This window comes from Phoenix dactylifera, chromosome 3 (genome assembly GCF_009389715.1).
Source record: "Phoenix dactylifera cultivar Barhee BC4 chromosome 3, palm_55x_up_171113_PBpolish2nd_filt_p, whole genome shotgun sequence".
NCBI classification, from domain to species: Eukaryota; Viridiplantae; Streptophyta; class Magnoliopsida; order Arecales; family Arecaceae; genus Phoenix; species Phoenix dactylifera.
The window spans coordinates 22,943,032-23,182,597 of record NC_052394.1 but is presented as its reverse complement, the minus strand read 5'-3'; the positions used below and the strand labels follow the sequence as shown (position 1 = coordinate 23,182,597).

General features: G+C 40.0%; 19 protein-coding genes, 3 long non-coding RNA genes and 2 other non-coding genes across 37 annotated transcripts; 16 read left to right on the top strand and 8 right to left on the bottom strand.

Annotated features, from left to right (window-relative positions):
• The first annotated feature begins 3,980 nt into the window (after positions 1 to 3,980).
• LOC103704154 (E3 ubiquitin-protein ligase RDUF1-like) lies at positions 3,981 to 7,766 on the top strand. The gene has a single exon (XM_008787338.4). It carries the CDS (start codon positions 6,090 to 6,092, stop codon positions 7,245 to 7,247), a length of 1,158 nt encoding a protein of 385 aa, XP_008785560.2. The 5' UTR covers positions 3,981 to 6,089; the 3' UTR covers positions 7,248 to 7,766.
• A 9,072-nt stretch (positions 7,767 to 16,838) lies between these two features.
• LOC103704155 (aspartic proteinase PCS1-like) lies at positions 16,839 to 18,701 on the top strand. Its single transcript, XM_008787339.4, has one exon. It carries the CDS (start codon positions 17,034 to 17,036, stop codon positions 18,333 to 18,335), a length of 1,302 nt encoding a protein of 433 aa, XP_008785561.2. The 5' UTR covers positions 16,839 to 17,033; the 3' UTR covers positions 18,336 to 18,701.
• A 4,251-nt stretch (positions 18,702 to 22,952) lies between these two features.
• On the top strand, positions 22,953 to 25,594 carry LOC103698702 (laccase-17-like). Its single transcript, XM_008780742.4, has 6 exons — positions 22,953 to 23,190; positions 23,279 to 23,430; positions 23,594 to 23,838; positions 23,948 to 24,076; positions 24,203 to 25,171; positions 25,298 to 25,594. The coding sequence occupies exons 1-6, from the start codon at positions 23,062 to 23,064 to the stop codon at positions 25,426 to 25,428; spliced, it is 1,755 nt and encodes a 584-aa protein (XP_008778964.2). The 5' UTR covers positions 22,953 to 23,061; the 3' UTR covers positions 25,429 to 25,594.
• A 702-nt stretch (positions 25,595 to 26,296) lies between these two features.
• Positions 26,297 to 39,461, top strand: LOC103698701 (probable protein S-acyltransferase 16). 2 transcript variants are annotated; one of them, XR_005511246.1, is made up of 8 exons: positions 26,297 to 26,944; positions 36,626 to 36,718; positions 36,795 to 36,896; positions 36,977 to 37,054; positions 37,159 to 37,257; positions 37,338 to 37,433; positions 38,682 to 39,145; positions 39,232 to 39,461. XR_005511246.1 is itself a non-coding variant. In XM_039125051.1 (7 exons), exons 1-7 carry the CDS (start codon positions 26,672 to 26,674, stop codon positions 38,790 to 38,792), a joined length of 852 nt encoding a protein of 283 aa, XP_038980979.1. In that variant the 5' UTR covers positions 26,297 to 26,671; the 3' UTR covers positions 38,793 to 39,461. The 2 variants fall into 2 exon arrangements, 1 of the variants encoding a protein (XP_038980979.1); XM_039125051.1 differs by having other exon boundaries at positions 38,682 to 39,461.
• Positions 39,462 to 39,878: 417 nt separating this feature from the next.
• LOC103704158 (peptidyl-prolyl cis-trans isomerase FKBP20-1) lies at positions 39,879 to 48,929 on the bottom strand. Of its 6 annotated transcripts, none has more exons than XM_008787343.4 (8): positions 48,561 to 48,903; positions 47,589 to 48,084; positions 47,204 to 47,292; positions 45,111 to 45,239; positions 41,259 to 41,392; positions 41,085 to 41,164; positions 40,885 to 40,977; positions 39,879 to 40,359 (listed from the first exon to the last, which is right to left on the bottom strand). In XM_008787343.4, exons 4-8 carry the CDS (start codon positions 45,217 to 45,219, stop codon positions 40,209 to 40,211), a joined length of 567 nt encoding a protein of 188 aa, XP_008785565.1. In that variant the 5' UTR covers positions 45,220 to 45,239; positions 47,204 to 47,292; positions 47,589 to 48,084; positions 48,561 to 48,903; the 3' UTR covers positions 39,879 to 40,208. The 6 variants fall into 6 exon arrangements, with proteins under 6 accessions (XP_008785565.1, XP_008785566.1, XP_017697526.1 ...); XM_008787344.4 differs by having other exon boundaries at positions 47,226 to 47,292; XM_017842037.3 differs by having other exon boundaries at positions 47,204 to 47,286.
• A 7,885-nt stretch (positions 48,930 to 56,814) lies between these two features.
• LOC103704159 (laccase-17-like) lies at positions 56,815 to 59,578 on the bottom strand. Its single transcript, XM_008787346.3, has 6 exons — positions 59,418 to 59,578; positions 59,171 to 59,322; positions 58,809 to 59,053; positions 58,568 to 58,702; positions 57,266 to 58,222; positions 56,815 to 57,163 (listed from the first exon to the last, which is right to left on the bottom strand). The coding sequence occupies exons 1-6, from the start codon at positions 59,532 to 59,534 to the stop codon at positions 57,033 to 57,035; spliced, it is 1,737 nt and encodes a 578-aa protein (XP_008785568.2). The 5' UTR covers positions 59,535 to 59,578; the 3' UTR covers positions 56,815 to 57,032.
• Positions 59,579 to 62,335: 2,757 nt separating this feature from the next.
• Positions 62,336 to 64,992, bottom strand: LOC103704160 (laccase-17-like). Its single transcript, XM_008787347.3, has 6 exons — positions 64,804 to 64,992; positions 64,544 to 64,695; positions 64,193 to 64,437; positions 63,944 to 64,072; positions 62,891 to 63,847; positions 62,336 to 62,733 (listed from the first exon to the last, which is right to left on the bottom strand). The coding sequence occupies exons 1-6, from the start codon at positions 64,918 to 64,920 to the stop codon at positions 62,603 to 62,605; spliced, it is 1,731 nt and encodes a 576-aa protein (XP_008785569.1). The 5' UTR covers positions 64,921 to 64,992; the 3' UTR covers positions 62,336 to 62,602.
• Positions 64,993 to 84,111: 19,119 nt separating this feature from the next.
• LOC103704194 (probable WRKY transcription factor 49) lies at positions 84,112 to 86,827 on the top strand. Its single transcript, XM_008787382.2, has 3 exons — positions 84,112 to 84,447; positions 84,558 to 84,701; positions 85,915 to 86,827. Exons 1-3 carry the CDS (start codon positions 84,200 to 84,202, stop codon positions 86,477 to 86,479), a joined length of 957 nt encoding a protein of 318 aa, XP_008785604.2. The 5' UTR covers positions 84,112 to 84,199; the 3' UTR covers positions 86,480 to 86,827.
• A 3,654-nt stretch (positions 86,828 to 90,481) lies between these two features.
• Positions 90,482 to 94,394, top strand: LOC103704161 (protein FIZZY-RELATED 3). 2 transcript variants are annotated; one of them, XM_008787348.4, is made up of 10 exons: positions 90,483 to 91,086; positions 91,237 to 91,359; positions 91,586 to 91,690; positions 92,306 to 92,485; positions 92,609 to 92,671; positions 92,779 to 92,973; positions 93,053 to 93,154; positions 93,569 to 93,631; positions 93,753 to 93,821; positions 93,938 to 94,394. In XM_008787348.4, exons 1-10 carry the CDS (start codon positions 90,637 to 90,639, stop codon positions 93,986 to 93,988), a joined length of 1,401 nt encoding a protein of 466 aa, XP_008785570.2. In that variant the 5' UTR covers positions 90,483 to 90,636; the 3' UTR covers positions 93,989 to 94,394. The 2 variants fall into 2 exon arrangements, with proteins under 2 accessions (XP_038980976.1, XP_008785570.2); XM_039125048.1 differs by lacking the exon at positions 91,237 to 91,359 and having other exon boundaries at positions 90,482 to 91,086.
• Positions 94,395 to 94,514: 120 nt separating this feature from the next.
• LOC103704162 (ribosomal RNA large subunit methyltransferase E) lies at positions 94,515 to 98,125 on the bottom strand. Its single transcript, XM_008787349.3, has 6 exons — positions 97,900 to 98,125; positions 97,734 to 97,820; positions 97,337 to 97,399; positions 97,124 to 97,225; positions 95,138 to 95,396; positions 94,515 to 95,024 (listed from the first exon to the last, which is right to left on the bottom strand). The coding sequence occupies exons 1-6, from the start codon at positions 97,975 to 97,977 to the stop codon at positions 94,915 to 94,917; spliced, it is 699 nt and encodes a 232-aa protein (XP_008785571.1). The 5' UTR covers positions 97,978 to 98,125; the 3' UTR covers positions 94,515 to 94,914.
• Positions 98,126 to 100,401: 2,276 nt separating this feature from the next.
• On the top strand, positions 100,402 to 106,001 carry LOC103704195 (uncharacterized protein At2g37660, chloroplastic). Its single transcript, XM_008787383.3, has 7 exons — positions 100,402 to 100,539; positions 102,387 to 102,658; positions 102,748 to 102,784; positions 102,867 to 102,964; positions 104,292 to 104,353; positions 105,257 to 105,380; positions 105,688 to 106,001. The coding sequence occupies exons 1-7, from the start codon at positions 100,485 to 100,487 to the stop codon at positions 105,805 to 105,807; spliced, it is 768 nt and encodes a 255-aa protein (XP_008785605.2). The 5' UTR covers positions 100,402 to 100,484; the 3' UTR covers positions 105,808 to 106,001.
• On the bottom strand, positions 101,320 to 101,391 carry TRNAD-GUC. The gene has a single exon. It is a non-coding gene; the product is annotated as a tRNA-Asp (tRNA).
• A 1,691-nt stretch (positions 106,002 to 107,692) lies between the features above and the next one.
• On the bottom strand, positions 107,693 to 110,486 carry LOC103704164 (laccase-17-like). Its single transcript, XM_008787352.4, has 6 exons — positions 110,242 to 110,486; positions 110,002 to 110,153; positions 109,597 to 109,841; positions 109,359 to 109,487; positions 108,264 to 109,232; positions 107,693 to 108,151 (listed from the first exon to the last, which is right to left on the bottom strand). Exons 1-6 carry the CDS (start codon positions 110,368 to 110,370, stop codon positions 108,021 to 108,023), a joined length of 1,755 nt encoding a protein of 584 aa, XP_008785574.2. The 5' UTR covers positions 110,371 to 110,486; the 3' UTR covers positions 107,693 to 108,020.
• A 2,759-nt stretch (positions 110,487 to 113,245) lies between these two features.
• Positions 113,246 to 119,432, top strand: LOC103704196. Of its 2 annotated transcripts, XR_005511245.1 has the most exons (8): positions 113,246 to 113,263; positions 113,383 to 113,443; positions 113,541 to 113,600; positions 114,060 to 114,200; positions 116,862 to 116,983; positions 117,246 to 117,878; positions 117,972 to 118,582; positions 118,721 to 119,432. It is a non-coding gene; the product is annotated as an uncharacterized LOC103704196 (long non-coding RNA). The 2 variants fall into 2 exon arrangements; XR_005511244.1 differs by having other exon boundaries at positions 117,972 to 119,432.
• On the bottom strand, positions 118,961 to 122,561 carry LOC103704163 (scarecrow-like protein 9). 2 transcript variants are annotated; one of them, XM_026803470.2, is made up of 3 exons: positions 122,428 to 122,561; positions 119,491 to 122,028; positions 118,961 to 119,357 (listed from the first exon to the last, which is right to left on the bottom strand). In XM_026803470.2, the coding sequence occupies exon 2, from the start codon at positions 121,858 to 121,860 to the stop codon at positions 119,584 to 119,586; it is 2,277 nt and encodes a 758-aa protein (XP_026659271.2). In that variant the 5' UTR covers positions 121,861 to 122,028; positions 122,428 to 122,561; the 3' UTR covers positions 118,961 to 119,357; positions 119,491 to 119,583. The 2 variants fall into 2 exon arrangements, with proteins under 2 accessions (XP_026659271.2, XP_008785573.2); XM_008787351.4 differs by having other exon boundaries at positions 119,491 to 122,561.
• A 6,237-nt stretch (positions 122,562 to 128,798) lies between these two features.
• TRNAI-UAU lies at positions 128,799 to 128,872 on the top strand. The gene has a single exon. It is a non-coding gene; the product is annotated as a tRNA-Ile (tRNA).
• A 3,013-nt stretch (positions 128,873 to 131,885) lies between these two features.
• LOC103704165 lies at positions 131,886 to 141,496 on the bottom strand. Of its 2 annotated transcripts, none has more exons than XM_008787353.4 (7): positions 141,357 to 141,496; positions 138,894 to 139,199; positions 137,109 to 137,202; positions 135,486 to 135,604; positions 135,304 to 135,411; positions 134,359 to 134,418; positions 131,886 to 132,163 (listed from the first exon to the last, which is right to left on the bottom strand). In XM_008787353.4, the coding sequence occupies exons 2-7, from the start codon at positions 139,197 to 139,199 to the stop codon at positions 132,110 to 132,112; spliced, it is 741 nt and encodes a 246-aa protein (XP_008785575.1). In that variant the 5' UTR covers positions 141,357 to 141,496; the 3' UTR covers positions 131,886 to 132,109. The 2 variants fall into 2 exon arrangements, with proteins under 2 accessions (XP_008785575.1, XP_008785576.1); XM_008787354.4 differs by having other exon boundaries at positions 131,886 to 132,160.
• A 6,910-nt stretch (positions 141,497 to 148,406) lies between these two features.
• Positions 148,407 to 167,124, top strand: LOC103704166 (telomere repeat-binding protein 1). 3 transcript variants are annotated; one of them, XM_039125047.1, is made up of 11 exons: positions 148,407 to 149,270; positions 149,932 to 150,188; positions 150,287 to 150,506; positions 150,669 to 151,109; positions 151,247 to 151,453; positions 151,546 to 151,608; positions 151,714 to 151,793; positions 163,120 to 163,364; positions 163,820 to 164,152; positions 164,243 to 164,306; positions 166,400 to 167,124. In XM_039125047.1, the coding sequence occupies exons 2-11, from the start codon at positions 150,108 to 150,110 to the stop codon at positions 166,571 to 166,573; spliced, it is 1,908 nt and encodes a 635-aa protein (XP_038980975.1). In that variant the 5' UTR covers positions 148,407 to 149,270; positions 149,932 to 150,107; the 3' UTR covers positions 166,574 to 167,124. The 3 variants fall into 3 exon arrangements, with proteins under 3 accessions (XP_038980975.1, XP_038980974.1, XP_038980973.1); XM_039125046.1 differs by having other exon boundaries at positions 148,407 to 148,728; positions 150,287 to 151,109; XM_039125045.1 differs by having other exon boundaries at positions 150,287 to 151,109.
• Positions 167,125 to 169,084: 1,960 nt separating this feature from the next.
• LOC103704167 lies at positions 169,085 to 174,982 on the top strand. Of its 2 annotated transcripts, XM_039125044.1 has the most exons (14): positions 169,085 to 169,338; positions 169,610 to 170,178; positions 170,327 to 170,390; positions 170,464 to 170,883; positions 171,449 to 171,573; positions 171,668 to 171,776; positions 171,886 to 172,031; positions 172,109 to 172,182; positions 172,288 to 172,396; positions 172,498 to 172,672; positions 172,750 to 172,810; positions 172,924 to 173,993; positions 174,084 to 174,299; positions 174,536 to 174,974. In XM_039125044.1, exons 1-14 carry the CDS (start codon positions 169,330 to 169,332, stop codon positions 174,791 to 174,793), a joined length of 3,405 nt encoding a protein of 1,134 aa, XP_038980972.1. In that variant the 5' UTR covers positions 169,085 to 169,329; the 3' UTR covers positions 174,794 to 174,974. The 2 variants fall into 2 exon arrangements, with proteins under 2 accessions (XP_038980972.1, XP_038980971.1); XM_039125043.1 differs by lacking the exons at positions 169,085 to 169,338; positions 169,610 to 170,178 and having other exon boundaries at positions 170,193 to 170,390; positions 172,501 to 172,672; positions 174,536 to 174,982.
• Positions 174,983 to 177,738: 2,756 nt separating this feature from the next.
• Positions 177,739 to 184,298, top strand: LOC103704168 (protein IWS1 homolog 1-like). The gene is made up of 12 exons (XM_008787357.3): positions 177,739 to 178,021; positions 178,132 to 178,618; positions 180,123 to 180,242; positions 180,577 to 180,797; positions 180,944 to 181,073; positions 181,249 to 181,311; positions 181,397 to 181,474; positions 181,664 to 181,755; positions 181,873 to 181,938; positions 182,070 to 182,223; positions 183,213 to 183,342; positions 183,924 to 184,298. Exons 1-11 carry the CDS (start codon positions 178,002 to 178,004, stop codon positions 183,309 to 183,311), a joined length of 1,530 nt encoding a protein of 509 aa, XP_008785579.1. The 5' UTR covers positions 177,739 to 178,001; the 3' UTR covers positions 183,312 to 183,342; positions 183,924 to 184,298.
• An 8,652-nt stretch (positions 184,299 to 192,950) lies between these two features.
• Positions 192,951 to 199,006, top strand: LOC103704169 (RHOMBOID-like protein 2). The gene is made up of 6 exons (XM_008787359.4): positions 192,951 to 193,503; positions 195,884 to 196,047; positions 196,935 to 197,098; positions 197,198 to 197,457; positions 198,161 to 198,284; positions 198,387 to 199,006. The coding sequence occupies exons 1-6, from the start codon at positions 193,223 to 193,225 to the stop codon at positions 198,507 to 198,509; spliced, it is 1,116 nt and encodes a 371-aa protein (XP_008785581.1). The 5' UTR covers positions 192,951 to 193,222; the 3' UTR covers positions 198,510 to 199,006.
• A 1,709-nt stretch (positions 199,007 to 200,715) lies between these two features.
• On the top strand, positions 200,716 to 212,932 carry LOC103704170 (ribonuclease II, chloroplastic/mitochondrial). Its single transcript, XM_008787360.4, has 15 exons — positions 200,716 to 201,136; positions 203,366 to 203,525; positions 203,704 to 203,817; positions 203,893 to 203,970; positions 204,046 to 204,177; positions 204,566 to 204,787; positions 205,714 to 205,896; positions 205,991 to 206,053; positions 206,177 to 206,283; positions 206,377 to 206,526; positions 206,635 to 206,794; positions 209,912 to 210,307; positions 210,456 to 210,680; positions 211,658 to 211,846; positions 212,303 to 212,932. The coding sequence occupies exons 1-14, from the start codon at positions 200,847 to 200,849 to the stop codon at positions 211,772 to 211,774; spliced, it is 2,397 nt and encodes a 798-aa protein (XP_008785582.1). The 5' UTR covers positions 200,716 to 200,846; the 3' UTR covers positions 211,775 to 211,846; positions 212,303 to 212,932.
• A 1,799-nt stretch (positions 212,933 to 214,731) lies between these two features.
• LOC120110317 lies at positions 214,732 to 217,766 on the top strand. Its single transcript, XR_005511243.1, has 2 exons — positions 214,732 to 214,890; positions 217,403 to 217,766. It is a non-coding gene; the product is annotated as an uncharacterized LOC120110317 (long non-coding RNA).
• An 8,154-nt stretch (positions 217,767 to 225,920) lies between these two features.
• LOC120110316 lies at positions 225,921 to 227,270 on the top strand. Its single transcript, XR_005511242.1, has 2 exons — positions 225,921 to 226,666; positions 226,760 to 227,270. It is a non-coding gene; the product is annotated as an uncharacterized LOC120110316 (long non-coding RNA).
• The last annotated feature ends 12,296 nt before the right edge of the window (positions 227,271 to 239,566 follow it).

Here is a 239,566-nt window from a genome sequence, read left to right as displayed (position 1 = left end):
GTACATGTACAGTTGAAAATACAAGTTAAACTGGTAGAAAACTAGGGAGAAATTTATGGGCGATCATTTCATGATTAAAAAAAAAATGATGTGGAGGAAGGTAATTTATAAATGATTTTAAATTTTATGTAATATCAAAAAAAATATTTATAAATCTTTTACAAAAATTAATCACACGAGTATAATTTTATATTTCTTTTGGTACACGAGTATAATTTTATATCAGTGTGGATCGGCATAACAGGGGGTGGGTCCCGAATTCCAGTACGGTGATCTCCGGCGAGCCCTCGGCTCTTCCTCGACGGACGCTGCAGGTATGATCCCTCCTCCACCTTCCCACGGCCGTCTCCTCTTTCCTTCTGCAATCCACTTCTCTCGCCGGCGACCTTGGAAGCCAACCAGAGCAGGCAAAGCCTCTTCCGATTCCGATTTGGACTGCGAAGTATGGTGCGTTCGTTTTTGTATATATGCCCCCTTTTAATTCATTTCTTTTTGCTGAAAAACTCGTTCTTTTCCCTTTTACTTCCATATTTGCTGGGATTTATAGAGCCGATAGTGGGAGTGGAGAAGCAGAGGCAAGGGGTTCTTCTGATTCCTTTTCTTTGAAAATCTCAAAATTTGATCAAATTGATTTATTTTTGAAAGATTCTTCGCTGGCATTACGGTTGATCCTAAACTTTTATCCCTTTCATATTTTTCGCTGGCATTCGTCTTTATTTCTTTTTAACGGATGGGAGCTCGGGAGTGGATGATAACTGGGTTGTGGCAGATGGATTTACTTAATTGCAAAAAGTACAACTGTTTTTCTCCATGCACCCAGTCATCAATGCATTTTTAACCTTGTTGCTCAATTCGTGGGCGATTGTTGGTTGAATCACCGGAGAGATCTAAATACAATTAGGGCAGGAGATGTATTCGAATCTTATCATTAATGTGGTTTATATGCAATTATTTCGGTAAAGGTTATGTGCTTTGTCATCTATTTTGGTATTTCAGCTTTCTACATGACTTGCATACGGATAAATATTAAGATCAAAGTGTTATTCTCTTGGACATAGGATCTTAGTGATGGCATGCCAATAAATGTTCAGTTGAAACTTGTTGCGTTCCATTAATTAAGCTTTTATATGTTCTGTAAAATTTTTTATTTTTAGACTAAACTATTTGCAATGCAGGGTTGCCATATGGTTGGGTTTCACAACAAAACGCATTAAGCTATGTCTGCCAATTGGACAAAAGAAAGATTTATTAAGAGGAAACATGTTAATTTTTTTCTTTTTAGAAAAACTTAAACTTCTTACCGCCTAGTCATAATTGTTCACCTTATAATCTCACTGCTTTTGTTAGATGTCTCTCCTTTGCAACGCACTTTTAACTGACTTATGGTGGGTTACTAGCTATGCAAGGATAAGGCTTCTCGAAACTTCAAGCAAACATTCTGCTATCAGGTTGATTATGCTATATATATATATTAACTATCTTATAATACTTACCCTTCTGTAAATCTGATCGTAAACTCTAGGTTTTAGTAGCTACTGTTAACTAACTATTCTAACATGGGCTACTGACATGCCACTGAAGTTCCTCTAAACTTGGCTAAGGTTATTATTACTGGCATTCTCTAGCACTACATGTTTTTAACGCATCTAATGATCATTCAGGTTTTGAAGTTTTTTAATAAAATTTGCAGGACTGATTGAAAAGAAGAGGTTACGAAGAAGCTTGATATTCAGAAGTAACTGAGGCAGTCAGAACTTGTATCACCAGACATACTGCTTGTAAATGATGAACTGTTTCATCCTTGAGTACCTACAGAGCTTAACAAGAATTTGAAACAAAACTGCTTGCTCTAAACTGAAACCAAAAAAAAAAAAAATAAGAAAAACCTGCAAGTAAAACAGAAAGCAAAGAGTAGAATCAGTAAAACTTTGGATTTCCTATATCAAGTGATGATACAGGCAATCTTTAGTTTTTTCTACCATCTCCACCCAGGAGATTATTACTACAATTCTGATTTGATATCGTTATGTTGCTTACTGGTTCTTGCTTTCATAACCAATTTACTGCTATGCAGAAAATAACATATATGTTCCCTTATTGCGGTTTTGGTTGCAGAAAATGTTGAACACAGTCTAGGTCAAAATATCTTGGCATCTAGTTTCTTTTGGTTCAATTTGAGAGTGGCTGTAACTACATAATATATTTATGAAATTAAGTTTGACCAAGAAAATTAGAACAATGGAGGTGTATTGAAAAATGTAAAAAACTTAAGCATATAAGCTACTAACTTAAATGAAATGTCTAGTCTGCTATCTGTTTAATTGTATATTACATTATAATGATATATCTATGTTATCATGATGCAACATACTATGTAGAAATTCTTACATTTATCAGAAGCAGATTTGGATGTTGCACTCTAATATAGTAAGCCATGTATATTAGTATCCATAACTTTAGTCCAATTTTCTTACATGTGTTTGACCTAATACAAGCAGTTTTGTCTGAAACCATGCATTCTGGAAGAAAAATTTCTGACTTGGTATAAAACATGCTGAATAGTAGCTGGAAGAGATTTGGACTCATTTCTGTTTCTTGTCTTGGTTTGCTGGGTTATAAAACATCAGAATTATATATGAAAGCCTGTCATCACAGATTATTTTTTCAGATCATTCCTATGTTTTCCATTCGCGCTTTATTTGTATCTGAAATAAGTTATAGAATTATGCTCTTTGGCAATTTTCTAGGTTTTTTTGTTCATCCGACTTTTTTCATGAGATGTTTTTGGTAGATCTTTCTGCCTTTGTCTGCAGAGTAATTAAATATATAAATAAACAACAGATGGGTTCCTTAGAGCCATGTAAAGGGCCTCTTCTTCTTACGACATGGATAACAGTAGGTTATTATAGTTGTGTTAAAAAGGCCTACAATAGTTTATGGAGGGGTTGACCCCATTTACACATTCTGATTAAGGCCTATAAATTTAGGTTTATACTGTTTTAATTGTATATCTATATCCTTATTATGTTTCTGATCATGCATTACTTGCGGTATACTTCATGATTGAACCAGACCTAAACAATGAGCCTTATCTTCTTACTATTTATCTGAGTTACAAGCCATCAAAGTTGTCAACATTTTACAACTAGCTCTTATCCCGACATTAACTTCCTCTGGCTGGATCCTTCCCCGTATAGGGGGATCTTGGAGGGCCAAATTTTTCAGGAAAAAGGGAGGGAGACTAACCTGAAAAATAATTACTTAGATCCACATTTTTTGGGATGCACCATCCAAGATTCTAACGCGTAACCTCTGATTGCTAAGTAGAGGGGTGTGACCACTAGGAGAAGTTTCATGTCACAAATTCCTTGTTTTATAAACTTAAACTGTATCAACTGATTATTTAGGAAGTTGGATCTATGAGTAGAGAACTGAATTTGGCATGAAAAGCAAGTAGCAGCTAATGCTGTTGTTTCTTCATGAATTACCATATTCTGTTCGTGAAAAATTGGATCTATCATAACTTCATAAGGGATTCTGAAAACAAGTACATTTCTCCTGTTGATATATTGTTCAGACTTCTTTGGCACTTCCATTGTATACTTATCCTGTGTCAGGGGTTGCACCAGCTGAAAATCTTCTTGATTTGTACTACGGGAAGTGGAGATGAAGTGCACGTTTGAGGAGTTGCTGTATTAAACAGTTGTATTGAGGTACCTCATATTATGCTCCTCTTTCACCGAGGCTGATATCTCGCTAGCTTAATCAGCAGGTTTGATTTGTTGAGGAGTCCTCCTACTTACATCTGCAATTGCCTGCAGCAATATTGCAATAGGTATATTACTATGAAACATTAGTTGAATAAGGAACTTACTGAAAATTCTTGCAGTGAGCGGGCTCTCAGCTCTAAGGGTTAAGAAGAATTCACTGACCAGGTGAAATTGTTATATATATATATATATATATATATGATTATTACTCCACTGAAGAAAAAGGAAAAAATGCTGATTATTAAAACAAACAAGTCCTTGTTTGATTGGACAACTTTATACACATGGAGTTTGTACAAAATACTAGCTAATGTTCCAGTGGGACGTGAGATCCATCATTCATTGTTTGGAATATATAATTTTTAAAATGTGATCCATTTACAAATCCATTATGTACATATATCCGGTCTTATGCTTCGGCTGAAGCTGCTGGGCATGGTTAAGGTCTCTTTTAAAAAAATGTTGTCTTTTATATGAAAAATAAAACATTTCTGCACCTAACTGCACCTTATTGTGTCCATTGCATGAGCAATGACTTGAACAGATGCATATGTAAATTCTAATGCATCCATCAACTTGCCTAAATGAAAAAGGAGCTGATGACCTCGAATGGGCCATTGGCATCATTTGAGTCCGTCCTGTTGAATTAATCACATGGACCATGCATATTGAACTTCACATAAATTTATTGAAAAAAGAGATCAAACATCTTGCAGATTGATGGATCATATCCATCATCAAATAATCCTTTATCTTGTGTAAGTTTTTTTTTTTTTTTTTTAATCTAAAGAAATTATTTGGAGCAAGCGTGTGTAAACATGTCGCAGTTCTCAATCCATTAGATAGCTGTACACGCAGTTTATTTACATATGTCGAATAATCCACTGAACTTGAGAGATTACGTTTTGTATATCTTTTCCTCTCAAAGTAATATGGAATGGAGCAGGAACGTATAGAGCCTTACAAACAATTCCATAATTTGAGTTCAATATTAGAATAGAATGGATTAAAGAGATAGAACTGGGAGAAGTCTGATAAAATATCCAAGCAAGTACATAATCATAGAGCTTTACAAATGATGTATACCGTAACTTGTGTTCAATATTAGAAAAGAATAGATTAAGATAGTAGATCAAAATAAGTGTGTGATCAAGCTGAGATATCTTGCACCAAAGCAATAGATTCCATCAACTCTCTCAGTCGGTTTATTTTAGATCAAAGAATGCGAATTAACGAATCTTAGGAGAAGTTTCTGTGCAGTTTCTGGTCATAAGTCGCTGTATATAATAGTACAGGTTTCATCTATTACAGCTCAAATACTTCTTTTCCGGTCTATATTTCAGCAACACGACCGGGCAAGGTTTCTCCAAGGTCAATGATATCTGCTTCCTGCTTGTGTGGTGATGATCTACAGCTGATCAGCTGAACTCTTCTGAATGGACGGTAGGTGATTGGACTTGGCAATGGGGGGAATCCGAGATAAGCGTACCCTGTGTGACGTTCCGCTATAGCCGGCGCTGGCCGGTTAGAAACCAGCGCCTTATTCCACCGCAATCATAGCCGTCGATTATCCACTTGATTCCTTCTGTTGTATCCGACGTCTGACGATGATTAGCCCAACTCGCGTCGCGCTGTTCAGGACGAAGCAGCAGATTCGAAGGAGATCCATTGCAAATTACGCAAAAGCCCTTTGATTTCGATCTCGCAGGGGCGATTTGGTAATTCCGGGTCCTCCATGAATCAGGTGCCATGTTTGACCGAACGGGGACAGGTCCACGTCTACGGCAGCAACGCCGTAAGGTGACGAACCAATGATTTGCTTCCACGTGTTCTTGACGTTATGTTCCGTACTATCGGGGTCGTCGGCCACAAGCTGAAAGCCTAAAACGCGCAAGCGGTTCCGCCGTTGAATCCAGCGCTCAAATCCATTCCAACCTTTCTTCCCCCCAGCCCTCTTATTCTCGGTCTCTGGATGTCGGTCGGAGAACCGCTCGGTGACTCGTGGTCTCCCAGTCACCGCGACTTGTCTTCTCCCCCACGTCTCCCCTCCTCCTCTTTCTAGGGTTCCGTCGTCTTCGCCCCTCGATCCGCGAGGAAGTCGGGTAAAAACGACGGAAGAGATTTTGAGAGACCTAATTTTTTTATTTTTTTTCCCCCAAGTAATTCGGTTACTTGATCTCCAATTTCTAATTCCTTGCTAGAATTAGACGAGAAGGTCCGATTTTCAGCCCTCCTGGTTCTCAAAGATTGGATTTTTATTTCGATTTGGATCTGGAGTTTCTTTGGCCTTTATCTACTTGAGGTCTTTGCTCTGAGGTCATGTCGACGGCGTCGTCGTACTGGTGCTACCGGTGTAGCCGCTTCGTAAGGGTGCGGCCGGAGGACGCCATCGTCTGCCCCGACTGCGAGGGGGGGTTCCTCGAGGAGGTGGAGACCCCTCCCCGACTCGCGGCCGCCGCGGCGGTGGAGACCCGCCACCGGCGGTTAACTGCCGGCGCCGCTGCCCCCAACCGCCACTCTGACATGCGGATCCGCCGCCGCCAGCGCGCCTCCGCCGGCGACCGCTCCCCCTTCAACCCCGTCATCGTCCTCCGCGGGCCCTCCGACGGCGGCGGCGGTTCCGATTCGGATCGCGCGGCCACCGGCAGCTTCGAGTTCTACTACGACGATGGGTCCGGCTCCGGCCTCCGCCCCTTGCCCTCCAGCATGTCGGAGTTCCTGATGGGGTCGGGTTTCGACCGCATCCTGGACCAGCTGGCACAGATCGAGATGAACGGGGTCGGTGATGGGCGCGGGTGCGACCACCCGCCGGCGTCCAAGTCCGCCATCGAGTCGATGCCCACCGTCGAGATTGTCGCCAGCCATATCAGCACCGACTCCCACTGTGCTGTCTGCAAGGAGCCGTTCGAGCTCGGTGTGGAGGCCCGGGAGATGCCTTGCAAGCACATCTACCATCACGATTGCATCTTGCCATGGCTATCCCTCCGGAACTCGTGCCCTGTGTGCCGCCATGCGCTGCCTTCGGATGTTCCTAGGAGGAGCTCGCCGGAATTGGATGGCACCGAGCAATCCCCTGTTCCTGCTAACGACGATGATATGGTCGGCCTCACAATTTGGAGGCTCCCAGGTGGTGGCTTTGCAGTTGGGAGGTTCTCGGGTGGAAGGCGAGCCGGGGAACGCGAGCTTCCTCTTGTTTACACGGAGATGGATGGTGCTTTCAATGCGGAGGGTGCGCCGAGAAGGATTTCCTGGCCCTCTCGAGGGACTCGGTCGCGGGAGAGCGGAGGAATTCGCCGCGCGTTCCACAGTTTCTTCTCCTTCTTCAGACGCATGCGGCCTTCCTCTTCTAGATCCAATTCGGATTCTGGGCCGTCTTCTTCGCTCAGAAGCCGGAGTGGCTCACTTACCATGAATTGGCGGAGGCGCCCGGGTTGGGCATCAGAAGATGGACATGGGAATGCAATAGCAAGGTGGTAATGGAGACCCGGAGCAGTGAGAAAACTTGCTTTTTTTTTGCTTCTTCTTCTTCTGTTTTCTTCTCTGGGCTCTCATCTTAGTTCATCTAATTGCTCCTATTTCCATCGGAGGAGCGGAAGAGCATTTGTAAAAAGCTGAAGCTCGGTTATGTTCTACTTCCACTGTAAATAGAACAGAAATGGAAAAATTTGCGGCGCTGCTTGGTTTCAGTATCTTTCGAAGCTGCTCCTTGTGGAAGACAAAGGGAAGAAGTTGTGTCTGGGATGCGCGTCGGAAGTTAAGAAGGCTTAGGCCATCATGTACCAAACTTATTGCAAATGTTATGGATCAGAGATTCATTATTACTACTGTTTTTTGTTTTTTTTTTATTTCCTTAAGTGTAAAAGTTGCCCCCCTTTTCCAAGCTTATGTTGGCGCATCATCCATCTTTCATGTATGAAACTTTTGAGTTACATGCACCCTTCATTATACATGGAGTATTGGAGATCTATCTATCTTCTCTCTCTAGCATTGTTTTCATGTCTCGGGTTTCTTTTTATGAATTTTGTTTTGTTATAATTTTAGTTAACAATGAGTTGCACAAACTGCTGTTATTGTTTAACAAAAACTCAAGGGTCTACTCTCTCTCTCTCTCTCTCTCTGTGTGTGTGTGTGTGTGTGTGTGTGTGTGTGTGTGGGGTTTGAGGGGTGGAAAGCTACCTAAGAACCATGGGGAAACATACAACTCAGAGTCTGCAACAAGTAACAGGGCAGGGTCGATTCTCTATTGGATTGAATGGTTCATATCTAGCCCTCTACTGTGATTGGATTTTGTTATCTGGGAAACTTTGTGATTGCAAGCTATAAGCACCAAACTCGCGCACCTTTGGGCTGAATGAGTTGACTGTTAATGTGAATTCATTCTAGTGTGATTTTCAATTTCCGTCTAAATCCAACTCCTGCAGAGAGAAAATACCCCAGTTTTCTTTATGCATCATCTGGTGATATAAGTTGGCCATTCGTTTAATTACAGTGTTAACTGGTAGAAGGTATATGGGGGTAAGTTGTTCCTGCTTCTGCATTGATCCAAGTGATCTTTCTTTGGTTCATGTCTCTGCAGTAGCAATTCAGCTTTGAGGATTAGTCCTGACCTACCTAGATGCTCATGGCCCCTGTAAAGTTCTTGTTATCTAGATGAAATTAGCTTGGCGTTCCATTACATATAGAGTACGATAATATATCATGTTGAAGAATGTCGTCAAATTAGTAATCTTTGAGTATCATGTATGAAATGCATATCCTTCTGTTTGATGCAGCACTAGGTGCTTAATTATTCTTATTTGGATGGACCATCATTATCTAATTCTTCTGTGCACCAGTAGCTAATTCCAGAATTATGTTTCTAAATCAAAAAATGTTCGTCGTTTGCTTATCTATCTGATCTGCTTTTGTATGTTTTCTACATTTGTTATGGCTATTTTTAAATGCTTTGCTTTCTGTTGGTGGTTCCATGGTAGCTAACTGGTTCTCTAATGTTTGACAAAGCCATGCTTGAAAATATACTAGTTTGTTGGGTTCAGTTCAGGTTTTCTTCAGGTCTGGTGGCGTAGTTACAACCTCATGAAACTCTTTGGCAGTTTGACTGCTGCTGCTATATTGATATGGGGTAGTTGGTGTCCGTTGCTAACTTCTATACGCATTCTTATTTTGTTGTTTCAGGGTGGATGCACTTGATCTTAAATCATTCTTTAAGTTTTCTCATTATGTGCATGGATAATATTAATAATCATGGTGGTTTGCCTTCTTTAGAAAGCTGTGGTGTTATTGGTGGCTTTAGAAACCTGTGGCCTTATTCTTCACCTTTATAATTGTGGTTCACTCTAAATGTTTTAGTTTGGGTGTGTAAAGAGGCTCTACCATGAGATTGTGGAGATATTGGGGCAACAAATACTTTGAAATGGGACTATATTAAGCATATAAACAATCTCTTTGAAAATTATTCAGTGTCATCGGATTATTAAATATTAGTATACGCCATCTTCCCGAACTAACCATTATGAAATTTAGATGTCAGTGCTGATTAGAGCCTAAACTTCCTTGAGGAAAAGGAACAACTTGGAGATAAACTCAACTCCTTTCTAATATTTGAAAATAGTTGCTCTCAGACGATACTACTCTTACTACTTCTTAAAGAAACATTAATTGTACCGCTCAGAAAAAACGAATGCAATGAGATATCGTATATGCAAAGAAAGAACAATTATATATATAGTGTTCAAACGAAAATTAGCAAAATTTAAGAACTTAGAATGGCTAGAGCGAAACAAAGCGAATAAAGTAGCCCGGTTAAGCAAAGCATCAACTGCTTTTTTTATGTCTGCCCGTTGTCCCAAAGTGCCTTGGTTCATTGGATTGATGAGTTGTATTCCCCTTTCTGTGATGCTCTCTTGTTTCTTTATTCTCTCATCCATTTGGATGGCTTTCGCAGGTGGGATTCAGATTGGCATCCTTTTTCTTCTTTAAAGCTCCAATATGTGATTTTTTTCATCTCACTTGCTTTCGTCTTTCTCATCTATGGCTTTCTTCTGCTATTTTGGAGGTCAATGGCTGGTCCACCCTCTTAAAAACAGGATTTGTGCTTCCCCTGAGATTGGTCCAACACTTGGTGAATGGTGATACATTGACCCGAGTAGCTATTAGGTTAGAAAAAGGATGTCTCTATTCTGGCCAATCGCTTTCAAACCACACTAACCCAAGGAACTCAATGCTGTCCCTGCAGGCCTTCGTTCAAACCTATCATTTTAAGCAGTGCTCCTGATGCTCTTCTCTCATCTTTTGTAGGATACCTCTGTTCCCTAATACTTTTCCTTCTCTTTAGATTGGAGGGCTGTTGACTCTGTAGATGCCATTGTTCCTGACCTCCATAGCTGGTCCTCATGCATAGTCTGATGCATGCGTGCTTCATGCCTCATGGTCGGCGCGACGACCGATATCTTGCCGACTGAAAATTTATCAGTGGTTCCTGTGGTTGGAGTCAGAGGCCAGCCAAAGTAAAGAGGTCGGCATCAATCGAATGCATGCATGGGACGAACCAACCGCACCATCATCTGAGGCGTGGAGATTGAGAAGGGTGATAGCAGAGGTTGCATATGGACGGGGAAGCTGCGTCCTGCCTCCTGCGTGCTTCTCTATAAGTTGAGTCAGAATCTTGGGCCCAACCTGAACTCACAACACGTGAACCGGCATTGTACTATCTCTTCTGCTCTTTAAGAAGGCCTTCTGAGTTTGACTTTGACCTACCAAGGAATTGCAGGCCATTGTTTACCTACTTAAGAACGCTTCAACATCCACTTTATCAGGTATTGGAACAAGGTTTTGTTTGTTGGTTTGCAAAGGTTTTAGCGTTGGTCTTGGGTTTGGGATTTGAAGTGTACTTCCAAATGGAATGTGGATGCTTTATATCTTGGGTTCGGGGTGGGGCATTTTGGGTGGTGTAAGAAACTAAGAATGGATTGAGGACCTCATTACAATCTTCGAAACCTGCAATCATGGACTAAATGCATCAGACCAATGGAAAAGCTCTATGGGTCCATATGCTGATGCCGTGAAGTAGCATAGGTGATCCATATTTTACTCTTGATGCACAAACACATTTCTTGTCCATCTTTTATTCTTTACACAACTCTATGTTGAAAACCGAATGGCATCAAACCTGGAACATAAATGGGCTATATAATGCACACTCTCATTTCTAGCTCCCGGCAAATTCTAAAACCAGGATTTCCAAAGGTAGATCATGTGAGCTCCACTTTTCATCAATTTTGATTGAGATAAAAAGTTTAGGATGTATCTCCTTATTCCTTGGAATCAATTTCATAGTTGGGTCTACCGAGAATTTTCCTTTCATACTAGTTCCTCATTTTACGTTGACCTGACCCAGTCTTGCATAACAAAGGAAGCGTTTTAAAGTTAGCATCATACCAAATGATTTTACTAGTTCTATTTAATGTAATTTTTCGGTAATATTCAATCATCCTCCCTTGCAAAATGCCTAATAGACCTATTTTTAGACAACCAAAAATAGATCTATCAAGTCAGTGCTAATCAATGCTGTGACAACCGAAATTCTCTCTTTTTGCCGAGCACAACTAATGACATTATAGCACAAAAACCACATTATAATATGTACGATTTTGGATATTACATCTGTTATATATTACATGCACAATTTTGGTATATCGACTTAGAACAATCTCTAAAAATCATAAAATTTAATTATCATATTCAGATTTAGTAGTTGTATCAAATCATAGAATTTTGCTATTGTATTATATTATATCTGATCCCTAATATCTTTTCTCATACTTATTCTATTATATCTGGTCTCTCAAGTTAAGGAGATTAATTTGCATATAAAGCACTTCAATGCAGTGAACAAAACAAGCAATCCAAATTTTATTTTAATACAATTTTTTCCGCATCAACTAAGAACATGCCATGTTAGGAGGAGAGGAATATATTGCAACACTACAACGCCAAGAAGAGCCAAGCCATTTAAGAGCTCTGTTTTTAATCAAAGAGGAAGGAGAAGCAGAAGAAGCGCCAAGCCATTGATGTGGGCCGAGGTCAACGCAACCATCGACACCGCGACATGTGTACTGGAGCGCGGAGTCGTCGCTGACCAAGCCGCTTCGGCGGGCCAAGTAATGCAAGAACGGAGATCCGGGTCACGTGCCTTTTTTTCCACGTCCTCTCTCTCGTTCGTTTCTTTTCCCACCACCTTTGAGAAAAGGAAATAAATAAAACCAAGAGACCAATCCATTCCTCCTATCTTTTCATCTGATCGCTATGTCTTCGTCGTTATTTTACCGTGTGGTAAAAGTTTTGCAGTTTCGTGGGGAAGAGAGAGAGGGTAGAGAGGTTCGAGGCGGAGATGGACAGCGAGGCCCAGCAGCGCGACGGCTCCCACCACTCTTCCTCGTCTTCACACGCTACCGGCCCAACTCTTATCAGCCCATTTGGGCCCAGAACTACAGGTTCTCTACTGCTTTAATTTTCTCCTGTCTCCTCACCTTACGTTGAATGTAGAGCAATAGAGGCTGATAGATGTGAAAAAAATTTTGTCATCAGAGATTAGATTATGCAGAGAATCTATGGAAGAATGTGATGCATGCATATCGGGCATCCTTTATGTATTCAATAGCAGTTTGGGATTCTACCAAAGAAAACAGCAAAACTAGAGATAAAATATAATAACCCAAGATCTTATCCGGTGCAAAGTCCAACTTAGGACTACGCACATGCTTCGCATCGATCCTCACATACTTTTTTCATTTAAGTCCAAGTATCCTCACTAGGTTCAGTCAAATCCAATCACAAGTTTCATAAATTCAATCATAAATATCATGATTAGCCCTTAGTCAACTTAAATAGGCTCATGACATAGTTTTTCCTATTTTACATCATCATAGACTGGGTTGGCTCTGATAACCCAATGTCTCATATAAAAAAAGCTAGTCGAAAAGTGTTATTTAGGTTCCTTAGCCTATATAAATATTCACGATCTGCCAAGTGCATAACCAAGTACTTAGCAAGTAGAGATGTTCACTGTTTTAAAAAATAAGAGTTATATATTTGGATTTAGTGAAGACTCGTTGCAGCACTTACCAAGTACTTGTCCTTCTTGATCGAAGTAATATTAACTTTAAAGATGGAAATAGATTAGATGGTCTAGTTAGTAGCTGAAATGAAATTCATGTAACTCAATCTGGTTAGATTATCTATTAATTGGTCCAACAACCTGCAGCAAGACTACCTTTCATAAGCCTCTCTTTACATGAAAAAAAGCCTATCTTTCATAAGCCTCAGGTGTATATGCGAGAATAGAAATTATAGAAAAATAATAAAAAGAAGGTTTTGCTTCGCCATGCTTCTAAACAGTTGCCTCCAACACATTATTTTCATTATTTGTTTATTCTGTTGAACCTAACTAAACTTGTCTTTACATTGATTAATCTTAATGCTTGCATAAACGATGCATATCAAAAATTTATCATGAATAGCCTGTACATTGATATGCGGCCTAAAAGGTGGTGTATCATTGGGCTTTCATGAGTAATTACCAATTTCCAGAAACAACATAAAAAGCTGCAGCAGGTCAAATAAGTGGAGCATCAGTGAAGTTGGTGGAAAAATAAATTGCAAAAATTTACCGAGCTTATAGAAGCGATTCTTCTGTTCAAAACATTGAAGTAGATGGTGGTATGGAGTTTATAACTAGTTGTACCCGTAAGTCTTCAATATTTAGCTTTAGAAAGTGATGTTTCAAATTTGTTCTATATGGATTATAAAATTTTTACTATATTTCATGTGTTTATTTAATGTTTGGTTTACTGTAATTCCTTGAGTAATGGCTAACTAAAATTCCTCGACTAATAAAGTTTGTTTCGAGATTTTATTTCATACATGAATAAAATTGGAGTTGCAGTTTCGTCTCTAACTTGACCACCGGTTTGGACTGTGCTAAGCGTTCTAAGATTTGTGTTCAAGCTAACTAGGTTTTCCTTCTAAAATTTAAACAATCCAAGAATAGCTAAGCTTAGTCATTCTTTAACTAGTTCTCGTAAATTTCCATAGATCATTCATTTTACGGCTTTACAGCCAGCATTATAATTCATAGATCCTATCAAGTTATTCCTATATATCTACTATATTCAGGTTTCTGTATGCGTTTCAATTATCATCATGGGAGTAGCATGATTGTGCATCGGCTCATTAGAGCTCAATCAAACAGATAGTACGTTGACCGTAAAGTGGGCATTAACTTTCTTGCAAGCATTCAGATTATTCATTGAATTGGTAAAGTGGGCCCAAGACCTAGAGCTACATATCTTTGCATGAAAAATTGTCAGCAACAGGTAAGTAGCAAATAATGTTAATGAGTTAACGTCAATCAAATCATAACGAATCTTTCCCATATATTCTTTAAAATTCTTCGTAATATTTTCTTTCACAGATATTCTTATTTTCCAACAATATTCAAGCAACTTTTGGACCGAAGCTTCCAATTCTAAGTACCTGGTGTGAGATGTTTTTATGAGAAATGAGAGGCACTTAAAATGTGGGATAAGGCCGGTTTCTTCCTCCTACTTCAGGGGAAAAAATAGAAGAAAGAAAAATAAAAAAGGGAAGGCGCTTCAATCTCAAACATATGGATCTTGAATGTTCAACAATGTTGATGGTTAAAATATTCAGATTGGTTAACAAGTTAGCATGAACTGCTTTTTTATTTTACCTGCTGGTAGGTGTTATATATTAATCTTCTCATCTTATAACCCTTTCTCTTTACTGCATCAATTTGCATGCCTGTATCATAAACAGTAATATAACCATTTTTTCCTAAATATTTCAACGTTTTTATTACCTTTAGTACATTTCATTATATATAAACAGTATGATCCCAAGCCACCCACTTCTTATGGACATAGTGCACTTCAGGAAATCATTCTCTCTTTCCCATGCAAGTTCCGTATTCAGAGGTAGCAATCAACCAGCAGATAAGCTTGTAGGAGAGGGAACCAATGAAGACTACTTTTTGCTTAACTTGATTCCCTTTGCTATTCGCCCACTTTTCCTTGCCGATGTGATTAGTATTATGTATTAGGAACCTAGTTTCTGTGGGATTTCCACCCCCAAAAAAACTCACCCTATATAAATATTGAAGATGATATTAGTGGAGATAAACATGAAGCTCGAGTTATCCGTCCGACCCTTCCCCAACATCCACGAGATTAACCTAAACGACTGTGACTTTGATTCTTTAAAACTGCGACCAATTGACTGATTGGATGCGATATGACTTCATCTTGTTCGCCTGCAGCTTTATGGGATTCCACGTTTCCTACCCGTACAGTCATCAGAGATCAATCATTACGTACGTGCTAAATGGAAGAGATAATTTGGACGCTATTTGCTACTATGTCCCAGGCTGGAAATACATAATTGAGAGCTACCCAATCCTTATCCATTGATTGCTTTGTGGCTTTGAGGAGACCAAAAACAAAAACATGAGTTCATGAACGGATAATATTTGTCCGTATGGTGCTCCTCGTACGACTGAAGTAATTCTCCTTCCTTCGTTTCTTTTACCAAGATGATGATGATCATACCCAGATGGAGTAAAAAGTTGAGTAGAAAGATGCCACTTTTATATATTGCTGCTTCTACCAATAGAACCTGCATGTAAAAGAACTTTATTTCATGGATCATAATGCTTCCTTTAGTTAGCATTCAAAGGAAGGCCGCAATTTCTTCATACTCAAGTCGATGAGAGAATCATGACACATTTTGTGGTTTTATGTGATGGTGACAGCAAGCATATATATTATTTACCATGATGTATATGATTGAAGGCATAATTATAGATTGAAACATCTGCAGTCAAAAAGAAGACCGGCATCTTATTTTGAAAGCATGCATTTTTAGCAGCCATATTTCCTGTTTATACTGCGAATAGAGATTGCATGGTAATCGTATATACTGCAGTCGTGGGTTTCGTTTCCTCTAGAATGCCGAGCACAGGGATTGGTGGGGTTAAGCGGCCAGGCAAACAGTACTCTGATAGAATTTTCTTCTTGACTACAATACGCGGAAATTTCTTAGGCTTAGTATACTGGGGCGATAGGCTAATATAATTAAAACTTAAACATGTCCTTTTGAGGGTTGGTCATCTCTGGACGGCTATCAGGATTATTCTACTCTGTTCATGTCGCTATAAAGCTTGGAAATTCCCCGTCTCTTCCGAAGGTCCAGCTAATACAAATCTATATATCAATATCCTATCAACTTTAGAATCGCCACACAGTGAGATACGTTTGGCATTGTAATACTGTTCTCCAGACACGATTACCGACTGCCTTTATATTAATTGGAACTCTTTATGAGTGGCTCTAAGTCAAATATTTTTCCATGAGAGAATGGCTCAGTTATGGTTGTCATTTTCTGGAGTCATTGGATTCTGAGGTACTGAATTGCTGTGAATGTGGATACCCGCTGTCAAGACGAGTAGAAAGAAACAGCTGTAACACATTATTTCGTTCCTGTGAACTCTTTACTCTTTCAACCTCTAACTTTATGGCACAAGCTTTTCTTTCCAGGAAACGGGCAAGTAGGGCCGGTGCAACAGGGTTCGCCGGACTGCGGCCAGTCTGGTGCATTGGCCAGTCCTCTGAGATACAGGACAATGAGTGCGTGTCAGATGCCGAACCTATGGAGAGGCTGTTCGCTGTGTCGGCAGGTCCATGATGGGACGTAGAGCTCCCGCACGGTTGCTGGATCACGCCCACGCGGAATTCGCCGCGTGGAGAATAAATGTCAGGTGTCGTCCAAGCAGCCAACTGTCTGCGCGGGAGTCTCCCTCCTTGAAATATAGAGTTCCATCCGACCCTAGCTTAGCTGGACTTATGGATGGTTTTAAGAGGTGAAAGAGTAGACAAGCGTAATCATATGAGTTATGACACAACACCTCACGTTCTAATTTAGATTGAAGTCCAGAGTCTTCTCTTTCTTTCCGCCAAGCCAAAAAGCACAAGAGACAAAAGACCCTCTCTAGTAGTCCCAGAGACTGATATTTTACACCTCACGAGTAGTCTCTCCCCCATGGCCGACCTCCACCACCCTCTCTGATGTATATAAAATCCTCTTCCCACTTCCATCACACTTCAAAATTAAAAACTTTCTTCCTCCATTCCGAAGCCCCCAAGCTCCCTTCCTAATATTTAGTTGTTAATACTCGAAGAAGCAGACATAATGACTTCCTCCGTTCTTCTGATATTCCTCTGTTTCCTTCTCTTCCAACCGTTTCACCCTATCTCCATGGCAGCACCACCAGCAACAACAAAGACTAATAAGCCCCTTATTTTGCCGCTTAGGACCCAAAAGATGGCTTCTTTATCACTCCCTGCTCCTCCAAGCAAGCTCCTCTTCCATCACAATGTCAGCCTCACCGTCTCTCTCTCCGTCGGCTCGCCGCCCCAGAATGTCTCCCTGGTTCTCGATACCGGCAGCGAGCTCCCCTGGCTCCTCTGCGGCTCCAAAACATTGCCTGCCTACCGTCCCCGCTCCTCCTCCTCCTACTCCCCCATCCCCTGCTCCTCCCATACCTGCCGCTCCCAGACCCGCGACCTCCCCATCCCGGCCTCCTGCGACGCCTCTCGCCTCTGCCACGTCGCCATCTCCTACGCCGACGCCTCCTCCTCCGAGGGCACCCTCGCCTCCGACCTCTTCTCCCTCGGCGCCTCCCGTCCCCTGCGCACCGCCTTTGGTTGCATGGCCTCCGCCTACTCCTCCGCCGCAGGCGACCCTGCCGTCGCCGGCATGCTCGGCATGAACAGGGGCTCCCTTTCGTTCGTCTCCCAGACCAACACCCGCCGCTTCTCGTACTGCATCTCCGACCGCGACTCCTCCGGAATCCTCCTCCTCGGCCACTCCGCCCTCTCCTTCCCACCACTCAACTACACTCCTCTCGTCAAAATCTCCCTCCCCCTCCCCTACTTCGACCGCGTCGCCTACTCCGTTCAATTGGAAGGCATCCGCGTGGGCTCCGTCCTCCTCCCCATCCCCAAATCCGTCCTCGTCCCGGACCACACCGGCGCCGGCCAGACCATGGTGGACTCCGGCACACAGTTCACCTTCCTCCTCGGCGCGGCCTACGACGCCTTAAAAATCGAATTTCTTCGGCAGACCAAGGGCGTTCTCACCCCCTTGGGCGAGCCCAGCTTCGTGTTCCAGGGGGCCTTCGACGCCTGCTTCCGGGTGCCGGAGCGGCCGCCGCTACCGCGTCTGCCGGAGGTGGTGCTGCTGTTCCAGGGGGCGGAGGTGGCCGTTTCCGGCGAGCGCCTGCTCTACCGGGCGGCCGGAGAGCGGCGAGGAGGAGATGGGGTGTGGTGTTTAACGTTCGGCAACTCGGACCTGGTGCCGCTCTCGGCGTACGTTATAGGGCACCACCACCAGCAGAACGTATGGGTCGAGTACGACCTGGAAAACGGTCGGGTCGGGTTCGCGCCGGTCCGGTGCGCCCTCGCGAGCCAGAAGCTGGGTGTGGTCCTATAATCATCGGGATTGACTCTTGAACCTTATTTCTGGGACGGATCCTACGCACTGCCGATTCATGGGACTCTGTGTGATTATCAGCTGACCTTGGCCGTTCGATTAGTCTGTAAATCCGCGGTGCTTGGTTGCTGGACGGAGACGTCGGCGCTTTTGGGTTCTGGTGATGGAAGGGTTATCCAATGGTCGAGATTGGTTGGTAGACTGAACAGGGGGATCGCATGGGTATGTGGGCTAGCTTGTACATATCTTGCAAGAGAGTTGGAGGAGAGGAGCGTATTTTACTCATGAGTGTGTATGGGATACTTATAGTTGCCACATGCAGATACATATTATACTTTAAATTTTATATATTGCCTTTTGATTTAAGTGGGTTCGGGAATTCAGCACATTGGAGATTGATTTTGGTCTTTGTATATGTTGAATTTTAGAAGGGTGCGTCAGAAAATAATGATGAGCCCAGTGGCTCATCAGCACGAATGGTTAAGAGCCTACTGGGGTATTTTTGTAGAATTGGGTTAGAAATTTTGTAAAATTTGTGAATTGGACTGTTCATTTAGAGGTCATGCATCAACGGACATTGTTCAACCTAAATTGTGATTCTTCATGCAGTCCAAAGACTAAAACATTGGTTCGATTTAGATAGATTTTTAGAAAATACAAGCTAGATGGGCTAATAAGTTTGATTACCATAGAATTTTCAACTCAATTCTATAGAAATATTCAAACAGTCTATGTTAGGATCATTGATTAATTTGTGCCAAACTTAGTTAGTTTTACCAAATTTTATTTTTATTGATTTGTGATTAATTGTGCCAAATTTAGTGAGTCTTACCAAATTCCGTCAACCTATTTTTATATATTATAATATACGGACTGGAATCTAATATTTTTTCTTTCATTCTTCTTCTTCAACGGCCTCCAAGGGTTCTGGATATGTAGACAGGAATATGCGATTAATTTAATTATTTTTTGTACCATCCTGGATTTGTAAAAGTTCTGAATTAGATGGATTGTTTAGCTGCAAGAAAATTTTATTACGTGGGAAAAAACAAAGGCCAAAAAACAGAGGTGTTGTCCGTTTATGTGCAATAATTGCTTGTTTGATTCTTGTATGGCTCCATGACAGCTGAATTAGTGGAGTCTGATTGCTTCTGTATAGTAGCTTTCTATACGCTGAAGGCAGTCTGGGTTCATGATTGTTTTTATTTTGTTCTTGTTTTTAAGATTATCATGGATGTTGAACCAGGTAGGAATTTTGGCTACAGAACAAGATATAATGTTATGGAACTGCAACAGCTCAGAAAAAGAAAAGTTTTGCAATTGAGGTATGATTCATGGTGACTTTCCAAAGGAGCTCCATTTTGATACCTTTTGCATGTGAAAATTTCAGTACTTAATTTTATTATTACTTCACCAATTTGCTATTTGGACATAACAAACGGGACTGAGAACGGGAGAGGGAATGCGACTCCATGAATGGTGTGGAATGATACTTCTTGTGCACCTCATAATTTGAAGTGGCACAGGGTACAGGAGCAGGTATCAAGATCGTAGATAAGGAATAGATTTCTTGCATTATAACTTAGAAATCTTTATTTCCAAGATCAAGTAGACTTACCTAGCCCCACAATGTTGAACAAGCTTTTTATAAATTATTATATGTTTGCTCTAACTTCTTAATAAACAACGTAAGTAAAATTGCAAGAAACTTAAGATTTCATCAAATACCTTACAAATCCTAACAGAGAAATGTGAGGTGAGAATTTTTTTTTTTTTTTGCTTTTGATATAAGTGGAGGCTATTGGGTTTAGTCTCACTAGCCACCAATTTTATTGCAAAGAAGGAAAACAGCAATAGTTTGCAAAGTATAAGAAAATACAAGGAGATTAAAACAGAAAAAGACCTCAAAACAGATAAAGATTCCAGTAGCAAGCATAGGTTCAGTTGTGAGAAGAACCGGAAGAATAGCCTTCATCTCATCAGGGATCAGGTCGATGCTATGATGCAGGAATCATGCTGGATCATGAATGATGTTGATCAAGACAGATCTAGCCCATATAAGATCAAAGTTTCCATCATGGAGTGGATGGGCGATCATCAAAAAAAAAAAAAGAGTGGATGGGTGATTAGATACAGGGAGCTCAGGGGTTTGGCTTGCATTAACAGGGCTTGTAGTTTGTATTGGTTTTGAGCAGCTGATTGGGTCCTTCACTGCTTTGCATCAGGTGTTTTGAGCAACTAAAGTCAGCTTCAGAACAAGCACTCACAAGTTGTCAAAGAGTACTAGTGCACAGAAAGCATGGCTTGCAAAAGGCACTTGATAAACTTGCCTCCTAATCAGCATAGGGCATAATGTACTCTATCTATATGTCTGGAAAATCATTTTAATCGAATTTTTATTCAACCTTATAGACTATAAGAATTGCTCATTTTTGTTTGATTTAACCGAAAAAGAATGAAACAATTTGTCTTTTTTGTTCAGACGGTATTCAGATAAAGATTCTATTTCCTTTCTTTCTTAAACCTTAGCGAAGATCTCATCATAAAGATCCCACAAAAAACAAACAAACAAACAAAAAAAGCTAAATGATTCATATCATCATGTGCTTCCTTCTGTGCATGATATCAAACGTATCTTCCTTGTTCCCTATCATTAGGTGAGCAGAACACAGGATGGACAACTTTCATGATTGCTAACCAAGTGCCACATTCCTGTATTGAGACCTTAATGAAGAAATTCCATGGACTTGAAGGTGATGCAGTCCATGCTGCGGAATTGACATCACCAGAGGCAAAATTATAAATTGTACTGTTCTGATGGGGAGTGACAGTGAGCTGCTTTAGATATTCTTTATGGGATCGTTATTCTGCTGCCTCTTTTTTTATTTTTTTTCATATTCTGTAGCTTTCATACTTTTAGAGTGTACCGTGCGGTATAAAATTGGCCCGTGTTGGAGGATCTTGAATTTAGTCCCACATCGGCTAGTAGCGGAAAGATTCTGTGTCTTAAATGAGAGTGAAAATCCTTTCCTCTGGAGGGCCCTTTTGTGGAATAAAATCGTGAGGGCACCAGTCTCCCCCCGTCTGCGCTGGACGCGCGGGCCGGAGCGCCCAAAGCGGACAATACCTCAGGAGGAACGCGGTTCTCTTTCTCTGCTAGCTTAATGTGGGCTAGGCTGTTGTGTGAGGCTCCGGCCAAAGGCCGTCCCCGTAATAGATGGCACGCCAGGTAGGGGCGCATCCTCTCTCCATTGACTACCCCTCAGGGGGCTATCGTGGGTAAAATCCGACATATGACCTTCCCGCTGGGGGGGCTATGTTGTGGAGGGGAGGGGGCCTTGAATTTAGTCCCCACATCGGCTAGTAGCGGAAAGGTTCTGTGTCTTAAATGGAGGGTGAAAATCTTTTCCTCTCGAGGGCCCTTTTGTGGGATAAAACCGTGAGGGCACCAGTTTCCCCCCGTTTGTGCTGGACGCGCGGGCCGGAGCGCCCAAAGCGGACAATACCTCGGGAGGAACGCAGTCCTCTTTCTCTGCTAGCTTAATGTGGGCTAGGCTGTTGTGTGAGCCTCCGGCCAAAGGCTGTCCCTGCAACAGCTCGTATGCCGGATCTCTCTACCTTGTGTGGTATTTGGTATCCCCATATGTGGCTCTCCATTTTCGAGAAAAATGAGTGCCCTCCATCTGTTCTTTGGGATAGTCGACATTCACCACGCTTTACAGTATAAAAGATGCACCGCAAAGAATCCAGGCTCGTCGACTTATACCAAGTTTTTCGGAGTTGAATTCTATTTTTCTTCTTCCTCATGGAGATTATTTTATTTTTTAAAATCTTTTTGAATAGAAATTCATAGGGCTGCAGCACATCCTTCTCGGAAGATGGATAGATAAGTATGTTTAAAATAAGTATTTGATATAATGGTGCTTAATTAAGATCAAGATAATTAAGATTGAGGGTGTATCGATTTTTTTAAAAACTGGTGCAGTACTAGCTAATACTGTTATACAGTATAAGTGTGTCATATATCAACGCACTGTGTATCGGTATTGGTTATATGTGTGGGAAAACAATGGATAGCAAAGGGAAGTGAGTTGGGTCAGACATCCTTCTCTCGCCCAGCAGACCTCACCAACCTTCAACTAGACCGGTAAGTTTGAAATCCAAGTATCTATAACTAAAAGCATATTTAACAGAAGACCGCAATAGCAAGGGCTTTATTCATGCCTCCGTTTCTTTTAACTGGAAAAAGACTTCTTGACAACAAAATATATTAGTTTCAGTTCTAATTTTCTTGATGTATAAAAATAACGGTAGGAGACTAGAAACAACAGGGAAAATCAACGAAGAATTTTTCCATAACCCTTGCCCTTCTTCATGAAAAGGAAATACAATCGCTCCCGTGTTAGGCAAGCTCTTTTCCAAAAGAAAAGTCGCAGTTTCAGGAATTCTATATGTTTAGAAGGTAGGCCAGTGTAAGATCAAATAAAATATAAGTTAGCTGCACTCTAAAGCGAAGCGAGGCCAGCATTCCTTTGAGGTGACCTCGTCGACTTACCTAACGAAACAAAGCCCCAGCTACAACCATATCCACCAGTATAAATAGATCTTTCGAGCTCTCGTAACTCCGTATCCACCTATAGTTTCGAATCCATTCTTCTGGTCATCTAGCTAGATATCTTTCCTTCTCTTTCCAGTTAGTTCGATCCACGTCATCACGGGAACAAAAATGGCCTTCTCTCTTCTTCCTTCATCCCTTCTTGTGGCAGCCTTCATGTTCTCGACGCTCACTCTGCTTCTTTCGCTGGATGGCGTACGTGCACAACAAACTGGCATAACCAGGCACTACAGATTTGACGTATGTTCTTATATACAAGTTACATTAAACCATATATCTATCTATATATATAGATATTCCTTTCTTCTGAAATGAAACATATTTGCAGATAAGAATGGCCAATGTGACACGGCTGTGCCATACGAAGAGCATTGTGACGGTCACTGGGCAGTTCCCAGGTCCCAAGATCGTTGCTAGAGAAGGAGATAGAGTTGTGGTTAAGGTGGTTAACCACGTTCAGTATAATGTCACTTTACACTGGTACGTCTGCTAAAGGAACTTCGTTTTCCCATTACGCTTATAGTCAAGGGGTTTGAGTGCACCAACGAGTGTTTAGTCTCCTTTTTTTTTTTTTTTTCTGCATGACGTTTTTTTAACAATAACATGAATGTTTTGCGAACCAAATGATGTGCGGAACGAGCAGGCATGGTGTTCGCCAGCTGAGGAGTGGATGGGCGGACGGTCCGGCGTATGTGACCCAATGCCCCATACGGAGAGGGCAGAGCTACGTGTATAACTTCACCATCGTAGCCCAGCGAGGGACGCTCTTCTGGCACGCCCACATCTCGTGGCTGAGGGCCACCCTCTACGGGCCCATCATCATCCTCCCTGCCCGCGGCGTCCCTTACCCCTTCTCCAAACCCTATAAAGAAGTCCCCATCGTCTTCGGTACATGCATATATGTTTTAGTTGTTACAATCTCTTAACTTCAGGTTGTCTTTGATTAGAAGCTTAGTAACATATATGGAGAATTAAAAAAAAATTGTAATATTTGTAGGGGAATGGTGGAACGCTGACACGGAGGCCGTCATTAGCCAGGCTCTTCAGACGGGTGGTGGTCCTAATGTCTCCGATGCCTACACCATCAATGGGCTTCCTGGTCCCCTGTACAACTGCTCGGCTAAAGGTACCATATTAAAGTTATGTATCCTGATTTACCAAACAAAAAAAAAAGTTATATATCCTGGAGTTTTTTTTTGTAGTTTTTAGGCAAAGTAATAGCAAATTAATGGTGGGTGCTGATGTATGGTAGATACATTCAAGCTGAAAGTGAAGCCCGGAAAGACGTACCTACTCCGTATGATCAATGCTGCACTCAACGACGAGCTCTTCTTCAGCATCGCGAACCACACCCTCACCATCGTTGATGTTGATGCTGTTTACGTGAAGCCCTTCGACACCGACACCCTCATCCTAGCACCAGGTCAAACCACCAACGTCCTCCTTCGTTCCAAGCCCAGCTTCCCCCATGCCACCTTCCTCATGGCTGCAAGGCCCTATGCCACCGGATCCGGCACATTCGACAACTCGACGGTGTCCGGCTTTCTTGAGTACCAAGATCCCAGGACTTCCTCCACAGCTAGCTTTAATAAGAAGCTCCCACTCTTCAAACCAAGCCTCCCATCTCTGAACGACACGGCGTTTGTCGCAAACTTCACCAGCAGATTACGGAGTCTGGCAACCGCTCAGTTTCCGGCCAAGGTACCACGGACTGTGGAGAGGCAATTCTTCTTCACCGTGGGGCTTGGCACGAGCCCGTGCCCGAAGAACCAGACTTGCCAAGGGCCCAACGGCACCAAGTTCGCCGCGACCGTAAGCAATATATCCTTCGCGATGCCGACCACAGCTCTCCTCCAGGCCCACTTCTTTGGGCAGTCCAAGCGCGTTTACTCCCCGGACTTCCCTTACAGCCCTCTAATCCCATTCAACTACACGGGGAGCCCTCCCAACAACACACTGGTGAGCAATGGGACTAAGTTGATGGTGCTTCCGTACAACACCACCGTGGAGCTGGTGATGCAGGACACCAGCATTCTAGGGGCGGAGAGCCACCCGTTGCACCTCCACGGCTTCAACTTCTTCGTCGTCGGGCAAGGCTTCGGCAACTACAATCCGGCAAAGGACCCGGCCAGGTTCAACCTGGTGGACCCGGTGGAAAGGAACACTGTCGGGGTGCCCGCCGGTGGGTGGGTCGCCATCCGATTCCGTGCCGATAACCCCGGTGAGTGTACAACTAACTGCATGTAGAAATGCCTGCTCGAGCTAGGCCATGCCATATCCCTTATACCTCGATCAATGGTTAGCTTTAACTATGAATATTGAGCTGTGTTTTTTGGGGCCCATGCAGGTGTGTGGTTCATGCATTGCCACCTGGAGGTCCACACGAGCTGGGGTCTGAAGATGGCGTGGTTGGTCTTGGATGGGAGCCTTCCCAACCAAAAGCTGCCACCGCCGCCATCAGATCTTCCCAATTGTTGAATGGTCCGGAGGCGTTTGGTGGTTGGACCGGCTCCAGTTTTTTCAATTTTTTGCGGATACTTGCTAACGGTCGGAAGTGAATAATTTTTTTGGTGGCTAATTAGTTTTGTAATCGCTCTTACGAATGATGTGGCAACACGATAGACTTTTCTTGATTTTGTTCGTTATTTTATGATGCTAACTTTCATGACAGACACGAAAGACTAGAATAAAGTTAGATTGGGATGAATAGAAATTTTAAAATGCATACAAATTGGAATTTTTAGATGAAAGCCTGATATTATAATTTATTATTTAATACGACTAAAATATAATCATATAAATAAGTTATATAAAAATATTATTTATTTATCTATTTATTTATTATGTTTAATTAAGTGTGGATAGCTTACACTCGGTGCTAAATTGGATTAGGACCTAGTTTTAGTTAGATCGAAGCTTCATCCCAAATTTATCCAATTTGAATTCAAAATTTCCAATTTAAGCAAACTTAAACTTATAGGACTTTATTATAATAGTCGATGATAAACATGCTTGTATTTGCCTTGAGACAGTGCAATACAAATTACACTCCTACTTTATATTCAGATAAAAAAATTAAAATAATAATTTGTTAAGAGACAAAATGGGTTTGCACATTCACAAATCTATAGTTAAAAAAATAAATTGGCGGGCGTATAAAACCCAAATCATTATTTTTCATCAGAAAAACCTAACTTGTTAAAATATTAAAAAAATAGTTTTTCAAGAAAAAAAAGTAAAGCCGGATTTATAATAAAACTTTAAAAGAAACAAATAAACGGATAAAATTATTGTCGCTAGGATATCCGTGATAAATAGCAATTACTTATTAAAACAGGACCGGAGCGCTGGCCTCTGTGCTAGCTGTCCGTCTACCGCATTGCCACGGCAAGGCCACCGGGCAAGCAACCCCTATTTCCCTCCCTCCCATTTGGCCTCATCTCCCCCTCTTCCCCTCCTCCCACCGTCGCCTTCTGGCAAAAAGGTGGAGACGCCGTCGTGTAACGGCGTCGGCGCCTCCGCCACCTGGCAGCCCCGATGGCTTTTTCCTCCAACGCCCCTCGGTAGACGACGACGCCGACGAGGGCGCCCTTATACCCTCCTCTCCCCCGCCCTAACCCTAGATCCAAGAAGATCAAGAGCGGATCCCTAGCCTCATCCAGATCGATCCAGAGGGGAGAGGAGGGACGACATCGCCATCGGCATCGAGATCGAGATCGACATGAGCCGCCAGGGATACATCACGCTTCCCATCTTTGTTGTGCTCGCAACCGTGGCCTTCCTCTACTACTCGACCGTCTTCTTGGTGATCGATGAGTGGATGGGGCTCCGGACCGCGGCGGGGCTGGGGAACGCCGTGGTCTTTACCTTCCTTACCCTAATGGCGGTGGGGAACTACTGCATCGCCGTATTCAGGGATCCGGGCCGCGTGCCTCCGTCGTTCATGCCCGACGTGGAGGAAGCAGAAAATCCGATCCACGAAATCAAGAGGAAGGTACGAATGCTGATGATATTACTCGAATAGGACTCGTTTGTTCTTGACATTATTTGCCCGTGTCCTGGTTAAAATTGAGTTTCTTTGATGGATTTGTGCTTAATTAAGGTACAGAATGATGCCTTTTTGGGTAATTTAGAAGATCTATTCTTAGTTTGGTGAGAAAATTGTGTTTTTTTTCTGGTTTATAGATAGAGTTTGAGTTTTGCACTTTAAGGGATTTTGCGTGTGTTGGTGTAGTTCTGTGTGATCATCAGGCAGAAGGGCGAGGGATTGTGCGTGATCGGTGTATTTCTCTGTGATCATTAGACGAAAAGGTGCCATTTTCTTTTGTTAGGGTTATTGATTGAAAGAAACTGTTATTGAAGACCTTATTGATCCATCTGAATTGCAGTTTTTGGTGGTTGGGAGCTTTGCGTGTTACCATTTGAGTTGCGTGATGTTTCTCTGACCTGATTCAGTAATTCAGCAACTACCTTTTGGTAGATGGGAATTGCTGTTTTGGGTAATTGAGAGATCTGCATTTACCATTTTATTTTGCACGAGATAAAGGGACATTTATATCCTTGTGGAACTAAAACTCAAATCTGTTTTTGATGGCACTCATGCTTTGTCAGCAGAAGTGTTTTCACTCCAGAAAATGATATAATACCTCTTAAAAGTAGAATAGATTTACTAAGAATGAATGATTGGATGAAATGATGCTAACACTTCAGATGCCTTATAGGTGCATGCATGCAACAATTGAAATTGAGATCACGAGCACCAAAACAACATATGGTCTATTTAAAATAATTGATCAAACAGTAGTTGATGATATGGATCTCCAAGTTGTTTAGATTTAGGAGTGGTGGAAGAATATAGTTATTTTTCAGTTGCATTAAATTTTCTTTCCTTTTGTTATGTTTAAAAAACTTCTGTTTTAGAATTGCCTCCCTAAGTTTTAACTACTTATATCTGGCATCAGCTGAATGCTCTTTCTCCATTTTCTTGTTATGTTACACCTAGTTTGTCCATGGTTCATCTTCTTTTATGAATAATCTATTCTTCTAGTGTTTGATTGAACCCTTTTTCCTCAAAAGGGAAAGACCTTGTTGTGCTTTTCTTATTCTAAGTTGGAGGAACATAATTGGCAAGGGTAGTAACCCTTATTGTCCCTTCCTGGTCGCAGTAGCCAGAATATTTGAAAATTTTGTGCATATGCCTGAATCAGTATCGGTAGAGAATTTTTAAGGTGTTCCATCTGGATAGAACAATAAAAATTACTTAGATCTGGATATCTGCTTTCTTTCCAGCCACTTCACACCTTTACTGGAAATCATGTTATTACACATTCCAGCCACTGCTCAAACTTCTAATGCAAAAGTTTGAGGAAAAGTTCACGAGATACGGACTGGCAGGATATTAACCATTTTCTGTTCCCTTTTCTTTATTTTGTATTACTTTTTTCTTCCTCTCTCATTTTTTGTTTCTGTTTTGGCTTTTCTATTGTTTGCTCTCTGCTTTGTTTTTTCTTGTGTTTTTTCCTAATAAGTGTTTTTCTAATTACTGTTTCCCTTTTTGGTTCTTTTTTTTCTTTAGCTCTCTGTATGCTGCTTTGTTTCTATCTTCTTCTTTCTGTTCTCTGGTTTTTTTGCTATTTTTTTTTTAAATGTTTCTTTCCCATTTTCAGTTTTCTTTTTTTTCTGGATTTCTGATATATGTTTCTTTTCTTTAGTACATCTTGCCTATTCGTATTTTAAATTATTTGTATTCCGTTCTATCATTTAAACACTGTCCTTATGCTCTGTGGTTTGAAATTTACTCTTATTTTTAGGTCTAGCAATTATGACCAACCCCATTTACCCACCTCTAGCCAACCTTTACCTGTTTACCCAACCCAGCACAGCAGAAACCCACCCAGTCAGTTCCTGGGTCATATACAGGTTTGACATACCTGACCTGCCAGCAAATTGGGTTAGGTTTAGGTCATAACCTCTCAACTTGTCAGGTCAATACACCTAAATTGGTTAAATATATGACTTAAAAAGTTAAGGGATACAAGCCATTGGATCAATATCTTATGTCTTTAGTCAATATTGATACAAATTTGAAGATAGGCAACTGGCTGTGGGTTAGCTTGTTGTTGTTGCTTGCCAAATAAGCTTTCTTCTAGCTTGTTGCTTGCAATAGCAACCAAGCAACTTGTAAATAATGCCTAAGGTGCATCTTAAAAGAAAAGACTAAATTTAAGTTCAAACTTTTGCTGCTTCTGAGATAAAAAGCCCAAACCTATATTGTCTTGGGCCGTAGGCCAATAAACAAGTCAAGTCTAGGTTAGCTAGGTTAACCATGGTTGGGCTTGAGCGAGCCATGGTTGACGTGATGGGTGGTTGGCTTGAGTTCAACTCAGGCCCATATGGACTTGATATGGGACTTTGGTCCAAAACTAAACCAGCCAAGCCTCTAACCCATTGCAATGGCTACGTGCGTGAATCTAATAACAATTTGTTTGTGTCGTTTATTTTAGATATCAATATTATTAGTTTCCACTGCATTTATAAATTATTAACTTGCTTTTGAAGGTGAGCCCCTTGTTTGGTAACTAGCTCTTCTATATGAGATCTCAGTGTTTTGAGGGCATTGCTTGCTTTCAACTAAGCTTAAGGAAAGAGCCATCATATACGTAGAGAACACATGATCAAACCAAAGGGATATGCGGGAACTACACTAAGACCTAAGGAATATGTGGGCGATACAATAATTTGGACATACCCAAAAAATTTAAGGCTATAATTAAAACAAAAAGCTTACTATTCAAAGTGGTTGGGAAGAGATTGATTGCTTTGGTATTCTCCCAATTAGAAAGTTCAAAAGGGATGCTAGAGGATATGGCATGTGGTATATAGAATGATACCTCATTTCAAAGTAAGGAGATTTGATGGATTATCATGGATAGGGTTGATTTCCATATACTTAATCACAAGTGCATAGACACTTATTCAAGGTCCGCTGTACCGGTACCGGTCGGCGTACTGGTGGCGGTCCGGACCAGTACGTACCGGTTTCGTATCGATTCCGTACTGGTACGACAGTCGTACCGGCCGGTTTTTCAATGAAAAGCTTCCGATACCGGATCCCACGCTGATCCAGTCCGGAGGATCCGGTATTGGTCCTAGCCAGGACCGGTACGGCATACCCTGCATTTATTCTTTGTGGAACCGTAAAAGCCTGTCTGGATGGTTCAATAATGTATTTGTGTCATCCTCTCTCCAACAATGGAGAGGTATAGAGGCAATCGAACATGGAAAGAGATTTTAAGAAAGCAGAGGAGAAAAGATTCTGATGAAAGTTGGAATGGTGAAAACCTCATCTATTCAATCCCTCAAATTTCTCAATCACCGGATCATGTTTCTTTATCTTTTCTCAATATAGAAGATATTATTCGAGGACATCTAATTGGTGTCCAAATAGGCCTAAGGGTCTATTTGAATGCCACTAGATAAACCTTAAACAACGAATAATTATGAAATGGCATTGTGAGAGAAGAAACCCAAGCATTTAAGGAAGCTCCGAGATTGCCTCATCCAAGAAGATAGGGACACCAAATTCCTTGTAAAAGGTTATTTCTGATCTCCTGAGAGTTAGAGCTTGTATTGAATGGGAGTTTCCTCGATCTGGATAATTTTTTCCCCACTGGAGCTAACTTCTTCCTGCTGCATAGGTTGAAGGCTGGGCCAATAAAGAAATGAAAAGGTGGGCAAGGAAACAAGTTGGCCTTGGTTGAGAAATTCACTAAAGTTAATCATATACTTATTAATTCTTTGAACACCACTACTCTTCTCACTAAGGTTTATAATACAGTTAAAGTCTCCTATAATTAACCAAGGTTCATTCTGTGTTGGCATGATATTGAGGAGCTCAATCCAGAGCTCCTGCTGTTTATCCTTTTGAGGGTACATGTATAAGAAAGTAGCAAACCAGAAAATACCATTATAAGGAATATTCCAGAGATACCTTGTGTGGGCATCCAAATGGGCCCTAAATGATTTTAGTATTTAAGTACTTATTGAGAGACATAGACCAATCAAAACCACATGTTTTATAGATGACATTTCATGAAGAAATTGTAAAAACAATCCTCGAGTTGGACAATAGTATATAAAAATGTGAGAATGGACTATGGGAAGCATGGAATGACATAAGAAGTTGCAATTATGGGGCATATAATACACCGGCAATGCAGAAACCAGGGAACTGCCTGGATGATTTGAATAGCATATGGAGAACTTTTGGCTTATACAAGTCTGGCTATGGGCAAAGCAATCTTAATGGAGACTTGTACATCTAAGATTTCAACAAGCTATAGGCTATTTTAAGTAAGAAACATGTCAAAACTTACTTGCCTTGGACGTAAATCTCATGATAGATTAATGTCACTTTGTTCATCAAATGTACATAATCATGGAGAAATTGGGAACCATGTGAACAAGGATGACCAAAAACCACCTCTCGTGGTGCATGCTTTTGAAGAGCCAAGATGTTGGTATCGGACATCGCACCTTTTTCCATCAGAATTGTACAATAACAATACCAATGATATATACCAAAATTGATAGCTTCCAAAAAATTGAATTAGCACCAATCAGTACGGGTTGATATGGGACCATCGATATCGAATGCTACAGTCGATACATACCATCACAGTTGTTTTGACATCTCGAGACTTGTAACAATGCCGGTTTTGCATTAGAATGGTATGGTCCCAATCATACTATCTTATTCCGTTTGTTTTTGAAGCAATGGAATCATTATATACGGTAATTGCAGCTTTTGGATCAATGGTGTTATTTTGGAGTGCATTTTAAGATCTATTGTCTCTCATGTGTTGGACTTGTTCTCTGACTCACTTAGGGAATAAGGTGTTACACAGTAGTCATCAAATCTCATGATTTGCCAGTCCAGGTGTTGTGGATGCTACATATGGCGACCTACACTTATTTTCTTACTTGACAATGTTATACCAAGAAAAATGAGCATTTCTTAGACTTAATAAATAGTGCTAATAAATAGTGCAAAGATAATAAATTGAAATGAGGCTTGGTCTCATACCCGTCAAGTGCTCGTTCTCCATATATGCTGATTGTTGTCACAATTTCAAGACAATCGAGTGTATTCACAAAAAATGAATAAATTCATCAATTGGTTGGCAAAAACTGCACAAATGAATTGTGGCAAGAGGAGCTAGGCTCGGCACTTTAGAAGGAACCGAAGAAGTTGTATATTGGAACATATAGCACTAGCGTTTTCCTAGTGTGTAATCTATGAACAACCTAATCTTTGGTCTCACGTGACAAATTTTGGAGGTCTTATTCATTAAATACATATGAAATTGGGTTGTTCAAGATGCCATGGCTCGTACTTTTTTGCCTTTTTAAAGTAGTTGGTGTCTATATGCTTGCTCTCTTGATTCACTCTCCCGGCACAACATGGTAAGAGGAATGCTCCTTCTTCAAGCTGATGGTGCAAAAGGTGGTGGTTTAAGTGAGATTGTCACTTTTGCCCAATAAGTCGATGGACCCCTTAAAGCTGTTCATAACTAATGACGAGTATGTTGGTTAATCATATCTTTTGGCATTTTGGGCTCAACAGTAGTTTCATACTCATTGACTTTCAAGAGGTGTTGTTTTCATTTGCCATTATAAAACTCTTGGATTGGGAATAAAAGGTTGCCGAAGCAGATTAAATTAAGCATGAGGTATAAATAGTGAACAATCCGAGCATGTGACTATGCGAGATAAACATACCTACATGTCGATAATTGCATGTTGTCAGTTGGCAAGCAACTTGATAGGTGGACCACAAGATAATGATGGCTCGTTTACCCATTGGCTCTGACAAAAGCATGTTATAACAACACACTTCATCACCATTCATGTCAATGTTGCCCTTCCTCTTTTTTATCTTCTTGCTTCTCAACTCTAAGCAATGTTTTCATTTGTCTTTGTCCCTCAAATGAGCTTTTGGTGAGGCCTTATCAAAAGGTAACGCAAACTAAAAGTGGTTGTTAGACACAGTTTTTTTAGTATCACCGAGGATGCTTGGATGAGAGTATTCCCCATGACAAAGTCTTGTTCATAGTGTTTATTAAGGCATGTTGCTAGTACCACGGAGGATGATGATTTTCTTGATGTTAGTAAGCTCAGCATCAATTAGGCTTGATAGTAGCATGCTACAAGCTAGGCCTAGGGAAGGTGATTGCAAAGTTGAGAATCATGTTGCTGTGACTGTTGAATGGAGAAGGGTGTATAACGTGGATATTTTCCAAATTGAGGCCCATGGTTCTGAAGTCAATTCGATGTGTAGGCCAGGGTGGCTCGGTATGGCTAAAGAAGATCCATCTTGGAAACAATTTGGTGTTAGGTGATAAAGCAGGAAGATAGAAAGCTTAGCAGATGAGGAGGAAAGGAGATAGGTAAGACAAGGCGGAGAGGGAGAAAGAGGTTGAGGACAAAAGTCAGGCTGCATTTTAAGCTTTGTGCTTCCGTCGAATTAGATGTCCTAATTATTGAGCGAGAGACCATGGAAACGACTTATATAGCTAGTTGCCAGCGTTAGCGTCCGAACAACCTTACAATATTTGTGAATGGCTCATATGACTAGATTGTTTCCTTTAAATGAAAATGAAATACATTTGGTCATAAAAAGCACATCATAATGTCTTCAAATATGGTTTGCTTTCGTCATGATGCACATGGGTGTTTACATAATGAGTATTACTCGTACACAACGACATCTTTTTTTTCTCATGTTGCTGAAGAGTAAGTTGGTCAAACCATTTGCTCAGTTGCCCTTAATTGAGGGTGAGATATATAAAAGTCTCATCTCACCCAAGGTTTTTAAAGCATGTCTCTCCAACCATCTTAAATGAACTCCAATACCAAGAAGAATCGAGATATTGGCTGATATTTAGGAAAATATGGAAAGAATTAAAACACTCCAAGATATCAGCTGATATTTAGGAATTATACATTGAAATGCCATCCAATATTATGAAACTAATCTTGACAATTATTTGAAGGCATTGATTCTAATACTGTGTGATTAAAAAAAATCACTTAATATTGTTTCAGAAATTTGAAAAAATTCGGCCAACATATTGATATCTTATTAGTCAATGTTTTGGATAATTGGGTTGGTGGGTTTATATTGATCAATTTCCTTAAATGATATCCAGGTGAAAATGTAAAACTTTAATCTTGCATAAATCTGTCAGGAAAAAAAACGAAAATATGAGAAGACAGATAACTTTTTGGTTGTCGTCATGTCAAGGTAGGGCTAGAGGGTTGCATATATACAGAGCTAGCCTAAATTTGCCCCTTAATTTTAGCCATCCATAGAAGGTAAACCCTCTTATGATTCATCATACAACTATCAATTGAATGCAGTCCATGTCTATAATGGTCAAGAGATATTAGGTGAAAGATCAAAGAAATATATTTGGAACTTATATATAGACATAAAATTTGTGGTTGTTTGAACGGGAACATCCATGAAGGCCATGCCATGTAGTGTTATAGTTGTGCCATGAAAGACCTTGTGTAACCACACTTTGTATTGCATGCCTGTGCTGTTGTGCATAGCAATTGGCTTAAAATCTAGAAATTTAATCAATGGTTAAAAAGAAGGAATGTGTAGAAGGCCTTAGAAAACGTATTTTTCAGGGTAGCATGGGATACTATTCTCACATGCCCAGATAAATTTGGATTCATGGCATGGAAGCTTAATAAGGAAATCATAAATTTCTCTCTTAAGGATACAGGAGGTTAACACATGAAACTTAAACAACGAAAACCAAAACATATAAACGGGAAAGGATCAAGGAAAATAAGGAAAGCTCCGGCAGTTCTTATTTAACAGTTTTTTTTGGATAGAGGGCATTTGTTAATAGTGTTGTCCTCGTTATTAAGTAATAATATATTTGTTCTCATTGCATACCTAAGGCTAGTTGTTTTGGTTATCGAATGACTTTCCCCGATTTCTTCAATAAAATATCTCAATTATTTCATCTACTAATCTAACAGTGTGTTGCAATTGTTCCTTATTCGTCATTGTAGAAGTGGTCGTGATCAAGGTTGTATGGAGAGTTGCTTCAGCTGTCCCACCCAAGCCCTCAAGCAACATAACTGCCTAAGTGCCTAGGATCTTCCAGTGCTTTAGGCGCCCAAGCACCTATTCTCCACTTTTATCTTAGCCTCCTAGGCAGATGTTCGTTTCTTGGTTTAGAAAGGCATCGAGTTTTCAACACACTTTGGGTGGTTCATTGGAGACATACTTGGAAATGTGACTCAAAATAATATTCCTTGTTTGGAAAATATTAGGGAAAGACAATAGCAAATGGGTTCTAATGTTTGGGAAGTGACAAATGGTGAATTAAGGATTTCGATTGTTGGTACGTTTGTAAGATGCATGCAAATGTTTTACATTTTAGATTTAAGCTATTAGGAGTCAACTGGCAATATAGGTGGTGTGCATAACCAGTTAGGGTTAGCCTAATAGATTGGCATCCTCCTGCAGACTTTTGAGTCCCATGAATTTGCACTACCGCAGTAGAACCTAGCCTTGACACATTGACTTCTGGCTTGTCAGCAGAGTCAAAAAAATAGTCAAGATAGGCTGATTTATGTGATGGTCGATGGATCCACCCAACAATTTGCTTGACCTTTAGGGCTGAGGCAATGCAAGCGGGCCTTCTTTCTATCCAGCCCAATGGACCTCATATTACTGGAAGAAAACCAAAGGCATGGATTACTAAAATTGATAATTTAATCTTCTCCCTTTATGGGTCAGGTCATTTGGCTTCAAAAGTTAAAAAGAAAAGAGTTGTAAGAAAAATCTATTTTTGTGCCTGTATCATCAACATAATTACTTGTTGTTTTGATCTTACGTGTACGTCTCAATCTTTTCCACAAGTCTCAATCTTTTCCACAATTTGTTTTTTCTTCCCATGTAATTACCCTTGAATGTTTTTAGGGTAGTAATGCTTTCTAGTTGCATTTCCTTATATACTTGCATTCATAAGGTGTTTCCCACTGTCGTCTTCTATATTAGTTCTCTACTATCTTTCCATACTGGTATCACTGGCTTTTATATGTAAGTCAATATGTCCAATTCACTTTACTAATATGTATGCTTCAGATGTTAGAGGTCCATGTTAATGGCTAGTTAACTTTGCATTTTTCAACTAATCTTAGAAGCCTCCAATTTCTGGTCCTACTTTCTATAGCAATTTGATGGTGCTTTTCATCGCACGTTTGTTGATGCAATTGATCTCCTATTCATCTAATATGCAACTTGCTGGTATGAATTCTTTGCTTCTTTAGGTCATCGAATATTGTCTTGGGATTAACAAGTAATTGCTAACCTTGCTTGATAATTGGCATGTTTTGTGATACCATTTTTATAGGTGCAATTCTGCAACTTATATTTTTGACCTTTACAGTTTTGCTTGGGTTTACTACAGGCAATTTGGTGATCTGTCTTATTTTATCATTTATTTTGATGAAAGCAACGTTTTAGGGTATTTTAACTTTTGTAGGCTAATTGTATGCATTGATCTTCATAACATGAGAAAACCTTATTCTATTATTAGCCGCTAATTCTCTCATATGTTTTTATCCCGTTGTTACCTTAATAACTCAGGGTGGAGATCTGAGATTTTGCCAGAAATGTTCTCACTATAAGCCTCCCCGTACGCATCACTGTCGTGTTTGCAAAAGATGTGTTTTGAGAATGGTATGTATGATGATTTGTATTCTCTTTTTTCAGAAAACTACTCTGCATATTTATTATGGCCCCTTGATGCCTGCAGGATCACCACTGTGTTTGGATAAACAATTGCGTAGGACATGAAAACTATAAGGTCTTCATTATTTTTGTGCTGTATGGTGTGATTGCCTGCATCCACTCAATGGTATACTTAAGTTACATCTAGTTAATTAGTGACGTGGAGGTTTATCATGTGGCAGAAAAGGATTTACAATATTATTTCAGGTTCTTTTTGTTGGAAATTTTATTCATGATGCACAGAAGGATCAGCCGCAGAGTAGTTACTCTAATAAAACAACATGTGTGAGTAACTTTCCTCTAAAAGAAAAAAAGAAGAAGATGACTCACTTTGATAGCATCATTCCTCAAGTCTGATTTTGACTTTCAGACATTTATCAACTTGACAGATCATTGGTGGAGCTTTACTGTTTCCCTTAACTCTGGCGTTAAGCGTCCTATTGGGTTGGCAGATTTACCTTATTTTGCAGAACAAGACCACAATTGAGGTTTGAGAAAATTTTCCACAATTAGCTTAGTACTTGATTTTAGAATATTTAGAAAACTTTGCTGTCTTCTTTTTTGGCAGTACCATGAAGGAGTCAGAGCCATGTGGCTGGAAGAAAAAGTAGGAAATATGTATAGACATCCATATGACCTTGGTGTCTATGAAAACCTTGTTTCAGTAAGAATAGTTTCTCTCTCTCCTCTTATCTTTCTTGTGTGTGTATCACTCATGCTTTTGTAATTTATGACCTGTGAATTACCGAGGACTAAGACAATTATTTTTTTGTTGTGGTAAATCTTGACTCTCTTTCTCAAGGTTGAGTTTGAGGTGGTGTTTGTTCAGTGAATCTATCCAGTCAAAACCAAAATGTTGCCACATCTGTTTTTCATATTACAAAATGATGATAAAACTTGTCTTTAGATAAAGTCCTACCATGGCATGACAATCAATAATCCCATGAAGCTATGTTTTGTGGGTTGAACAATTTAATGCAGTTCTCCTCGCATACCCTTAAAACTTGTCTTCACAACTCCCCTTTGCATCCTGACATTAATTTCCAATATCTTGCCGAAACTTCCTTTTGTAAAGATGTCAGTCATTATAAACTTCCTTGCTTCTCTAGTATGTTGGTAATCTTTGTTTTAGCAATTCTCTTGTTGATTCACTATAGTTTGTTTTATATTGCAAGTCAGAGAGTTGATAATAGTCGGAGTAAGTTGTAGGTTTCGATATAAAGATTCATATTTAAGTTATTGTTAACTGCTTGTGCTCCTGTAACACAACATTCATCTGAAACCATCTTTGTCCTTGCTTTCCCGAAGTCATCACCATGAAGACAAACCTTTTCAAAAGTGAAATGTCTGTCAGATGTCTGTTGGTATGGTGATAGCATAGACATTTTTCACTCGTATTAATCCCTGCTTGTCCTATCTTGGATATGTTCTATTGCTACTTTCAAGGTCAACATTATTTCAATCATATACTTTTGTTATTGTTGCTTAGCATCTACTTTATTTTATGGTTCTGTGAAGTTTACATTGGAGAAGAGGACGGTCACTCTTATGTGGATCTTTTCTAACTAAGATGTTGTGCACGCTAGATGACTTCTTTCCTTGTTTCTTTCACTCTTTAAACATTAAGGGTTCTGCTTCACTACAACTGCACTTGCTCTCAGTTCAGGCTAGTTAGCTTTCAAGGCATTTTGTATTTTGAGCTATAAGTTTATCATGGTTCCAATTGAAGGCTTAATTTTAAAGGGTAGCCATTGGTTGGTCCTTAAATCATGTGTCTTCTTTAAAGTGCGCAACACAAGTTTGTTTCATGTTTGACTGTTTATATATATGAGCTCAGGGGAGATCATGCACCTGGATATCTGATATCTGGTCATTACGCTATTGATTAACTTCAAATCAATTTTTCCTGCAGGTACTAGGGCCTAACATCTTTTGTTGGTTATGCCCTGTATCAAAGTTCAAAGGCTCTGGTCTCCGATTTCCCACTGCATTTGACCTTCCAATATCTACAACACTAACTTGACGTATCAGGTGGCAAAGATGAGAGTAATTTGTTTATAGAAGATGGAAACCATGTAAATTTTTGTGGTTGAGCCTCGCTTGGGAGTGGCAATTACAATCGTGAAGTGCTTGCCCTACGTTTTTGGTCTGACACGAGGGCTTCAAGTTACTTCTGTGGGCTGCTTATAAACTACAGGAAGGGTAAGCAGATGGAGTGCCCTTTGCAGGGGGGGGTATCCTAGGGTCTGTAAGTCTATGTTGTTAATAAACTATAATGGTCCGGTGAAATCTATTGGGAAGTTATGTGCCTGCCTTCAGGTGATTTATTTTGATATGGAACCTCGTAAGCCCCACCATGCTACGCTGCTCACGGAGGTAACCAAGAGATGCAGGCCTTAGGATATAACATTCTCGTTCTGGCACGCGATATCGCTGTATTAATATATTAAACACTTTGGCAGGCAGCATTACCAGTGGATGACACAGGGAAGTAGAGAGAGGACAGACAATTGGACAAGCAACACACCTAGTTCTCCGTGGAATCACATATATCATAAGTAGAGCGGGACTCGGTGTTTACACTTCTGATAGGCCATCTCTACCTGGGAGCGTGGGAGGATTGAAATGCTTTTCAAGAGTTTGCAGAAACAATTAACACCCAAAATTTTAATACAACGTTTTCCATTCAAAATATTTTTCGCGTCCCTTATACGGCTCTTACCATTTGGTATAAATGCGCACACATTTTTCACTTAGCCAAGAGATCTCCCATCTCGTACCGCATCTCTTTGATCATTGTTTTCCTTGGGTCGCTGGCATCGGAACGGCTACGAATTTCCTGATGTCACAGAGAAGCGAATTTTAGCTGGAGAGGCCTTACCTTGATCACCTATCTCTAGCTCCGAGCTTGAAACCCTGAACCCTCATGCTCTATTGTACTTGAATTAGCTTGGGTTTGACATCCACCATCCGATCCTGCAGTGCGGATTGCAAGTGAACAGTGTCGGGTACACAACCATGTGGCAGATGCCCATTCCAGAAGGCTCCATACGACAATTCATACATTTCAGCTCCCATGATGTTCCAATAAGCTGTCGCTATCTACTGCTTTCATGCACCACATTGTGCAAGGAGACCATCCATTGATAAAGATCTATAGCAGTTACTGCTTAAGCAGTAGTTGTATAATTTTATTGTACAAAGCAAGTTCCCCTTTTTATTCTCAGACAAATCCCGTCAGGAGTGCAAAGGCTGCAAATGTAAGTACATCAAGTTTTGTTCGACTTTTACCCTGCTGCAACAAATGGCAGAAAAGCGTTACACAATCCAAGGGGCGCCAAATATGTCGGAGTTCTTAAACTTCTGAAGGCTCCAAATACGTTTTTCATTGGTTCATTTCTAAGTCCAACTTTGTCCATGAAGCAAATGACAGAGCCATCTATTTTGCTTTTCCCTTGCCCTTTCCCTGGTGCTTCTTTGCTTCCAACTTGGCTTGTATTCTCGCAGCAGCTGCAGCCTTTGCCTCTTCTCTCTTTTTTTTCTCTTCCTCTTTGAACGCGGCTGCCATCTCCCTCTGCTTCTTTAATTCCCTGATTGAGATAAATACTGTCAATAGGCCAGCATCATTAGCTACCTGCACAGTAAGTTACGAATGCCTTCGCAACACATAAAAGAATCCAAAAACTCAGTCCATGCCACTCCGAGGCAATGTAAGTTCACAAGCCAAGCTGCAGCATCAATCTTACTGAAACGCAACCTAATCAACACCTTTCAGGCTTCTACCAATATAGGTCATGGATATTGCAAAATTAAAAATGATAAGTTTTCACGGGGCTTTAGATGGTACATCTACTACTCAGAGATATGTGCCTTCTGCTCATTAAATGGGATGTAACCTCAATAATATGGTTGGAACAGCACCGATGCATTCACCAAAGATTTGTTCATATAAGCATTCTGATGAGACTGGAATTTCTGGAAGATGTGAACTGATAAGCAAGTTGAATATGCATGCAATATCCCGTTTGGCCACCACTGTGCCTCATATGACATAGCAACACAATTCCAGATTTAAAGCAGATATCAATGCAGCAGGAATTGATAGTGCCACTTACTCAAGCCTTGCCTTTTCATCTGAAACACTACCAAGACTGGCACCTTTCCGCGGTCTGCAAGCCACCAGTTCCACCTCAAAGATCAGAGTTGCACTGCACCTCCCAAATTCTGCTAGTTAGCTTTACAGTTCATGGGTTCCCAGTAATAAAAATAGAGGTGCCAAAGGGATATGAGAGGGAAGTAAAAACATGGGCATTACTTTGGTGGTATATCTGGAGGAGAACCAGCACTTCCATAGGCATAGTCTGGCTTGCAAATAATTTTTGCAACCTCCCCAACCTTGAACAATCCAATGAATAGATGGCTATGTAACTAAATGTCTCAAACAAAAATCAAGAAAACCTCATTAATCTAGCCATAATGTTTAGTTTACCTTCATAGTTCTCATTGCTATATCCCAGGCCTTGATAACAGAGCCCTTCCCAAGCTCAAATGAGAAAATAGTATTGTCTTCATGTGTGGTATCAAAAATTTCACCAGTGTCAGCAAGGGTGCCTTCATAATGAACTGCCAAGTTCAGACAATCAAGATACTGAATTCATTAGCAAGGAAAAGTGGCCAAAAAACTAACATTCCTCCCTTATCAGGCAGAATATCACAGTTGATCACAAATCTTCATATATGCCCTAGAGAAAGGCGTGCCGCCAAAATTTACAGCCTTGAGAAGGCCATCTGATGTATCCATAATGATTCTACAACTTTTGGGTTTCTACAAATGTGGATCTGACATGCAGACAAATCCCTAACTCAAACATGCACTGCTGCTTTGTACTAGACCCCCAACATCACCCATTCAGGCTTCTCAGAAATCTGTGAAATCAGAAGGGTTCAAGTATTTCCATCATCGAAAAAAGGGTTAACTACTCGGAAGAATATCATGGTTAGTGGCATTAAAATCTGATGGCTGCTGTACCTCCAAAGGTCATGATTAACCTTTGGGCTTCAATACACAAAGGCCAAATAGGATTCTGATGTCTATAACAAAGATTACTCATGAGATTTTTGATAATAATGCATCAGATCATAGAGAAGACACATAATTATGAGTTAGACAATTTGGTCAGCATTTGCAATCATGCACAAAAGCTGACCGAAAGAAATTATAGCAGGAAAAACTGAAAACAGAAAAATAGCCTACAAAATGTATTGAAACCTAACTCCCAAGGCAACGGCATCAAGTTATAGACATTCATAGCATACAGAGGTAACAATTGGACTTATTGGGATTTTCAGATTTCAGCGATGGAATGCAACAACATAGATGTTATCATATTCTACAAGAAGTCTGGAAAATATTATATGGAATTATGGACAGAATATATACCACCTCTATGTAAGTAGGAATCTGCATGTAGAGTAATCAGCATTGACAAAGGATATATTTAAAGGCAGGAACAACTAATTCAGCAGAAACAAAGTCTAACATGTGATTGACTAAATAAGATGCATAGCTAAGCTCCGATAAGGTTTCTCCTGTGCTGTCATCATAAGATTCTGTTGGTTTATACTAGGTCACATTATAAACGCTGCAATCGATTAGATAGTTTATTTGCATGCCTACTCAAATGATCACCGCTATTTCAAAATGGCTAGACAAACAACAAAATAAGTGCTTATCTGGAAATAAAATCACGTTTGCATGTGTACATGCGTGTGCATGAGGGCATGAGAGAGAGAGAGAGATCATGGGGGATGCAATGAAAAGAATGAGGATCGGCAGAAATAGGAGCCTGACAATTTCCTTTTTATACATAAAAACATCATGAAGGCTTGTGACAGTAAGTTGTCAAAGATTGCTTCCCATTAAATGTCTGGTTAACTTCCAGAAAGCATTTCCTTGGCTAAGGATCAGAAGCAACCGCTTTGCAGGTAACAGGATATTACAGACACCTCATTTAAGGTTGACAGTTATATTCTTTTCAATCAACAAACATGATGAATAGGTTATAAGTGCAAGCAAAACTCGTTCTTTTGTCTTCAGGTTCTCTGTTAAGAAAGGAAAGCAAAGGGACTAGAAAAGAACTCAATTTGGTCCAGAGATTGGCTTGTCTTTAGAAAGTCCTCATCACTTTACCGATATAAGTGGAACAAGAAAACAGATTCAATGACAAGATTCAAAAGGTTTAGACAAGATCTCAGTCTTCTGACACAAGCATCATGTCAGATTGGAATTAAATTGTTTTCAAAAAAGCATATATCTTATTTTCTAATGTTAAGATATGCATGCATCAATTTTGAGAGTTATAAAGTTCTGGAAGAGTAAATACATATACAAGAAATCCGTTGATATTTTTGGGTAGAACAAACAAACCACAAGCTGACATCCATGGCTTGCCATATCGTCCACCAAAACCACAATAATCTAGCTATAAAAGTGAAAAAGGAATGCTCCCTTTTAAATTCCCTATCATCCTCTTCACTAAGCTCTGATGTACTCGACAAATTGATTATCCATTCAATCCTGCATTATTCTCAACTTGCTTTTACCTTTAATAAACTGATTTTACAAACAAGAAAGACAAGAAAACCCCAAAACTCCAATTATAAATTGCTTGTAGGCACCGAAAAAGGAAAGAGGAACTTTAACTTTTAAAAATCACGATCAGCTTTAAAAGAAACCAAGTGCAAACAACAGAGCAGAAGGCTGAGGCACAATTGTTCATGAAAATTAAAATCAAGGAAAAGAAGGCTGACAAACTCAAAACACGATAAAGGGTGAGTGGACAAAACTGTTTAATAAATCTCCAAGAATATATACACCAGGGACGGGAAGAAATGGTAGTAGAATAAGTTTCAGAGTGAAAGTTAATGAAAGTGATGAATCCTTAAGTGGTTTACTTATTCAGGGAAATAGGGGCTCAACCTAGTTGCAAATATGGCTATGTTCAACAGAAGCATTGAAGAGCACGATGACCATGTGGAGATGCTCAGTGTTTTTTGCATGAGTCAATGGCATTCCGTTGACCTTCCCTTCATGGACACTATTGACATGAAACAGTACATGCATGTAATAATAATTAACAGTATGCAGCTCTTACAGGCATAACTTGTGTCACTAGGTAAAAAGCACATTTAAGGCCGATGGTTTTCTAGTTTTGAGTACTTTAGCATGGGTTTCAAAAAAACAAGCTCAAAGTTTGAACTTGGCACTAGAATAGGATTTGGACCATAAAAGGAGCTGTTTTCCTCCTAGATTAATTTCAACAAACCAGCGCAGCTGTAAGTTTTAAGTTATCCTGCAATGAGAAGAGACCTCCATTGAATAGTTGAAATATATGAGTTATTTATTTATTTATTCAATTTGGTACATTCATGTGTTAATTTTTCTTGGCATATGAACCTACAGAGTTGAAACAAGAGTTGACAAAATGACCTATGGAAGTGGGAAATACAATTAGAAGGTTGGCAAGAATATGCATAACTAGTAGATCTTCAAAGTTTTACCAATAGAACTTCAAAACCTCATGTTGTTTTGTTCCCTTTAAGAAAAAAGAGAAAAACGATCCATACAACTTTACCTCATTATCGTAGTTTGGATATAATCAAGTCATAAATTGTAGAGGGGTTTAAATTGGATTGTGGATCAAACTATGGATAGTAAAATTTTTCTAATTCCTTGGAACATAATGAAGACATAAAATTGTGAAAACTGAAAAATGCATAATCATAAAGTAGAAGAATGAAGATGAAAGCCACATATATCAGAAGTGGTAGTTTCCACTATCTAAGCCCATATATAACATATGTCTTATGATCCAAGATATTGTATGATTCATTAGACAAATCTATCTTATCATCATAATTGATCCTGATCCAAGAATAACATCCAGACTGTCCAGGGCCATTTTTTTTCATCTAGACAGTAAGATCCGCATTGTGGATTATAAAATTTTAAAAATAATGTGCCTCATTGTCATATTACAAACTCTACATAATTGTCAAAGTAACATAGTTTCTCAATTTCAGATTTGAAGTTCCACATTTGCTGTTATTTTCTTCCCTATTATCAAGTTCAGATAAGGAGCAAAGCTGCCCAATTAAGTCAAACTGCCTAAAGAACAGTTTTAGTTATAGTATGCTTGTATAAATAAAGAGATAAAATATGCTAATTCTGTTATACCTTGAAGGCTGAATGTCTCAATTTTCATTTTGTGGAGCTAACATTACCAAAATTCAATCTGTTTGCTAAAAAAACAAGTAAATGAAAGCAGAGACATGTCAATACCATCAACAAGGGAAAGGTTCTCTGATGGTGCAATTGCGTCATCTCTGGCTTTCCTTATAACTCTCTTGACTACACCTCCATCCCCAGTCAAATCTACTGCATCATCCATGGCTATGTACTTTCAGAAACCTGTCAAAAAAGAAAACAAAAAAAGGAAAAAAGTAAAATTAAGGAATATCATGCAAAAAGAAGGTCCACCACACAAAAGACACACACACACACACAGAGAGAGAGAGAGAGAGATGCACACATGCATAGAGGCACCCAAGTAGACCTGGACATACGTATGCATGTTTAGGCCTGGAAAAGCTTGGCTCTATGCAATCAACGAGCCATAAGAAATAATAGTAGTTTGTATTGCTTCATGTGCATATAGATGAACAACACTAGTGGAGTGTCATTTGGACCAGAGAAATAACTGAAATACTCAGTCGCCACATCAAACAACATAACTAGCACAACTAATCAAGGAACCCAATCTCTGTAGCATTTGAGTTCTTGATTCCCCTTATATCGTTCAAGCTTCTCCCTTGATCATTCAATATTATCAAATGCCAGCTTTTCCAACCCCTTTGTAGTATCATTTGAGTTCTTGATTCCTCTTAGGGCTTGTTTGGATAATCCTGCTAGATCCTTAGGATTGGAAATATGGCTTCTAGTATTATAGAATATAATGCCTGGCCCAGCCCATGTTAACTGGACCTTGCCTAGCCCATTCCTACAGGGAGAAGAAAAAAAAAAAAGACTTGTTGAGGGGTTTTTTTCTCCTATGGGATTCGGGCCAACCCACTCCAAAGCTATTCCTAGAAATTCAATGAATATAGGCCTGCTCTGGCCTGTGATCCTGTGTCTAGTTGGATTGCATAGAATTATCCAAACAGCCCCTTATATTGTTCAATACTAACAGAGGTTAAGCTTCTTTCTGTATCACTTATCAGATGCTAATCTTTTCCAACCCTTCCTAAACTTCCACTCAATTCTTGTATAGTCCCATGCCCATTTTCCTGATCAGCAGCACATATACCCAAGCCCCTCCATGTAGGAGGTCCAAATTTATTTTTAGTGCGGAAAGCCACGCTAAATTAGTCTTCCATTAACTCATCCTCTTTTTATGTAGCATTTAACCTTTTCAATGAATTTCTATCTAACTATCTCCTCCTTATACCAAATGCTACCCTTAATAATCTAATCTCCGTGTGCATTTTATGTGCGAATGCTTGCTCTATTGCCTAAATTTCAGCCCAATCAACAAGTATGGCATCATATTACCTTGTAAGCTTTGTTCCTTCAGTCTTTCTAGCATGTTAAAAGACCAAAAACTTGGTAATATGTTTGTTTTAACTATAGTATCTTTTGCCAACAACAAACTAGAAATTTCATAGCCCTGAACAATATTTATTTGATGAATGAGAAAGAACAATATTGAATGAGTGTAATGCTATCACTATCAGATTTGTAGCCATTCTTGGTTATCCTATGGGGATAACTCCCTGACACAAAATACATGTTTTCTAGAAGAATTCATTATTACAATGAAAAAAGAAGATGCCATTCAGGTAGGAAACTCAACTGTGGAAAGAAGTTAAAAGATAATAAGAGAATTAAAGAGGAAAGACATACAATTGCCAATGAGTATGACAGAAATGAGATAGTTTAAAAAATAAATGCAAAAACTTTTAGGTATTTCTTAGTACAATAAGAACGAGTTGTTTAAGTAATGATTATTTAACATCAACTAGAATATAAATTGGTATTGTCTTGTAGTGATAAGAACCGATAATGCTGAAATACATCATAACTCATCAATAAGGCGGAAATTAAAAAAAAAGGCCAATTGTCTGAACATTATTGAAAGAACAGGTAATAACACTATCAATCAATTAGTAGTAACTATCACATATACCTTGAGTCCACAATTTAATGTAGGTTCTAAAACGAGAATACAATTACATGAATAATCAGGATTAGAATGTTTTGGACAAAATATTTTCTTTTGGAAGAAATATAAAAAAATATACTATGATATTTAGAAGTTCTAGACAGTATGTTTTGTTTGGGATAGAATTTCAAACCATAAGAAGTAGGGACATTACATTAAACCGAACAAGATAGGACCTTCTTGATATTCAATTTGAGCAACTCCACAGCCGCCTCAGGCACCATCTTCCATTACAGCCTACAGCTATAACGATGGTAGAATTTATGAACCACACAAGATTCAAGTACAAAATATGCTACATCAACTACTACTCATTGAATGGAGAAATTATTGCATGCACTGCATGCATCAGCTGGCGATGCATTGCGCCAATCACCGAGGTGCATTCCTATGAGTTCCGCTCATCTTGGTGATTGGCCCATAAGAATGTGCCTCGGTGATTGGCAGCCATGCTGGAGCATGCAATTCTGGCAATAATTTTTTTATTGGACGGCCAAGCAATGGCCTAGACACTAGTTCCCAACTAATAAAGCTCTCACCTTAAAAGTCAACTTCCTTCAATTTTTCCTGTCAAAATCACCAATAATTACAATCTTATTTTCCTTCTTTTCCATCATCCAAGAATCTTAGGTCTTCACCCAATTACGGTCAAAGTAAGATTCATGCAAGGATGCCCGTCGAGTATCTCATGTGAAAATACACAAACCCCGTCAGCAACCTTCAGCTGCATGTCTTGCGAATGCGTTTTGACTCGTGGCCCTGCATGCCCTCACACAACCCCGCGACTACAAGGTCAGATTAAGGATAGCTATAGGGTATTTCTCGTTGGCGGAATCCTCATCATGATTCATAGTCTTTACGTCGGCCAGGCCAGTACTGAACCGGTCCTTCACTGCTCCTAAGGCCCTTCATTTCTGATGGTACTGGGTGAAATTTTGCTTCTTTATCACCACCTTCTTTAAAGTTTAAACTTTAAACCCTTCTCCTCTCAACCCCACTCCTAAATTTTCCGTCCGGTCTTATCCGCCGCACCACCTAGATCAAAAAAGAAGGAATCAATCGGAACAAGAATTCGCAGATATATATATATATATATACAGAGAAAGAGAGAGAGAGAGAGAGAGAGAGAGAGAGAGAGAGAGAGAGAGAGAGAGAGAGAGAGATGCTTGTGGTATGGAAAGTTATGAATAAAATTCTAAGTCATATAGCACCCGGAGAAAGGGAAAACGAAAAGGCCAACACAAAATTTTCGATCAAGTGCCGTTTTGATCAATATTTTAACTTAATCGCGCAACAAGAACAACACAAACGCACGCAAAAAAAAAAAAAAGGAAAAAGAAAGGCAACAAGCACAACAAGCATAAAAAATGTTAAAAATGATTCCAAAACCCTAATCGCCGTGAACTACTACGCGATCCACAACAAGTGAATTCGAATTACCAACCGATCGAAATTTGAACGGAAAAAAAGGGGAAAAAACGCAAAGAAGCCAAGAAGGAAGGATTGCCTACCGCCGCGGATCCTTCTTCGCACCCCTCCCTCCAAGATCGCGAGACAGACGACCGATCTAGTCGTCGATCCCTTCGAAGAAGTACCGATTAGCGGGCCTCGATATATATCAATCCACCACGAGCCGAATCGCCCAGAAAGATGAGAAGAGAGGGGGAGGTTTCCTTTCTCTTCGCTTCCCTTCCCTTCCTCGAAAGAAAGAGAGCTTGGAAGAGGAGAGAGAGAGCTCTCGCTCCTCGGCGATGGCGTCTAGACGAGTAGGAAGAGCCTGGAAGAAAGAAAGAAGGCGACCCGCGGACTTCGACCCTATCCAATCTAAAACCATTCCAACTTCTAACGCAGCAAGCCCTCGGGCCATTCGCCGCTTCTCTTCCACCGCGTTCGCATCCCATATCCGCCGTTCCTATCTCGTCGCGCTGCTGCCCGATCTCTGTGATTCGTGCTGCAGTTTGTTTATCCATGATCGGGTGCGTCCGGTTCTCCATCAGAGATTGGCTCGACTACGTGATGCTCTTGTGGGCGCCAGGCAGGATGGCCTCGCCAAGGGCTGCGACATCGAAGCAGGCCAATGTGGTGGCAAGATGGCTCGCAGACCAGGACAAGGAGACAGGGTGTAACTCGGGTTGGCTTTTTAATTTTAAAATTATAGTACTTATAGCTTAAGTTTTCGGTAAAGTTCAACCCAGACTTCCTTTACAATAAGAGAAAATAGTTTGAATACTTCCCCACAATATATACCATTTAGACAATAAAGCCAATACCGGTACCATTATATTGTTAAATTCGGAGGCCGATTTAGCATATCAAATATAGGTACGTCTCCTATGCCGCATATTAATACTAAGCTAGTGCAGTATAGTATATTCCGTACTATTCGATCCGGTACGGTATATGTTGGGATCAATTGATTACTGCTATCTGTTAGAATATGGAAAGAGTGAAATATTTGAATTTTTTTTAAAAAATCAAGTTTTATTTATTGTGTTTTGCAGAATATCTTGTCAGCCTTCTTTAATTGAAGTATCCATGTTCAAAGGAGCTGTTTGATCCTTATCTAAAATTTTGGAGTAACCTCGCAACATCGGTGCGGAACGTTGAAAGACGTTAATCTATCTTTTTAAAAGAAGGCTGACTCACATCAGGATAAGAACTTATATAGTTGCACACTGAAGATACAAAGATTTTTCAAATCACTTACAAAATTGTTTAGCTTATTGAATAGTTTACTTACAAACCACTATTTTTTTGTAAAAGATTTTTATTGCTCTTTTGTGTTTTTCTTTTTTACAAATTCTTTTAAATAGTTTATGTAAACTTCAGTTTTCTAATAAAAGCCGGGTGGCTAAGTGGCTTTGCCTTCCTCTTCATAAATATATATATATATATATATATTTATTAGAGTTCAATGACCTTTGATGCCCTATGATGAGATCTAAATATGGAGTTTAGATTGTATACCAAATGCCTTCCATGGCATGTAGTTGAGATTAATTTGTTCGCATATCCTTATTTTGGCCTCCAAGATTAGATGGATAATCAAAGATGGCAAATCTATCAGTGTGCTCAATGATCCATGGGTCTCTCCAGCATCTCTAGCGCTTCTTCCTCCTACCTCTCATGGTGCAATCTTGGAGAATCAGAGGGTCTGTGACCCTATTGTTCAAGAAGAAAGGAAATGGAACAGTGCCCTCGGGGCTCATGTATCTGGGGAGATCTTGGCTTCCAAAATCCTCAGTGGCGATTCCGTTTTTCAGCTTTCCTTATAAGCTCGGATGGGAAGGTTCTCCTTCAACGCATGTTCGTATCGATGAGTTATATAAACTGTTCAGGGTTGACTTGATTAGATCCTATGACGTTGCTTGGTTGGAGAGGACTGACATGTCCAAGGGCAGCTCTCTTCCTTTGGAAAGTGGTGCGGAAGCGTCTCTCCTGTTACCATGTGATGCATCATAGAAGTGCCCGAATCCCTCCTTACTGTGATCTTTGTTCTGAAATTGAGAAGACTATTGAGCTTGTCTTGATGGGTTGTCCAGGCCCTCCAGGGGCCCCGCCTGTCTGGAGAATGGTTTCTTTTTATGAGACGATCCTTATCAGCTCTTCTTATCTGAACTCCTTCGCAAATGCTTAAAGCTGGTATTCTACGAGGTAGTTGCGACCTTAAGGTGACATTCTTGTGTTATGCTGCATATCATATATGAATGGTTAAGCATAGGACAATGCTTGATGACATTGATCAAAGCCATCAAGTGATCTTTATAAAGGCTTTGATTCAAACTAGTGATCCAATCGGGAAGAAGAAAGATTTTTTTTAACCCGTTCAACTCGGATCTCTAAAAATAGATGAAGGAATCTCAAAAATAGAGGTTAAGTCCTCTTTTCTTTCATTAATGATTAAAAAAAAGAGGTACATAGCCTCTATTTATAATGTGAGGTTCGCCCTAACACAATTTGGGTCGGAATTCTCTTTCTAATTTTAATAGGACTGTTTTTTCTAAAATAAACATCACTAATAGAAATCTTCTAAAAAAAGCTAAAAAATATCGAGGAGATAGATCTTGATTTCTATATCAACTCTGTCTTCCGTCGCTCCACTTGATTCTTCTCGTTTAGAGAGCTACGTCTGGTCAGAGTCTTACCTAAAAAGAAAATTTTTAGTTTGACCAGCCTTTTTTAGGGTCTAAACAATAGAATTTCATCCCAATTCAAAGTCCTAGTTATAGATTTTGAAAATATACCCAATTTCAAAAAAAGGATCATCTCAACGGGTATCGTATGACTAAGATCTGGCCTCTGAAAGTTTGGCATACGACTCGACTGTCCGATATGGTGGATCTTGTTTCTGAACTCTGTTCAGCCCTGCTCGTTAGTGACCAAAGTGATCCATATTGAGTTTGGTGATTCTCTTAAATATTTGTAGTGGCCAAAGTATTGCACATCGAATTTGGTGATTTTCTTGAATACTCATAATGGCCAAAGTGATCCATATTGAATTTAGTGATCCTTTTGAATATTCAAAGTGGCCAAAGTGGTATACATCGAGTCCGGTGATCCTCCTATATCAACTAGCGAATTCATTCTTGCTAACGCTCCTAGAGAATCCTTGATAGCTAGAGAAATCTGAAACTCTAGCCTAGCAGCTTTTACACCTTCTCAAATGATTATGCTCACTTAGGAGCTCTTAACTTCTGATTTTCTTAAGATCAACTTTGATAGTAGCATGAAACAAGTAAGGTTAAATGACTAGTGCTAGATTTATGATCAAAACTACAGCTGGCATTTGTAGTTGTAGGTGGATGCCATGTTTATTTGAGACTTTAGTAATTTATAGAGCTGAGAGTTGCATATGAGGGGTTAACTTTGGTGGTCACCATGCTTTCCCATTATCATCTTAGAAAGAGACTCCAAAACTATGATTCCATGGATATTTGGTTGGAATCTATGCCTCAAGGTGTCCAAACTAATGTTATACTTGGATGCTTTTGAGGCCAAGTATATTTATAGAGAGATAATAGTGCCGCGAACTGGGTTGCCGCCCATGTTGCAGATCACCTGGGCCATTTTGCTAGAAGTTCATCTCCTTGATTCCTAGCCAGCTTTACTACATTTTAACGGTGTGATGGGGGTGGGTGTATACAGCGAGATGGACATGTATGACGGTAGTAGGCAGCACACGCTAATGATGTGTAACTTTTTAATTCACCAGCTAAAGGAAGAGGAGAAAGGGGCCAAAGCTGCCGCCTCCCTCACCTGCCAAACCTTAGGGCTAAAGCTGAATCCACGTCCCCGCCACTTCGTTGTTTGATATCAACTCGGCAACTGTACTTCCCGATTCAAAAATAGTAAGCACATGCAGCCATGCACAGTGAAAGCGACGATGGCTCAGCGATCTATAAAATATTTTACCAATAATTCATCGTGTCAGCCTGTGACACCGGACTCGGCAGGCTCGCACACAGAGGGAGTCACCGGTAAACGTCACCACCTCTCTCTCTCTCTCCTGCCTTCCACCACCATCCGTCCATCCATCACTCCAAACAATTAACAGATCTAAGAACGATCTAGAAAAAGAAAGACTAAAGAAAGCACACAGTAGATTTATAGGTTAGGAGGCAGGCAGAAAGAATTAATCTTTTCCCCAGATGTTTGCGTATGCCAAAATTTTCTCACAGCATCAAGTGGAAGTGGCTGGTATAATTAGTTGCACCAACTCAACAGCACAAAGAAGAGGAGGGCCAGCCAAAGATTTCTCGAGTACATGGACACCATGAAGATATAAATGGTGAAGTAAAGAAGAAACAAAAGCATTCTAATCTGTCTTCCTTTCTCTTTTGTGTTGCATTCCTAGCCGCCTACGTTTCCTTCTTGGACGGCAGAGAAGACCGTCTCCCAGAAAGAAAGAAAACAAGAAGCAGATCGAAGCAACCAAAGAGTAAATAAATCATCATCAGGGGTAGTCTCGCCAGCAGATGAGCATGGTGACGCAGCGGCGCATGATGTAGAACCTGGCCCTCTGCTCCTTCACCAACCTCGTGCACCGGCTCGACAACGACCGCGACGTCCTCCCCTCCCTCTCGCTCGCCGGCCCATTAAACAAAGGTCCCCTGCCCTCTCCCACCGCCACCCTCCTGCTCCCCTTCTTCGACAGCTTCCACTTCTCATCCATGTAATCCTCCATCCTCCAAGTTTTCTTCCCTTCTTCTCGCTTGTATAAATGATGATATTATGAAAGATATCAAAACAAGAGAGAACAAGCTAAGACGGGGCAGAAAGACTCGGTTTTGTGTGGGTGGCTAGATGAAGAGGAGACTGTGGGGGTCGGGGGTGGCCGTAGATACTCTCTTATAGAGGAAGTGGAGGTGGGATCCCACCTCTCCTTCTTCTTTTTCTTTTTCTTTTTTTTGTTTTCTAAACGGAAATCTATCTTGAAAAGGATCTGTTCCCGAGACTGGCGTCAGAGGTGCCCCTTAGCTTGGTAAAACTACGAGAGAGAACTAAACGGAAGGATCTAGTCGGCACTCCCTGCGGGCCGAGGTTAAAAACAAAGATTAAACTTAAACCAGAAGGCACATGTAGTTTGCTCGTCTGAAAGAAAAAGAAAAAGAAGTGATGCAACCAGTAACATCAGACGAGGTTTGATAAAATTTGTAAAATGGTTGTATATTTTCAATTTAATAGACGGTGGTGATGGAATGGACGGCCTTCTAGTTGATGATGCGATTAGACTAATTGCCACAGGGTATGGTGATCTTTGGACGGTGACTGACACGCTCGTTGGATGGCTCCGAGTTTGATGAAATCCCTCCAAGTTGGCGGTTTTGTCGGTCTTGTAATAAAGCTGTCGCAGTTTGCTGCTTTAAGGCTGCCGCTTGCATTCAATCTAGGTTCCAAACATCTGCACCAGATGAGTGTGAATGAGTCTTTGGTGGACGTCGTGAACAGCGAAGATGTTTATCTTGAGATCCAACAAGGCTGCTTGTGTGCGTCTTGGAGGCTAGGATACGTTCTGGTTAAGAAAATTATGGTTGAATATGATCGATGTTATGGTTATTTTTCGGTAGAGTTCTTGAACAAATCTTAATCGATGTCTTGTCTGCAATTACCCAACTAAGATTTACCATGTTCAAGAATTCAGCTCAACCTAAATGCTCTAGAAATTTGGCTGCATCAAAACTCAGTCATTTGCCGTAGACACAGCTCCAAAATATGTTCGAGGTGCAGATGAAAGGCTATTTCCTAGATTCTATATCGAAGTTAACCAATCCAACAAAGAAAACACTTTATACGAGTTAATTATATCACCTCGACATGGAATTAACCTGGAAACATTACCTTCCAAGAGACCCTCAAATGAACACTACCCTAGCCATTCCTTTTGCTTGAAGGCTTGTCTCAGTAATTAATATGCAGCTCCAAGAACCAAGATCAGTAAACAAATAAAAGAAAACCATACCCTGGGCAATGGCTGCATTCTAAGGCCCATGTACACCTGGATCCAGCTCAATGTTGCCAACTTTTAAACTGGGCCCCACATGGACCAGTTGCTCCTGACGTGTCGGTCAAAGACAGCCGTGGTGGGACCGGGTCGAGGGGCATCCTAGGTCCAAGAGTGGCCTTGTGAAGTGAGTTAGGTTTCTGGGCATGGGCGCTACTTGGTGGACTTGAGATAATGAGAGCGGGACGCGGAGCAATGATGGGCCGGCGGTCCGACCCCTAGTCGCCGACAGGGATTGCGACGCCACCAAGAATGTGCAGAACAGCGGGACATCCACGGCCAAAGGAGCCACTAATGCTCGATGTGACAACGACATGATTAGCATATTGCCACGTCTGCCTGTGCTGACTAATCATAAGCATGCGGCCGTCCCTTGTGCCCAGTCCGCATCTTCAATTTGTCCCTTAGATGAAATATATATATATATAAATGTTATATATTTAAAATATTAAATTAATAATATATATTATGAATAATATATATATATATATATATATATATATATATATATATATATATATATATATATATATATATATTTGTCTAGACTTGTAACCTTTTGAGTGAGTATTTTGCTACGTGAGCTCGACTTGAAAATTGTTCTAGTTAGTGAAACTCGACTTAGGCTTGGTAGTAGTTGAGTTGAGTCAAGCTTGGATCCAAGTCAAGTTTAAGTAACTCGCAAGTTGCTCATCTCATTTGAACTTCTAATTTGAAGTCAATGTTCTAAAATTTTCAAGATTTCAAGATAGATAGCATTGTATATCTACTTTTCAAGTGCCTCGTCTCAATTGATATACATATGGATAAGGATTATAATAAGTTAAAACTTTATTTTGTATCTTGTACTTTAAAGCTAGCAGTGGATATAACATTCCTTTTTCCCCATGCTCATGCACTCCATAAATGCAAAACACACAAAGCTTGATTATATGAGCAATCATACAAAACATGTTTCATCCTTCCAAAATACAGCATAATGTGAAAACTACAAGAAATTCTTACTTACAATTTTTTGTAAGAATGAAGAAAATTATAAAATTATTTGATATCATCCACTGTCTGTCTCCTCTTACGTACTGGAAGTATGACATATAAGAATTTTGAGTCATATTACATTTAGCATGTGTCTACATTTGCAAACCTTGGTAGAAAATTAATGATCACTTGTCTGTCTACAACTAGTGGTTGTTGTTTCTAAGCACTCGAAAGAAGAGGGCAATAGATGATATTCAACTACTGTCTTTTATTTGCCTAAGATCTTTGTTTCCATGTTCCCTATCGACCTATCTGTCCATATATTCTTATTTGCTATTTTGTTGCTGACACCTAATTCTTATTCACCGAAGATCCACCATACCTAAAATCCATGTGATAGCTAATAATATAATGCATGATATTCCAAGACTAATGGTAGTAATATAATTTTTCAAAATTTCCAGGATATTTTTTATTTATAATATTTGATTTTAGAGATGGTTGTTCAACTGTCGTCCTTCAGCATGAATTCAAAACCACTGCATAAAATTGATCAAGTTTTCGTGCTCTGGTATCTCATAGAAGCAGCAAGAAGTTTGGATATATTTTAAGAAACGGGGGGGCAAGAAGTATCTTTTGACCGATTGGAAGCTTGAAAGGATCCCCTGTCTGCCATGTGCACGGTACAGGCTTCTTGAAGCTGCTGTTGTACAAAAATAGCCCTCCTTTAGTTGGAAGCATAAAAAGATACCGACATAGCTTGTGCTGGGGAGTGGATCGGTCAAAGATTTTGATATGTTCCATAAAAAATATTAATGCATGAACCAGCACTCAATTACCAACCCCGTGCAGAGGCATCTCTGGATTGGAGAAGACGAGGTGAGATTCTACCACAACTCTGTCATGTGCTAGCTACAGCTCCAAATTTGAATGAGACAAAGCGAATGATATGATGGATATGGACCAATTTAGCTTAGTTCTTGCTAATGGGCAATCATTATATGATGACGTAGGGTAGGTATGGGAGTTTTTGGTGCATGGGTGAGGGTGCTAGAAGATTTGGCCTAGGTTATAGGTTACTTTGAGCATAACTTGATATTATAAAACCTAGATTTGTCCTAGGTTGGAGGTTACTCTGTGAATAACTTGATATATATTGCATAATTGTCATGGTATATATCTGTCTCAGCAAGTCCGAGCTAAAGTTTGTCTGTATACACTATTTTGCAAGTCCGGGTGGTGAGCTTTTAATGATTAATCTAAAGAGAGGTGCATGCGGCGCAGTATAAATCGATCATGAGCTGAGCTGAGCTTTTTATTGATGGAAAACACACACAAAAAGAAATCAAAACCACAGCAAACATCAACATGGCAGTTGTAGGGCGTGCCACGTAGCCATCTAGCAAGATGTTGTTTATCAAGGCTGAACAAAATGAACAACACCCAAAACATTTAAAGGAAATCCAACAAAACCCCAAAAATTGACCGGATCTGGCTGTCAATATCAGCACTTCGGAAGATCGGATGGTGGTGGCGGCAGCTTCTGTCCGGGGAGTGCCCCGTCATTGACCACCCACGCCATCGTCAGTCCCCAGCTCAGGTGCACGTCGAAGTGGCAATGCATGAGCCACACACCTGTCATTCACGCAAAAGTCAACGGTCAACCGTAAATTCCAAGTCAACTTTCTATCATCTTAATGGGCTCGACGATAACTCAAAACAACTTCATGGGCCTACCTGGGTTATCAGCCCGGAATCGGATGGCAATCCATCCGCCGGACGGCACTCCTGCGGTGTTCCTCTCGACCGGGTCCACAAGATTGAACCTGGCGGGATCCTTGAGTGGGTTGTAGTTACCGAAGCCTTGGCCGACGATGTAGATGTTGTGGCCATGGAGGTGCAATGGGTGGCTCTCAGCACCTTGAATGCTGGTGTCCTGCATGACTAGCTCCACGCTTGTGTTGAAAGGCAGCACGACCACCTTGGTCCCATTGCTCACAAAGGTGTTGTTCGGTGGGGTCCCAGTGTAGTTGAATGGGAATGGAGGGTTGTTGGGGAAGTCGGTCGTGTAGACCCCCTTGGACTGCCCCTGGTAATGGGCCTGGAGGAGAGCCATGGAGGGCAAGGAAAACGACACGTTGTTCACCGATGCGGCGAACTTGGTCCCATTGGGCCCTTGGCATGTCTGGTTCTTGGGGCACGGCCTCGTGCCGAGCCCGACGGTGAAGTAGAAACGCCGGTCCACGGTTCGGGCCACATTGGCCGGAAACTGCGTGCTCGCTAGGCTGCGCAACTTGCTGCTGAAGTTTGCCGCAGCGGCAGTGTCATTGATGGCTGGGAGGGTTGGTTTGAGGAGCGGGAGCTTTTTCATGGAGCTGGATGAAGTGGACGTGTACTCGAGGAGGCCAGCGACGGTGGTGTTGTCGAAGGTGCCGAGACCGGTATTGTAGGGCCTCGCAGCCATGAAGAAGGTGGCATTTGGGGAGGCGGGCTTGGTGCGGAGGAGAACATTGGTGGTTTCGCCTGGCCCGATGAGGATGGTGTCCGTTTCAAAGGGCTTCACGTAGTTGGCGTCGGTCTCCACGACGGTCATGTAGTGGTTGGCAATGCTGAAGAAGAGGTCGTCGTTGAGTGCAGCGTTGATCAGCCGGAGGAGGTACGTCTTTCCGGGCTTCACTTTTAGCTTGAAAGTATCTGTCAATCGTGAAAACATTCTAAACTTCCTGAGCTCGCGTCGACAGGAACAATAGGGGAGCAACAGTTCTGGGCCTGGCTAATAAGCCTATAAATGGGTTACCGTAGCTAAACTTTTGTACTAGTCTGGGTCAAGCTTCGTGCTTGGGCAACCAAGGCCCAAAGCTAAATCCTACTGCGTAATCTTTGTTGGGCACGAAGGTTTTTAGGCAGGGTCTATTTCCTAATCGTTGAAAATACTACGTAGTTGGGCCCTGGACTGGGCCATATTCATGCCTGTGTCTTGTTAAAAACGGTTCCATATTCCCATTACTACAAGCAGAAATTGGACCAAATTGGAGTTACCTTGCGCTTTGGCTGAACAATTGGAAAGGGGACCAGGAAACCCATTTATCGTATAAGCTTCAGAGACATTTGGGCCTCCACCAGTCTGAAGAGCCTGGGCGATGACGGCCTCGGGGTCTTCATTGAACCACTCCCCTGTGATTTAAGAACCAGGTTAGCCGCGACCTAGCTGATTAATGCTCAATGACGAACATCTTTTGGAAAAAAATAAAAATAAACTGTAGATGCCGGTCGTCATTACCAAAGAGAATGGGGACTTCTTTGTAGGGATTGGGGAATGGGTACCGAACGCCGCGCGCCGGGAGGATGACGATGGGTCCATAGACCGTGGCCCGGAGCCAAGAGTGGTGAGCGTGCCACCATAGGGTTCCTCTCTGGCCAACTACTGTGAAGTTGTAGACATAGCTCTGGCCTGTTTGGATTGGGCACTGGGTTATGTATGCCGGGCCATCCGCCCAGCCACTTCGAAGCTGCCGAACGCCATGCCTGCCCATACATGTCATCATTCCTTAGCCCAGTCTAGTTAGCATATGCTTGTAAAACCATATTATAGTTCGATAACGAGCTGTCATCTCAGACTCATGTAAGCTTATACATCCATACCAATGTATGGTGATATTGTTCTGGACATGGTTGATCACCTTCACAACAACCTGATCACCTTCTCTGACTACGATCCGAGGCCCTGGAAACTGCCCGTTCACCGTCACCATGCTCTTGGTGTGACACAGTCGTGTCACATTTTGCAGCCTTACCTGCAAAACCAAATTGTGGCCAAATATATAAGACAGTGAATCATGTTATAACAATGGCTAATCAATCTCCAGTTCCAACAGGCTACATTACATACATTAAACATATAGTGCCTCGTAATGCCTGCCGACATCTCTGGGAGCACTAGGACAACACTCAAGGCAAGAAGAAAAGCTCCCATGGAGACTTTTGAAGGAGGAAGAGGGGCACTCATACTTTACTACTTCCAAGGGAGTGGGAGTTGTGTTCTCTTCTCAGCTTTGGCACAGCGATCTGCGAACGTTATGGGAGTCGAATATATAGGAGACGTGTTTGGTTGATTAGGTGAGATACGTGGAGAATAGGATACTGTTCCTTTGTCGTTGGCGTCCCATTTCCTCAAGCATGGGCCTTGGCCGGTTGGCCCGCGCGTTGGTCGAGCTGAACTTTAGAGTGTTGATAAAGAAAGAAACGCTTTGCCACTGGACTCAGGCATCAGTTGGATTACCAAAACCACCCCACCCTTCCTCTTCGATCCGTCTAACTTCATGAATACTTTCTAAGCTTCCAGTAGGAAGCAAAAGGGTTTTCTTGTCATCTCGCAGGTACTCTTTCAGTTTGGGGGTTTAGCTTAGAAGCGTATGGTTGTTGCGGTGAAACTATTGCACTTACCAACTTCCAAAAGAAGTTTGGCTTTCCTTTCTTATCCTTATTTGGGACCCCACCCCTTCATTTGATTTGCCTTGACCGAGTGGAGGATTATGTCCCGCCGTCACCTTAGGTCCGTTCTGTCTGCCAGCACCCGGCACGGTAAGAGCACGGTTTCATTGTTACCGTGCATGGGTTGACACACTTGTTCCACGTACTTGATAGGCCTGTACATCAGGATTCGTGTACTGCAGTGGGACTGCACTGGCTTTCTTTTTTTCGTCTCCAAATTCCCTTCTTGTCTTGCTAGACAAATCAAAGCCATCCATGTTCTTGAATTCAATTTTCAGGCGGCACAAGATGGAGTAGTTGGGAGGGTGTTACAGGTCGGTATACCTGTAAAACATGTGTAGTCAGGGAACTTTACTGTTGTGAAATTGTTGGAGGAATGGAAAACGAGTGCATGCAGTGATTTTGATAAAATCTTTTCTCAGTATGCTTTATGTTTAAAAATTGTGAAAACGTATTTATAATAGATCTCATGATTGAATAATGGGAAACCTGCCGTATACTTGTGGTCTTGTCAAAAGGGTTTGGAAGCTACGTGCATGAAAAGTTTTTAGAGGATGGTACGCACGCTCTATCAGAGTACTATTGTTTCAGGGAGCAATATATTGAAGAAATGGAAATTTTCTGTTCCATCTGGGAGATGATTTTTCTTGCTTATGAATCAAAAATTTTATTATGATTATACTCTCCAATGTGGTTTAAGTATTCCATCAAGTGCAAGTGCAAACTTAGTTTCTGTTTCAGGCTCGCCCTCGATCCATACAGGGCACGCTCTCAAATTTATATTCCTATTATATGCCAAGTTACGTATTACCGGAGCTATTTCGGAATCAAAACCCATTGTATATCGCAGGAGGGCCTAAAGTAGTTTTCATTTCATAGAGAGTCTAGACTTTACTCAAATATTCCTTCTGGTGCACATATATTTTCTTCTCAAACTAAAGAAATGTTAGCTAGAATAAAACAAGAAAAGAAATATTAGCATAATTTTAGAAATCATATCACAACCTCCATCACTCATAATATTTTTTTTTATTAGCGTGATTCTCTATCAACATATGTTATTTTTTTTTATTAGCATGATCTTGTTACAGTTATTTTTAGGATCACATGACAACTTATATCAGACAGTAATATTTTTTATTATTAGTATGATTCTATATCATCCTATATTATTTTTCTTTTATAGAGTCGATTCACGAGTATATATAAATTCTGAGATGTACCGAATATAATAGAATGTAGAAATAAAATTCTTTCTTTCTTGCTTTCTCTTGTTTTCCTCTTCTTCAAATATTTTAACAAGAAGGAAAGAAAAAGAGTTGCAATACAGTAATTGTAATGACACTTTTGTAGCGTTGTAATGCAAAGTTGTAATACAACGTCTATAATATCATGCATCTAGTTGCTTCAGCACAGGGATAGCATGTGATATGAAATTACACATTCCAGTCCATAAACGCCATGGTCCTATCCTCCTACTTTTCGTGTTCTGGGATTATTCTATCTCCCACACTTTATATGGCAAGAGATCAAAATTTGCTGTGGACGTTTGAAGGGGGATTGAGGCATTACAAAACCATTGTTAAACAAGTGGATACATATTCCAAGTAGGAATAGATCAGGGAGATCTCTTGGCTATGGTGGGAACAGACCATGCGGGGTCTGAGGGAGGCTTTTAATTGCATTCAATTTTGACAGAACAGGATTCTGTCAGAAATGGATGGAAAAGAGCTGGAATGGAGGACGCCCGGTTTCTTGATAAATTGTCATCTGATGTTTAGTCCGTAATGACTAAAAGTTTAATTTTCATACCATGCTTTAAACGGCCATTTAATATATAGTCCAGGTGTAAAATGGTAGCAGGAGTCTTTCTGAAGATCACCTTCAGAAATTATTATTTATACTTTCATGCATAACATAAGGATGAGTTTAACTATAAAGGTAAGGTACCTAAAGGTCATTGGTGAACAACCTACGTAGAATAAGGCTATATATATTTGACCTTTCTCAAATCTTGCAATGCCAGGACCATCTTTTTACCTCCGTATACAATATAGATACAAATAAAACGAGGAGCATGAAATAAAAAGGATCCACTGGATTTATTTCCATCTCTTAACTTTTAACTTGAAACAATAGACAATAGCTCGAAGATTGTTTGTTCCTTCTGTATGTATGCATTACTCGACACCCGAGGAGGCGACACCTTCTTCGTTCTCCTTTCATATACCATTGACCAATTTCATGATACAAGCGGACGTATAGTCTCTCAAGTTAGAACCGATTAAACAGTACAGTTTCATGCTGTGCAGAAAATAATTAAATCGAGCTGAACTTTATTGGAAAACACGAAAAAGATATTACAGAAAGACAGCAAACATCAAGATGGCACTTGCAGAAGGTGCCACGTGCGTTTCACAAGTTATTTCTCCAGCCTAATTGCCAAAAACAACACACCCAAACGAAGCCCCTTTTTACGGCCCGATATTTTCGCAAAACCAAAAGTGAGGAGATTAAGAAAAACAGCCTAACAAAAACCCCAAATTAAACGGAAAGTGTCGGGTTCAAATCCAGCGGTCAATGTCAGCACTTCGGAAGATCGGACGGCGGTGGTGGCAGCTTCTGTCCGGGGAGTGCCCCGTCGTTGACGACCCACGCCATCACCAGTCCCCAGCTCAGGTGCACGTCGAAGTGGCAGTGCATGAGCCACACACCTGTCATTCACGCAAATGTCAACGGTGAGTCGTGAATTCTAAGTCAACCTTTTATCGTCTTAATGGGTTTGACAAGAAGCCCAAAGCGATTCAATGGGCCACTTAGGAACGAACGCACCATTTTCCTTCAAAAATTATCAATAGACCATAGGCCTACCTGGGTTATCAGCCCGGAATCGGATGGCAATCCATCCGCCGGACGGCACTCCGGCAGTGTTCCTCTCGACCGGGTCCACAAGATTGAACCGGGCTGGATCGTTGACGGGGTCGTAGTTACCGGAGCCTTGGCCGACGATGAAGAAGTTGTAGCCATGGAGGTGCAATGGGTGGCTCTCCGCACCTTGAATGCTGGTGTCCTGCATGACTAGCTCCACGTTCGTGTTGAAGGGAAGCACCACCGCCCTGGTCCCGTTTCTCACAAAGGTGTTGTTCGGTGGAGTCCCGGTGTAGTTGAATGGGAACGGAGGGTTGTGGGGGAAGTCGCTCGTGTAGACCCCGTTGGACCGCGCCAGGTAATGGGCCTGGAGGAGAGCCATGGATGGGAAAACAAACGACACGTTGTTGATGGATGCAGCGAACTTGGTCCCATTGGGCCCCTGGCATGTCTGGTTCTTGGGGCACGGTCTCGTGCCGAGCCCGACGGTGAAGTAGAAACGCCGGTCCACGGTTCGGGGCACATTGGCCGGAAACTGCGTGCTCGCCAGGCTGCGCAACTTGGTGCTGAAGTTTGCAGCAGCGGCAGTGTCGTTGATAGCTGGGAGGGTTGGTTTGAGGAGCGGGAGCTTTTTGATGGAGCTGGACGAAGTGCACGAGTACTCGAGGAGGCCAGCGACGGTGGTGTTGTCGATGGTGCCGAGACCGGTGTTGTAGGTCCTGGCAGCCATGAAGAAGGTGGCATTTGGTGAGGCAGGCTTGGCGCGGAGGAGAACATTGGTGGTTTCGCCTGGCCCGATGAGGATGGTGTCCGTGTCGAAGGGCTTCACGTAGCTGGCGTCGGTCTCGACGACGGTCATGGAGTGGTTGGCAATGCTGAAGTAGAGGTCGTCGTTGAGTGCAGCGTTGATCAGCCGGAGGAGGTACGTCTTTCCGGGCTTCACCTTCAGCTTGAACGTATCTATCAAAATCATAAAAAGCCAAATGCTATCACATGACTGCCGGTCTCGCTAGATGAACCAGACCACCCAAAGTCCTGGTCTCTCTAGAGCACTACCTTTGGCGGAGCAATTGTACAGAGGACCAGGCAGACCATTAATTGTGTGAGCTTCGGAGACATTTGGGCCTGCACCGGTCTGAAGGGCCTGGGAAATGATAGCCTCAGGGTCTTCGTTAAACCATTCACCTGCGATCTCCAAGAGTTACACACATTTTCCTGTTAATTACTTGTTAAAAAAATTGCAAAAAGATGAGAACATTGCTTCACAAACAAATCGAATGAACAGGATATGATCGTTGTCGTCACCGAGGAGCATGGGAACTTCTTTGTGGGGTTTGGGGAAGGGGTAAGAGGCGCCACGCTTGGGGAGGATGATGAAGGGTCCGTAGACCGTGGCCCTCAGCCAGGAGTGGTGAGCGTGCCACCAGAGCGTGCCTCTCTGCCCTGTTATTGTGAAGTCGTAGACGTAGCTTTGGCCCGTCTGGATGGGGCACTGGGTTATGTATGCTGGGCCGTCGGCCCACTGACTTTGAAGCTGCCGGATGCCATGCCTGCCCAACCATAATCATTTGTTCGTTAGCCCAATCAAAGCCCAGACGAAGGTATAAAGAACTCGCTGTCCATCTCAACTCGTGCAGACTTATACGCAATTCATACCAGTGGATGGTGATATTGTTCTGAATATGGTTGACCACCTTCACAACGACCCGATCGCCTTCTCTTACAACAATCTTAGGCCCCGGGAACTGCCCGTTCACCGTCACCGCGCTCCGTGTGTGGCACAATCGCGTCAGGTTCTGCAACCTTATCTGCAAGACCAAATCGTGGGTAAATAAAACACTGAATCATGCTTGCTCTATTAGCTTAGCTTAGCTATAGCTAACCAATCTCCAGTTGGAACTAGCTACATTACGTACATCGAACTTGTAGTGCCTAGTGATGCCTGCTGAAAGCTCCGGCAACACTAGGAAAATGCTCAGGGCGAGAAGAAAAGTTCCCATGGAGAATGTTGGAGGAGGAAAAGCGAAACCCATCCTCGCTGCTTGGTAGTGGATAGATTGGTGGGCATGCGAGTTGTGTTCTCTCAAATTTCGGACAGTGCGTATGAATGCCGGGGGTTCAAATATATAGGAGATATATTAGGTGAGATAAGTTGAAGATTGAATATTTAACAGTGCACCCTGGCGTCCCATTTCCTCAAACACGGCCATTGGCCGGGTGGCCCCCGCGTCGGGTCAAGCTGAACTTTAGAGTGCTCGCAAAGAAAAAAAGCTTTTGACGTGCTTGAGATTACCAAACCACCCTTCACCAGTCCGCTGCAAACGCACGAGTCCGGAGCCTCTCTAGTTCATGACAAGGGTTGGAAGGGTCGAGCTGAACGACCAACCATACGTGTATGAATAATGGCGTCAGTCAAAAGACAAGGACAAGGACAAGGACATATAATGCAGGTCAGCTCTACGGCCCGTTCCTCCTCTATTCGTTCATCTGATACTATTCGATGCATGAATGGTGTTTCTTTAATTCCAAGGAACCGAGGGAGTAAGGTTCTCCCCCCAAGTATTACTACTAAAATATAATAGGACATGCACAACGTAGGAGATTGTTATAGTTTGAGGAGGAGCCTCGGGACGCTCATTTGCCTAACTCGATGCATGCATAAATGGTGTTGGATGATTGAATACTAGTCCCTTCAGTTGTAACATTACAAGAACAGATCTCAAACTTATATTTTAGTAATTCTACGGTGCAGTAAAAGGGTCTTTTTGTAAACTTTCGAATAGCCTTCTGCTTTGGGATTGTATGTTGGAAGAAGGGTTCGGTTGTATACAGTGAAACGTCGACGACTTCCAGATGGAGTTTGGATCTCCCTTTAGGCCTTTCCTTAGTCTTAGGCACCAAGGGAGCTCTCTCCCAACCTTGAAAATTATGAGAAACAATATAATGGTAACAACCCCGGCGTCCAATCATTAGAACAAAGACCTACTTGCTAGTATTATAGTACCCCTCATTTCTTAGTTATAAGTTCCTCTATTTTAATATATTCGAGTGGCTCCGGAGGAAGGGATTTTGCTGTGATAAGAGTTCATTTGATAGAAACCTTCCAACTATCTCGCGGCTTACGTCAGTTTGAACGATGATAAGGATGTCCGATCTGATCCACGATCTAAAGGAGATCGGCTTTAAGCTGACCCGTTGATGGGGTGGGTGAGGTCATTTGGCGCCAAGTCAATTTGTTTGTCCCATCGAAACCTTGTTCTTCCAACTTCCTTACCTCACTAGTCACTATCATATCGTATGTTCTGCCTCAGAGTCACCCAATCATGCATGCTCCTTATAAACTAAGTTTAATTTTAGTCAAACATAAACCGGAATAGCCTTTTTCAAGTAAATTTTGCTTTTCCAGCTAAAAGCTATTAAGTAGGGGACAAGTTGCATCAAAGAACAGTATTTTAGTTTCGATTTCTGTAGGATAACCATGCAATTTCATATCCTGATTTTTGAAACAGTTAATCATCCTTTCGTATCAAAATTATTGAGAGCTTTTAGGTTATGCGTAGATGGAGAGAGTAGCTATCTATTAATAGCTAATGATTAGTGGGTGGCTCCTAAATTTAGAATTTGTTTGGATGATTGGGTTGAAAATCCTACAGTATTCGTGAGTTGGGCCAGTATAACCAGCAAAATCATAATATTTGTTAGGCTTATGTTCATAAATACCAAGAAGTAGCTTTGGAGTGGGTTGACCTGAATCTCATAGGAAGAAAAAAAATCTCATCAGGTATTTATGGCATTGCGTAGCAGATGTTTTTTTCTCCCTATAGGATTCATGCCAATCCACTCTAGTGCTATTCATAGGTATTTATTATTATAAGCCAAGCCAAGCCTGTGATCTTATAATTTTGCTAATTGGACGGGTCTAATCTATGAATTCTATAGAATTTTCAGCCCAAACATCCAAATATATCTTTAAGAAAAATTATATCTTGCATCACGTGGCGTTGCACTACGCCAATCACACAACTCGTTCCTGTAGGCTCCACTCATCATTCGCTTCTATCTAGGGGGGCAATCGGATCAAAATGGGTCAGATACAGCTTGGGTTGGATGCAGATCAGATCAAAAATTTATCAACCTAAATCCGACCTATTATTAAATAAGTCAAAATTTTAAATTTAAATCCAACCTGTTTATTAAACATGTAACCCGACCCAACCTATATATTCAATAGGTTAAACAGGTTAGACAGATTTTTAACTAGTTAAATAGATTTAAAAAGACTAAGTGGGTCGGGTTAAATAAGTTAAGCATGTTTCAAATAGGTTAAATAGGTTTTAAACAGATTTTAAATAGGTTAACCGGGCCGGGTTATGACCCGACTCAATTATTAAACGGGTCAAAATAGGTTTAAATGGGTCAAATGTTTATACCTAAACCCAATCTATTTAATAAATAGGTTTAGACGGGTTGACACATTTACGATCCAAACCCATTTATGTCAACTTCAAACCTGCTTAAAGCCGATTGTACGCAGGTCGGGTTGATAGGTCGAATCATAAATTGCCACTCCTATTTTTATTGGATTGCCGCTCCTTGTACCTCATCTCAGTCTATTCCTATAATGCATTGCTGATGTGGTGTGCATGGTGCAAGATATATATATATTTCTCCACAAGTGGGCCTAAGCATTGTGGGAGCCTTAGAGAGAGAGATATGAGCCACCTTGTGGAATCTCTTCTGCTAATTTTTTGGAATAAATAATTACAATCCAACGACAATTCCACTGTCCAGAAATAAAAAATTGGAATTGTTGATCAGGTTGGCCACCACCGTGTCCTCCATTCCTTTGCCTTCCTCCACTCCTAAGAAATGCAACATCCTTTGTTCACAAGCCATCAAAAGATTTCCCCGGCGGTCAAATAGATTTTGATTCTTCGACTGGCCCATTTCTCTCGATATACGTTTTCCGATCTTTTTTGTGAAAAACACTGTACAGCCTTTCTAATAAAATGCACCATGGTAATTCGACTATTGTTCGGTGAGGAAAGAGAGGAGGAAGAAAGAAAGAAAAAAAAAAAGAGTGCACCAACTAATGATGAGTGTACGTCGAGGTTGTTTTTTCTCTCTTTCATTAATCTGCTTGAGTTATTCCTGTTTTCCTTATAACAGTTTCTCCGATCTTTGTATTTTGTTTCTCTGTTTTCTCCCATTTAATGGCTTCCCCGTTTCATTAGTTTACTTGAGTCGTACTTTTTTTTCTTTCTTGCAACTGTTTCATGACATACTAAATATATTAATTAATTATTTATATTAAAAATTGACGAAAAATACATTATAGAAAAATTATAAAAAATAAGTTTTTTAATATTTTTTAACAACTTTTGATACTACAATCGCAAAATATTACAAATAATGCATTATGTATTTGGATCACTATCACCTTATTTCATTCAAATTCATTAAACAATGATAGCTATGTTAGAGACAAATAGCACGAGATGAAATTATCATGCTTTCAGCAAAAAAAAAAAAAAAAAACGTATACCATGCTATAATATAACTGAAAAACAAGCCTCAAAAGAAAATATCAATATCTTGGAGATAAAAGCAATAAAAGTTATAAGAGAAACACACACATATATATATTAATGATGTATTCATTTAATGTCTCAACGTAGTCTGCAGAAGAATCAAAACTTAACATCCAAATGCTCTAATTCCGTTTTATAATAAATGAATACTATTTAGTAGCATATAACATGTAAAATATACATAACATTATGAAAGAGAACTAAAACATATAGATCCAAAATATATTTGGATAAACCATGACACATACAAAAAGTGTAATAGAGTCAACTTAGTGTCAAAATATAAAAAATAATAATGCATAACAATAAATATTAGAATTTTTGGCGTACATGTCTTACTAAATATTAAAATTTATATTAATATTCTTCTAAAATTGATATTTTCATGTATACCCTAACTCTTTTCTTCTTTCAAAAAATCAAAACTCAAAGGAAAAATGATTTGAGGTATCCAACGTAAGGATGACCTTCTACCGAACATAGGTTCGGAAATGATTAATGTTGTTCTTCCATCTATAAGTATAGCAATAGTTAAAAAGTTTCATTATTGCAATATATTATGTGCTTTTGAGAGATTCTAATCATTTTCTATATTTCGATCCATGCCCTCACATACGGATCTATAATAATAAATATTAAAGCTAGTTTTTGATTAAATTAGATATAATAGTTGTTATAAATGAAGAAGAATAAAGTAGAACAATCTTATGACTAGTGAAAGAACTCTTGCAACTCTCTTTGTTATCTAATCGTTGGATATATCTTTTTGTTCTAAGCAATATTTTTATTAGGAAATTGAGTGGGTACAAGACTAGTCTAGGTGTTAAAACAACTTTAAATAGAGAAAAATAAATTTTTTGTGACTCTCCTAAATGTGTGAAATTTCATAAATATTTTTATTAATTTGTTATTTACATGTATATCCTTTCCAGCTGCCTATACCAACTAGATCCGCAACGACTAATCAGAAGAGAAAGGAAGGCTCTGTTTGTCGAGTCAGCAAGGTTGAGAGAGAGAGAGAGAGAGAGAGAGAGAGAGAGAGAGAGAGAGGCTTTCCCAGTTTGCCCTTTGATGTTGCTACCCTTTAGGGAACTGGCCCGCCACCAAGCTCCGGCCATTAGGTAGGTCTACATGGTCATGAGAGATAGAGTAGGGGAGGCTCCAATCCTCTAGTCAACAAGGTGGTCAGAGAGAGAGAGAGAGACAGAGAGAGAGCAAGGGAGGATGTGGCCATCGGATCAGCAAGGTTGACAAAGAGAGGGAGACAGAGAGAGAGATCATGGAAGGCCGGGGAGCTAGCCTTTGTCAGTTTACCCTTTGATATTGCTACCTTTTAGCGGTTTAGCCTACCACTAAGCTCCAGTTGTTCGATGAGGGAGAGGGACAGTGTCTCGTCGCCTCTCACCACCCATCCACTAGGATCCAACGAGGGAGCTAGGGGGACGATGAGAGAGAGTTAGAGGCAGAAGACAAGAGAAGAGAGAATGCCGGAATGGTAGCTGCTGGCTAACAGTCACCATCCTTCAGTCAAGTTAGTGTCGAAGTGGAAGGTCGAGTATGAGGAGAGGGCTTGATTTGATCGAATCCCTATCCTAAATCTGTTTCACCTGGAATCAGCGAGTTTGGCTTGAACCCAGAGTAGTTCGAACGAGCCAAGGATTAAAAAGCTTTGTAAAACTAGAACAATTTTTCTCCCGGTCCAGTTTTAGAGAAGAAATCCGGACTTCATCGCACACTGGTTGATGGCCCAACTAGTTCAACCAGCCGGTTGCAAAATTCCTTTTGTTCACCTTTGCCATCAAGCTACAGTTAACTTGTGTGCTTAGTCAAGTATCCAATGGCTGCCTGTTGGGTTCGCGCTTAATTCGTCCAATAACAGCTCGGGTTCACATTCGGAAAAACAACTCGCTTTGGTTGACCTGTGTCTTGACCTCTGATTCCTTTTTTGATTGTGCAACGACTCTTTCATGGCACGCTCGCGGCTGGCTCCACAGAGACCTCCAAAGCTCATCTTGGACGGTTTGCAAAGATACAGTCCCAAATTTATGTGACGTTTGATATTTAGACTAACACTAACCGTGTAGTGCAATGTCAATACCCTGCATGTAACCCCATGGTGTATTACTTCTTTTTCTTCTTGTCCCTTTCCAAAACAACGAAGCAATTAGGTCCCAACATCTCTAGTTGTTTAACCCCATAAATACATCATCTTTTCCAACAAAGTCGCCTCCAAAGGGGAGACACACACTTTAAATCACATCTGTCCATAAATAATTTGTAAGCAATTTAGTTACAAGCATTTAATCTTCCATAGCCATAGACTTCCGTTGCTAGAGTAATCCATTGAGAAAAGATAAAACGGCAACAGATAATATCGTATCATAAAATAGCACAATGCCAAATGTCCAGGGAACACGTTTCCTTTATCCTCTATCGAGAATTCAATATAGTCTATTGACCACCTGAAGAGGTTCGCATATGCTATTAATAACATAGCTAACAAACCTTTCCCGAAAACATCGTACGGTTAGCAAGCTTTAATAAACACTAATCTTTCATTAAACAAAAGAACTTTAATAAACAGTAATTGCAGAGTTCCCGCTTTCCCGCCGCCGGAAAAGTTTCAGCATCTCTCCGGCGGAAACGCAAGATTGCAAACAAATCCCAGTGGATAAATAACAATAGATCGCAATGGAACCCGAATGCTGGATACCGCTTAAAATCCAAGCTCTAACACCAAAAGCCCTGTTTCATCATCTCAGATCCAGATCCAAAGGCAAATCCACCATCAAATATTCGCACGCAGATGAAAAATCCAATCTTAATCCAAAGAAGGGAGTGAGAAGAAATAACCAATATAGCGTCATGATCATCACTAGTATTACAAAAAGGTTTGATTTGACTTGCTTGCAGGTGCGAATAGACGCAGAGAGAAGAAAGAAGGAGTAAAGCTAAAATCCCTGATCTTAGAATAAGGGTACAGCAGAAATATATACAAGAAAGCTAACGTTTCTCTCGGCGCGAGCGCTCATTCTCCGATCCCAGATACCAGCATCAAGCGCAAGACGTCTCCCTCCGGGGCGCGAGGGCGAAGAACGCTTCCAGATCCGGCGGGTGGAAGTAGCCGTTCTTGGGCGGAGCCCTCCTCTTCCCGTAGGCCCCCGCCGGCGACTTCTTCTTCGGCGGCGGCGGGCACGGCAGCACCGCCGGGATCCGGCACTCCATCCTCTTCGGCGTCTCCCACCCCTCCATCCCCCTCTCCCTCTCCCTCTCCATCTCCATCTCTCCAAGCCAAAGCGGGAAAGTTTCGAATGAGGTATGGGAGGGAATGGGACGGGCTTACAAGGCTCCCTATAAAGAGGTCTTTATGGGGGGGGGGGGGGGGAGGGGGGAGAGCTCCGAACGGAGGGCTGTGGCGTGCTCGCGAAGCCGCTGGGGGGCCATCGTGCGGTCAGAAGCCAGCTGGGGGTTCGGCGGCCCGGTGGGCTCTGACACGTGGCGATCCGCGTGGCCGCGTTTTGGCGGTTCGAATTGAGGGCGGACGCGGGAATTGAGTCGGTGAGAGGGCGGGAAAAAGTAAGCCCCGGCCGCAATGTTTTGGGGGTTTTATTCGAATTTTATTTTGGATACGGGAGGAAGCGGAGAGGAACACGTGTACGGCGGGGAGTAGAGGCGACGGTAATCTGGGGTGGGACCCAGGTTTTGCACCGTATTCGTTTCGTTGGCACGTGCGAGTCAGCTGAGATGGGGGATTTAATGATCGGGCCTTGGATACCTCTCGATGCGGACTTCGGCCTCGCAGAGAGTGATTTGGACGACATGAAAGCAGAGCCGTCGGATTGGTGCAGCCACTGTGGATGGCCATTGGAGGTGCGTGTCAGGTCTGTGCGAGGCAGCAGCAGGGCCAGCGACTCTGCCGTCACAGCGAATCGTGGTCCGGAATTATTCCATGTGGGACCGGTTGGGAACGATACCAATTCCCCTAAATTCACAAAAAATCCAAGGCAAGTCGAGAATCGCGACCGTGGATTGTTATACTTGACCACACTAAGTAGGCGTAGGACCCTTTTTAAGACGTCACTCATGTATCAGCTACAGTTCAGAGAGCTACCACTAGCGGCACATATTGGGAATATGGCTGAATCAGACTCATCTCCGGACGCCATGCACCGTTTTATTATCAAATTTGAGGTCCAACTTTTAGATTCAAGTGCATTACAGCTGTAAAGAGTTATTTCTTGTTGTCATCAACTGCGAAGAAGAAAGCATGTGCTTGCATGAGAAATGTGTGGTCCAGGGAACCTATGTCTTGTTTCCCGTAAGTTAAAAAAACAAAAAATTAAAACATGGTGTCATGCTTATCAGTTATCACAATTAAAAGAAAGGCATCTACTACGTCATCCATGATGTCACAAGCTAGGTGACAACAGTGCAAATGATACGGCGGCTGCAAACCGCGTCTTTTGCAGGCCCCTCGGATCTCGGCGAAGACACGTCCGATCACGTGGCAGCCGCGGCTATGCCATTGCCGATTTACCGTTGCTTACACCAGCGTCAACCCCGGTCTCTACGCACTCCCCCTTTACGTACCCTTCCTCTGCGCTTATTATGCTCGCAGAAATGCCTCATCGTTGGTGTATCCCCGTTCGCGAGAAAATGTTTCTGAAGCGGGTGCCTTTCATCGGAGCATCTGTTCTCATTTGGGTTGCAAAATGCATCTTACAAGCATTCTATAATTTTCTTCCTCTGTCTTCAGGGATTGCGTTTGCCTTCTTTTACTGTCATTAATCCATTCTGGACCTGACTCTGTATGTGCGAAATGGAACAGCATGCTTGGTGATCTGATTTACGGCTTTGAGTCTCCCTTCCACAAATGGTAGATGCAACCGAGGTGGCCCTTTTTTATGTTCCCGAGTCCTGGATCAGAAGCAATGTATTTGAATTATGGCAGGTTGACGTGCTGAGTTTGGTTGGTTTCCTCATTGCCCTTGTGGGAGCCTGCTGCATGGTGGATTTTGCTCTACCTCTCGGTCTATCCAAGCTATCTGTTCGGTAAACCTGTACAAGCCTTGTTTTTTGCCATCCGCCACGGCATGGAAAGATCCTTCACAACCAAGAGACGTATGTTTTGGGTTTGAGTGCCATGGACCATTTTCCACCTACTAGTTAGGGAGATATCGGTCTTTTTGCTAAAAAGAGCAAGGGATCTTGCTTCTTGGTCAGCAGACAACATTATGACAATTGTCTTTGGAAACCTACCTTAACTTGAAACTGAGAGAGTTGGAGAAAATGATTTTTAGAATATTTAATGAGGATGATTATTACTTCTTGTTGTTGGAATGGATGATCGTTGAAGTAACCGCTCCATTTGTCATCTCCTGGAAACAGCAACTGAACTTTTAAATGGTTCGATCTCCATTCCTAACCTTCATCAAAAGAACCTACACCCTTTATTTTTTTATTTTTTGCCTCCTACTTACCCTTGATTTCTGTTAACGTATTCAGCACTTACTTCAAAGCGCTATATATTGCTTGAAATGCATCCAAACATATCTATCTTTACCTTCTCATGTGCCCCTAAACACCTTAACATTTGCTCCTTGTTTAGTAGATGGTGTTCCTCGAAAGCACCAATTCTCTCGAGCTAAACTCAGAAGTGGCTGAATTTCTTCCTATATCTCTATTTTTTTTTTTATTTTGGTACATCGACTGCTCACACTACTCTCGCATAAGCACAACTAGCTGCATCACTAGCAATAAAGCTATACAAAGCAAAGGAAACAAAAGACAGCTGAGTTCAACAAATAAGACGACCCAATCAGCAGCCTGGTAAGTCTTCTGAAGGACATGCTTGACCTGGACCGCACGGCACTCCTGTAGTATCTGTCGTGTGTCGCCTAGGAATGGGTGCTCTGCCTCCTCCGGCCCCCCCTCTCGTAGGCGCTCAATCAACGAGGCCGAGTCCTCCTCCAGAATGATGTAGCCTGCCTCCAGAACATGTCTCGCATAGGAGAGCCCCTCCCATGCAGCCCTAAGCTCTGCTCCAAATGCTGATACCTCGAATGAACGACGTTCCCCACCGCAATCAGCTTGGAACCATGGTCTCTATTGTTGCCACCATAATTATTCTAAGAGAATCACCATGCTCAATATAGATCACTCTAGCCATTAAGGAAGAGCTGGATAGATTCTAGAAGCGAGATATGGCATATCAAAAAGCCATATTATATGCCAAATTTTTGGAAACCCTAACTTGTCCGCATCGAGCGATCCAAGCCAAATTTTATTACTTGGGCCATGAAATAGGCCTACCAATGCAAAAAAAAAAAAAAAAAAAAACCAAGAAATATTTTAATTAGGTGTATTTTTTAATCTAGGAAGAATTAGACGATGTCGCTGAAGATAAAGTCAGTATGAAAATCAAAATCCACTAAAATTTTAGCTTTTTTTATAACTATTTTCACTAGTCATATCTATTTTATAAAAATTATGTTTTCTTTAAATAAGAGGAATTCAGTCCAAATAGTACAACGACGAACATCACCTGTATAAATATAGGCTTTGTAACTCAATTTCGTTATGCATAAAAATAAAAGAAAAGAGGATCCAGACCTTATTTTCATCGGTGCTTTCTGTTTTCAGATTTTTTTTAAAAAAATAAGTTGTGCAGGTTGAAGGAATTTCTCAATTCTTCGTAATTAGATCAATAATGGATGAGTTCTGCCACAACTGGAAAAGTTTGGCCGAGGACTTTTGATGAGAAACTCAATTGATGCTTAGTTTTAAGTTTCTTCCTTGGTATGCTACGGGTGATATGATACATGAACAAATGAAAATTAGGGTGAAGGCTGGTTGATGGATAGTATGGCGGACCCAGGTTAGTCTAACAAGAACCTTGTGGGTACCAAGGATTCAAATGATCAAAGTGGCTGCCTGGTTAACCAGGAAAACAATGAGTTTTAGAGAGAGCCCTTGACGGAGGAGAAACGTCTTGTTAAAGTAGCCGGTGAGGTGGTTGATATCTACATAGAAGGTGCTTTTATGCATTTATATAGAGGATGAATGCGTTTTCCGTCCAATGGTGGCATCAACAATCTTTTGGATAGTCATTGTATTCGGATATTGATTAGACAACATGACTGTATAAGCAGAAACCTACAGTTCCTAAGCACATATTGTCAGGACTAGTTGAAGAAGATATTTTATACAGGATATGAGTGTCCGAGTGGCATAAAATTAGTTCAATGTGGATGATGAATGTGAAAGAAAATTGCACCTAGAATTGTTTTGGATAGGAAGCAAGAAATGACTGATTAGGTGCAGCAGAAGTGGCTTTCCAATAAAGTGGCGACATTGCTTTTACTTTTGGGTGGGGGTGGTGTTCGCATCTACTGTCACAAGTGGCGCGATCTTCCCTTACACCACCCTTTTAGGTTGGAAGATAAGAAATTTGGATGCCACCTAACGTACTGAAGCATATGTAGCATAATCTAAAAGCAACTTGTAGGAGTTTAATTTCATCTTTGCTTTCCAAAAAAGGAAGAGAATAAACTAGTGGCGCACATCAGTCTGGGGCAATCCATATCTAGCAGCCGGCGGCTTGCTGCCTACTTTTCTGGTGTGATGAGTCAGGGATAGTGAGATTGGGCTGAGCTTAGCAATGAAGGCCTTCGGCTATGGCGACGTTGACCAGTCTTGGGCCAAATCTTCGAGAGCCCTATAAGCACGCTTGACACAAGTCGATGACCATATATGCAAGTTCTTGCGTCTATAAATGTTTGAATGTGTTGGTACATTTTTATACTAAAATGAAAATAATTTTTTGAATAAATTTTGGGATAGTGGGGGGAATGTGAATGGTTATGTTTTTTTTTTTTTTTGAAGCTGACTAAAATGAATGTTGGAAGTTGGAGGATAAATTTTTTGGTTTGAAAGATATTGGCGTTACATGTTGAGAGACGTTGATTTATCTTTTTAGAAAAAAACCGGCTCACATCAAGATGAAGAACTTTTATATAGTTGCACATTGAGGATACAGAGATCCTTCAAATCACCTATGAGATTGCTCAATTTGTTGAGTAGTTTAACAGATCTACTTATAGACTACTATCTTTTGTTAAAAAAATTTATTGCTCTTTTGTATTTTTTTTGTAATTTTTTATAAATAGTTTCTGACTAATAAAAGCCGGGCGGCTTTGCCTCCCTCTTCATCAAATATATATACATATATACTGCAATAGCCTGATGGTATGGATCAAAAAGGTTGTCTTCAGGCAAGAAGTCGAAGGAAAGTGATGTAGGATGATAGACAAAAGAAAGGAGAAATAGAGAAGAAGGTAGACTCGAGTGATGGCTGATCTGGCACTGGTGACCGCACTAGAAAGCAAGATATTTAATTGGTGAAACGAGGGTTAAGATTTGATGCCTCATCAACTGTCTATTCCCACCAGTATCCTAGACAAGTCCATGATTAAGCTGGTGCCTATCCATGCTCTTATAATTTTGCTTTTAAATGCCATTGATCGTCTAAATTTCTAATGGTGTTATGGACTTGCAGTCTGTACATCTTTGTATTTTTGCTGAGTCAAATATTTATCTCCAGGCTGTAGTTGCTGTTTCTCCAGACATTCATGGAAGTCAGAGGTTCTAACATACCTAGTACTTTTCTTTTTTTATTTTTTATGATGATCTAAAATATCTAATACTAGCCAGATTTTTTTGCTCCAATTGCTGCTGCTGATGCTCCGTTGACATCTCGTAGCAGCCCCGATGTTCGAACACAGCCCGAAAACATCTGCCACTCTAATTCTCCAATACTAGTGCCAGTGTTCATCTATATACCATCCTCATGATTCTAATACTAGGTATAGTATTTCTATCTATACGATTCCACAATAAAACACTATAGCTATTGTTGTTCTGAATCAGTAAAATTAATTAATGCTAGTATTTATAATTTTCCTACCATTTGTTTAATACTTTTTTTCTTTGAGGAATTACCATTACTTATGATGAGCAAACAAATATACCAATATTAAGGCAAACATCGTACTTGATATCTAGTTCTCATCAAGGAAGCCCTAAGTGAGTACAAGCTGTCTGGCCTTAGGCAATTCCTTACCAGTTTGGGTGGTTCTGATATCAACAATGGCTGTCAGTTCTCTTCATTCTTAATTTCCGCTGCATAAGGCTGATCATTTTACATTGAAAAAGAATTAACAAAGAACTACGCCTATCAAGTTCGTGCTCAAGTGGAAGAATGGATTAGCGACCCTTGGGTGCCATTGTTACGTATAGGAGCAGTATATTGCTCTGCGCTCTGAAAAGCCATAACAAGTTTTGCTGATGCAACGGGTTCATGCAAAAGATCTGATCTTTCTAGTCTTTCATGCGTAGATTTCTTAATGGTTGTTCAGTGGTTGATGGATTCAACATCTTCGAAATTCTCCAATCATTTCTTGAGACAGAATTGTCTCACAATACGTGCATCTCTTCAATCTATTGAATCTAAACATATTTTTAGAAAATCTAATAGTGCTACAAGTTGAATGGTATCATATGCTACTGCTCATACAGGATACTGATCTTTCTTCTCAACTGTTAAATTTTTTTTTTTTTTAGATTTTCACGGGCATATCTAGTCTAGAGTGGTTTAATGAATTCTGATTTTCTTTTTTTAAAAAAAGAAAAAGATCGCGGTCGTCTTTCAATTAATGGTGAGCAAAATACACTGTATGAGTGGAGGGGCCCTTTAATAAGAGCCGGGGAAGAGGACAACCCCCTCTTCAAATTATTCGGAAAAAAAAAAAAAAGGAAGAGTGCAGGGTAAATTAAACCAAAACGTGAGACCGTGCCATTGCGCGCCTCACAACTCACAAGGCCGCCTTGCGAGGCCGTCCAGACGGCAAAGGCGCATAATGGAGGACCATCTCCGCGTTGAAGTTCATGGGTCCCAAACCAATATTGCAACGTGCTAGTAAATAATTTAGAGCAGGTTAGGTGGAAAGCTTAGCTGATGGGGAAGAAAGGAGAAGGAGAAAGAAGGCGCCAATCATTGGATGGATCCTACAAGCCTTGGATGAGGTTGGCGACTACCACCGGCTACCGAGAGACATTCAGGTCATGGTCTGTGATAGGATGGCGATTCAGGCGAGACGTGCTCAGAGAGGTCAATGAGGCTGTGGATTGGATGACTTCTTTTATTGCTGACCATTCAAGAGACTACCTATAGGTAGGCAAAGCTGAGCTACCTAGTGCTCTCCGTGATGTATTACTTTTTGACTTTTTTGGTTGTATCTGTAAACATTATGTATGATACTTCCGTTCTAATAAAAAAAAACAAAGAAAGAAAAAAGAAAGCGCAGGATAGGTTTAAGTCACACTGTATTAGATATCTTGGTTATTGTAGAAGAGACCTTGGCAACCACTTATACAGCTAGTTGCCAACTGTTAACATCAGAACAAGCTTACGATATTTGTGCATGGGTCGTAAAACTAAATTGTTTCCCTCAAACGATATTGGAATGCATTTGGTTATAAAGAAGCATAGCATAATGTCTTCAAATATGATTTGCTTCCATCACAATGCACATGGGTTTACAACGAATATTACTTATGCATGGTCACACTTTTACTATTATGTCCTGATGTTGAAGGGTTAGTCCGTCGAACAATTAGCTCGATTGCCCAAGGTTTCTAAAGCATGTCTTCCTAACCATCTTAATGTATTGCTGATACCAAGATGAATCAAGATCTCAACTGATATGTTGGAAAATATATAAAGAACTAGTGCGCTCCAAGATCTCAAGTGGTGTATATGAATAATATATTGAAATGCTATCCAATACATATGTACAACTATGCTTAGCAATTATTTTAAAGCATAGATTCTAATACTACTCTACTACTAAGAAAGTCCATTTAAAATTTCTAACAGTATTCCCGCTGAAAATATAAGTTGTTATCTTGGGTAAGTCTATGGGGGAAAATGAAAGTTTGACCTATTAGATAGCTTATGGTTGGCTTTGTATCAGGGTGGTGGGGTTGGCGAGTTGCTTTTATTGAGAGCTAGCCTAAATTTGCCCCTTAAGCCATCTATAGAAGGTAAACCCTCATGTGATTCATCATACAACCATCAAGGGATCAGCGCAGTCCATGTTTATAGTGGTCAAGAAATATTAGGTGTAAGATCGAGCAAATATCTGCAACCTATATTATATTAAAATTTGTGGCTGTTTGGAGGGCAACATGAATGAAGGCCATGATATGCCATGTCATGTTATTGTTATGGTTGCCCTGTGAAAGGCCTTGTGTCGTACCAAATGCACATTGTATTGCATGCATGTGACCTTGTGCGTGGCAATTGGCTCTGTTGGGGGGAAAAACCCCAAGTCATACATCCACGGAGGCGCTCGGCCGAAGTACACCGACCGGAAAGCCGCTCGGCCGAAGAGCGCCGACCGGAAAGCTGCTCGGCCAAGGAGTGCCGACCGGAAAGCTGCTCGGCCAAAGGATGCCGACCAGGAAGGTGCTCGACTAGAGGGCGCCGACCAGAGTGCGCGCCAAGAGGTGCCCCACCCAAAATAAGCTGCTCGGTTAGAAAGTGCCGACCAAAGACAGCGCCGAGGCGCTCTGCTAGAAGGTGCTCGCCTAAAGGGCGCCGACCAGGAGTACTCAAAGCAGCCCCGCCACAGGGCGCCCCATTGGGCGACCAGCTCGGCTCGGCACCCTTGCCGAGCCGATGCCTTAACCAAATGTTCAACCTCCGCCTAAAGTCCAAGGGACTTGACAACTCCTACGGCTTGCGACCTGCCACTATCTCCAAGCCATCAAGGCATAAGATCTCCGCAGGCGTTCGGCACGACCTGCCATTAATGCATGTGACTCCCTCAAGTCTCCGATGCACTCAGGCATTTAATGAACACGGCCCAAGACGATCTCCGGATCACTGAACCATCAGAGCGCATGGCTCTACCTGACCGCCGGTTCATTCGGTAATAAATGCACTTACCATCCACAGACCCCAGGCCCGCTACGGCCGGCGGTTCAACCACTCCAACAGGTCCAATCGACCGTGACAACTCCCTGGTTCCGGTCTGATTCGGCCCCGTTCTCCACTACGCCATAAATGGGCCAAATCGTGCCCAATTATTACAGACAGGGACAAATCCCCCGGTTACCTCCCAGGTAACGTAATCCCCTCCTATAAAAGGGAACCTGGGAGAACCAAGGGAGGAGGAGGACAACAAAAACGGAAACAGATCCCCGGGACTGAATCCTCCGGGAAGCACAGACACAATTGAGGACATCATCCTCTTCGTCTTCTTTATCTTATCCAAATGTTCTTGCTGTCTTCTCCATATACTCTCTTCCCTGCTCTCTCCACATACTTGCCCCCTCTGACTTAGGCATCGGAGGGCCGGCGCCGGGGAGCCCGGCCACCGGTTTTCCTTGCAGGACTTGCACACCCCCCCGCAGCGGAGGACGCAGCCAGCCGGCGCACCGCCGTCTGCCCCCTGCAGCAGCGGAGCTCCTCCTTCCCCGACTTCACGGCGGCCCCCGGGTCCAATTTCCAGCAACAGGCTCAATCAATGGTTAACAAGTAGGAATGTGTAGGAGTCCCTAGGCAACTTTTTTTATCAAGGTATCATGGGATACTATTTCCACCTGCTCGTAAAGGTATCCACTTAGGGCTCGTATGGTTCACGGAAAAAAAAAGAGAGAAAATGTGGTCAAAGAAAAAGTAATGAGATGCCTCTTGTTTGGTTGGAGTTTTTAAAGGAGAGAGACAGAAAAATTGTGTTCTCATGAGAATATGATTCCCACATTTCACGGAAAACTCTTGTTTGGTAGGAGTCCCACATTTACTTTCCCATGAGTCGGAAATCACTCTATTTTTATTTTTTCCCAAAAAAACCCTCTAATATTAAAAAGACATTAAAAACCTAATTTTTATTAAGGGTATTATAGGAATTATACATAACTTTTTCAGAAAAGTGGATGATGAACCAAACATATACACTATGAAAATTTGTTACTTTTTCATGATCAATCAAACATGTCAAAAATACTTTTTCAAGCATTCTCTCTTTAGAAATCTGTTTCTCAAAAATCATATTCTTAGAAAAAAAAATGCTTTCTGCGAACCAAATAAGCCTTTATATACAGCAACTTTGGGTTCAAAAGAATATAAGCTTGGTAAAATAAATCGTAGGTTTTTTCTTGCCAGGACGCCAAGCCTCCTGGGGCTCAACTGCGTCGCGGGGTGGGAGCCATATTGTGCATCGGGACACACCATGGCTACCGTGGAGAAGGCCATACTGTATTGGCTGCACAAGATCCGATTGCGAACATCCGGACTTCCAAGCTGGCTGCTGACTTCCACACGTACACTTGTTGAGCTGAGTTGTAGTATAAGTATATCCAAAAAAAAAAAATCAGAAAAAAATGACGTAAAGGGAAGCAATAGTCAACATTTCTTCTTTAATGTAATTTTTTTGTCTCCTTGTTAGGTTTATCTTATCTGTCGTCCCTCACCATGAAGTCAACACACGTGCAAGTTGACATAATTAAGGCCAATCCTTTTCTAACTCTCCTTTGAACGCTTTGGCGGCTACCGTGCAACCATTGTGATGCACAAAAAAAAAAAAGGAAAAAAAAAAAAAAAGAAGAACATGAGAGGCCTCTGCACTAGTTCTCATGACTATACCATCTTGAGTGCAAGAGATGAAAATTTCATGAGGAGAGGTGCGATGACCAATATGATCCTATAAGTTTATATGCTTCATCTTCCGAACATTTCTCTCTCTCTCTCTCTCTCTCTCTCTCTATCTCTGAATATTTTTTGAAGACAATTTATTAATTTAAAAAATATTTTTTTAACATTTCAAATTAGTTTATAGTGAGCTCCAAATATTAAGATTTATAATTTTCATTTTCTTTTATCTTGAACAAAAGTGATAGATCTGACACCGGTTTGTGCTTCTTTAATTAGATAGGATAGATGATAGAAATAATAAGATGAAACATGAGACAATCTAAAACAAATCATACCAGATTTTTATCTAGTTTGTCAATTTAATCTAAAAGTTTAAACGAATAAAAAAAGGTCAATAATCACCAATTCAACTCCAAAACTTAAGCCAATAGATAAAAAAGTCAACAATGTATAATAATTTTAATACCCTACCTCTTGTGACCCAGACCATATACGTGGAACAATAACCATGATTGAAATAAGATAGGACGATAACCGAGATAATTGAATAAATAATTAGCATAGAAAGGATTTGAACTGGCCAGCAAACTTGAGCCGGTGCCATGTTGAGCAAACAATTTAAGCTAAAAGCTTACAATGAAAGGATTGATAATGAATACTAGACTTAACAAGTCTATCATATGTAAAAACCGAAAGACATAAAATATGTATTATTTTTCATGAAGATAATCGGAATAAGAGGTAGCTAGGCATATATTGGACTTGCAGGAGAGCTTAAATATTATTATAATTATTTGTTAAGACAGTGGGCAAAGCTGGTTGGGAGATGGAAGGAATTGATTACGGTTAGCAAAAGCATGAGCATGGTTAGGTGGGAGGATTTAATTGATCCGATCAGTTCCTCTTTAACGTGGTGGTTGCTTAGTGAGAAAGAGACACAAATATTCACTCGCAATATAGGTTGTGGAAACGGTCACGGGAATGCGTCCCATGGACAGTGCAAAATAGTGTGGCTGTTGTACTTCATCCGCCATCTTAATTCTAACAGGCCTGTAACCATCACATCTACTTCGTCTTGATCCAATGTCTATCACTAACCGCATAGAGACTATACCAATGACTTAATGCATGCAAAAGAAAGACTGCATGCGTTTTCCAGCGGCAGTCTCTCTCTCTCTCTCTCACACGCACACCCACTCGGGGGGAGTCCCGTGGCTGACCTTTCCGCTTGTTTGGGCAGTCCGCGGGTCAGGTGGCTTTGGTCCATTTGAGGCGACGTGCCAAATCTTGTCGATAAAGGAGTAGTTTTCATCAGGGGCTCGAGCTCCAGTGTAGTGGCAGCAGGAGGCTGTCAAATTTTTGATACCTCGGATTTTGGAGCAGAGCTATGGGCGGCCTAGATGGGCATGTGCTACGCGAGACGGGTGCTTCAGGCGAGCTCAATCATTCTAGAGAGTGACTCGGCCACGGTTATTAGTTGGATCCGAGAAGGCCCAAACAGTGTTGGCGGAGTTCACCCCTTGCTCCGCGATATCTGCATGATGGTGAGTGAGGATGTTACATTTCAGGCCACGTATGTATATCGCAAAGCTAATGGGGCAGCCGACTGGGTGGCGGCATATGTAGCGAGCCACTCAGGAGGCACTATATGGACTGGGGAGGGAGGAATGCCCGGAGCTTTTCGGGACATTTTGTTTTCTGATTCGATTGGATGTATTCGTACCCGTGTTGTATGAAACGCTCGCTTTAGCAAAAATAAAACTAAAAAAAAGAAAAAAAAGAAGGGTACTTTTCATTAAAAAACGGCACAAGAGATTTAGAAATCACACAAGGGTATATTGGTCTTTAAAAAAATGGCAACTCTTTGTATCTGGAGCCTATAAAAGCCAAGCCATTTCAACGGGGAATTACCTAGTGTAGAGCTCCACGGCTTCCTCCTTATATCAGCTCTGCCCTCCTCTCACTTATTTCTCCTATCCAAACCACCATTTCTCATCAATTTTCATGGAGGAAGTAGATGAATCAGAAGCCAGTTGGTTTGATGGGTCAGTAGAGGAGCTCATCCATGAGCTCCTTGACGACGAGTCCCCCCTCTTCGTCCCACCTGAGGTCCCAGAATCTCAAGAAGCTGCTTCTCAAAAATCTGTCATTAACAAGCTCATCTCATCTGTCTACTCTGGCCCTACAATTCGAGACATCCAGAGTGCGCTGTCCATGAGCTTTCAACATGGTCGCAGTGGTTCTCAAGCTGTGTATGCTCGCTAGGCTTTTCTTCTGCAGAGGCTTCTGTTCTCACTCTCAACATAGTTTGCCTCATTAGTTCTCTTTGATTAATTACTGAATCTGATTCTCTTTATTGCAGGATTTCGTTCCCAGAGGGAGGGTCAGGTAAAATGGAGAGTAAGTATACACTGAGGATCAAGAGCTGTGGGAATGGACTTGCAGATGATGGCTATAAGTGGAGGAAGTATGGTCAGAAATCTATCAAGAACAACCCAAACCCAAGGTCCATTTCTGTTGCCAATAGCAATCTTTTCACCACGTTTACCATCGAAAGAGGTGACTAATTAAGAAGGCGTATTATTTCTACTCTCAGACCCACTTTTCAGTCAAATTGGCTTCACCCGAGTTCTTTCAATCTCCTTGCTGAAGTTGATCGGTTAATTGTCGGTGAGGTGGCTTGCCGCCGTTTTGCTCAAAAAGAAGTTAATCAGTTGTGTTTTTCTTTTTGGAGGTGAAGTCAGTTGTCGTGTTTGGCTTAACCTTTTTACGATCATGGTAGGAAGAGAATGAGAACGGTAGAAAAATAAAACCGGCCCCAAGTATAAGTTTTCCATTTCAACACCTTCCATTAGCAAGCCACAGCGGTCGCCGGTCGTACAACCAACATGGCCATAGTTTTCTACAAGCACCTGACAAGATTAGCTCTTGGATATAATGGTGTCGGGCCTAAATATCCCTAAATTTTGAAGCACAGGAGGGTTTGCACATGTAAAAATTCATTGCCGTGGGCTTATCATTGGGATGAGTGCACGATGAATAAAGCTTGTGAAAAGAAAATATATAAGATGGTTAGAATGGTGGACGGCGGTATCGGTGCATAGAGTATAATTTTCATAGAAATACAAAAGTTGTACGAATAGGTGCAACATGAACAAAAGCGTTACTTTTTTAATTAATGCTACCCTTGCCATACTTTGCACCCGTTCTGGGGTGTAATCCATGAAACAGGTGTAGTCCACCACCTCATGGTTTTTGGACATGCACCACGTCACTCTGCATAAAAAGGACCGACTTCATTCCCGTCTAAACCAGAAAGGATGTCGCGTTTGCCACCTTAACTTCCAAGCCATGCAACGAGCCATTTAAGGGCTGCGAACAAGTGCGTGCGTGCATGCACGCAAGCATCACCCTAAGCATTCCAGGCCACCCGATAGAGATTTTCAATTGGATACAGCCGCTTAATTTGTGCGAAAGACTGCCGGTAGTTTGATGTCCCAATCCCAAGGCCGAACTTTCATGGAGTAGCAGCCACTGTGCATGCCAAAATTGGTTGTGAAGTTGCTCCCATCACGTCACTAGTATTTTTGGAATTTGAAATGGCAGCGAAGCTGGAAAATGACCAAGTGGTGGTCATGCATGCATGTTCCCATATTCACTCCCATCATCAAATATGCTCACAGAAAAATTTTGCCCTTGTTAATTTGTTTGCCAAACAGGAGTTACTACAGGTGCTCCAACCCTCGCTGCAACGCCAAGAAGCAAGTAGAGAGATCCATAGAAGATCCAGAGATGCTGATCATCACCTACGAAGGCCTCCACCTCCACTATGCCTACTCCCATTTCTTGTTTCCCCAACGACAAGGCAACTCTGCAACGAGTCTTCCTGCGCCCAAGAAACCCAAGGTCCAACAGGCACAAGATCTTGAGAACCCAAAGGTGAGACCTACAAAGCCGGAAGCATCAACCACGACGCAGCAGCAGCAGCAGCAGCAGCTTGTGATTACTGGTGAGAAGAGCTCTCAAGGAAGGCTCCTTGGAGATGCTCCACCCAGCCGAGTACTCAGAGAAGAAGGGATACCAGCCGACGACAATGCGCAGTGCCCACAAGGGCTGCTGGAAGACATCGTGCCCTTGCTGGTTAGGAATCCCTGCAACTCTACCACCTCAGCATATGATCCTCAGACTTCCTCTCAGGCAACTTCTCTTCACTACCCGTCATCCCACTCTTGGCCTCCCGACTCAGCTCATCTTGACGTAGGTATACTTTCTAACATGATTTGAGAGCGACAACTTGGTGGAAGGATTACCATTGCAGCTGTATCTTGGCAATGTCGGGCCCAGTTCTTCTCTTACACACTGTGCAGGGAACGCCAACATGAAAGAAATTAGGTTGCGAAGTAATGTACACTGAATGCGGGAGTTGTTGGTCGGCCTCTTGTTATGCATATGCATGGTCGATACCAGCACGCTTGGCATGGGGATCTCCAATTTGACCTTCATGATTTATACAAAGTAAGATGAGCAATTGCACCGTTTTATTGTTTCTTTCTAATGACTTCTTAAGATTTTCAACGAAAAAGAACCAAATACATCAATCTCCACTTAGAAAAAATGACGCTCTAATTAAGATACAAATGAAACAAGGGGGCTTGGAAATATTATTTGGCTCTCCCACCACATTTAACTTGCAGACCCCACATCTTACTGATCCCTTTTTCTGCTTGATTTTCTTCTTTCTGCTTCTCAACGCGAATGATAGATAACACCAATTCGCTGTCGGGAACCTATCTCTGTTAACAGTAACACACGTGCAAAACTCATACGGCCGGACAACCTTATCTCACATGCATTGCATGGAACAATCACCATTTAGAACTAGAGCATAAATACTGACATATTGGCTGAGATCATTTGCCAAGAAATAATTCATGTGGACTGAAACCCCGCCGAGACTTCTCAAGATATGATCCCAGTGATCTGACTTTAGACCCTACTAAGTCAATTCCAGAGATGCAAATCGAAGCCTTCTTTAGATTCAAATCCGAGAACAGAGTCCAGTGTAGACGGAAAGAAAAAAGAACAAGGATCAAGTATTGACAAAAGCTCACTAACTTGCAACTCTAAAAGAAAAGAAAATAACTCGCTCTTTGAATGTATAAAGATGAATTTCATGAGCCCTACAGTAGTTTGATCCAAATATTACAAAAAAAAAATGCCATTAGGGAAGATTTTGTATCCTAATTTCGGTCAAGGTCTAGAAAAATCGGCTTGATGTGTATCTAGTTGATGAGATGACAGAGAAAAAAATAAAAAGAGAATCCAGCTTCAGAATCTAAATACCTAAACCTGCTGCTCTCCAACCTTGTAAATGCAAATATGTTTATAAACCTGAATCTTAGCTCTAGATTTCTAGCATCTGTATCTGGTAAAGAACCTGCTTTAAGCTTAAAACCAAGCAGAGTAGTCTCATATATTGCATATCAGACAATGGGTTAGTAAATTGCATGCATAATTGATTATGTATTTAAGGGAATATAAATTTTTAAGGTGTCAGCAGAGGACATATTCTGCTTTCTGGATTATGTTTATTGGTAGATATATGGCATTGGGCGCATTAGGACCTAGAAATATTCTGTGATAAAGATATTGGAAGACCTTCTTCATATCTGCCCGGCCGCAATGGCCAAGAGCCCTAATACTACCACTTGGATCTCAAACCTACGTGCTAATGCTCACAATTTGATCAGATTAACATGCAAGAAGATTCAGTGATAAACTTGAACAAATGGGGTCCCTTGATTAATGAGGGCGGTTGTTTGTTGAGTGATGCTTTCTAAGAGTCAACTTAATAGGAGGTTAGTTTTAATTATACCTGCTCTCATTAATGTTTTGTTTTGTTTTATTCTTCAACCGGATGCCTCACTTTCCACAAGGCACCCGTGATTAATGCCTTTGTCTGAGAGAAAGGGACGGTTGCATCAAGAGGCACCTACCATCCCAAGTCAAACACGCGATGTGGAAGGCTAGGAAAGATGACTGTATAAATTTTGATTCTGGTATCATGCATCAAAAGTTTAATGCATGGTATCATGGAACTACCTGCTTTGTAAATTCATGACTGTGATCGTTGAACAACTAACTCATGGGAACACTGTGCAACAAATAGTTGACATGTTTGTTCATCAGTACTTCATGATGTCGTATGGATCAGCTATAACATTTCCAAGCTCATCAGCGTACCTGGTTCGAGTCTGTGTCGATAATTCTTGGTTTGGATCTCCTCCTAGTGTATCATGTTCACTAGGAGGGTCGTTTTTTTCTTTTTCCTTCTTTTCCCTTTCGAACACTGCAGTGGAAATTGCTTCGAAGTATCTATTGGTGCATGACAATTCATCTTTTGACGGCATCGAGATGGCTAAATCCTGAAACAAGAAACATCTAGCCTTTAGTTTCCTCATCTGATGAACTTCGCCTTGAACAAAACAGTAAAATTCAGGATAAAACAGCTGAAACAATAAAAGCAGATTGCCAACTGGTCCCAAAATTCGTATTTCACTAACCTCTTCTAACTTTAGGGGGGCCAAATCGCATCACCACTGGTAGCTCCATTTTATTTCCCCATCAGTCTTTTTAAGAGTTCCATATTCTCTTAATAAATTCTGGTGGAAGCCTCAGGGTACCTCCATTTCCATCAAAAAAAAAAAAAATCTGAATACTAAATAAGAGTTCCAGCAATTTTCCTGAAACGCCGTGAGGGATTAAAGACGCCATGTCCTTAAACCATTCCCAGCAAGTTTTGTTCCGTCTCTATAGGATCAAGCTCTGACATCTGCTCTATACATAAGTTGAGTCAAATTCCTACTTTGGGTAAGAAAGGGGCCGCCGGTTTCGGCCGCGAGTACCGCTGGCATGGGCGTCGGCCGCAGGCACGGTCGAGAACACCACGGGCACCGTCGGCTGTGGCCCGACCCTTCCGTGCGAGGGACTCCCCTCCTCTGTCGCAGGCTCGCCGATGGAGAAGTCGGCAAAGAGGGAAAAAGAGAGAGGGAGAAACAGAGAAGAAAGAGAGGGAGGGACAACCCTATCCGATCTCCGATCGAAACCTCCTTCACCGGCAGCAGAAGGAGGTAGCGAGGCATCGGCAACGGAGGAGGAAGGCGAGAGGGGAGGGGAGGGACACCTGGTGCGCCGGTGCGGGAAGCTTCTGGAGAAACCCAGAAGAAAGAAGAAGAAAAAAAAAGAAAAGAAAGAGGAGGTGGGAGGGATGGGTTTACGGATTGGATTTGGGTTAACGGGCTTAAGTCCGAACCCAAACCAATCAAATTCGATTTAAAGAAATTAAATGGATTCGGGTTAGCTCGGTTGGATCTGATTTAAATCCAACTGGGTTAAATCAGATTGGGATTTAAATTGATTAAGCTAAATAAAATTTAATTGGGTGGAGTTCAAATTTAATTGGGACCCAATTAAATTGTTAATTGGACTGAGCCCTCTTTTGGGCTCGCGAGCTGCTCGGGCTCGGATTTAAATGGGCCTCATTTTGGGCTCGGGCTCGTTTGACTAACGAGCCGAGCTCGAGCCGGACCCAAGCTGAGCCCGAGCAACTCGGCCTGTTGACAGCCCTAATCTTAAACTAGAGAGCCAGCCAATAACATGTAACAAGACCAACCTTATTGGTTGCACATTGTAAGGTCATCCAATCCAGAAGCAACCTGCAAACCTCCAAGGTTCTTCTAGACATGAGATTGCAAGGTTTGGTATAGGAAGTTGCATCCATCTTCAAGGCACAGTCTATAAGCCAATTATCCAAATTGGATCACAATTTTTGAGATCATTCATCCCCTACTGTTTTAGGGCAGAATTGCCCAAAGATCTCCGCATATATATCATTCTGAATTTTTTTGAGAAAATGACTTATTTTAGAGATATCTCAGTGCCTTCCACCAAGCCCTTTATGCACTTTCATGAGCCCGGCTGGTCTGCGGTTCGATCTTAGCATATCTCTCTCGATGGTCTATTGAATTCATCACATCGTCTATCATCAGATTCCACATGAAATGAACCAACGGCTAGTGTTCTTTCCAATTACACCCGGGCCAGCCTGTATCCGATCCCGCTCAATCCATCCGCGGGATCGGCTCTCGATCTATTCCAACCCTTAAGATTCCAACCTGCCACGTTTCCAACGGCTAGTCGGCCCATCGGACCCCACGCTTTGCCTTTCCTTTTGGTAATCAAGTGACCGTTGTGAATGGAGCGCAGCCAAGAATTTAAACAGAAACCTAGTCTACAGTTGGGATCTCCCACTCGCTCTAGCTCTGTATCCGTGCGGCCTCCCATTCTCCCAAGTCACCTCTGCCCGTCGTCACAGGAGGCAACGGAAAAAAAAAAAGAAAAAAATCGAGAAAGATCGAAGGAGGGGAAGAGTAGAACACGAAATGGATTCAAGGAAATCAACCCTGAATCTTCCAGCTGGTATGGAATCTTCTCTGCGCCTCAACACAATCCCCACCCACTTCCCTTCGATCCCGAAGACACCTTCGCCATCGAAGACGACATACAGCGATCGTTTCATACCGCTGCGGTCGGCGTCAAGGCTTCAGAACTTTGCGCTGGTGGAGAAATCTTCACCGGTCAAGGAAGGGGGAAACGAGGCTTATTCGAGGCTTCTGAGGACCGAGCTCTTTGGAGCCGATTCAGTGCCTTGCTCTCCTGCAGGCCAGGGGTCGCCGATGAGTCCAAGCAAGAATCTGTTCCGGTTCAAGACGGATCACTCGGCCCCCAACTCGCCGCTGTCGGCGGTTATCTCAGGTCAGGATGGGGGAGGATCGGCGGAAGCCTCGATGCCGCCAAAGGTGCCAAGGAAGATACCCAAGACTGCTTACAAGGTACCCAAAACTCTGCTTTTGCTACTCAGAGAAAGCTCTGGTTTAACAAAAATTCACAAACGATCGCTAAAAATTAGAAGAAACCTACAAAGGAAAAGAAAATCGATAGCAAAAATGGCTTTTTGATAATTATCTTTCGACATATTGCAGGTTCTGGACGCTCCATCACTTCACGATGATTTTTATCTGAATCTGGTCGATTGGTCCTCGCAGAATGTGATAGCCGTTGGTTTGGGCACTTGTGTCTATCTATGGAACGCGGCCACCTGCAAGGTTCTCTATCTTGCCTTCTATTAGTTTTCCAGATGCCGTGTTTCATGGATAGAATAACCCATTAAAATGCTACGATCTGAAAATATAGAAAAATAATTCCTACTTTAATTACGCTGGTCCGATTGCAATCTTTTTGCGACAGCGCCGCCGGAAAAAGAAAAAATTAATTCTTGGAAACATGGGTCACTGATTAATGTCGCAAACTTCTTGCTGTTCTTGATCTCAGGTGACTAAACTATGCGACTTGGGCAACAGAGATGGTGTATGTGCAGTCCAATGGACTAGAGAAGGATCCTATCTCGCAGTTGGAACCTATATGGGAGATGTCCAGGTAAGCTAAATGTTCTCATTGTGTTTCTCTGCCTCAATGACAGTTTCAGTTTGTCCTAATAGTTTAGACATATTTACTAGAAAGATCCTACTAATGAGAAAGAAATACATTTGTATTCAAAATTTCAACAATTTGTTCCTACGTAGTACTGCATGTCCAGCAAAAGAAATAAATGCTGAGTTGAAAAACTTGAAGTAGATGGGTCGAAAATAAAGAAGAAAAGTCCCAGAGATTGATAGAGGAAGGAAATATTGATTTCAATTGTTAAAAACCCAATAAAGAAAAGAGCTAGCGTCAACCTTTTCCTTACAAAGAAAAAGAATTTGACTCTTATATGCTGTCGACATTCACCAAAATGTGAGGGCAAGAAACAAGTAAATTAATGTTACGGTGGAAGAACATCACGAGGAATTATATAAATAAGGGAGGAGTTTGCTTTTATAAAGGCGCATATATGGATTTATGGTATGGACCGTTATCAGGTCTCATGTACTTAGGTCCTTGTGCTAATAAATCCTTGTAAAATGGATTGCTAGAATTCTTAAAAGAATGCATTCTATCAAACTCTGCTCATGGAGGTAACCGTCTAAATGATGGCTCAATTTCGTCCAACAGATTTGGGACAGCTCTCGGTGCAAACAGATCCGAACTATGGGCGGCCATCAGACTAGAACAGGAGTTCTGGCATGGAGTTCATGCATGCTGTCTTCTGGAAGTAGAGACAAACATATTCTTCAACATGATATTCGTGTTTCAAAGGACTATGTCAGCAAGCTTGTTGGCCACAGATCCGAGGTAGAGTTAACATGTTCAGATTTGTACAAAGCAGAAAACGCATCAATAAACGGACTTTTGTGAACCAGGATAATCTTATAATTAATTACATGTTTCTTCAATAAAATTCCATTTCGTTACCAGGTCTGTGGATTGAAATGGTCCCATGATGACCGAGAATTAGCATCAGGTGGAAATGACAATCAGGTAGCTTATTAAATATTCTCATCTATCTACTTTCCTTTTTTTGTTTTGAATTTTTCTTTAATCTCATTAAATGGATCTCCTTGGTTTCTGCTTGAGCTGTGGATCAGCTATTAGTATGGAACCAGCACTCTCAGCAGCCAGTTACAAAATTTACAGAGCATACAGCAGCTATTAAAGCCATTGCCTGGTCGCCGCATCAGAGCGGCCTTCTCGCATCAGGTGGTGGAACTGCTGATCGGTGCATACGCTTCTGGAATACCACAAACAAAAACATGCTGAAATGTGTGGATTCGGGAAGTCAGGTGCTGACTTTTTACATCTAGATTTGTTATTGAGAACTTTGTATGTTGAAGACTGGATCTAACATTTGGAAATTTGCAGGTTTGCAATCTAGCTTGGTGTAAGAATGTCAACGAATTAGTCAGCACTCATGGGTATTCCCAGAACCAAATAATGATATGGAAATATCCATCTTTGGGGAAGGTATGCTTCGTTTACATTTAAATCTAAGTTCGCTTACAGTAATTATGGGGGGCAGCATGATGTGGAGTTGGTCCACTAATGTAAAAGAATGCTCGAAAACAACATAACAACAACCAAAATTTCATCGACTGCTGCGTTCAGCAACAAGGACTTCTATAAAACCTTATTCATAAATTTCACCAAGTTTTTGTCTTCTATTCAATGATCTTTCTGAACATGTATGAACGCTCCTTTATATTTCCTCCCATGATGATGCTACTGTTGTATTCTTACAGTATTTTCCTTCATTCTCGCCGGGATCCGCCAATCTTTTATGGCATTCGAAAATTTAACCCCATTTCTATATTTTTATTGGATTGCAAAATCATATTTATTTATTTTTTAAAGTTGAACTGATCTCAATGAAACCAACAGGTAGCTACTCTAACTGGTCACACTCTCAGGGTACTCTACCTTGCTACTTCACCTGATGGGCAGGTATCCATCCACTCTCCCTAGTTGGTGAATGCAAGCATATGAGCATGCCAATACATTCACATCAATCACTAATGTTTCATCGATTTAACGCATTATATGTTCTGTTGAGTTTACCTTTCAGACTATAGTCACTGGAGCTGGTGATGAGACACTAAGATTTTGGAACGTCTTTCCATCTGCAAAAACACCAGTAAGCATTCCTTTATACAGATCTCAAGTCGTCTTGGAATGAGGCGTTGCTCAGCCCAGTGAATTTAGGTTATTGGAAATGATATGATCCATACTAACAAGGTGCATCATTCCCAGGTTGTACGTGACTCTGGAGTTTGGTCCTTGGGGCGGACCCACATCAGATGACCATCATTTTTTAATACAAGTCTAATCCTCGGATAAACCCAAATTGATTCACAAACATTCTTTGCATTAAACTAGGCTTATGCTAACCATTGTTTTATAAAATGGTCTAATCAGAAAAATGTTAAAGAGATTATATGTGAAGGTCTCAGAGAAGGAAAACCAAATGAAACCTTGTTCTTTTTTTTTTTTTGGTAAAAAAAACCTTGTTCTTTTCAGAATTGTCTTCTGTAAGCAAGTGCTGGTGTTTTCTCACCTGCTGTGTGGCTTTATTACAGCCTTGTTATTTTCATTACCAAATGTTATTACAGTTGTGAAAGTGTATTTACTGCGACGACCTGGTTGTTGTCAAGCTTCCTCAGACGACTCCGAGAAATTATTGCAATGGCAAATTTATATTAGTCTCAAAGCAGCATTAGGTTCTCTTTACAGCTCTCCAAGGTTTTTAGTACCTTGGTGTAACCGTGTTGACTTCAAAGAAGCACAACGAACGCCTAAGTAAAATGTACATGTCAGGCTTCTGCAGGCATCCAATAAACTCATCTCATTTAGTAACAGATAATGTTGCCAAAAGAACTTTTTTTTCATCATTGTTTCTTGTTTAAAAGGGCAGCAGCAGCAACTGATATCCTGGATAGATATTAGTTACATCTATCTAATACAGCCTTGAGCAAACTCAAAAGAGTGATTACATCAAAGAATTTACTCTGTTTGGTCTATTCTTGCTAATTCTATTTTAACTTATTTAGAGATCTCAAATTTCATCCAAAGAGTTTGAGCACCCTGCATCAGCTTCCAGCATACAACATCAAACACATTCAGAAACAGCGTATTGGATAGCTGCATCATAGCCATCAGATCAAAATTGAGCGACCCAGCTTCTTACAAATAGAACACAATTTTTCCAGCATGATCCTGTCTGAATGGCACTATCGCAAACCTTGGCATATCAAATAAATTTCTCTGGAAGAAGATCTGGTTGCCTTGGGCCTTAACCATGATACTTTCTTGAAACGAAGTTTGCAGAATTTGCCAAATCCTGAAACCATATGAACAACGATAAAGTGAGATCTAGATGGCAATGTACTAGCAGCAGTGACAGCGACATGCACAGAATAACACCACTATTTGCATTCCAGGAGGGGTAATAACCTTGTATATCTTCACTCTCGAGAAGCTTAATCACAAGGTTGCCCCCACGTCGAAGAACACCATCCTCATTTGCATCAGGTTCAGAACTGCTCAGATAATCCTCTAGATCTGCATTAATAGCTGAACTAGGTTGACGTACCCTGCCAACAGCCAATGAGAGTGCTCGCATCCCCAGCTCACATGATATAGCTGTATCTTTTGTTGTGATTCCAGAAACTGCAGGACACATATCTGACAGTATTACAGAAAATCCTCTTTCCTGAAACACAATGGACAACCATGCTTGTAAATTCATGATTCAATTTGGTAGAAACTACTAAAGACGCATGCATGTCTGCATGCTTCAACCACTGACTATAACGTACTAGAGTCTAACATGTACAGTGCAAGTGAGAAGTAGCATGGGCGGCTAAGATCCTCCAATCTAATTACTTTTTTTATCATTTATAATAAAAACCTTCAATTTTGGAAGGTGCGTTTTTCTTGTTTCTCCCGCTTAAAAAAAGAACTGAACCAAGGGGATGTATTCATTTTAAATGGGAGTAGTTATAGCAGTGAGAATCGTGGAGGCGAAGGAAAGGAGCCTTACACACAACACTGCATCATTTGAGTCTATTAGTAGACTAGATAGATGAAGATGAACTGACTGACAAAAGGCAGGATGGGCAACAGAACACAATTAAATTGTTTGCTAAATTGTTTGTCACCGCCGCCGACCATGACGACGTCGCCGCGGTCGTAGGAGGGAAAGGCGGGCTCCTCTACGGGCGGCCGAGGGCGGGAGGGTGGCCCCTATCCTCCGCAGCCAAGCGGCCGAAGGCCTCCCCCACCAAGAACGACGCGGCGGCGGCGCCGTGCAATCTGGACCTCTGCCTGACACCCGGGTCCCCGGTCGTGGTTCGGGACCAGAAGAGGTGGATGCCGGCGACTCCCTCGATGACCTCGGAGGGGTCTGTGACGACGAGCGGCGAGAGCGGCGGCGATCGCCAGCCGCGACTCCTCAACCTACCATAGAATATTTCTTTTTGCCAAATTCATATTTCTAATTTCCAAAAATATTTTTTATAAATCTGACAATATCACGACAGTAACCCTCCTTTGTAGTCATGTCCTTTCTTTTAAACCCTCCACAACCATCCTGCAAGTAGAGCAAGTTCTGATATCAAAATCCTTGTCTCCTCACCTAATGAGATCACCAAATAAAAATTACTTTCACCACTCACTTAAAAATTTTAAAAGCCAGCATCATTGCCGATGCGGAAGGCAGTATAAGCCCTCCCTACATTGTTACATCCTTTATCCTTCATAGGTTTGAAATTATTTGCGTCATAATCAACAAGAGTTTAGAGACTCCCAAAGTGAAGGTACCACGAGAAGTCCATTGGAGAAAAGTGGTGCAAAGTAGAGTACAAGGAGCATGATAATCACATTACCCAGCTAAACCCTAATAAAGTGATGAAAAGAAAAAACATATCACCAAGAAGTAGTTCATAGAGGTATAATTCACAAAGTGGAAAAGAACAGAAACAACAAAGAGCTAGGAGGCAGCCTATTGCATGTTCTGCCTAAGTTGCCTTGCTCTTTCATGTTTAATCAAGACAATCGGCAAACACTTGTCTTTGCAGAATAAGTAACTGCCTCACCGAATGACTACCACCTACCAACACACGAAAACTAAAAAGAATATTAGAAGCTTCTCTCACATCTTGCATTTCATATGCTACAACATGCCGAACAAGTAACATGCTCCATTAACCTTGTGAGTTGTTAACTATATGCCATGGTGGTTTTGGCAATGTAATAGTTCAGTCATACTTACTAGCTTAACAAACTATTCAGAGCAGTCATGTTTCTTACATAAATAAGCACGAATATCCCGAGCACTTGAAGTGTAAAGTTCAACAGTTTGATAGTAGGAAGATAAGAAATTGACAAATTATAAAATTAAAATTACACTTAAGGTCATGAGCAAGAATGAGATAAAACCTGAGGAGACATTGCCCTAACTTGATTCTTCAAAAGATTCATCACATCAGCACAAACTGTTCTCACCCTCGAGTCACAGTGAGAAGAAGGAACCTTTACCTTCTGCTCTGCAACCAATGAAACCACTATCACAACAACCCAAAAGAACACAAAAGGCAATCTAATTGACTCTCTCAGTGAATTCCTCGATTAGACTAAGTAGCCATGACTGACCTTCAGATCAATACCCACCACCACCCCACCTTTCTCCAGTGGACCCAAGCTCTGGCAAGCCACCTAAACATAACACAACAGAAAAGATTATTTTTTTGTTGCATATATCGCCACAACAACTATCAAAAGAAAATCCCAGAAGAGACAGCAGCTACCGTAAAAATTTGGAACCAGGAAACAGCCTAAGCAGCAGTCTATTAAAAAAGAAAACATGTAGAACGTACAAAAATCAACCAATTTGAATTAAAACAAAAAGATTGATATGAGAAAAAGTAAAAAAAGTTACTTTTTTGTTCATTTATCTTAAACAAAATGCTAAAAAGATTACGAAAAAAAAAGAATTGTCTAAAATTTTTACAGAAAGTTGAAGGGTTAAAAAAAAGGGAGATAACTTTACCTGAAGCCAAGCACCAGGAGCACATCCAAGATCGAGGACGAAAGCCCCCGGAGTAATCAGTTTGTGCTGCTTCTGCATCTGGAGAAGCTGCCGCAAAATAACGATGTTATTATTGGATTGTAATCGAAGGAAATGATAAAAAAAAGGAAAAAGAAAAAGGTGGAACCTTGAATGCGGAACGGGCGACGTAGCCGAGGCGCTGAGCCTCTCTGTAGAAGAAATCCGGCGCTCCCACACCGCTCATATCTTCCGATTTCCTTAGCTCCGCCTCCAATTGCCGGGTGGGTTATTGGCCTTGGAGGAGGTCTCAGCGCAGAGCGAGGCCCCCTTCGCGGCCTATCGACCGCTAAAACCCTAGACCGGGTTTAGAACGCCTGGTCTCGCCTCTTGATCAAATAAACTTGAATTGAAACCGAGATTGGTTCGAAAAATAATATAGGACTCATTCGTTTCGTGGAAAATGGAGAGAAAAATTCCGATCAATATATATATATATATATATATATATATATATATATATATATATATATATATGATTAATTTTTTTAAAAAATAAAAAACAATTATTTTATAGAAATAAATTTTTTTTAATTTAATGCGAAAAAAATACATCCCAAACATAAAAAATGAGAATTAATTTTTTTCAAAGATAGTTTTAGATAGAATAAAATATTTTTTATTAAATATATATTAAATATTTTCTATTTTTTAAAAAAATTGATTCAAACGTAAATTACTTTTGAATATGACAATTTTTTATCAATCAAATATACAAAAAATATTTTTAAAATATTATATATTAAATATCAGTTTTAAAAAAATTAATTAAAATTTTTTTGAACCAAACAACTTCATAGTTCTAAACCAATTTGAAAAAATAATAATGTTTTCTAACTTTTTCACGCTCGTTGGGTGTGACTGGCCGATGTATTAAAAATAATAATAATAATAAAGTTTGTTCGGTTCGGTCCGGGCAGACTGGTAGAATACGAGCAGGATCCACTCCAATTTGGATTAGACTGGACAAGGCCAAATTTTCCAATCACGATGGTTTATTTTTCGCTTGATATGACTGATAGGACGGTCCCTGCCTCGTGGTAAGGGTAAGGTGCGACGCCTATAATATTTAAGAGAGTATATAATAAAGTTCGAAGCGTGCAAGGCTTAATTTCTCCTAACCAGGCTGTAATCTTGACAAAGAAAAATTGAAGGGATCTGAATTAAACCTTTTCTGCCCATTAAAATAGCAGTTTGTTTTCACACAAATTGATGCACAGTGCTAAAAATACCTAATCAAAAAAAATCTTGCAAACACTTTAGAGTGTGCATCACATTACCACTAATAAACGTCTTTTGAATGAATGACCGGGTAATGTTCTGAACTGATCTATGCTTTCGAGACTACTAAGAAGTTTGAATTTTGTTCTACTTCTGCTCGTGAAGAATTTAGAATGCAATCCACAATTTAGACCACTCAGGTGGATGGCTTATAATTGGTTACTTCTTCTGTTTTAGTTTTTTTTATTTTGATTTTTGGGTTTCTTTTCTTTATGTGAGATTTTTGTAGCTGTTTCTTAGTTGAACATGACGTTGGGTATGATTACTTGGGTCTCCGCCTGTCCCACTTTAAAAGAAAAAAAAGCAAAAAAAGAAATGAAAGGACATCGAGTATAACTAGGTTATGGCAGCTACAGAAAAGGTTGTGCATATCATTATCTGCTGATTGATTAAGCATGATGTGAGACTTCATTATGGAAATTTCTACGTTTATCCTTCTCTACCTTTAAACTTGGTAGAATTTGGATTGTATTTATTCGCAGAACTTAACGTAATGCATGTAATTCGAGATTAATGAGAATCTAAGTTACCCTTGTTCATCGCCATAATCCTGATGCCGCTCATATTAGCCGGATGGAGCATAAAAAATAGTTTACTTAAACTAAAATCGAGCATAAAATATAGTGCCACAGCTGGGACAAGTTAGGTTAGGTCGAGGGCTAATCCTAACTCAAGCCAACTTTTGTATTGATCTCTCCAACCCTACCTAACCCTTCATTTTCTCAAGCTAAGTTTGTTTTGAACAGCATCAGTGTTGAGTTTTGGGTCACACTAATCTAGTTAAATATGTTATACTGGTAATTCATGATCGAAAAAAGATCTTAGTATTGTTTTTAGGTTAGTATTATTTTGGTTGGATCATATTTGGATGTACTCATGCAATTAAATAATTTAACAAGATTGAACATATAAATGAAATAGAACGTGCAGATCTCTCATAAGCTTATTTAGTATAAAGTTGGATCGGGTTAGGACCTGGATAGATTGGGTTTCAGGTTAGATTAGGGTCAGGTTTGGATGGTGTTTGGCTCAACCATTTCCCAACCTTATATCGGGCATGATGGTTTCTAATCCAAATTGCATCCGCTGCCAAAAAGGCCCACGCGCTTAAATTGTTTTTATACACGGTAACTGACTGCCCGTACACGAGGGTGCAGGCAACCAATTTGATTCGGCCAAAATCAAACTAGGATGGCGATGGCCGATGGGTCATAGGCTAAACTTCCAGGCGTGCCGTCGTCGAACTACCGATGGCTACGATGCCGACACGTGTTCCAATAACTCCCTCCCGTGTCCAGGCTGCCCGAGACCTTCTGGAGAAATCCAAACGGTCTTCTTCCCTCCTCCCCTACCCCGGCTCCAGTCCATCTCTCTCTCTCTCTCTCTCTCTCTCTCACACACACAGCGACGGCCATGGCGGAGGCCCCCCGGAGCACAGTTCTCGTCACCGGCGCCGGAGGTAGAACAGGTGACCCCCGCTCCCGATCCTGTTTCTTTTCTTTTCGCGAATCAAACTACCTATTCGCGTTCTATCTCCATCGAGGGCTCTCTCTTTGTTTTGAGCGTCTCGTGGATTTCTAGTGTTAATTAAGATGAATTCACCAAAATCATTTGTGTTTCAGGGATGATTTGATGTTTATAAGATGGCATCTTTGTTTAGAAAAAAATGATATTAGAGTTCCACAAAGAAAATTTGAGAACGGAGATGCGAGCTATGCATCTTTGTTTTAGAAAAATTTGATATTAGGGTTCCATAAAGAACATTTGAGACCGGAGATGCGAGCTATTGTTCCTCAAAAGATTTTTTTTTTTTTTTACTTAGTTTGAAAAAAATAAAGCAAATTTATTTCCCGGCAGAAAGATTTATTTAAAGAAAGAAAACTACCTATTCGTGTTCTATCTCGATCGAGGGTTCTCTCTTTTTTTTTTGAGCGTCTCGTGGATTTCTAGTGTCAATTAAGATGAATTCACCAAAATCGTTTGTGTCATGATTTGATGCTTATAAGATGGCATCTTTGTTTTAGAAAAAAATGATATTAGGGTTCCATAAAGAAAATTTGAGAACGGAGATGCGAGCTATGCATCTTTGTTTTAGAAAAAAATGATATTAGGGTTCCATAAAGAAAATTTGAGAACGGAGATGCGTTCCACAAAAGATTTTTTTTTTTTAACTTAGTTAAAAAAAATAAAGCAAATTTATTTCCCCTGCCGAAAGATTTATTTAAAGAAAAAGAAAGAAACCATGTTTCGCCGTTGCCGGGGATCGAACCCGGGTCACCCGCGTGACAGGCGGGAATACTCACCACTATACTACAACGACATTATTGGATGAATACGGTCGCGATGACACCTTAGTAAGTGCTTGCGCGATGCTTGTCCTTTTGGATGACATGATGATAGCGCTACAAAAGAGATGCAGGTAAGTCTGAGCTTTTTTGGGACTGGGGAGTCTGTTATCATATATGGAAATCACATAGGTTCGAAGTTGGTGAATTTGACTAGTTCTCTTGGTAAGAACCTGGAAGTAATCACTCTGTGCATGCATATAAAAGGTGATCTACAAACCTGGCACTGTAATGATATCAGATTTGTTAAGCATGCTGATAGAATTATCAGATCCAGCTGATTGCTAGACGGCAATGAAGTCATAAAATCAAAATGGTTCACTGCTAGTTAAATATGGCGTTCCACGTATGTTCTCGCTAATAAAGTTTATTACCAGATTTTGTACGAGAAAGAAAGATCGATTTTTGCCAAATATTAAAGTGCTTATATGCGCGTCTATGTGAATTTGCCCTCATGCCTGCGTCTGGTATCCAAAACTCAGGCTTTAGTGATGCTTTGGTCCCAAGGGAACCTGCATATGTTTAAATCGTGTCACTTGTTGTCAAATAATACGATTACCTTATGACTCTTATTGAAGGCCTGCTGCAATCATCATCAGTTTGCATTTTATACCATCATTAAAGTGCTTCCAGGTGATGCCATGTTATTTGTAGCCAGCAATTATGATGGAGAAAATTGCAAAAATGAAGGTTTTGGTGGTTGGATTTTCAGACCACTGAGCGCTTGCTCTGATGGTATCACCAAGGGGATCGGGTTTTGATTCCAGTTAGAGTTGCTCTCAACAGATAGGGTGGGTATAGGGTAGAAAGTGGGGATTAGCCTCTCCTATTCTTAAAATAAAAAGGAAAATATCCCTAGATTTTCAGTAGCAGATAGAGTATTGGATGGTTTACCTTCTGTTCTTCTATCTGAAAATAAAATTGTTACTATATCATTCTTTGATTTTTCCCCCTCTTGATTCAATTTCAGGTCAAATTGTTTATAAAAAATTGAAGGAGGGAACAGATCAGTTCATTGTGAGGGGCCTAGTTAGGACTCAGGAAAGCAAAGAAAAAATTGGAGGAGCTGATGACATTTTTGTAGCTGATATAAGGGATGCTGCAAGTATTGTTCCTGCTGTACAGGGAATTGATGCTCTGATCATTCTCACGAGTGCTGTTCCAAAAATGAAGCCAGGGTTAGACCCATCCAAAGGTGGACGCCCTGAGTTCTATTTTGAAGATGGACTATATCCTGAGCAGGTATAAGTCAGTTGTTGATTTTCTTGCAAGCCAGTACTTCTACTAAACCTTTTCCCTTTTACTCATGGGCTGAATGTTTGGTATGTTAGGTTGATTGGATTGGTCAGAAGAATCAGATTGATGCTGGTAAGTCTCGCTATTATCTAACTCATTCATCCAATTTTGAATTACTATATGCTTAGTTAAACATTGTCACCCTCTTGTACAGCCAAGGCTGTTGGGGTGAAGCATATAGTTTTGGTTGGGTCTATGGGCGGAACAAACCCTAATCATCCCTTGAACAGCCTTGGAAATGGAAATATACTGGTAAGTGGTTGGATTTCAATTTTGTAGTTGTATTCTTTTTTATATTTTCTTAGGTGGTTATGGTTAGATGTTTATGTTTCTCCTTTTGCTTTTCCTTCTTCTCTAACTTCTGTTTTTGGTCTCCTTGTTGATAGTTGTTGGGTCAGTTGACAGTTCGTGTTTGGTGCCATGTCTTTCTTTTTGCCCTTGAATTGCAAGCTATCTTGTGAGATCTGATGCTTGACTAAACCTGTATTAGCGTTGAACAAAACATTTTCATCGTGGATGCACAATATTTCATCACCATCGCAGATACTCCAGTGATTACTAACAAGCCGTTTATTATGTTTACTGCCCTCACTGGAATGTGTATGAATCTAAGGGATCTATTGTCAAAATTTTGTTGGGTTGATGGTATAGTTAAAGGATGCGATTTCAACAAACTTAAGAGAAGAACATTTGACTTTTATGTAGTTTGCATCTTAGTTTGTTCTTTGCATATCTGCGTGAATCTCCATCTTCAGAAATTGCCAAATAGCTTTGGTTCAATCTCCACCTTCAGATGAAGTCCCAAAGGACTTCATCAATTGCCAAGTTATGCAATAATTATGTTTTAATATGAAATATCCAAAATGACATGGAAATGCCACCAGTTCTTATACCAGAAGTTCCTTCAATCACTTAAATCCCAGAACACTCATTCAATAAAGTGTCACTATGATAAAAAAGGTAGTGTCATTGCTTTTTAAGCATTCTATGCTTCTTTCAGTCCACCAGCTTGCATGGTACCCGTGTTAGCACTGAAAACCAAGCATCTAAGATTTGTTCACTGACATATTTCTCAGTTGGTGCCTCCAAATACTAAGAAGCATTCAACTTGGAGCAATTGACCCTTAGAATGACGTTGTTTTGTCTTCTTGCAACAACTAAGCAGATTGTTTACTCATATGCACTTGCTCGATGGGGAATAATTTCGTTGGGCAGCGGCACATGGTAAAATTAGCACTTTACGTTGTACTACAGGGGGCCTTTCTTTAGTGCCTGGTCTTTCCAATTTGGATCTGGTGAAGCTGTGAAGCATTCCTCTTTTAACTGTCACTTAAATTTAATATCTCTAGCTTTCCAGTTATTGCAGTAAGTTTTAGATAATACTGTAATGTCCACAGTAATTAGTATGGCTGCTTTTCTCAAATCCAAATTATCGTAATGGTGCCCATAAGAATCTTCTGAATATATAGTTCATAACCTCTAAGGTCTAGTAGGAATGACCTTCGTAATCTTGATTTGAATTCAATGTTTGCTTCACAAATGTTAAGTCCTGATAATGGTGATGTTTGAAGAATTACAGGTGTGGAAACGAAAGGCAGAGCAATACTTAGCAGACTCTGGAATTCCATACACAATTATAAGGTTTGGCTTTTGATAATATATTATCAAAAATCAAAGTATACTGCATTAGTTTTTTGGGTGATAACTTCTGGTCATTTTATATATATTGTTTTAATGTTCATATATATGACTTTCCATTTCACTGGTTGTACTTCGTCCTAAGTAAGTTGGATATCGGGTTTTTGTTGGATATACATATACACATAAATATAGATGAATGTATGCATATATGTGTATGTTTATGTATATGTATCTTGCTTGCTCGCATTTTCTTCAGAAATTAGAGAATGGGCTTCACAGTCAAAACCAATCATTTCTTTCTTATACACAAGTTTAGTATAATTTTAGTGAAAGCATATATATTTCTGACCCATAACCTTCTTCTCCAAAATCAAAGTATGAGTTTAACACCTGAAATTCAGAACCTATGGTTGCCTTTACACCTTTAGCAGTCAGGTGATGCCATTTTGAAGATGCAAATTCTTTGTTCTGTTCTCTACTTATAAAAGTTTTAACTAGAAAAAACCATCAGTTTTAAGAATTCTTGCTTAAACCAGAGCATCAGGTGCACTTGCATATGACAATGCTCTCTTTTTTTTTTTCCATTACCTTTTCTTTCTTTGAACCTGGAAAGCAGGGGGTGGCATTTTTTTATTGCCAGACAATCAGGTTATAACAGGAGCCAAACTAGTCATAGATCATGGGCTCTTTGTGTGACACTTTCATCATAAAAACTTCCAAATTTCTAAAGCAAGCATAACTGTATCATGATAACCTTTTAAATAAACAACCAACTGCTGATTCTACTCACCAGAAGATTAATATTTCATCTTTGTGCATCAAACTGCAATTAAACATTTCAAGTGTAACATCATACATGCCCAGTTATGGGATCATGTATTGACCTATCATATTCCTGACCAGAGCTGGAGGATTGCAAGATAAAGATGGGGGCCAGCGAGAGTTGCTTGTGGGAAAAGATGATGAGCTTCTCCAGACAGAAACTAGGACGATACCTAGGGCTGATGTTGCAGAAGCTTGCATTCAGGTACGGCTTAGTTGAGCAACTATGTTGGTTTGATTTGTGAAATATAAGAATTAGAATTGCAACCAGTAAAGCATATGTTAGTTGCTGACAAGCATATTCTGCCTGCTGATCGTTAGACTTGAATTAGGACAGTTCCAGCAGGCACTATGTTTATGTATCATGGCCACAAACTCACGGCAAAGTACAAGTGATTTGTTTTTCTTTTTTAAGAATATGGCAATAGCATTTGCCACCATTTAGCATAACTGCAAATTCTTCTACAAAAATGTAAACCAATTATTTAAGGATTGCTTTCTGTGATTGACAGGCTCTGCAATATCAGGAGGCAAAGTTCAAGGCATTTGATCTGGCGTCAAAGCCAGAGAATGTGGGTACACCAACAAAAGACTTCGGGGCGCTCTTCGCCCAAACCGGTGCTCGTTTCTGAATAGCCAATGATGAGGCTCCATTAATGGACCCTTAATTATTCGTTGGTGTAGCTTTAAGCTGAAGAACTTGATGACAGACTAAGAAGAGAATTAAAAATAATGGCTTATATGTTGTGGTTCAGTCGAAATAAAATAATGGTTTATATGCTGTGGTTCACTCAAAAATCAGTTCTTATGGAAGTTTGTTTTGAAATTTGGTGCTCATGAGTTTCTGGATGCTACAGCCATCGTTCTCTCATATCCTTGTAGTGGCTATAGATAGTATAGGGGTGTAAAGGACTCAGGAATGTGGATTGCTTTATGGAAGATGTAAGCAATGAGAGAATCTGGGTACTAGGTTGGTGATGGTTTCCCTTCAGCCTTATTTGTCAGGTCTTAATCGGTAGTGATATCTGCAATGAGTCTGAAGTGATCGTTTTGTTTGAATTGTTCCTTTGACAACTTCTGGTGCAAGCCTTTCCCCCATCCTAGTTTTGATAATCGTGGAGCCTTTTTGTATGAATGTCATGTTTTTATTTTTTTTAGATATCCAAACGTTGTAGCTTGGTTGCTGCTCAATCAATTGGGTGGGTCTCCCCCCCTTTCATTCAAAGGAGAAAGATTTCTCTTAGATACGCCATGAACGAAGTTAATAATCTCGTTAACTACAAAAGATGTGTTAAATCTTTTGAAAATCGTTGTACAAGACCGAGATCAATAGTGTTTTTTTTTCTTTTTTTTTTCATGAAATTTGCTGCTTACATTCCTTAAAAACTTAATTCCTGTAGAAATACGCTTGTATGACACAAAATTCATTTCGAGCATAGTTTGGAAAATATATATTTGGGTTTTCGAGTATGCATTAAGACAATTTTTGAATGGTATATATTCAAAAACCCCTATAGATTGATTCAATTCATGCAACTGTTTTAGTGCCTTGCTTAGAAATTAGGTTTTGATTTGGCTTCAATCTTGATTCAAACTAAATGGTGATATTAAGAATTACGTTCAGGAGGAACTCATGAGAAATGCATACATTTCTACTCTGAAAAGTTTATGAGAAATAACTAATAAGAGAATATGAGATAGGCATCCATTTCAAATCTTCTACCCGCGATCTCAGCCGCATCCAGTTTGAAGAATCCAGCTAAAGAAGAAAAGGCCAACCAAAGCGACCACTCCAAATCACCTATCCGCGATCTCAGCTGCGCCTAGTTTAGAGAATCCAATCAAAGAAGGAAAGGCCAACCAACCCATTAAATCTTTACCAATCAACCCACTAAATCTTTGCCAACCAACCCACTAAATCTTTTCAGCATTTTTTAAAATTATTGCCCTAAGATTTTACTTTAGCCAACCCATTGAATCTTTGCCAACCAACCCATTAAATCTTTTCAGCATTTTTAGAATTATTGTCCTAAGATTTTGCTTCAGCCAACCCATTGAATCTTTTTAGCATTTTTAGAATTATTGCTCTAAAATTTTGCTTTATTTTTTTTATCTTTCTACTTATGTGTAGCTTGCCCTTATTATATAAAGGCTCCACTCCCTTGTATTGGGATCATTGAAGTTTTGAGTAATAAAATTGTTTTACAAGTTTTTTATTGGTGTGATCGCAAGAGAGCAACGTGCTTACTCTCTTTTCTATCCTTCATCGAAGGCGATATGCTCGCCTCGACCCGCTTCCTCTGCATCAAACAAGAGAGCAATGTGCTTGCTCTTCCTCTTCCATTCTTTATCGAAGGCGACGTGCTCGCTTTGACTCGCTTTCTCTGCATCAGAGTATATTTTACATGCTTGGAATATTTTTTTTTTAAACCTTATTTTGGAACTCATAACTAGTTTTTCATTTGAAGCTATTGAAATACTTTATGTGATAAAAAAAGAAAAGAGACCCCACCAATTTAGAAATTCACATTAAGTTATTAATTCACTCAATTTTTATTGCTGAAACAAACAAAATATGAATGACGTGAAATCCTAGGTTGTTGTCACGCCATTGAAAAAAATGACACGATCGTACAGGCCAAGTTGGCCAAGAAAAAACAAGAAATTGCTTTCTCCTCTCCCGAATCTCGACCGTACGCCAATTAGTGAAGCAATCACAAACCACACCGAAAGAAGTAAAGGACACGAACACAAACAAAATGGGATGGAGTGGACTCCTGGAGCATCCTATCAGTCAAGCAGTCAAACCTCAGAAAACTCCGGACCGTTCCATTAGGTCCAAAGCCTAGCATCTGGGAAGATCTGATGGCGGAGGAGGCAGCTTTTGGTTGGGTAGGCTCCCATCCAAGACCAACCACGCCATCTTCAGACCCCAGCTCGTGTGGACCTCCAGGTGGCAATGCATGAACCACACACCTGCACGGGCCCCAAAAACACAGCTCAATATTCATAGTCAAAGCTAAGCATTGATCGAGGTATAAGGACATGGCATGGCCTAGGTCGAGCAGGCATTTCTACATGCACTTACCGGGGTTATCAGCACGGAATCGGATGGCGACCCACCCACCGGCGGGCACCCCGACCGTGTTCCTCTCCACCGGGTCCACCAGGTTGAACCTGGCCGGGTCCTTTGCCGGATTGTAGTTGCCGAAGCCTTGCCCGACGACGAAGAAGTTGAAGCCGTGGAGGTGCAACGGGTGGCTCTCCGCCCCTAGAATGCTGGTGTCCTGCATCACCAGCTCCACGGTGGTGTTGTACGGAAGCACCATCAACTTAGTCCCATTGCTCACCAGTGTGTTGTTGGGAGGGCTCCCCGTGTAGTTGAATGGGATTAGAGGGCTGTAAGGGAAGTCCGGGGAGTAAACGCGCTTGGACTGCCCAAAGAAGTGGGCCTGGAGGAGAGCTGTGGTCGGCATCGCGAAGGATATATTGCTTACGGTCGCGGCGAACTTGGTGCCGTTGGGCCCTTGGCAAGTCTGGTTCTTCGGGCACGGGCTCGTGCCAAGCCCCACGGTGAAGAAGAATTGCCTCTCCACAGTCCGTGGTACCTTGGCCGGAAACTGAGCGGTTGCCAGACTCCGTAATCTGCTGGTGAAGTTTGCGACAAACGCCGTGTCGTTCAGAGATGGGAGGCTTGGTTTGAAGAGTGGGAGCTTCTTATCAAAGCTGGCTGTGGAGGAAGTCTTGGGATCTTGGTACTCAAGAAAGCCGGCCACCGTCGAGTTGTCGAAGGTGCCGGATCCGGTGGCATAGGGCCTTGCAGCCATGAGGAATGTGGCATGGGGGAAGCTGGGCTTGGAACGGAGGAGGACGTTGGTGGTTTGACCTGGTGCTATGATGAGGGTGTCGGTGTCGAAGGGCTTCACGTAAACAGCATCAACATCAACGATGGTGAGGGTGTGGTTCGCGATGCTGAAGAAGAGCTCGTCGTTGAGTGCAGCATTGATCATACGGAGTAGGTACGTCTTTCCGGGCTTCACTTTCAGCTTGAATGTATCTACCATACATCAGCACCCACCATTAATTTGCTATTACTTTGCCTAAAAACTACAAAAAAAAACTCCAGGATGTATAACTTTTTTTTTTGTTTGGTAAATCAGGATACATAACTTTAATATGGTACCTTTAGCCGAGCAGTTGTACAGGGGACCAGGAAGCCCATTGATGGTGTAGGCATCGGAGACATTAGGACCACCACCCGTCTGAAGAGCCTGGCTAATGACGGCCTCCGTGTCAGCGTTCCACCATTCCCCTACAAATATTACAATTTTTTTTTAATTCTCCATATATGTTACTAAGCTTCTAATCAAAGACAACCCGAAGTTAAGAGATTGTAACAACTAAAACATATATGCATGTACCGAAGACGATGGGGACTTCTTTATAGGGTTTGGAGAAGGGGTAAGGGACGCCGCGGGCAGGGAGGATGATGATGGGCCCGTAGAGGGTGGCCCTCAGCCACGAGATGTGGGCGTGCCAGAAGAGCGTCCCTCGCTGGGCTACGATGGTGAAGTTATACACGTAGCTCTGCCCTCTCCCTATGGGGCATTGGGTCACATACGCCGGACCGTCCGCCCATCCACTCCTCAGCTGGCGAACACCATGCCTGTTCGTTCCGCACATCATTTGGTTCGCAAAACATTCATGTTATTGTTAAAAAAACGTCATGCAGAAAAAAAAAAAAAGGAGACTAAACACTCGTTGGTGCACTCAAACCCCTTGACTAGAAGCGTAATGGGAAAACGAAGTTCCTTTAGCAGACGTACCAGTGTAAAGTGACATTATACTGAACGTGGTTAACCACCTTAACCACAACTCTATCTCCTTCTCTAGCAACGATCTTGGGACCTGGGAACTGCCCATTGACCGTCACAATGCTCTTCGTATGGCACAGCCGTGTCACATTGGCCATTCTTATCTGCAAATATGTTTCATTTCAGAAGAAAGGAATATCTATATATATAGATAGATATATGGTTTAATGTAACTTGTATATAAGAACATACGTCAAATCTGTAGTGCCTGGTTATGCCAGTTTGTTGTGCACGTACGCCATCCAGCGAAAGAAGCAGAGTGAGCGTCGAGAACATGAAGGCTGCCACAAGAAGGGATGAAGGAAGAAGAGAGAAGGCCATTTTTGTTCCCGTGATGACGTGGATCGAACTAACTGGAAAGAGAAGGAAAGATATCTAGCTAGATGACCAGAAGAATGGATTCGAAACTATAGGTGGATACGGAGTTACGAGAGCTCGAAAGATCTATTTATACTGGTGGATATGGTTGTAGCTGGGGCTTTGTTTCGTTAGGTGAATTGACGAGGTCGCCCCAGGGGAATGCTGGCCTCGCTTAGCTTTGGAGTGTAGCGAAAGTCTAGTTCTATTTTATTCGACTTTACATTGGCCAACCTTCCGAAAAGGATAGAGTTCCTAAACAGTGTCCGAACGTTAGGACATGCATTCTGAAAAAGGCTTGCTTAACGTGGTAGTGATAGTATTTATTTTTCATGCAAAAGGGCAAAAAGTATGAAGGAAATTCTTCGTGCATTGTTCCTGTTGCTTCCAAACACATACCCATACCGTTATCCTTGGACATCAAGGAAATTAGAACTCAGAACTACATCATTTGTTCTCGCATTTAAAAGGGTCCTTTTCCAGTTGGCAAAAACAATTAGACAAGAACCAAGCCCTTGTTTCCGTTGTCCTTCCTAAACTTTTATTTTAGATATTGGCTGCTTGACAAACATTTGTTGGTAACTGAAGGGTTGGTGATGGTCTTCTCTTTGCTTTTCCTTCTCCGGGTTTCTAAGCAAGAGAAGGATGTCTGAACCAACTCACTTCCCTAAGCAATCCTTTTGGCCGTTTGGAGGATATCACATAGTTCATTGCCGGATTAAATAGATGTCGTAGTTAAGCATCATCTTTACTCACCAATCCACCAAGAAAGAATTCCACCTTTTTAGGAGATACTCCCTTTATACCCACCCCCCTTATGATCTGACACTGAGAACACCTGTTAAAAACAAACACATATGTACCAACGCGCACACGCGTGCACAAAAATCTAAACTGTTCATTCACGAAGTGAAAATTTTAATTACTAACACTCACACATCCCTGATGCTAGTATAGATTGTGGGAAACATGAAATCAGTCATCTTCCTCCTTGAGACATTGGGATCACAGCACCTGAACACTGGTAAAGGTGCAGTAGTTTTCAGGAGAGTCCCTCTCTGATGCATGGCTCCATGTATGCTGCTTGCAGCCTATTGATCTCACTTTGAGGATGTTGCCCATACATCTACAGCAAGAAAAGGTTAGGGTATTAACATTTGCCACTTGTCATGCATATGACTAGCTCCAGAGAAAGATGTACTTGACTGATGATGACCGTGATTGGATAAACGGGTAGGATGTTTCCATTTTTCTCTAAGTATATTTTAAATATTTAGAATAGAAAATTCCAACAATCAATAAAAAAAGTTGTGGATCAGTTGATTGCTATTATCTGTTAGAAAATATGGAAAGACTGAAATGCTTGGAATTTCTTAAAGAAATTAAATTCTATCTACTGTGTTTGCAGAAATTCTTATCAACTTTCTTTAGCCGAAAGTATTTGTGTTCATAGAAGCTGCTTGATCCTCATCTCAAATTTTGAAATAACCTTGCAATATTGGTGTCGCACGTTGAGAGACATTAATCTATTCTTTAGAAAAAAGTGGACTCACATCAAGATACGAAGCTTCTATAGTTGCGTACTCACATCAAGATACAAAGCTTATATAGTTGCGTACTGAAGATATAAAGATCCTTCAAATTACTTATGAGATTGTTCAGCTTGCCGAATAGTTTAACATGTCTACTTACATATCACTATCTTTTGTAAAAGAGTTTTATATATTACCCTTTTATGTTTTTCTTTCTTGCAAATCCTTTGTAAATAGTTTCTGTAAACTTTCCTTTGCTGATAAAGGCTGGATGACTTTGCCTCCCTCTTCATCAAAAAAAAAAAAATAATTTAGGACATATATGCACATAGTTTTATTAATAAAGAAAGAGTATTTAATGGAAGTATTTTGTTTCTACCACATGCAATCCACATGACTGATTTAAATGGATGAATAGTTGCATGAATGAATATATTCTGCTCATCTATTTATTTGCTCAAGATTAGATTTTTCCTCATCAATATGTTTTTAATTATCCGAATTAATATTGATAAGCTACTGAATCAAAAAGTGGCATTTGATGGATGATTATCACCCTCCAGCCAATAAGACATTTAAAATTAAATAGATTTTTTCTAATTAGACTTCATAAGTATCGGTAACAAATATACTCTTTATCTTTGGTGAGTCTTTCTAACATTATCCAAAGAGAGAGTGCATGAGGACGGGGTTTTTAGTTAAAAGAAAAAACACCTTTCGGCCTGCAACCCACAAGGCCTGCTACAGCGAAACAATATATACAAGGGAAGATCATCAAATGCAACCTTGGCCGTCCGATTATGAATGAAGATACACGACCATCAAATGCAACCTCGGCCTCCATGCTAATCTGGGTGTGATGGATGGTCAATGTTGCATAAGACCATCAAATGGTTCAATGAGTTCTGGGAGACCGTCACAACATCAATAAGTGGGGGTTAGGACTTGGGGATCCATGTAGGAAATGGCCTTGGGCTTGATCGACGGAGAGCCGGTGGAAATGGATGTTCAATCTTGAACAAGACCATGAGCTGTCTGGGGGCCATCAAGGCATTAAAAAGCTGTGGGAGGGGGGAGGGGAGCCCATGGTGGAATGGGCTTGGGCTCGACCCAGGGAGATCCAATCAAATTATATCCGTTCTAAAAGATTATAGCCCAAATCTAGCTGGCCGAACTAGACGAGCATCGGTGATGGCGTTCTCCGTTGTTTTTCTTCCTCCTCTCGAACTCCTCCCTCTCTCTCCAAAACTCTCCTCGGACGGAGCAATGGCGCTCTTCGCCTCTCTTTCGGAACCGTAGGCCGCGCTCACCCCTTTCTGTCTCTCGTAATTCGCCAAACCCTGGCTCCACTCCTCGAATCCCACTTCTCTCTCGATCTCGAATCCTTTCATTATTTTTCTTCTTCTTCTTCTATTTAATCGTCTTTCCTTCTAATGAAATGCAGCGAGTTCGATCTTCATCTGCTGATGGTGCGGAGGAGGATTCGGATCAGAAGGCGGCGCAGGGTAGGGTTTTGGTTTGTTCTTCTTTTCTTCTCATCTCGTGCTGTAGTCGTCTCTTTTCAGTTTGTTGATTACGTTGTTCTGTTTTGTGGATTCTCAGATGAGGAGGTTACGGATTTGGGGGTCAGAGCGGCCTTGTCCATGTTGAAATTTTACAAAAGTAAGTTAGGGTTGCTGGTGTTATTATCATCATAGTAAGATGAGGCTTCTTGGTGTCACAGAAGTTAGATAGCGTTCTCGGTATCTTAATTGCAGTATCTTTCTTCTAAAGAATGAATTGTAGTAATATCCGGATTATTACAGCGAAATATTATATATATATTTTAAGTGTTGTAAAATTATGCGTATGGTATATTTGAGTGTTTGTTACATGTAGAATGCGAGGCAAGGCATTTTAGATGTGTATGTACTTCCAGAGCAGCATTTTTTAACGCTGAAGTTTTACAAATGCGACTTAAGGATTTTCTGATGAGATTTTAGCATCTCCGTCTTAAATATTATATAATTCTGGACAGCATGACCTCTCTCTCTTTTCTGTTTTTTCTTGTTTGTTTTGAATAGAAACAAGGGTTACCATTTGAGTTATTTGACTTGCTAACTTTGGATTATTTATAAATAGGAGAGATATCACTGCTTCTGCCATCAAGCTGTCGGTATGTACCAACTTGCAGCGGGTACTCAAAGCAGGCGTATAAAAAGTATGGCGTTGTAATGGGTACAATCTTGACAGCTTGGTGTCTCTGCCGTTGCAACCCCCTCGGTATCTTTCTTGGAACATGACCACAGTTGGCATTTTGTTTAATTGGTTGCCTCTAACTTGTGTTCTCATTGATAAGATGCTATTATCTAAGTGTAGAAATTTCAATGTAAATGCAAACCAAATACATACTGTATGTACACTGTGAGATTTAATTGTTCTTTGTTAAGTTTTTTTGCCATATTCTTGGTTCTTTAATTGTAACATGTAAGCATACTACACACTAGCATGTAAATATATTCCAATATCCAGTTTTCCTATGCTAGAAAACTTTAATGCATTAGATGCTAAAGTTTTCCATTTTGCACCCATTTCCAGCTGCTTAGTTTGCACCTTGTTGAGCAATTCAGATATAAAATAAATTTTCATGCTTCTAAAAGTTGCCTTTTTTTCTGAATATATGTCACTGCTATCTGCTCAGGAAGATACAGTCATTATCATCCTGATAAGGTTCTAGAGTACAGCCATGTTACTATCTTCATGATTATAGTTCTGTAATTAGTTAAAAACATGATTACAAAATAATGGAGTAATGATGCTTCCTTCAAGGGCTGAAGCTTTGAATTCATGCTTTGCCAGATGTTTTTCATCAATTTGATTCCTTATGTAAAGTGTAACTTTAAATGTAGCATCTGTGCCAGATTCCAGTAGCAAGTTATTTTATTCCACAAATCTTGATGAATAGATGTTACATATTTCTGTCTTAGACCTATTTGTTCTTCCTTTTCACCTTTCAAATATTTATGATTGAATATTTATTGAGGCAAAAGCCCCTTTCTTAAACTGATAGTTGGTTGTTGCATGGCATGTGGTTGAAGCTATGCATTAAATGGTTAGTGTTTTCCTGGTTATAACAATAACATGGTTAAATGTCTTTCCATTGTTTTTGTGTTCTATTATAGTTTTATACAAGTAAAAAAGAATCTTAAGAGATAGTTGTGAGTGGAGATGTCACTAAAAACAGCCATGTAGGAGCTTTTGATCTGCCAGACTAAGGATTGAGATTCCAGATGCAGAGATTAATTTGTTTGATTAGAAGTCTAAACATATCCATCAATCGTCCACCTCCAAAGCCTCTCATCCCCACGTATCTTTGTGGCAAGCAGTAAAGTAAGCATTAACAAAATCAAAGTATACTTCAAGAGAAGTCAAAGGAAGAAAAGATATCAATTTATCAATGATGATGGGACAACAAACTAGGAGGGAAACTGCCCCCACCCCCCAACAAAAGAAGAAAAATCCAATGCTCGCAATGAATAGTGTATACGAATAATATAGGAAACTTGTTAGGGAAGAAACCTGTACCCTGGTTGGACATCACCTGCCTGTTCCTGTGATCTTATCCCAGTGTATAAGCAATTACCCTATCACACTTTCTATTTTTCTGCTCTACCCTATCCATTCTCCTCCTTTGACCTACGTACATGGCCACTTACTGTGGTGCCACCCTGGTCCTGACACTAAGAGACAAGCTAAAGCCCTGAGAGCTTCCATCCAATCGCAAACTGCTTAAACCCAGCAAATCAGAAAAAATAGGTTTGGGGCAGATCTAGGATTTTAAGAATTCTTTGGACCTTGTTGTTTGGATATTCATCCTTTTCAAATGAAAGCCTCTATTTTTTTCTAGTTCGAATTTAATCTCTATTCTGAAATGCCCTCAACAAAGTCTCTTATCTTAAACATTGGTCAGCTAGTACTCAATCCATCTCAGGCATTATATGAACAGCTAGCCAGTAATCATGTTAATAACTGCATGTTCAACAACATCAAAAGGAAAATACTGTTTTCAATCACATGATATTGGCATTAATTAAGTTGTTGACATAGTTTTTACCATCTAAATGACTTCGCAATGTCTTAAGTCCTCATTTTATCTTCCAAATTGTTGGGGCAAGTGCGAAATGCGTGATGGATATGCTTATGATGCATCACTTATTCGAGAGGTGGATCTTTCTACTTTATTATTCAGTGACACAAAGTGGATTTTCATCATTTTCTACCATTCTCACGAAGTTCTACCTATTTTATATTCAGAGGATGTAGCACTCTGTTTAAGCTGGCAATTTGGTATGCTGCAGGTGGCCTTGGATTTGATCGTCCCAAGTGGTTTGATGAGGGAGAATCATTTGATTAATGATAAATATTTTGCAATAGTAGGCAAAAAGTATGTATGTGTTTTGTTGATATGTTCATGCACTGTACATTTCTGATTGTTTTTACTGAGATGCATGTTTTGCATGCTTGCTGTTTTTTCTTCTCCCATTTTAGGGAACTTATAATGCACTGTATATCTTACTTGTTGAGATATTCATGCACTGTATGTTCCTGATTATTTTTAATGATTCTGTTCTACTTGTTGAGATGTTCATGCACGGTATATTCCTGATTATTTTTACTGAGATGCATGTTTTGCATGCATGTTTTTGTTTAGATTTAGCTAGCTTTTTGTCAAGTGCTTACTAGCTTCTCTTTCTGCCACTTGTCTGTCATGGGATTTAGACCGTGGACTAGATCTGGCTAGACCTTCAACCGTGATGCACAAAATCATCAAACTTCTCTTCATTTTTTTCCATTTATCTGCAGTTTTAAACATTGAATGTGCCCATTTGTTGTTGTTACTTTGTTGGTAAGCCCCTACTTATTTTCATCTATTTATGGGAGCAGATTTGTAAAGATTGTAAGGACAGAAACCTTTCTCAACTATCTCATGTATGAACCAAATACATGGAAGATCATTCCAATCTCAAGAACAATATTATATCTGCAGAGCAAAGTGACAAGATTGGGTAAGCATTGGCTGTTCTTTAACGTAACTTATTGCATTTAACTTGTTTCGAATACCATTTATATGGTCCCATTTGGTCTTGATGACCTATATAATTTGGTCTTGATAGCATCGCACATAATTTTAAACTGCAAGTTGGGTTTCAGCTATTTTAACATATGCTTGCCCTTGCGTTGTCTGTTCTCCATAAGTATTATTTCATGGCACTCCTGATGGATGATTGACTGAACCATGTTGTCTTGATCTGCATGGTGTATTATCAGGTGGTTCCTCCCCCAAGTAAACCATGGTGCAGAACTAATTTGAGCACTGTGTTGATATTTCTTTATGAAGCTAGAGATATTGTGATGACTGACGAGGCGGTTATAATACTAGAGATTTATGAACAATGTCAATGCAGATTGTCTCTTTGCCAACAGACTATCACTACCTCCAAAAAGATTCCTAACATTTTTCTTCTTCCTGTTATAAATTATTATTCTGGGCATGCAGTGGCTTGATGAAGACATTGCAGATACGGTCTTTTATACTACTGTTGGAACTGTCATGAAAGCATATCTCCACAGGATGTTGTATCCCAAATTAAAAGCTCCTTATAGGATTTTCTTCTGCATCTTAACATTGCTGGAAAGGCTCTTTAAAATATAGAATATATGGTGTAGATGGTGGCATGTACTCACCCTCTGAAAAAAGAAAAAGAAAAAAAAGATGATGGCATGGACTCAAGCCACCACCTGAGTGGGACAAGCAAACCACTTTCACAAAATATTGATATGATGGTGTCACTCTGCTATATTGCTTATGAGGGCCTTATCCTTACGATTATCGGGGAGCAATGGTTGATTGTTTAACATTAAAAAAAAGACCCCCTGCCATTCTCTTCAATATTTATTTTGGTAACTTATTCAAACTTTCTATGCTTTTATCTGATGCTATATTTCTTGCCACTAGCCACCTTAATATAAACTCTGGTATATTTGTCGATGCAGACTTTTCTTCAGAACAGGTAAAAAAAGGCAGATTGTGGGAGCTAGATGGCCTGAGTCAGCTAGGCGGATGAAATGAGAAGAAATCCAAAACATAATCATCCTTTATGTGATTTTCCATCTCGTGGTAAGTGAGGAAGGCTCATTATTCTGGTATTTCAGAAATGGGATTGGTGCAAGTGCGCAATCAGACTGTTCTTCTGGATGGCAATTCATGGTAGAGGTGGTTATCGTGGGAAATGATGTGGAAGCTCAGACAGTTCTTGAGAAGATTTGCTGTCATGGTGCTCAGGAGGTTTTGGCTGAAGTGCCCCATGAGTGCAAACCATGGAGTTCCGCTCTTTTTTTCCTTTTTTGGTACATAATAGGAGGGGAGGGGGAGGCGTAGAACCTCACCTGCGTAGCAGCCCTTATTGGGCTCCCCTTTCACCAAGGAATATTTGATGTGGGTCGCAAGTTTCCGCCACTGAGTTATCTACGTGTGAGTACATCACCTCAATGCCATCTCAGTACTGATGGAAGGAAAGCATATCTACACAGAGCCATCCGGATGTGTCGGCATGCGGTCTTCTGATTTAATCAACGTCTGTGTGTTTCAAACCTAGACAACTCAGGTGAATTCCAAGCTTCCTTCAAGCTTCCTTACTACCATGCTACCATCTTGGTGGAGAGTTCTGCTCTTCACAGCGGCCAATGTGTCGGCGTGAGACTACCACAGAAATACTACCTAATGCTCCAATGCTTGGTGACAGGTTAGACGAATGCGTGCGCGATAATCGTAGCCACGCGGTTCATCTTGGCAAAACAAATGGCGTGGCTCTAACATATCTGAATTATGGAAGGGTTGCTTAGGTTTTTCCATGTCATTTTACCGGCTAAAGCAAGACCAGTTGTACCGTGGAGGATGAAAGAAAAGCACAAGAGTCCAGCTATTAATCAGATATGATCTTACATCTCATTTATCAAATATGTATGCTTTTGGGTGGAGTAGCTACCAAACAGACACGATGATATGCCAATTATCAAAGCCAAAGCAGGGCTTGGAACGTAGGTAGCACCTGCATCCTTACAGAATCCGCCACCAGGCGTCCGTATGGCAGTAGGGCCAACTAATAACTATAATTGTACCCGACATGGAGCAACCCGGGTACAATCAATCAAAAGCACCACAAATCTGTTTGCCAAGGTACGCTATCTGATCTGTCATTAATCAAAGGTTCCAACACACTTCATAATATTATACAAAACAATCCTACAAAATTTTCATATCAGCGAACGGTGATAGGGACCCCACTCTACGTGGAAAGTTTGTGGGAATCCTTTCCTCGGACTTCCCGTTTACTACTTCAACACCATCTGCGTTCTGAAAGCCAGGCCTCAGTCGGTCACCTGCGTCACAACCGGGAAGTCCTTGTAAGGCCTAAGTAAGTCATGCACCCGAAGGACGAAAAAAAAAAAAAAAAACTATGAAAGAGAGATCCATGTTATTAAACAAAAAGGTACTTAAGAACTAGGAGGTTACCATAAGTCATCAAGAGCAGTCATAGGTAAGACAGACTAGTGGAAGATGAGTGTCCATTTACAGCATATGTTGGGAAAGTCTGCGGAAAGAAACCTAGGTTGCGTCGTTGGGTTTCCAGGAGGAGAGGGCATAGATGATGCGCCCTTTCCACCCCTGCAGCAGCCATCTGCTACCTTCATCTACGACAAAATCCTTGTGGTAGCTCATCTTCACCTTCTCCTTGGCTTTCTTCACGATGTCTCGGTTCAGCGGGAGCTGCGTGAACCCCGCCCGGAGGATCCTCACCTGCCACTGCTTGAAAGTCTCGGGCCTCTCCACCCTCTCCAAGCCTTCGCATGAGATGACATTAAGGATCTCCTTTCCGAAGAGGTCCCGTTCGATCAGCTGCCTCTGAGCATCTTCACGCGGCACATTCGTTTCGAGCATATCAAACAACGCCGAGAAGTGGAACAGGGCTTCCCGAAAGCGTGTGACAAAGAAGGGAGCGCTGTAGGCGCCGTTGACGATAGCGTGGATGAATACAACTGGATTCATCTTCCTTATGGTATTCAGGACCATATTTCTCGGGCTATCCACCACGACGGTCTCATCCATGAGATTCTTGAACTGGTGCAGACAGGTGACGACGAGCACCTCGTCTTTATCAATGTTGAGATCCTCGACTCGGACGGTCTCCCATTTGGCTGCAATGGCGTGGAATTCGAAGGGAATGTCGAAGCTCCGGCAGTAATCAGCTAATCGACGCCCCGTCTCCTCGATCCGCTCCGTCGGACGGAAACCTGGCTGGGGCTCATCGATACCAGTGATCCGAAGCCTCGGGGGCCCACCAGCCCGAGCGGAGAGGCGTTGGAGGAAACATGGCCACTGGAAGCCGTAGTAGATGCCATAGTCTACGATGTGCACCCTCGTCGCCTTCTCAGCTACGTCCAAGATGGTCTGGTTGGAGAAGAAATGAGAGATCTTCTTGAAAGGGCACGCCGACATGTAAAGATGGTGCGCCTTCAAGATATCAGCGGCACCTCTTCGTTTCGCCACGAGAGAGTTGTAGATCTCGCTCCCCGTACCAGCCAGCCGAGCCTCAAGCCCGTCGGCAAAGTACTGGGCCAGCCTCTGAGTCGCATCTCCATAAGGGGAAGAGTGCTGCCTGATCTGCTTCAGCAGCTCGTGTGCGTTCCGGCGATCATCGATCGCCACAGCCTGAGCGCAGTGGATGAGGATGGTTCTAAGATCCACCACCTCCCTCTTGGGTTGCCTCTTCACGCGACCCTTTCCGCCACCAGACCCTTTAGATTGGCCGCTCTGAGACCTTCTGCTCGCCTCCTTCTGCATTGCAGCTCGAAGCTCAGAAGGACCTCTGCCTGGATCCCCGGTGTACAGCAAGACCCTATCAAACATCTCGGTGCGAACGGTCCGCTCAGGGAAAACAGCCGACTGCTTGTTGCTTCTCCCCTCCTCCAGCTCCAAATCATCACCATGCGGATTCTTCCGACCCCTCGACCGCCGCGACAGATACTCCCTCTCCTCCTCCTCTGCCTTGACCTCGACCAATCCATTCTCCTGTTCCAGTTCCCGAGGGAACGAGAACCCGTTGGCCTCCAGATTAATCGCAAACTTATCCTCGCTCGGCAGGAACTTGCGCGCCTCCTCGGCTCCCCTCCTAAACTGCTCCCAAGCAGGTAATTGGCTCCCAGAAAGGAGATCAGGAACCGCGGCCGTATTTCCGAAAGACTCATCCAATCCTTCCACCACGCTGCCGGAATAAAAGGAAGACCGAGAGGAGTAATCAACGGAAACAGGGTGAGTCTGTAGCTGCTGATACTCGAGTGAATCATAGGGCCAGATATCATCCACCGCCAAATTGTTGATAACACCGCCGCTGGAACTCCCATATTGGTTATTGTTGGCAGAGTCATCAGGGCTATCCGAGCTTTGGCTGGAAAACGGCGGCGGCGGCGGCTGATCGGATGAAGGAGAACTATTCTCAGCAAGGATATCATAGAAGGGTTTCTCCGCAGCTAGAAGAGCTGGGTGCTCGAATTTCTCATCGATGTCCTCCTCCATGAGCATCTGGCTGATGTAGCTGAGGACTATGTCGGAGAAAATCTCCGCATCTTCCGCAGGATCCATCTCCGCGGTTGTAATCAGAGAGGAAGACGAGGCATTGGCATTTGTGGTGAGGATGGAGGATGTGGGACCGGGGAGAGTTGAATTATGGGGGACACTTGGGAGGTCGATGAAGCCCTTCTGGTCTAATATGGGTGGCCCTCCTGATTTGAGACTGTTGACGGAATTCTGGTCACCGAGGAGGTGTTCGTATTTGAATCCACTCGTCATTCCTCGCAAGTCACGGATGCGCGTCCCCGGAACCATCGAATTCTGCCATCCTACGCTACTCTACCCATTTTTTACCACGGATTTCTACAAACAAAACGAAAAAAAAAAAACAGAGAACCAGAGAAAAAATCGGAAGGCTATTGAGAAGAGGAGCTCTAAAGCTAATTCGATGGCTTCTTCTTCTTCTTCTTCTTCTTTTTACCACTATGTTTTAAGAAGAAAACGCCAAAAAAGCTCAGAAACTCTGGTGAGATGATGAGTTCTAAACCCTTCTAACGGATCAAGAATCTCTGGTAAGCCAGCAAATAAAGAGCGTAAAATTTCATGCACTAACAATGATAACGGACAAAAACAGCGCCGCTAAATCGAAAATTAATCCCAGGAATTGGACGAAATAAGACCACGAGATCATCCAAACAGCAAGGATCAAAGATTTCCAAGAAATACCGATCGAAACAAGAAATCAAAACCACATCATCTAGCTCTAACTAACGCGAAATTCGGCAAATTTGTAGCAATTTTTGCAGGAAAAGAGCTAGTATTTCGAGCAAGAGACCTAGAAACCGATCGAAATCTAGTAGGAAGTGACGGAGAACAGCGCACCTTATTGGAACCCTAGACGGAAGAAACGAACGAACGGATAGGAGAGGAGAGGAGAGGAGAGGAGAGAAGAGGACAGGGCTCCGGGGCTCCACTCTTGGGGAGGAACCATCCGGTCCTTGGCTCGCTTATTAATGACGATGCTCGAGTTAATAAAATATTCGTAAAAATCCACCTCCAAAACTCTGCTTTTTCGGCAAGGAACCTTCGCGGGGCGCGCACCCTGGGAGACCGTCACCGGCTACCGTCGGTGGTTTCGACGATTCGCCGGTCACGCGCGCCGCTGAATTAGAGCGCGAGGCGACGTGGTCGATTGCGAGTTTGACGGCCAAGTAGCGGCATTTCCTCGCCGCTGTCAGCTATCGCCGCTAGCTTGAGCGCCAAGCTTCTTGTCGCCACGTGCCACGACACGATGCTTCGTACGTGGGACGGCCATCTGACTGTTCGTGCTGCTCTAATCCGACTGTTGGTGCTGCCATTAGGCTGCCACGTGGCAAGAGATGGACGTGATACACGTATCCAGGAGGAGTGACGTATTTGTGATGCATGGTGTGCGAAAGGGACCGCATGCACGTGAATGATATAAGGGTGGCAGATTTTTTTCTCTCCGGGACTTGTATATATTGTTCGACCCTCCATTCTTTCAATCATTCATTCGCCCTCGGCAAGAACAATTTTGACAAGGAATTTAGATGAATCAGCTCATGCCGATGGTTTATAAAGATGGAAAGCATGGACGAGGTAATTGTCAAATTAATAGGCTGGCTCCTTTTGTAAAACAAGTGTTCGTCACTTGTCACCCACTTCATCATAATTTATTGCTTTCAAGAATAATATATATATTAAACTATTTTTTTGATTGAAAATACATGAAGTAATGAAGGTGAAGTTTATGACTTTTCTAATTTTTTATTGATGATGACGGGCATATTTTGGAAAGGAAACAATAATGGAGTTGTCGACTATTAGTCTATTATATGTAATATTTTTGTGTTGGATTTTTTTTTAACTAACATAGCCCCATTTGTGATATGCTTTTTGAAAGTTGGGAATCACATCTTTCTACAATTTAGCATTTTCTGCCAAGTCTAGGAACCTTACATGCATGTCTTGGTCCTCTTGGATACGGAGAGAAAGCTTTATCAAGCATTAGGAAAGCAAAAAAAAGTTTGATTGTATTTTTAGCGAATATTGATATAATATGTCAGATGAGGTTCCAGCAAGCATGGTTCGATTATCCCGTGAACACCAATTAAGTCAGCACTTGATAGAAACAAAAGAATACTAGAGGAGCAACCTTGAGCGTTTTTCTTTTTTTAACTTATTTTGAATTGATATAAAAAAAAAAAAAAACCTTTTACACCCTACCATCAACCACTCCTCGGTTTAGTCAATGCTTGGTTTTCTCCGGCTTCGACCTGCGCATACGGATATCTGGGCAATATTTCAAAGCCTTCTCCATTCAGAGACACGCATCCAAAACTATATAGGGAGGAAAGTTGAAAAAAACCTGCTGATTGAAACCAAGAAACCAGTGACCAATTACCAAGCCAATGATGTTCGTCCAGCTTCCCGAGACCTCTTCTTGACTAATGTTTTCTTTTAGATAACTAGCTAGAACGGAACAAAACTTCCTCACCCATTTCATTCATTGCAGTGGTTGACGCACTGTCCCATGATATTGACATCTCGGGCCACATTTGATAATAGATTTCTTCAAGTTTTGTGGCAGAAGGCTGTCTGCTGTGCTGACCACAGACCGTCGGCTGATACAGTAATCCATGGGATGACGGCAGTATCCATCGTATCCTTTCCACGTGTTGGACTACCCACAGGACCATCACAGAAAAAAAAACACTAGATTAGATGAAGCCTTGGGGCAGGAGAAAAGTGAAAACGACCAAGTCCTTTATTGGGGTACAGGAGCTGAGGAAAGTAATTCTCGGTGATGTATATGCTGTAATGAATATACTGCCACTAGTATAATATTCGACAGAACATGTACAAATTATTTTATCTCTAGTCTAAGATATATATTTTATGTGTCATCCAAGGGAGGAAGTAATCATTCTGGTTGGACGTAAGTTGCATTATAGGAGCAATCGCTGTCGTGTGGGCAAATGTTGTGGCTGGGTGAAAACGGAGCCTCTTCTATAATTTATCTCTTTCGAAAGGACGACTCTATAATTTATTGTTCAGGATTTGGCTAGGTCACAAACCTCGGACTTTGACATGCTTCCACATTGGTACGCGACGGATCCCCCTAAACTAACACCAGTAATGAAATATAAATTGTGGATGGGATGTACATAGGGATCTCGCAACTCCCATATATCCTGCACAACATGCACCATATGACCATAAACTAATCCAATCAGATCATCTTATTCTTGTAGGCCCATTCATTATACGCTCGTCCCGGTTGGCCCAAAGGAATGAGATGACCTAGTTAATATGGTGCACAGTCACACTGATGAACGCGGTGTAGAATATAATTTACTTTCTCTTTCATCTTGCTCAACCCATGTGCATCAACATGAGATTATTTTCTAGATGGTGCATGCATTCTTCCACCATACAATACCATTTACTCATACAATGCTTCGATTGAGATAAATTTTTTTTAAAGAAAAATCGGATAATTTTTGAGATCTATGATATGGCATCACATTTTAAAGGACCGCACGACTAGCGATCAAGTCCAAATTTCATTATTTTCAGCTCCAAATGGACTAGTCAAATAGAAATATTTTTTCGACAAAAATATGAGTGGACATATTACTTAATCAAGAAAGAATTAGGTAGAACAACAGGAAAAAAAAAGTGGATATAGGAGTTGAGATCTACTTTTTATAAAATTTTAGTTTTTTTTTATATTTATTTTTATTAATCATGCCTATTTTTGGAAAACTAGTCATATACGAATTAAAAGAGAAATCTAACTAGAATTGTGTAAAAACGGATTACTATTATAATTAGAGACTATGTACCTAAAATTTTTTGATTATCAACAAAGATAAAGAGGATCTAAACCCTATTTTTGTTAATTTTTTCATCTTTTTTATATTTTTTTAGAGATTCGAGTTGAACGGAAGAAAATCTCCTCCATCAAATCAAATCAGTATAAATAAAAATTGGTTATGATCTTAACTATAATTTGAATTTATAAATTACTTCCATACATTTTATGTGAATACTTACATCATAAGACTCTTGGCTATATCTTCATTTGCCTTTAAGATTCACAAATGGTCACATGGCTTAATTCATCCCATACCTGGTCGACATTTTACTGTATTGGAGTTGAACTTTTCAATATCACAACTCAACCATTAGTTGGTCAAACCAACGCCGACGAGCACTTTGCATCAAATAAATCTTGTGAAAGGACCTCTCAAATAATTAAATTAACAAAAATTGTTGGGAGAAGAAGATAATATTCAGATACAGTTATGAGAAGAATTCAAGAATTCAATCATCAAAACAATGATGGGTACATGGGATAATATTATTCCTCATGAAAAAGAAAAAGAAAACAAGTATAAAGAAAGGAATGACATATTAGAAACTTGGGACCATTCAACCATCTGGCTCGGGAGTCGAAACATTAAATAGAAATTGATTTAAGCTAAATCAAGCAAATTATTGAACTTAATACACCTCGGAGAGGCTTATATGCTGCAGATTTCTAGGCACATCCTTACGGCAACTTGCCCACTTAACCCCAACAAGAATCCAGCACATTTATCGATCGAGGGAGCTTTTAGACACCAAATAAGCAAATGCATGGGTTCATTCAGATGCCCTTACCTCGACTTCGCCATACATCTAATATGTTCACACGACTTTTACTGATCCACTTCAATTATAGTAATGCATTCTGAGTATATATATGACAATATCTCAAGTGCTCCAAAATTTCAGACAAACAGTATAAGAAAAGAACATTTAATAGGAAGAGGTATATGTCACATACATAAATATCACTGTGATTATAATGGCGTCAATCTACAAGCAACATAAATCACACGTCTCCTCTACTGCTCTATGTGGCTCCTCCAGCATCTAAACACTGAATCAGCATGCATCTTAACGGAGATATTACAGCTTCTCACTCAAAAGTCAGCGCATGGAGGAGCACTATTTTATTTATTTATTTATTTTGTACAATGATTGTTTATATTTTATGGGTATAAATGCGGTCGACAAAATCAGAAAATAAATAACTATAGAGAGGTTTAGGCACATGGTTCAGTGCAGCGAAGAAGGCAGTCCAGTTGGCCGTGGAGGAGCCCTATAAAAGCTGGAGTCGTGCAGAGTATAGCGAGATTGGGCTTGTGCACGTGTTGGGCCGAGAAAGCACAGGAATCTCCGATCGCCAGAAGAATCCAGCAGGTGACCGGCTCTAACCGGGATCATCTGCAGCCGCCGGTGGCCGGGCCAACCACTCTATCTTCCCCTGCTGAGAGGATCTCTTGGTGCCCAATCTTTTCCGCCACTCCTCCCTAGCTTTCTCCATCGATAGTGATGTCGACCTCCGCTCGGCTGACCGGAGGTAACCAGCCTTCGACAAACCTTCACATCCACCACCAATATTAATACCCCCGCTTCCAGGGAAAAGGCTCCGCGGAGGGCGCGGACCAACCAAGCATGAGAGACGCCGGCGAAGCACCGGACTCCAACGTCGAGACGTAAGCTGATTTCCTAGTATTTATCTCTCTTTGGAACTCCGACGAATATTTTTCGGCGATAACCACGAAAAGGTCGAACATTTTTCGGGATGGTGTCTTATTTTCGGCACGTGCCGATGTGCCGTTCAACGGCGAGCCACCGAATAGCGCCACGCGAGCAAAATCAATTCTATCGCTTCGGTAGCGCGAAGGGACGGGAATGACTTTCGAGGGAAGGAGGGAGGGAAAAGAGAGGGATCAAACTTTTGACTCAAGGCTGTGAAGAAACCGTGAGGATAAACACCATTGACGGCTTTTCTGGCAGCATCCCTTCTCATTATCCCTCCCGAGAAATGGAAAGGCTTTTTATTTTGATTTCAGCAGGTTAAAAATGTTGCTAAAAACATGCAGAAAATTAAACCAGATTATATCATCTTGATCAATATGTTTGGATGCAGAATAGCTATCCGTCCCTCGAACATATTTAGCAATCGGCATTCGTTTTTCTAGCAAATAAAATTTTATTCAGTTGGTGTTTGCATAGTTCTTAGCAAAGGTGAAAGTAGAGGTAGAGGGAGAGAGAGCATGCTTTGGATGGTTAACATTGTTTCACCTTCTTTTTGAAATAATCATGTACCGATAAATATCTTTGTCGGCTTTTGATTGAATAAATTTATCTACCACTTTTTGGATGGAGTTTGCCACTTTAACCGAATAACTTCGTATTAATACTCATCCTCAAATTAGCATCCAAAGATGACGTAGTTGTAGGTATTTTCAATACGTATCTTGGCTTAGGTTATTTCTTCTTATCCAAGAAAAATATTGTAAATTCAGCAACTAATTGTATTTGCATCTACTTTCTAATTTAAATTAAAAATACTAAAGAAAAGAAAAATAATTTATTTCTCTCTTTGTATGCATGTGCACAGTAGATGCTCAATGCTAATATAGTGTAGCTATCATCTCGACATAAAGCCGATGATGAATATGCTCAAATTATATCTTGTGAATGCCAAAAAAATTTGCATGCGCTTAATACAATATCCCTTTGGAGCAACTACTGGTACATTCTAACTTCTCAATTAAAGCAAATCGTTGAGCACAACAATTTGAGAAATGAGATTAGGGGGCGGGCATCAAGATGCCTTGTTTCCTTCACTATCTAGTTAATTACCAAACATGTCACATCAAGCATATAATACATAGGAATTGATAACCAAATATATTATATTGCTAAACATAGCCCTCATTGTTCGGAACCATGTGCCTAAAAGCCCATCCTGTTGTCTTCTTTGACACCTTTTTGGACGTCCATATAACATTAGACTATTTTAGCCTCTTATGGAGAGGTTTTGAGATTTCAATGACAATTCACAATCACTATGAGATTAGAAAGAGCTGGGCAGATGACAACATACAACCTAAAATATTTAAAGGAGCATAGGAAAATAATTGGTTGCACAAGCAAAGTCTGACAAAGATTTGTCCTAATGGGAGCACAATTAGATTTGACCATGCAGCATGTTTTTAAGCGCCGCCATGCATGCGGCACATATAATAGGCATCTAATTTCGATAGAAAAAGAAAGATGAGACCCATGTTGGATTTTTGACAACAAATGAAGCTAGGTTCTATTAAAAAAAAGTTTTACAACATGCCGATCTTGCTATTGATATGTTTTTATTACATTTTCAAACATCTGGTCCCGTAGCTCAGTTGGTTAGAGCGTTGGTCTTATGAGCCGAAGGTCGCGGGTTCGAGCCCCGCCGGGACCATAATAAATTTTTTAAGTAAACAATAACCATATTTTTTCCTAATATTTTTGATTTAATCTAAGCTTATCTAGAAATAATTAAATATATCTACCAAAAAAAATTAACTTAATCTAAGCTTAATTAGCAAAATATATATTTGTTTCCAATAATTTTAATTCAATGTAATCTTAATTATCTAGTATTTAAAGCTATAGTTTGGATGAAAGTCATATTTGTAGTCTCCAGAGGATACGTTGGTCCCAGTGTTTTCTCATACTGTGGAGTTCAACCCAACATAGATCCCACCCAAGCAAATAGTTAATTCTTCTCGACTTTTCTATGTATGAGAAATGTGGTCTCCCAAATAATTGAGCAGGCTCAACTTGGATCTCGTATGTGAATATGTTCAACCCTTCCAAATCACTTACGCAATGTTCTCATTAACATGTTAGTCAAGCATCTTATGTCGTAAAAAAAGCTAAATCAGAAGTTTCTTCCCACATACATATATAACAACAAATTGTCATTGAATACATTCTCTTTGTCAATTACCCTCATATGCATGTGAAGATCATGCATTTGAGTCCTATAAATGGAAGTTGCAGGACCCAAGTCTTTATCGAGATAGCATTCTAATACTCTCATTACTGGGCCACCAAGGTAGTAGCCTGGTAGTAAGAAGGTGATAATTCCGCCCAAGTTGCCCGGATTCGAAACACGTGGGTGTCGACTAAATTAGGGGACCGGATGCCCCACTCCCGGCTGGCTTGTTAGCGGTTATATTTTCCTTCCACTTGTATCAAGATGGCACTAGATGGCGTACCCACACGTGAGGCGGTGAACCCACGGGTCGGGAAAGGCACGCGAAACCTGCGATCTGTATCGAACATTCCCTAGTGGAAGAGGAGCCCAGTAATGGGGCTGCTACGCGGGTGGGCTGGTCCCTCCCCCTCCCCTCCTCTTATTTACCAAAAAAAAAAAAAATACCCTCATTACATGCGCTCGGTGCAATCAATGTTTTCCATAACCCAGCTCTATCGCTATCCTCCGGCCAAAATATATGTTTCTTTCTAATAATTTTAATTTAATTTAAGCAAGCCCCATTAGGACCACCTATTGACGCTTTTTTTTTTTTTGGTTTTGCACCTCATCATACAGCTCCAAATTAGAATTAATCAATAATGGGCCAGGCTTCTTCGGACCTAAACTACATTCATTTTAAAAATTCTTCAGGCCAAGTCTATTTAAAATTAGACATTTTTTATGCTCAAATCGGGCTCAGGATCAGCTCTACTCCAAATGTATTGAAGATGTGCAGTCTTTTATTTGCCACTGTTTCATCTCGGGACCTTCAACTCTGATGTCAAGGTCAATAGATTTTTTCAAAATCATCAGCCTGAGATGCGTTACTGCTGTCTAGACTCCGCATCGTGGAAGGTTTTAATTTGCATAAATTGACAGTTGGCCTGAGAATTTACTCGATGACAATTTGCAAATTGTGGGAGGAAATTTCTAATTTAGCTTTCATTGCAACATAAGATGCTCCATCAACAAGTTAAGGAAAACATTACGTGAGGTGAAGGTACCATCAAATCTGTTACTGATTTGGAACGCTGGAACATAGTCATATATCAGATCCAAGTTGAGCCTAGTCAATCATCTTTGAGACAAGGCTAGCCAATTATTTGGGAAACCACAATCTCATATGCGGATAAGATGAGAAAAAATACTACTTGCTTGGGCGGATCTCACTTGCGCTAAACTTGAATCCTCAGTGTAACAAACATATCCTCTACAAAACAAGACTTATGTCCAAACTACAGTGGAAATTGCTGTCATCATTTTTTAAGATCCATGTAAATGATTATTTTAGTTAGCCAATGCTACGCTAATTAAGCTTAGATTAAATTAAAATTATTAAAATGTATAATTATTTCTTATTCAGGGCTCAAAACCAGGAGCTTAGATTAAATTAAAATTATTAGAAAGCAATATATATATATATATATATATATATATATATATATATATATATATAGAGAGAGAGAGAGAGAGAGAGAGAGAGAGAGAGAGAGAGAGAGAGATGGATTTGGCTACACTTAGTGGATCTCTACACAGATATAGTCAGATTTATATTGGATAATGAAGGTCTTACATCGATGATCCGAGCTATTAGATATAATCTACTACTAAGCTTTTTATATACCAAAAATTATGTAATTTAAAAATTCTTAGCCTATACATCAATTGATCAAAAAATATATATGATTTAATTTTACTTAAACTGTCCAATTTTTGTGACCATTTGATGCATAAACTAGAGGCCTCCAAATCATATGATTTTTTTACATGTAAATAATTTAGAGATGCTAGATCACATCCAATGGCTCAAATCATTGATGTAGGATCATTATCGTCCAAATAGACTTGAACAGATCTAAGTGGAAATCAACTTGAGTGTAACTAAATATAGCTACTTGCTTGTTGAAAAGATTTTTCTTGCCAAAATTATCAGCATTTTTTCAGATATTATTCACAACAGAAAGCTCAGGCACTTTTGATAAATGAGCTGTAGAATTGATAGCCCACACAAACAGAAATTTGTTTCTGAAAATAACTAATTCAACCATATAAATGACACTATTATTGGCACTGCAAATAACTATCTACAGATACCTAAATCAGAAGCTGGGCTTAGGGTGGTGTATTATATACCAATCTCTAAGCAGTAATTTTTTGCTCTCTAATGCAATAACTCAATCAAACAGTAAGCATGAATTAGGGAAAATGATGGTAAGAAGACAATGAATGCTGGAATTAAATTTCTGCCCATGCATGCCAAAAGAGTGGCTTGCATGTCGGAGGAGATAAAATGAAAAAAGCCAAATCATCAATAATAGGAATTAGACATATGACAAAGACTATTATGCACTGATACGTTGGATGTTACGAGACTTCAAACAGAAAATGGAAAGTTCTGATTAGGCAGACATAATCTAGTGATAGTATCAAAAGAAAAAACACCAAAAAAAGGTCCAGGCAATGAAAGCTGGAGGTTATGGACCTATGATAGGTGCTGCACGAATGTAGAAAAGAATATGGGGCAAAGCTAAGCTCATCTGCAAACCATGCATAAAATGTTGGAGCCACCGTGCATACATACATAAATGTACATATACATATATAAGAAAAATCACGTAAAGATGCAAATTAATGAACTAAAACCTTGATCAATAGCATATATGGAGTTCCCTCTTATCAAACTACAGGTTCTGCTTTCCGAGCCTGCTTCTCAATCCAGGCATGTACCTTCTGCAGCATAATTGACAACATGTTGTTAATTGAGGAATTACAACACAAATCAAAAGCATAAGTAATACCTTGTTTTCAGCTATTAGCAGCTAAGGTCATAAGGAAACTTAAGCCTGATAAGATTTTTTTTTTGTGTGGCCAACAGCAGGTAGCTGGCACCCATCTCTCCAAGTGAGAGATCTCAGGTTCAAATCTGAGTGGTGGCAAATAACCACAATATTCTTTAGGGAAAGAAAAGATTTTAGGTATGCAGAGGTTCCCCTATTAGCAGTATAATTTATTTCACAAGAAAAATACAATCTCTCCCCCCCTCCCCCCTTTTATGACCATATATGACAAATGTTTGCCCAATTCTGCAGATATCCTTCTAAGGCATTGCTTTCCTATTTCCCAATTATATATGCTACGCCCTATTTACTCCTATTACATACTTTCGTGCTCTTATGTTTTCATCTTTTCTTATCTCCAGGAGCCAATAAGATAAATTGATGGCCACAGGTTGAAGTCAACATGGCCCTGCCTAAGGAGTTTTTTCCTTTTTTTTTCAGTACACTGCCTAAGGAGTTCTTTGATCTGCAGCATTACCAATTTCCGGCTTCCTGACCTTGCAGGGTGCAATGTTTAAAGTTAATGCCTCCTAAATTTCACTATGTTGTTAACTTGATTTGTCATGATTACATCATACCCAAGTTGCTGACACCACTGCAGTCTGCAGGACCAGCATCAGTGAACCGCCTCCACTATTATGACCATGAATAAATGCGGGAACTTCAAGCACCAATCTTGTCCTAGGAGAAAGCTATTGGGCATGAAGATTCAGGTTTTAATGGAAGAAATTTGTGCCATAGTCTAAAATAGATATGAGGGGCCTGGAGAAAAGGTGGTGGCAGAGGTGAGCCTCATGCCCATCAAACCTTAGGTCTTTGATATTGGAGAGGAGTTCTTGTTTTGACTTTAGTAGGAATTGTGTTTTGGTTGAGGGAATTGGAAGGATAGGGGAGTCAATAAAAATGAATGGAAAGGAATTTTATAGAGAGACAGGAAACAAAAACTCCTGCTATAAAGACCTGAAACAACAGAATAAGATAGCTGGAAGCAAAAAATAGAAAGCTGTCATTTTCCAATATTTTTCTCGAGTCCAAATTGATGCACCTTGGCATGCATATGCATGGAATGTCCAGCTGATGAACCCCAATGGTGGCTTATACAATTGACATACCTTGATATTGATACATCAAGAAATTAAACCAACAATCAAAACTCATATGCCTATATCTTGATTGCTTTTTGAAACACAGCCCCCGTAAACACAGGAATGGCAAGTCATAGTTTTGGAATATGTGGGTGTTATTGACACAATAAGCAGTACTTACGTAAAACTGTTTTTTTGTCAATTTTACACGTAACACTTAAAAGATCCCAATCATTAATTGATGGTGCGCATCAGGGCCCGACACTCTCTAAGGTGGTTGAGGGAGGTTGCTAAGAGAGCAGGGAATCTTATGAATGGAGAAAGCATTTGTCACATGGACCTAATTTGATCAGCTTATGGTGGATGAATAATTCACCACAATGTGAGGGTGAGGCTAGAGATGAAGACGGGTCAGAGAAAAATGACCTCTATTTTACGTGATGACACAAGGTATACTGGAGAAGAAAAGACTGCCCATGTGGCAGTGGAGGTACAAGGTAAAAGGCAGGTACTGATGGGCCACACCTATCGAGAGTTACAGCCTGCATCAAATACACATCAGGCCTAGCTGCCCCATGTAAAGTGGCACTAATTGCAGGCATCCAAAACATTGGCAGCTACCATTAACAGATCTAGGATGCAGGAGCTTCCAGAAATCAAGTAGACATACGGCGCTGCCATGCGCAAGGAGCCAGCATGTCACTTTAATATGCAGTTTTATATTAAATGATTGCTTTAAAGTGATGAGAAAACCATTATATGGTGAAAAAATAAGTGTACTTTGGTTGCAAAAGAATGTGACTGTTAGATGTTATAGCCATGGTTAGAACCTACATGCTGGAAGAACACATTAAAAAGCAAATGTAAAGTGGAGGGCAGGGAGATTTTGCAAGTTCAGTGACAATCAAAAATCAACAAATGAGGTGAACTTTATAATTCCCAGAAAATCTGGCAGGGGGGAAGGGGGTACAAAATAATCAAGAGTAAATTCAAGATTTATTACCTTTATAGAACTTTCAACCTCCTCAAGTTTATGCAATATCATATCTCCATACGGTGACATCTGCAGGTAAAGGCAAGGAAAATAGAGTACAAGTGAGCTTGCAATCGAAGACAATTATGATGAGACTTAACATGTTGGCATACAAAATGAAATTTGGAGCTTCGTTCGACTTACATGGCATGAATTAGCAAACAAGCATTTTTGTTGTAAATTTGAAAGTCTTTGTAATATTAAAAAAGTAACTTTGCTAAAAACATTTGGTGGCCGACACTGACAGGAACTAGCAGTGATTATGGAATAAAAAAATAAAATTTGAACTTTCACAAACTCATAACATTTCTGCAATATATATATATCTGCAATCTAAACATCGGACAATTCAACAGAATTAAGCCTTTTATATAAAGTACTTAAGACTGTGATAAAATTAGCAAGCAAATTCATGGTTTACAAGAAAATCTCTTCCAATGAAGCAATCGACATATCATGATACATTTTAGGTTTTGAAGTGTTACAAAACAATGTTAAATTTTCTAAGAAGTCATGACCAAAAGATGACATCAGCTGCCAGTGATGGGAGTAATACAAAAAATGTTTACACTCTTCACAATAACGACATGTGAACAGCTGGAACTTTACAAAGAAGAAATTGAGACAAATATTAAGCTCAATTGAGAAAATGGTTTCTGAGCTCCCAAGTTGACAAGCATGGATTTTTTTTAAAAACCCATTGGTATGACTGAAAGTCAGCCATTTAGATTATCAGTGTGATAAATTTGTAATTGCAGGACTTAATACTAAAAGTTCAGCTAGCCAATGTAAGCTCAGTGCTGATTTTATTGATAAGCTTGGAACAATAGTAACATATTTTATTGCACAACAAATTGATTTAAAAGTAAAATATATAGTGAAGGGATGTAAGCATGAAAGAAAAATTTGGCATACCCAAGTACCAGGTTGAGGACCAGAAACCAAAGATTGGGGATCATCATTTACAGAAGCCTGCTGACTGAAGCCTTCACTCCTCATATTTGAAATATGTGTTAAAACAGCCTGTGCAAAGCACGGGTAGAGTTATCAAAACTATGACATTCTGGCAAAAGGCAAAAAAATGTAGTAAGGAATACCTTCCGGAAAGCCCTTGGATGAGCAATTCCTTGGATCTGAACATCATCACTTGCAGGCCTTCTTACTCTTGCATTCTCAATTCTGACAGAGTATATCCCAAAAAAGGACTGCAGATATCCTGGTAACAAAAAACAGTGTGTTGACAAGTATCACGGTGATGATTCAGCCCTCATTGTAAATGTTCGAATCAAAACTTTGATTCTCATTAAAAAACGGTTTTGTATAAACCATTTTGGTTTCTTTGATCCACAGTAAAATGAATTCATCTTTATTTCTACAACACAACTGCGCACAGCATGAATCAGCCTTAAATAACCACTTGGCGTATTGAGCACCACTACATGCTAATTGTGGGGCATTTAAGATGTATTCCATGCAGACAAAAACCTTAAACATTCAAAAGGTTAAAGAAACCATTATGTGCTGATGATATGATAATGTAATAGTTTCAAACTTTCACAAGTTAGCAGGGTAGTTTATCATGCATCTCTCACACAAAAAACAAGAAAAATGCTCCTAATACCAACCAAAGTTAGAAAAAAAAAACTAGCAAAGTGGAAAGGGGAAAATTAACAATTTAATATTCCTGAAGAATAATTGTTCATTGAGAGTAAATATTCTCTATAAAAGGCAAAAAGGGCCAAACAAGAGCAATAGATGGAGTACAACTAGCCGATGTGTGTCCTTGAAGGCAAGGTCTTGATGGTCCTATATGCACTCTACGGGAACGATGTAACAAAGGGCTGTTTTGATGTTACCTCAATCCCATTTGGACACCGGTGGTAGAGTCCAGGACACTACTGATTGTTGAATCATAGCAGTCTCAGTGCTAGGCCCAAAAAGGTGTATAATCCAAATCCATGACTTAACTGAAAAGACCTATTTTACACTGCTTAATTAGGATTTCAAATTTGTATTTCAAACCAAAGTTGCTTGCCTGAGAGAGATGTAAATAACAACTGTTGCATCTAGAAGCTGGAAACATGTTGTTGAAGACAGTCCAAACGTAAAAATCGAGAACTATCAGTCTTTTTTCCCCTTTTTTTGTTAATCAACTCCACACTCATAAAGAATAGCACCCACCCACTTCCCGTAGGAAAGCAGGGCATTCATGCTTCAGCCAACAGGTTAAGCAGCTGGAAAATGCGCTTACAGAAACATGCAAAATGCATGGTAAACAACTTTAGACAAATGATATTACAAGATGTAGGAGACCTGATTGCACTACTTAGCAGCAGAAAAGATGTCGGCACACCTTAAGAAATTTTTGAGAAATGACCTTCTCACTTGCCAGATGGAAAATTTTTTCCATTGGCCTCCCAATATCATCTTTTCTTTCTATTCTTGTTTTAAATACACAAGGCTGGTGCCTTTATGAAGAGTTGCAATCCAACAATAACTCTCAAAAACCTTCTTGAAATCAAAATATGTTCCTTTTTCATATTAATTTACTGCTCTATACCTTTATGTGGGGTTGGACCAATCCTAACTAATGATTTTATGGAACACTGAATGAAAACTAAGATAGTTTAGCCGGTGCCAGAAAATTACAAAAAGATGTCTACATGTTACGCATATAGCATATTCATGCAATGCATTTCAATTTCTTGATCTTCCCTTACCTTGTTCAATTACAATATCTGCAACTGAAGGGAGAAGTACATGCTTCTCCTTCTTCAGAACTCCAAAACAAGGGAAAGATAGTGGTCTTGTCACCTGCACCAAAATAAAATAAGTGAATAAACAAGTGAAGACAAATTCAAGATCTAAGAAAAAGCATAATAAAGTTTGAATTTTTTGTCTAGAGCTAATGAACAAAGAGTGAAGCCATTTATGTTACTTGGATCTATTGTACAACACTTTTCATAGTACAGACAAATAGAGATTAGAACTTCAGCAACTTTATATTACAAGTTGGACTTGATTTCTATATGCAACAGCAAGATATTATATAAAGGAGATATAGAAAGAAAAGGGGAAACCACAGTTGATAGCTGACGGAAACTGATACAACACCAGAGAAGTTTTTTCCAGCTACATGGTGCCCTTTGCCCAACTGTTTCCCTTTCCATCTCCAATAACTTGTTTGAAGAAGCTTGAAGCTATCCAACCATGCCATTGCAACATATATTAATCAGCAAAGTAGCTCCTTCCCTTTAACTGAACTGGAGGCATTGCATGTCTTACCCTCAATCATGCAAGCAAAATCTCCTGAAGGAACTCAAGATCAAAGTACAATGGGTAGGATTCTACAAGATAAGTCTTTAATACCTCCATAAAATCAGATCATCTTCTGCAACTATTATAGCCACATCTCTAGTTCTTCAGAAGAATTTCACCATGAATACTAAAAAATACTCTTTTAAGACAATGGAATCCCTTTTTGTTGCTTATCCCCCTTCTTCCTCTTTGAACTTCGTTCCTTCCCAATCCACATTGCTATTGGCAAAAAGCTCTATATTAGGTTCCAGTAGGTTTTTAGAGTGGAGATCCAACATGACCTGAGAGGCCATTACTTGGTGCCATAGTAAAAGGCTTGGACTGACAAGCACAATGGCACAAGTTCGAATCCTGGAGCAGCCACGTCGTACCCCCCCTCCCCCCACAAAAAAAAGGAGGTTAGATCTAACACCAGTTTGCCTCTTCCAGGACCCTGAATTGCTAGGACCATAATTGGATAATTACCCTTTTAGATCTAGCATGGCATGGATCCAATTAAAAAGGGGAAATATCCAAATTTATTCAACTGAAGATCTAGGTTGGTTTAGGCCTTCATCTTAGGTAATGAACAGATAGGTCTGAGATACGTGGATCATGTATCAGATCTCAACCTCATCTTGGAAATTGGAAGACTCCAAGTTCCCATCCTAGATCATGTCACTTTGGGATACCGTCAATGTCCTTTGTGGATCTATCTATACATGAATTAGAAATGCAAAAGGGGGTCGGGAATGAGATCATGTGCCAGAATAAGTACCAAAAGCATGTGCAAGGCCAAAGGTTCATGAAATTACCCATACAACCAATTTAATCAGCAAGACAATGCGCCACCTCATCCTCAATAATCACTACCTAATGAAAAGTTAAAATGTTATGCCATAAAAATTTCACCTAGCTTATGACAATAGCATTATATCACCAATAGCCAAGTCTATCATACATAAATATACTAGATTGTCATCTTTTGCAATTGCATGAAGTACTTGGACTCTTTCTACCCATCAAAAAGAAAAAGGAGGAAAAGAAAAATAGTTTCCTTATAAGAAATAACTCAAAGTCATATAACATATATTCAAGCAAAGCTGAGTAGTAATTATAATAAACATCTGTTACTCCACTTTTAAGCAATTAAGTAGTCATAGAGCATTACAATAAAAACAATAAAACCAACAATTTCTTGATTTTACCTTGTAAATAATAGCATTGGTGGTCACATATAGCTTCCTAGACTGAAAATCCTTCCGCAATATGCGTCTTCGTATTGGCAAGTAAAGCAGCATGAAGACCCCTATTCCCCATGCCAACATCAGAAGTAAGGAATATAGAATCCACTGAGCTGTTTGATATTTGACATAGTTATCTTCCATCTCTTCAAAAGATGCACTATAGAGAATTGTGTCGTCATCAGCATCAGAATACTCATTTGAAGTTGAACCTGCCAACAAGCGTCTTTCCAAGATATTTATTTCTATGGCCTCTTCTGGTGATCCCATCTGAAATCAATCAGGTTTTTGATAACAATATCATTCAGTCATCAAATCATAACATGAATAAATGTTCCAAAACTACAAGATTAGTAACAATCATCTTTTAGCAGCATGTCTGGTGAGAAGGATGTGTTGGTACAGCTCAGACAGAAAACTTTATTAACTTTTAACCATTCTGTGAAAATAAAATAACAAGCCTATCCAATACCTAAGTCCAATGAATAGAAATTTTAAGTGCATTCAAGTTACAAGGTAAATTATGAAGTCCACAGGTATTTGATGTAGTTACCACACAATTTCCTACTAAAAATATTAACCCCCACCTGCAACTTAATGCATTTCCTTGCCAAAGCTCAATACGACATATCATCATTTAAACGGTGTCTTGTGGACTCTAAAACAAGATTGAGGATGTCTATACATACATACATATACACATATATATACATATATACATGTACATAACATATATACACATATACGCATATACATATGTGTGTGTGTACATATATATCAAGCAATATTGCATGTTTCAAAATCACATTCTTCGTTGCTAAGTCAGGCAAGCATAGTGTATGCCACACCCACTTGTTGTTATAAGGATAAACCTGCCATACAAATCTGTAACATAGCTTCAAGCATCCACCAATAAATAGAAGTCTTTATGCACCTAACCCTCCTTTTACTTGAGCTAGTTAGCTGCATAATGATTTTACATCCTACATGTTTAGGGTTATGGGTTGTGTGTGTTGCAGAGGGGGGAGGGGGTTGAGACCCTCTGAGCAGACATTTTCTTATTTCATTTGGTGTAGTTGAAGTAACTTATGACTTGGACCTTGCGTTCACAAGGATAGTCCTCTAAATTTAAGGACTGCTATGCATAAAGGGCAAGCATTTATGTGAAGTGGCACTTCTTAGGGCAAGCAATGTGATGGAAGGGCATTATGCATGTAACTTGCTTAAGTGACTGCATGCAAACATTGTCTAGAGTGTTCATAGGACGTTAGATTTTTTATTTTTTTGACCCCTTTTTCTCTTTGTGAACACCATCATTTGGTTCCACTACAATCCTACATGTGGCAAAATCACTGCACAAGGGTGAATAAGAATTAGATTTGACCCATCTTAGATGTGAATGGGGTAGAGAAAGTTGGCAACAAGATGCTCCAAGGACAACCATCATGGTGGAAGGCTTCGAGAAGAGTGGAGGAAGAACAGAGGACTGGACTACCCTATATGAAGAGATGCTTGCATGTTTGCTCCATGTTCAAATTCTCCTTGAAGAAGTAGAGGCGACAAAGAAGGATAACACTTAGTCTTAGATAAACCCATGGAATGTCGATATCAGTGCCCATGTGTCAAGCTTTGGATATGGCTACTGTGAGCTTTAAGCAGTACCATGATATGATAAGCAGATAAGCCGAGTTCGGTAGTTCCCATGACCATCTATTGTGAGGGGATATGCATTTTGGGAGCTAAATAAAGGGGAGTCCGAACTTATTTTAGCAAGGACTGAAAATCGAGCCTGCTGACATGCCTGAAGTGCCACATTAAAGTTTAGATAAAAGATATTATCATCATGCAGTATTCTTGGGGGAAAAGGTCTTGTTAATGTCACAAATTGAACTAGAATTGGACAATTAACCACATGGAATCAAGAATCTCAGCTGTGGAATAAATTTCACAAAACTTTGTTTTGGCCTGGAACATTTCTGACTTATGCATATACCCTGAATTTCTTCTGATGTTAAACAATATTTCAGCACAGAAAAGATACAAAGACTAGTTTTCCAAATTGCTTTTGCACTTCCTAAAGAAAGCATAGCTGTTCGACAAAGTTAAAGACAGAAAATTGTCGTTGACTTTATCTTGTTAAACTGCTTATCAATAGTAATTACTCATTCTTCCTCCTCAATGAACTCGACGCGCCTAAAACACAAACCCTCATTTTATCGGCTCTTGGGCATCAAAGATGTGTTCACTTTTAATGACTATGATTGCAACAGAGTTAATTTGCAGCAGAATTATTCTTTCTTCCGTTCAAATTAAAGGAATCGCTGGAAGAAACTGATATACCCTAGCCCGGCCATTCCATTAACCAAGAAAATTAGAAGGAAAGAGAAAAGAAAGAATGGAGAGAGAGAGCAATGGGGGCGTGCGTACCTAAAGGAAAGACGGGGCGATTCGAATGGACGAAGGGATCGAGAGAATAGAGCGTCCGAGAGAGGGAAGAAGAGAGGGGTGAAATCGTTCCCGTCGCCTAATTTTCTGCGTTTTGAATCGTCGAGTGCCCCTGCGCTTTTACCCGGATTACCCCTACAACGGGCTTCGGTTTTCTACCCGTGTCCTAGAAGATCTGGGCCGTTGGGTTCATGATCGTCGAGCGGGAACACTACACAGGAGCGCATTCAGAGAACGTCCACAACGGCCCCGATTGCCAAGTTCTTGACACCTGTTCGTGGCGGATGGGAGGGATCGGCGCCCATGAGATCGGTTCGGTCCGGTTGGAGTGCGTCTCTGGTTTTGGATTGAGTGCGGGTCAGTCTAAATCCAAGGCCGGATCGAGAACGTCGAACTGGTTTTATCAGGCTGAGCGGATTGGTGTTTGGGTCTTAAATTTGGACCGACCAAACCATTTGCACAGACAATTGCAAGCATTCATCCAATTCAAGCTGGACATATCTATTTTCAGTTGAAGCATGAATTCCTAATTACATCAAAAAAAAAAAAAATACCCGGAATTCGCAAGTGTAAATTCTCCTGATCATCTTAGTAGATATGCCTTTTTGATTATACCTGTCCCTCCAGATAGCACTGTTGTAGAGAGAGAAACAAAAGTAGGGTAGACAAACTAGAAGGCACGATAATGTACAAAAATGAGCCAATTCCTTCTTTTCCTTGATATCACTCAGCAAATCATACAAAGTATATGAAGCTCTTCACCCTGTTCCCTTTCTTTACCAAACTAATAAGTTAGTCAATCCAAGCAGTCATAATGGAGATTTACAACGGCTCTTGGGCAACTGAATAAATTACTGGCCAAGCTCTTGATCATCTACTTTTCTGAAATAAGACCACTGGAGGCCATTTTATAGAACACAGGTCAACTGTAAGTATGCAAAGCTCAATAAAAATGCAGGCTAAATAAAATTATTTGCTATTAAACTCAGAAGGACTTACTTCATGTGTCAAGTCTCCAATTTGAACTGGCTAAAATCAACATGGAAGGGGACAAAAAAAAAAAAGAAGCTCAGGTGAGACTAATAGCAATGCTGCGTTATATAATAGCGACTTATACTAGACAAGTGTGAGTGCACTTAGAATAATCCGACAAAAGAAGTTGATGAAGAGTGGGAGGAACAGCCTCAGGGCTCTCTCAAAAAAACTCTTCCGAGTGATGTGCAGTAAAGGAAGCAACTCAGTCGGTGGCGTTATTCACTTTCCGAAAGATATGAGTGACCTGCAAAGTGTCAAGTCTTTCCAAAATCCTATACATGTTCTAAAGCAGCAAGTGCTCATTGTTGTATTATTTCTAAATCCAGTCGATCATCATAGCTAAACCATCTTCTAAGTAAATATTATCAGCCCCTAATACATGCTTTGCATGCGCGATGCCTTTACATACCGTCGATCATCGGCTACTACGCACTTGTATTCGTGGTCCTGAATCACAAATCTACTCTCTCTCTGCCTCCTAAAAAAGAGACAAGCGGAGCTTCATAGTCAATCATTTTGTTTTTCGCTCCAGTTCATGAATGATGGGAGGTTTTGGAAGGTATGTGTCGCGCCATGAGTAGGTGGTGGAGAAGGAAAAGCTACGCTTGTGCAGAGGGACTCGATGATTTTGCAGGATTTGACATAAAGGGGCTATGCTCTCTCTCTCTCTCCTCCCTCTGCTCTTTCACTCTCTCATCGTTCTTTTCGGTCATCCTTTTTCATGTACATCATTCATTCGGACCTCCCATGTATGCACTTGAATTGGGCATTTAACATCCCTACAGTCTTTTTGTTAAGTTTTTTTTAAAAAAAGAAAGAAAGATTCTCAAACTCCATTCCTCCCCACCATCCTAGGATATGTACTGATGCATAGTAATTGTTTTTTTTATGCATATCTTAACCATTTCGCTCCACATTTCTAGTCTAATCTGATCATCCAAATCATATTTCTTTCTTCGGCAGCTATTCCCCCAAGGACCTCTTGGTTGGGTATGTTCTAAGCTAGAGAGGAAGAATCCACATCCTTCACTCTTGCGATTATTAAAGATATCTTGGCAACAATAGTCGGGTTCAATCACACAATTTCAAGTAGAAGAGTAGGGCTGCGGGACTATCATATATGCAGCAACCAATTCATCCTAAGTGGAGAGTAGAGCACCAAGCCTTAAAATGATATAGCAGGCAAAGACCTATAATCTCTTCCTTGCTGCTATCATTGCTGGCCCCCAACCCACCACCACCACCCAACCAAACAAAACCTCTCTTCTTTTGGATTTTCTGGGATATGAGTCCCTATAATCTTCCATATTTTCATAATCCCTCTATTTTTTTTTAATTTGTATATTAATTCTTGCAATATGCTGTATTGTACGTGTATGCTGGTATTCCTTAAACAAATGATGGTTTTTTTTTATAAAAAAAAAAAACTTAGGTTTTTGTTCCTTACATAAAAATTCAATCATAGACTTGAAAAAAAAAAAAACTTGAAAGTAATCAAGACAAGGGAATTAGGTCACCCCTCTCCGTAATCATAGACCGGGTTTGGCACAAAAAAAAAAATCAAAATAGGTCTAGTACAAAATCTGACTAAAAATGAATATAGTTTATACTTGAGACTGCTCCCATTATCCATTCTACCTAAGTCCCCCACCATCTCTCATCCTTCCTCTCCCTCTTTCCCTTTTAAGGCCAAAATAGTTAGTAGAATGAGAACTACTAGTAAATTGATATTAGGATGCTTTATTTACCCGAAAGTCTCATTCCAAGTTGCGTAAATCTACTTTCCTGCTGCCAAAACATGGCAGATAGGTAGGTTGTTGGGGGCCCAAATAAGTGCCATTACAGCTTGGAAGAATAGCGAGTTGAATAAGCATTGGAGAGATTTTGGGAGAGACTAAGCATGTTTTTTAATATTATCAGACACTAAACTAAGTATATTCAGTTTAGGCCTTCTTAACTAAACCCAAAAGATATATGGAAAGAGTTATAGGATTGTGAGGATCAATATGTGAATATAAAGATTGAAAGGATTAATAAAAAAGATATGATGAATTGATTTGGAAAACAGTAAAGATTTTTTCTTTTAAAATACATGCTTAAGTGTCGGTGGGCTTCAGTATAGAGGCAGCTCCACTACAAGCCTGCAATCCCGGTTGTTGGAATAAACTGTGCAGTATGATCATTTTTCCCTGCAATGCGTTCATGAACCCATGATCTCCCACAAGCCACCAAGTTTTCAATTGTCCGACGTGCTGACGTATGCCGTGGGTCCTGCTCTGATTACCAGTATTACTATTTTAATCGAGTCTCTCAAATATCATGGTCCTCTACTGTAATGGCAGATAAATAACACCAAACTCCAGACCAATCGAGAAATTTGGAATATGTCCTCGTTGTTTATGTTTTTTTTTCGTGTTAATTGCATGACCTTGATCAGGACTTCTTAATTTCAAAGTGTTAGGTGTAACCAGGAGCTCGTGCTTTTTTCCTTCTCCAGATGACGAATGTCAAACGGCCAACGGGCTATTAGTTAGGTTGGTTGTCGATTGTCGCCTTGTCATATCATTGTTATCTTGTTACTACATCTAACCACTAGAAGATGACACAGAAATCCTATAAAATTTGCAGGCGTTTTTTCCTGTCTTGGTAAAGGTTTTAGGCATGTTTAGTCGCCACCGAGTTAGACATCGGTCTGTCCATCCCAATTATAGTTTGTATCAGCAATATCTTTGTCTCAGCTTTGTATCAATCTAATTTGAACGAGATAACTTGGATTCTCACGCTCTTGGTCTCTGAGATGAGAGAGAGAGGCGAGTTAGAGGTGGGAACAAGATGAAAATATCTGTTGATCTGTTCTCAAATGTTTTACAGAGAGAGTCATCTGCATTGACTGCATATGTATATATGTATGTGCATATATATATATATATATATATATATATATATATATATATATATATATATATATATATATATATATATGTGTGTGTGTGTGTATATATATATGTGTATATATATATATGTGTATATATATATATATATATATATATATGTGTGTGTGTGTGTGTATATATATATATATGTATGTATGTATGTATGTATGTATGTATGTATGTATGTATGTATGTACGTACTTTTTTTAATATGAAAAACTCACCTAAATATCTGAAGTTTTTAATTTGGCTGTTGCTGTATGCACTTGCAATTTTACTAGATGACTCCGCGCACCAGATGTCGTTGGATAGGGATGAGGCTTGGTCTTGCAATATTTTAAAATTTATATGGCCTCATGTTCTTTTTTTTTTTCTTTTTCTTCTGTTATTTTTTTTTAATAGTTAGCCTTCCATCTCTCTTAATCACAGTCATAGCACGCGCTGACATTTCTATCTTCAACCATGCGATGGCTGCAAGCTAACACTTGTTGTGCGGAAAAATTTAGTTAAGCTATTCTAGCTGAATTCAACTTTCGATCTGTCATCGGAAGGGTGAGGAATTAATTTTCATTTTTATTATGCTGGTTCAACTAGTGTTTATGTGGAAAATCTCTCAACATCGTCAACTACTCTTAATAAATGCTGATAGAGGTGTAGATGTTAGCCTTATTGCAAATCTTCTGTTACGCTGCTCTTGTCTCTCCATGTGTATTGCGTGTCATATATTTTTCATTTAATATAAATCAAGAGCAGTCTACTAGTTTTACAGCAGCCACAAAAACAATGCCAGATAAAACTGGTAGTTCAAAAAAAGCCATTAATATGATCCTTTTGGCGTAAGATTCCGAATGGGGTTTTATTCTTATTTGGGTTTTTTTTTAGGGCCGTCTAAATATCAAATTTTGTATAAATATTTTTTCAAAATTAATATTTACATATATATCCTCGTAAAACACTTGTTTTTTTATTCTATCTTTTTTATCCTTATTTTTGCATATGTACCCATGCCATCTAATGTCGTTAAAAAATTAACGATTTCAAATTAAAATTAATGACTAAAATATTTTTAATGGTTAAATGTGCAAAAAAAAAAATATTTATAAGACGATGGCGATGGAAGACAAAAAGATAGTTTCAAAAATTTATTTTATTTTTAATTAAAATAAATATGCTTTTTATTAACGGTGTTAGAAGAACTGTTATATTAGAGGCATTCATACAAAACAATATTTTATGAGAGGACAAAAATAAATATAAATTTTAAAAGGGTATTTATGTAAATTTAAATTTTCAGAAGAATATTCATGCAAAAAAATTTTGTTATTTTAGGTAGCCATCTACGGTTACCCAAGTGGGCAGTGGGGACCACAATTAAATTTATCTTAGCTAATAAAATAAATAAGAAATACAAAAATAAAGTTTTTAAAATATGATATTTTTCGAGCAATGATATCATCTCAGGACAAAACAATAAATACAAGTTTAATAGTTATATTGAAATGTCGATTCTAAGATCATGTATAGTCTTCCCTTTACCTTTAATCCTTCTTCTATTTTTAGTTTTTATGCTAAAAATATATAAATATTTAAGTCAAATAAATTATATCATGGCTCTAATGTTTTGATTCCTTCGAATCTAGAAAGTCATGGCTCTAATGTTTTTATCAAAATTCTTAATCACTCGAATATAAGAAGGGCATGATGATTAGGAATTCATTTGGCTGGAGATCGGCGAGGAAGCATTGTAGTAGCATGATCAGAGTAGACCGCTGCGGGAGACTTGGTGGCATGGTGCTTCTCTCTCCTCTCGCCCTCGACCGTCCGGACCCCACTCATTCCCCACCGCACAAAATAGTTATTTCCACCCCTCACCTCGCCTTCCCCTTTATCCCCGTACCAATGTTGCTAGCCCTCAGCGGCCGCTCCATGGGCCACGCTATCCGTTCCCCTGCGCAACGTCACCGGCTCAAATGGGAAGGACGGCAGACATTCGTAGGACTCATACGAATGTCTGTTTAGTTTCATATTGATTATTTGCTAGATAGATTTTGACTACTTATACAGAATTAAGAAACACAAATAATACCTTCTAATTAGTTATTTTGGGCAAGATCCTGAGTTATTACAAACGGTATTAGAGTGGGCCTATAACCTATGTAGACTAGAGAACACTGCAGCACGGTTCTATTGGGGTTGACCATAGGCCAACCATGGTATTTGTGATTAGATTTGAATGAACTTAATCCTTAACCTGACGAAAATGTCAGGACTTAAATAGGGATGAGATTGTGAGGACTCATGTGGGTATGTGTTTAGTCCCACATCGGTTATTCGCCGAATATATCTTGGAGATGCACGATTCCCACTACTTATGCTTGCATGTTTAACTATTAACTATTTTTTTTGCGATATTGAGAAATAACGCTTTATTTAATCCGCATGAAGCAGGGGTTTACATCTTGATTCATTTAACTCTGACTCTTTACTTAAAAGAGGTACTAAAACTAGAATTATTAAAACTATGGATTTTTTTTTGATGCCAATTAAAACTGTAGAAAATTATATACATTAACGTATACGTGTACTTGTATGCTATTTTTGTGATAAGTGGTCTTGAGCTTCACTTACCACCAAGTAAAAGATTTAGCATCTAATAAATGATGATTACCAGGATTACATGTAGCAGTTATACTAACATTCATAGCCTTTTAGTTATTCATGAAAGTTTGAACGGCCCTCCTAACTCGGTCATAAGATTTAATGTGCAAGTCTGCCAGATGAATATTTAGTAACCTAATAACTCAAGCCTTGCTGCCATGCTGATTTGAGCAATAACGAAGGCAATACTTGCCATATCACGTCTCGGATCAAAGATCACCATCATTAACCGTACGATCGCTGGTTTGTACACGTGGCGGGCATCAAAAGGGAATAAGTTCAGCACTTGGAGAGGAAAAGGCGAGGGAGGTTTGGTTACCGGCGATCTGGGAACCCGTGGATTTTACCGGACTACCCGGTCGCAGGTGTCAATGGTATAAAAGCTGGGGCTTAAGGAAAACAGAGGGTGGTTTTTATGGGGTTTGGTGTTCTCTCGGTCAGAGGGAGGGAGGGAAAGAGAGAGAGAGCAGGCGATTAGAAATGGAAGAGAAAAATTAGGCTTCCGAATTAGGCTCCGTCCGAATTAGAGATTTCTTGGTAAAAAAATGAGATCGCGTGCATGAAGCAAATCTTGAATTCCCATCGAGATCGGGGGTGGTTTTCTCGCATTCTGGCGATATCGTCGCTGCCGGGCTTGGCCGGAATTGTTCTATTTCTCGGCGATCTTCCTTCGGACGAGAATCTTGAGGAATTTTATGCGGTTTTCTGACCGAATCTTTCTTGCGGAGGTGAGGAGCGGATCGGATTCCATGCTGTTTCTTACCCGTATTCTTCGGATAGACGGTCTTGAGAGCTAATTTCCAATTATTTTTTCTCCGATCCTCGAAAAATTCGTGATTCCTTTTCCGTGCTGGTTCTGCTCTCTTCTGGACGTGTCTGTGATGATCTATTTGAAAAAGAAAACTTTCTCTTGAATTCTGTTTTTTTTTCAAAGGAAAAACGGCCACAGGACAATCAAGATCCTATCTTTTTTATGGATTTCATGTTTTTTTTATTGAATTCTCCATCAATTGAATTCCTTGTCTCGCGGTTCCTGATGCTGTTACCGTTTTCCTTTTCCTCTTGTACTTGATCTCGTTTGATCCTTTGTAAACATTTTTTTTTGAAAAGGGGGACGATATAAGCTTTATTTTGCTTTAGATGGAAGGAAAGAGGTTTTTCTGTTATTATAACTTTGCAGGAATTATTTACAAAATGCCATAGATTCTTTAATCTGGTATGACTTTCTTTAGAAATGAGCGGATCTAAGGATCATCAGAGGCGCTTAAAGGTAACATCTTTGATCTGTTTCCGCTTTAAATTTATGATCTTTTTTTTAATATCTCATGGTTTTGTGTTTTAATACGGTGCTTCATAATTCTGATTCCATTAATTACACTTACATTCCCTTTATGAAGCTTCTAACGCTTTTCTTGGATTTCTTTCCTTAATTGGATCTCCTGATGTTCATTAAATCTATCACTCCTTCATATAGCTTTTAGATTCGTTAGCAGTTTGTTGGGATTTGGACAATATAATAGAAATTGATTGACTGTTAAATATCCTGCTATAATGGAAGCTGAAGCATATATCCTTTTTCTGATCGATTACTGTAGCAGGGGTTAAACATTTTGATTAGTTTTTCTTTTAGAAGCTGCGATACTTTGTCGGTTCAATCTTAGGGTTTTTTGTTGAAATGTCTTTCGTGTGATGTATGACACCATATGAACCGCTATCCATCTGTTAGTTTTGTGGACAATGAAGTTTTGGTAGGCTTCTGGGAGAAGGGCGTTTAGTGTTGGGATTTTACAATCAGTAACTTTATTTTTGATTCATACCTAGTCATAGGTCTTCATGGTTGGTTCAAGTACCTTGATATATATATATATATATATATATTGCCCATTGAAGCATCTCTTTGTCAGCAAATTTAATATCTGCTCTGTTTGCAGGTTGTTTCTTTCGTTCCAGCACCATGGTATGTATTTCATATACTCGTTGGATTAATGGAGCAACTGAACCTGCATACGGTATGCGTCTCCATTTTTGCATCTGAAGAAAGGTCGTGGAATCAGTGATGTTTTCCTTGCTGCTCGATGATCTTCTTGAAGTCATGAGTCTCTGAGACATGGTGTTTAAGAAGAGGTTGGAATACAGTTTCAATGGCTACCACGTTCCTGCAATGCCTCAAATTCCAAAATCTGCCAAGGTATTTGTTTTCTATCACAAGCCATTTACTTGGATTTTCCCCCCTTTTCCAAATGGGTTTCGGTGAACTCTTTCTAATCTCTTATAGTTGAGTTACAGAGAAAGCGTTCAGTTAGAAGGAAGGTGGTGGATGGCCAAATGTGTGCATTTGACTTGCTCGCAGCTGTAGCAGGGAAGATACTAGAGAGAGAAAATTCTTCGACCCTGCATAGCATACTCGGAAATTCTAACCAGAATGTTAAACAGGGGCAACTGGAGGAAGAGAAACAACTGGATGAAAAGAAGCTATGCCAAGATGAAGCTTTTGATCAAGTAAGATGTAAGGAAATTTCATCTGCTCCTGAACTTCCCATCCAGAGGCAGATTGCCCACACTTTGAAGGAACATTCGCAAATTTCAAAAGCAACAGCTTCAGGATCTACTTTTGTTGTTGTAAAATCTGATGTATTGAACCAGGATATTTATACTGGGGATTTTGCAGCTAATGGCAGCAAGGAAGCACTTGGATATTCTCTTGGCACAACTGCCAAGAATTGTTGCACTGAAAGTTACTCTCCTGGTTCTGCAGAGTCATGTGAAGCTGAATTCATGGATGGGATCAAGACACGGTTCGTATCTGAGCAGCATGAAGCTGAAGCTGCAGTGGTTAAAAACATCCAGCACTCCTGGAGTTCGGACAATCCAGTGGAGCTGGATGCTAAACCCCCTGCTTTGGCTAGCTCAGACAGCAGCATTGAGGTGCCTCTGCATGGGCATCACATTCCTCGTATTAGCTCCTTTCTCATTTGTCGGGATGATACAGAACTAATTGTAGATAGAGATGATGACGAAAACTCTTCCGGGTGCACTCATCCTCGCACCATAACTTCTAAGGCCTTGAAGCCTCAATATCATAAAATAAGAAAGCTGTTTTCTAAAACTGGTATGCTGATTATCTCCATGACTTTTTTCTGCCTGTCAGAAGATGACCTCAATACTGTTACTTCTGTCCTATTTTTGGTAAATAATGTTTGTATGTTGGCAAACCTCATAAACTAGATTTTTTTTTTTAATAATCAGATTTAGATATGAAGCCTGCTTTTCACAGTCTGAAATTTTGTTACACACGGCGAAGGACACAGAGGTATTCATTTAAGAGGAAAAAGGTGTTTGAGCACCGCTCAATGTCACTATCTGATGGGGGAACTAGTAGCAAAGGCTTGTGTAACTCATCTGAAAAAGAAATAAATTACAAAACAAATAATTTACATGCTGCTCTGCATGGAGGTATCTCCTTATATAAGTTTTATATAGTTTACCATCCCTATCTTCCTTTTTGAATTTTAGGAGATTTAAACAAAATATTTTACCTTTTGCAGGGAATGGCACATCATCTCCTGCTTCCGGTCAAATGTCATCATATAAATCTGAAAATTTCCATGGTATGATAGGTTTTGATGGAAAGATGATGACTTTTTAATATTTGACTTCATTTTTTTGACCCTGTCATTATGGTCTTATGAGAAACAAGTACTTTTCTTTTGCAGTGAAACTCAGTATCAAATCATTCAATGTGCCAGAACTTTTCATAGAGATTTCAGAAACTGCTACTGTTGGTTTGCTTAAGGTATACGATCCTCCTCTTCACTTCAGTTCGTTCCTCCTCTTCACTTCAGTTCGTTCCTGATCTCTGGTGTACTGTGCAAATACCACATTCTATCATGTTTGTTAGATACATGTTATAATTTTCTACTCCATAGGGAATCTGGATTGCTAAATGTTCTTCCAATACATTAAATGTGAATCTTGCCAATGATTTAAGGCAGATCCATAGCCATTGAGGATGATAGTGTTATTTTGATGATTAACAAGCAATTATCTAGAGCTTGCTATAAGTTAAATTGATACTTCATTTATAAGTTCATTACTCTCAGTATATTTGTTTAATTGAAAATATATATATGGTCTTGTTCATTTGGATGGATCTAATCTTGAGAATGCAGCAAAGTGTGAATTGAGTCGACTCATAGGTTGATTGGGTCAACCCCGGGACTTAAAGGAATCATCTGGCACACTCCTGCAAAAACAGCACAAATGAACAGTGAGTTGGGTCGACCCAAGGTAGGCATGAGTCGACCCAACCTCCAAAGAACCTCAAAATGCAAAGGAAAAATGCTCTCTGGATTTACTGAGAGGGTCGACCCACACAGTGGTTGAGTCGACCCAAGCTTGAGTCGACCCAAACCCTGAGAGGGCCGACCCAAAGGCAAGACAGAAAGACAGACAGAAAATGGTTCTCTGAAATTACTGAGAGGGTCGACCCAAGAAGAAGTTGAGTCGACCCAAGTGAACTTTGAGTCGACCCAAACACTGAGAGGGTCGACCCAAATGGAAGACAGAAAGACAGACAGAAAATGGCTCTCTGGAATTACTGAGAGGGTCGACCCAAGAAGAAGTTGAGTCGACCCAAGTGAACTTTGAGTCGACCCAAAGAATGGTTGGGTCGACCCAAGTGAAGGAAGTTTGAAATTCATGTTTCTGTGTTCTCTGAGAGGGTCGACCCAAGGAATGTTTGAGTCGACCCAAGGCCAAGTTGGGTCGACCCAAGGACAGGTTGAGCCGACCCAAACACGGGCTGAACAGTAACGGCTAGTTCTGCAGATGTACTTTTTGTCCTTCCCAAGGCATGTAACGGCTAGTTTTTCAAATCTGACCAATGGGGCTTGTCCAAGGAAGGTTGAAAACTATTTAAAAGGGCACTATTCATCAGAATAAATAACTTTTGAGTGGGAAATCAAAGTATACACAAGAAAACCAAAGAGCCCTAATCTTCTTCATCAAGAGCTTCATTCAAAAATCAAAGAAAGGGATTGAGCAGATTCAAAGAGGCATCAAGAGCTCCTTCCCCCATTGAAGAGTGAAGCTTCCTTGACAAAGAAGAGCCAAGCGACTTCAAAGCGATAATTTCTTTCTAACTCTTCTTCATTGCTCATATTGTTCTATATGCTCATTTAGGAGTTTAAATCTTTTCTTTTCATTTGTTTGAAAACTTTGTAAAGGTTCGTTGGTGAGCCCGCAAAACCAACAAAGGTTTTTGGTAAACCCGAAAAACCAAAGTTGTAAAGGTTCGTTGGTAAGCCCGCAAAACCAACAAGGTTTTTGGTGAACCCGGAAAACCAAAGTTGTATAGGTTCGTTGGTGATCCCGTAAAACCAACAAGGTTTTTGGATTGTGAGCCCGGAAAACAATCCAACTGTAATCCGCGAGATTATAGTGAATTCCCAAGGGTACGCTTGGGGAGTGGACGTAGGTGCTAAGGAGAGCACCGAACCACTATATATTGTTGTGTTTGGATTGTGTTTGTGCTTTCATTCTCTCTTGCTTTACTTTCTATTCTTGCATTAGTTTAACTCACTCTAATAACCTAAGTAAGCATCCATCGCAGTTAACTAAGAAAGTTTTAAAAGCACTAAAGTAAAGAAGAAACCAATTCACCCCCCCTCTTGGCTTGTCACCTTGGGCAACAAGTGGTGTCAGAGCAAGGTGCTCTAATAGTACTCATTGATCTAACAATCAAGAGTTAAAGATCATGACAACCCAAGTGGGATGTGCAATGAGTGAGGGACAATCCACAAATAGACCTCCTCTATTTAATGGCACAAACTACACATATTGGAAAGCCAGAATGAGGATATTCATTCAAGCTTCAGATTATGAACTATGGCAAATCATCACTAGAGGACCTCACACACCCACACTTAACATAGAGGGCACTATCATACCCAAACCAGAAATGGATTGGAATGAAAATGATAGAAGATTAGCACAGTTAAATGCAAAAGCTGTAAATATACTTTACTGCTCTTTAGATGTAAATGAATTTAATAGAATATCCACTTGCACCACCGCCAAAGAAATTTGGGATAGACTTGAGGTCACACATGAAGGGACCAATCAAGTTAAGGAGTCTAAGATAAACATATTAGTACACAAGTATGAACTGTTTAAAATGGAATCTACTGAGTCCATAACTGATATGTTTACTCGTTTTACTGATATTATAAATGGGCTTAAGAGTTTAGGAAAGTCTTATTCTAACTCTGATTTGGTGCGTAAAATTCTCAGGTCTCTACCAAGGAATTGGGAGGCCAAGGTAACCGCTATTCAAGAAGCAAAGGACCTCAACACACTGCAGTTAGAGGAGCTTCTAGGATCACTCATGACCTATGAGTTGACAATGAGGCAAAATTCAGAAGATGAGGTCAAGAGGAGAAAGCCTATTGCCCTAAAGACTACCACCCCTAGACAACAAACTGAATCGGAAGATTCAAATGATGATGAAGATATTGATGAAGAAGGGATGGCAGTGCTTGGGAGAAAATTCAGAAAATTCATGAGAGGTAAGAATAGATTCCATAAAAAGAAGCCCTTCATTAAAGGTAACTCAAGCAAAGAAAAGGGTAAGGACAAAGAAAAGGAGAAAGAAACTCCCATTTGCTATGAGTGTAACAAACCCGGGCATTATAAGATAGATTGCCCAGATTTGAAGTGGATGGCAAGAAAATTGAAAAAGAAGAATTTTATGGCCGATTGGAGTGAGAGTGAGGAATCAAGTTCGGAGGACGAAGATCATCAAGACACGGCCCAAATATGTCATATGGCCAATGACGATGAGGTAGATTCTGAACTTGACTGCGATTTTACTGTTGATGAATTACATGATGCATTTTTAGAACTCATGGAAGAACATAAAAAGGTAATTAATAAAAACAAAGCTCTAAAAGAAGAAAATCAATCTCTCATTAAAGATAAGATAAAACTGTCTCATAACTACGAAACATTAAGTAGGAAACTTGAAAATGAAACCAAGAACTTAATTGCTGAAAATATTAAGTTAAAAGAAGATGCTGAAAAATATAAAACTTTGGTAGATAAATTTACTCTTAGTTCTACCAAATTAAATTTGATTCTTGATAGCCAAAAAGCTGTATATGATAAGGCCGGTTTAGGATATAAAACAAATAGGAAACAAAAATTATTAAAGAATATTTTTGTAAAAGCTAAAAATGAAAATATTACTTGTTATTATTGCAATAAGTTAGGACATAGAGCATATGAATGTAACTTTAGAAAGTCTAGTCAAAACAAATCAAGTAATAATCAAAAGATAAAATTCAAAAAAGTTTGGGTTCCAAAAGGAACATGGAGTACTAACCCTAAAGGACCCAACTTAGTTTGGGTACCTAAAGTTTCTTCTTGATTTTGATTGCAGGTGTGTCTTGCAGCTGACAAAGTTGAAAAACGTTGGTATCTAGATAGCGGGTGTTCAAGACACATGACTGGTGACGAAGATCAATTTGTCACCTTGGAACCAAAGAATGGTGGAGTAGTAACCTATGGAGACAATGGTAAAGGGTATATCATTGGAAAGGGTAAAATTTTCATTGCTCCATCTGTTTTTATAGAAAATGTCTTATTAGTTAAAGGTTTGAAACATAATCTTCTTAGCATAAGTCAGTTTTGTGATAAAGGATTTAAAGTTACATTTGAAGCATCTGTATGTATAATCACAAATCCTAAAGATAATAGTATTGTACTTGTAGGACAAAGGCAAAGGAATATTTATTTAGTAGATCTTCAAGAATTAGGCAAGAAAAATGGTTTATGCTTAATTACTAATGAAGAAAAGAAAAATGAAACTAGTTGGCTTTGGCATCGAAGACTAGGACATGCTAGTATGGAATTAATATCAAAACTAGTTAAGAAGGAGTTAATAAAAGATGTGCCAAAATTGACTTTTGAAAAAGACAAAATATGTGGACCATGTTCATTGGGAAAACAAACTAAGTCATCCTTCAAATCGAAAAATGTAGTCTCAACAACTAGACCATTTGAACTCATACATATGGATTTATTTGAACCTACTAGAACTACAAGTCTAGGAGGGAAGAAGTATGGACTAGTTATTGTAGATGATTTTTCAAGGTACACATGGGTTTTATTTTTGGCACATAAGAATGAAGCATTTTCAGAATTTTTGAAACTATACAATAAAATCATAAATGAAAAGAAACTCACATTGGTAGCAATTCGAAGTGATCATGGCACGGAATTTGAAAATCAACACTTCGAGGAATTCTGCACTAAAAATGGAATATCACATCAATTTTCAGCACCTAGAACGCCTCAACAAAATGGGGTTGTTGAAAGAAAAAATAGGACATTGGCAGAAATGGCACGCACAATGTTGTGCGAGTCAAATCTTCCAAACTACTTTTGGGCTGAAGCTATAAACACTTCTTGCCATATTCTAAATCGAGTCTTAATACGACCTATAACTAAGAAAACTCCTTATGAACTTTGGAACAATAGGAAACCAACTGCAAAATATTTTAAAGTATTTGGATGTAGATGTTTTATCTTAAATAATGGCAAGGAGGACTTAAGTAAATTTGATGCCAAGTCAGATGAAGGTATCTTCTTAGGATACTCCACATCTAGCAAGGCATACAGAGTATTCAACAAAAGAACCTTAGTAGTGGAAGAGTCGGTCAATATTATATTTGATGAGTCTGATAGTGAGTCTGCTAGGAAAGAAAGTATTGTTGATGATGATACAGGAATTATAGACTTTGAAAAGTTGAATATAGATGACGTGCCAAATCAAGATAAGGGAGAAGATTGCCTGCCACCACAACCCAAGACGTGCCAAAAGAATGGAGGTATGCACATGGACATCCCAAAGACTTAATTATTGGTGATCCATCTCAAGGGGTAAGAACTCGATCTTCTCTTAGGAATTTAAATGATTATCTTGCTTTTGTTTCACAATTAGAACCTAAAACTTATGAAGAAGCTGAAAAAGATACTAACTGGATAAATGCCATGCAAGAGGAATTAAATCAATTTAAAAGAAGTAATGTATGGACATTAACTGAAAGACCAAAGCATAATTCAGTAATTGGAACAAAATGGGTATTTAGAAATAAATTAGATGAAAATGGAGTAGTTATAAGAAATAAGGCTAGACTTGTAGCTAAAGGATACAATCAGGAAGAAGGAATAGATTATGATGAGACGTTTGCTCCTGTAGCTAGATTAGAAGCTATAAGATTACTTCTAGCATTTGCATGCTTTATGGACTTTAAATTATATCAAATGGATGTGAAGAGTGCATTTTTAAATGGTATTATTGAAGAGGAAGTATATGTAGAACAACCTCCAGGATTTGAAAATCATGAATTACCAAATCATGTGTTTAAATTGCATAAGGCATTATATGGATTAAAGCAAGCACCTAGGGCTTGGTATGATAGACTAAGTAAGTTTCTCATTGATAATGACTTTTGTAGAGGAAATGTAGATAAAACTCTATTTCTCAAAAGAAAGGACAAAAATCTACTAGTGGTACAAATATATGTAGATGACATAATCTTTGGTGCCACTAACGATACTCTATGCAAAGAATTTGCTGATTTAATGCATGGAGAATTTGAGATGAGTTTGATGGGAGAATTAAGCTTCTTTTTAGGATTACAAATCAAACAAACCAAAGAAGGTATTTTCATTCATCAAACTAAGTATACAAGGGAAATACTGAAGAAGTTTGGTAATGAAAATCATAAGGGAATTGGCACTCCAATGAATCCCACTAATAAGCTAGACAAGGATGAAAAAGGGAAAAGTGTAGATATTAAGCTCTATAGAGGACTAATTGGATCCTTGCTCTATCTTACGGCTAGTAGACCCGACATTGTATTTAGTGTAGGGATATGTGCTAGATATCAATCGGATCCTAAGGAGTCACATTTAAGTGCAGTTAAGAGGATCCTTAGATATTTAAGAGGAACCACCACCATTGGATTATGGTACTCGAGAGACTCATGTCTAGATTTGCTCGCATACTCAGATGCAGATTTTGCCGGATGCAAATTAGATAGAAAGAGCACAAGTGGCACATGCCAATTCTTAGGAAACAATTTAGTATCATGGTTTAGTAAAAAGCAGAATTCAGTAGCACTATCCACAGCCGAAGCTGAATACATAGCTGCTGGTAGCTGTTGTGCTCAAGTATTATGGCTCAAGCAACAACTAGAGGACTATGGTGTTAAACTAGAAAATATTCCTATTAAGTGTGACAATACGAGTGCTATCAATCTCACTAAAAATCCAGTTCAGCACTCTAAGGCCAAACACATAGAAATAAGGTACCATTTCATTAGGGATCATGTGCAAAATGGAAATGTATGCATTGAGCATATATGCACGGAAAAACAATTGGCCGATATATTCACAAAACCACTGAGTGAAGATAGATTCTGTATGCTCAGAAGGGAATTAGGTATATGTGATCCTTTTATTGAATGAATATGAAAGGAAGTTAGTAGTCTCATGATACATTCTTCTAACTTCAAAAATCCCATGAAACATGAGTCAAATTTGTTGTCTATAAATTTCTCACTCATGTATCAATGTCCCATAAGGAGCTTATAAGGATTAAAAGCGAGGAAAACTTTTTAGAAGCAAAAAGGGAGAGAAAACCAAGTTCTGCACTTGGGTCGACCCAACCCAGAACAAGGGTCGACCCAACGTTGAGTCGACCCAAGAAAATTCTTGAGTCGACCCAACGTCGGGACCCCACTGTTAAAAGGGGGCCCGAGAGCTCATCTAGGGCACTGTTTGCCCTTTGTCTTCTTCCGAAAATCCTTGTCCCCACTCTCCAATCTCCACTAGACTCCTCCAAACAGTAGATTTCTTTAAGATCTTGGAGAAATGGGTCCCAAACGAGCCGTAGCCAAAAGATCCGGAAGAGTGAGCCGAGTCCAACAAGAGGAAAGGCGCCCTACCGAGCCTTCTCCCGTGTCTCCACCGCGTGAGGCACGTGCGGAGGTCCCTCCTCCTCCTTCCCCCTCAGTGCTCCTTGCAAGATTTGCGGGGAGGCCGGTTACTACCGGAAGAAGGATCCATTCGGAGTTTTTCAACCAAGAAGGATTTCGAATTTGGGAATGGATCCAAAGACAAGGATGGGAGTATCTTTGCTCCCTTGATGTGGTGATATACCCCGGGTTAGTCCAAGAATTCTACGCCTTCCTCAAGACTGGTATGGGAGGGCTTGTTTCAGATGTTAGAGGGGTTCGGATCCGTGTATCCGAGGAGAGCTTGAGTGAGCTTCTACACCTACCTTGCTCGGGAGCTATTCCGGAAAGATCAGATAACAAAATGAGAGCTCTTCAGCTGATCATGGAAAATGAGAACTTCGATTTCTCTCAGAAGGTAATAGCTAGTTCTCTTTCCGCCGAGATGAGGTTGTTGCTTAATATGATAAATAGAATTTTATTTCCGAAGACCGGGAGATTCGATCTCATCTCAGAACGAGATCTTGCAGTTATGGAGTGCATGATTAGGGGGATTCCCCTAAATCTTCCGGCCATGATATTGAGGCAAATGAGAAAGGTAATAAGCAGCAACAGGGTATCATTGCCTTATGGCATGATACTTACATTGATCTTCCGTCAGCACGGGTTACCTCTCGAGGAGGAAGCATTCAAGAATCTGCAACCCACAGACACGTACACTGCACGGTCACTCATACGCATGGGTTATGAGAAAGTGAACGGGCAGTGGATACATACTGGTGCAGGCATTCAGGGTGAAGCACCAGAGGGAGAGGTACCAGAGGGTGAGGATGAGGAGCCTATGGATCATCCTACTGCACCCTCAGAGGCTGGACCATCGTCATCTGCTCCTCCGACAGATACGGATGACTTCTGGAGCAGGATGACAGAGCTCATGTCAGCTCAGGCGAGGACTATTACTGACGGGCTCACGAGCCGATTAGACGCCCGGTTGGATGTCATGTCTGCTGATATCAGTGATCTGAGGCAGCAGATTGGAGCACTCCGGAGAGAGAGGGAGACACATGGACCATCTGTGCCACAGGCTGCTGAGTCAGAGATATCGGCACAGAGTCATCCAGCTCGACGTGCTCCACGCCAGACTCAGTCTCACCAGGCTCGACCTCCCCTCGCCACGTATGCTAGGAGGATGAGGACTAGATCCCAGCCATTAGATTCCCCCTAGGCTGATCTTAGTATCTATGTTTAGAGCCTAGGCTAGAAATCTAGTTCTCATATGTATCTTGCTTTTTCTCATATGTATCTTGCTTTTGCCTTATATCTTTAAATCTTGATTGAGGAACATTGTACTTATCTTTATTTTGGGCATTATTGTATGAAAATGTTCCTATTTTGATCAATGAAGTCTGAAGTTTGTTCTTTATTGCATCTTTTCCCATATATATGTTTTTTGATGATAACAAAAAGGGGGAGAAGAGAAGGAAAGAGTATATAAAGGAAACGAGAAGAAAAGAGTATATAAAGGGGGAGAAGAAAAGATAGAGTATTCACTTCGAGAAAAGAAAGAGTATTGATTTTGGGAGAAGCAAAGATAGTGTTTAAAAAAAAAAAATATTAATTTTGTGAGAAAGAGTGAGTAAAGAAGTTATGAAAAGAAAAGAGAAATAAATGGGCAAACAAATTGAAAATCATATAAGAAAGCTTATATATCTAAGGGGGAGCAATTTGTAACAATGAAAACCATCAAATCAAAAATTTCTATCATAATTCAGAATTTGGCACATATAAATTCAAAATTTGGCACGCTCCTCTCTCACCCCGATACATAAGCTGAAACTCATATTTTATCTCAAATTTTTGAAGTTTCATTGCTAATGAATTATAAATGAAAGGGGGAGCCATTCAAAAAGTCAAATTGGCAAATTTTGAATAATATAGGGGGAGATTTCACTTATATATATGACAAGCTGAAATTCAGAAATTCAATCCCTTTTATAAACTGATTTTAAAGACAAGTATCAATAGGCTTATACTCTTTATTTTGTAATCATCAAAAAGGGGGAGATTGAGGATGATAGTGTTATTTTGATGATTAACAAGCAATTATCTAGAGCTTGCTATAAGTTAAATTGATACTTCATTTATAAGTTCATTACTCTCAGTATATTTGTTTAATTGAAAATATATATATGGTCTTGTTCATTTGGATGGATCTAATCTTGAGAATGCAGCAAAGTGTGAATTGAGTCGACCCATAGGTTGATTGGGTCAACCCCGGGACTTAAAGGAATCATCTGGCACACTCCTGCAAAAACAGCACAAATGAACAGTGAGTTGGGTCGACCCAAGGTAGGCATGAGTCGACCCAACCTCCAAAGAACCTCAAAATGCAAAGGAAAAATGCTCTCTGGATTTACTGAGAGGGTCGACCCACACAGTGGTTGAGTCGACCCAAGCTTGAGTCGACCCAAACCCTGAGAGGGTCGACCCAAAGGCAAGACAGAAAGACAGACAGAAAATGGTTCTCTGAAATTACTGAGAGGGTCGACCCAAGAAGAAGTTGAGTCGACCCAAGTGAACTTTGAGTCGACCCAAACACTGAGAGGGTCGACCCAAATGGAAGACAGAAAGACAGACAGAAAATGGCTCTCTGGAATTACTGAGAGGGTCGATCCAAGAAGAAGTTGAGTCGACCCAAGTGAACTTTGAGTCGACCCAAAAAATGGTTGGGTCGACCCAAGTGAAGGAAGTTTGAAATTCATGTTTCTGTGTTCTCTGAGAGGGTCGACCCAAGGAATGTTTGAGTCGACCCAAGGCCAAGTTGGGTCGACCCAAGGACAGGTTGAGCCGACCCAAACACGGGCTGAACAGTAACGGCTAGTTCTGCAGATGTACTTTTTGTCCTTTCCAAGGCATGTAACGGCTAGTTTTTCAAATCTGACCAATGGGGCTTGTCCAAGGAAGGTTGAAAACTATTTAAAAGGGCACTATTCATCAGAATAAATAACTTTTGAGTGGGAAAAAAAGTATACACAAGAAAACCAAAGAGCCCTAATCTTCTTCATCAAGAGCTTCATTCAAAAATCAAAGAAAGGGATTGAGCAGATTCAAAGAGGCATCAAGAGCTCCTTCCCCCATTGAAGAGTGAAGCTTCCTTGACAAAGAAGAGCCAAGCGACTTCAAAGCGATAATTTCTTTCTAACTCTTCTTCATTGCTCATATTGTTCTATATGCTCATTTAGGAGTTTAAATCTTTTCTTTTCATTTGTTTGAAAACTTTGTAAAGGTTCGTTGGTGAGCCCGCAAAACCAACAAAGGTTTTTGGTAAACCCGGAAAACCAAAGTTGTAAAGGTTCGTTGGTAAGCCCGCAAAACCAACAAGGTTTTTGGTGAACCCGGAAAACCAAAGTTGTATAGGTTCGTTGGTGATCCCGTAAAACCAACAAGGTTTTTGGATTGTGAGCCCGGAAAACAATCCAACTGTAATCCGCGAGATTATAGTGAATTTCCAAGGGTACGCTTGGGGAGTGGACGTAGGTGCTAAGGAGAGCACCGAACCACTATATATTGTTGTGTTTGGATTGTGTTTGTGCTTTCATTCTCTCTTGCTTTACTTTCTATTCTTGCATTAGTTTAACTCACTCTAATAACCTAAGTAAGCATCCATCGCAGTTAACTAAGAAAGTTTTAAAAGCACTAAAGTAAAGAAGAAACCAATTCACCCCCCCCCTCTTGGCTTGTCACCTTGGGCAACAGCCATAAATAATATGTTTTAGAAGGTTTACTTTGTAGGCCGATGATGTAATATTTACAACCTGGCTTGTGAATCATGCATTAGTCAGTTTACTTCTCTATCTATTTTTAATATTTGTTATATTAATCATTTCTCAAAGGAAAAAGAAAAAGAAGTTATATTGGTCTAATTATTGGTCGGATGGATCTTTTTCTTCTGATCTTTATCTTGGTTTTCTTGATTCGTTTTTATTTTATGATTTTGCACCTTCCTAGGCTTCGATTGTCTTTATATACTTTCAGTGGCTAGGAAAATGGCCTTTGTGAATTTAGATGTAAATCTCCCTCGTATGTTTTATGTTGTAGAGGACAATCATGGAAGCCGCGACAGCTATTCTTGGAGGTGGATTGCGTGTGGGAGTTCTACTCCAAGGAAAGAAGGTTAGAGATGATAATAAAACCCTACTCCAAGCTGGAATATCTAATGTTGATAAGCTGGACAATTTGGGCTTTATGCTGGAGCCCAAGTCTGCAGGAGCTTCATCACCGGTCACAAGCCCTGAATATCCACATACCCATTGTCCCTGTGATGCGATTGAACCATTAGCCAGGTAATGTCATTGTGCAACTTTGTTTACACAGTTAACTACAACAACTGTCTTATTTCTTGATCTAACAACACTGGTGTCAATTCTCCTTCATTTCATGTCTATATTTCATAAAAATTCACTGCAGTTCACTGAATGCTATGGCGACTGTTTTACCAACTCAGCAATGTATTTTTAATAGGTTTATCTAATTTCCTATTTTGGAAGTTTAATGACGACGATCTGTTCCTGTCCTCATCTGACAGCTTTCTGATATGGAAAAAGAAAGAAAAAATATTTAGCCGCATTAGATGTGATATTCATATTCGTTACTGATATAAGTTATCTTATAAATTATATAGGCTCCCATTTGTCCTGTGGGGCTGTTGAATTGCATTTAATTCCTGTAGCATTTGAAATGTTTGTTCATGAAATTAATTTTGTGACCCCTTGTTTAGAAATTTTCTTTTATGTTTAAGGCATCCAGCTGCTTCTCCTGCACCAGTTACAGAGATATTTAATGCCAGTCCGGAGCCTCCGGTGACCTCTGCACTGCATTTTCCTGAGAGTGATCATGATTCAGTTCACTCTCCTGTTGATACTAAATTAGTAAATAAACCAGCAGCGGCAGCAGCAACATCAAACTCACGAGCTCTAGTTCCTGTCCCAGCCATGAGCATTGATGCCGTGTCCATGGTTCCATTGCATAAACCAAGGCGGTCTGAGTTTGTTCAACGTAGAATTAGGAGGCCATTCTCTGTCTCTGAAGTCGAAGCGCTGGTTGAGGCAGTTGAAAAGCTTGGAACTGGAAGGTCTGCGTTAAAAACTCCCCCCCCCCCCCCCCCCAAAAAAAAAAGGGATCTTTGATGGGTCTTATTTTGGTCTCTTGTTACTTATTTCAGGTGGAGAGATGTCAAACTTCAAGCTTTTGACAATGCTAAGCATCGGACCTATGTAGATATGAAGGTATGAGATCTCCTTGCATCGTGTACTTCTGCATTCCTTCAAAGCTTCAGAGTTAATCTCCATCACCTAATTGGCAGATTTTCCCTCATTTATAATAATTCTTTTTTGGATGAAGAGAGGCAAAGCCACCCAACCTTTATTAGAAAAGTGGAGTTTACAGAAACTATTTATAAAAGATTTGCAAGAAAGAAAAACACAAGAAAGCAATAAAATTCTTTTACAAAAGGCAGTGGTCTATAAGTAGACCTGTTAAACTATTGAACAATGTGAACAATCTTATAAGTGATTTGAAGGATCTCTATATCTTCAATGTGCAACTATATAAACTCTGTATCTTAATATGAGTCAGCCATTTTCAAAAAATATTGATCAACGTTTTTCAATGTGCAATGCCAATGCTGCGAGGTTATTCTCAAGTTTGAGATGAGGATGAAGTAGCTTCTCTAAATACAAATACTTCGAGCTAAAAAATATTGATAAGATTTTCTACAAACATAATAGATAGAACTTGATTTCTTTAATAAATTCGAGTATTTTGCTCCTTCCATATTTCCGAATAGATAGCAGCAATCAACTGATCTGCAACTTTTTTTCATTAGTTGTTGGAATTTTTTGTTTCTCCATTTGGTCCACAGATCACTAATGCTGGTAGGTCATCCTCTCAAATTTTGCTGCACTTTAATTGTTGTCCATAAACTACGGGCAAATGAGCACCTAATTAGTAGATGAAAGATCGTTTCAGTTCTTCTTCCCCACAGTACACATCCATCACTAACCCGCCATCCTTTCTTAGCAAGAATCTCTCTTGTATGCAGTCGATTTCTGAGCACAAGCCGCCTTCCACAGCGAAGGCCACCATTATTAAGAAATTTGTAGAAAGAGTTCATTGTAAAATAACCTCTTTGCGAGAGTTTCCATAGGAGGGCATCACCAATTCGAGACGGTCTTGCATGAGAAAGAGCTTCTTTGAGAGTATATAGTTGATTCATCTGTTGTTTTGTAAGGAGTACTTTTACTTTAACTTTCCAAGAGAGTGTTCTCCATGACCACTGTGAGGCAACCATGCAGTCTTACCTTGCTGCATTAGCATAGAGCTCAATAAACAAAGAGGAGAGCTTCAAGGGCCCTAGCAAGCTATCGTTCCAAAAGCGGATGTTCGTGCCATTTTCCAATTTAAACAACAAATAGCTCCAAAAGGCTTCCCGTTGTTTGCTGATGTCTTTCCAAATTGGGGATAGGCTTCTTAGGCCTTTTCTAATCCTCATCCTAAATTTCTTCTTCCGATAGTAAGCTCTTTGAAGAAGCTTCCACCAAGGAAAATCACTTCTTTGCAAAAACTTCCAAGCCTATTTTGCAAGAAATGCTAGGTTCATTTGCTCAATATTTTTTATCCCCAGCCCTCCTTATTCCTTGGAGACCTACACACCTAATCCCAATTCACCAAGCAATGGAAGTCACTAACTTTGTCCACTCCTTTCCAAAGAAATACACGACGCATCTGATCAATCCTATTAAGGACCCATTTTGGCAATGTAAACACCGACATATACTAAGAAGGGAGAGCTAACATCACGCTATTTAATAATTCTTAATGCTTAAAGTGCATCTTTAAAACTTTGCTTGAAAACTCGTTTTCTTGGACTTATTTTCCTAGCCATGAACCTCAGGCACTAGTTTTCCATAGTAAGCAGCTCTTGTGCCAGATGCGGATATTTACTGAAATTAGTTTATTTCTTCGTAGCTTTAAGTTGGTTAGTGTTTCTTAGGGAAAGCCCTAAATATGCTAGTGTGAGTTATGTTACCCAAACAAAGGTGATCTGCTTTTCCTCTTTTACATAAAAGGGTCAGATGTATGTCTTACTTGGAATAACAGGGTATCGAGGCATTTGTAACCATGGACTCTTGCTGAATCCTTACAGTGTTTAATTTGCTTAAATTTTCTCGAAGGAATTCCTTGTCAGGGTATCATTATGGCCAAAGAAATTCCTTTTGGAATGGATCTTCTTGTTTTGTTATAGTAATGTTTGCCTATAAGAAGTTATGTGTCATGCCTTTGTCGTAAAAATCATTGTAAGGGGGTTTAATGAATGCAGGATAAATGGAAGACGTTGGTGCACACTGCAAAAATATCTCCTCGTCAAAGGAGAGGGGAACCAGTACCTCAAGAGCTTCTGGACCGGGTTCTTGCTGCACATGGCTATTGGTCCCAGCGGCAAGCCAAGCTCCAGGTCAAACCCCCTCTAGCTGACGCCTGCATGCTAGTCTAGATCTCTTCTTTCCATCAACAAAGATGGGGGAGCCAAAAGACAATCGTTTCTTGTAAATAGATGATAAATGAAAGGGGAAAGGTAACAGTAAGACAATTCAGGAGTTTTTGTAATATTCTCTCTCACCCACACCATCATTCCTAAGCCAGTGATTCATCTCCTTGTGAATTCTATTATGGAGAGGGCTCATTTGGCGCCTGTACATGACGATGACGATGACGACCCAGGAACAAAGGAAATAAGACTGGTCTTGCCAGCAATGTTCATTCTCATGCTGTTGACCCCCCTTTCGAGATATCTTCTGATTCCAATTAACATAATTTTCTCTGGTTTGATTCCATTCTTTTAAGAACAGATTGTTATGTTATGTTAGAAGAATAATGGGGGGAATATTAACAAAGGATTAAGATATGTTTTTCAATTTCATATTTGTATATCCATTGATCATTGTTTCTGAGGGTATTCTTTGTATCCCCTTGGGTTTTGCTACCTTTGATCTTTGATAGGCTTTTCTGTATTATTCTGTAATTTATTCATCTATCATTACATTGGATGTGGTTTCAGTTTGTGCTTTCAAGTTGTCGGGTTTTTTTGATTGCTGATTTTGGTTGTGGGCTTGGCTTTGTCGAAAATATCGATATGATCAGCAGGTGGGGTGCCTCGCATTGATCTTGATGTTGTAATGATTTATGATTCATTACTTCGATTTGTGCTTTCAAGTTGTTTGGATTTTTTTTTGATTGCTGATTTTTGGTTATGGGCTTGACTTTGTCAAAGAGATAGATATGATAGCTGATGCCTCGGGCCAGGCAATGATCCTGATGCTGTAATGGTTTATGATTCATTACTTAGATTTCAATAATCGTGGATTATTTAGTTTTTTTCTTCTTCCTATAATTTAGATTTCTGCCTGTTCTCCTAGTGTCTATGTCCAATAATGGCGCATTGATAGCACAACACTGGAAGCTTTTCATATTTAACTTCCGCATGCACAGGTTTCCCCTCATGGCATACACAAAAAACTCTCTTAACAGATTGATTGAAATTAATTCCAACACAACCTTTGGCATGCTTGCATCGATCTCCAAATGTTTCTGGTTTATTTGTTGTTTTAGGTTTACCCACCATAGTCGCAACCATATGGATGGAAAAGCTTAGGTTTCCAGTACTCTATTGGAAGCTGCTGGATCCTTATCCAAATTCGGGCCACCCCGAAAGCTTCCACCGGATGGTTGGAAATCATTCCTCCAAATCAATTTGAGGACCTATGCAATCCATGGTCCCTCTCTTAGCATCTTAACCATAACAGATTCCAACTGAATTTAAAATTATAGAAACCATCTTCCTACAACATGCCATAAAGTGACCTGACTAATCAAAAGGGAGTTGCATGGGTGTATTAGCTTGGACTCTTCTAACAGCTTAAATTTTTGGGTTTTGAGTTTATAGCAAGTGATACTAGGTCTAAGCCCATTGTATGTCACCATCTTTATTAGTTACATAAATCTCTCGTCGAGGGATACCGGATCTCTCTCAAGTAGGATTCGATTATAAACCTGGCCGCACCCCAATGCCCAATTTTTCTCTGCCGGACTCACAGCCCAAAGTCTTTATATTCAATCAAATGATGCGCGAAAAACTGCACGAGTGTGTATGAGAAACTAATCATGGGCCGAAGGGGTATCTCAAAGTCTCACCGCTCGAGTGGATTCACTGCAGACTGTAAGGGCTCGTTTGGTTCGCAGGAAAAGGAGGGGGGAAAGTGTGGTCAACGGGAAAGTAATGAAATGCCTCTTGTTTGGTTGGAGTTTTCAAAGGAGAGAGATGGGAAAGTTATATTCCCATGGGAATATGATTCCCACATTTCATGGGAAAGTCTTTCCCATGAGAAACATGGGAAAGTTACTTTCCCATGAGGTGGGAATCACTCCTTTTTTATTTTTTTCCAAAAAGACCCTTCAACATTAAAGAAGCATTAAAGAGGCATTAAAGAACTAATTTTTATTAAGGGCATAATAGGAATTATACATAACTTTCTTAGGAAAGTGGATGGTCAACCAAACATAAGCACTTTGGAAATTTGTCACTTTCCCATGGTTAACCAAACATGCTAAAAATACTTTCCTAGGTATCCTCTTCCTAGGAATATGATTTCCAGGAATCATATTTCTAGGAGGAAAAATACTTCCCGCGAACCAAACGAGCCCTAAGTGTATGTGGTCCTATCTTCTTCCAACAAGAAACCAAGAGCGGTGGCTTGGAGACTGCAGCCACACCCCGGAAGATCCGAAACAGTGGGTCCCTTGTCAACGTTGTCAAAGACGAACTCGAGGGGTCCGCAGGCGGACAGCAGCTTAATCCTGTAGGTCCCACCAAGCCTGGCCAATGAAAAATTAACACGTCAGCTACAAAAGCTGTGTCGTACGAGACCTGCTAGTGAATCTCGGACCGAGGTGGCTTGCCACGGAAGCCACCGACACGATTCAAATCCGAGCTCTATAAATAGGAGGGGCGCGCGCCTGGTTCCGTCTCTGGTCGTCTTGCGTTCCCTGCCTCCCCCTCTCTCCCCTGTTTCAAGGGACCTCACTCCCTTCTTCCAACAAGCTCGTTTTCCTCTCCGTATGTTTCCCATGCAAGAAGCTCAGATTCCGAGATTTTTGGGCTTGTTCTTCCCACCTTGGATCGCTGGATCTCCGATCGGAGCACCATCGGCGTAGAGATCGTGCGAGGTTCTGCTCGGGCTTAGGGTTTCTTCGATGGAGGAGGTATGGCGATCTCCCGATTCCAAGGCCGATCTTGATAGTTTCTTATTTCTGCTACCAATCTCGATTAATCACTCCGCTATGTTCTTTTTCTTGGCATTCCTCTGAGAGTTCTGTAGAAATCTAGGGTTTCCTACCTCGATTCGTGCTTCATTCACTAATCTTTCCATCGGAAATAGAAATCTACGAATATCATATTCCAGATCCTTGGTGCCTTGGGATGGATCGGAGTTATTGTTGTTAAAAATCTTTGTCTCTTTTTCTTATTCCACAGATCGTCCGCTTCAAGCTGAACGACATGAATCCAAACAAGATGGATGCCGTCAATCCGTCTAAGGACCTGGCTCCTTTCACCTACACCAGAGGCGAAACCGGCGCTTTCCTCTTCGACGAAGACGAGCTTCGAGAGATGGAGGACGAGGAAACCGATGAGATGAGCACCGATGAAAGGGGTCTCGCCGAGGCCATCTGGAACGACGACGGTGTTGAGTTCGTCTTTCTGGCCAAGACCATCTTTGACAAGGCCTTGACTAAAGCCGATCCGAACGACGACAACGCCAGAGATGAAGAAACCCTGAACCCTAGCTATGCTGCCAGACTCCTTCATCTGGCTTGCAAGCTCGACTCGGTGGAATGCGCTCGAGTCCTCATCGAAGGGGACACCGGAACGGCTGTCAATATCAACGAAATGGATGGATTCGGGCGGACTCCCCTCCAGAACGCGGCGGAGATGCACTCTGCCAAGTGCATCGAGCTGCTCCTCCGACAGAACGCGAGGACGGATCTCAGATCCAAGGACGGGAGCTCCTGTCTCGCCCTCGAGATCGCCTTGTCCAGCAAAAGGTAGATCGGTATCTCCTGTCGTTTCGTTTTCGCTATCTTTTCCAAGACCCAAGTAGATCCCAAGAATTCCAGGTATTTTTCCAATTTCTTTCCTCCATCTCTTGTAATCGATTTCTCTTTTGCGCCTCTCCGCTCTGCACTCCCTTAGGATGCAGGTCGATTGGTCCCCGTGCGATTCAGTCGAAGAGCTGCTGACTCTTCTGAGAGAAAGGGTTTGCTTTTAACGAATAAAGACTTCCAGGAGCTTATTTGAGGCATTTTCTGCTCTAACGAGTTCTATTGCAGGATTTCACAGCCATCAGGTTGCTGGCTGAGAGAACTAGGGAAGTTGCTGAAATAGCGTATGCGAATGCCATGGCGGGACGAGTCACGGCGCTGGCGGTGCTGCTTCTTGTTGCCGCGGATAAATTTACCGCGCCGGTGACGGTACGCGGGGAAGGTGGTTTTAGCGGGAGGAGCTATAGGACGGTCTACGATTCGGTGTTAGGAGAGGCTTTAACGCTGGGGGAGACGACGAAAGCGGCGAGTTCGGGGAGACAACTCGGTGGGAACCGGCTCGTGGATGGTTGGGAGTCCACTCAGAGCTGTCGCGAGAAGCGAAAGGCTTTGCTCCGGGAGATCGAGCTTCTTCACGTGTTCGGCGACGCTCATCGGGGCAGTCCAAGCGACAAAAAAGCCGTGGCGCCACTGCTTCGTGCGTGCCAGGTATTAAATTGTGCACCCGTTTTAGAATTTTTTTGTCTGTTTGTTTCTGGATCAGAGTTCCATGTTACTTAGTAGGCCGGTCCCATAAAAAGGCATTCACTTACACGTCCGTACGTTGTATCCGGAGGCTGCGGTCCCTTGTCCTTTTTAGATGAGCCGTCCGAGTGTACCGGTCACGGCTCGCGGTTCAGGTCAACCCCGGTCGTCCAGTAGAGAGTTCGTTGACAATGTTGTTATTGTAAGATTGACCTTCCCTCGGGGCACAAACAGGGAGAAATTATTAGATGGACAGGTCCAGTGGAGGCAAACCTTTGATGGTCCTTTAACTCGCCAAGTGTTGACCAATCCTAGACTTTCTTTGATCGTTCTCACTGAACTTCGGGCGAGGGTTCAGTGCTTGATTTTGCACAGAATGATTTTTTTCACAGTTTCCGTTTATCTTGTTAGGAAGTGCTTACTTCTGATCCGCATGTACCGGTAATTGGGCTTGTATGGATCCGCTTAACAACTCGATCTCTGCAAGTCGCTGCAGAAAAACTGATAGCCCTTCCCGTTTCTATCGCAGGCCGGAGATGAGGCCGTTATCAATCTGCTCCTCGAGGAGAATCCAGACATGAATGAAACTGATCTCGACGGGAATTCCTCGCTTCACTGGTGCCTCAGAGTTGGTTCTAGTTCGCAGGATCCAAGGTCAGCTATCTGCTGCTTGTTCATCTATGATACCATACAATTGATTATGTTTTGAACTGTTTGATAGCTAATGCCAGTGCTTACCATGTCCCAGGATTTTATGGCTCCTGCTGAAGCACGGTGCCAGAGTATCACACCGGAACAAATTAGGACTGACACCGGTTCATGTTGCCGCTGCTAAGGGCAATTACCAGGCACTTCAGGTACTCCTTTCTACCTTTGTCATTTCCGTTACCTCTCCCTGTTTTGTTTTTCCATTTTTTTTAGACTCTTTTTATGTAAAAACCTTACTATGCTTGTTTCTTCTTCAAGATACTACTGCTTCACGCTCCAGAATGCGTAGATCTTGCCTCTGAGACGAAAGAAACACCACTATTTTTTGCTGTGAGAAACGGGTTCATTGATTGCGCACAGCTCCTCTTGCGTTTTGGCGCCAACAGCCAGGCCTTCAATCTTCGGTTTACTACTTTTTATATGAACTTGGAATCTACTCTTTCAGGTTAATATCTGCTAACATTCCATTGCCTTTTCTCAGAAGGGAAAGACCTATAGACATGGCCAAGTCACGAGACATGCACTTCATTCTAAGCCCCACCAGTCGAGGATTCCGTAAGCCTTCAATTTTTACCTTTTGTAACACCAGGACCTAATGGAAGATAATCACTAGGGGAATTTTTGACCTCCATTTATATTTTTATTTTTTTGTTGTATCAGGGAAACCTTCCAGCCTCACGAATGAAAATGTTCTTTCTCCAGATGAATTTGTGATGCATGAAGAGATGTATGAATTAGAAGTCAAGGATGAAGCTGCAGCCACCGAAAGGTAAACATTTTAGTTTGGAAGTTTAAAATAGGATATCTGTAAATATTGTCGTCTGTTAACTTATGTTAGAACTCTTGGTGTCTGAGACGCTCATGGTGTAGCAGACCAAGCTCCGGTCACTCTCAGCCGAAAACAGGGATTTGCCGGTACCATGAATCTCAAGGTGGGTGTGTTAGAGGTGCCAAATGCTACTATGCCCATGGGGAGGGTGAGCTTAAAGGAGTCGTGTGCTGCTCGCACGGACTCAAGCAGGCTCCCTTTAAGTTTGTAACCAAGGTAGGCTAACTGCGTGGAAGACAGAAAATTGCATGATTGCCGGAATCATTCGTAATCTTTTTATCTTTTCCAACCAGCTACCAAAGGACTTCCGTCGGAAGGTTTTCATAGGGGGTCTCCCGCCCTCTGTTGACTCAGGTGGGCTCATCCGCCTTCTTTCTTCTTCCCCTTGTCAGTAGACTTAAATTTGCGATGAGATAGTGTCATATTCAGTGAACTTTATTTGTTTGCATTTATTTGGTATATAACAGACTATCTCAAGGAATTCTTTGCTGCGGAGTTCGGACCTGTAGAGGAGGCTGTCGTCATTGGCATGCAGGCAGGTGACCAGGTGCAGTCCAGAGGGTTTGGTTTCGTCACCTTCAGACAAGAGGCAACAGTGGCAGCTGCATTAGAAACCCACTTTGTCACCATCTTTGGCAAGAAGGTTGAGATCAAAGGTGCTGTTGCTAAAACAACCATACCAAAAGAGTCTTCCAAAACCCCTTCTTTGCAACTGCAGCTCCTTCAGGACCATGATATGAGGAATACAAAGTCAGCATCGTGGGAAGAGAGGCTACCATCTAGTTCGCCAAAAAACGAAGCGACTGATCAACAAATGGCAAAGCCAGATGCCCAACTGTCTGATCAAAACCTTCCTCCATGGTTGTCAAAGTTCAGGAAGTGGCTACCAGTTTTCCTCAAGGAGGCATCTAGGCGTCTGGGGGAAGGAGAATGGTATCCTCTATCCTCCCTGAAGGGGGACTTCAGGGCAACTTGTGGGATGGAGCTCGACCATGCCTCACTTGGCTTCCTGAAGCTCAGCGACTTCATGCGTGCTCTCCCAGGTATTTGCAGGATGAGGGTGGTGCCCGTAGGCGCTGGCCCTGCGACTCACATGGTTCTCCTCCCATCTTTCTCTCGGCCCCACCACGAGCTGCTCTCACCTTCAGCCCAGCTGCAGCAGCCCCTCCTAGTCACAGATACACAGGTGTCCCCTAGAGTTCACCATCCGCCACTGAACTTAGCTGAGCTCCCAAATTCCCCTTCCATCTCTGAATTCAGTGAGGACGCGACTTGGCTCATGGAAAGCCAGCCATTGGAGAAGGATTGTATTGACAGTATAGGCTCTGATGAGAGAGGTGCTAACATTTCTGGGAGGGATCTCTTTGATCCAGGATTCCTAAGGCCAGGATACACGAGCTCATCCAATGTAGAGTATATGATTCGGATACCACCAAAGGGTGGCCGGGTACCACCAATTCAGTTACCAAATTTGAGCCCCGGTAGCAGTGACACACCCTTCACTACTTACTTTCAGAGACAGTGGGACCATGGTTTGGTGAGGATATCTCTTCCTAAAAGAGCCTCTTAGCTTTGAAGTTAGGCTAGATTTGCTGGCAACCATGTAGATTTACCGATGTTTATGCAGCTTGAACGCGGTTTCTGTGTTGTCTGCCAATCCCGGGAAGGCTCCTTGGCGCTTGTGCCCTGCCTTCACAAGGCATGTGAAGCTTGCATGGCGACGCGTACCCCTAGAACATGTGTGATTTGCAATGCTGTTGTGCGTGGGTTCGAGCCTTGCGCCCATCCTGGCATCAACCTATGCAAGCATCCGCCATCAGACCCAGACTACCCACCTCTGCAGGTAAGTAGGTAGAGATTTCCTCTTGCTAAATTGAGATTTTAGCGAGAATTCTTCGAGTTCAGACCAATGCTTGAACTTCGCCTTGAGTACCCAAATATCCTAGGCAAACTGAGTTCTCTGTCCCAAACTTAGAGATGTGCTCGGAAGTGCTTGCTAAGCTAAGTAGGTAGGTAATGTATGTATCCTCATGTGAGCTGGTCTAATATGTGCTGCCTGGTGAGTTGCTCGACCTGCAGAGAATGGGTGGAAGAAGTCCATCTCTCCACCACAGCTTGGTGCCAACTCCCTCAAGCCTCAGAGCAAGGCCAACTGCTGGAGTCTCCACGTGCCAATTCAAATTTGCTTGCCAAGGGGCCAAGGCAACGGTTACCTGCTTACCATGCGCAGATCGTATTGCATGCCGCCGGTGTGTACCAGACCTAAAGACGGTGCCGAAAACATGTGCTGCTTGTGGCCATGCCGTGGAGAGTTTATTAGAGTTTGTTGACGGGTAGAGGCATCGTTTTATTTCTACCCAATTTTGCCACATGAAATGGGAGCTTCTGGTAAGCTTGTGGAGGGGAACGAACTAACTCCTCCAATTTTGGCAATGCTTCCGGAGTCTTTCATTTCATGTTTCTTGCATTATCCTACACCTATTAGACTTCAAATTTTACTAAAACAAGTGACTCGGTATTGTTATCTGCACAGTTTACTATTTTTCAGCCTGGCAGTCGTTGATTTCAAAATCAAATGATCAGTAATTCCTAACGGTGTGGATTTGTGATAGCATAGTTCGGTTGGTTGGGTTTTTCTCGGCATTCTATGGCAGAATAAACCTCCCTGGTATAAAGGAAACTCGAGACTGCACGTTTTGAAACCATCATGAACTATATATGACATGCTTACATGGCCATCAGTGATGTATGATCATTGGCTGTTTTGATCCATATGATGTGTTTGAAGAAACCAGCACTTCACGCAAGGACGAAGGGATTGTCCCCAGCCTTGTGACTATGGTTTGGAGAACTCAAGAGGTGACAATGGAGACCACTTTAGTACTATCTTTGATATCTAGGTAAAAAAAGCTAAAATGGCAGGACGGAGGATGAATGAATGCTTCTGGCATATATTTGTACCAACAAAAACCAAAGATACTGCATGCACTATTATGCCTTCTTGGTACTGCAGGGCATATCTGATAGTGAGGTTTGAGGAATTGGACTCTTACTTATCAGTATCTTGGATTCTTTTGCTTTTGCATAAAGATGTTTTACAAAAAATAATTTTGAGATATTTAGTAAAAGATTTAAAATATCTTTCTACTTTTCTCCAAAAGTTAAGCGTCTATTAGAGAAAAGCTCCAATTTGGATCTTTTCTATATAAGTCTACTTAAAAAAATATGGAAATGGTTGAAATCTAATGTAATATAGTAATATAATATAAGATAATACAATATAATATAATGTAGTGTAACATAATATAAGAGTAGGTCTTGATACAACGATAAAAGGTAAGGTTATAACTTTATATATATATATATATATATATATATATATATATTGATTTGACTCTACAACTTTATAGTTAGGAGTACGATGGGCCAATAAAATAAGAGCTATAATTATAGATTTGATAGGCAATACTAGCCCAAATGATTTTTAGAAGGATATTTTTCTATTAAATTTTTTACTTTAGCAGTTTTAGAGTACAAATGCATATGCTCGCTAATATCTTGAAGTGACTGCTACTCCTTTCTCAAACCAAGAACAACTCTGAACATTAGGAAAGATAAGAGAAGACCACATGTCAAAAATTCTCGGCATCAAGAAAAAGACAAGATTCCGTAAGTAATTTTTTTAAATTAGTGACGGCCTCTCCAGCGGAGCTGGGCACTAGGCCTTGGATGCGCTAGCGATTGACATATTAGAGAGTGCTTGCATGGGTTTCTCGGCTTGGTATTATGTACCTCACATTTATGATGACCTATAAACATTCTTCGGGACTATTATAGACATGAATGCTTTCTTGTTCTTCTTTCTCCTCAATTTCTCTTATATATATATATATATATATATATTGAATTATTACTTTATATTGTTGTCCTTACAATACTTTTTAAATAATATTAGTGAACAAATTAACAAAAAGTCATGCGCCTTGAAAAGATTCCCTGGATATAGATTAGGTTTATTATTCAAGATGTTTCATGCAAAATACTGTGTTATGGGGTGCAGTCCTAAAACAACCTGCATACTGTCTGAACAAATCATGTTTGTATGAACAAATAAGAATATAAATTTTTTCTTTGAAGAAAATGGAGCACAACAACTTTCAGTATCTTCTGGAAGAAAGTAGCTGGGCTCTAACATGTCCTGGGCAGAATTAATTTATATCTAACTTTCTAATCGTCATTTCTACGGAGTGAAGGGTGCCAGCTATTCCTAGCTTAACTAGTTTAAATCTCTGTCCCTAATCCCTATAGGAGAAACCTATGATTTTTTGTTGGTGATGGCATCTTCACTTTATTTTTTGTTTTTGTAAGTGATGGTTTATTAACTAGTGTTTGACCGTCTGCAGAACAAATGTCGATCAAATTTAGGAATAACTTGACATTGTCCGCTGTTAATTTTGTGCATTTCTAATATACAACCTGTAACTCCATACATTTGCATGAGACTGGGAGGTGATTTGGCTAACAACATAAATATGAAAACTCTGAGTCACAATTTTTGTGATTGAAATCGATACGGGAATGTCTTGTTGAAAAAAGTTCCATCCATGATCACACAAATTATAGCCTGCACTTGAAAACAAGCTTCACATACTAATGCTCCCAATTGCTTTTCAAAAGGACCCAATTGTTCAAAATTGCTTGTAATCTCACCTTTAATATATCAAAACATTCTTAAATTAAAAACCGGCTATACCACATTTTCTCTTAAATTTGGATCCCATTTCCAAAACCATGAATGAAGCAAAGATGATTGACGTTGGTTTATAGAAAAATCTGAACAAAAATTCAGCTAAATTATTAAAAAATCCAATTGTTTCTTCAACTGAGAGGAAGAGTAGCAGGAATTGCATGCGTTCGGCGAGCTTTCCGCGGACTTTATATATATGGTAGGGTATATAGCTCGTTTCCCCTGTATATCCAAGGCCGAGGAAGTCCTCCTGCCAGGTCCTCTCAGTCCTCGAAGTCGGCGGGCATTTCTGCGGACTTTATATATATGGTAGGGTATATAGCTCGTTTCCCCTGTATATCCATCCAACGGCGAGGAAGTCCTCTCCGTCCTCCTCGAAGTCGGCGGGCCCTCTGCGTACTTTATATATAGTCGGGTATATAGCTCGTTTCCCCTGTATATCCATCCAACGGCGAGGAAGTCCTCTCCGTCCTCCTCGAAGTCGGCGGCCCCTCTGCGGACTTTATATATAGTCGGGTATATAGCTCGTTTCCCCTGTATATCCATCCAACGGCGAGGAAGTCCTCTCCGTCCTCCTCGAAGTCGGCGGGCCCTCTGCGGACTTTATATATAGTCGGGTATGCAGCTCATTTCCCTTGTGAATCCAGAAGGGCGAGGAAATAGCTCATCTCCGTCCTCCTCTTGCAGCGAGACCCGAATCTTGGAAGCACGTTCTTGATCGACACGATTCTATATCTCTCGATTTCTAGACGTTCTAGGGTTTCATCTCTGATCTAAGATCCCAATCTCCTCGCCGCCATGGGCTACGAGAACGATCCGTACTTTCCGATCGAAACCCTATCTCCTCTTATTCCCCTTTTGTCTTCGCTAGGGTTTGTTTCTCTCTTCTTCTCGTACTGATTTAGGGTTTTGATTTGATCCATACCAGTTATATGGATGAAAATGGAGAGCCCTTGATGGATCCCGACATGCCGTCCGACCGGGAGCCCTCGCTGGAGCCGATGGTTCCGATCGATGATGACGACGATGGCGACTGGCGCCGGGAGCGATCGCCGACGCCGGTGCTGGACTCCGCGGTGGAGGGCAAGGACGGCAAACCGCGGAAGAGGCTGGTGAAGAAGAGCGCCATGGAGAGCTCGCCGGATCGGGGATGGAGCCCTGCGGCGGCAGGTTTGGAGGACTGGGAGGAGGAGACGTTGGAGAAGAAGAGGAAGAAACCCCTGTCCTTGAAGGAGGGGAAGGGTGGCAGCGGTGGGAAGGAGAAGAAGAGGAAATCCTCTTCTTCCGAGGTCGAGCAGTCGGCAGGGAAGGGGTTCAAGTCGGGATCGAAGGGTTACCAGGGCGGGTCGAACGATCAAGCTGGTGATCCAGAGATGAAGGAGTTGTGGGACACCATAGCAGGGGCCGATTCCGAGGTCTGGATAATTGTCTTTCTCCAATGAAATTTGTGTTCTTATTTTCTCTATTCTTTATTAATTCTTTGGCTAGCAACTGCGGGGAAATGTAGTAGTTTCCTGATTCTCTGCCGGGGATTAAGTTGATTACTGAAATTTTTCCAAATTTTTAGGCATCTCTACGTTTATCTAGTTACTGTTTTTTGTTAGTTATATTTTTTTTGTTTTATGTGTGGAAGTACATTTTTTTCCTTATAAAATACCTCTGAAGACTGTCGTAAGTTATGTTCTTATGCACTTTGCTTAAGGTTTGACATTGATGCATTCATGCACTGTCTAGCAGGAATGAGGGTAAAAACCATCAATAGATGCTCTTTGATTTGTTGAAAACAGTTTACTGATAAATCTATTAATCATTAAAAGTAGGATCTTCAGGTGATAATCCATTGAATAAGCAGATAGATTTTGAGCTCCTGTTATTTCTGGATCTCTCGTTTGAGATGAGAGCAGTAAAGCTTGCATTAGAACACCTAATCAAGGCATTACATTCATAAATTGGCCAGGGAACTTTTAATGAATTTGCTGTAAAATAGTCCTACAAATGCACTTCAAGATCAGGATGAGTCCTTGAGAACCAATATTGTCACTTTCATCCATCTTCAAGGTTGCCTCTTTATTTTTGTCCTTTTCAAACTTATGAATCCCAAGCCACCCACTAACTTTGCAATTATTTTTTTCTTCAGACCCTATGAGCAAAATCATTTATTGAAAATTTGTTTAATGTGAGATGGAGCAAGGTTTGGAACAATCTCGGCGGGCTTGCCAATCCGTCGAGATTAGTCAACTTTCCTTTTATGTTCGACCAGGAAGGCTACTCCTCATCCAATTGTGCTTGAATCTCTTTTTGGTCCAACCATCCAAATTCCTTTGGAAAAAAGGATCTTATTGTCATCATCATCATAGAAGTGCTCATCTTTCTCTAATATATTCAGCATCTGAGTCAGTTAGAATATCCAGGCCTTACAATTCCAGCTTTGCAATTGTTCTTGTTTACATCTTAAGTTCTCCTTTTCGAGCTAATTTTGCCCATCAAGTTCTTCGCGGCATTTTAGATCATCCCTATACCTTGGTACTTCTTTAGCTTGGATGTTCCATAGCAACAAGAAAAGAAAGGAGAGAAGGGTAACTGAGAAGAGACACTTTTAAAAGAGGAGAAAATGGGATCTTTATATTTCAACAGTTTGATATTTGAACCATGAGAATGTATTCTTTATCAATTATTCATATGCATGATTCCAAAACAACTAAATTTGGGTAAATTAAATTTGTTTTTATATCTTGGAGTAAGTATGTTTCTAATTATTTTAATGTTTGTGGATATTAGGACTCCTTGTTTTTTTTTTATCTTGTATGAAGCTGTATGAAACTGTTCTATGGCATTAGTAGTAATTAGTAATATTTACCATCACATTAGGAATGGAATGCTGTCATATGCTTTATTTGTGGTTTTCCCTTGATGAATTAGGATGACCAAGAGGGAATGAGAACAGTGGATGACGATAACTTTATTGATGATAGTGGTGTTGATCCTGCTGATCGCTTTGGCAGCGATAATGAGGCTGGTTCAGCTGGTGATGCTCCTCAGGTTGGTGTTTTATTTTGTTCAGTGCTTAGACCTCTGATTTTATTATTTCATGTCAACGGTTTTCTTGTTTACTCAGCTTGTTTGAGTCACATCACTTTATGTATAACATATCTATATTACAATGTTATTTGTCTTATTAAAAGTTCAGTGATGTTTAGATATTGAGTTAACATTGTTTCATATGTGAACTGTGCTGTATAATTTGGATCTCAATCTAATTAGATTGGTGCAAGTGTAAGTTGGATTTATCTTCAGTCATGCAGTTGTTAAGATATAGACCCCATAATCTTTCTCTATCTTTTTAGTAAAGAAATTAATAGTTTGGTTATTGCAGGCTGAACAGGGTGAAGACGATGACGAAATTAGTAGACTCTTCAAGGGGGGTAAGAAAAAGAAGAAAAATGAAAAATCACCTGCCGAACTTGCTATGATAGTTGAACATCTTATGGCTGAGCTAGAAGTTACGGCTGAAGAAGATGCTGAGCTAAACAGGCAAAATAAACCGGCTGTCAACAAACTGAAGAAGTTGCCACTGCTTGTAGATGTCCTTTCTAAGTATGATGATTTCCTAGTCAAGAATTAGATTCTTTTAGCCATCAAAAAGCTTGTTTTGCTAAATGAAAATTGAATTAGTGCTACAATTTTTTGCTTCTGCTGATGTCTTCATGATCTGTTCATTTCTTCTTTCTTTTTTTTCCCAGGAAGAAGCTTCAGCAAGAATTCTTAGATCATGGAGTGTTAACTCTTCTGAAAAATTGGCTTGAACCTCTTCCTGATGGAAGTTTGCCCAATATGAATATCCGAACTGCTGTACTTAAAATACTTGCTGATGTAAGTGGAAAGGTTTTTTTCCTGACATGCTATTTCTATTATATCGGTGGTAGAAAGTGCTTTGAGCATGCTTCGGTTGGTTGCAAAGTGCAATATTTCTATGATAGCTCTGGTTGATGAGATTTTGTTAAAATTAACATGCTTATGGTCGTAATGTGCTTTTATTGTAATGCAGTTTCCCATTGATTTAGAGCAATATGATAGGAGAGAACAACTAAAGAAGAGTGGTCTTGGAAAGGTTCCATAAACTAGAACAAAATTCTAGCAGCATTACTTTAAATTTTAATAGGAGTAAAAGGTGACTTTATGCCTCTCTTGTGCAGGTGATTATGTTTTTGTCAAAGTCTGATGAGGAAACCACATCAAACAGAAAACTTGCTAAGGAATTGGTTGATAAATGGGTAATGAATTATTTAAAGACACAAAGTGGATCTAATTTTAACTGCAGGATCTGTTATTTCATATCATAGTCCCACTTTATTCTTTGTCCTTCTCTTTAGTTCCTACTTTCCAGAACTGTGGAATGCAATTTAATCAAGTATTTATTTGATGAGCTTGTTAAAATTTTCTTTTAAAACAATAATGTGCAGAGTCGACCCATATTTAATAAGAGCACTAGATTTGAGGATATGAGGAGTTTTGATGATGAGAGAATTCCTTACAGAAGGCCATCTTCTCAGAAGTAATTGTTGCTTTTTCCCTTATGTGAATTTTTAAAAATTATTGTATTTTATTTTGCAGCCTAATCTTTTTTTTTTTGGGGATAACTTTGTTGCTGCTTATGGATCCTAACTTAAAGGCCAGTGAATAAAGCCACAGGGTTGGAATCTCGGGATGATGATCTTGATTTGGCTGAATATTCACAGTAAGATGTTCCATCGACTTATATATCCCCCACCGCCCCCCCTTTTTTGTTCGTTTGGGTTCATATGATGTGTAATTCTGTATGGCATGCTTTCATCTGAACTCAACAACAACTATCTGATCTGGGTGCAGAGGACGAAAATCTGGGCAGGCTGCTTCTAGGCAACATGCTTCTAGGCCAGAAGCGATGCCTTTGGATTTTGTTGTGCGTCCCCAATCTAAAGTAGATCCAGAAGAAGTCAGAGCACGAGCGAAACAATCTGCACAAAATCAGCAACGGCTGAAGGTCCATACTACTGCTATTGGCATTTTGTTTTTATTAGTCTTCAACATTCTCGACAAGATATCAAAGTTCTAACTAAAAGAATCTGAACACGGTATTTTGTAATCTATTAAACTTCATAATTTTTCAGTATAATGAAATAAACATCCAGTGTGAAGATTCTTCTCTATTTGAGTAATCCACGGCTTAGAGACTGGCAGCATAAAATATTTTTTCTACCTATCATTAAGAAGAATAAATCAAGAAGAGTTTCGATGGTGTGTGCATTTTTGGGCGAGATCTAGACAATCAAGTCTCGGATTCTATAAGCTGAAAAGTAGTGCTATTAAAATTGGGTCTGTTCTGTTAGCTTATCCTGTGTTTTTTTTTTAAAAAAAAAACTGTCATCCTAGAGGTGTTAATATGCACTTTCTCTGGTTCTCTTATGAGTTTATGCTTGTTAATTTCATAATTATGGTGTACAGTTGGCATGGTGTTAAAATTGACGTTTCATTCTTGAGCAGGATTTGTGTTAGTCTTCCGACCATCCAAATGATCTCAATTCTTGAGTGACGGCTTCTACGGAGTTTCCATCCACGACCAATTAATAACAACATCCATTACAAATATTGCAACCATGACCTGCGTAGTTATTGGGTGTGATTATGTTGATTATTAAATCATTTAGTCCACATAGGGAGCCTTTCATTAGTCCACATAATGAAATCATTTCATTATTTCATGAATCAAGGCCACTTGCCCAACCTCTTTATGTTATGAATGGGACATTCATATTTGAAACTTTCATGCATTAGGATCCACATTAATCTCTTTAACAAAAACTATCTGCAAGCTGCATATATATGTTGTTGATTTTTTCTTAGAGAGTTAACCAATATTAGCAAACAGAATGTCAATGTTTGAGTTTGAAAATGTTCACTGGAAGTGCTATTCTTTCCAGAACTTGGTTTCAGAGCAATTTCTCATACAGACATGGTTGACTGGTGATGCAGATGAATAAGAAGTTGCAGCAGCTAAAAGCACCAAAAAGGAAGCAGCTTCAGGCATCAAAAGTCTGCGTTGAGGGCCGTGGCATGGTCAAGTACATGTGATCAGCAACTCCTGGTTAATTATGGGCAACAAGTAAGTTATTGTGATTTATACTGCCACCACCACAATATTTGCTTTATCATATTGGAAATATTTAGGCTGCCATGCTTACAATCTTAGCCTGCTCCATCTCCTGCGACACACACTGCTTCCTGCTATTTTTTTTTCTGGCCTATAAATTACTTGTCTCAGCTTGATATCATCACTTATTGGAGTGCACATGGTGTGGTTGTAAGGTCTGGCCAAATTAGGCAGGGCAGTATATTATTTCACTTATCGTATCTAGTGTCCTGTGGTATGAGTTTTTCTTAGCCATGTATGGTCAAACCATGCATATTAAGCCACTTGTAACAAGTTTTAAATGCATTGGAGAGTGGAGGAAGCATTCTGTCTTTGACTAGATACTCTCTTGCTATTGTATGAAGCAAAAATCATTTTTACCGATAGAGGGTTTTTTTAAGTATGAAGTTGTGCGGTGGACATGATTATAGAGGGTTTTTTTAAGTATGAAGTTGTGCGGTGGACATGATTATATATGTACAACGCATGACAAAGTGTGGCACTGAGAAGAATTGATAAGCAACGTGATTAACTCAGGTTATGTGTTATTTCAGGATTTTGCGGCCCATCCAGATTCGAGTTTAATCATCAGGTTCTCTTGGAAGGTGATTGGTTGTGTGGGTGCATCCTTCTTTTTCCTTTCCTGTAACGGTGGATTCTTTGCGAGACAGCGGAAGGCGCGGCGGCACTCTGTGGTTATACTGTTTCAAGAGCGAATGTATGGTGATCATGTTCCATGGTCTACTCCAGACAATTCCTTTCTAATACGGATCATGATGATTCAAATATAATGCGGCCCCTTTTATGTTTGCTTTATTGTATTGGGGGTGCCTGAAATAACAAGAAGCTTTGTTAAGATGCAGAGATATTCTTATTTGCACTTTCTTTGTGACACAAAATAGTCCCACAATTGTTGTCTGCCCCTTTTATCCTTGCTGACCTTACTTCTTGGCTTGGGAGCTTGAAGTTCAGGTTTCTTTTCGGTAGGGTCAAGTATGGAAGTTTGACCCAACCTGAGACCGGTCAAACTTATTTCCTATAGTTATGTAAAGAAGCAAAAAAGTGAGTGAGGTATTATATCTCCATTAGCTGTCTGTCCATCATGGTCCATACATTTTGCAAGTTTTTAAATTTCCTAAGATGTGAAACTGTACAATGTGCGACAGAAGGATAAATGTTGTTATAGGTATCATGAGAGGCTTGTTTCAAATGCATTTTGGAAAACGAATTTATGGCTCCCAGTTGGCTTGTCGTGGGGACATATACTCTGGGTCAGCTATTCTTTTTCTGTCATTTTGAGCCACCGAATTTTGATTTCGTTGATGTTGTCGCCTGCCCTCCAAGCAAGAGATATGGGTTTGATTCTGAATGGCATCGACCTTCCTCTTTGATCCTTCATTAATTCCCTTGGTTCCGCCAGCTAGGTGCGGTGGGATGGGTACGGTGGAATAAATATTATATGGGACGGGCACTAGAAAGTATTTCTAAGATGGAATTTTTGTTTTGCCATAGAAGAATAACGGATTTCGTTAATTTCGTAACTTTAGAAAAAATTAAACAGACTCTTGCTACTAATGAAGTTTTATTTTTAAAAAATAAATACGAGATGATTAATTGATTGGTTGGTTTGTGTGTATGATCTGGTTTTATAGTACTGATAAAAATATCTTCTAAAAATTGTGTATCAATTTATCTATAAATGTATATTAGATCATTGTTAGATGTGTATCATATAAGCTTACAGTATGTATCAAAAAATTGACGAGTATGTATCACCAATCATATAGTGTGTATTGGCGAATATTTTTTTTTGAAAAGTATGTACTAATTTGTTTGGAAGTGTGTATTGAATTGCTACATGACTAATTTGTTAAGTGTGTATCATCTGATCGTGTACTGTGTACTGGTGAACACTGTTGTAGAAATTGTATATTAATTTACCTAATTGTATGTATTGACTTGCTAAATAACTAATTTGCTTTGTATATATTATTTGATCATATATTATATATTATATATTATATATTTTTATTTTTTGTTAAATTACAGGACGGACGATTCTATTAGTAGGAAAAATCTACGTTTTTTGATTTTTTTTTTTAGATGCGCACTAAAATAAACAAATACGGTAAAATGGTAAGCTCACGCTATATTCTTTTTCTTCTTGTACCCACTCTATATGATATTTGGTCGGTATCGGGTTGTTGGTGGGGATTAGTCAAACAAAAAAATCTTTTTTAAAGAAAAATTAAAATAAAAAAAGCTACGTTGACGTTTTGGTTGAGCAACCAAGGCAGTTGGTTTCAATACCTATTTATGATCTGGCGGCCAGAATTTAAATGGTGAGTGTGAAATTGGGATATTTTTTACAATTATTAAAATATGGAGTTCGTGTTAGAAAATATAAAATATATAAATAAATCTAGCTTAAGCTTTTAAGATAAGTGATGATTTCAACATGGTATCAAAGCAGAGTTCCTGAATTTGAACCCGATCTCTGTATTCTTTATTAATCCATTATTAAAAAATTTCACATGTTGGACTTGCCCATTAAGAAAAGTCCGGCCTATATATGAGAGAAAGTATTAGAAAATATAAAATATATAAATAAATCTACCTCATCCTATTTAACAGCTCCTGAGGTGCATGGAACTCCACATTTTGATGGTGTTGGCACAATCATCAATAATTTCATCTGTCTATCTATGAGATAGATGAGATTAAGGCTGCAAATGGGTCGGGTTGACCCGAGATCCGACCCGACCCCAAATTTTAGGATCCGTGGGTCCGGGTCGGGTTCTAAAATTGGACCCGAATCATTTTTTGGGTCTGATTTGGGTTTACGGAACGGATCCGACCCAACCCGAATGGATCCGAAGAGAGAAAGAGAGAGGGGAAAAAGCAAAAGAGAGTTTTTTTTTCTTATTTTTGTGTGGGTCGTGGCACTATTGGTCCGTCAGGATTCTCCCTCGGTCTATTACACTGTTGATACCTCTGGGTCGTGTCTCGGTAGCTGGCTTTTCTTTTTTTTTTTTTCTTCGGTTTTTTGGTTTCTGTTTTTTTTAACTTTTACAGGGAGGAAGTGAGGGAACACCGAACTGAATATGGGTCATGTGCCAGTTTTCTGCAATGGAATTGGATTTTGGAAGAAGGTCTGGGATTTTTTTTTTGTCCTCGTGAGAGGGAGCTGGGAGACACCAAGCTCCATCCAATCAGTCACATGGACAAAAAATAGTGTGATATGAAATTTGGCTTGTAGACCGACTTAGTTAGTAAGTCGGGGTCATCTGTTCTGACTGGAGATCAATTTCAAGTCTTTCCAGTCATAGGTCACCCAGCACTAGGGGTGGCAAAATATGACCCGACCCGCCAATCCGACCCGTGTTCGACCCATCATAAACAGATTTGGGTTTGGCCTAAACAGGTTCGGATCGTAAACAGGTCGACCCGTTTAACCTATTTATTAATTGGGTCGGATACGGATTTTAGATGTGTGACCCGTTTAAACCGTTTAACCCGTTTAACTGTTGGCATGTTAAACAGGTTAAATAGGTTAAACAGGTCTAAACAGATTAAACGGGTCTAAACAGATCTAAACAGGTCGGATTGAGCAGGTTAAACAGGTTGGGTTGGGTAGGTTAAATAGGTCTAACCAGTTAAACGGATCAGGTTGGGCAAACAGGTTAAACATGTCGGGTCAAGTTGGATAAACAGGTTACCTGTTTATTAAACAGGTTAAACGGGTCGGGTCGTGTTACCTGTTTAATAAACAGGTCAGGTTCAGGTTGTAATTTCTGACCTGTTTAATAAACAGGTCGGGTTCAGGTTTATGATTTTCTGACCCGACCTGCATGTGATCCGACCCGTTTATGATCCGACCCGATCCGATTGCTACCCCTACCCAGCACCTCATAATTATGATATGACCAAATTAGATTTGCCCAAATTCTTTCCCAAAAATACAAAAAAATTGGACCCAACTCGGATCCGGATCCGACCCGGACCCAACTCGGACCCGACCCGATCCGACCCAATCTTTAACCAGGTCGGATCTGGGTCCAAAATTAGGACCCAAACAAAAAATCGGATCGGATTGGGATCACCCAGGACCCGACCCGACCCGATCCATTTGCACCCTAGATGAGATGGAGGCCATTGGAGACTGTGCTGCACTTCATGCGCAAAACACCCACTCAGAGAGTCCAAACTCCTCGCTTACCCACCAAGGTACACACTTTCAACTACTTCTCTTGAAAAGTTGGAGCCGAACTTTCCCTCATCTTCTCCACCCTTTCATCACGCCCTCCACGGTTACATCAAATGCATCCTTCGCCTCCTCCTACTTTGTCCTCAGATCCGCGTAAATCAACCTCAGCATCATCCTTATAACCCTCGCTGAATCTCTTCAGCACCTTCTCTATCCTCACCTTCCCATCCATCACCTCGTTCTCGGAGTACCTTGTGTAGTTCCTCGGTCAGTGCCATGGGTACTACGCATATGCTGTTCCTGGGTGGAAGAACACCGGCACACATCAAGCCACCATCGAGTCAAAGGCCGAACTTCTTATGTTCGAGTCCCTCTAGTGGTGTAAACAGAATAATGAGCTTTAAAACATCCTTGTGTCACTGCCCACCGAGTGCCGCTTGCTCTCCGTGAAGTCATACTCGGTTCTTAGATTGCTGCAGATGGTATTAGAGTATATTTAGCTCATGATCTTTTTGAGGTTAACCATGGGTCAGTCACGATGTTTGTAATTGGATATGTCTGCATCGTGACCTATAGCGAGAACGTTAGGATTCAAATGGAGAAAATATGCAAGGATCCGTGCAGCCCATTGTTTATAGTTCTATATCGGTTATGCACTATGTAGATCTTAAGTATCTATACAAAATTAAAAAACACAAATAATATTTTCTGCCCAGCCTTTTGGGATGAGGTTCTTAGTTGTTCCACCAACGAGAGATCTGGCATTGATCAATTATATGATCTTGGTCCTGGACCGAAGTGGTTTGGTTCGAGCATAGTGCACCAGCGAAGCAAAGCAACCATGGCCTTTTCAGCTTCCTCATCCTGTCTTGCCATGCCACCTCCTTGCTATCCTTCCAAGGATGGAAACAGAATGAAAATGGTATTCCAAAGTCGTTGCTATGGAGTGGGCTGGACTCTATCACCCCTTCTTAGCCCCGGGAAGCGATAAAAACTTGCTACCTCGATTGTGCTCCTAGTCAACTATAGCATTATATATTAGGATTTTGTACACGAATACTTTTCTAAAAATTCAGATTTGCATTAATACTTTTTTAAAATTTATATTTATTTCTGTACCCTCATAAAATACTGTTTTTTAACAAATGCTTCTAACATAACGGTTCTTTTAACACCATTAATAAAAACTATATTTATTTTAATACAAAATAAAATAACATTTTGAAATTACTTTTCTGTCTTCCATCACGATCGTCTTATAAATGTTTCGTTTTGCACGTCTACCCATTAAGAATATTTTAGTCAATTTAATTTATAATTATTAATTTTTTAACGACGTTAGATGATGCGGATATATATGCAAAAATAAGAATAAAATAAAAAAAGGTTAGAATAGTACGAGAGTATACATATAAATATCAATTTTGGAAGGATATTTATGTAAAATTCAATATTTATGAAGACATTCATGCAAAAAAACTCCATATATTATCATCCAAGGTGAGCCTTTATACATGGCAATACTTTTTTATAATATAAATATTGCTATAATTTATTTATAACATGACACTGAGGCAGGAAAATTACAATGGCCGTTGGAACTGTTGTATCACCGTTCTTTTTAAAGCACTTGGCCCATACATTCCCAAGTTTGGAGTCAAGCTTGCTCTACCTTCTTTATAATTTACTTGTGCTCAAAGTCATTCGTGCCTTGTAACAGAAGGGAGAGAAGGAATGGCATCCGATGGGGAGATTACCGGCGATCCCGACCTCGAGTTATTCCGAAGTCCCTGACCTCGGGTTTGTTCGAGCTAAATGACCTCAGTATTGGATGAGGTGACATTCTGGTTGGGCCACCACAAGATAGCGCCGAAGATTATTAAAGAAGCCGCAGTTATGGTCTCGATCAGGCCAGCTCGGCCCTAAATGCACGATCGGCAAAATTATCACCTCATGCACATCACAAGAAGTCGTAATCACATAGTTATTGCATCTTTCGATGATTAAGTTCACAGACTCCCATCCCATCCAATATATAGGAATGATTAGGGGATTCTCAGGTAAGCACTTTCGGGTCTTCTATCACCTTTATTTTTTCTTTTCCACCGTTGTTCTAAAATTCCGTTGATTTCAGCTTTGAAGGATCTCTTGCCGAAACTTTTTAGCAAGTGAAGTTCATTTCAGGTCGGGCTCGCCTTCTAGGGAGGTGTCGATAGTCTTTCAACATCCTAAAGTATTTTCTCGGTACTGGCCAACCTCAGCCAACCTCGCCGATCTCAATTAAATTTGAATTCTAGCTGCAGCAGCATCTACAAAGGATTGAATTAGTTTTCACTAGAAGCAAAAGACAGTCTTGGAGGTTTTCAGTTGCTCTTTTGGCCCATCTGGACCTTGCATGCATGCATTCGAAACTTTCTAATCCTTTTTCAAGGCTCACAGTATATATCTGGCAACCTCTTTGGCCTCTGAGCGGACATCCATAATTCAACTTCTTTAAAAGTACTCGGATGGATCCAAGGAGAAAATTAAAGACAAATTTCAAGATCTCGTGAGCAATTTTTCGGTCACTAACCGTACCTTCTGCAGGTCGTCTGCAAGCCTATAACAACACGAAAAAAAAAGCTAAAAATTTTTGGCAACCAGAAATTTTATTTCAAAAGAAAAAGCAAGAGTTAGGTGATTGGTGAACTTAAAGCAACTATTTTTTTCCCCCAAAACTGTGATCATCATGTCCTTGTTTCTACGGTTGTTGGGCAGCTGAACAACCTTGCAGGCGAGCGCTGGGCAGAAAATAGAGCAACTGCAGGCAAAGAATATTGATGCGTGCATGGCCGATCGAGTTCTACTTCTACAAGTGAAGAACTTCACATCCCTTGGGCCAGACACAGTCTTCTTCCAACTGTATGCAGAAAACTTCTCTTATAATAATGCTCTGAATCTACCTGCACAAAAGCTCCCATTCAGCATTAGTCAATACCGAGCATCTCATATATCTTAACCCCCCAAAGTGCATGGCTATTAATAAGAGGCACATGTCTTATTAGAAAAGAAATATTTCACTATTTATCTATGCCTAGGTGTGCTAAATCTGGCAAGGTCCAGGTCCTGCCAAACCCAAACTGTACTTGTTGAGGTAGCGGGTCTAACTTTTATTCCATACCCGATCCATCAAACGATCGTGTCGGGTCTAGGCACCGATCCGGTATCCAATATTATCATCTCAAAGAGTTAATCAAATTAAACAATAAACTTATAAACATCCAATACATGCTCCAAAAAATAGATCATGAGCAACAAGTATCTCATGCATGGCTAACTATATAACAATGTATAATGTTGTAAAACTTGAAAAGATATACTCAAGTATAAAAATCTAAATATGTTCTAATGTATGCCATTACTTTTTAACTTTTCAATTTAAGAATATGTAAATAAAGCTAATGTTATATATACGTATGTCTTTATGAGAGTAAATATGCGGATGTGTACTATGTATGTATATACGTATATATTTATATATATGTTTATATATATGTATATTTTATATAATAAATTAGGTAATTTATGCATTGTATTTGATATAAAAAATTAAAACCCGGACCCAACTCAACAGTTTTTGACTTTAATTCCATACTCAGGCTATTTATTATTTGGTTAGGATCAGAACCAGGTTAGAATTAGGTCTAGGTCAAGTATTGAATTTCTAGGTTGGAGTTGCAACCCTAACTATATCATCATTAGAAGGGGTCATAGAATTTTTATTTTTCTATCTGCTATTTATGTATTAAATTTTGAAGTTTTATGTGCATATACATAACTTTAGTATATGCTAGTTAAACACAACAAATGAAATAGCAGATTCTTATTGCATAGTTTTAGGAGATTGAATGGCAGAAAAGGTGCTAAAGTAAAGCAATACTGCTTGTTTTGTAACAATAATTTCCTAAGACCTTGTCGTACCAAAAAGAAAGCGGCAAAGAATAACCATCATCCAACGACATCAGCTTTCTTAAAATTCATAAAATGGTGCTTAATTATGTCCCTAGACCCATTTTATAAAATATACGCCCTGATCAACACTCTTTGAGATTCGGTCAACACATACCCAGTCAGGTTGTCATGAGAGGGCATCATGACCTTTACTTCTTTCTTATTTTAGCTATACATTCTTTGGAAGATAATATTGTCTGAAACAAGAGAATAATGGCTGAAGACACTTTCCCTTATCATGAGATTCCATTTTCATACAACTTATATATATATACACAGGCATAGCATTTTAATGAATAAAACGTGAGATTAACATATGAAATAAAACGTCTCATAAAATTTCTTTTTTTTTTTTTGGCACGGCAGTGTTGAAGGCGTTGCTTAATACCATCGAGCCTTTCTCCTTTTATTTCACCATTTCTCGACTGCCACGTAGCGGTGGTATTCTGCATGCATGCATGCATATATACATAAAATATTTATAAGAGATTCATGTTGCTATAAAACGAAAACTATATCCATTATTCTATGTATGACGGTGTCTACTTTTCCAACTGAATCAACGATCATGCCATGCGCTAACGGACCCGAAACTTTTATTTTAATTTTATATGCCGGCAATTTTGGCAAAGCGACAGCGTGACAGAATGCAACATTCCATTCCCATGCCCATTTTCCGGAGGCAGAACTCTGAAAAAAAATCCCCCCGTGATCCAATCCGCAGATCACGGTCATCGGCGAGTCTCCCGACGGTTCCCCTTTGAGTGGGTCCCACGAGGTACATGGAATCCGAATCGGCATTGCAAGAGTCCTTGCTCGGCAGCAGACCGTGGCGCGATGCACGGACGGTAGTGATCCCCGGAATAGATCTTGCCTGTTTGAGCGCGAACCGGAGCGTAGCCATCGTATGTATGTCTCCACTTGCCTTGTTCCTAAAATCTGATTGGATATCAATGGGGTGCAAAGATATTCATACCTATATTTATTTTTTTATATAAATATTGACACAAATTTTAGCGAAATGTGAAAATTTAATTATATATATTTTGAATAAATATAAATTCAAATTAGATCTAAAATTTTAAATATAAATATGGATATAAATTAAATAATTAAAAATTTTTAAAGGATATGTCAAAGATATAATTTAGTGGATAGTAAATTTAATTAATAATATTTAATATCATTCATGAATATTATATAAAATTATAAATAGAATTTAGATATTTTAATATAATTTATATACTTATCTATTTATATTTATATTCATTTTTTATAAATATAAATATAGATATAAATATTAATAAAAAGCTCCGATTTTTATCGATTCATATAAAGACGAATCAAGGCGGATTTTTTTTCTCTCTCTCTTGCATCTCCCGTCGCACTCGTTCCTTCCTCCTTAATTAATTCCATAATCCCTCCCCCTCCCTTCTCCATTTCGTCTTCTTTCGTCGTAAACCCTCACGTTATTTTACTATTTGTTAAAAACAAATTGTGGCGGAGGAGTAGAAGAGGTCTCCAAGGTCCGTTCTTTTTCTTGGCTTCCCCTGTTCTCCTCCAATGGTGAATATCTGATAGCGTCGATCAAAAATAGAAGGAAAGAAGGAGAAGAATTTGGGGAGGGGGAGGGAAACGTCGTCGGAGATCGAGATCATGGTGCCACAGGGGGAGGGGAACAGCACCATCCATCCACTGGAGGCGAATACGATCGCTCCGCCACCGCCGCGGGAGCAACCAGAGCTGCGGCCGTTCCGCCGTTGGGCGCCGTGGCTGGTGTCAGTGTTCGTCGTCGCGAACGTTGTCATGTTTCTCGTCACGATGTACGTCAACAATTGCCCGAAGAATTCGCCCAGGCCCTGCGTCGCTTCCTTCCTCGGGTGGTTCGCGTTCAATTCCCTCAGGGAGAATCCACTCTTCGGCCCTTCCTCATCTACGTGAGTTTTTTTTTATTTTTATTTTTATTTTCTTTTCTTTCTTATTTTATGTGATCCCATTTTTATCGGGAATACCATTCTCTTTTGTTCCTAATTGGATATTGAGCTTTTCTTCATTTGAATTGCTAGTCTTGGTTGTTCATATTTTTGTACTCGCTAGTTATGCTTTTTAAAAATGTATCGTAAAGCTGCAAAATTTTTTTTTTTCTTGTTATTTGTTAATATTTGGTTGAAGAGAAGAAGGGGCTTGCGCAAGGAGGATTGCTATACGTGGTCAAATGGTATTGTTTCATTAGGGTGTTAGATTTTTTTTTTTTGCCCATTTTATGTTTGGTTGTATTAAATTTTACAAAGAACAATAGCAATTCTTCCTGATGTGCCCCAAAAGTTCGATTTTTGAGAATTTAAATTGATACATGCTTAAAATTCACATTGAAATTGGTATCTCTCAATCGACAATGTATTTAATGCTTAGGTGGCCATTGAATCCTAGTAGATTGGCATTCATGTTGTAGTTCTGCTCTTGCTCTTCCCCATATGTTATATCTAACACAGTCTTGGCTTTATATTGAATCTGTGGGGCCTATTTGAAACTAGTGGAAGTTGGCAGAACCTTAGTATTAAGCTACATTGTTGATTGATCAAATTCTGCAAAGTAGATTGCAGCTTATTTCTTCGCTTGCCTAACAGTTATGTATCTCAAGCTTGTGAATTGGCTTTTGGGATTTTTGCTGAGAGGCCTGTGATGTTATCTTCACCACTTAATCCCTGTTTCATGTCATCCATGATAACTTTCATTTCGGTGCCTTTTTTCTGGAGGAAAGAATAACTTTTTGAGATCACTTGACATAGTGTGTTCCACGATCAAACACAAACAAGAATATTTTTAATATCCTGCATAAAAGAAACCCTTAAATTCACATGGGAATTCTTCCTGGATCTACATGATGAAGGTAAGGAATGCCATAATTGCACTATCCTCTAGCAAAATTTCATCAATTTTCCTTGGAATTGTTAGAATGTGTGCTTTAGCTTTTTTTTCTTTTCTTTTTAATGAAGGCACAGGATCTCACTTCATGGAAGGTTTTTGACCAAATTGGCCTGTCCCTGCTGAGAAAACATGTCCTTGCAAGACTTGTGGGCCTGGATTTCTAAAGAAAATTTGCGGTGTCCTGCTTCACGATTCTATGAAATGGAAGGCAACTAGTAATTGGAATTAGACTACAGTCTAAATACCAATAGCATTTTGGAACGTCAATTCCTTGGAGGGCCACCATTATCCTCATAACACGTTCCATAATCAAATCAATGATGGCTCCTGCTGGCTAAGACTTGTCTTCAAAGAGCCACCTGTTAGTGTTCCTCTTTCTCTTTATTGTGACACAATGATATTAGGGATCATATTCAAGATTTCCTTCTATAAAGCTGCCAACTTAAAAATCTTCTTTAACAAAAGAAGTGAACAATATTAGCAGGAAATATACTAACAGCAATATTATCTGTAAGAATGAATACCCAAACATCCCATTACATGTATATCTTATAGGTTGTTCGGTCATAGAATCTCCCTTCTGCGTATCAGATATTTTGGCCAAGGGGTTAATACAGGTCACATTTGAAACCTTGTCACCCATGAGGATCTTTTTCTTTTCCTTTTTTTATTTTTAATTTTGTCTGCCTACTTCTACCAATGCAAAGCTCATCCCTTCCATGCAGAGATAAGGTTGCTTTCAAATTGCCCTCCTTGTCTTAGTATTCCATTGTGAAATAATTGTTGCTTCCAAATTGTCCACATTATCTTAGTATTCCATTGTGACATGATTGAATCATGCAAGGGTTTTGTCCCACTATAACTTACTTTTCTAGTATGAATTTTGGAACTCCATTTATTTCCTAAATATATTTGAATTTCTCCCATACTCTGTGAATTATGATGTTTGTAATGTGTTAATCAGTACTGCATGATCTGTTACTAGAACTGTTGGATGAGAAGATATGTGTTAACCAGTGTATATGGAGTATCTTTGCAAATTATGCTCCTCAATACTGTATAGGAATAGAGAAGGTTGATTGGTAACTACTTTCCTAGAGCACATGGAAATATTGGTTTTCATTATGGTATAGTTTTTCTTAAAATTTAAGTTTTAGATTATGTGCATTTTCCTTATTTGATGATTCTGGAACTCTGACATAGGTAGGCCTTTACATATGTTGACAATGTTTGAGCTTGTTTATGTTCAACTGCATTAGATATCTCCACTTTGTCTTTGATATGTACCTTACGAATTGTTTGAACTTGCAATGTTTTTTGCTCTTCTATACTGTGGTAGTCATGAGGGTCTGGAAATCCAAGTGACATTATATGCATCTAATTCATCAGGCTAGAGAAGATGGGTGCTCTAGTTGTGACTAAAGTGGTTAAAGAACACCAAGGATGGCGCTTGATCACTTGCATTTGGCTGCATGCCGGAGTCATCCATTTACTTGCCAACATGTTGTGCTTGCTTTTAATTGGAGTTCGACTTGAACAAGAATTTGGGTTTGGTATGTAACATAATAACTTTTAACTTCAGGCTATTTTCTGACTTCATGTTTTGTCTTAAGACCAAATGTGATGCTGGACACAATCAGAAGAATTGCTGTTACCACCTGATGTAATACCGTATTTTACATTTTTGCATGCATAAATCTACATCATCTGCTTCCTTAGCAGGTCCACTTTCAAACAGTGCTAATTGTGTGTTTTCTTTGCCCTGGTTTAATTTGTGACATACTGATATATGCAGGTGTCTTTTATAAATTTGGGAATTCATAGTGCCACCGCTCATTTGTGATAATTCACTCTCTTTGACCTGTCAATTGAGGTTTCCAGGAATTTTAGAAAGTATGATCTTTTGGCCACTGAATGTTACCGGTAAACCACATAGAAGTTTTGACCTATAGCAGGTAAAGGGTGTGCACTTTTCACAAAAGGGAAGTCGAATTATATATTCCTTACAAATTTCAAACCAAGCCGTCAGTAAGCATTTTTTTTTCACATGTCTTAGTTAGATTTGATGTTCCCTTGGGTGGAAAGCCAAAGTCAGGCTCAATGTTAGATCCAATCATATTTTAGTGTTATTGATTCTAGTCCTTGGCCCAGGTAAAGAAATTGGATTTGGTGTGTTAACTTCAGGACAAGGGTTGCCTATAAGAGATGAATTATGCGATGAGTACCTATTCATTCTTTTCTTATCTGATGCATTTCTATTGGGCTATATATTGCATATGGAGAGTATGGTCAAGTTCCATATACTGACTCAGATATATGTGATATAGTAATATTGCTTATAATTTTGTGTTGAGTTTTTTTTTCATAATAATAGTATTGTTATATGACATTCATGAATAAGTAATACTTCCTCAGAACCAAAATCCTTGATCTTCTACAGTGAGAATTGGCTCGCTATATGTTATGTCTGGGTTTGGTGGGAGCGTACTTTCTGCTCTCTTTATCCAATCAAGGATCTCAGTCGGCGCCTCTGGTGCACTTTTTGGGTTACTTGGAGGCATGCTTTCTGAGCTTATAACCAATTGGACAATCTACACAAATAAGGTAATCTTCGAGACATGACATCTAACTGGAAGTAATGCTGGTGTGACATTTTCAACTTTTATTTTAAAACTATCTAATGCCTTTAATTTTAATCTTCAGTTTACAGCATTGTTGACCCTCATATTCATCATTGCAATTAACTTAGCTGTGGGACTCCTCCCGTTCGTGGACAACTTTGCTCATATTGGAGGATTTATTTCAGGGTTCCTTCTTGGATTTGTGTTTCTTATTCGCCCTCAATTTGGGTGGATTAGCCAAAAGAATGTTCCTCCTGGATATCACACAGGATCACTCAAACGCAAGCACAAGATCTATCAGTATATACTGTGGATCATTGCTGCCATATTTCTAATTGTTGGGTAAGTTGCCAAATTATCATTTCCTATCTACTGGGTAGGCTTTGCATTTGCGCTACACATCTGTGTTTGTGCATGTGCATTATCAATAGTTAGATTATAGTCTCATGCATCCTCAGAGTTGTTTTATTTCACAATAACGGCCTGAGAAAATCTTTTTGATCATCAGATATGTCATCTAATTTTGAATGGTTGATTAGAAGTTAAACAACATTTAGAATATTAATTAGTATTTATAAAAATATCTCCGTTTGTATGCTCAGCTGCAAAATCCATTGAATAGGCGTAACAATTATAGTGAGGATATCACTAGAAGGGCAGCAACTTAAATATATGAAGTGGAGAAACAACTCTGGTTCTTGGGTGTGTTTATAAGAACTCCTGTTTTTTTAGTGAAGATAACATGGCTTCAATTTATGACAACCATCTATTGCATAAATCACAATTACAGGAAGAATATTACTTGAAGAGCAGCGAGAGATGTCTTGAGTTCTTGGGTGGGCTTTCATGCTTGAAGATCAGCAGAATAAATAATGACTGACAAATGGTTTATCATTCTTAAATTGAAATGTTTAAAGGACCAGTTTTTTTTTTTTGAATTTTAAATCTCAGTAGGATGCCATCATTCAGTTATATAAAGTTAAGCAGAATTGCATTTGGAGTTGTCTATTGTTGATGATGGGATACATTCCAAAACTTCCACCAGGTTCATTGTTGGCCTAATTATGCTGTTTCGAGGGGTCAATGCAAATGACCATTGCTCCTGGTGCCATTATCTAAGTTGTGTCCCTACTTCAAAATGGAGCTGCAAGTCATCAGCCATCTGCTTTGTAAGATGCTTGAATTTTTCTCGTTTTCTTGGTGATATTATGGATTAAAAATGTTCCCTTATATATTTCCTGAAACAATGCTTCTTGATTTATTCCTTGCAGTCAGCTCAAGATGAAAATGGTTTGAATTTGACATGCCAAAGTTATGGAAGAAACCTAACCTATTTCTTTCCTAGTTCAAGTGAAACTCGGATAAACGAACTGTGCGACCAGCTTTGCAGTTGACAAGTCCATTCTTTGTTTTTCGGGACCCTCATTTATTCTTTGTCTGTGAAGAGATGCTTATAAGCTTCTGTAGCCTGTCAGCATTTTGTAAAATAGCCAGAGAGGGTTCCTTGTAAAAGCCCCTATCCACATGGCTTGAAATAACAGATCATAGATAGCTCGATCTCTTATAGAAAATCCCTGGGAGAAAGACATGATGTGCAGATACAACATGGCTCGTCATCAAGTTAGAAGCAAAAGCCCAAAATCCTTGATATCGAAAGAATGGCCAACAGAAACAGAGATGGTCAATAGACACTAGACAGGTTGGTTCTCCTTTATCCTAGTGGTATACTTGTTCTGTCTGCTGAAAAACCTGCTGTAGATGTATTGATTGCTCAAGCTCTAGCTTTTGACATGTGGTTTTGCTTAGATTTTGAGCTGTGCCTGAAATCTTAAAATCAATCTGTACTCTTTTTTTCATTTCTGCATCAAGTGTTGAAACTAGCTTGTTTAACAAAGCGTGGATTGTGGTAGCATGGGAATGAGCATTGTATCCAGACTTGCATTCCATAGTTCTTTCATGTCAAATTAATGGGCTCTTACTAAAAAAAGGAGGAAAAAGATCACACTGGTGGGCAGTGACTGAATGCTCAATGTGGCTCTGTTGCTAACATGGATGCTGAAAGTTACACAGGTGATTGAATGTGACCTGCCACCACTCTGCGTGGGTATCCCCAACGGCGAGCAATCGGGCCGGGGATCATGATCCCCTGTTCTGACCCTCCTCTTCTTTGCTTTTGAAATTTTTTGGCTTGAAGTCGAAGGGCATTGCCGGCTTCAATCTGGAGTCTAATTGGACTGATTCTCACACTACCAATATGAGTTATGTGAATATTTTTGTTCATCAAACCGAGATAGATGACATACCAACATAGGATCAGTCTCTGACTTTAGCCTGTGTTGCCCAGCCGATTCAAATCCGATTGAGAGGTACATCGTCCGCAACATGCACGGCCAGGGGGTCCTATTCTGAACACTGATGCTTCAGTGATCATTTGGTCCTCACTAATGCTATCTTCTTGCTGCATCAAACCCAAAGCAAATATCTGATTAACTAACAGTTCAAGACTAACTAAATCCCATCTGAAGGTGATGATGAAGATGATGATAATGATGGTGAAAGAGAGTCAGAATCTCCTTGTATTGGAAATGGACGAGACCATTTTCTTGTTTTTGCAATAACATAAGCCAGTATATTTGTAATCTTTTCACTGATGTAGTTTTTTTGTCCTATGATTTAGTTGGTTTTCATAATACCCATTCACTTATTAAGAAGCCAAGATTCTTCCATGCACACTAACTTATAACAAAAAAATAAAGCATAACCACACGCATGTAAGATAATCACTTTTGGGCTTTTAGCCGGCCCAAAGATGGGCCAAGCTTTGGAACCCTGGTCCAAAGCAACAACTCTTGACCAGGCTGGTGAACTTTCCACCAAGGGCTCATATTCATATCTAATCCATGTCCAAACTTGATAAGAAAATCAAGCTTGGATCCAAATTTGGATCCATCAAAATACGGAAACCTAAAACTCGATTAGTAATTGGATTCGATTTTAAATTCTAGGTTTTTTGAGGACCAGCTATTAATGGTTAATAATTTTCAAAATTAAAAAGACTCTTATTAAAATAGTTTGGGGCATATTGCAATATAAAAAGAACACGATATGAAAAGTAAATAGAAAGGTTTGAAAAAATCTAATCATTTTTGAAATAGAATTAATTTTTTTTTTATATTCAATTTGATTGAAAGATAATCAAAATCTAAATATTGGTTGGGATTCTAGAATTAAGATAGTACTAGACTATATATGAGAAAAAGGTGTGAATCTAAATATGAAAGAAGGAAACTAATATAGATGATGTAACCATACTATATATATATAGTTTATTTTCGGCATTTGAGTTATCCATGATTTGATAAAAAAAATAAATTCTATATATAGAATATGAATATGCTTTCATAGGATTTTAAAAAATTAATATAAATCTATAGCTAATTATTTTTAAAATAATCGGTTCGGATTTTCCAGTTTTTGGATATCATTTTCGTCCCTATAATCCTCTTTGGTTTGTATTGTTCCTGTAATTTCCATCAAACCTGAGGGGTATTCAAGTAACCCAGCCTCATTCTTCAAGCTTGATGCAGCCTCATTCTTCTCGCGGCTTATCGTCACTCTAAGAAGCTCGAAAACGATATCAAACAGCGAGTTCTCTGGTCTCTCTGCGACTATAAACAGAAACAAGAACCCTAGCTCTCTTTCTTCCGTGAAACCCTAAAAAGCTCTCGCCGATGAAATCGCCCATGGCGACCAGAGCCATGAGCGGCTGCTCCCTCTTCCGCTCCTCCGCTTATTGCCCTCCGCTCTCCGCGTTCCTTTCCCTCCGTTTCTTCCAACCTCGCCCGTCCACTCTCTGCGGAAGCCTCCGATTGGGGCATCAAACTCCAAGATTTAGGTTGGATGGTGTCGTCTTCCGGTATGATGGAAGTGGCCGAAGCCGCTTCGCCCACAGTCTCGTCGACTCCGTCATGGAGGAGTTGGCAGAGATTCGCGCCAGTAGGCGAAGTCGTGCGTCTATCAAGTAACATTCTCTTTTCCGTTTCAGCCGATCAATTTTTGTTGCACAAATATATTCAGTTTTTATGCCAAATTTATCTTTCTCTTGAAAAATGTTTTCAACTAGTGGCCTCACAAGTTGTGACCTCGCTTCCTCACTTCAAATAATTTTAATTATAAAATAGTGATCTTTCATCATGTCCCAGATGAATTGATTGCTAGTTTTCAGTGGTGTTGTCTATGCAATTAGTATAATTACATTTATGGGGAATTTTTTTTCCAGGATGATGATCCATGCATCTGTAGAATCAAGACCTAACTCCAGATTTGTTGCCCAATATTTCAAAATGGAAACTTTTTTGTAAAAAAAACTTTATAATTTCATTTTCGCATGGAAGAATGTGGAGGAACTAGAATAGTGAAGATGAAGTGGAGAGGTGCTTCAGTAGTGCTATGTGGTTGATATGTAGTATGAGAAGTTTTGAAGGATATCTTTAAGGCTCAATATTTTAAACCTCAAGAAAAGGAAATAAAATCTATAACCTACATACCTCAGTGATTAAAATGAATGAATATACATGATTGTAGATACTAAAATATAACTCTAACAGCATCTATCAATGCTTTGGTAAGTTTTGGTCGAAAATGACCGAAACTGACCAAAACCCGAAACTGGGGTTTAGTTTCAGTTTGGTCGGCCAAAACTTAAAACCTTGTTAAGGCTGCAATGCTTTATACACCTTTTTTTTGCCAATGTGAAAGATTTCAAATCATAAAACGAGTGTTATTAGTTGAGAATGCTATGATGCATCTGTGGTTGATTAAAGGAGGAAGGATTGAATGTTACATTAGAGGAAATGGAAGAATTGCACCAGTTGAAGTTAGAGTGATGGAGAGCATATAATGACATGGTCATGCCTAGTAAAAATTGAAGTACATGTAGATAGATGTGCCTTGAATTGCGAGAAGGGTCATTAAAGAGGAAGGTGCAAATCAAACATAACAGGGATGGTAATTGTGAGAAAAGGTTTAGGATATATTTGCAGAGTATTGTGTCTCCAATTGGAACGGATGGCGAGGAATGATTCATAATGCTGCCTGCAATGGAAAATAGAACAGAGTGAGGTCTTCGTGGTACAAATGGTGGTGTTCGCAACAGAATTAGTGGCAGTAGATGAAAGGAATAACATCTGTAGGGTTTTGCTTTTCTATCACATCTTATATGAAGGACTACACATTTGTAGGGTGTTCGCAACATCGTTAGATTCAATATGTTGTATGTATAGATGTCTAGCAAAGGCACAGCACATTCAGGTGAAATGGAGTATGTCATAAATGTTAGCACAACACTTGATGCATGGGGTGATGAGGAATTAATTGAGCAATTTACTTCATGTGCAAAGGGATCTGCAATTGCATCAGGACACAGGGTTGGGAGTGAGTGATTTTTTTTCATCTTAAAATTATATGGTTAAGCACTTGGGGGAAAGAAAGGGAGGGAGTCCAACTTGCATTTAATTGTCTAGGCTCAAATAATTGGGGATGCATGACCCAGGAGTTGAATCCAGAACCTCCAGTTGCTAAGCAGGTGATATGGCCATTGGGATAAGCTCCAATTCACTATTAGTTAAATAAAGAGATCTGCACTTTTTTTAAGAATTCCATCCTTGTACCACCAAACCATGGATAGGTTAAGATTCCTGATATGATGTTAGCTTGTTCGTTGTTCTAGAAGAGAATTGAACTTTTATTTGAATTTTGAGCCCTGGGAGGATATGATCTTGTGGGGGTGTCAAGCAGGGGAAGAACCCGATTATATCTCGAAAAGGAAAATCCAGCCCAATCAGCCATGGCGAGAATCGAGATCTGAGAGGGAAGTGAGTTGATCCAATTACTGTCCTCAAGATTATTGGCAACCAAATTAGTAACTACTAAAGGCTGGTGTTAATTTTTAACACATTATCGCAGAATAGCTTATACCAGGTCTGTGCATATTCTTCAAAAAGTTTGGAGTCATTATCAGATCCAATAAATCATGCAGCTTCCACAAGAATTCTTAGTTTTTGCTTCATGTGGTCAGAATCATGAAGAACTTGTGAATGTTTGTTTGTTTATATGCTTGCTGTGAACCAAAATCAGTGATTATTAGCTGTTTGATATTTTCTTATTCCAAAGGTCAACTTTTCTCTCTATTTGTTTACTAAATTAGATTGTTGGTGCAAAATTGTAATTAGAATTCATTATTTTTTTGCAGAATGGGATTACCCAGCAGTAAGGAGTTATTTGAACTGAAACTTGAAAAAAGAACCTTGCAGAAAGGACTGCTGCTCGAATTTCGAAAAGATACCCAAAAATTATTGCTAGCAGTTGTGCAAAAGCCTGATGGGAAGAAAAATTGGATGGTGTATGATCAGGTTTTAATAGAAGCAACTACTGCAGCTTGTTGAATAGGTTGCTAGGTGTTTTTTCCTTTTGTGTGTATATGTGTTTTTATTTCTTTTCTATGTTTAATGCCATGCAAAATTCAACTGTTTACAAGGTAACAAGTTTGATTGTTTCTATTCTAATTTCTTTTTTGGTTCATCAAAGCAGAATGGTACTCTATCCTCTATAAAGCCCCAGCAAGTTACATATGTGGTGCCTGGTATCGAAGATTTTGACCATACAAAAATTGCTGATTTCGTTCAAAATGCTCAGGATCTCTTGGTAAGTAGTAAGACATGATTCTTATTTTTAATACGTGCAACCATTTTATAATATATCCACAATGTTTTGTCAAAGGATCCATCGATCTTGGAGTGTGCTTGGGTGGAGCTTTTGGAAAATAACAAGTCAGTGACAGCTGAGGAACTAGCAGAGGTGCATTTTCATTCGAGCAAATTTGCCATGTTTTGCACTTCTGTGTTTAATAAATATAACTATCAATTGTTTCAGATAATATACGGTAGCAGGGATCCTCTTGAAAGCTATTGTGCCCATCATTTGTTGTCAAGAGATGACATATATTTTAACACAATGGAGACAAAAGGATTTTGTTCTGTTTATGAGCCTCGACCTACTATTCAGGTTTGTTCCTATTATGTCATTTCTGCACCTCAATAATTGATGTGGTATGGGAAAGGCCAATTCCTTGGAGTTGGAGTCCAAGCTATGCTGTTTAAGATCGATTGTTTTTCTTGCTATCTTCAGTTCATAGTAGATTTCTTTCTTTGTTCTCTCTTTGGCCTTGCTGTTTTTACAATATTATATGGTCTTATCCAAGTTTGCAATTGCCTTTGTTTGTTACTTGCCCTTTCTTGGCTTGTTCTGATTTGACCTTGCAAGCATCACCCAACACTTTGGATGGAAATGCATGGTTTTGGTCATCCTAGTTCATACATTCATTCAGTTGAGAAATCACTTTGTGTTTTCATGTACTGTTTGTGCCAAACTGATATTCTTTCCATGATATTAGGTGGAGGAACTTTTACACAGGAAGCTTGTCAAGGAAGCATGTGAGAAGGAACTTGAAGAATTTGTCCAGTTACTGATGTCTGCAAAGGAAATGCCTCCACGCTCTAAACCTCCTAAAAGTTCATGGAAGATAGAAGAAAAGGTCAAGAGGAGGATTGAGGCTCTCGAGGCATATGCTATAGATTCATGCAGGAACGAGGAACAGAAGAAAACAGCTGGAAATGTAATATATCTGACACCAATAATGTGACTTAAAAAATTGGTTAGGTATCTTATTTATGTTATCATATGGATGGTGAGGAATGGTAACATAGAAAAGTTCATATTTTATTGCGTCCTATGATAGAACAGATGTTATGGCCAGTAACTCGAAGAAGATATTCTATTAAATCAAACACATTCATCATTAGTTTATTTCTGATGTAAACCTTTAAAAGAAGGTGCATGACCTATATTTCTTCATTGCATTGTTATGCATGATTTTGTTCAATATTATATATGATTTAGTGTCAAGATCTGCCATATTGACCTGTACTAATCCATACCAACTGTACCATATCGTATCATACCATACTGATAAGGTATCATTACGGTACCGAGGTTCAGTTCGGTATATGGGTGGAACCGATCCATATTGGTCTAAAATGAGTAGAACCGCCCCATACCGCCCAAAACGAGGGTGTATATAGTGCCTACCAACCCGTACTGCTCGATTTTGGGCATTATCGTGATAAAAGTGAGAAAAATGGTTGGAAATTGTCTTGATATAGGGTGTGTACCATATCGTACCACCCATACCATGCCAAACCGATTATGTACCAATATGGTACATGATACTGATATTGTGGACCTTTTTTAGTGCTATTTAATCCCCCTCCCTCCCCAATCTGTACTCTACGTATTCTTAAATCATACAGTTCATTCCCATTTTTTTTTTCTATCTTTTCTATGTATCGAAATATCTGATATCTCATGCTATTATTCATCTTTTGGTTGATTGACATAAAACTGAACATTTGACGTAGTAATCCTTATTTTGGCAGAAGAAGAATGTAAAACTGTTCTTGCTGTGCTTTTTAGTGCTGGATTATATCATCATTTATTAAATTTATTTAATCAGCTTTGCTTGTTTGGTTGCTGTTTTGGTAGATACTCAAGGCAATGGGACTATCAAGAACATCATCTGCTGCAGTGAACCTTCTTATAGATATTGGATATTTCCCTGTTCATGTCAATCTTGATCTCTTAAAGTTCAACATCCATACGGACTATAGTGATGAAGTTTTGTCAGCTGCTGAAAAACTTTTGATGCCCTCTTCTGATCCTGATGAGGTAATAGTATTTTTATTTGGGGTTCTGCAAATATGTATATGCATATATACATGTACGTGTACATTAAATTCTTATTTTGTGAATTGCCTTTCAGAACAACAGGAAAGATCTTACATTTTTGAAAGTCTATGCAATTGATGTGGACGAGGCTGACGAGGTAGGATGAGATATTCATGCATTTCCAAGTGCATGTTACTTCGATTTTCTTTACCATCTTTCGAGAAATATTTTTTCTAAAAAGAAGTCCTTTTGCATTTTCAATATGATTTTGATGATGCAGCTTGATGATGCACTAAGTGCAACTAGGCTGCCTGATGGTCGGATAAAAGTCTGGATTCATGTTGCTGATCCTTCTTGCTTGGTTGAACCTCAGAGCATAATTGACAGGTTTTTACCTTGTTTTGTAATGTTTTAAATCTTTTTCATCAACAAAATTGAGTTTGATGTGCTTAAAAATTAATTATCATTACTGGTATATAGGGAAGCAATGCGAAGAGGAACCTCGATATTTTTGCCTACTGCCACATTTCCAATGTTTCCGGAAAAGCTTGCTATGGATGGTATGAGCTTGCAACAAGGAAAACTTTGCAAAGCTGTCAGTGTATCTGTCACACTGCACGAAGATGGCAGGTAAAGAGTGGATGTTTGGTTCTGTTCATGTTGAGGTGTACCATTTCATTTCCGTGAAATGATTTTCTTTTTTTATGAGGAAATTTACTGCAATTTTCAAGTGCACAGTATTGCAGAATACACAGTAGACAACTCGGTCATTAGACCCACCTACATGTTGACATATGAGAGTGCATCTGAGTTGCTTCACTTGAACCTGGAAGAGGAGACCGAATTGAGGATTCTATGTGAAGCCGCTTCCCTCCGATCACAATGGCGTCGTCACCAGGTAATATTATTAGCCCTTTGGGGTATCTTTTATTTACTTCATTTATGAAATCATTTTGTTTTTAGCTAAATCTCATTTCCTGAATTTTTGTCTTTAGCATAAACACATTACGGTCTTATAATTATTTATTCATGTGATGGAAGAATTGCTAACATATACGGTGAAATTAAATCTCATTCTAAGGGAAGTCCAAGCAATCTAATAGTTATTTAATGGCGCTTGATGAGTTAATGTTATTCAACTGACTATTGGTCTGTTGTCTGATGTGATTATGTTGGGATGAAAACAATCTTCTTTTTTTTTTTTAAGTAGTGAGAACAGTGGATGAAGTGCTTTCAGTCTTTATCGCAAAGGGATTTTGACAATATGGTCCTTTGACCCAAAACCAAAAAAAAAAATCCTGTTTTCTACAATAATGACAATTAGGTCCTCAAGTTTGATGACTGGACAAAAATAAACGCAGGTAGCAACAGAGTAGATCACTTTGTTGTTCCTCTTCTGAATGACAGTCATGCCCTTGAAGCTACTTTGGCTACATGCCTCCTGTCCTTCATCACTCTTCTCAGTGTCTGTCCCATCCATCCCAACTCCCTCTCTATATTTATGCAATGAGTCCAAAGTCAGCGGACCAAGCATCAGGCCAATACACCAATAGAAGTGAGTACTGAAGATCTCCCAGCATTGCAGAATTAGTACCTTCTCAGATGGAGCATCAACATCTCTGAACAATGGAGAAGAAAAAGGTTAGTGACATAGAGGAACATGACCTTCCAAAGAAAACCTGTAGATTGGAAGTTCCGTGAATCATGGAGCATTGGAGATGATCGGCAGGGTAGGACCAAAAGCTCTTGCGCAAATATATCATGCTGTTGTTTCACTTCTTTCTGGATGCTGCAACAACCTACACAATAATGATATAGGAACTAGAAGGGGGGAAAAGAAAAGACAGGATTCTTATATCCCTATAGAACCAAGTTACAGAAAAGCCAGCCAAGATAGCCCGACTCCTTCCATCTCCTGTAGCTCATCACAGGAAACATGCTTAGCATCTGCATGACATGCAAATGAGATCCTAGCACCCACTTACCTTAGCCACGTTTCCTTCATCATATGAAAAGGAAACAGAAGCATCACATTTACAGAGGTTATCCATATCACAATCCACTGTCCATATGTAAACTGTAGTCTTTTTCCCTCACAAAACTTCAGTTGGATGTTAAAAAAAATCTCTCACACAGGTTAAACTTGTATGTCATGAACGTTGCTCAAAAAAAAGAAAAGATCTTGTATATTATGAACTTGCAAGTTAAGAATAGGACTTAATCCCTATTTGTTATTGTGGTTGGAGGGCCAAAAAGTACTCCTTGGAGGATCAAAGCTCTTTTGAATGATTTTAAGATGTTTAGTAAAATTTTGGAACAACTTTTTAGTCCTACCAAAAGCTGAAAAGTCTACTAGGAGAAAGCTCCAATTTGGAGCTTTTTTACTTGAGAAAATATAGAAAGTTGTTTCCATTTTCATGAAAATTCTGCTGAGTCAAAAATGCCATGTAATGTAATTATTATAATAATTATATTATATATTATATTATATTTATTATATTATATCAATAATATAATTATATGATGCCATATATAATAATATAATATAGTATAGTAATATGTCATAACAATGTTACTGTATTATTATAATAATATTATATTACAATATTATTATATGATAAGAATATTATAATGTAATATTATTATAATCATATTGTAATAATAGAATAATATTATTAAATTATAATCATATTATTATCATAATATAATAATTTTGTAGAATTATTATTATTTTAAATAAATATAAAAGCCTATTTTAGTATATTGCCCATGCTAATTCTTCATAAGATACTATGATATGATAAAATATAATATAGTAATATCATAACAATAATGATATAATAAACTCAATATTATATTATATTATATCATCATAAAATAATATCCTATTACAAAATTATTATTATAATACAATAACAATGTAATATTTTTTTATTGCAATGATTTTATTATAATATAATAATACTATAAAATATTATTATATTTAGTAATAATATAATTTTTTATTATTTATTATATTGTTTAGATTAAAGTATCAAATAAATTAATAATTTATAAATTAAGACTATTTTATAATAACAATTTTTGATTGTACAAACAGTTAGACAAGTGAAAGTACTATATAATGTCATTTTCTGGTATTAAAAGTATTTTCTCAGTTTGGTTATCAAATAGATATTAAGCCCCACAGCACTTCAAAAATTTAGTTACCAAACAACAACTTTTCAGTAAAAGCTCCACATACAAAAACTCTATTACCTATAGCAAAGTCTCTACGAAGGTGAAGTTGTTGGAGGCTAGAGCCTTAAAATAGGATTTTTGATGGCACAAAAGTGGCTGACCTTTTGCCCATGGGAATTTTGATGGATCATGTTGGAGGAAGGCTTGAGACGGATCAAAAAATGATGAGAAGAATATGAGTTGAAGGATGGGAAGGCAGATGAGAAAATGATTTGGGGAAACAAATGACTAGGCCACCTAAAACACCTTCAAGGGTATAGTTATCATCCAATAAGAAAAAGCAACAGAGTTATCTATTCCATTGCTGGTGCAGTGTTTGTTTTGCTATAGTCCCTAAAGTTGAGGACCTAATCGTCTTTGCTGTAGAAAAGTGATTTTTTTTGGTTTTGTTCTAAGAATAGGGATTATATTGTCAAAATCCCTATTTGAGGGGCATTCACATGAAATATTTGGTGTTTTATTTCATTTCTTTTACTCTCTAGAAGCACGTCTCCATTATATGAATTACTTGTTGATTTCTATAAAGGATAGAGTTTTGTTTAGTTTCTTTGCAACTAGAGGAGCATATTTTCTTTTATCAGTACAGTGCACCTATGATTTCTCTGCTTAGAGAGAATTTCAGCTTAACATTGCTGCAAAACCCTTTTCTCGTTCTGTTGTTGTTACTCAAATATTTCATAGATCAATGGAGTTAGTTTTTCTTACTTTCTTGCTGTTGATAGTATTGCGTCAATTTGATGAGTTTTTCAACAAAATTAACAAATTAAACTCGCAGGGTGCAATAGACACAGCCATGATAGAACCACGCATCAAGGTGACCAATCCTGAAGATCCTGAACCATCTCTAAGTCTCTATGTCGAAGACCAATCAGACCCTGCAATGCGACTTGTCTCTGAAATGATGATACTCTGTGGGGAGGTTATAGCCTCCTTTGGTTCCTGCAACAATATACCTTTGCCTTACAGAGGGCAACCCCAATCAAATATCTCAGTTTCAGCTTTTGATCATCTTCCTGAAGGACCTGTCAGGAGTTCTGCTTATGTTAGAATAATGCGTGCTGCAGAAATGGATTTTAGAAATCCTATACGCCACGGTGTTCTGGGTGTTCCTGGTTATGTACAGTTTACATCTCCCATACGCAGATATGGTGATCTGCTAGCCCACTATCAGGTGTGTTTATTTACTTTGCAAAGTAAAGAGATTGTTTTTGACATGTTGGATCCATCATATTCCTAATTTCTGTTTCTTTATAGCATGTCATATTATCATAGCTAGTACCATCCAATTTATTTAGGAGCATTATTTTATTGATTTTCAGGTGAAAGCTTTTCTTAGAGGAGAACCTATACCATTTTCAGCTGGTGAATTGGAAGGAATGGTGTGTCTCGTGAACATGCATGCTAGAGTAGCAAAGAGGCTCTACAGCAGCAGTCTAAGATATTGGTTGTTGGAGTATTTGAGAAGACAGCCAAGGGAAAGAAAGTTCCATGCATTGATCCTTCGGTTCATCAAGGATCGGATGGCTGCCTTGCTTCTTACAGAGGTAAATACATGCTTGTTATCTAATAATTTTTTGAATTATTTGCACAACTTAATGAACTGAAAGATTTGATGCACATTATTTATAGGTCTGCTTTTTGCCCCATCTTTTGTATATATATTTGCATTCGAGCATAACAAAGAAACTAGTTATAATTTGTTCTTTTTGGGGCAATTACTTTTATCAACATACAAAAAATAATATAAAATTTTCAAGTGCTTCATTATTTCTTCTCTCAATCATGTCTTTGTTACTTGTTTCATTTTGAAAACATGGCAGCACATAAGCTGGTCCTGGGTGTGCTTTCCCCTGCCATTAAAACATGGAAAGTAGTTTGGCCAGGTTGGCTTCACACTTGATACCTCCCTGATAAGCGACAAGCTTGGGCTTGATATGATCTGTTCACTGGCCATATCCTAATTGATATGGTAGCAGGCTGTTGCACATCTAAAAAACATACCAAAACTTTCATTGATCGCAAAGGTTGTGATGTTTTGTAACATTTAATAACGTAAGCAATGAATCATACCATGAACAGTGTGAGCATGGTTCCTATACGCCCGCTCAAGAGGTGATCTTGTAATTAATTAATGTATTTGTTGCTTCTTATGGGTTCTTTGAAATGAAACGTGGCAGATTTTATATCATTGTTATGCAGACTTCTGTTTTGCAACATTTCCATTGCAATGCTTCATATTCTGTATCTTGGGTGCTGATTTTTTTTCTTGGCATCTTGTTATACTTGATGACTCTTTATTCCTTTAGTTCGTGTTTGATTTTATTGGCTTTTCATCCCCGATGTTGGGGGGGGAGTGGCGGAAGGCGAGTGGGATTACTTGGTATCTTGTTGTGCTTGATGACTCTTTATTCTTTTATTTGGTGTTTGATTTTGTTGGCTTTTCATCTTGATATTTGGTATTACTAAAAGAAGGTGAATATATATTAATGTTGCTCACTCCCTTACAAATTATGTATTGCAGGTAGGGATTCAAGCTTCTGCGATTGTTTCAGTTGGAAAACAGATTGGGGATGAAATAGTTGTTGTTGTTGAGGAAGCTCATCCCCGTGATGATGTCCTCTTTATTAAGGAAATATAAAGGAGTTTGGAAGGTCTTGTAGACGATGACATTGCTGCATTGTCCTTGAGCCCGGCCCCAGTGTTATCATTGGTAAGTAAAATGCTAATCTATTTTTTGAGTCATATTGCTTAAAATACCAGTCCTTTCATTTAAGTTGTGAGCATAAAGTGCCAAATGCCTCCACTGCTAGGAATTGCGGAACATTGTGAACAACAGTTTCTTTAAATTTAGCATCATTTTTTAATATGTTTGACTTCAAGATCAACTTTGTGTGGAAGCTTAAAACAGAAATTTTGACTATACACGTAAATCCTGTTTTAAATATCATGGGCAGCCCCTTGTGGGAATGCTTGGCAATTGAAGATCCATAAGCCAATCCCAAATAGGTGGGAGAAGGTTTGATGGTTATGGGTGTTCATCCTGTTTTAAGTATGTTAATGTTATTCAAGAAGTTAAGGTTCGACTTAATATTTCCCTTTTCAATCACTTAAGAGTGAAAAAGAAAATCAAAATAATTTTGTTTTGTGTCATCTTTTATGTTTACAGGAGCTTGACAAATTCGTGTAGTCCATAATATTTGCCCAACTGATCCAGTTGATGTGAGTGTTACTAATTTCAGTCATCTCACATGAGCAAGATATCCAACGAGCACTTTGTACGAATCTTGCTCCTAACAATGCCACTGATGACTGTTCCAAAACTGAAGCTATACAATTTATAAGATTGCTACTTTTTTCGCCTTCTGGATTTGCTGGAAGATGCTGCCAAAGCTTTGAGAATTTGGTGGTTGTGCTCCGCTGCCTTGAGCTCATGTTCTGCATCAGGGAATATACCATCTATTCAGGTTAATTTTGTGGACAGTGACTGGTTTCTGTATTATCTTTGACGCATGATGTGCACCAGAACGCTTGTGGAGCCACATGCGATATGGCTGGGTGCGAATTCTGTTGGTGACCTATGACAGGCTTATTGTGTTTTCTCTAACCAGTTGAAAGTATGGGGGGGAAATGAAGAAAGATGTGTATTACATTTTCAGGTCAGTAATAAAGTTTTGCCATATATTTGTCCATGTGTACGTTCTAATTTATCAAGTTTCCACAATTTTGGATTGTTGCCTAAACTGAAACTTGCAATGTAATCTGAGATTATTCAACTTTGTGTATCTTTTTTGATTTTGATGATGTTCAACTTTTCCTATCTAATGGATAGACAAAACAGAAGTTAATTTGTGCAACAGGGCTTATTCAGCATCTTTTGTTACAAAAGGAGCTAACCTCTGATCTCATCCCTCATCCATGCAAGCACTTGAAACCATCTTTTTATCTTGAGCCTAGTGGGGAGAGCCTGTCTCCAGGTGTCCGTGACATCCAGCTGATACAGCTTCTCTTTTGGCCAATTAGCTGGTTTATTAGCCAACAGTAGGCATGAGAAGATTTTAGACTTGATCTGCTTTGTTGAATATTTAGTATTCTAGATAGTGCGGAAGGTAAGGAAACTTATCCTGCACTCAAACAACAAAACGGATTATAGCTGAGTTACCTAAACTCTAGATCCTTGGATGTTTCAACCGCAGATTTGGACCAAATGTAGATATCGCATTCGAACAAGAGCTCTAGTTAGGCTTTACATTGTCTTTTGACTGTTGGCCGATATCCTACATATTAGCTGGACCTGGACCCTGCAAGATGGGCCATCTTTTTGACAGCCAAATATAGCACAGTACAGTGATGTCCCTGAAATGTGGTTGGTTATTCCTAGCTTTCTAAATGACTGCTGCATAACATAGGAGAGAGCTTCTCTGATCCCAAAGGACACCCAACGTTGTTTTGAGAGAATAATCTTACCCATGTCGTAGCGAAAAGTAGAATCTAACTTGAAGCAATTTTATATGCAGATGAGATGGCGAATAATGTGCCATGATGATGTTATTTGCTTCAATACACTTGCTCAGCACCCCAGTCACGACTGTAGGGCGATGCTTTTAAGTTCATCGATATTGCGTCATGAAGCCATAGCTTCCGAAACATGGTTTCATTACGGCAGCAGCGGCTTTTAATGGCAGATTTTGGGCAAAATTTTCATTTTACCCCCTTCATATGACCGGATTTCGTCCTTCTTTCTCCTCCGCCTAGATTTTTTTTTTGGGTACAACGGTTGCTCACAACAATCTAGTGTAAGTGTAACCAACAGAATCGAGAGAAATAAAGTAGCACAAAGGTGGGGGACAGTATCAGACCATGTCTATAGGACATTTTCTGAATGATAAGCAGCAAATGAGGCGATCCAATCTGCCGCCCTATTCATTTCTCAGTACACGTAAGCAGCCTAAAGAGAGTGCCAATCTCTCACCAGCTTCTTGATATCCCTGAGCAAGGTTGCGACCGTCGCCCTATTGCCCTACATCTCGGATTCACTCAATCACCATGGCCGAGTCTTCTTCCAAAAGGATATTATCAGCCTCTAGGATACTCCTCGCATATGTGATACCCTTTCATGCTGCCCTGATCTCCGCTCCTATAACAGTCATGTCATAAGTGCGCCGCCCGCCTGCAGCAACCAACCTCGAGAGGTGATCCCAAATTACAAAACCTGTCCCTCCTCTATCTTCTTCCGTCGAGACACTATCATCGAAGTTCACCTTGAGAAAACTAGGAGATAGGGGCTCCCAAGTAATAAAAGTAACTTTGAATCCTATGACAGCGATATGGAAATTTCAGATGTCCTGAGCCCTCTAAGGTGAAGTCGCCCTGGTAGATATAATGATCTCGTTGGAATGACGGATGACTTTGTTGGATGACTTTATCCACAAATATAATACACAAGTAGGCATGGGTGATGCCACACTCTCCCACCTCCGGTCCCCCGCCACGTATGAGAGTTGCCACGTATTAGTGTTAGGCCTCGTACCACCGTTCTTTTCTTGAACCCGTGATCCCAGGGTACGGGAGGGGGCATTCTCGATAATATACGTTTACGAGACACTGGAATGGAAATGCCCATCTAAAAAACGCCTAAGCGCAAAAAGCCCTCTTCGGACATTTGCGGCGTCGGGCTGGTTTCTCTTTCTTTTCCCCGGCAAGAAGCTTCGGGACGAAGACACTCCGCTCTCCGACTCTCAACTGCAGTTTCTTTTGGTAAGCCTCTATCCATCCTTTGCTTCTCCCTTAATCACGATTCTCTCCGTCCTGTTTTGTATTTACCTTCTTGTTCGAGCGCTTTGATTCCTAAAAATAGAATCCTTTCGGCAAAAAAAAGAGAATAATATGTTACATCGTTTTTAATCTATTCTATATTTTTCGAGATAAGTTTGAAGAAATTCTCCGTTCTGGAAATCGATCGGGGAATAATTCAAGATATCTCTGCTCGCAATTCTCAAGAATCTTAGGCCTTCACCTCATTTTTCAGACGAACTCCTGGCTCTTGATTTCTCTTGAGAATCTTTTTTTATTCGCATTATTCCTCTCGAGAATGAAGAGAATGATGCGAGTGGCATTTGGATCATGTTGATGATCTGTGGTTCTGGATTTCAGAATCTGCACGATGTTGCTTTCGGGTCGCCGATAAAACCCGAACGAGTGGGTTCCTATGAGGGCTTTTTTTTTGGGGGGGGGGGGGTCATTTGGATGGCCTGATTTCTTTTAAATATTTTTACAGAGAGGAACTGGAACGTGGCAAGATTCAATCCATGTTGGATAATCATCCTAGTGGCAATGCGAAAAAAATTATTTAAAACTTTTATTTTGACAGCACTTTGGTGTTACCTAGGAACAACGTTTGAAATCTTGACCGTACTATACTGTCTCGATCCTGTAATGCTCCATATCGATTTTGGGGTGTCTCTGGTCCGGCAAACCATGAATAAATACAAGAGGTGTACTGCCTCTTGTAACATACCAGTATGTGAATGATATCAGGGCATACTGCGAGATTTCAAACCTTCGCTAGGAATATCTCTCCTGTTGCTTCACATACCAACATATTTAATTTGGGTCTAATGGAGGAAAAGTCAATCTCAATGAGTAGTTACATGGGAGTCCACCATGTCACAATAAATCCCTTTTTTCCAATCTATAGTCATACTAGCACAAGGATTCGGCAGTTTAAGGAGAAGGTACATAGATACCATCACAATAAAGGAAAAATGAAGGATCTCTCTGTTCATTCTGAATTAATATGGGTTCTAAGTCTGTATACCGACATTGAAAAAAACTCTTATAACCCAACTCTTCTGATATTAAAAATGATAAAAAAATAAAATAGTAGAAAATGGGAGGAATAGAAGTGCCACAGGCATCGCGAGATTGGGAATCACTCTAGTACACTTAGCCGGAACATGGATATGGATGGACTATCTTGTTGTTGTATCCCACTTGATCTCAAAGTCCATCTTATATAGAAGTGCTCCAACGTTCGGATTCTGTAACCAAAGGAAAGTTGCGACAACTCTGTTCCATCTCGTTCCTAGCGGTTAAATTAGTTTTTCAATAAATAACTTAGTTTTGAGATCACACAATTATTGCAACGAAGTACCAAGATACTTCGTATTTTTGGATTTCATGGCCACAACTAGGGTCAGCGGAACTGCTCTGAATCGGGCGGTTCCGGTCTTACCAAGTCGTCCTGATGGTGGACCAGAATAGTTCCGGCAACGGAAACGAAATCCGTCGCCGGGGGGGGGAAGGAGAATGAAAGAGAGGAGAGGAGAGAGCGAGCAGGGGAGGGAGGGAGAGGGAGAGGGAGAGGGAGAGGAAGGAAGAAAGAGGGAGGTGGAGGTCGGCTGGTGGAGGGCCAGCGGAGGCCGACGAGCCACGCGGAGGAGGCTCCTTCGGGCTCCGCGGTCGGACCCTTGTTTCGAAAGAAATAGAGGACCCGGCTGCGGAGCCCTCCTCCGCCTCCTCCGCCCGGGTCGGCGGCCCTCCCTCTCTCCCCTTCTCTCTTTCTCTTTTTTTATCTCCCGTTTGCCCTCTCCTCCGTCTCTTTTACTGTGTCGGTACAGGCCCGGCATAGCACGACGTAGGCCCGTATCGATCTATGCCTCCGGACAACCAGTCCGGGCCCGGTACCGGCACAGCAGACACTGGCTACAACGGTCAACGAAAACTTATACAAAAATGATTACTTTTCCAAGTATACTAGACAAGGGATCATTGTTTTAGCAAAAAAAAAAAAAGGATCATTAACTTGGAGCATTAGCTTTGTACCTTAAGGACTTTCTAACATTGGCTTAAAAATTGAAACTGACATTTTAAATAAATAATGATCAAAAGTTAATAAGGACCTCTTTATCGACTTCTAGCAGACCCAAAAAATGAATTCCTGGCTTTGTCTTGATTACGTATAGAGCTGCTTCATCTCAAATTCAGCATATGCATGTCCTCTAATGCCTTGAGTTATCCAATTCATGCATCTAGGGATACACAGTTGCATTTTTTTTCGCATCAAGTTGCAAACATTTGCCTATCCTTGTGTACAAACCTTCAATGTCATGTGGATCTTTCTGGAAAGATCTCATATTCTTAGCTGACTCTCCAGTTGTGGTGCAGCTCAATCATATTGAGTTTTGGTTCATTATATATCTCGAGTCTTTGGTACAGTTTTACGGTTTTGATGAGGCTTTCCTCACTGACCGTTTCCCATCACTTATAGCGAGCATGGCAAAAGCCAAAGGCAAGGAGAAGCCTGCTGCTTCCAATGCACCACCAGAACTGGAGACCACTAAAGATGACACCAACGCTGAGTCAATGAACATGGAAAAAGCTGCAAAAATCACTGCTGATCCTGGATGTGAGAAGGCAGGGGAAGGACATAAGAAAAAGACATTGAAGAAGAGAGGAAAGAAGATAAGAAAGAGAAGGTCTATAAAGGTAACAAAGAGGAGGTAGAAGGAGATAAAGAAGTCAAGGATAGTGGAGAAGTGGAAGCTTTAGTATTCACCACCGTTGCACTTCAAGATGAAAAGGTGGACGACGCAAATACGAAAAAGTGTTTGAAGTTGATGGAAAAGTAGAAGTTGCCTCTATTAAAAAGGCCAAGAGGACAAAGAAGAGGAGGAAGAAGAAGGGAGTTGCTGGTGCTGCAGCTTCAGTTAATGCTGATAAGCCAGGAACTTCAGCTGATGAGAAGGATTCGAAGAAGGCTGATGGCATGGGATTGATTTTTATGTGCAATGCTAAGACTAAGAAGGATTGCTACCAATTCAAGGTTTTAGGTTTGCCTGCAAGCAAGAAGGAGTTAGTAGCAAAGGTTTATAAGGGTATGAGATTGTTTCTGTTTGATGTTGATCTTAAGCTGATGTATGGGATTTATAAAGCTTCTAGTCCTGGGGTTATAATATCGAACCCAAGGCATTCAAGTCAAAATCCCATCTCAGGTTAGGACATTTACCTTTGTTATTGCATGACAGTTTTTCAGTTCTTTGGAAATTCAAACATATCTGCCAACATTTATATCATACTTTCACAGGAAAAGCATACTAAAATGTGTTATGCTTTGTCAGGTGTTCACTTAAGCAGCTTGTAGCCTAAGTTGAATTTTAATGTTGGGAGATATATCTAGAATTAGCTCTCAGTTCTGATCTATTATCACCTTTTCAATCTAATATGATAGGTTCAATAAAGAACCATGTTATTATGGAATAAGAATCTTTTATCCTGCGGTGATACTTATTGCATATATTTTGGAAAAGTGAACATATCATACCATGAGGTCCTGAGTTATTTGTTAAGTACTAATTAGCAAACTTCTTTGTTCATGCATGTTGCACACTTCGCAAAACAATCTATTATGTCCACACAGCTAATTAATTTTTACATGGTTTATGATAAAATTTGGATTTATGCTTTATGTAATTATTTATTGTCATTTTTTCTTAAAATATGTTTCTTATTTTGTTCTTCTGAGTTCCTTGTTGTTTATGGGATTATATTAATCTGAATTGTATGTACTTTTAAGATTTCTAGTGCTATTATGTCATGTCTTATATAGCTGTCACAACCTGTTGCGGCACTTCATTTACCTCATTATAACAGACTTCTCTTGTGGAAGTGCAGTGTGCTGAGGCCCCTATTCTCTTTAGGAATTTTTTTATTATTGGGCATCGTAATTAATCTGCAGTAATATCTTAGAATGGTAATCACAATGTGAAACTATTCATTTGTTATTTTTGAGTTTTCATTAGGTTGTTTAGGTCCTTCTGTATCTATTTCTATTAAAACAGGTTCTGTTTGCGTTCACCCAGATTTTTGGTTGCAAATATAGGATTTCACATCTATCCACTACTTACTTTTACTAATTTCTTATCCTTACACTTTTGTTGTTTTGGAAATCAGTGCACTGTGTTGACTATTATATTGCTTCGTCATAAATCAAAATAGTAATGGAGTCCTCCGTTTTAGTGGAAAATCTTTAGTGAACTAGTAGCACTTTAATGTTACCTGTAGACTTATGAAAGAATTACTTCAGAAGAAAACTGGAAGAAGTGGAGGTAGGAGGGTTGGTTTTGAGTTTTGAGAAAGATATAACACGACCAACATTTCCATATGTGATATAAGATGATCTTGTACTTTTTCGTAAGATATGCTGCAGATTAGGGTTGAAGGCCCAATATAGGTTTTCAATTTTGCACATCTATTATTCTTATCCAAAAATTGTGAAACGATATTTGCAAAAGAATATCTTGATAAGGAATTTGAACAGATAAGGTATTTGATGCTTGTAAGGTGGGATTGTCGTACAAAATAAGTTAACCTCGCTATTATCAAGTAACCTGATCTTCTAGGGGCCAAACTTTGTGATAACGGAGCATTATGGGGAGAGATATGTATATTTGTTTAGTTGAGAGACACCGGTCCTTTTATCTTTTTGATTGATTAGTCTTCACTAGTTGTGTTATAAGTTGGTGGAGTAAGCCAATCTCTTGCCTATTGCTTTACATTTCTTGGTTTATGATAATTTTCTTGAAGGTGTGCTTTTTGGTTATATGTACAAGTCGTGAACGAAAGCAAGCACTTTACCTGTTTTCCCACAATTATGGAGAAGCGGACTATGCACACTCTTTTAAAAATTTATTCACCTCCAAAAAGAACTTTTCAAAAGCAGAAATTTGATATTAAGTATGGGCTTTTCTTTTCCCGAGAAACAACAACAAGATATGACTATCAAGGTTATCTAGTAGCCTATACATTTACCTTCAAATCTGTTATTTTGCATTGACTTTCCACTTGCCACTAGGGATGTAATAAGCGAAAAACAAGCAAGCTAAGGGCAACATGTGTTTGTTCGATAATAGCCAGCTCAAGCACCCTGAAAATTCGTCACATCTTTATATTGAACAAACCTAAAGAGATATGACACCACTTCTTTGGTTCGAACAAACTTTTTTTTGGGGGGGGGGGGGAGATGGTATTGTGAGCAGGAGATGTTCATGGATGCCAAGTTGGTTTGAATTGGAGAACATGTCATCCTCGACCAAACAATCTCCATTGCTCCTTGAAGATAGGTAGAGAACATCCATATGAATTGAAGAAGCCTGGCCATAGGCAGTATGAATGAATGGTTGTCATTGTTTGGGTTCAGGATGGATGCCAACCTGAAATGGGAGAGAGCCATCGAATCTTTGGGAACAAGAGAAAAGATGGCAGCAGCTGGAGCATAGTAGGTAGCTAGAGCATAGGCAGAGACAAAGCAAGCGCCAGGGTGGGAGGAAAAAGAAGGGCATGGATTATCAATGTTTCTTAAAGCCTTTTTATAATTTCCATTTTGTATTTGAATTGAGTTGTTAATCCTCTACTAGGTACCTATACTTATGGCTTTGCTTATGCCTATGTTCCTGGATGGAGAATCAAAGGCTCAAGGCCTTGAATCTCATCTAATTTAATTCCCTTTTCTATTTTCTTGTTAATGTGAGTTGCTAGCTCTAAATTGACAAGCATCAAATTAGGATATACTTAAGTCCATGTTTTCCATAAAAAGAAGGCTTTTTTTGGTATATAATGTGAGAGGCTTCAGAGTCCACATATGTTTTGACTCCAAAGCCTTCTGGTTAAGGAACCTACACCTCTTTAAAGAGAAGAAAAAGAGAGAGAACACTTGAGATCGAGATTTTAATGCAAGAGAAAAAATTTGCACACGTCCCACAAAATGGTTATCGCAGGTCCAAGGCACTCCCTTTTTACATTCAAAGAGCATACCATCACGTGCACCAAATAATGGTTACTATCTAATGATAAATAAAGAAATATTTATATAGAAATACTAGTAAATAATATTTGAGCTGCGTCAAGCCAAACATGAGTGAGCTGAGCCTAGATTGTGCTCAGCTTGTTTATACTTTGAGCTCAAATTTTTAGCTCGCACTCAACTCATTTACTAATCGAGCAAGTCAATAGTGAGCTTAATTTCAAGTCAAACATGATTTGAGCAGGACCAACAGAGTCATTTAATAGCCTCGAATGCCACTATGTATTTGGTAGTTCTCATGTGTGTAAAAGCAAACGAACACTTGGAAGTAAAACTTGAGGTAAATAGCATGTGGTTAGATAAAATGAATTTGGAAAAAAAGAATGTTGGATCTTGAAAATTAATGCAAATGGGCAAGCTCTTATGATTAGTCAATCTTTCTGTAAATTATCATAATCATACTTAGCTATTGAGAGGATATAAGTATCATTTGGTAAGTGGGTTAGATTTGCAAGCCTAAAAGGTAGTGAAACCTACTTAATGTGTTTTCACATTAGTAGCTATTGTGAAATCAGCTTGAACAAATACTCTTTGCAAAGATAGCATGGTCGGTAATGTTTGTATCATTTGTGCAAGTGCCCCAACCTATGAAATTCAAATTAGCAAACATTGAGCACATGCAATGCACGTAGAGTATAAGATGGATGTCTATGATTTCTCAAGCATGTGGGCCATAGTTATTAAATTCGAACCTGAGATTGACTTGGCCAAGGATTAAGGTCATCGAGTCATTAATCAAACCATCAGGTCAATTGGTTAGACCAAATTTATAGTAAAAATATCTTTAAAATTTTAAATATAAAAATACAATTAATAAAAGAAAAACATGCATAACTATGGATAAATATTCATTAAATGCTACTATATAAAATCACATGGACCGGCATTCTATTCTCCTCTTTAATTACAGCATAATTAGAAAATACATGAATCATTTAATTTTACATAAATTATAAAAAATTTGTGTAAGATATGTTAATTTTTTTAATAATATGTAGTAAAGTTTAATAATATCAAAAATAAATGAGTGTATTGTTTCGTTTACTATGAAAATAAGAAAGTTGATTATTTTCTTGGAATAGAATATATTAAAGCAAGGATTCAAGTCCCGGCAGGATGTCTCGTGGGACATCGGGACGGGGTACTATCCCCTGTGTTGGGACAGGACTGTCCTGCCATCATCTAGCATCCCAATCGGCATGTCTTGGACATTCCCTATTCCAAGTGTCGAGACGGGGCATGATAGCGGCGCGTCCCATTCCATAGGTAAACTGGGACAACCCTGTCCCATGGGATTTAAAACCTTGATTTAAAATAATTAGCTTCATTAGTTGATGGATAATAAAATGAAGTATCCTAATAGAGAAACAGCAAACAATGGTGCAACGGTTCAGGGGCTTTATACTATTCCATAGGTTAGTGGTTTGAATCATGTTTTAAACACCATATTTTTTAAGCCTTATAAGATTTGGTTCACCCGGTTTTCTTCCGGCCAATTCATTAGGTTTGGTCCTTACTGATCCTCTTAGAAAACTAGACTAGCCAGAGTCCTAGTTCATCCGTTTTCCAATATGATTGGCCGTTCTGTTCTAGGTTTAATAACTATAATGTAGGCCTTAGCCCACCCGAAAGGCTTCACAGTTCACATGGTAGAGAAGCTCAAATGGTTTATTCCAGAGAGGAAGCATTTAATGAATGTTTGCTCCTCATCGATCAAACTTGCTTTGTGTAGACTTAATATATAAAATTCCCATTTAAGATCATGACATATTTATCTTTTTAGGCATATTTGAATGAATGTGGGTGCATGTCTACAAAAATAGGAGAGCAGATAATTGGATAAAAGGATAATTGGATAAAAGTATAATAAGTCATTTATTGTTTTCATTCAGATGTACTCTTTTTTTCCTTTTTGGCACAAAGGGGTATGAGGCACAAGGATTCTTGTGATTAAAATAGAAGAGCATGGAATCTTTTAGGTCATCTTCGTGCAAAAGGCTTAGAGGCTAGCTTTAATAGGCTAGGCTCTAAGCTTCTACATTTATATATAGTGGATTATAATTATTTGTATGAATGGGAAATTAGGTTGTTTCTAGGAAGATCTTTGGATTGGCGATGTTGCCACTACTGTTTAATTTCATATGGCATACTAATTAATGACGTTCATTTTTACCCTTTAGTTTTGTGCTATATTGCATGACACATCACATATCGAATGCCTTTGTAAATTTTACGGTCCTTGCTTAGTATGTAAGACGAAGTAATGCTCAGAGATGAATCTTGTAGTGAATCACTAGGTTGTCACAACTTCGCTCATATATAAATGAGTCTTCTTAGTAAACTCCATGGAATTTTGGATCAAGACAAAAGGAATGAAGGATGAAGAGACATGAGCATGCCATTGTGTCTTTAGAACACGGTTATATTTGTCTATAATAAACAAGAGTGCAATTTTGGAGTGAACTTACGCAAAGCATGCCTTACTAGTTCTTTTTGAAATTATTTGATTTTTAATGGCCTTAGACATTGTGCATGAGATTCTATAGTTGCACATGAAGTTATATATCTTGAGAAGCATTCTAATTAAGGATTAAATTCTAGCTATCAGCACCCATTCTGATCTAGTCTCGAGTCGGTATAGGTACTTGGACATGTCGAGACAGACTGAGATGGACCAAAATGACCATTGACAACAAGAATGAAGAGAAGAACATAAAAAGATTGTCTCGAGATTCCAGGATGTCCCAAGTGTTGAGTGACAACTGTTTAGTCCATCCTTATCGATACCAACTATGACGGTTGGGATGTCCTGACCCATTAGAGAATCGGTGCTCAGGGACATTCTGAGTACCATTCTCTCATCAAAACAGTAAGCTATCGACAAGACATGCCACTACCGTCAAGACTGAATCCTTGATGCTAATGGATGAACTCAAGGCATTCATCTAACAAATTGTATGTATGAGATATACATGGTAACTTAACTAGCTTTTATGCTTTGTAATTCGCCATATTTGTTTCCTTTTCTAGTTTTCTGTATTATTAAAAAACCAAAGAGTGTAATGTGATGGGTTCCATGAGTGTAATTTGATTCTGCAAGACTTTGACGACTACAAGGTGCAATGAGTGCTAAGTGAGGTGGGTCCCCATAGAAGGACGTTTGATAAAAGATTCTTCCCAATAGACAACTCGACTTGGTGGAATATCTAGTTGCTTTCTGACCAACATATCTCAACAAAAGAGAGGATCATTGTTAAAAGGGGCATTCATCCTAAGTCCTAACAGATAATGATAATGACCTTGTTATTTCAATACATTAATGGGAGAGCAAGTACGATGTACCCTTTTCTCTTTTAGAATTTATTGGACACTGTCTATTTCACCTTAACCATTTTTATATCCAATTGTTTACTTTCTTTGCATTTCACTTGCTACCAATCTTGCATTGGTTTCATTTGCCCTTACAGGAACGGTTGAAGTTGTTGGATATCTACATCTCACATTCAACACCAATTATATATGGGATCTGGTCCTGATCTGGTTCTCCTTGGGCCTTACATGTCACCTGTTCGCTACGAATAGGTTCCCTAACTAAAATAGAGAGGGTACAAAAAGAAAAGTTTAGGAATACCATATATTGCATTTTGTTACTGAAAATTATTTTTATTTAACATGCGATGGCAAAAAGGGCTAATGGGTTTAGAGAATGTACTAGGGACTCATAATAGCTGAATTGGAACAAATGCTTAAGATCTATCATTTGTTTGATTTGCATCAAAGATCAAAAATTGATCTGTAAGGCATCGAACTGCATTTATGTTTTTTCAATTTTCATTTGCTTGTGATGATAATTAACGGTTTTGTTCGGTGACTTTGATTGGAATTGAATCTGTTCTGTTGGTTGCTGCCTTTGATAGATTTTGCTCAAAATAAGCTGTGTGGGTGAGATGCCTTCGTTTATTTAGCAGATGCCAAAGTCCTTTTGGTTGGATAATCCTGTGTTGAAGTGTTCTTACCCCTTGGGGTTATGAAACTTAATGATGCATGACCTTTGAAGGCTTATGCCCATTAAGTTGTATACTGCAGGTAGCATTCTGACGACTAATTATTTCATACTTGCCAGTGTTCTTCAATAGGTTATGATAATTTATCAATCAGATGTTAATGCTACTTCTCACCATGAAATTAGGTGCATCTTGGCCTTTACCTTTTGAGGATTGTTAAAAAGAATTCCTATGGCACTATGAGTTTTGCTGAAACATTTACTATTAAAGGAGATCTACCTTGATCATGGTTCTACTTTATTTTTTTGTATTTTGGGCGCATGAGTGTGGGCAGTGCATGCAATGTTCGGGCAACCAAAAGGGCTCGTAGTCATAGCCTTGTTAATTCTTGTATCAAAATTTGTGCCCCTAAATATTCTCATACTCATGATTGCACATGTTATATTTCTATGAACTGCCAAGAGGAAAGGATGTTAGAGGTTAAGTGACAAATAGATTAGAATTAATGAATTATATATGATATGCATGTTTATTCGGTGCAAACTAAGCTGATGTAGAGGGATGCTGGCAACTGCATTATATGATATGGAGTTGTAGCTGTCAGCAAAAGTAATCGTGTATCTACATGTGTTAGTTCCTTACATATGTTAGGTAGTATTATTTGTTTTCATACCACAAGTATTCAGTTTTTGGTATTTATATTCTTATTATTTCATCTGACAGGTTCGTTCACTGTGTTGATGATTGCTTGCCCCTCCCAGAAGAGAAGTTCAAAGCAGTAATAAAGCAAATATTATGAGAAGAACAAGTTTAATTGTCAACTCTCCCGTGAACAGGCAAGTTTCGAATCACAGTTGGCAAACTATGATGGCATCAATCAAATTTTATAACTTCAACAAAATGGTGACCTCTATATTTGACAGGTGAAAACTTATGCAAGCTTTTCCGCAATACAGCTAAGGCTCTAAGCAGAAGCGCCGTGACAAGGCCACCAGAGCAGCGCCGAGTTCCATCAATGAAATCCAACGCAGTAGGCTGTCACATGGCATTTTGCAGCACTGCACAGCTGGTGGAAGTGACGTTAGGGTTCCCAGGTGTACAAATCTGTATGCAAGAGAATTTATGTGTCACCACCTCAGCGTGTGGGTCTGTAACAAGAGAAGCTTATGTGTCACCACCTCGACCAGTAGCACTACATCCACCAGTACCTGCACCTATTTATGCTCGTGATCAACGAGTGGGATGATTATATTACAGGAGAGGCTCAGTTTTGGAGATGCGTGATTATAGGACCATGGATGTGGAAATGAGGCTGCGAGCTCCTATTGATACCATGATCCTACGGCTTGTACAGAGACTGCTCCGTACCAAGAACTCCGTACACTGTAGGTCGGGAGGCTCATACTCTGCTGGGTTGCGGCTTCATATGCGCCTTCCCTTTATCGCTATTAAGATCGGAACCAATTGTAGTAAGAGTCTAACTGATCATTGAGCAGGATTCTGCTTATGGTGGAGTAAGGTGCTTGATGATGCCAAAAACTTCTCTTTTGACTATAATATCTGGATGTTTTTTTCTTTAATGACATTGATATGCCTTGTCAGAGGAAAACGTGGTCCATAATTTTGGCATTGCTCCTCTAGTTGTGGCCCTCGATTGCTATTATCATCGGTTAGTTCTTTTAATTCTTTTCTTGCAGCAGTATCCTGGTGGTGCAACGGTGCTGGTTGTAATCTATGCCAAATCTTTCTGGTGATGCCATAGATTTGTTGCAGCAGCGTTCCGGTCTGGTAGCATTTCTTTCAACGTCGACTTTATACCAGCAATGATGTCGACTTGGTGTTGGGCTGCTATGAATGGGTTATCTGGACAGGTGCACCATCGTCAATATACTAGTTTGGTTATCCTTTATCTACTTGTTTGTATTGGTTATCAAAGGAAAACATTATGGTGGATATCGAGATTAGCAGTTCTTGAGTTTCATCATCATGCAGAGAGGACTCTGCAGATGAAGCAAAAACATCCATTGGTTGCTTGTAAAATTCTAATCCCCATCAGAATGGTATTTTTATGTTTTTTGACTGACTTTGTTTGACTCTCACTTCCATGACTAATGGCCAATGATGGACAGATTGAGTGCTTTTCTGATGTATCTGATCGATGATGTGTGAGGCTTTGACTCTAGTGTTCAGATACCTTTGGAAGAGATGATGAAATTTTTGTACTCTCTTGTAAGCTTATTAATTCTCTTTCATAAAGTCGTGTAATGCTCAGAGGTTTTGCTTGTTGTAGCCTGCTCCATGATGCTTGCTGTCTGTGGTTGCATTATTTACACTGATGAGGCGTGAGACATTAACAATAAAGAATAGGCCTGTGGTGATTAGGCGACCGAAGGATCTTGTCAGTTCTTATTGTTGTTGGGTGTTGGTCTCAACCCCTTATGCCTGGCTACTTATGGAACACTAATCATGATTAAATACTATAAGGTAATGGTTCTGGGCCCTGTTTGACGTTCTTCCTTATTACAGTCATGATGGTTGTTGAACCGCATGCTTTCCTCCATGTTTCTTGACTTTTTTTATGGTTGTTAGAAAGCACCATCATAACCGGTCTAATAATGCATTTCTCTTTGCGATTATGATCCATAAAAAGTTTTCCTGAATTATAGCAACAGTAAATATTGTGCTAGGAGAAACTCAACATTAAGGATGGCAATCAAGGGAGGTTGGACTAGATATACGTTGGATCGGATACCTGATAAATCAAAAATCTATCAACCTAAACCCAAACCTGACCCGATGTAGTTCTGGTTGGATACAAGATTTAGAATCGGATTGGACGGCTTGGGTCTGAGGCTTGCTTCCAATTTTCCCAACGATAGTCCGATACCAAACCCGCTCTAGCTAGATTTGGGGGGGAAAAAAGAATAGATGTTCATTTTCCAGAGAGAATTGTCTCATTTTCTCCATCTTTTGAAGGGGTTAAATATGTACAATTCAAATGGATGGCACCAGCTTAGTAAGATGTTCTCCAAAAATATATCTTAAGAGTGGACACGGACAGGAACCCTCGCTTCAGTAACCAAAATCCAGACCATGCCGCAGTGCCGATCTTTGACCCCACCGAGCTCAAGCTGTATGAAGTATGATGCTTATACGTATACCCGATGACGGAGCGGCAACTCAATCCATGAGCACGTTTAGAAGATAAAGAGAATCCACCGCGCCCGGCACATGCCGACACGCTTGGTAATGCTCTAGACGCAAGGCAACAACCCAACTTAGAACCGAGCTGTCCCTTGAATACATCCTAATCTTGTTCTTCCCCATGTTATTCATAGATTCGCACGTTATATATCCTGTCGCCGCCCTCCTATCTATCTAAATTATTCTTCAGTACGTGGAAAACCTGAGATAGACTCTGTTCAATGTTTTTATCATGTGCTTATGATCAGTAATCTTGAGTCAGATGGCCGGTGGATAGGTACAGGTGGCATGGCTTGTTCTGAACGCCAGTTCTACGATGCGTTGTTGTGGTCTTTTAAAGCTTTAATAGGGCCGCCATCCCATTTGGTGAGCGTCTTCTCGCTTCACACTCCATGTAGGGTTGTTTCCCATCTCTTAGCGAGTTTGAGTTGCTTTCCTTTCTTTCTTTTAAATAAACAAAAAAAGACAAGAAAAAACACCGTTTCTGTCCTTCTCACCCCCTACTCCTGCAAGGCAAAGGGGTGCGTAGATAATCAAAAATACTTGGCGATAGCAACATATCATGGCTTGTACAGAGGAGGAGAAATTGTCTCGAAGTTCAAGTTTTGTCCATCAGTGAATGAACTTCCACGAAAATGATGAGTTGGTAAAATGGAAATAGGACCTCGGGGGATTTCAGAATCAGGTCTTGTAAAAGAACCTGTTTATCACATCAAGGCAAGGGTTTGGATATGGTACTTCTTTGCATTATTTTACGAAAATAATGTAAGCATCCTGATCATCCAATAATTTAAGGTATTTACGATATTTTACTGAAAGCAGGTTGCCAGCCTCTCAATTTTTATTTTTAAAAATTATTTTATTCCCCTCTCCCTCTTTTTTTGGTGCATTATTAGTTTTTTATATCAAATCACAAGCATTATGGCAGCTCGCCGTCACCTTATATATCTGAGTTGTTATCCTTAATTTACATAATCATGAGTCAGATTATTTTAATGCTATTTGTATAATTCAGATCTCACCTAAAAGGCTATATAAAGGATTTTTTTAGGCTTTTTGATCCTATTAAATAATCATGATCTATCAACGAATAATCGATAAAAATGTATCTGATGGATGAATATACCGACTTTAAACAACAACAATTAATTATATTACTACAAATAAATAGTATTTTATCATCCACAAGGATTTTTACACTTGCTGCAGTATTATTGTATTTCTCTGCGATGAGACAAGGATCCTACCAAGAAAAGTGGAGCATTAATTAAGATCTCTGTTTTTATCCAAATTATGGTCCTTGCCATGCGTAGGTTGACTTCTCAGCCAATGACCAATGACCATAGAAAAAGAAAAAAAAATAGGACCTTCCATCTATAACCGTAGCAAACCCGACAATGGTTACCTGGATTACCTATATGCAAACGGAAGGCCCCGTCATTTATTTTTTTCAGTCATCGTATTAGATTAGGTTCGATATCATCACATATTTGATTGTCGAATCCGTGCTTTGTCCACATCATGTCATGACTGCTCTCGTGCTTGAGCTGCACGGCCATATGCCATCACTTGGACATTGCTGTCGATAATGCAACCCCTTTCGTGTCAACTACCATCAATGAGATGCATATCTAGAGGGAGACCTCCATATATTGATGCTGTCATGAAAGCTGGGGAAGGATATGTATAGGTTCCTCCACATAGCTGACATTATGATCCTAGAACGGCTATCTTAAGCACAATTATAATAATACTATACATCAGTACTATCAGAACTATTTAGTTAAGCATGCTTGGGGGCCACCTTTAAAGCCACCCAAAAGAGTGGCAATCTTAGGCTTATGCACAACTTACGTACCAATAAATTTATCATTCTGGTTGCTCTATTGTTTCCTGGCAGCCTATGTAGTGTCAAAAATTATGTTTGATCATGGTGGTATGCCATGCTTGCTACTGCATAGGGAGTTGAGATGAAAAAGGTAATGACATGAAATCATATAGAACAAAGAAGACAAACTGGTGATGTACTAGTCTACTATGCTGGGGAAATCTAGACGCAGCCCTCAAGAGGTGTGGATTTGATGGCATGGCATGGCATGGCATGGCGACCATTTGAACTCCGGAGCCCTTGTGCTTGCCTCTCATCATAAAGCTGATGCAAGGACAGCCATGTCCCTTAAAGCGATCAGAACTCATCTCTTGATCCAACAACTTCCCCTAAACCAAGTCCAGCCTCTTGATCCTGGCCGCACAACCAGGTTCGTTTGGGCCCAAAGCTAAGACCTATTCCCTAGTCGGACAAGTATCATGGCAAACCAACGCTACCACCACTGGGGGGGCGTCAAGCTTCTTCACCATGACTTCACCTTTGACACAAAGGCTTTGGGCTGCGTGGTTCTCCACCTTTTTGGTCGTCAGACTCAAGATAACTGCCAATAAAGGTTGAGATGAGATGTTTCGGTCTTGGGTGGTTACGGAGGGAGGAATCCGAGGTCATCATCTTTTTTACTACGGCCTCTCCTTCAGCTGCCAATATACCAAAAAACATCCTCTTGGAGATGAGCCTCGGCCTTGGTTTTTGTGTGGTCATTCCCACTACCCACAGCCTACACAAAAACAAGAAGTGCAATGTCTCTGGCCGGCGATCTTCCTGGTTGCAGATGGCGCCATGCTTGACTTGGCCGTCGGTAAACATTAAGCTCGTGATCGAGCCTAGGTGGCAAAGGGCTCGGTCTTTGTGGCTCAGTCATTGTGAGCTTTGTGACTCGCATGTAATATGTAATGTCGATGATTGGAAAGTAGCTGCGCTTGGAAAACATGAAGGATGCTTTGCTCCATCATCATCAGAAGCACGAATTAGTTTTAATCTCTGCCAGGATATGGATTTATTTTAGTACCAATCATTACTATGAGATATAAATGTTAGTTCATATTACTATGAGACATTAACATTAATTGACTATCTTATATTGGTGTTTAACCGCTAGGCACTACAATGAATAAATTTTAGATTCCTATTTTTGTCATTGTATCAGTGACTTCGATATAAAAATCCTCAATATGCTGAGATTTTTTTGTATTGCTAAAATTTCTTTAACAACTTTGCCTAGATCAAACAGGATTCTCAATTGATCTAGATGTATGATAAAACATGGGCCTAAAAAAGACTCAATCTATCAAAGGGAGGCTGTAACTGCTCCAGTTTTCATATTGGAAATGGTAAGCCAATTGACAGCTATATTATTCTGGGAAAGCATGCTCTCAGTCTTAAGTCCATTCGCATTGGTAAAAGCTGGAGAGCAGTAGATGGAATCGGATTCACATTGGACCCTTCTGGGATTGTTTAATGAAGAGAGAGTAGGGATGAAGACATCCGGGCGATTGGATAATGGCCTCAGAGAGAAGGAAAATTAAGGGAAAGAAAAAAAGCTATGAGGGAGGTGGGCGCACGCTCTCATGTCTTGGGAGTCTTGGCATGGCTCGTGCGCATAGGTTCCATGGAGTATCCTGTTAATTTGTACCAACCTGAGCTAAAGGATTCAACAAAACTTGTGACAAGAGATCCCTCCCATAATTCTGGCATAATTTTCTTTTAACCCCTAGTAGTAGTAGATCAGGATAGACGAAATAGGGTGCGAACGTCGAGAACTAACTGATAGCCTTCATGGAGGGGAAGAAGTACGGATCTTGCAACATATGACCAAGTCTTAAATACGGCACGTTCGGTGACGCGTCCACACGGGAAGAAGGTAGCTGCGGCAAGAAAGTAATCTAGGATTATAGGTGAAGGTTAAGTTGGTAACTCTTGTTGAAGTTTTATTGGAATATATATATAGCAATAAAGGAAACAGCCGTGCATGGCTCCATCAACTTTTCTACCATTTTTTTCGTATTTCTCTCCCGGTTGAGGAAATAATGTATTATAGCTAGGTGATTCCAGCCAAATTCCAGCCGTTTAACTCGTTAATTAGAGATAACGGACTAATTCGTAGGGTAGATTAAATGGAGCTGTCTAAGTCTGGTCAAATATGGCTGCATGAAGGATTATAGAGAGTCGTGTTAAGTTGCCAGGTTTCTCTATAGAGATTGGCGAGGACAGCTGGAAGGATTATTTCTTATTAGCGAACAGAGCTTTAGGAGTCGTGTCGGTATTGGATAAATAAATCTTGGAGCGATCCTTCGGCGGGGATCCGTCCATCAAGATCAATCTCCGGCACGATCTCGAACCCCACGCGAGGAAGCCGCACCATCCGCATTAACCGTTCTGTTGGGCGGGTGGCGGTGGTCGGTGCCCGAACATCGCAACCCCCGTTCAGTGGACTTTCTCCATGGCCACGCACGTGGAGTCGAAAATAGGGCCCATGACGGCGACACCGCGGGGAATCACGTTTCCCCACCTCCGCTGTCCTCTCTCTTCCACCGCATTCTACACTCATGCCGGTACCCAACGCTTAGACTAACCTCAAGTGACCAGAAGAAAGCTGTAAAATTCACGGAAAAATGGTGACCTTAACAACTTTGATCCCAGTATTCGATTGATATCATTCTTCGCGCCTGTGGGACCACCGGTAGGTACGTGGGGTGCGTTTGCGGAGCGGATTGCCGGTCCGTTTAGAGTCCATGGAGGGGAGGAGAAGGGTTGGTGGGTGCGAGGGCGAGGGGGTGGGGGCGAGCGACTCGAGGGTGGGACCCGGCCGCGTACGGTTAAGGCGGATTGAGGACCGATGAATACGGACGGATTGCTGGCCACCCAACGTGGGTGGTTTCTCGTTAGGTTCCAATATTGGAAGAAATAAAAAAGATTTTGATAAGAAAAAGAAATAAACGGGCCGGACTCGACGGAGAATTTTTCCACGAATTCGTTTCAAACTCGCGGCCAAATCCGGACCGGAAAGCAAAGGGAGGGCGGCTGCGTGCGTCCTGCAAAAGTATCGATCACAGCCGTCGCTGGCGGCACAACTTGAGATGGAAGCAAGCGAAGGTTTAGATCGCGCTCTTTTTGTCCCCATCCCGTCTCTCGGTGTCTCCCGCCATAAATGACGCCGGAACGTTCGCTTTACCTCTTTACCGCGATACTAATCCCCGTGTCGGTTGATCTCAGATGGTAGCAGCAACGAATACCATACCATGATGGCAAATGCGATACTTGGAAGTACGCATCCGACCATGTCCCCTCTATCCATTATTATTTTATACAAAAGCTTCCATGTCGCATTCCTGTTCCGTTCTCGTTTTTACTTCCGGGAAAGCATTAATTACCCCGCTGCCATATTTGGTCTCACGCTTCCCACCCTCCTTCGCAATGTCCATAAATAGCTCCTCCTTCCTCCCCATTTCCCCCGAACACACTCTTCTCTCTCTCTCTCCCCTCTCTCTCTCTCTCTCTCTCCTCTAGCCTCTGCCCTTCTCTTCTTTTCCTCTGAAAAGGATGCCATTCTCCGCCTCGTACTCTCGCTCTCTGCTCGCTTCTTGGTGCCGGCGGCCGCCGCATTCCGGCGTCTACAGCGGCGGGGCGTGGCAGAGCGCACGCACCTTCTACGGCGGCAGTGACGCGTCCGGCACCATGGGTACCACCACATTCCCTCGTAACTCTCGGTTAGTTTGCTCCACTTTTTTAAGATTATGCTGATGTATTCTGGTCAGGAGGGCGTGTGGATATGGGAACTTGTACAGCCAGGGGTACGGGGTGGACACGGCGGCGCTGAGCACGGCGCTCTTCAACGACGGGCTGAGCTGCGGGCGTGCTTCGAAATCAAGTGCGCGGACGAACCGCAATGGTGCCACTCGGGGAGCCCTCCATCTTTATCACCGCTACCAACTCTGCCTCCGAATACGCTCTCCCTCCGACGACGGTGGGTGGTGCAACCCTCCGCGTCCCACTTCGACCTCGCCATGCCCATGTTCCTCAAGATCGCCGAGTACGCGCCGGCATCGTCCCGTCTTTACGCAGGTACCGTTCTACTAGTCATTTTTTCCTCTGTCTTGGATCTTCTCCCTTGCGAGGACTTTAAATTGGTCTTGCCGGGGTTCCCGGATCCACGATCTCTCATCCGGACACTCCGTGGCCATTAGATCCGACAAAGAGAAGGGTCCTCTCGTATCGAACACGATGGTTCTCAGATCAGGTAGCGGCCGTTGCGGCTGCTCCCTTTCCACTGGATCACGAGGCCAAGTGATGCAGCCGTTGTCATCCGTTTCGTTTTCCCATCACTTTCCCAGAGTGTGAAGCTGATTTACCAAAATCGCCTCACATTCATCCTATTACAAAGCTGGCCACTTTTTTTTATTGTTTGTTCTTTTGGCGGGATTTATCAATCGGCGATCGCCGGGGGCCGAAAGCCAGCCAGAAATCTTGCGAGCAACCGTGACTCTCACAGTCCTGTTTCCGCGTCTTGTCCGCCACTCTTGACGGCTTCCCACCCAATGACGAAACACCCTTGCCTTCCCAATTTCTTCGGCAAAGGACGGTGGGAAAGCGCGTGAACGGCAGGAGGGCAGGCACATGTGCTTCTCGGCCTCTGTTCTCCGGGGCCAGCTCTCTTATGGCAGATTTATTTTATTAGATGGTGCGGAACATAGGAATGGATTATTGACTTACACTGACGATGCAGGGTGCCGTGCCGGAATCTGGGGGATCCGGTTCACCATCAACGGGTTCAAGTACTTCAATTTGGTGCTGATCACGAAGTGGCGGGGCCGGCGACATCATGAGGGCAGCGTGAAGGGGTCGCGGACCGGGTGGATGCCCTTGTCCCGGAACTGGGGCCAGAATTGGCAGTCCACGCCGTGCTGGTGGGGCAGTCCCTCTCCTTCCGCGTCACCGGCAGCGACCGCCGCACTCACATCCTGGACATCGTCCCGGCGACTGGCAGTTCGGCAGACCTTCGCGGCAGAACTTTCGAGTCTGATATGTCCATCCATGGCACACAACGGCGGGGCTCAAAAAAAAAAAAAAGTTTGCGTTCCCGCTTGAAGATGCAAGATACCTATGTTTTTTAGATTTTTTTCCGCTTTTTTGGATCTCTTGGCGCCAGATTTTAAAGTTGGGTGTGGATTGTGTTGGGTTTTCGGTAGGTGTGAAGGTGAAATAGTGAGATTGAGAGGGAAAAGAGGGAGTGGACATGATTGTCTGTGGGCGAGTGGCTGTTTGTTTTTTTGACGGTGGTGGTGGTGTTGCTTGTTACGTTTCTAGGTAGTGGGATTAGACGTGTAGCCGAAGCGGCTGAAGCGGCTGCAGAACAACTTTAAAAAAAAAAAAAAGTTGTCCGTGTAGCCGCAGCTGCTTTATATATCCAACTAATTGTCTGATGGATATATGTGATAATTATATATAGTTGTGATGGTGATATCGCTTGTATTAGATGGTTGGAATATATGCTTGATTATTTTAAAGGTTCTTCTTATCTTATTATTTCATGGACCAGATCAGGATTTTTTTTTAAGACATCTCTATCTCTTCTTCCGCCGCAACCCAGTCAGAAAGGGTAGCCGAATAATGAAAGAATAAAGAGGTGGTAGCTGACAAAACTAGACCTAAGGCCATATTTGAACTCTGCTTTCAGAATCGCGGCAAGCCAAGACCTCTGGGCACGCACGCAGGCAGGCAAAACGGCCATAGCTCCTTCAACAATGGCGATTTAGCTAACAGCTATATTCACACTTACACTTCCCCTGGAAGTTGGAGAATTCTCTGGCATGGGAGAAGTTGTTGCCGTTTGTGTCGGACAAGAGTCAAGTGCTGAAATTTGTTCATGATCAAGATAAACCATAAACCTCACATCTCTCGATTCCAACAAAACATCTCACAGAAATTTTCTTAGATTTAGATAGGTGGACCGCAAAGGAATCAATTGCATACTGGACTCATCATCCATTAGGAAACTTCGAGTGAACCTCTAATTAAGAACATCTTAACCTTCTCCTAGATGCCGGCAATTGTTTCCCTCGTTATTCTCATTGGAGATTTTCAATATATTTTATATATATTATATATATAAGTTAATAGGGCAGCTAAGTTGATGGCATCTTATGTGGTTAATCACATAGATTCAACTTTATGAAATTTTACGATTCATTGTTTAGTATTTTGTTTGCTGATTCTCACAGATAATATTTATATTTGTTTGGTTTCATTATTCCAATTTACCAAAAAAAAACATCTTAACCTTTCTTTTCGGACAATAGTGCCCCAAAGATGTGCTTATCCTCAAATAATCATTATATAATTATCTAATAAGAACGTTTTAGAAATTTGATCTCTCATTCAAAGGCATTTATCCAAACCATATTTGAAGAGCTATTAATTCTTTCCTCGCACCAAATCAGTTGCCTTATCGTGCCAAGGATTCACAGGTAGAAATTCCGAGATCTGTTGCATGTTAAAAAAAAACATTAGGAGGCGGCTAGCTATGAAACGAAGCACTGCTAGTCTGCTACCTGTGCCATCGTCCAAAGTCTGCAGTAATGCTGCAGCTACCATTCCCTGCCCCTCTACCAATGGCCGGTCAGTTCTTTTGGTTCAATGCCATGGTCAAGCTGGAACCCAATTTAAGAGCTCAATTTGCATCACACTTGGAAAGCTTTGATTGCCACCCTTGGAGGTAAGATGGAGCACTCGTATTAAGACCCCCATGTGTTCCGCTCGCAAATGGACATCACTTACTGATGAAAGCAAAGAGGCAAGAGTAAATGGATCGACCCAAGAGGCTTGGCCCCTTGAGAAGATGCCAAAGTCCTATCCTGAATTCCTGATAACATCCATTGCTTTCCCAGAGGGATTTACTTACTGCATTCCCTATGCATATGTTTATCATGGGTCCCTCGGGTTCAGAATCATTTATCATGGCATTAAAGTGTAGGAAGCTGCAAATACCCAGTGAGTCGTGGTACCGGGTTCCAATAGAGACAGAGGTCCACTGGACCACTACGCCATAGAGATGCTTCTGGAAGGTGGTCCTACTGCATGATCCACCTCCCATATACCATTCAAAATACATTACAATACAAGTTAGTGCCAACTACATGCTCCAACAGAAGTGAAACTAATATAGGCCGATGTGTTGTTGGTGGAATGGCACCGAGAAATATTATTTTTTGATTTATATTTTCAAAAAATGTTATAATTTTTTTAAAAAAAAAAATCAAAGATTGAAAAGATTTTGTTTGTTCTGAGGGTATATGTATGGCACGGCCGAGCCGTTGTGGTCATCGACCTGTTTCCCTTAAAACCCAACTTGGGCTTCAAAGATGGGATTTCTATAAAAGTGAGTTCGAACTTGCTTTTTACACATCCAATGTCGTCGGACTAAACAAACATAATCTGATGCCAAGAGAATCAAAATATAATTTCCATCAAATCAAGGAATAATTTCTATCAGGCATTTCTACGTAATCAAAACAGAGTTAATAATACAGCAAAAGGGGATGCAATGTAACTCAAGGAAGCACTAACCTTTGAATTAGCTCTGAGTGATACAGAAGCCAGTAGTAGAGAACACATACAAGAGCAGCACATGATCCTATCATTTCCCACAGATAATCGGCTATGGAACATCCAGTTATGCAGTATACAGTCAGCTTGTCATGCATCTATAACAGAATTACGGTTTTGAAACTTTTGATTTTAACAAAACAAGAACACTTATTAGTTAAATCACCCAATCCCTTTTAACACACAAGATATGTAACTTGTAAATGACTTGTTCGATTTAGAGAAACGGAAGCATGACATGGCAATGCATTAGATAAGCTATCAGATCAGGAAAGCAATAGACTACTGATGTCCCAAGAATGAGGCTAAGGCCCTGTTTGGGAGAGCTTTTGGAGGGCCAGAAGCACTTTCTGGCCCTCCAAAAGTACTTTTAGATGAAAAACTGTGTTTGGTAAATTTTCAAAAAGCTGTTTCAGCTTTTGCGGGAAGCTGAAAACAGCTTTTGGGAGGAAGCTCCAATTTGGAGCTTTTGGGAGGAAGCTGTTTCAGCTTTTTCGGAAAGCTATATTTTTGACAAAATGCCCATATTAAATAACATAATTACATAGTTTGTTCCTTTATAAACCTAAAATCTGCTAGAGCCAAGAACCTAGCCGTCAGACTCCCTTCCGCAAGAAAGGTTTTTTTCTTTTCAATTTTGTATGCATCTCTTGAACCACATTTTAGAAGAAAAACTTTTAATCCTTTTCTATACCTTCCAAATCAATCTATTGTTTTTTTTTATCATCAACCTTGCGGCCCACGCTGAGGTCCTCCTCGAGCGTGGACCACGAATAAGAGCACCTGGACCGCGGAAATTATTTTATGAGAATTATGAAAAATTATTATGGAAATTATTTTATACTATAATTATAATATTTTATACCTTTATTTTTGTATTATACTATAATATAATATCATATTATATTATATCATAATACATTAATATGTTATATTAAATAATTTAATATTATGTTATATTATGAAAAATTAATTTATACTAATAATTATAATATTTTATACCTTTATTTATATTATACTATAAATATAATATCATATTATATTATATCATAATACATTAATATTTATGTTAAATAATTTAAAATTATGTTATTTATGAAAATTAATTTATACTAATAATTATAATATTTTATACCTTTATTATTGTATTATACTATAAATATTATATTATATTACATTACATTATAATAAATTAATATGTTATTTTAATAATTTAATATTATGTTATATTATGAAAAATTAATTTATAATAATAATTATAATTTTATACCTTTATTATTGTATTATACTATAAATATTGTATTATATTACATTACATTATAATACATTAATATGTTATTTTAAATAATTTAATATTATGTTATATTATGAGAAATTAATTTATACTAATAATTATAATATTTTATACTTTATTATTGTATTATACTATAAATATAATATATATTACATTATATCATAATACATTAATATGTTATGTTAAATAATTTAATATTATGTTATATTACCAAATATTAATTTATTCTATAATTATATTACTATTATGCTATCTTAACATAATATTATTTTATATTACAATAATATTATACTATATCGTATATTTATGTATTAATTTATGTTATATTTTATTATGCAATGTCCTTTATGGTAATTTTGTCATACAAAAGTACTTTCTCAGTTTGTTTACCCAACACAAAATAAAGTACCACAGCACTTTACGAATGTAGTTACCAAACAGCAAACAGTTTTTATAACAGCTCTACTTCAGACAGCTCTACTTCCAACAGCTCTACTTCTAACAGCTCTACTGCCAACAGCTCTCCCAAACAGGGCCTAAGCAATATGGCTACTACTGGGAGCAGTTGTGGCTAATAATCC

What these genes read in the sequence shown, in the direction of transcription:
- LOC103704163 (XM_008787351.4), bottom strand. Translation starts at nt 121,860, where the DNA reads ATGGTTCCGGGGACGCGCATCCGTGACTTGCGAGGAATGACGAGTGGA.
- LOC103698702 (XM_008780742.4), top strand. Translation starts at nt 23,062, where the DNA reads ATGGCCTTCTCTCTTCTTCCTTCATCCCTTCTTGTGGCAGCCTTCATG. An exon ending in CCAGGCACTACAGATTTGAC is followed by an intron (nt 23,191 to 23,278) that starts GTATGTTCTTAT and finishes ACATATTTGCAG; the next exon opens with ATAAGAATGGCCAATGTGAC. An exon ending in GTACAACTGCTCGGCTAAAG is followed by an intron (nt 24,077 to 24,202) that starts GTACCATATTAA and finishes GATGTATGGTAG; the next exon opens with ATACATTCAAGCTGAAAGTG.
- LOC103704161 (XM_008787348.4), top strand. Translation starts at nt 90,637, where the DNA reads ATGGATTCAAGGAAATCAACCCTGAATCTTCCAGCTGGTATGGAATCT. An exon ending in CTACTTCACCTGATGGGCAG is followed by an intron (nt 93,632 to 93,752) that starts GTATCCATCCAC and finishes TTTACCTTTCAG; the next exon opens with ACTATAGTCACTGGAGCTGG. An exon ending in TTCCATCTGCAAAAACACCA is followed by an intron (nt 93,822 to 93,937) that starts GTAAGCATTCCT and finishes CATCATTCCCAG; the next exon opens with GTTGTACGTGACTCTGGAGT.
- LOC103704165 (XM_008787353.4), bottom strand. Translation starts at nt 139,199, where the DNA reads ATGGGATCACCAGAAGAGGCCATAGAAATAAATATCTTGGAAAGACGC. An exon ending in GTCCTCAACCTGGTACTTGG is followed by an intron (nt 134,419 to 135,303) that starts GTATGCCAAATT and finishes CTTTACCTGCAG; the next exon opens with ATGTCACCGTATGGAGATAT. An exon ending in AGGTTGAAAGTTCTATAAAG is followed by an intron (nt 132,164 to 134,358) that starts GTAATAAATCTT and finishes ATTATGCTGCAG; the next exon opens with AAGGTACATGCCTGGATTGA.
- LOC103698701 (XM_039125051.1), top strand. Translation starts at nt 26,672, where the DNA reads ATGAGCCGCCAGGGATACATCACGCTTCCCATCTTTGTTGTGCTCGCA. An exon ending in ACTCTAATAAAACAACATGT is followed by an intron (nt 37,055 to 37,158) that starts GTGAGTAACTTT and finishes TCAACTTGACAG; the next exon opens with ATCATTGGTGGAGCTTTACT. An exon ending in AGAACAAGACCACAATTGAG is followed by an intron (nt 37,258 to 37,337) that starts GTTTGAGAAAAT and finishes CTTTTTTGGCAG; the next exon opens with TACCATGAAGGAGTCAGAGC.
- LOC103704167 (XM_039125044.1), top strand. An exon ending in ATCGCCTTGTCCAGCAAAAG is followed by an intron (nt 170,179 to 170,326) that starts GTAGATCGGTAT and finishes GCACTCCCTTAG; the next exon opens with GATGCAGGTCGATTGGTCCC. An exon ending in CCCGCCCTCTGTTGACTCAG is followed by an intron (nt 172,811 to 172,923) that starts GTGGGCTCATCC and finishes GGTATATAACAG; the next exon opens with ACTATCTCAAGGAATTCTTT.
- LOC103704155 (XM_008787339.4), top strand. Translation starts at nt 17,034, where the DNA reads ATGACTTCCTCCGTTCTTCTGATATTCCTCTGTTTCCTTCTCTTCCAA.
- LOC103704159 (XM_008787346.3), bottom strand. Translation starts at nt 59,534, where the DNA reads ATGAGTGCCCCTCTTCCTCCTTCAAAAGTCTCCATGGGAGCTTTTCTT. An exon ending in CGAGGCACTATATGTTTAAT is followed by an intron (nt 59,323 to 59,417) that starts GTATGTAATGTA and finishes TTGGTTTTGCAG; the next exon opens with GTAAGGCTGCAAAATGTGAC. An exon ending in AGAAGTCCCCATTCTCTTTG is followed by an intron (nt 58,703 to 58,808) that starts GTAATGACGACC and finishes CTTAAATCACAG; the next exon opens with GGGAGTGGTTCAATGAAGAC.
- LOC103704166 (XM_039125046.1), top strand. Translation starts at nt 150,108, where the DNA reads ATGGTGTTTAAGAAGAGGTTGGAATACAGTTTCAATGGCTACCACGTT. An exon ending in ACATGCTGCTCTGCATGGAG is followed by an intron (nt 151,454 to 151,545) that starts GTATCTCCTTAT and finishes TACCTTTTGCAG; the next exon opens with GGAATGGCACATCATCTCCT. An exon ending in GCGATTGAACCATTAGCCAG is followed by an intron (nt 163,365 to 163,819) that starts GTAATGTCATTG and finishes TTTATGTTTAAG; the next exon opens with GCATCCAGCTGCTTCTCCTG.
- LOC103704194 (XM_008787382.2), top strand. Translation starts at nt 84,200, where the DNA reads ATGGAGGAAGTAGATGAATCAGAAGCCAGTTGGTTTGATGGGTCAGTA. An exon ending in CGCAGTGGTTCTCAAGCTGT is followed by an intron (nt 84,448 to 84,557) that starts GTATGCTCGCTA and finishes TCTTTATTGCAG; the next exon opens with GATTTCGTTCCCAGAGGGAG. An exon ending in AAGAACAACCCAAACCCAAG is followed by an intron (nt 84,702 to 85,914) that starts GTCCATTTCTGT and finishes TTTGCCAAACAG; the next exon opens with GAGTTACTACAGGTGCTCCA.
- LOC103704160 (XM_008787347.3), bottom strand. Translation starts at nt 64,920, where the DNA reads ATGGGTTTCGCTTTTCCTCCTCCAACATTCTCCATGGGAACTTTTCTT. An exon ending in AACAATATCACCATCCACTG is followed by an intron (nt 64,438 to 64,543) that starts GTATGAATTGCG and finishes ATGGTTGGGCAG; the next exon opens with GCATGGCATCCGGCAGCTTC. An exon ending in ATTCCGGGCTGATAACCCAG is followed by an intron (nt 62,734 to 62,890) that starts GTAGGCCTATGG and finishes CGTGAATGACAG; the next exon opens with GTGTGTGGCTCATGCACTGC.
- LOC103704154 (XM_008787338.4), top strand. Translation starts at nt 6,090, where the DNA reads ATGTCGACGGCGTCGTCGTACTGGTGCTACCGGTGTAGCCGCTTCGTA.
- LOC103704195 (XM_008787383.3), top strand. Translation starts at nt 100,485, where the DNA reads ATGGCGGAGGCCCCCCGGAGCACAGTTCTCGTCACCGGCGCCGGAGGT. An exon ending in TTGGAAATGGAAATATACTG is followed by an intron (nt 102,965 to 104,291) that starts GTAAGTGGTTGG and finishes GAAGAATTACAG; the next exon opens with GTGTGGAAACGAAAGGCAGA. An exon ending in ATTCCATACACAATTATAAG is followed by an intron (nt 104,354 to 105,256) that starts GTTTGGCTTTTG and finishes ATTCCTGACCAG; the next exon opens with AGCTGGAGGATTGCAAGATA.
- LOC103704170 (XM_008787360.4), top strand. Translation starts at nt 200,847, where the DNA reads ATGAAATCGCCCATGGCGACCAGAGCCATGAGCGGCTGCTCCCTCTTC. An exon ending in AGAAGAAAACAGCTGGAAAT is followed by an intron (nt 204,788 to 205,713) that starts GTAATATATCTG and finishes CTGTTTTGGTAG; the next exon opens with ATACTCAAGGCAATGGGACT. An exon ending in CACAATGGCGTCGTCACCAG is followed by an intron (nt 206,795 to 209,911) that starts GTAATATTATTA and finishes TTAAACTCGCAG; the next exon opens with GGTGCAATAGACACAGCCAT.
- LOC103704168 (XM_008787357.3), top strand. Translation starts at nt 178,002, where the DNA reads ATGGGCTACGAGAACGATCC. An exon ending in CAGCTGGTGATGCTCCTCAG is followed by an intron (nt 180,243 to 180,576) that starts GTTGGTGTTTTA and finishes TGGTTATTGCAG; the next exon opens with GCTGAACAGGGTGAAGACGA. An exon ending in AGGAATTGGTTGATAAATGG is followed by an intron (nt 181,475 to 181,663) that starts GTAATGAATTAT and finishes AATAATGTGCAG; the next exon opens with AGTCGACCCATATTTAATAA.
- LOC103704164 (XM_008787352.4), bottom strand. Translation starts at nt 110,370, where the DNA reads ATGGCCTTCTCTCTTCTTCCTTCATCCCTTCTTGTGGCAGCCTTCATG. An exon ending in TATAATGTCACTTTACACTG is followed by an intron (nt 109,842 to 110,001) that starts GTACGTCTGCTA and finishes CGGAACGAACAG; the next exon opens with GCATGGTGTTCGCCAGCTGA. An exon ending in GTACAACTGCTCGGCTAAAG is followed by an intron (nt 109,233 to 109,358) that starts GTACCATATTAA and finishes GATGTATGGTAG; the next exon opens with ATACATTCAAGCTGAAAGTG.
- LOC103704169 (XM_008787359.4), top strand. Translation starts at nt 193,223, where the DNA reads ATGGTGCCACAGGGGGAGGGGAACAGCACCATCCATCCACTGGAGGCG. An exon ending in TTCGGCCCTTCCTCATCTAC is followed by an intron (nt 193,504 to 195,883) that starts GTGAGTTTTTTT and finishes CTAATTCATCAG; the next exon opens with GCTAGAGAAGATGGGTGCTC. An exon ending in GCCATATTTCTAATTGTTGG is followed by an intron (nt 197,458 to 198,160) that starts GTAAGTTGCCAA and finishes AACTTCCACCAG; the next exon opens with GTTCATTGTTGGCCTAATTA.
- LOC103704158 (XM_008787342.3), bottom strand. Translation starts at nt 45,219, where the DNA reads ATGGATGATGCAGTAGATTTGACTGGGGATGGAGGTGTAGTCAAGAGA. An exon ending in TAGCAATGAGAACTATGAAG is followed by an intron (nt 41,165 to 41,258) that starts GTAAACTAAACA and finishes GGATTGTTCAAG; the next exon opens with GTTGGGGAGGTTGCAAAAAT. An exon ending in GATGAAAAGGCAAGGCTTGA is followed by an intron (nt 40,360 to 40,884) that starts GTAAGTGGCACT and finishes TATCTCAATCAG; the next exon opens with GGAATTAAAGAAGCAGAGGG.
- LOC103704162 (XM_008787349.3), bottom strand. Translation starts at nt 97,977, where the DNA reads ATGAGCGGTGTGGGAGCGCCGGATTTCTTCTACAGAGAGGCTCAGCGC. An exon ending in CTCCTGGTGCTTGGCTTCAG is followed by an intron (nt 97,400 to 97,733) that starts GTAAAGTTATCT and finishes TGTTATGTTTAG; the next exon opens with GTGGCTTGCCAGAGCTTGGG. An exon ending in TTAGGGCAATGTCTCCTCAG is followed by an intron (nt 95,397 to 97,123) that starts GTTTTATCTCAT and finishes ATTGTGTTTCAG; the next exon opens with GAAAGAGGATTTTCTGTAAT.